The 247,750-nt window shown below is 45.2% G+C and overlaps 6 protein-coding genes, 1 long non-coding RNA gene and 2 other non-coding genes across 24 annotated transcripts; 4 read left to right on the forward strand and 5 right to left on the reverse strand.

Annotated features, from left to right (window-relative positions):
* Nucleotides 1-5,352: 5,352 nt before the first annotated feature.
* CBY1 (chibby 1, beta catenin antagonist) lies at nt 5,353-20,287 on the reverse strand. 9 transcript variants are annotated; one of them, XM_060164705.1, is made up of 7 exons: nt 16,757-16,773; nt 11,316-11,396; nt 10,939-11,153; nt 8,433-8,635; nt 7,483-7,588; nt 7,279-7,397; nt 5,353-6,019 (listed from the first exon to the last, which is right to left on the reverse strand). In XM_060164705.1, the coding sequence occupies exons 3-7, from the start codon at nt 10,955-10,957 to the stop codon at nt 5,939-5,941; spliced, it is 528 nt and encodes a 175-aa protein (XP_060020688.1). In that variant the 5' UTR covers nt 10,958-11,153; nt 11,316-11,396; nt 16,757-16,773; the 3' UTR covers nt 5,353-5,938. The 9 variants fall into 9 exon arrangements, with proteins under 9 accessions (XP_060020688.1, XP_060020691.1, XP_060020689.1 ...); XM_060164708.1 differs by lacking the exons at nt 11,316-11,396; nt 16,757-16,773 and adding an exon at nt 20,174-20,256 and having other exon boundaries at nt 11,048-11,153; XM_060164706.1 differs by lacking the exon at nt 16,757-16,773 and having other exon boundaries at nt 11,048-11,153; nt 11,316-11,908.
* Nucleotides 20,288-24,414: 4,127 nt separating this feature from the next.
* Nucleotides 24,415-104,206, forward strand: FAM227A (family with sequence similarity 227 member A). The gene is given in 15 exon segments (XM_060165599.1): nt 24,415-24,559; nt 32,605-32,687; nt 42,402-42,474; nt 43,085-43,161; nt 44,594-44,740; nt 48,806-48,907; nt 49,404-49,508; nt 51,552-51,675; nt 56,330-56,449; nt 75,440-75,534; nt 85,094-85,251; nt 86,986-87,138; nt 93,227-93,353; nt 93,356-93,429; nt 104,068-104,206. Coding segments are annotated over 15 exon segments (1,722 nt in total).
* A 2,798-nt stretch (nt 104,207-107,004) lies between these two features.
* Nucleotides 107,005-114,398, reverse strand: LOC132529020 (uncharacterized). 2 transcript variants are annotated; one of them, XR_009543354.1, is made up of 4 exons: nt 114,366-114,383; nt 111,451-111,485; nt 109,726-109,795; nt 107,005-107,180 (listed from the first exon to the last, which is right to left on the reverse strand). It is a non-coding gene; the product is annotated as an uncharacterized LOC132529020 (long non-coding RNA). The 2 variants fall into 2 exon arrangements; XR_009543353.1 differs by lacking the exon at nt 107,005-107,180 and having other exon boundaries at nt 109,394-109,795; nt 114,366-114,398.
* A 160-nt stretch (nt 114,399-114,558) lies between these two features.
* On the forward strand, nt 114,559-154,614 carry DMC1 (DNA meiotic recombinase 1). The gene is made up of 14 exons (XM_060164799.1): nt 114,559-114,673; nt 116,105-116,188; nt 116,897-116,941; nt 117,854-118,000; nt 121,081-121,163; nt 126,800-126,852; nt 128,416-128,457; nt 129,571-129,643; nt 133,285-133,376; nt 133,792-133,865; nt 133,998-134,112; nt 135,163-135,223; nt 146,966-147,082; nt 154,434-154,614. The coding sequence occupies exons 2-14, from the start codon at nt 116,138-116,140 to the stop codon at nt 154,501-154,503; spliced, it is 1,023 nt and encodes a 340-aa protein (XP_060020782.1). The 5' UTR covers nt 114,559-114,673; nt 116,105-116,137; the 3' UTR covers nt 154,504-154,614.
* On the reverse strand, nt 120,707-120,772 carry LOC132530094 (small nucleolar RNA SNORD58). Its single transcript, XR_009543654.1, has one exon. It is a non-coding gene; the product is annotated as a small nucleolar RNA SNORD58 (small nucleolar RNA).
* LOC132530122 (small nucleolar RNA SNORA79) lies at nt 145,406-145,557 on the reverse strand. The gene has a single exon (XR_009543680.1). It is a non-coding gene; the product is annotated as a small nucleolar RNA SNORA79 (small nucleolar RNA).
* Nucleotides 154,615-169,097: 14,483 nt separating the features above from the next.
* DDX17 (DEAD-box helicase 17) lies at nt 169,098-188,500 on the forward strand. Of its 3 annotated transcripts, none has more exons than XM_060166091.1 (13): nt 169,098-169,451; nt 173,570-173,720; nt 174,440-174,539; nt 175,372-175,505; nt 175,811-175,876; nt 177,289-177,430; nt 177,807-177,967; nt 178,059-178,231; nt 178,575-178,685; nt 178,818-178,879; nt 180,312-180,371; nt 184,362-184,604; nt 185,441-188,500. In XM_060166091.1, the coding sequence occupies exons 1-13, from the start codon at nt 169,402-169,404 to the stop codon at nt 185,944-185,946; spliced, it is 1,959 nt and encodes a 652-aa protein (XP_060022074.1). In that variant the 5' UTR covers nt 169,098-169,401; the 3' UTR covers nt 185,947-188,500. The 3 variants fall into 3 exon arrangements, with proteins under 3 accessions (XP_060022074.1, XP_060022075.1, XP_060022076.1); XM_060166092.1 differs by having other exon boundaries at nt 184,362-184,598; XM_060166093.1 differs by lacking the exons at nt 169,098-169,451; nt 175,372-175,505 and having other exon boundaries at nt 173,581-173,720.
* Nucleotides 188,501-188,544: 44 nt separating this feature from the next.
* Nucleotides 188,545-199,462, reverse strand: KDELR3 (KDEL endoplasmic reticulum protein retention receptor 3). Its single transcript, XM_060166094.1, has 5 exons — nt 199,221-199,462; nt 194,918-195,018; nt 191,246-191,404; nt 190,139-190,391; nt 188,545-189,273 (listed from the first exon to the last, which is right to left on the reverse strand). Exons 1-5 carry the CDS (start codon nt 199,309-199,311, stop codon nt 189,233-189,235), a joined length of 645 nt encoding a protein of 214 aa, XP_060022077.1. The 5' UTR covers nt 199,312-199,462; the 3' UTR covers nt 188,545-189,232.
* Nucleotides 199,463-210,722: 11,260 nt separating this feature from the next.
* On the forward strand, nt 210,723-234,732 carry KCNJ4 (potassium inwardly rectifying channel subfamily J member 4). 5 transcript variants are annotated; one of them, XR_009543282.1, is made up of 3 exons: nt 210,723-210,956; nt 219,299-219,401; nt 219,510-219,824. XR_009543282.1 is itself a non-coding variant. In XM_060164787.1 (3 exons), the coding sequence occupies exon 3, from the start codon at nt 233,071-233,073 to the stop codon at nt 234,406-234,408; it is 1,338 nt and encodes a 445-aa protein (XP_060020770.1). In that variant the 5' UTR covers nt 210,723-210,956; nt 227,783-227,971; nt 233,032-233,070; the 3' UTR covers nt 234,409-234,732. The 5 variants fall into 5 exon arrangements, 4 of the variants coding, with proteins under 4 accessions (XP_060020770.1, XP_060020772.1, XP_060020773.1 ...); XM_060164787.1 differs by lacking the exons at nt 219,299-219,401; nt 219,510-219,824 and adding exons at nt 227,783-227,971; nt 233,032-234,732; XM_060164788.1 differs by lacking the exons at nt 210,723-210,956; nt 219,299-219,401; nt 219,510-219,824 and adding exons at nt 222,690-222,802; nt 227,783-227,971; nt 233,032-234,732.
* Nucleotides 234,733-247,750: the final 13,018 nt, after the last annotated feature.

Consider the following 247,750-nt stretch of genomic DNA (forward strand, 5'->3'; position numbering starts at 1 on the left):
TACCTCTTTAGACAACTGACCATGGAACCGAAGAATCTCAGGATTGGACAGTCCTGATCCTTATCTGATACTTGAGAGACTTGTCCTGTGTTTACATATTCCGGGGAGGGGGGGCGGGGTTTGCACTTTCTCCAGATAGAGTCCTCAGTCCTCTTTATCTTTGGACAGGGCAGCTCTAACTACAAAAAGTCTTCATGTCACAAAAGGGTGCCTACTGTCTGATTCCACTAGGTAAAGTTAAAAGACAGGCAAAACCAATCTATGGTGAGAAAGGTAGTGATTCCCTTTGAGGAGGAAGAGGAGGTAATATTTGGGAAGGCAGGAGAGTGTCTGGGGTGCTGGTAAAGTTCTATTTCTTGACGTGTGTGGTGTTTACATGGGTATGCCCATTTTGGATAATTCGTCAGGCTGTACATTTATAAATTATACTTTTTGCATGTATTTAAATTTTTTTTTAAAGTAGGCTTGAAACCAAGCAGGATCCTGTGGGTCCCTCCCAGGTACAAATCCTTTCCCTGTCCCTGTTTCTTGTTTGTAGGAAATAGGCTTCTTTCAGCTTCCCTGACCTTCCCTGAGTTCCAAAGGGCAGGTTCAAACAGTTGCTAATCAGGGAAGGGAGGGAAAGCAGAAACAAAGGAGGAGCAGTCAAGAAACAGTGCAGCGACCCTGGTTCCTCCTCAAGAGATATACATAACCTTTGAGTTCTTCTGCAGGAACTAAGGTCCCCACGCAGGTGGAGGATGGTAAACTCAGGCTGAGAGCAAGATTCCTGCAGCACCGCCCTGTTACCTCACCACCAACCAATCAGAAGAAAGTTTGCACACAGTGGAAGACAAGGAAGACTCTGACCCTCTCCCCAAATGATTCTCCCAGAATCTTTGGAGTCCGCCTTCTCCGCAGGTTGCTGACCTCCTGAATAAAGCAAGCTTTCTTTTCCAACCAGCACTTGTATGCGTATTGGCTTTTGAGCAGTGAGCAGCTGAACCAGAGTTGGTAACAGGCTAGCTCTACATAAATGCAAGGGCAATCAGATGCCAAGGGCTTTTGATTCTCTTATGGGCTCTTTTAAGAAATGCTGGAAGACCAACACTCTTCTTTTTAAAAAAATTATTTATTTATTTTAGCTGTGTTGGGTCTTCGTTTCTTGTGCGAGGGCTTTCTCTAGTTGTGGCAAGCAGGGGCTTCTCACTATCGCAGCCTCTCCTATTGCGGAGCACAGGCTCCAGACATGCAGGCTCAGTCGTTGTGGCTCACGGGCCTAGTTGCTCCGCAGCATGTGGGATCCTCCCAGACCAGGGCTCGAACCCGTGTCCCCTGCATTAGCAGGCAGATTCTCAACCACTGCGCCACCAGGGAAGCCCCTAGACCAACACTCTTGAAGGGTAGAGAAGGCAGTCTTATGTGGAAACTACAGACATCATTGACTCTGATGAAATAAAATTTATATTTTATGGCAAGACAAGAAAAATTTAAACATAAAATCTTTCTTTGCCTGTTTGGGCCTCCTCCCTCCCCTTTAGTGTGTATTGTGCATCTGCATTAACCAGATCTCCTTAGGAGATAACCTTCCTTCTTGTAGAAGGCCATGATGACCCATGACCCACTACTCCCTGTGTACACATAGATCTGGATTGTGTAAACTGTCAATAATACGTCATTTAACATATAGCACTCTGTCTCAAAAACTTATATAACTGTGCTTTGACCTCTAACAGGTGGAAAAATTCTCAGAGCTTTCTGAGAGGCTTTCTCCAGGTTATAATCCTCAATTTGGCTCAAATAAAAGCCTCCATTTCTTTCTTAGATTGACTGATTAATCTTTTTTTTTTTTCCATCGACAACTCCAAGTGGAAAGTCACAAATGCTAATATGAAGAAGTTTCTGGAAAACTTTGACCAATTAATTTTGTTTATATTCACAAACAGTACATGATTTTTAAAAAAAATCCATGTTTAAGGCTGAAAGAGCTCTTTCAATGTTTATAAAATTGTCCAAGGATAAGAAAAAATATTGGGAATCATGCCATGCAGAGTATTCAAACCTTAGGAATGGATGTGATGATCCAGAAATGGCCAAGTGAGAAAGACAGAGCCCTGTGGAATCAGACAGGTCAGGGGGTACTTAGTCAAAATCATAGACAGAAAGTAGAATGGTGGTTGCCAGGGGCTGGCAGGGAGGAGGAGATGGGGAGTTCGTTTCCGATGGGTATACAACAGCTTCAGTTTTACAAGATGAGCAGTTATGGAGATGGGTGGTGGTGATGGCTGTACAACAGAATGAATGTACTAACATTACTTAACTGTATGCTTTAAAATAGTTAAGATGGTAGATTTTATGTTATGCGTTTTGCCACATAAAACAATTTAATTAAAAGCAAAAAAAAAATAAGAGTAATAACAACAACAAGAAAAACAGAACAACTATCCCCCCCCAAATCCCCCAAAGGGGCGGGGAGGGGCACCTTCTTCCCCCAAATCCAAGAGATTCGAGGAGGAGCTGCTGGAGATGAAGAAGGGAAACCTTCACTGAAGGTTTCAAGGGGAAATGCTCAGTGGCAGCAAAGAAGACATGTGGTAAGATTGATGCCAGCCCAGGGGCCTCAATCGAGGCACAAGTAAGGGTGTCATCAAGTAAGTGCTAATGTCTCACGCTGGGCACAAAGCTGACTCTGCCATCTGGATGATGACGAGGTGTTCTAGAAACACCCCTGCCCAGCTCCTCTCATTCCCTATCCCTCAAGTCCATGGTTTCCACCTTTCCTGTTCCTGTCTTGTCAGAATGTGAAACTGGTAATATAGTAGTTCCTAATTCAGTTTGGTTCAGTGTGGGGCGTAGATCCCTTCGAGAATTTTACAAAAGCTGTAAGTACTCCTCCCCAATAGAACATACACGTTAGCCCATATCTGTACAACTGTGCATACGGATCCCCTTGTTAAGCCTCAAACTCTTAAGATTTCCTCTGATTTGTTTTGCACTCCCTCCCTCACACCCGCAGAACTTTCAATCTCAGCTCTTCAGTAACAGTTCTTCCCTTATCTGACACTCAGCTCAGAAATTTACAAAACCATTGTAGTGATTACAAATGATAATGTCAAGTAGACAGCACTATTTACTTGGGTGCCCCCAGAAGTAGTAGATTTGGTCAATAAAGGCTTTGAGGAGGAAGTATTTTAGGCAGAACCTAATAGATGTACCGGACAAAAAGGTAAATCTTTAAAGTATGTAGCATTTTTTTTTCTTTTTTTTGGCCACACCGTCCAGCTTTCAGGATCTTAGCTCCCTGACCAGGGATTGAACCTGGGTCCTCAGCAGTGAAAGCACAGAGTCCTAACCACTGGACCGCCAAGGAATTCCTGAAAGTACATAGCATTTCAGTGGGGGGGGTGGGGGTGGGGAATAAACCAACAAAGGTTAGGGTGGTGACATATAGCTGATTCTTTTTCCTATTTCTTACACATTTTCATTAATAGGATTATCCTTGACTCAGATCACACACCACATCCATCAGCAAACTTACAATTTGATGGTGGGCTCCACCTTCAATTCCTGCCTAGAATTTGACCACTTCATCTCCTCTGCTGCCACTTCCCTGGTCCCAGCCTTGAGCTCTTCAGTCGGTTCTGACCACACAGAAGCCAGAGGGATCTTTTTTGTTAAGTCAATCATAGCATTCCTCTGCTGAAACTCACCAATGGCTTGCTTCCCTCATCACCCCAAATACAAGTCCTCCTTCACTGCAGAGCTGTCCCACATGGCTGCAGCCCCCTCAGGTGCCAGTGGTGGTACAGAGGGGACCAGGACTCATGTCACTATGACAACCAAACGTGCCCCTCCTGACTCCAAAGGTTTCAGTTCTAGCCCCTTCCCTCCCAGCTGTATCACCCTGCTGGGCTTGTTTCTTCATCTAAAAGCAGGGGATGACGATAACAAACTTGAAAAATTCTCATGAGAATTAGAAATATAGCCCTTCTTTGGTTTATGTCCCAATAAACCCATCATAAGTTGAAAATATAAGTCGAAAATGCATGTAATACCCCTAAGCTACCAGACATCGTAGCTTAGCCAACTTACATGTGCTCAGAACACTTACATTAGCCTACAGGCGGGCAAAATCATCTAACACAAAGCCTATTTTACAAAAAGTGTCGAATATCTCATGTAATTTTTCGGATACTGTACTGAAATGAAAAACAGAGTGGTTGTCTGGGTCCAGACTGGTTTTAAGTGTGTTGACTGTTTATCCTCGTGACTGCGTGCTGATGGGGAGCTGCAGCTCACTGCCGCTGCCTCGCATCACGAGCATCATATTGCATTTTGCTGGCCCGGAAAACTATCAAAATTCGAAGTACAGTTTATACTAAATGCGTATCACTTTTGTACCACCATAAAGTTGAAAAATTTTAAGTTGAACCATCATAAGTCGGGGGACTGTCTACAGATGTCTGGTATCCAGGGTGCAGGGTAAATGGTTGCTAATGATACTGGTCTAGGAATAAGCAAACTCAATTGCGCCTATTATCTGCACCTGAAGATTTACACCCTCATATAACATCCTTTTCCAATGTCTTCTGAATTAGTCTCTCCTATGATCGGGAAGGAAGGTTATGGGCTGGGGCTACAGATCATGCTTCTCTATCCATCCCCCATGGAGCTGGCCCTGAGGGTGGCCTCCATTTGAGGCAGCCCCCCACCCAGCTCCCCTCTTTCAATGTGGGCCGGGAATCAGCAGGCTCCCACACTTCCGCTGTCTGATCCTAGACCAGTTTCTGAACCTCCTGGGCTTTGCTTCCTTATCTGCCAATAGGCACGCTGACTGAGAGGCCTTGCTCCACAGGGCTGAGCTGAGGAGGAAATGAGAGTGTAAGCAACATCCTGAGCCCCGTCCAGGTGGGAAACAGGTGTTCTGACCTTAGCAGCCATCCCTGGTCTAAAGCCTGGGGCTCTGTGTCCCCACCCTCAGTGCCTTCCCCCTTGACTTTGGAAGCTCGACTCCCTCTTACTGCGTTTGGCTGGCTCCCTCGCCCAGCCAGAGAAGCCCAGCTCACTCGAAGACACAGATTCCCACTCCAGGAAACCAGGCCCCCATCCCAACCACTCGGTCCCTGCCCGGTCCAGGCTAGTTCCAACACCCCGCAAGAGGAAGGCAGGGGAATCTGAGCAGAGAGACTGCTCTGTTCCAGACCAGCCTCTGCCGACGCCCAGGAAGCTGGAACGCTTCTTCTGCAACGGTGACCTTCCCCCACAACCTAAAAGTTCTGTCTTTGGATGGAGCACCGGAAGCTTAGAACCCAGCCTCCATTACTTACTTCTTCAAGAACTGATGTTTCTCTTCTCAGTCACTTTGGCCAGAGAGAGATTATAGAACATCATTTAATTTAAAAAAGTAGGGTAGACAGGAAAGTAGCACAAAAATATAGCGTTGCCGTGGGAGGGCGGTGCTTGCTGCTGAGGAGCTGACGCCAGAGGAGGCTGTGGATTTGGGGAACAAGTATTCTTTAAAGGAGGGAGAGAGTGGCCTGAAGGGCAGAGAACCAGGAGACCTTCTTACCTGAGACCCCTAACAACAAGGCTCTGTACACCTGATGCCACACCACACACAACAGTGTGAGGGGATGATACGACGAACTCCGCCCGATAAGCGTGAGCCTGGGCCACGGGCGTTGGTGTGTTAAGTAACTGGAGGACACCAAAGGCCTCCGTCACCCCAGACCTCCCTGAGGAGGCCTCCCTGTGCTGTGAAGCACAGGACTGGCCTGGAATCCACCACGTTGTCACCTTCCTACTGCCAACCTAAGGGGGCCAGTGCCTTTTGGCCCCGTTATATGATACTCTCTCCCAGGACCTAATCCACTAGTTTGGTTAAAAATTCCCTCAGCCACATCCTCCTCTTCTGACGAAGGGTTTCCCCGTGTGCACCTGACGGGTGGCTTTGGGGTCTTCATTTTCTCCGCCGGCTGACACTCTTCAGTTCATCCAGCTCCTTCTCCATTAAGTGGGATTCAGCAGTGGTCTCAGAGAGCTGGAAGTAGAGCAGCAAACCGTTATAAAGAAGGACGTTTCTGGGCTACGTTTCAGGTTGGCAAGGCCAGCCCTGCGCGCTGGGAGAAGCCCCACGGCATTTCCCTTAACGCTGCCGACGGGAAGCCCTTGGTAACTGGGCAGAAAGTAACCTCCTGATGACCCAGGGCCTCAAGCACTTGAAGAACATTTACCATCCATTCTATCAACATTTTTGATCACCTAGGGTTGCGTGGCACTCACTGCGCGAAGGACACCAGGTTTCAGGGGATGAAAAAGGCAAATATTGGCGATTTTAAGGTTAAAGGACTAAGGTCTAAGTTGCTTCTGAGTCGTGGCTCACATAAAAACGTTTAAAAAAGCATGCCACTTCCCGCATCAGAATCCTTCAGTGGTCTTTAGAGGAGAGGGTGGAAGACACTCCAGGCAGGGACGGAGAGACACAAACTCCAGAGGTCGGCTTACTGTGAAACAGAGGAGCCGCACTTCCTGAGTAAGACGCTATTCCAAGAGCTTTGCTTATATTATTAACTCACTAATGAGGTAGATCCTACTATCGCGCCCATTTTATTGCTGAAGATACTACGTTTCTTACAGATACAGAGCAGTTAAGTAACTTGCCTGAAGTCACACAGCCAGTGGTGGAGCTGGGCCAGGGACCTGGGCAGTTTAGCTCTAGACACCTGCTCTTAACCACTGCAGTGTGTGCTCTGCTGCCTCTCAACCAACCGTCACACACAGCCCTAGGCTCAAAAGGTTGTTGGGTTTTTAAAAGCCACAGGAAGCCGATGCCAACGCAGAGAGTGCCCGTCGGCAGGTCTGCGCGGGGCACTGACTAATGGCTGCGTGGTGCAGGACCTCGCCCAGCCCGGAGCAGGCTGTCCTTCTTCCTGAATGCCTTCATCCCAGGCTCCATTCCCACCATTATCTTTCCACATTCAGCTCAAATATCCCTTCCCCTGCAACATCCTCCCGATTGGACAGAATGAATCTCTCTCTCCCATGTGCGGATACCAGGCCGTGGGAAGACTTTAATCACTGCCCTTACCATGAGGCACTGTCACTATGTTTACTGTCTATCTCCCCACTAGACTGGGAGCCCTGGGGGGTGGGGACTGTGTCTGATTTGGTTTTGTATCTTTGGATCCACAGCAATGTACCTGAGCAAATTGGCACTCGAGAGGTGTGGGCTGGCTGAAAGGACTCGCAGTGGACCTGCCTAAAGAAAGCCAAGGCTTCCCTCCCCACCACCCTCCTCACCATGTCCAGCAGGATGTCCACCTTCAGCCGCAAGAGATTGTTCTCTTCCTCCAGCTGCTGGTTCCGCCTCCGGAGGCGCTGGGCCTCCCTCCGGTCCACACCTCCACTAACCCCTGTCTCTGGTGGAAGGACACAGGCAGCAGTCACAAGGCGGGGGTTCCTTCCACCATCTTGCTGGGCAAAATGGTAGGAAATGCAGCCCACCTGCTATCCACTGCCCGTTTTCAAACTTCAGGCTCTGCCCGGCCAGGTTCATAGTGGGCGTTCCATAGTCAAGGCCCAGCTCCACCTCCCGGGTCGACCGATCTAACTGTGGGGGAGAGGCGCATGTTGGCTTCAGGAGGCCGGAGCACAGGGGCTCGAGGCCCAGCACCTCTTCTGCTAACGGTATGATCCCAACACCTCATTTCTTCTCTATAATCATCACCCAGCACATTTAGTAATTGTTTTTAAGTCAGAAAATTAAATAAGGTACCCCCCAAACTTCTAAACTGTAAGAGAGAAGAAACGTACAGCTTTATACCATAGATATTTTCTGGAAAAGCTATATATGCTGAAATTTGTAAACTGAATTATTTTGTACGTACAGGGCACTTAGCAGTTTAAGAAATCCTACTGTAAATTTTGAATAAAGTGAAAAATTCTTTTTAAATGTAATAAGCCCGAGCTATCATTTGTTTCTTATGGAGCTACGTATGTCCTGGAAAAGGCATAAAATGCTAAGGCCCAAGGAGTAGTAGTAGCTGTTCTTTAATGCGTTTTTCAGTGCTTCTACAGCTCACTGAGCGCCCACCCTGCACCAGGACTGGTACTGGATATACAGAAATGAATGCAACCCCTCTGCCCTCAAGGAGCTCAGAAACTGTCTTTGGAGCTGTGATATATCCTTCTGAACGCTCTTAATGATAGCAAAACATCATCCTTTGAGAATAAATTTGATTCTTAGACATGAGTAAAACTGATTCCTGGACAGGTCTTGGGAGTCAAGTGAAGTCAGATTGGATAACATCATTTGGTCCCCAAAATGATAATGAGGACGACTACCTTTTAAGGTTCTTCAACAAGCTCTGACAATAATTCCCAAAAAAGAGTTTAAAAATGTTTTCAGCAATAACAATAATATGAATTAAAAGGATGCCCTCCCACGAGGATACCTCTGGAGGACCACACTTTCCATAAGAAACCAGGCTCGATGCTCCAGTCACACTGCACACCAGGTCGAGCCCCATGCTGACACTCACATTATGCAGGTTGGAGAGAGACGCAGACTTCCGAGGGGGCGTCTTCTTCGGACTGAATGTACTCCCAAAGAAAGGCATCTTTGGCCTGATGAAGGAAAGGTCAATGCTCTCTTCTCCTAGGGTCAGAAAAAGTCAGGGATACAAAGAGTTGGGTCAGTGACCTTGCGCCCCTGTCCCAGAATCATGAAAACACACATCTCATCACGTGGCCATTAACAATCCTGGGTAACAATCCTCAGCTCCCATGTGCTGAGTGCTTACTATGTGCTAGGCATAGTGCCAAAACCTTGGCAATATCTCAGGCCTCACAGCCACTCTTTGTTTAGTTCCTCTTCCTATACCTATTTGACAGATGAGGTTTAGAAAGACTAAGGTCCTAAGTGTGAGTGAGTATTAGGATGCAGGTCTGTGTGGCTCCACAGTTCATGTTAACCACAGGCAAGTGCCTAACTGGCCTGTCTTAAGTTTTGTCACAAATTGGCATTACCAGAGTTACACTCTAGGGCAAGGCATGTGATCCTACTTATTCCTGAACACTGGTAAGACTCACAGCTAGGGCAACAGCTTCTATATATACTCCATTTTCAAGAAATGAAGCCTTTCCTGGGACTTGCCTTTTTCCTTTTTTTTTTTTTTTTTTGCGGTACGTGGGCCTCTCACTGTTGTGGCCTCCCCCCTTGCGGGGCACAGGCTCCGGACGCACAGGCTCAGCAGCCATGGCTCACGGGCCCAGCCGCTCCGCGGCATGTGGGATCTTTCCGGACCGGGGCACGAACCCACGTCCCCTGCATCGGCAGGCGGACTCCCAACCACTGTGCCACCAGGGAAGCCTCTTTTTGCTTTTTTATTGGTTTCTTTTTAAGTTTTTTTCATTTTTCTTAAAATTTTATTTATTTATTTTTGGCTGCATTGGGTCTTCGTTGCTGAGCACGGGCTTTCTCTAGTTGCAGCGAGAGGGGACTACTCTTTGTTGTGGTGCACGGGCTTCTCATTGTAGTGGCTTCTCTTGTTGTGAAGCACAGGCTCTAGGTGCATGGGCTTCAGTAGCTGTGGCACAAGGGCTCAGCAGCTGTGGCTCACGGGCTCTAGAAAGCAGGCTCAGTAGTTGCGGCGCACAGGCTTAGTTGCTCTGCGGCATGTAGGATCTTCCAGGACCAGGGCTCGAACCTGTGTCCCGTGCATTAGCAGGCAGATTCTTAACCACTGCGCCACCAGGGAAGTCCTATTGGTTCTTTTTTGATTAAAGAAGTTCTTAATTTTAATGGAATCTAACTTATCAAAAAATTTTTTTAATGATTAGTGTTTTTGTGTCCTATTTAAGAAATTTTTGCCTAAGGTCACGATATTTTCATATATTAACTTTTGGAAATTTTCTTCTTGCAGCTTTCACATTTAGGACTATGACTCATCTGCAATTAACTTTTGTATGTGGTGTAGGGCAGGGTCATGGTTCATTTCTTCCCATGTATTACCCAATTTTAATGTGTAATACACAAATAGCTTAAAAAGATTCCCTCGGGCTTCCCTGATGGCGCAGTGGTTGAGAGTCTGCCTGCCGATGCAGGGGACACGGGTTCGTGCCCCGTTCCGGGAAGATCTCACGTGCTGCGGAGCGGCTGGGCCCGTGAGCCATGGACGCTAAGCCTGTGCGTCCAGAGCCTGTGCTCCACAGCGGGAGAGACCACAACAGTGAAAGGCCCGTGTACTGCAAAAAAAAAAAAGATTCCCTCTAAAAAACTGTAGACTGATGATAACAATAATGAAAGCACAGGTGAGCAAAAAGAAAGAACCACAGCTCTCACTTTTCCTACTCTTAGGTATAAAAATCTTCCTTCACCACATTATGAGATAGAAATAGTAATGAGTTTATCATATCTGACAGGAAGTTGGCCAAAAAAAGAGGGAATTTCTCAAGACTATCTGAAACAATGTTTTATGTCAACTATCATTAAACGATAACTCAAAGTAGGAATTCATCACAATTAGCAAGAAATGAAGCAACAAAATTAGCAAGAAAATGAAGAAGAAATTCTGTGCTGTTTTCAGTGATGCAGAAATTAACATCACTAAAATTAATGATAAAAGTTTAGAAGCTTCTTTGGAAGCTTTACAATACATATATACACTGTACAGAAATATATGCATAAACGACTTATAAATAAATAAATAAGACATTTAGAGGTGTGTGCTCATTAGAGTTTTACTAGTGTGTGCTTCTGATTAAAAACAGTGGTAGAGGGCTTCCCTGGTAGGAAGAGGTCCGCATACCGCAAAAAACAAACAAACAAAGAAAACAGTGGTAGAGAGCCCTGAACCAAGATGGCAGAGTAGAAAGACGGGCTCTCACTCCCTCTTGCAAGAACACCAGAATCACAACTAGCTGCTGGACAATCACTGACAGGAAGACACTAGAACTCACCAAAAAAGATATCCCACATCCAAAGATAAAGGAGAAGCCACAATGAGACGGTAGGAGGGGCGCAATCACAGTAAAATCAAATCCCATAACTGCTGCGTGGGTGACTCACAGACTGGAGAACACTTATACCACAGAAGTCCACCCGCTGGAGTGAAGGTTCTGAGCCCCACGTCAGGCTTCCCAACCTGGGGGTCTGGCAACGGTTGGAGGAATTCCTAGAGAATCAGACTTTGAAGGCTAGTGGGATTTGATTGCAGGACTTCAATAGGACTGGGGGAAACAGAGACTCCACTCTTGGAGGGCACACACAAAGTAGTGTGTGCATCGGGACCCAGGGGAAGGAGCAGTGACCCCAGGGAAGACTGAACCAGACCTACCTGCTAGTGTTGGAGGGTCTCCTGCAGAGGCAGGGGTGGCTGTGGCTCACCGTGGGGACAAGGACAGTGGCAGCGGAAGTTCTGGGTAGTACTCCTTGGTGTGAGCCCTCCCAGAGTCCACCATTAGCCCCACCAAATAACCCAGGTAGGCTCCAATGTTGGGTTGCCTCTGGCCAAACAACCAACAGGGAGGGAATCCAGCCCCACCCATCAGCAGTCAATCACATTAAAGTTTTGCTGAGCTCTGCCCAACAGAGCAACAGTCAGCTCTACCCACCACCAGTCCCTCCCATCAGGAAACTTGCACAAGCCTCTTAGATAGCCTCATCCACCAGAGGGCAGACAGCAGAGGCAAGAACTACAGGCCTGCAGCCTGTGGAACAAAAAACATATTCACAGATAGACAGACAAGATGAAAAGACAGAGGGCTATGTACCAGATGAAGGAACAAGATAAAACCCCAGAAAAACAACTAAATGAAGTGGAGATAGGCAACCTTCCAGAAAAAGAATTCAGAATAACGATAGTGAAGATGATCCAGGACCTCGGAAAAAGAATGGCGGCAAAGATCGAGAAGATGCAAGAAATGTTTAACAATGACCTAGAAGAATTAAAGAACAAACAAACAGAGATGAACAATACAATAACTGAAATGAAAACTACACTAGAAGGAATCAATAGCAGAATAACTGAGGCAGAAGAACAGATAAGTGACCTGGAAGACAGAATGGTGGAATTCACTGCTGCGGAACAGAATAAAGAAAAAAGAATGAAAAGAAATGGAGACAGCCTAAGAGACCTCTGGGACAACACTAAATGCAACAACACTCGTGTTATAGGGGTCCCAGAAGGAGAAGAGAGAGAGAAAGGACCAGAGAAAATATTTGAAGAGATTATATTCGAAAACTTCCCTAACATGGGAAAGGAAATAGCCACCCAAGTCCAGGAGGCGCAGCAAGCCCCATACAGGATAAACCCAAGGAGAAACACACCGAGACACATAGTAATCAAACTGGCAAAAATTAAAGACAAAGAAAAACTTACTGAAAGCAGCAAGAGAAAAATGACAAATAACATACAAGGGAACTCCCATAAGGTTAACAGCTGACTTCTCAGCAGAAACTCTACAAGCCAGAAGGGAGTGGCATGATATACTTAAAGTGATGAAAGGGAAGAACCTACAGGAAAGATTACGCTACCTGGCAAGGATCTCATTCAGATTCCATGGAGAAATCAAAAGCTTTACAGACAAGCAGAAGCCAAGAGAATTCAGCACCACCAAACCAGCTCTACAACAATGCTAAAGGAACTTCTCTAAGTGGGAAACACAAGAGAGGAAAAGGACCTACAAAAACAAACCCAAAACAATTAAGAAAGTGGTCATAGGAAGATACATATCGATAATTACCTTAAACGTGAATGGATTAAATGCTCCAACCAAAAGACACAGGCTTGCTGAATGGATACAAAAACAAGACCCATCTATATGCAGTCTACAAGAGATCCACTTCAGACCTAGGAACACATACAGACTGAAAGTGAGGGGATGGAAAAAGATATTCCATGGAAATGGAAATCAAAAGAAAGCTGGAGTAGCAATACTCATATCAGATAAAATAGACTTTAAAATAAAGAATGTTACAAAAGACAAGGAAGGACACTACATAATAATCATGGCATTGACCCAAGAAGAAGATAAAACAATTGTAAATATATATGCACCCAACATAGGAGCACCTCAATACATAAGGCAACTGCTAACAGCTATAAAAGAGGAAATTGACACTAACACAATAAGAATGGGGGACTTTAACACCTCACTTACCCCAATGGACAGATCATCCAAAATGAAAATAAATAAGGAAACAGAAGCTTTAAATGACACAACAGACCAGTTAGATGTAATTGATATTTATAGGACATTCCATATAAAAATAGCAGATTACACTTTCTTCTCAAGTGCACACGGAACATTCTCCAGGATAGATCACATCTTGGGTCACAAATCAAGCCTCAGTAAATTTAAGAAAATTGAAATCATATCAAGCATCTTTTCTGACCACAACGCTATGAGATTAGAAATGAATTACAGGGAAAAAACGTAAAAAACACAAATACATGGAGGCTAAACAATACGTTACTAAATAACCAAGAGATCACTGAAGAAATCAAAGAGGAAATCAAAAAATGCCTAGAGACAAATGACAATGAAACCACGCCAATCCAAAACCTATGGGATGCAGCAAAAGCAGTTCTAAGAGGGAAGTTTATAGCTATACAAGCCTACCTCAAGAAACAAGAAAAATCTCAAATAAACAATCTAACCTTACACCTAAAGGAACTAAAGAAGAACAAACAAAACCCAAAGTTAGCAGAAGGAAAGAAATCATAAAGATCAGAGCAGAAATAAATGAAATAGAAACAAAGAAAACAAGAGCAAAGATCAATAAAACTAAAAGCTGTTTCCTTGAGAAGATAAACAAAATTGATAAACCATTAGCCAGACTCATCAAGAAAAACAGGGAGAGGACTCAAATCAATAAACTTAGAAATGAAAAAGGAGAAGTTACAACAGACACCACAGAAATACAAAGCACCCTAAGAGACTACTATAAGCAACTCTATGCCAATAAAATGGACCATCTGGAAGAAATGGACAAATTCTTAGAAAGGTATAACCTTCCAAGACTGAACCAGGAAGAAATAGAAAATATGAACAGACCAATCACAAGTAATGAAATTGAAACTGTGTTTAAAAATCTTTCAACGAACAAAAGTCCAGGACCAGATGGCTTCACAGGTGAATTCTAGCAAACATTTAGAGAAGAGCTAACACCTATCCTTCTCAAACTCTTTCAGAAAACTGCAGAGGAAGGAACACTCCCAAACTCATTCTATGAGGCCACCATCACCCTGATACCAAAACCAGACAAAGATGTCACAAAAAAAGAAAACTACAGGCCAATATCACTGATGAACACAGATGCAAAAATCCTCAACAAAATACTAGCAAACAGAATCCAACAACACATTAAAACGATCATACACCATGATCAAGTGGGATTTATCCCAGGAATGCAAGGGTTCTTCAATATACGCAAATCAATCAATGTGATACACCATATTAACAAATTGAAGAATAAAAACCATATGATCATCTCAACAGATGCAGAAAAAGCTTTTGACAAAATTCAACACCCACTTATGAAAAAAACTCTCCAGAAAGTGGGCATAGAGGGAACCTACCTCAACATAATAAAGGCCATATATGACAAACCCACAGCAAACATCATTCTCAGTGGTGAAAAACTGAAAGCATTTCCTCTAAGATCAGGAAGGAGACAAGGATGTCCACTGTCACCACTATTATTCAACATAGTTTTGGAAGTCCTAGCCACGGCAATCAGAGAAGGAAAAGAAATAAAAGGAATACAAACTGGAAAAGAAGAAGTAAAACTGGCACTGTTTGCAGAGAACATGATACTATGCATAGAGAATCCTAAAGATGCCACCAGAAAACTACTAGAGCTAATCAATGAATTTGGTAAAGTTGCAGTTTGCAAAATTAATGCACAGAAATCTCTTGCATTCCTATATACACTAATGATGAAAAATCTGAAAGAGAAATTAAGGAAACACTCCCATTTACCATTGCAACAAAAAGAATAAAATACCTAGGAATAAACCTACCTAGGGAGACAAAAGAGCTGTATGCAGAAAACTACGAGACACTGATGAAAGAAATTAAAGATGATACCAACAGATGGAGAGATATACCATGTTCTTGAATTGGAAGAATCAATATTGTGAAAATGACTCTACCACCCAAAGAAATCTACAGATTCAGTGCAATCCCTATCAAATTATCAATGGCATTTTTTATGGAACTCGAACAAAAAATCTTAAAATTTGTATGGAGACACAAAAGACCCCGACTAGCCAAAGCACTCTTGAGGAAAAAAAACGGAGCTGGAGGAATCAGACTCCCTGACTTCAGACTATACTGCAAAGCTACACTAATCAAGACAATATGGTACTGGCACAAAAACAGAAACATAGCTCAATGGAACAAGATAGAAAGCCCAGAGATAACCCCACACATGTATGGTCAACTAATCTATGACAAAGGAGGCAAGGATATACAATGGAGAAAAGACAGTGTCTTCAGTAAGTGGTGCTGGGAAAACTAGACAGCTACATGTAAAAGAATGAAATTAGAACACTCCCTAACACCATACACAAAAATAAACTCAAAATGGATTAGAGACCTAAATGTTAAGACCGGACACTATAACACTCTTAGAGGAAAACGTAGGAAGAACACTCTTTGACATAAATCACAGCAAGATCTTATTTGATCCACATCCTAGAGTAATGGAAATAAAAACAAAAATAAACAAATGGGACCTAATGAAACTTCAAAGCTTTTGCACAGCAAAGGAGACCATAAACAAGACGAAAAGACAACCCTCAGAATGGGAGAAAATATTTGCGAATGAATCAACGGACACAGGATTAATCTCCAAAATATATAAACAGCTCATGCAGCTCAATATTAAAGAAACAAACAACCCAATCCAAAAATGGGCAGAAGACCTAAATAGACAATTCTCCAAAGAAGACATACAGATGGCCAAGAAGCACATGAAAATCTGCTCAACATCACTAATTATTAGAGAAATGCAAATCAAAACTACAATGAGGGTATCACCTCACAGCAGTTAGAATGGGCATCATCAGAAAATCTACAAACAACAAATGCTGGAGAGGGTGTGGAGAAAAGGGAACCCTCTTGCACTGTTGGTGGGAATGTAAATTGATACAGCCACTATGGAGAACAGTATGGAGGTTCCTTAAAAAACTAAAAATAGAATTACCATATGATCCAGCGATCCCACTACTGGGCATATACCCAGAGAAAACCATAATTCAAAAAGACACACGCAGTCCAATGTTCATTGCAGCACTATTTACAATAGCCAGGTCATGAAAGCAACCTAAATGACCATCGAGAGACGAATGGATAAAGAAGATGTGGTACGTATATACAATGGAATATTACTTAGCCATAAAAAGGAACAAAATTAGATCATTTTTTGAGACATGAATTGATCTAGAGGCTGTCATACAGAGTGAAGTAAGTCAGACAGAAAAAACAAATATCGTATATTAACGCATATATGTGGAACCTAGAAAAATGGTACAGATGAACTGGTTTGCAGGGCAGAAATTGAGACACAGATGTAAAGAATAAATGTATGGACACCAAGGGCGGAAAGCGGCGGGGGGGTGGTGGTGGTGGTGTGATGAATTGGCCGATTGGGATTGACATGTATACACTGATGTGTATAAAACTGATGACTAATAAGAACCTGCTGTATAAAAAAATAAATAAAATTCAAAACAACAACAACAACAACAAATAGCGGTAGACCCACAACCTGGAAGATGGCATTTGACACTTTAGGACTTGGACAAACCAGAATCATTCCAGCTTGGTGGTGGACAGGACATCACTGAGGACTAAGATGATGAGGGAATTTGAAGCTATGCTATCATGTCATCCAAAACACAGTGGAAGCCCCTGGCATTGTTTCTGCTGGAGAGAAGAAAAAGGGTGGAAGAGGGAAGACAATTAATCTTATGTCTACAGAGAGCGGATCAGGAATGAAATGGGAATATCCAGGAAGAAAGATTTTTAACTCAAAAAAGAAAAGGTCACAACAAAAACTAACTAATATCACTTCCTGCTTATCCACTAGGGTTTGGACACAATGCTAGGCACACTTCATATATTTCTTTTATTCCCTGTAGTAACCCCATAAGGTAATTTTCCTGTCCATATCAGAGATGAGAAAAGTAGGGCTCGGAGAAGTTATCCAATTTTCCCAAGGTCCACAGCCATGGTCAGCTGGCTAAAGATGTATACCAAATTATCCTTGTATTAATAACTTGTGGGGGAGACTTCCCTGGTGGCACACTGGTTAAGAATCCTCCTGCCAGTGCAGGACACATGGGTTCGATCCCTGGTCCAGGAAGATCCCACACGCCGCGCAGCAACGAAGCCCATGCACCACAACTACTGAGCCTGCACTCTAGAGCCCACGAGCCACAACTACTGAGCCCGCGTGCTGCAACTACTGAAGCCCGTGTGCCTACAGCCCATGCTCCGCAACAAGAGAGGCCACCACAATGAGAAGCCCACGCACCGCAACAAAGAGTAGCCTCCACTTGCCTCAACAAGAGAAAGCACACGTGCAGCAATGAAGACCCAATGCAGCGATAAATAAATAAATAAATGTATTAAATAAATAAATTAATTAAAAAAAATTTTTTTAATTCAAAAATTTTTTTTAAATTAAAAAATTTTTAATTAAAAACATCAAAAGAAAAATTTAAAAAACCTTGTGGGGTACATCATAAAAGGAAGCATTTTCATCCATCACATTGGCAAAATTTAAGAGCTCAATAATATCCAATGCTGGTGAGGGTATGGAGAAAAAGATACTTTCATTTACTCTTCGTGGAAACATAAGATGCTATCATTTTTTCAATTAGGCAAAAGCTAGCGAAGTTTTTCATGTGCCCACGCTTCTAAAAACTCTCCTCCAGAAAGAATTGGACATGTTCACACATATGTTCTCTATTGTTGATAACAGCGAAAAATAAGAAACAATTCAAAATGCCTACTAATGGTTGGTGTAGCCAAATACATCGTGGCACATTCTTATAAGGGAGTCCTAGACGTCAAGTAAAGACAGAGAGACAGCTGTACATGGACCACTCTAACATTAAGAAAGCAAGCGAGGGACTTCCCTGGTGGTGCAGTGGTTAATAATCTGCTTGCCAATGCAGGGGATATGGGTTCGAGCCCTGTTCCGGGAAGCCCACATGCCGCAGAGCAACTAAGCCCGTGCACCACAACTGCTGAGGCTGCGCTCCAGAGCCCAAGAGCCACAACTACTGAGCCCACATGCCTAGAGCCTGTGCTCCGCAACAAGAGAAGTCACGAGAAGTGGCTTGAGAAGTCCAAAGAGAAGTCCGCGCACCGCAGCAAAGAGTAGCCTCTGCTCGCTGCAACCAGAGAAAGCCTGCCCACAGCAACGAAGACCAAACGCAGCCAAAAGTTAATTAATTAATTAATTTTTTTAAAAAAAGCAAGCGACAGAACAATATGTATACTATAATCTCACATGAGAAGACAAAAAGATAATAAAAAGCGAGCATATAGGTCGCTAAATAAAAAAGATTTGGAGGGATAAACTGCACACTGGTTAAATCTGGGAAAGGAAGTAGGATGGCTGACTCAACTGAATTTGCCATTTTTAAAAACTTTTAATTTTAATTCTAATTTTTTTTGGCCGAGTCGCTCAGCTTGCAGGATCTTAACTCCCCAGCTAGGGATGGAACCTGGGCCCCTGGCAGTGAGAGCACCGAGTCCTAACCACTGGACCACCAGGGAATTCCCTGAATTCGCCATTTTAAAGGTAAAAAAAAAAAAAAGCCAAATAGTGGCAATTTCATGTTACAATATAAAGTTATATTAAAGAAATATATTTCTGGATTTACTGAATTATTACAATGATAATATATCCATATATTACTTATGAAAAAACAAACCAAACAAATGAACAAAAAAAACAGATAAAAAGCAGTCCCTGCCCCTCCAAGATCTGGAGACCAATTGAAGAAGGAAAAATAAGCCAAGTTGTTCTTGCAAAGCCCACAGTGGTGCTAAGAGCACTAAGCCTGAGCATATCACCTGGACACAACAGACCAAGTTCTAGGCCTGGCTCTGCCCCTCAGTTGCCGGCTAAACCCCGGCCAAGTTACTTTATTCCTCCAGGTTTTAACAGGGCACTTCACGCATGACCTCACTAATTCTCACAACACTTAAGCCAAGCACCATCACCAATATATTACAGATGAGGAAAAGGAAGGGTCTGGACTAGCTTTTAAGTCAGATCCACTCATCCACAAACAGCTCTGGCTGAGATCCTGGGATCCTAGAACATTAGTATGAACCAAGAGGTCCCAGCTGTACCCCTGGCCCAAGGAAGCCTTCTTTCCAGTGAAACTCCCTGGAGAGAAAGGGCTCAGCACAAAGGAGAGCTTCTAGGTTCCAACCATTGCTCGGCTTCTCAACCCCAGTGGGACCCTGCAACTTACCTTCCCTGGGCCCCAGGCATAACAACAGTACCCACTCACAGACTGTTTTGTGCTTTAGTGTTTTTAAAAAACTGTCGCACTTGATGCTCACAACAACCCTGGCAGAAGTAGATCAAGTAGTTTGTTCCTGTCTACAGATCAGAAAACTGAAGCTTAGAGAAGTTAAGTAACTTGTTCCCAGTCACGCCGTGGGAAGGCGGTGGAATTGGGCTTCAAATAAGGTCTACTCCTCTGAGCGGATGATAGTAATCACTTCAACACTGTGCAACGCTTTACAGTTTGCAATGGGCCATAAAATACATTATCTTATTTTAATCTAACAAGAAGGTGAGGAAGCAGTCTCTGGCTTTCATCGGATTCTCGAAGAGTTCAGAGCCAACCAAGTATAAGCCACGCAGGTACACGCCCACCCAGGGCTGTAAACTAACGGTAGCAAACAAACGTTCGTTCGCAAGCTCTCGTTAATCACCTTCACAGCTGACTTATGAGAGGAACTACCACCCCAATTTACAAAGGAGGAAACACACTTGGATAAAGGAGGTGACGGGCCTGCGGTAAACCCGGCCCCCGCCCCCTGCTCCGCGCCCTCCGGCTGCCCCAGCTGCGGAGAGGCCCTGGGTCCCCTGGGGAACGCCCGGGGGTCCCAACCCTCCTCTGGCCCTCGGGCGACGCCGGGCTCGGAGACGTACCTGACGTGCCCCAGAAGCTGAGGTTCCAAGAGAACCCCCCGACCTCCCGCTAGGTACCCAGCAGAGGCCACGTCCCCCGCCGCGACCTCGACCGCCAGGGCCTCCAGTCCGCGGGCCGCGCGCACGCGCACACGCAGCCCCGCCGGGCTCTACCACCGAGGAAGGTGGGGGTACCCGACACGGCACGATCCCCAGAGCGAGCCTACGCAAAGCACCAGAAACTCTTGAGGACTACCCCCGATATATTTAATAGAATCCACAAAGGCAGTGTCTTCTGGAGTCACTTCCATGCCCCGTGCTACAGGCTAGGACGAGGAACCACACTCACCCTCCCCACAAACCCCTGGGTCTGGTCTCCCCCGCCTACAGGGGCCGTCGCCGTGGTAACGGCGTCTCGGGATGAGGTGGAGGCTCGCCACGCCTCCGTTGTCGTGGGAAAGGTGCGGGTGGTGGCTGCGGCCCGCGTTGCCTGGAGAACGTCAGGACTTACAAACGCAAAATGGGCCTCTCCCCGACGTCCCTCCTCCTCTTCTTCCTCCCAGACCACAAAACAAAGCGCACCCCTTCCTGGTGGATGTGGGGACAACGGGTGTCGGGTGTCCCATCCAGAACTTTACAGGGTCCCCAGAGGGAGCCGTGGCGGAATAGGCCCCGAGTTCGTCGGATTCCGCCTATGTCTTCAGGTAAGATGAACAGACAGACAGTGACCCTGCCTGCCAGCCTCCCCACGCCGGGCCTCTCATCGGCTTTGACGGGCTGGGGAACCTGAGGTCAGGGGCCGCTTCAGGGTCGCACAGTGAGCAAGGGCAGAGAGCTACTCGAGAATCAACTCCAGATCTCCTAAAATCCTAACTGTGTGTATTACTGGTTCCATTTGACAAATGAAGAGACTCCGGGTCATTCAAGGGATATTTACTGGCTGCTTAGTGAGTGCACCAGGTCATCCATCCAGGGAGGGGCAGGACCCATAGGTCTCTGGCTCCAAGTGCAGTTTTCTTCCAACTACATGTTACTTCATTGAAAAGGGGAGAGTTCCGTGTCCTAGAACCAAACCACATGGTCTAACCCAGCACAGTCCAATGGAAACATAATGTGGGCCACATATATAATTTAGAATTTTCTAGTAGCCATATTTTTTAAAAAGTAAAAAAAAATCAGATGATGTTAATATGACTAATGTTTTAACTCATATGTCCCAAATATGATCATTTCAACATACAATCAATATTTTAAAGTTTATTCTGCTTCAGTTTTTAAATTTTAATTAACTAAAATTAAGATTTTAGTGTTTCGGTCACACTAACCAAATTCCAAGGGCTCCATTGTCACATGTGGCTAGTGGCTACTGTGATGCACCGGTCTAGTCTTTTCCTGTCTTTCTACTGTGTGTCCCTCTGCTTGGGTGGTATTTCCCCTCCCCACTTACCTAATTAACTCCTGCTCTTCCTTCAAGTCTTGACTCCCTTGACTAGGTCATTATCCACTATTATGTTGTCTCTCAGAACACTGTGTCCCTCCCTTTGAAGCAGTGGTCAGTTATAATTCGTGGTTATGTATATAATTAATTATCACTTGTCACCCCTAGTAGACATAAGCTCCATTAAGGCAGGGATAAAGTCTGGTTTAACTCACCAACCTGTCCCCAAGTAGGGACACATTGCTGGCTGTGTTGGGCAGTCAGTAAGTAGTCATTTAATGACTGAAGTTTAAACTGAACAAAAGTCTGTCTGACTCCAAAGTCAGCATTGTTTTAACTTGTTTAACATGTTTAAGTTAAAATGTGTTAACTTTAAACAACGGACTTTCAAATCTCAGCTGCCAGAATATGTGCTCCATGAGGGCAGAACATGTTTTTATTCTTCCGCTCACCTGCCCCTAATATACAGCACAGTGCTGGGCACAGGTTGGATATTCAATAAAGTTAGTTTGCTCCCCCACCCATTTTTTCTCCCCAAATAGTGACAGTAAAAACTTATCATGCTTCAGAGAATACTTACCCCAAAATGATATGATGAAAATTTCAGAAGGGAACAGAGTATTTTAAATGTGTCTTTTAACAAGCATAATATTCAATTCTCCCATTAGGCATGGGTAATAATGTTAAGCTAAAGCAAGAGTCTTCTTAACAGGGTCCCCCTAAGCCTGGCTTTTCAGAGAACATGGAGTTTTCCAGTCATGCTGGCGGGGGTGGGTGGGTGGGTGGATAAAAGTGAGAAGCCCTAAAATGCACCTGCCTCCTCTTTACCCTCACCCCGTTGCCTGTATGGCTAAAGACTAGGGGCAGGAGGCAGGAAATAATAGTTTTGACCTGAGCCTGGGCCAACCTTTCCTACAATCCAACTGACTTAGGACAGCCCAAAGTGGATAGCCTCTTTGGACCAGAAAGAAGTATGGTGAGTGAGTTAAAAATGGAATCAAATATTGAGTGAACCTAATTCCTAGAGAGTAGTTTGCCTAATGGAGAAAGACGTAGAAGCAAATAAATTCTGGTTCTGCATTGTAAGTGCTGTAATAGTTGAAAGCAGAATCCTGGACTTCACAGAAAAGGGGTGGTATTAATGGCCTGGAGTAATTCAAGAAGGTTTTCCAAAAAGACATATCACCTGGACTGATTGAATGGAGGGAATTGCATGTACAAAGGCATAGAGGCACAAAGCGCACACCATGGCAGGGATCAGGAAAAAGTTCGGTGGGGCAGGCATGTAGGATGGATGGCTGGGGAGAAGACAGCAGAGCAGAAGGCGTGAACCAAAGGAGAAGAAAGGAGACTGGTGAAAGGACACCTGGGTTAAGTTTTCCATCAAAATATACCTTTTCTCTGTCTTTCCATTATGTATGAGCTTCTTGAGGGCAGGTCTGAGTCTTTTACTTCATTATAACCAGGCCTATACCACCAGGCTCTGGACAGGGAGGACCCACAGATGGTAGTGATGAACTCCTCCTGGCCACTAAGCAAGGACCCAGGAGAGCACTCTGGCCAGAATATTACAAATCCAGGAGGAAAAGTAGTGTGGGGCCAGTTTCCTGAAAGGGAGCAGAAAGCCTCAGCTAGATTAGGAGCCTCATGCTGAGGAGATGGACCCAGTATCATAGAAGCCCAGCATCTGAGGGCTGAAAAGGGGCTTAGGGACCTAATCCGAATCTCTGACTTTACAGGTGAGGCTCAGAGAGCCAAAGAGATTTGACTGCATTTCTAACTTGGAAACTGGCTTGCTGGAGGGTCTGGAGCCCCGTCTTTTCAGCAGTCTAGTTTTCTTATTTTTATTTATTTATTGATTTGGCCACACCGCGTGGCTTACAGGATCTTAGTTCCCCAACCAGGGATGGAACCCGGGCCCCTGGCAGTGAGAGCACCGAGTCCTAACCACTGGACCACCAGGAATTCCCTAGTCGCCTTATTTTTAAAACCAGAATAATTCTCATCAGGGGGTGGTGGGGATCAGCAGGTAGAAAGCAAAAGTATATATACCTTGAAGTTCTCTGTTAAGAATGTGGTACCTATATACAATGTACACATGTGGGCTTCTCATGTGGTACATATATACAATGGAACATTACCCAGCCATAAAAAAGAATGAAATAACGCCATCTGCAGCAACATGGGAGGACCTAGAGATTGTCATACTGAGTGAAGTAAGTCAGACAAGAGAAAAACAAATACCATATGATATCACTTATATGTGGAATCTAAAAATATGGTACAAATGAACTTATTTACAAAACAGAAATAGAGTCACAGATGTAGAAAACAAACTTATGATTACCAAGGGGGAAAGGGGCAGGGGAGGGATAAATTGGGAGATTGGGAATGACATATACACACTACTATATATAAAATAGATAACTAATAAGGGCCTACTGTATCGCACAGGGAACTCTACTCAATACTCTGTAATGACCTATATGGGAAAAGAATCTAAAAAGAATGGATATATGTATATGTATAACGGATTCACTTTGCTGTACAGCAGAAACTAACACAACATTGTAAATCAGCTATACTCCAATAAAAATTTTAAAAAATGGGCTTCTCAGACAAAAGCATTTATTGCCCATTAACATGCAGCATGTGCCTCGCTATCAGCCCTGCTTACAAGATGAGCGTGGTTGTGCTTTCTAAGATGGTTGTATGCTATTTGTGATTCCCAGGAGGCTGGTGGAACAAAACAAGATTGTAGTGAGGAATGAGAGGCTCTTAAAAGTGGAAACTTACTGTTTGTCAGTTTACAAGAAACTGGACAATGGCTGATTTCAGGAACATGGATGTCATCAATTTCACTGCCTTGCCAATGGTGCCAGTAGATGAGCACCTGGCTGTCTCACTCACTGCACGGAAAGCAATGAAGGATGATGCCATGAGGAAGAATCTGGAGGACAGTCCACCCTGTATCCTTCTGTGGTGCCGTCTGCAATAGAGACCAAACACACCCGTGCAGAGGTGTAACCTGGGCTCGAGTCTATAACATACACCACTTACTAGCTCGTTTCTTATATGTTTGTTAATTTTTTTCAATTACTTAAGCCCTACCTGTCCTTTAAAAGAATATGGAGCTGTGAAGGATTGTTTGTCTTGAGTTTGTTTTACTAAGATAATCAGAAAGAGCCCTAAAGGGAGACATACTGGAAATATTCATTGAAAGAATGGGGAAGAGAAAAAAATGTTCTTTTTACCCCATTGTCTCTTTCTTTCCCTTCTGCCTTCCAAAGAATTAAACTTATAGATAGAAACTAAGTTGTAGTCCAGCCCTCTGCCCTCAGACTAGTTAGCTGAGTGCCCAACTTTTAAAAAAAATTTTTTTCTTTTTTTTTTTGTGGCCACGCCGCACCGCAGCTTGCAGGATCTTAGTTCCCTGATCAGGGATTGAACCCAGGCCCTCGGCAGTGCAAGTGCAGAGTTCTAACCACTGGACCACCAAGGAATTCCCTTTGTTTCTTTCTTTTCATTTTCTTTCTTTCTTTTTTTTTTTTTTTACTCCCTTTGACCTTTCCTCTTCTCACCTGCCACTGCCAGCACCTCTACCTGGGCCCAGACTTTGCCCCTTCTGACATCATCCAGGCTCTACCAGCATCTTTCTTCTCTGACTCTGCCTTTATTGATCCTGATCTCACTTCTGACCCTGAACCTTGTATCTCAGGGACCCACAGAATCCCACCTCTGGGGGACCATAGAACTCATCCAGCAAATAAAGACCCTCTCAGGTTATAAATAACCCTGTCTTTCCATCTTATATAGAGCTCATTTACCTTCAAGTCATCCTCCTGCCAACCAAACTGCATGTATCCCTCTGCATCACCTCACTTTCCATGCCTCTCAGAAACCCTTCTCAAGATGAGCACAAACGATCCCATCAGGATCTATTTCAGGGTCTCACTTTCCTGGGCCTTTTTCTAATGTACCCTCTTTCTTCTTAATCCTACACTTATCTCAACCTAAGTAATCCATTTCACTTCCTATGATTTGTCATGTCCCTCCTTGGCATCTCCATTTGTCAAGTATCCTCCGATTTGTAAGAACACTTGAGGGTAATGGAAGTAACAGTGAACCTTGCTATATGTGAAGGCAATGAGGAGTGGTAGGATTATGGGGCTTTTACAAAGGATATATCCTAGACCAATTGAGGCTAAGACAGAAAGAAATGCAAACGTAGAGAGGGTAGTAAGAGGGTGCATTGAACTGAGCAGCGATTTCAACAGTGATAAACAAGGTTGAGATGCCCTTGGACCCAGGCATCCTTCACCTGACAGAAACAGCTCTCTGTGTGACTGTGTGCACCACAGCATTATCTGTACTTGTAAAACAATTATAAACAGCTTAAATATTCAATAGCCAAGGTACAGTTAAGTCTATTAAGATGCATTCTCTAAATGGATTTGTATTCTGCCATTTAAAATATTATGAAGATTATTTAGCTTTATGGAAAATAATCATAATAATGAGTAGGAGAGAAGTCAGAGTAGTAAAATAGGCATCCACTGATACTATAATTATGTAAAAATGTGTGTATATCATAATGCGAGTAGGAAGTCTCCCGAAAACCTAACAGGTTGGTAGGGTGGTAGCGTAATAGATGATTCTTTTTATATTTTCCAAGGTGTCTAGAGTATGGTTAATTTTTATTTATAATTTATAAAGCAACTCATTTAACACAAGATAAAAGAAGTGTGAATGTTCGCAGAGAAAATAATTAAGTGAAAAGACAGCAAGAACCAAGATGGCAGAGTAGAAGGATGTACTCTCACTGCCTCTTGCGAGAACACAAGAATCACAACGAGCTGCTGGACAGTAATCGACAGGAGGACACTGGAACTCACCAAAAAAGATACCCCACATCGAAAGACAAAGGAGAAGCCACAATGAGATGGTAGGAGGGGTGCAATCACAGTAAAATCAAATCCCATAACTGCTGCGTGGGTGACTCACAGACTGGAGAACACTTATACCACAGAAGTCCACCCGCTGGAGTGAAGGTTCTGAGCCCCACGTCAGGCTTCCCAACCTGGGGGTCCAGCAACGGGAGGAGGAATTCCTAGAGAATCAGACTTTGAAGGTTACTGGGATTTGAATGCAGGACTTCAACAGGACTGGGGAAAACAGAGACTCCACCCTTGGAGGGCACACACAAAGTAATGTGCGCATCAGGACCCAGGGGAAGGAGCAGTGGCCCCAGGGGAGACTGAACCAGACCTACCTGCTAGTGTTGGAGGGTCTCCTGCAGAGGCTGGGGGTGGCTGTGGCTCACCGTGGGGACAAGGACAGTGGCAGCGGAAGTTCTGGGAAGTACTCCTTGGCGTGAGCCTTCCCAGAGTCCACCATTAGCCCCACCAAAGAACCCAGGTAGGCTCCAGTGTTGGGTTGCCTTGGGCCAAACAACCAACAGGGAGGGAACCCAGCCCCACCCATCAGCAGTCAATCACATTAAAGTTTTGCTGCGCTCTGCCCACCAGAGCAACAGTCAGCTCTACCCACCACCAGTCCCTCCCATCAGGAAACTTGCACAAGCCTCTTAGATAGCCTCATCCACCAGAGGGCAGACAGCAGAAGCAAAAAGAACTACAGTCCTGCAGCCTGTGGAATAAAAACCACATTCACAGAAAGATAGACAAGATGAAAAGACAGAGGGCTATGTACCAGATGAAGGAACAAGATAAAACCCCAGAAAAACAACTAAATGAAGTGGAGATAGGCAACCTTCCAGAAAAAGAATTCAGAATAATGATAGTGAAGATGATCCAGGACCTCGGAAAAAGAATGGAGGCAATGATCGAGAAGATGCAAGAAATGTTTAACAATGACCTAGAAGAATTAAAGAACAAACAAACAGAGATGAACAATACAATAACTGAAATGAAAACTACACTAGAAGGAATCAACAGCAGAATAACTGAAGCTGAAGAACAGATAAGTGACCTGGAAGACAGAATGGTGGAATTCACTGCTGCGGAAGAGAATAAAGAAAAAAGAATGAAAAGAAATGAAGACAGCCTAAGAGACCTCTAGGACAACATTAAACGCAACAACACTCACATTATAGGGGTCCCAGAAGGAGAAGAGAGAGAGAAAGGACCAGAGAAAATATTTGAAGAGATTATATTCGAAAACTTCCCTAACATGGGAAAGGAAATAGCCACCCAAGTCCAGGAAGCGCGGAGTCCCATACAGGATAAACCCAAGGAGAAACATGCCAAGACACATAGTAATCAAATTGGCAAAAATTAAACACAAAGAAAAACTTATAGAAAGCAGCAAGGGTAAAACGACAAATAACCTACAAGGGAACCCCCATAAGGTTAACAGCTGATTTCTCAGCAGAAACTCTACAAGCCAGAAGGGAGTGGCATGATATACTTAAAGTGATGAAAGGGAAGAACCTACAACGAAGATTACTCTACCCAGCAAGGATCTCATTCAGATTCAATGGAGAAATCAAAAGCTTTACAGACAAGCAGAAGCTAAGAGAATTCAGCACCACCAAACCAGCTCTACAACAATGCTAAAGGAACTTCTCTAAGTGGGAAACACAAGAGAAGAAAAGGACCTACAAAAACAAACCCAAAACAATTAAGAAAATGGTCATAGGAAGATACATATTGATAATTACCTTAAACGTGAATGGATTAAATGCTCCAACCAAAAGACACAGGCTTGCTGAATGGGTACAAAAACAAGACCCATCTATATGCTGTCTACAAGAGACCCACTTCAGACCTAGGGACACATACAGACTGAAAGTGAGGAGGTGGAAAAAGATATTCCATGGAAATGGAAATCAAAAGAAAGCTGGAGTAGCAATACTCATATCAGATAAAATAGACTTTAAAATAAAGAATGTTACAAGTGACAAGGAAGGGCACTACATAATGATCAAGGGATCAATCCAAGAAGAAAATATAACAATTATAAATATATATGCAGCCAACATAGGAGCACCTCAATCCATAAGGCAACTGCTAACAGCTATAAAAGAGGAAATTGACAGTAACACAATAATAGTGGGGGACTTTAACACCTCACTTACCCCAATGGACAGATCATCCAAAATGAAAATAAATAAGGAAACAGAAGCTTTAAATGACACAATAGACCAGATAGATTTAATTAATATTTATAGGACATTCCATACAAAAACAGCAGATTACACTTTCTTCTCAAGTGCACACGGAACATTCTCCAGGATAGATCACATCTTGGGTCACAAATCAAGCCTCAGTAAACTTAAGAAAATTGAAATCATATCAAGCATCTTTTCTGACCACAACGCTATGAGATTAGAAATGAATTACAGAGAAAAAACCGTAAAAACACAAACACATGGAGGCTAAACAATACGTTACTAAATAACCAAGAGATCACTGAAGAAATCAAAGAGGAAATCAAAAAATGCCTAGAGACAAATGACAATGAAATCACGATGATCCAAAACCTATGGGATGCAGCAAAAGCAGTTCTAAGAGGGAAGTGTATAGCTATACAAGCCTACCTCAAGAAACAAGAAAAATCTCAAATAAACAATCTAACCTTACACCTAAAGGAACTAAAGAAGAACAAACAAAACCCAAAGTTAGCAGAAGGAAAGAAATCATAAAGACCAGAGCAGAAATAAATGAAATAGAAACAAAGAAAACAATGGCAAAGATCAGTAAAACTAAAAGCTGTTTCCTTGAGAAGATAAGCAAAGTTGATAAACCATTAGCCAGACTCATCAAGAAAAACAGGGAGAGGACTCAAATCAATAAACTTAGAAATGAAAAAGAAGTTACAACAGACACCACAGAAATACAAAGCACCCTAAGAGACTACTATAAGCAACTCTATGCCAATAAAATGGACCATCTGGAAGAAATGGGCAAATTCTTAGAAAGGTATAACCTTCCAAGACTGAACCAGGAAGAAATAGAAAATATGAACAGACCAATCACAAGTAATGAAATTGAAAATGTGATTAAAAATCTTTCAACAAACAAAAGTCCAGGACCAGATGGCTTCACAGGTGAATTCTAGCAAACATTTAGAGAAGAGCTAACACCCATCCTTCTCAAACTCTTTCAAAAAAAGGCAGAGGAAGGAACACTCCCAAACTCATTCTATGAGGCCACCATCACCCTGATACCAAAACCAGACAAAGATGTCACAAAAAAAGAAAACTACAGGCCAATATCACTGATGAACACAGATGCAAAAATCCTCAACAAAATACTAGCAAACAGAATCCAACAACACATTAAAACGATCATACACCATGATCAAGTGGGATTTATTCCAAGGATGCAAGGATTCTTCAATATACGCAAATCAGTGTGATACACCATATTAACAAATTGAAGAATAAATACCATATGATCATCTCAATCGATGCAGAAAAAGCTTTTGACAAAATTCAACACCAACTTATGAAAAAAACTCTCCAGAAAGTGGGCATAGAGGGAACCTACCTCAACATAATAAAGGCCATATACAACAAACCCACAGCAAACATCATTCTCAGTGGTGAAAAACTGAAAGCATTTCCACTAAGATCAGGAAGGAGACAAGGATGTCCACTGTCACCACTATTATTCAACATAGTTTTGGAAGTCCTAGCCACGGCAATCAGAGAAGAAAAAGAAATACAAATTGGAAAAGGAGAAGTAAAACTGTCACTGTTTGCTGATGATATGACACTATACATAGAGAATCCTAAAGATGCCACCAGAAAACTACTAGAGCTAATCAATGAATTTGGTAAAGTTGCAGTTTGCAAAATTAATGCACAGAAATCTCTTGCATTCCTATATACACTAATGATGAAAAATCTGAAAGAGAAATTAAGGAAACACTCCCATTTACCATTGCAACAAAAAGAATAAAATACCTAGGAATAAACCTACCTAGGGAGACAAAAGAGCTGTATGCAGAAAACTACGAGACACTGATGAAAGAAATTAAAGATGATACCAACAGATGGAGAGATATACCATGTTCTTGAATTGGAAGAATCAATATTGTGAAAATGACTCTACCACCCAAAGAAATCTACAGATTCAGTGCAATCCCTATCAAATTATCAATGGCATTTTTTATGGAACTCGAACAAAAAATCTTAAAATTTGTATGGAGACACAAAAGACCCCGACTAGCCAAAGCACTCTTGAGGAAAAAAAACGGAGCTGGAGGAATCAGATTCCCTGACTTCAGACTATACTGCAAAGCTACACTAATCAAGACAATATGGTACTGGCACAAAAACAGAAACATAGCTCAATGGAACAAGATAGAAAGCCCAGAGATAACCCCACACATGTATGGTCAACTAATCTATGACAAAGGAGGCAAGGATATACAATGGAGAAAAGACAGTGTCTTCAATAAGTGGTGCTGGGAAAACTAGACAGCTACATGTAAAAGAATGAAATTAGAACACTCCCTAACACCATACACAAAAATAAACTCAAAATGGATTAGAGACCTAAATGTTAAGACCGGACACTATAACACTCTTAGAGGAAAACGTAGGAAGAACACTCTTTGACATAAATCACAGCAAGATCTTATTTGATCCACATCCTAGAGTAATGGAAATAAAAACAAAAATAAACAAATGGGACCTAATGAAACTTCAAAGCTTTTGCACAGCAAAGGAGACCATAAACAAGATGAAAAGAGAACCCTCAGAATGGGAGAAAATATTTGCAAACGAATCAACAGACACAGGATTAATCTCCAAAATATATAAACAGCTCATGCAGCTCAATATTAAAAAAAACAAACAACCCAATCTGAAAATGAGCAGATGACCTAAATAGACAATTCTCCAAAGAAGACATACAGATGGCCAGGAAGCACATGAAAATCTGCTCAACATCACTAATTATTAGAGTAATGCAAATCAAAACTGCAATGAGGTACCACCTCACACCAGTTAGAATGGGCGTCATCAGAAAAGCTACAAATAACAAGTGCTGGAGAGGGTGTGGAGAAAAGGGAACCCTCTTGCACTGTTGGTGGGAATGTAAATTGATACAGCCACTATGGAGAACAGTATGGAGGTTCCTTAAAAAACTAAAAATAAAATTACCATATCATCCAGCAATCCCACCACTGGGGATATACCCAGAGAAAACCATAATTCAAAAAAGCACATGTACCCCAATGTTCATTGCAGCGCTATTTACAATAGCCAGGTCATGGAAGCAACCTAAATGCCCATCGAGAGACGAATGGATAAAGAAGATGTGGTACATATATACAATGGAATATTACTTAGCCATAAAAAGGAACAAAATTGGGTCATTTGTTGAGACGTGGATGGATCTAGAGACTGTCATACAGAGTGAAGTAAGTCAGAGAGAGAAAAACAAATATCGTATATTAACGCATATATGGGGAACCTAGAAAAATGGTACAGATGAACCAGTTTGCAAGGCAGAAATTGAGACACATGTAGAGAACAAACGTATGGACACCAAGGGGGTAAAGCGGTGGGGGGGTTGCGGGTGGTGGTGTGATGAATTGCACCAACTGGGATTGACATGTATACACTGATGTGTATAAAATTGATGACTAATAAGAACCTGTGGGCTTCTCTGGTGGCGCAGTGGTTGAGAGTCCACCTGCCGATGCAGGGGATGCGGGTTCGTGCCCCGGTCTGGGAAGATCCCACATGCCGTGGAGCGGCTGGGCCTGTGAGCCATGGCCGCTGAGCCTTCACGTCCGGAGCCTGTACTCCGCAGCGGGAGAGGCCACAACAGTGAGAGGCCTGCATACCGCAAAAAAAAAAAAAAAAGAACCTGCTGTATACAAAAATAAATTAAATTTTAAAAAATAAATGAACTGTGGGGAAAAAAAAAAAGCACAGAAAGACAGTGAGCTGCTTTTCTTTACAGGCTCGGCCCATCCTGTTCTATTTGTGTGTAGTCATCACTCATAAAGTTTCCTTAACAGACTCACCTCCCAGCCTGCTGCATTGGCTCCATACAGCAGGTGAACCAAGGGATTGCTGAGACAGATCTGAGTCCCAACCCGCTGGTGCACAGCCTGGTAAGTTATGTGTGCTGAGGCGAGGCTTCCAGCAAGGAAGTGCCCTAGGGGCCCCTCTACTTATTTGAAAGCACATTTGCACAATAGAAGTCTCAAAGATATATTTTTAAAATTAATAAGCTTTATTCTTAGAGAAGTTCTGGGTTCATAGCAAAATTGAGCTGAAAGTACGGAGTTCCCACATACCCCTCCCTGTCCCCACACATGCACAGCCTCCCCATCACCAGAGTGGAACATTTATTATAATTGATGTACCTAAATTGACACATCACATTCACCCAAAGCCCATGTTTACATTAGGTTTCTCTCCTTATGCTGTACATTCTATGAGTATGGACAAATGTATAATGATACGTGTCCACCCTTATAGTATTATACGGAATAGTTTCACTGCCCTAAAAATCCTCTGTGCTGCTATTCATCCCTCTCTCCCCCCAGTCCTTGGCAACCACTGATCTTTTGCTACCTCCTTAGTTTCACCTTTTCCAGAATGTCGTAGAATTGGAATCATAAAGTATGTAACCTTTTCAGATTGGTTTCTTTTACTTAGTAATATATCTTTAAGGTTTCTCCATGTCTTTTCATGGCTTGATAGCTCATTACTTTTTTGCGCTGAATAGTATTCTGTTGTTTGGATGTCCACAGTTTATTTATCTGTTAACCTACTGAGGGGCATGTTGGTTGCTTCTGAGTTTTGGCAACTTTGAATAAAGCTTCTATAAACATTCATATGCAGGGTTTTGTGTGGACATATATTTTCAGTTCATTTGGGTAAATACCAAGGAGCATGAATCCTGGACCATATGGTAAGAGTATATTTAGTATAGTAAGAAACTGCTAAATTGTCTCCCAAAGTGGCTGTGCCCTTTTGCACTCCCCCCAGCAGTGAATGAGAGTTCCTGTTGCTCCACATCCTCGTCAGCATTTGGTGTTGTCAGTGTTTGGGATTTTGGCCATCCTAACCAGTATACTGTGATATCTCGTTGTTTTAATTTGCAGTTCTCTAATAACGTGATATTAAACATCTTTTTATATGCTTACTTTCCATCTGTATATCTTGTTTGGTGGTGAGGTGTCTGTTGAGGTGTTTTCCCCATTTTTTAATTGAGTTGTTTGTTTTCTTATTGTTGGGTTTTAAGATTTCTTTGTATATTTTGGGTAACAGTCCTTTATCAAATGTATCTTTTGCAAATATTCTCTCCAGTCTGTGGCTGGTCTTCTTTTTCTCTTGACATTGTCCTTTGTAGAGCAGAAGTTTTAAGTTTTAATGAAGTCCAGCTTATCAATTATTTCTTTCATGGATCATGCCTCTGCTGTTGTATCTAAAAAGTCATTGCGAAACCCAGGGTCAACTAGGTTTTCTCATCTACGTTATCTTCTAGGAGTTTTATATTTAGGTCTGTTATCCATTTTGACTTAATTTTTGTGAAAGATGTAAGGTCTGTGTATGGGTTCGTTATTTTGCGTTTGGATGTTCAGTTGTTCGAGCACCATTTGTTGAAAAGTCTACCTTTGCTCCATTGTATTGCCTTTGCCTCTTTGTCAAAGATCAATTGACTTTGTTTATGTGGGTCTATTTCTGGACTCTCTGTTCTGTTCCATTGATCTATTTGTCTGTTTTTTTGGCCAATGCCACGCTGTCTTGATTACTGTAGTTTTATAGCAAGTAAGTCTTGAAGTCAAGTAGTGTCAGTTCTCCTTCAATGCTGGGTTTGCTATTCTGGGTCTTTTACTTCTCCGTGTAAAGTTTAGAATTAGTTTGTCAATATCGACAAATAAGTTGCTGGAATTTTGATTGGGACTGCATTGATCAAGTTGGGAAGAACTGACGTCTTGACAATATTGAGCCTTTCCATCTGTGAACATGGAATATCTCCATTTATTTAGTTGTTTAATTTATTTCATCAGTTTTGTAGTTTTTCTTATTTTGATCTTGTACATATTTTATTAGATTTATACCTATGTATTTCATTTTTTGTTAATATAAATGGTATTGTGTTTTTGATTTCAAATTCCACTTGTTCATTGTTGGTTATAGGAAAGGGCACATATCCAGTTGATTGATGATGCTGTTGAGTTCAGCTATTTTCTTACTAATTTTCTATCTGCAGGATCTGTCCCTTTCTAACAGAGGAGTATTAAAGTCTCTAACTATTGTAGTAGATTCATCAATGGATTCATTGTCCATGCAATTCTTTTTCTGCCTCATGTATTTTGATGCTCTGTTTTTAGGCACATACACATTAAGATTGTTAAGTCTTCTTGGTGTATTGACCCCTTTATCATTACATAATGCCCCTCTTTATCCCTGATAACTTTCCTGGACCTGAAGTCTGCTCTGAGTGAAATATACTTTTTTTTAAAATTAGTGTTAGTATGGTATATCTTTCTTCATCCCTTTACTTCTAATCTATATATTTATTTATATTTAAAATGGGTTTCTTATAGACAAAGTATTTTGGATCTTGTTTTTGGATTTACTCTGACAATCTCTGTCTTTTAATTGGCATATTTAGACCTTTCATTTTAAAGTGATTATTGATATAGTTGGATTAATATCTACCATATTTGTTCTGTTTTCTATTTCTTGGCCTGTTCTTAGTTCCTGTGTTTTAAAATATTTATTTATTTTTAATTTATTTTTATTTTTTGGCTGTGTCAGGTCTTAGTTGCAGCACCCGGGCTCTTTGTTGTGGCACATGGGCTTCTCTTTAGTTATGGTACATGAGCTCAGTGGTTGCGGCACGTGGGCTTAGTTTCCCTGCGACGTGTGGGATCCTAGTTCCCTGACCAGGGATCGAACCCACGTCCCCTGCACCAGAAGGCGGATTCTTAACCACTGGACCACCAGGGAAGTCCCGTTTTTTCCTACTTTTGTCTTCCAAACTTTTTCTGCCTTTTGTGGTTTTAGTTGAGCATTTTATGTGATTTTATTCTCTCTCCTTTCTTAGCATATCAATCATACTTCTTTTTGTACTTTGTGTACTTTTTTTAGTGGTTGCCCTAGAGTTTAAAATATACATTTACAACTAATCTAAGTCTACTTTCAAATATTACTGTACCACTTCACGGGTAATGCAAATACTTGATAATAATAAAATATTCCTAATTCCATCCTCCTCTCTTTTGTATCATTGCCATCATTCATTTCATTTCACTTGTATATGTGTGTATACGTATATACACACACATTGCTACTACTATTATTTTGAACAAACTGCTATCTGTTAGATCAATTAAGAATAAAAAACCAAATTTTTTAATTTTACTTTCACTGATTCGTTCTTTGATGCGCTTCCTTTCTTTATGTAGATCCAAGTTTCTGACCTGTATCATTTTCCTTCCCTCTAAAGAACTGCTTTCAGCATTTCTTCACGGCAGATGTACTGGCAACAAATTCCCTCCGTTTTCGTTTGCCTGAGAAAGCCTTCATTTCTCCTTCACTTTTGAGGGATAATTTTGCAGAGTACAGGATTCCAGGTTGGCAGGGGTTTTTTCCTTAACACTTTAAATATTTCACTTCATTTTCCTCTTGCTTGCATGGTTTCTGAGAAGTCGGATGTAATTCTTATCTTTGCTCTTTTATAGGTAAGGTATTTTTTCCCCCCTCTGGCTTCTTTCAAGATTTTTGTTTCTTTTTTTTTTTTTTTTGTCTCTGTTTAAATATTTATTTATTTATTTAGGCTGCGCCAGCTCTTTTTTTTTTTTTTTTTGGTACGCGGCCCTCTCACTGTTGTGGCCTCTCCCGTTGCGGAGCACAGGCTCCGGACGCGCAGGCTCAGCAGCCATGGCTCACGGGCCCAGCCACTCCGCGGCATGTGGGATCCTCCTGGACCGGGGAACGAACCCGCGACCCCCACATCGGCAGGCGGACTCTCAACCACTGCGCCACCAGGGAAGCCCTGTGCCAGCTCTTAGTTGCAGCACGTGGGATCTTCGTTGCCGCGTGTGAGATCTTTAATTGTGGTATGCGGGATCTTTTAGTTTCAGTATGCGGACTTCTTAGTTGCAGCATGTGTGTGGGATCTAGTTCCCCCACCAGGGATTGAACCCGGGCCCCCTTCATTGGGAGCACAGGGTCTTACCCACTGGACCACCAGGAAAGTCCCTAAAGATTTTTATCTTTGATTTTCTAAAGTTTGAATATGAAATGCCTAGGTGTAGTTTTTTGGGTTTTGTTTTTGTTTTTTGCATATATCCTAGTTGGTGTTATCTGAGTTTCCTGGATCTGTGTTTTGGTGTCTGACATTAATTTGGGAAATTTTCCAGTCGTTTTTTCCTTCAAATATTCCTTCTGTTCTTTTCTCTCTTTCTTCTACTTCTGGTATTCCTATTATGCACATGTTACACTTTTTAATAGTTGTCCCATAGTTCTTGGATATTCTGTTCTGTTTGGGGGGTATTTTTCAGTCTTTTTTTTTCTCTTTGCTTTTCTGTTTTGGAAGTTTCGATTGTCATTTCCTCAAACTCAGATTCTTTCCTCAGCCATGTCTAGTCAACTAATGAGCCCATCAAAGGCATCCTTCTATTTTGTTACGGTGTTTTTGATCTCTAGCATTTTTTTTTTCAAAGATTCTTTTGATGTGGACCATTTTTAAAGTCTTTATTGAATTTGCTACAATATTGCTTCTGTTTTATGTTTTTGTTTTTTTGGCCACGAGGCATGTGGGATCTTAACTCCCCAACCAGGGATCGAACTGCACCCCCTGCATTGAAAGGCGAAGTCTTAACCACTGGACCGCCAGGGAAATCCCCTCTAGCATTTGTTTTGGACCCTTTCTTAGAATGTTCATTCTCTGTTTACATTATCCTTCTGTTCTTGTATGTTTCCTGCTTTTTCTGTAAAAGCCCTTAGAATATTAATCATAATTTTTAAAAATTCCTGGTCTGATAAGTCCAACATTTCTGCCATGTCTGACTCTGGTTCTGATGCTTGTTTATGCTCTTCAAACTGTGCCTTTTGCCTTTTAGTATGCCTTGTAATTTTTTGTTGAAAGGTAGATATGACGTACTGGGTAAAAGGAACTGTGGTAAATAGGCCTTCAGTGATGTGGTGGTAGGTGTGAGGGTTGTGGGGGGAGTGTTCTGTAGTCCTATGGTTGGGTCTCAGTCTTCTGATGAACCTTCGGTACCTCTGGACTGGACTTCACCATTGCTTCTCAGTTTTTTTCCTCCGCTTGGGTGGGACAAGATAGCTAAATGGTGCTAGAATTGGGTATTTCCCCTCCCCCAGGTGGGTTAGGCTTGGTAAATTATTGTCTCCTGAGGGAAGACAAAATGCTATATGGGATATTTAAGAATGGTTATGTTTCCTCCGCACTTCCACGTGGGGTCACCAGCTGGAGCAGAACAGCAGTGGCTCTCTTTATCAGAGCGTGAGGTCTCCAGGTTGCTACAGTTCCCACCACTCCCTGACGCTCCTGATATGGAGGCAAAGTGTTGGTTGCCACATGGTCTTACGCTCGGCCGGCTTCACTCATTTATGTTACTGACTACGTCTCCAAACACAATGAAAGAGACTCAGACTAGATGAGAACCCAAGTCATTTGTTGGCAGTGCAGTTCTGTAGATTGGGAGGACCTTCTCTGTGGGTTCTCACTTGGCCTGATCTTCAGTCCACCATGCTCCCTGGCCCTCCTTCTCTCCCATCCCTTCTCTCTGCTTCTTCGGTCTGTCTTAACCCTGCTCCTTTACTTCCTGCCAGTTCACTCCACCTAAGCCTCCTCACCCCTTCCTACCTGGCGTCTTGCTCTCCACCAAGTTCCTCTGGCCCAGGGTCCTGAACCTGGTGATCTGCCTCCACAGTTTTTAGCTTTACCCTCACCTCGGCTTTTCCAGTACTGACCTTTGGGCCAGTTTAGCTCTTGAGTCAACAATTTTTTTCTTTTATTAAAAAAAATTTAAATAGCAAGGTAATGCATGCTTATTCTAAAGTATTCAGGTATCTACAAGTATGTAAGTAAACAGTGAAAGTCACTTTCCCTTTCAGCCCTAGATCCCTCCCTAGATGCTAGTAATGTGGTGTGTATCCTTCCAGAACTTTTAAAAAATACATTAGAAATATACAATATAGACATTTAGGGTTATTGTTTTCTTTTAGGGTTATTGTATCCTTCCAGAACTTTTAAAAAATACATTAGAAATATACAATATAGACATTTAGGGTTATTGTTTTCTTTTTTAATGTAATCAGGATCATACCATAAATATTGTTTTGGAAGCTGCTTTTATTTTTTTCTTATTTATTTATTTATTTTTAGCATAAATACCTCTTGGAGATTTTTCAAAGTCAGTGCTGTTGACTGATCCCATTCTTTTCGTAGCTGCATAATATTCGAAAAGTTGGATATGGCATAATTAATTTAACTCTTCCCTATCAATAAGTATTTCAGTGCTATTTTCATCATAGTGAACATGTGAATATTTTTGTACATATATCTTGGGACTCATTTGCAAATATTTTTGCAAGCTAGAGCCCTAGAAGTGAAATTTAAAATTTTGGTAAATATAGTCAAGTTGCTTTTCACAGAAGTGAAGGCATTCTTCACTGAAGTGGAAAGGACACCATGAGCTTCTATTTCCCCTACCCCACTGTCGAACACATTCTAGAATTGAGTTGTAAATAAAAGCAAAATAGACACACACACTATTTGGAATGATTCCATGTAAAAAGCCTTATACCTCTGTATGTGTGCATGAGGGTAGAGCACCAGAGGCACAAAATAAGACTGTCAGAGTTTAAATTCCTGCTGCTTTACTGTTTTCTCACACTGTGACATTAGGTAAATTATTTAACCTTTATGAGTCTCAGTTTCCTATAAAATAGTGATAACATTAATAACATACCTGCCTCATAGATGTATTATCTCTGAAAGAACTGGACAAGTTAAGACTCCTGAAAACCCTTAGATCAGTGCCTGGCCCACAAGAAGGACATTGTATATGTATAAATGTGTAGGGGAGAGGTCTGGAAGGATGCGTATCAGATGGAGTCAGTTCTGGCAAGGGAGTGGGGTGGAAGGGGGTAAACTGTTTTTACCCTGACTACTTCTGTAATGTTTGGGTATTTTACAGCAAGAATGTATTTATATGTCAGTTCTGTGGTTTTTTTAATGATAACTTGAGAACCAGGAAAATGAATGAGATGATTCTCCCAGTAGCAGGATCTGGTGGCTTTTCAAGGCTGCCCAGCATGGGCACAGCTCCTCGGTGTTCTTCATTGCCACTCAGAACAGGGCCAGGGCTGGCAGGAGCAATCGTGGATCCTCACGTGACCTGGAGGAAGCATCCTTCCTGCTCCTCTGCGCAGGCAGCTGGTCAGACCTGGCAGATGCTGGCTGCCTGTTGCCACCAGAGCCCACCCCTGGGCTACCCCGCCCAACCTCTGCTGGCTGCGGTGTGCCCTGCCCTTTATATATCAGGCCTTGACTGTATGGCTGCTTCTCCCACATCAGCACCTATAGCCAGGCTCCACGCTACCCTACCACGTGGCACCTAGCACGTACCTGGTGCATAAGAAGTGTTTAATAGCTGTACTAGCAAATGAGTGAGCCGCCTCCTTCTGAGACCCAGACACCCCCCGCCGACTTCCCCCACAGCCATGTCCTATTTCTATTCCTTCTCCCATGCCCTAAATGTGGGTTCCCCCCAAGACTTTGGCCGTGAACTTGCCTAGCTCTTCTTTCCAGTCTCCTTCCTTTGGGAGCTTGTTCACCCACCGTCACAGCTTCACCATTCACTCCAGCAGTAGGTGTGTTCCTTCCTCTCCCGATAGGCCACTGCCTCTGCAAAGGCCTTCCCTGCACTCTCAGCCCAAGATCAGTGTAGGTGCCCCATCGGGGCGCCCTTCTGGCATCCTGTCCCTCCCCACAGCAGCATCAGTCACCTCATAATCACCGGCTTCTCCCTGCTAGTCTCTGAGCCCTCGGTGGGCAGAGACGGGCTTCACTGCTCACGGCTGCATCTTCTCTTGGACACCAGCCCAGCACCTGGCTTTTAGTAGGTGCTCAGGGAAGATTCGTGGAATGAATGATATGTTTGCAAATTCTGTCTTCTCACCTGTTTTTCAGTCTCATATTCCCAGCTACCTAGAGCAGTGATACCTAAACCTAGCTGATCATCAGACTCCCCTGGGAGCTTTTTAAAAACTAAAAGTGAAGAGAGCCAGGCACAGGCCTGTGAGCTGTGTGTGCTCTCATCTGAATAGGTACAGAATATCTCTAGAAAGCTGTGCAAGAAACTAAGGGTCTTGGGTGAGCAGTAGGAAGGAGACTTTTTACCGTATTTGATGTTGTATCACGTAAAATATTTATTGTTTTTTAAATTTAAACAGAGAACAACTCAGGGGCCACAATAAACAATTCAGAACCCGATAAGGAATGACGTTTATTCCTTGGATTGGATGTTTATTCCAGATTCTAATGAACCTGTATATCTGAATACTTCCGCAGCAAGGCTGGTCATCAGCCAGGTTTGGGAGCTGCCTTCCCAGGGAACAGCCCCAGCTGTAGGTCCTTCCGTCGTCTCAAATGCAAACTCAGGTCTCATCATTCTTGCCCTAAAACTTGCTTTTCCTCCAGCGTTCAACTATCTTTTCTGTTCTTTCTCTGTGCAAATCTTGTCCATCCTTCCGGGCCCTGACAATATCAGCTACAGTGACATCCTGGCAGGTATCAAAGACATGGCTGTATTGACACACACCCGTCCTATTCATTCATCCATCATGCCTTCTCTAGTGTACTTAATTGGAGTGACAGTGTTGATGCATAGGCTTAGCAGTGTGACCCTTCCCTGACACACACACACACCTGCGCACATTCCAGTACCTTTAGCTCATCGTGCAGGCCGGGGCTGCCGGTTCAGGAGAAAGGTGGGGGCAGGCTGGAGGGGCACTTCACGGTTTATCAAGCTAAGGAGAGATGCCTCATCCCTCGTATTCCCAACACTCGTGCCCTGCCACTTCTGGCCAGTCCTCTGTGACTGCTCCAGCCCATACCGATCTTACTCCTTTGAATCCTAAACATAGCAGTTTAGGACTTAATTGTTCCACGTATGTTGATTTGGTTCTCTGAATAGACTGTAAATTCCTTGAGGGTGGTGAAGACATAATCATACTTTAACTTCGTTACCCAAGCTCAACGCTGGGCTGGTTGACAATCAGTACAACTTGCTGGGTCACTGACATTCATTTTCCTTTCCTCCCTTTTTGGCAGGACTGGGGGTAAGAGGAGTCAGAGATCAAGGGAAATCTCTTGAGAGGTCAGGGGTATGATGATTAATAATAATAATAGTTACCCTTTATGGAGCAGCTCCAATCTGAAAGCCTCTGTGCTAGTGTTTCACAGCGTATTACATTCTTTATATCTTATCCTTATGAGAGCACTGGGAGGCAGGTATTATTATCCCCCTTTACAGAGGTCAAACAGTAGCTTGTAACCCGTGGAGCCATGATCGGAACCCTGTTCCCAATCCTGTACTCCTCAGGAGCGTAGCCAGGAGGAGGGGCAGGTGAGAGAGCCTGGGGGTGGGGGACACATCGGTGGTGACACTCAGGGGGATGAGGTCAGTGACACAGATGGCCAGCAAGGCCCTGCCACGCACTTTGTTCCAGGCCTTCTGCACACCAGCAGGAGAAATGGCCTGCTCCCTGACCCCTGCCCTCCTCTAAGATTTGCACTAACCCCTAAAACCCCATTTCTTTTTTGGTTTTTAAAGGCAATTGAGAAGTACGAGATGGAGAAGAAGGCTTTAAAAGGAGAGAGAAGTCACGGCAGCTTGGGAGACAAAGGCAAAACTCCTTTCTCATAGCCTTGATGGTGTTTTTGTGGGGTTTGGTTTTTTAGCATCTAAAATGTAATCGAGTAGGAGTCTGGAGTCTCAGATGAGGGTATTTTTAGCCTCTTCTGAAAGAGCCTTTAATCTGACTTCTTGGCATAGGGCAAGAAAGGGGGGAGGGACACCATTTCCAGACGACCTGTATGGGACACACTGCACCAGGTGCTTTCATACGTATCCCCCTGTTAAAGGTTCCTAATGCCCCCTACCTGTGAGGCGGGTGCCGTAGAAAGTGTTTTATAGATGAGAGAATAGGCTTGGGGGTAAGGGAACAACTTGCCGAAAGCCACACAGCTTGTCTGCGGCAGATCCTGGATTCTCCCCAGCCTGACTTCAAAGCCCACGTTTTATCTACTCCTCCTGGCTGCTTCTCTGGCTCAAGCAGTCTAATCAAATGAGGGGAATCTTAGTAAGTCAGCAACCCAGGTGGGATCTAGGGAGACTAATAGTGTGTGTGTCATCTGCTCAGGTTGAATGAAAAATCACAGGTATGATCACCACACAGCAGTGGACAGACCCCGTGGTTACTCACATCCTATTTCTCTTCTTCCATACTTCTGCAGAAAAGAGCGAAAGAAAATCTCAGTATATTTGCAAAGGCTCAGAATCCAGGAATGTCAAATCTTTCATTATCAAAAGGGTAAGAGATCTATTACTAGGTCTGTTTCTGCTGGGCATGGACTAGATTTTATTCCCAGGGAGGGGATACTTGGCACCTGGATGGTGACTACGCAGGAAAATGGCAGAATTCCCTTTTTAGAGAATCTTAAAGTATTTTAATAATGCTGGAATTTCTCATAACGCCTCAAAAAGGTAGAATGAGGAGTGTTCTAGAGGTCATTTGTCTGTCTATTTTTAGAACTCAGAAGATGTTTGCCCTTAGAAACAGTGAGTTCAGATTCAGTTCACACAGCCACTGTGCTGCGCAGCTCCGTGGGGCCTATTCCCACAGCAGTACTGGTTTTGTCGGTCACTGCAGATAGCCCGGGACGCTGGCAGTCGGGAACAGTCAGAGGATGTGTCCAGCATCAGGCAGCTTTTCAGTAGCAGAGACCTGCTTCCCTCTCAGATCCTCAGACCTGCGGCCAGGCTCTCTCTGCTGCCTCTGCAACCACAGCCTGGCCCCGCCATACAGCCGCCCCAGTTAAGATCCTCCTAAGCTGGCTCTTTACCCAGCTCGTGTGTATTCAAACCTTGAAATGCTGGGGAACACGTTATCCTTTTTTCACTTTTTAGCCACACAGCATAAGGCCCAATGGTTGACGGTCTGCATTGAAACTGTCATACTACCCATGATGGTGGCTGAGCACATTTAAATGTCCTGTCCAAGGCAGGACAGCTAGTAAATGGGAGAGCTGACATCTGACTCAGAGTCAAAGCAGTTAATCACTGAGTTCTTCCATTGTCAAGGCCATAGCCCAGTTAGAGGGGAACTCAGTCCCTCAGCATGTTTCCAGTAGGTGCCTTTGGGTGGTGGTAATAGGTTTCCTCTTTCTACTTTTCTGTATTTTTACATTTTTTATAGTCATATTTTATTTTTATTCTAAAAATCCATTTAATATATATGTTAAGAACCATAGGGATGGTTGTATCCTTTGATCTAATAGTGCCATTTTGAGAAATTCATACTAAATAAATAACCCCAAAGGGGTGAACCGTATGCTCCAAGTTACTAATTAATAATATTAATTTGAAGTGATCGGTGAGTAGTTAAAACAATCTTGTTAACAAGATATATTATGTTAAATGATAAATTTGAAGACAGTGTAACAATGTGAAATATCTAAAGTTAAGTGGATAAAGCAGGACATAGAAGTGTGTGTGTACATATACGTATTCTAAAATGATTGAAGTAACATACATATCTGTATACATGTGCTCAAAGCCAGAAAGGGAAAGTGGAAATAATGTATATAGGTGTTTGGTAAGGGGTGCTGCGATCATGAACGCACTCTATAAAACACTCTGTCTATAAGGTTGTTATATTGTCTCCGTGATAAAAAGCAGATACTGTATTGTTTTAAACTGTCAAAATGATGGACCCCATTTTCGTATTCTGCTTTTTTCTTCAGAAAATAGCAGACAAAAATATGCTGGCAGAGCTGTACCAGTATGCACAGTTTGACGTCTCTAAGCCAAACAACCTTCCAAATGGGGTGGACTTCTATGACATGGTGGGCAATGTGATCCAGGCTGAGAGAAACCCCCTTAGTGGCAAGGTAAGGAAAGAGAGCGGCAGCCCCTCTGTGATATCCAGCCAACCTCACACCAACCTGCGCGGCAGACACAGCGGTCCCAGTTTTACACACCAGGAAACCAAGAGTGGTGGCAATTAAGTTGCTGAGGGCCACACAGTTTGCAAGTGACTGAGCTGAGATTAGACGCCAGGCCCACGTTTCCTCCAAAACCTACATCCTTTCTCCCAGACCTCCGGTCTCCCAACTAACTGCTCTGATCACGTATCCTATTAGCACAACATTTTGAGTTCACACCCTCATGATATATATTTCTTTATAAATGATATATGTGTTCTGTTGTCAGTCACGATGTTGTATATTGGTAAATTTAATTTCTTTTTTTTCTTAATTAGACATTAGTTAGAATATTTACTTCCCATACCCTGTGGTACCCCTTGGGGTGAGTCACCCACTTGGAGAGCAGTTCACACTGGGTTCCTTAGGAAGGAAGGAAGGGAGAATTCGAAGGCCCTGAAGAACCTGTGTGCGTGTGAGACAACGCTGGCCACTCAGGAGCTGGGGGATAGTTGTGAGGAGGGGTGGAGAGGGGAGGAGGCCCAGAAAATGGTCTCGGCAGCCTTACAGCTGTGCCTCATCGCCCTTCACGACGGCACAACTCCAGGGTCCCCAAAGCAGCTATGACATTGTATCCTCAGCTCCTAACTAGTCACCCTCACCCCCATTCTTGGGACCCAGCTTTGCAGTCCCTTCTGTCTGTACTTCTCACTGCTGCTTCAAACCACACCCCCCTCTCTCCCTCTTTCTCCCTCTCCCTGCCCACCCCCATCTCCTCCTCCCTGTCTCCCTCTCCCTCCTCTGCCTTCTTCTCCCCCTCTTCATGATTTTTCCCTGCTGCCCACTCTTCTGGCTGTGTCTCTACCTCTGTTCCATCTTGCATTCAGACTTCCTAAGAGCAATGATCTGTTTAGGCCAGTCACTGCCCAGTATGACAATGGTGTCTGCTGGATTTCCAGTGCCGGGCTCTGGCGTGGACTGCAGTCAGTAAGCTGCCTTTCACCAGGTGCTGGTCCCCAGGGCAGGCAGTGGTCACCCTGGGATCAGGTACCTGATCCCCTGCTTTCTTTGTCAGAGAGGTAGAGGAGCAGCAGGCACTCAGAGCATCACATTCTCTCCAGGACAATGTAAAAAGATGCTCACCACGTGGATTCTGTGATAGCAAGGGACTGGAGGGCAGTACATCTTTGGTGGTTAAGTAGCTCTCTGGGCTCCAGTTTCTTCTCCTATAAAATAGGGATAACAGGGCTTCCCTGGTGGCACAGTGGTTGAGAGTCCGCCTGCCGATGCAGGGGACGCGGGTTCGTGCCCCTGTCCGGGAAGATCCCACATGCCGCGGAGCGGCTGGGCCCGTGAGCCATGGCCGCTGAGCCTGCGCGTCCGGAGCCTGTGCTCCGCAACGGGAGAGGCCACAGCAGTGAGAGGCCCGCGTACCGCAAAAAAAAAAAAATAGGGATAACAATAGTCTCTACCTTGAAGTATTATTGTAAATTAAATAAGATAATATACATAAGCACACTTAGCACAGTGCTTAGTAAGTCATAATTGCTCAAAAAATGATAGTTTTTATTATCAATGTTATTAGAAAAGTTTAATGATCAATAATAGAAGAACAGTGCAGTCATTTTTGGTTTATACATGATGGACTACTTAGCCACTACAATGAATATTTATGAAGAGTGTATTTTAACATGCTATGCTATGTTGTTAAATGAAAAACATCGGTATATAAAATTGCAGTACAATGTTACATAAGCACACACAGGAAAATCTGGGGTGAAACCATACATAGACTAGCATTCATACACTAGCATACATACACTAGCATTCTCTGAGTAATAACATTGTAGTTTTTTAAAAAAATTTTTATTGAAACATAGTTTATTTACAATGTTGTATTAGTTTCAGGTGTACAAGATTATAGGTTTTTTTCTTCTTCCTTTTTATATAATTTAAAAATGGAAGAAAGACCTTTGGAAATGGATGGGGTGTTTCACAGACCCGCCGTTCCTGTGAGACCTTCCAGCACCTCTGCTGCCCCTGACAGGCCCGCTGGCCCAGCCACATGTGCTCTTGCTCCATTTGCTGTGTGGGTGGCCCCCAGGACAGTGACTATGATGCTACTTAATGTCCCATTTTTTAGGTCCCCTGGGGAATGTTTTCCTGAGGCCTTAATCCCAAGAAAAACTGTGCATCTACGGGAATGCTTTTAGTCTTATAACTGATGCTGGTTCCTGCTTTTCTTTGGCTCCCAGGAAACCCAAGGCAGATATGTGCCCTGGCTTTAAAAGGACCCTCTTCCATCCTGCTCGGGGGCCATCCCAAATTTTACTTGCCTCCTCCTGGGATTCCTTCTCTCAAATGTCTGTTTACCTGTGAACACCTTCAGGGCAGGGACTCTCCATTAACATCCCGAGCACCTAGGTGCTCGATAAATATCTGTTGAAGAGCTGAAATGAAATCTTTTTGAAAGGAAGCAGGAGCGTGAATAAATAAACAATAAAGAACTAGCACACTCTTAACAAGTGTTGCCTAAGTGCCCGGCACTGTTCTAAGTGAGTATGTATGCTTTGCGTGTGTGTCACTCATTCATTTAACCCTCAGAGCAGTCCTGGAGGTAGGGACTGTCGTCATCATCATCTCTATTTCCCAGATGAGGAAATTGAGCACAGACAGTTTCAGTAACATTGCTCAGGGTCACGCAGCTAATAAGCTTAAGAGCTGGATTAGAATCCAGGCCGTGCGGTAGCAGTCTGTGCTCTCCACCTCTCTGACGATACTGCCTCTCTAAGGAAACATGAGGAATGGCGGAAAAGACAAAGCCAAGAGCAGGGCTCAGAGAGCTCCTTGCTAACTAGGGTGGCTTGTGTATCAATGCACCATGCCCTCAGCTTCTGTAGGCTTGAAGGGAGTGCCAAGGAGTTTTTCCCTTTGCATCCAGGATGGGGGCAAGAGAGAGATCTCTGCTCCTCTTAATGGTAAGAGGAGAGGCAGCCTTACCATGTCTCTGGGGCCAGGCTGCCTGCTTTTGAGCCTCCCAGGCTGTGTAAGCTTAGGCAAGAATCCTGACCTTTCGACCCTCATTTTTCTCTTCTATAAATTGGGGATAACAGTTCCATCAACCAGCACCAACCGCAGAGATAGATGATGAAAAATAAAGTGAGATAAACAATGAACGGCATAGCTCAGCGCCTGATACATGGCAAGCATTCACCAAATGTTACACATTATTGTGGTAGCAGCTTTGGAGTCAGGGAAGGTTCAAGACCCAGTTTAGGACAATGAAGCCTGAATTTTCTGCCTCTCTGAGTTCACTGATAATTCTGTTCTAATTTTAGAACTCCATATGCTTACTGCTAACTCAGCAGGATTTCATGGTCCAGTGATTTGCATCTGTATAGTATCTATGTTTGTTGATACTGATTATTATTGAATGAACACAGATGACAGCATGGAGCAACTGCCTAGAGTTATGGGTTCCGACCCTGGCTCTGCCACTTGCTGGCTGTGTTACTTTGGGCAAGAGACTTCAGCAATATATTTAATTTGGCCGCGCCACGTGGCTTGCAGGATCTTAGTTCCCCCACCAGGGATCAAACCCGTGCCCTCAACAGTGAAAACGCAGAGTCCTAACCTCTGGACCTCCAGGGATTCCTGTGACTTCATCAGTTTAGTCCTCAGTTTCCTCATCTGTGAAATGGAGATAATAACACATGCCTTGTGTGATTATTGTAAGGGTTAAATGAGAACATGTAAAAACACCTGGCAAGGTAAATAGTTGGCACTCACTGAAAGGTTAGGTGGGTTTTTTTTTTAAGTTGACCCCAAAGTGTGTTGACTCCAAAGACGTCTGGCGGGGAGGTGGTGTGATTAATGACAGTAACAAGCCATGGAACATAGGTGGAAAAGCAGGTTTTGAGTGGAGATGATTATGAATCTGGCTGTGGCTCCAGGTAAATTTCAAAGAATAAATAAGTAAATAAATAAACAATAACAATAGCAATAATCATGTGAATTTTGTTTCTTTTCAAGTCTTTCTGTTCAGATAGAGAATTAGAGCAGTTTCTCTGTTCTCCTTCTGTAAGAGCCATGTGGCTGGATAGCTTCTGGTGGATCTTTCATGAAAGGTACCAGGTAAATGCAAATCCGACGGCTTCTCTCCCTCACTTAAGTTATTTTTCTGTGGCACAAACCCCAGCCTCTTTAACGTGGGCTGTAAGCCCTTCTGATTCCACGGACCGCCCCGGCAGCCTCATCTGTCACACCCTGTCCCTTCCCCACCCATGCCTCGTCCATGCACTCTGGGCTGTAAACATTGCACCACGTCCTGCAGCTCCCCAGAGCATTAAGAACTGGTCCGTGTCACATGGCTGGTCAACGGCAGGGCAGAGAGTAAAGTCAGGACCTCGTGGCCCAGAGTTTGTGTGCTTTCCTCGACATTCTACCTCTCTGTATGTGTTTTATAGATCCTATAAAACAAATCAGTGTAGTATTTCATAAATAATATGAGATTAATTACCTTGAGAATAAGATTCCTAAAAATGAGAGAAATACTTAGTTAAGATTCCCAGTCCTTGGCCGCTTCAACAAGGGGCTCTAGTAATTCCTTCTCCGTTTTTATTCCCGGTAGCCAAAGAAGGAAGTCCAGAACAAGCTGTTCGACCGGATAGCCCAGCACTACGCCTTTCTTTTGTCTTGTGAATCCAGGTCCCACTACGAAGAGGCTCTCTTAAAAGTGAGCATCAATCGCTGTTCAGGAAAAAAAATCACATTGGATAGCTGTTCACTGCTAGTGCCAAGTTAATGCCCTTAACGTGCTTTCCATAAGGGAGTAATTAGTAAGTTGTGATGTATTCATATACTGACTTGTAATGCAGCAGTTACCCAAAATAAGGTAGATCTATATATACTGATAGGGAAGATGTAATGATGTATTTCAAGTGAAAAACAAAACTCCATGTTAGAAAAATTATATGTATATGTATGTGTGCCTATGAGTAGAAAAAAAAGTCTGGAAAAATATTTACCAAACTCATAGCAATGCTTATTATCTCCAGGGAATAAGGTTATAAGAAGCTTCCTTTTATATTTTATTTATTTCTATAGTATTTAAATAAGCATGAGATTTGAAAATTATGAATATACATATGTACTTTTTATATATGTGTGTATGTACATGTATACTAAAAGGGTTGCTAGAAGAAAATATAAGTGAATATTGACATGATTTGGGGGTAGGGAAGGACTTTCTAAATATGACCCCAAGGGATTAACCATAAGAAGACTGATTTAACTATATAAATTATTTAAATTGCTACAGTCAAAGTTAAAAGGCAAATGAGAAACTATGCAAAAAATACTGGTAACATATATGCCACACAACATAAAGAAGTCTTACAAATCAATAAGAAAAATGGACCAATGGACAAAGTACATAAACCAGAAATTCACCAGGGAAGAAATAAAAATGGGAGAAAAAGTTCACCTTTGACGATAATCGAGGGAATTCCCTGGTGGTCCAGTGGTTAGGACTCTGCTCTTCCACTGCAGGGGGCGCAGGTTCTATCCCTGGTCGGGGAGCTAAGATCCTGAATGCTGCGTGGTGCGGCCCCCCCCCAAAATAATAATAATTGAAAATACAAATTAAAACAATCCTTTGGTACATCTTTTTACCTGCTGGATTGCATAGATTAAAAAATGTAATTCCCAGTGTTATGAAGGACATAGGGAAATGGCACTCAGACAGCCTGAGTGGGAAGTGAATTGGGACAGACGGGCTGAAAGGCACTTACACTAGTTAAGTGTCTGCTTAACAAGTTGCTTAGGCTTTCAGTGTCTCAGTTTCATCACCCATAAAATGAGGATAATAATGCCTCTCTCGTTGAGTTGTCCTGAGTATTAAATGAGATGATGTTTGTAAGGCATCTGACATATCACCCAGCACACGCTAAGCCCCCAATATATAATAGCTGCTATTATTACTCTTATTATACCATCTTCTGGAGGGCATATTTGAATATATAGTAAAAGCTGCTTTCATTTATGCATTCAACAAACTTTTTTATGCATTCAACAAATTTTTGATTGCTTAATATGTGCCAGACACTGAGCTAGCTTAATAAATAAATATAATTATTCTGCATAATTTGTAATGCAAAGTTCTAGAAACAAGACAATATCCACAGATGCTGAATGTTTAAGTAAATTTTGATATGGTCACTCAGCACAATACTATGAAGGTCACTACTGGAAAAAAAAAAAAATCCCAAAGAGTTTATAGTAACCCGGGGAAGTATTTATGTTCTGATGTTAAATTAATAAGCCAGATATAAATGTATAATTTGACCTTAACCATAGTTAAAAAGGAACAACAGTACTACTTATGCACAGGAAAGGAAAAAAAAAACAAAACAGGAAGTAGGACTTAATATTATCTCTGGGGGACAGCGAGATGGGTATGTCAAATGTACTTTGTTATCTTCTGCGCTGATCTTTGGCCAGGTTGTAGAGGGGGCTGAGGCACAGACCGCATGCAGAGGAGCTGGGGGAGGGGGGTTTGCTGGCCAACGTAGCATGGTGTTTGAGGAGTGGTCCCCAGGTAGGGTAAGGGGTCCACCGAGATGTGGGGCAGCTGCAGATAGAAATTGCTTCCCTCGTGAACAGGAAGGCAGCACGGTGTCAGGTAGAGTGTTTTATCACAGGTCCTTTCTGAAGTCAGGGGCTCTTTTCTGGGTGTGGAAATGTCCAGAATATTGCCTGAGCTCTGCTTGCCCCCCAGAGGTTGCCATCACTTCTGAGTAAAGCCCTGTACACCAGCTTCTGCTGCTGCTTCCCTCAGTCCTGGTTCAACACTCACGAATTCAAGTCTGACATCTGTAACACGATGAGCCTCTGGATTTCAGGTGAGAGGTGGCTACTTTCTCCTGGGGAAAGCAATTCCAGAAACACGTCTTCCACCCGAGCCCAGGTAGGTTCCTGTTTGCCATCACACCTCTTCATCGAGGCAGTTGTTCTTTTCTCTCCTTGAAAATAAAGAAAGTAAAGTGTGTGGTTAGAGCCCGAGGAGTACTCATGATTCTGCTCCCTCAAACAGTTCTGAGACATTCCTAGTCCCCTTTCGTCCCCAGCTGCATCGGCAGGGAGCAGGTTTCGGCACAGCCCTGTTAGTTAACAATGTGCTGTAGGCTGATGGACCCAGGAACCCAAAAGCACTGTGCTGGCTAGATAATCCCACCTTCCACCCCCACTGTGACCCCACTTGACCCAACTGTCGTCCCCCTCTCCCTGCAGCACACACAGTGCCAGCTTGAGTTTGCTTGTCAATTACTTTTCAGTCTCCTTCCTCACGTCCCCCATCTCAACCCAGACATCCTCTAAGGTCGTTGAAAGCTGAGAGGTTCCCTGTGTACTAGGTACTGTGCTAAGTAAGCACCTTTCACATTTCCTACTGTGTTGAGGGTCTCCGAGATCAATTCCACATTAGGAGATTCGGTGGAGCTCACAGGTCTCGGCATACAGTTGTGTTTATGGCTAAGACTTATTATTACGATGTAGTAAGGGTACACAGCCAGATCATAAGGGGAAAGACAGGCATTGTTTGGAGGAATTCACACGCAGCCCTCCTCCTCCCGTGAGGAGTTATACAGAGCCCCTCATCCCACTGCAGTGAACACGTGGCAACATGTGTGTGATGTTTCTGCCCAGAAGCCCGTTAGAGAAACAGCGCCCAAGGGTTTTACTGCGGGCTGGTCATGGAGGCACCTCTGTCTATCGTGCACCAAAGTTCTAGGGAAGCAGGTGTTTAGCATCAGCTACATTGTTATATAAACAGTCTAGGCGCAGTGAGTCACTCGTCAGCTAGGGAATAAAATTTCCCCCAGCTTTATTGAGATATAATTGACATAGGACACTATGGAAGTTTAAGGTGTACAGTATGATAATTTGATACACGTATATATTGTGAAGTTTTTACCACAAGCAGGTGAGTTAACACATCCTTCACCTCACATAATCCCCATCATGTTGTTGTTTTATGGTGAACATTTAAGATTTACTCTCAGGACTTCCCTGGTGGCACAGTGGTTAAGTATCCACCTGCCAATGCAGGGCACAAGGGTTCGAGCCCTGGTCCGGGAAGATCCCATATGCTGCAGAGCAGCTAAGCCCGTACGCCACAACTACTGAGCCCTCATGCCACAACTACTGAAGACCATGCACCTAGAGCCCATGCTCCACAACAAGAGAAGCCCCCGCTCGCCACAACTAGAGAAAGCCTGCGTGCAGCAACAAAGACTCAACACAGGCAAAAATAAATAACTAAAATAGATACACTAAAAAATAAATAAATAAATAAAAAGATTTACTCAGAGCAACTTTCAAGTGTACAATACAGTGTTATTAACTGTAGTCACCATGCTGTCCATTACATCCCTGGAACTTGTTCCTTCTGTAACTGCAAGTTTGTACCCTTTGCCCCACATCTCCTGATTTTCCCCACCCACAGCCCCTGGCAACCACTGTTCTACTCTCTGCTTGTATGAGTTTGGCTGTTTTAGATTACACACACATAAGTGAGATCATACAGTATTTGTCTTTCTCTCTGAGCCTTATTTCACTTAGCAAAATGTCCTCAGGGCCCATCCATATTGTCACAAATGGCAGGATTTCCTTCCTTTTTATTGCTGAATAATGTTCTATTGTGTATACATGCCATAGTTTCTTTACCCATTCATTTGTGAGTGGACAGTTAGGTTGTTGCCAGGTCTTGGCTATTGTGAGTAACGCTGCAGTGAACATGAGCGTGCAGATATCCCTTTGAGATAGTGATTTCATTTCCTTTGGCTGTATATCCAGAAGTGAGATTCCTGGATCATATGGTACTTCTATTTTTAATTTTTTGAGGGACTTCTATACTGCTTCCATAGTGGCGGTTCCAACTTACATTCCTATCAACAGTACACAAGAGTTTCCTTTTTTCTCACAACCTCGCCAGCATTTGTTGTCTCTTGTCTTTTTGACAATAGCTGTTTTAATAGGTGAGAGGTGATAATCTTATACTGGTTTTGATTTGCATTTCCCTGATGATTAGTGATGTTGAGCACCTTTTCATGTACTTGTTGGTCATTTGTATGTCTTCTTTGGAAAAATGTCCGTTCAGATCCTTTCTCTTTCTCTAATTGGACTGTTTGCGTTTTTTTGCTACTGAGTTGTATAAGTTCCTTACAGACTTTGAATATTATCCCCTTATTAGACATATGGTTTGCAAATATTTTCTCCCATTCTGTAGGTTGCCTTTTCATTTTGTTGTTTCTTTTGCTGTGCAGAAGCTTTTTAGTTAAATGTAGTCCCACTTGTTTATTTTTGCTTTTGTTTCTTATGCTTTTGGTATCATACCCTCCAAAATCACTGCCGAGACCAATGTCAGGGAGCTTTTTGCCTGGGTTTTATTCTAGGAGTTTTATGATTTCAGGTCCATTTAAGTCCTTAATCCATTTTGAGTTGTGAATGGTGTAAGGGGTGTCCAGTTTCATTCTTTTGCTTATGAGTATCCAGTTTTCCCAAAACCATTTATTGAAGAGGCTATCCTTTGCCCATTGAGTATTCTTGGCTCCTTTGTTAAATATTCGTTGATCATATATGCACGGGTTTATTTCTGGGCTCTCAATTCTGTTTCATTGATCTGTTTTTCTGCTAGTACTATATTGTTTTGATTTTCATAGCTTTGAAATATGTTTATTTATTTATTTTTGTAAATTTATTTATGTTTTTTTGGCTGCATTGGGTCCTCGTTGCTGCATGCAGGCTTTCTCTAGGAACAGCGAGCGGGGGCTGCTCTTCATTGCGGTCCACGGGCTTCTCATTGCCGTGGTTTCTCTGGTTGCAGAGCATGGGCTCTAGGTGCACGGGCTTCAGTAGTTGTGGCATGTGGGCTCAGTAGTTGTGGCTCACGGGCTTAGCTGCTCCGCAGCATGTGGGATCTTCCCGGACCAGAGCTCGAGCCCATGTCCCCTGCATTGACAGGCGGCTTCTTAACCACTGCGCCACCAGGGAAGCCCCTGTGATATAGTTTAAAAACAGGGAGTGTGGTGCCTCCAGCTTTGTTCTTTTTCAAGATTGCTTTGGCTATTTGGAGTCTTTTGTGGATCCATACAAACTTTAGAATTTTTTTCTATTTCTGTGAAAAATATCATTGGAATTTTGATAGAGATTACATTGAATCTGTAGATGATTTGGGTAGAATGGGCATTTTAACAATATTAGTACTTTTGATCCATGAACATGAGATATTTTTCCATTTATTTGTGTCTTCAGTTTCTTTCGTCAGTGTCTTAGAATTTTCAGTGTATAGATCTTATAATTCCTTGGCTCTAAGTTTACTCCTAAGTATTCTATTGTTTTTGATGTTATTGTAAATGGGGCTGTTTTCTTTATTTCTTTTTCAGATAATTCACCGTTAGTGTATAAAAACACAACTGATTTTGGTATGTTGATTTTATATTCAGTAAAAATGAATTTTACTGAATTCATTTATTAGTTCTAACAGTTTTTGGTGGAATCTTTAGGGTTTTCTATATATAATATCATGTCATCAGCAAACAGATACAGTTTTACTTCTTCCTTTACAATCTGGATACCTTTTATTTCTTTTTCTTGCCTAATTGCTCCAGCAAGGACTTATAGTACTATGTTGAGTATGAGTGGTGAGAGTGGGCACCCTTGTCTTGTTCTTTTTATATATATATAAATTTATTTATTTTATTTATTTATTTTTGGCTGTGTTGGGTCTTTGTTGCTGTGCGCAGGCTTTCTCTAGTTGGGGAGAGCGGGGGCGGCTCTTTGTTGTGGTGTGCAGGCTTCTCATTGCAGTGGCTTCTCTTGTTGCAGAGCACGGGCTCTAGGTGCGTGGGCTCAGTAGTTGTGGCACATGGGCTCAGTAGTTGTGGCTCGCGGGCTCTAGAGCACAGGCTCAGTAGTTGTGGCACACGGACTTAGTTGCTCTGCGGCACGTGGGATCTTCCCGGGCCAGGGCTTGAACCCATGTCCCCTGCATTGGCAGGCAGATTCTTAACCACTGAGCCACCAGGGAAGCCCAGCAAAGTGTAATAGTGTGTTGAACAAACATTTGCTAAGTGCCTATTTATTGTGTGCCAGGTCCAATACTAAGCCCTGGAGGTACAAAGATGAATCAGACCCAGCCCCTGCCTTCCAGGCAGAGGAGATAGACAGGAAAACAAATAATTACTATGCCTTCACATCTGTGTAGTGTGTCACAGGTTCACACGTCTGTGGTGTGATCTCATCCTCACACTCACGCTGTCAGGAGGGCAGGGTGGGCATCACATCTCCGTTTTCCAGGTAAAGAAACCAAAGTCTCATAGAGAGGAAGTGGCTCACTCAAGGCTACAAGGCCAGTACTGGGGGGAGGGAGGAGGGATAATGCTGGAAGCTCAGCCTCCCCGGGACCAGCAGGGGCATCTCAGAGGCCTCTGTCTTCCATTTTCTGCCTCCCTTTCTCTTTTGCAGAAGTTTTCATGATCACTCTTGACTCCCTCTTAGGTATATATCCTTGCCCACACAGCTATAATAGCTGGGACTACTCGAAACTGGATCCGGAGAGATTCCAGAGAGAAGAATTAATGTTGCAGAAAAAAAGTCTGCTGAAGGGTAAGGTGCCAGGTAGGGACTTCCGTCCCCTCTGTCCCCTGCCACACCCAGCTACCATCTAGTCCGGGCTGGGAGGGGCCCTAATACTGAAATCTTCAGGCCTGGTTCTCTCTCACGTACCTCAAACTAGCCTCCAAAATGACTGAAATGTTAATGCTTAGCAACTATAGAGTCAGCACACCAAAAGTGCTGGGATGTGTGGGAATTTTAAAATAGTAGATGTCAGTTATTCAGTGTCTACCATGTGCCAGGCACCAGGTATCCTTTTTTTTTATATATATATATAAATTTATTTTTTAAATTTTTTTATTTTTGGCTGCATTGGGTCTTTGTTGCTGTGTGTGGGCTTTCTCTAGTTGCAGCGAACAGGGCCACTCTTCGTTGCAGTGCGCGGGCTTCTCATTGCGGTGGCTTCTCTTGTTGCGGAGCACAGGCACTAGGCGCGCGGGCTTCAGTAGTTGTGGCTGGTGGGCTCTAGAGTGCAGGCTCAGTAGTTGTGGCGCACGGGCTTAGTTGCTCCACGGCATGTGGGATCTTCCCGGACCAGGGCTCGAACCCATGTCCCCTGCATTGGCAGGTGGATTCTCAACCACTGCGCCACCAGGGAAGCCCCAGGTATCCTTTTTTTTTTTTTTTCCTGCAGTACGCAGGCCTCTCACTGTTGTGGCCTCTCCCATTGCGGAGCACAGGCTCCGGACGCGCAGGCTCAGTGGCCATGGCTCACGGGCCTAGCTGCTCCGCAGCATGTGGGATCCTCCCGGACCGGGGCACAAACCCATGTCCCCTGCATCGGCAGGCAGACTCTCAACCACTGCACCACCAGGGAAGCCCCCCAGGTATCCTTTCGATTTAATCCTCACAATGGCCAGCTGAAGTACACATTAAATCCACTTCACAGGTGAGGAAACCAGAGTTCAGCGAAGCAACTTGCCCAAAGCCAACTTTCTTTTCGCACTTAACAGACACGTAAAGAGCGCCACGTGCCAGGCACTGTGCTAAATAAACACTGGGAACACGGCGTGGAGGCAAGCACAGCCTCCGCTGTGTGGTCTAGTGGGAAGTCGAGGTCAGGCAGTTATCCTACAGTGGACTGGGCACTGGTGACAGGTATACAGGGTGCTGCGGCAGCAGCAGGAGGGGGACCCAGGCCAGCCCTGAGAAGGTCAGTAAGTGACAGGTGAAGCGAAGGACCACTGTGTTCCAGGCAGAGGGGACAGCAAGTGAGAAGACCCAGAGGCACTGAGGGAACAGAGGCAGTCCTCGTGGCAACAATGAAAGGACCGTGATGGGCAGCCAGCCCGTGGGTGGCTAAACCAGGATTCAACTCAGGACTGTGAAGCCAGGGAGACGCCACCTTGGGTTAGGATAAATTTACATCCTCCAGCTGGGGGCTGTCTGCCCCTTTTTATGGGGCACCCCAGGGATGCAGCAAAGCCTTGTCTGTAATGGTCAGTAGGCCCCAGGGGGCAGACAACATCTGGCTAATCAAACCCCCGTAGCAACATCTAGGACCCTTTGGAGGGGATAGGAGTGAGGAGAGTTTTTTTTTTCTTAAATATGGTGAAAACAGTTCATACTATCAAAGAGCATGTATCTGAGCACATAGCAGTAATCTGAATAAAAATAATGCTAATGCACACGTCGTTCTCTGCACCAGCCACTGTTTGACTTGTGTCATTCCACACCGCAGCTTCTTGAGAAATCCTGTCACCTCCATCTTACAGCAAGAATTGAGGTGCAGAGAGGCTCATGTGCCCAGGGTTTTCCAGCACAGCTGGGGAGCCAGGATTTTGTCCAGATAGGCTAATCAGTCTCCTGCTTCGGTCAGTCTGGCCTCTCTGACCGGTTAAACCATTCCCCTCCCTCAGTCTAACGCCCTCGGGGAAAGCAAGGGTGCTCGGCAGGAAGGAGGGACCTCCTAAGAGGCAGTGCTGTCTCACCGTGGTGAGCTTCCTATCCCTGGAGGGCCCTGGTAGAGCTGCCGCATGCTGCCTAAAAGGTTCCGTGTTGGGTGGGAAGTTGGGTGAGGTGTCCCCTAAAGACCCTCTTTCTGAAGGCTGGACAACTGCAGTTAGGATTGTGGCTAGGATAAACGAGGGTGGGGGAACTGTCCCCAAGGCCATGTTAACCTTCGGTAATTCCTTAGGACACACGCAGGGCTCAGTGTGTAGTCGTACTCACCGCTGTGATCTATTGCAGCGAAAGGGCACAAAGCAAAATCTGCAAAGGGAAAAGACAGGGCTTTCCTGGTGGCGCAGTGGTTGAGAGTCCGCCTGCCGATGCAGGGGACGCGGGTTCGTGCCCCGGTCCGGGAAGATCCCACATGCCGCGGAGCAGCTGGGCCCATGAGCCATGGCCACTGAGCCTGCGCGTCCGGAGTCTGTGCTCCACAACGGGAGAGGCCACAACAGTGAGAGGCCTGCGTACCGCAAAAAATAAATAAATTAATTAAATAAAGGGAAAAGACACGTGGAGCAAAGTCCAGTAAAACCAGGAACAAGCGCAAGAGTCCTTTCCTGCAGAGTCACACAGGACCCACTTTAATTCCCCCAGCGAGTTGTGACAACACGTGTGAAATGTTGCCTGTCAGAGGAGCTCGTTAGGGACCCAGTGCCCAGGGTTTTCCTGGGTGCTGATCACATAGGCGCTCCCCTGTGTGGTCACATACCCAGATTCCAAACTCCCAGAAGGAAAGTGGGTATTCAGCGTAAACCACATTGTTTGTACCGACAGTTTAGGCACAGTGAACCACTCTTATCAGTGGTGGGAGCCCTCCCGAAAGCTACATTCCCAGATGCCAGTCAAGGGCCAAGCTTGCAGTCAGGACTTTTCAAGGACAGTAGCCAGGACTGCTGTGTTAACACTTTTCTGCACAGTTGTGAAGATGGACGTGAAGCCATAAGCAAGATGGAAACTCATGGAAATTCAAGAGCTTTCAAGCACAGTGGGACAGGCCAGGAGGAGACTGGAGCTGGGGTGGCTTCCAGATTCTAAGCAGCTCTAAGCATCTAGCAGCCAGCGTTTGTAGGTGTTCCATTTAGAAGTAAGAAATCGAGAGGAGGATCAGGTCTGTGGAGAAAGGCTATACGTTCAATTTCAGATGATGAATTTGAGGGAAGGATGGGACATCAGGTGGAGATGTCTAAGACATTGTTGGTGATACGGCTAGGGGAGAGATCGGGGCTGGGACTCCCACCTGAGGATTTATTCAGATACATGTGTTTGTAGAAATTACCTCTAAATGGGAATATCAAAGAAGGGAGGAGACAAGGCGGCTGAGGTCAGAGCCTTGGGGACCTCCTACACGCAGGAGGCGACAGCAAGAGAAATCAGAGGCAGGAGGAGCCCAGAAAGAATAGGGCTGTGGCAGCCAAGGTGGGCTCTCCTGAGGGATGGTCAGTGGTGCCAACTACTGCAGAGCGTACCCCGGAACAAGGCCTACGAGGAAGCCATGGAATCATACAGTTAGGTTGTTGGTGATCTTTATATATCGGCTTTATTGAAACCTGATTTACATAACATAAAATTAACCCCTTTGAAATATATAATTCAGTGATTTTTAGTATATTCACGTCACCACTAATTGCAAAACATTCTCATCATCCGCCTCCAAAAACACCCCTGTTAATGAACTTTGAAACAGCTATTAACATCAGGTGGTAAAAGGCGGGACCCAGATTTCAGGGAAAGTGATACAGAAGTGAAAACAGAGTAGAGAAAGGTGTGCTGGAGGCATTAACAGGGTTGGGGGTAGGAGAGCCACCCTCGTGTAAGCAAACACCATCGCTCTTAGATGCCAGCTGAGAAGAGCGGAAATAGAATGGGTAGAGGAGGAGGGCAGGGCGCTTCAGCATTGCCCTCTCCCGTGAGGCCTCCTCCCTGGGGTAGGTTTCCTGGCTCAGGAGGCAGGCTGCTGGGCCTTCACCTCTCTGCCCCACGTGGCTCCCGTGGTGTGGCAAAGACCCGCTGCTCTAAGTGTGGTCCGAGGACCAGCAGCATCGGCGTCTCTCTAGATCGACTAAAGCAGAGCCTGCAGTTTGCCAGGGTCTCCCAGGGATCTGTAAGCACATTCCAGTGTGAGAAGTCCTGGTCCAGGGCACAAGGGAAGAGCATACCTGGCAGCCCTTAGGGAAGAGTATGGCTGCAGTTATCAGGTGGAAATTATAAGAGCCACCACTTATTTGTCTAAGCATTTGCAGCTACTGACTCAAAAGGTTTGCTTTCCCAGCAGTCGTCATGGACACACAGGAATTTCAAAGTGAAAAAAACAATCTAACCTGGAAATTGTCTTCAAATTTAATGACATTTCAATGAATATTAAATTTAACACCTTAAGAGGTTGATAGATTGTTACTCTTTTAAGTGTTTAGTCCAACATTTATTCATTTCAATTGTGCAAAGTTCTGAGTTTTTGTTTTTCTTTTGAAGCCAATGCTTTTTTTGTTTTTTCTTATGGGTTGACTGCTTGCCCTGTGTACTCCCTGCATACATCATTTGCTTTAATCGGCTCATCAGCCCTTCAAGGTAGTTAGCATTCACACCCTTTAACAGGATCAGAGATGTTAGGTAATTTGCCCGAGGTCACTCAGCAGGTGGAATGACCGAGAGGCTCTGCTTTGTCAGAGGCCAGTCCTCTCGCTGTTGCTGTTGCCTCCAGGGAGGGGGGCTGTCTCAAAGCTCCTCCTCTGCAGTGTCACCCCCAAGACAAGAAGGAACTGAAGAACTACTTTTTTTCTCTTCCCTAGGAAGAGAGTTTTCTTTCCGCACTTCTAGGAGATACTCCAGCCAGAAGTCCCCCCAGAGCAAGAAGGTCTGCTGCCCTCAGGTGAGTGTGAGGCACAGACCCAGACCCCTTGGAGCCCCCTAAGCTTCAGTGACTTCCGGTTGGTTCCGCGCCTCTGCACTCCCCGCCCCATCATCTCGGGGAGGGGTCCTGCTAGTCCTCCAGATATACATGGATGAGTGGGGCGCTAAAGGGTAGCCAGAAATGCAAGGACTGGGGGGAGAGAGGAGAGGAAGCAATCTTCAAGTGTAGGCCGCAGCACAGGTGCTTCTGTATCTTCTCCTCCCCAGTGACCCTCATCTCCAGCCTGAACCTGGCCCTCCTCCCCACACCTCCTTGTTCCTCTCTGCCCAGTTCCTCTTCCCTGCTGCGTAGCGCCCAGCACCACCACTCCTCTCCCAACACTCCAGGTTGAGCTCCCTTCACTAGTGCAGTAGGCTCCTGTCTCCCTCAGGCTCTCATACCCCCCCCCCACCCCGCAGTGTTTTCAAAACACAAATCTAATTACATCATCCTGTCACCACCTGGCCCTGCCCTACTCCCCCAGCCCTAAACACGGTCCTCTCAGCCCAAATGAAAAACGCCTTCCAAGCCTCAGAAAGCTTCCTCCTGCCTTGGGGTAGACGGCCCTGCGGGGCCCTGCCATGTCTGGCCAGCCCTGTTGCCACCCTCCCGGACTCGGGCTCCTGCTGCAGAGACCTATTTCCTTGTAGACACCACACCCCCTACCTATACCTGGCCTCTGGACCTGCTGTTCCTTTTGTCCCAGGAAGGATCCCTCCACCACCGCCCTCATCATTGTCAGCATCTCCTCCCAGTGGTAGCTCGAAATCATCCAGCGCTACCAACCAAGGCCCATTTTTTCCTGATAACTGTCCAGGCAAACTAAGAATGCGGCCTTCCACTGCCCGTTGTCGTAAATGACACCTTACCGGCACACAGTCGCAGCTGCTGGTTGATTATTGCCTTTGACTCTGCAGCAGAGTTGAGTGGTTGCTATAGAGAATCAATGGCTTGCAAAGCCGGAAACGTTTACTCTCTGGCTCTTGGCAGAAGTTTGTCGCCCCTGTCTCAGGGGACACATACTTATCCTTCCATCTCAGCCGAGGCCCTGGTCCTCAGGGTCGGCTGTCTTGACCCTGGTCTGGATTTGGGTCCTTGTCATCTGTGCTCACATCCCTCTCCTTCAGAGCACTTACGTAGTTATTCGGTCCTGACTCTGATCACGGCGCTCTCCAGAGCTACTCTTTGAGCTCTGGACTGACATCCCCGTTTCTCATGCTTCATTCTTAACAAGTAGCTTATGAGACTTGATCTGCTGTTAGAACAGCCTTCCCCCTTTGTTTGATGCAAAGTTGGGAGTGTTTCCACCCTGGAACCTTCACCAAAAGGATGTTTGGGATGGGTGGAGGTGTGCCTTTCTTCTGTAAAGTGGGATTAAGGGACACTGCCAACACCTGCACATTCTCAGGACGCTCACTCATAGCAAACAGTAACTAAGGAAACTTGAGGACCTGGAAATGGGTGTTCTTAGAACCGGCAGTCCCACTATGCCTTGGAAAGTCTTCATGTCCCCACAGGGGTTGACGATCTCTGCCTAGGAGCCTGGTCTCACGGGTTCAGATTCTAGCTGTGCAGACGTAGACAAGTTACTTAACTCTCCTAAGACTTGGTTTCTGCAGGTGTGAAATGAGCACAGTCACAACAGTGCTTTCTTCCTGGCACCACGAAGGTTGCAGCACGCCGACTGTGGCTGGGCTCCCTGTAGGTGCACGGCCACACGTCTCAGCTGGGCACTCAGCCCTGCCCGCCTGCGCTACCGCGCTTCCCCAGCCCGTCCAGGTTCCCACTCCTCCAAAGCCTTGTTCTGTTCCCTTTGCAGAATTCTCCAGCTGCAGTCAGCCTTTCCCACGCGCCCTCCACCCCAGCCTCTCCCAGGTAATGTCTTCATTGAGAAATTAGAAGCGGTCAGCAGTAAGGCCCTCGCCTGCCGACCACGAAACAGCCTGCCCCCATCTGTACCTTCGCCGCCTGCCAACCCGGCGCCCCTGGAGGAAGGGCCCTGCCCCCCACCTGTGCTTGGACCTCGCCCCCTCGGCTTCCACTCCTGCACTTGGCACCCTCTTTCCTGCATCATCGTTTTCCCCGCTCTGTTGGATCACTCCCATCGTTGAACTGTCCTGCTCTAGCATCTCTTGCCTTTGCAAAGAAAATCCCCGTTGTCTCTGCACCCCCATTTCTTGCTGCCTTTCCCACAGAATTCCCTTGAAAGACTCGTCTGCACCGGCATCTCCTTTCCTCAGCCACTCCAGTGGGTTCCTGCCCTCCACGTGCCTCTGCACCTTCTCTGGCCAACCTCGCCTGGCCCCTAACCTGTTCACTCTTCTGGTCTGTTTCATGTGGTGGGCTGCTCCCATCTCCTTCTCTTTTTTTTTGGCTGCGCTGGGTCTTTGTTGCTGCGCACAGGCTTTCCCTAGTTGCGGCGAGCGGGGGCTACTCTTCGTTGCGGCGCGGGCTTCCCATTGCGGTGGCTTCTCTTGTTGCAGAGCACAGGCTTTAGGTGCACGGGCTTGAGTAGCTGTGGTTCGCAGGCTCTAGAGCACAGGCTCAGTAGTTGTGGCGCACGGGCTTAGTTGCTCCGCGGCAGGTGGGATCTTCCCAGACCAGGGCTCGAACCCGTGTCCCCTGCATTGGCAGGCGGATTCCTAACCACTGCACCACCAGGGAAGTCCCTCACATCTTCTTGAAATGCTTTTTTCTCTTAGCTTCTACATTACCAGACTTTTTCAAGGGTCTTCCTTCCCGGCTGGCTCCCTGTCTCATCAGTCAGGTCTAGCCTGGCTCCTTCCCCTTCTAGCTATATATTCTTCCCAGGTGGTCTCATCTGGTCTGGTGGCTTTAAATACCACGCATATGCCAGTAACACCCAAATCTCCCTCCACGCCCTGGCCTCGCTCGGGACTTAGGCAGGTCTGTCCAGCTGCCCGGTTGGCTTCCCTGGGAGGCTCTCAACTTAGCAAGGGGAGGGGAGAGCACTGATTCCCAGCCCCGGCGTCACTCCTCTCCTGGCTCGTGGCAGTAGCCTCTTCCTGGGCTCCTTTCCTTCACTCTTAGCCCCAGCCCAGTCGCCACACAGCGACCAGAGTGACCTTTGACAGACAGACACCAGACGAGGTTGTTCCCTGCTCAAACCTCAGCAGCTTCTCCCGTGCCCTTCAAATGAATTCCAGACCCCTTAGCCTGACCTGAACTGCCCTGCAGAATCCAGCCACCATCTCTCTCTCTCCAGCCGCTTCACTTCCATTCCCTCACTGCACTTCCTTCTGCCTCTGGGACGCTCCAGGCCTGTGCCCAGTTGCGTCACTCGCTGTCACCTTTGCCTGGAACGTGCTTTCCTCAGGGTCCCTGAGGGAAGGGCTGGCTCCATCTTGTCCTTCAGATTCCAATTTTCTGTCATTGCCTTAGTGGTGTCCCTGGCTCCCCGACCACTCTCTGTCATCACATTGCCTGTTATGATTCCCCATACAGTGCTTATCACTCTCTGCTATTCTTCCTGCAGGATTTATATGTTGTTTAGTATCTGTCTCCCCCTATTTGAATGTAAACTCCATGAGAACAAGACCTCTTTTCCTTTATCCCTGTTCTATCTCAAGCTCCTAGAACAGACCATGTACAAAGAAGACACTCAACAAATATCTCTTGACTTCACAAAGGAGGTCATCTATGTAAACTCCTCACCCTGTGCTTAGTGTATAATGATGCTCTATACATGTTAGCCTCCAAAAGTATAGACAAAACAGGCACTGTGGAGGGACAGCTGTCACTCCCAGACCGAGATCAAAATATTATTCAGTGTTTTTGCACTGCCTGTCACAACCGTGTCAAACACATGTATTTTCTTGTCCTGGAATACGTAAAATCTTCTGACAGTTATTTCAGAAACCCAGCTAAGAGAGTCAGTTTTCTTCCCCAGAAATAGAAATAATCAAAAGCTTTCCAGCCTTAAAAGCAGCTGAAGTTTTACTGGGCAAACCAGGATGGAGGGAGTCATCAGATTCCTCGTGCGGGCAGATCCTCTCTCTTCTTTTTAGCAAACATGCTTTCCCATCTGCTCAAGGAAATAGTTGGCTGTGTTCAAAATGTGCTTTTCAATGACAGCAATCCGTCTGGGAGTCCACAGTTCGGGGGAATGAATGGCAGTCATTAAAATGTCTCTGACCTGTGGTTTGCCCTTCTCCCACTTCGTGTTGGAAATTTGCACCGTGGGAATGAAAAAGCATCTAACTGTATATCTGACTTCTGCCATGAGGCTCAGCTATAAATAAGGGCTCCTACCTATTAGAGACCGGGTCATTCGTTCATCTAATAAAATGAGAGAATTGTCAAATAAGACCTTTGTAAGGAGGAATCATCATCAGAGTTCTTATTTGCAAACAAGGGAATCTACTCCAGCTACTTTAAAGAGGAAGAATGTATTAAAGGGTATTAGTGGTGCACGGCTCCCCAGGATGGGCCAGTGCTTTGGTTTCAAATGCCACGCCACCAAGAACGATGCCCAAACCATACACCCCTGCAAAGGTACACTGATGTGCGCCGACCAATGGTAGTGGGGACTGATGCTCAAAACTGCACTCTGCTTTCCTTGAAAAGCCAGTTGCCCCTGTCAACAGTCTCTCCAAAAGCTAGAGTCTCGTTGGTTCCCCACTTCCTCACATTGCTCATTTCCATCTTGAAGTCTCAGGCAGGTGCGTTGCCTCTGAGGGTTAGAGCCTAGGTAAAACTTCTGCACCCAGCCACAGAGGAAGCTGGGAGAGCAGCTTAAGTCTTTCACTTTGGGGCCTGGGTCTCATGAACATGGAGAACATGTGACAAATAACACCCCCAGAAAGTGCCATCTGAGCTGAGAACCAAAGGATAAGAGGAAGTCAGCCATTAGAAGAATGAATGAAAGAACCTTCCAGGAAACGGGAACAGCATGTGCAAAGGCCCTGAGGCAAAAAAAAAGGGGAGTTGAGACATTCAGGGAACAGAGAGAAGGCCAGTGACGCTGTAGCCCAGTGTGTGTGTGTGTGTGTGTGTGTGTGTGTGTGTGTGTGTGTGTGTGGAAGAGGGGCAGGAGTCGAGGCTGGAGAAGTAGCAGGGGCTGGATCCTGCAGAGTTGGGTGGGTCATAGTAAGAAGTATGGATGTAATTTCAGTGCTGTGGGAATCCATTGAAATAAGGGGATGACATGATCTGATTTCTATTTTTTAAAAGAACAGTGTCTTCTGAATATGGAGAATATAATTGAGAGGGGGACAGAAGACCAGTTAGGAGGCTTTGCAGTTGTCTAAGGAAGAGGCAGTGACAGCAGGAGGCGAGAAGCAGAGAGATCTGGAAGGTGTTTTGGAGATGGATATTTCAGAGCTTGCTAATGGATTGGCTTTGGGAGTGGGGAGGAGGGGGAAAATGGGAGGAGTCAAGGATGCATCCCAGTGTGTGGCTTAAGCAGCCGAAGGTGTGTGGGGTTTGTGAGACGGAAAGTGAAGGGTCAGGGGTGGGGGAAAGCTATCAAGTTCAGTTTTGAACTTGTTAACTTTAAGATGCCTGTGAGAAGTGCAAATGGAGATGTCAAGTAGGTAGTTTAAACATGCGAGGCTAGACCAGAGGAGAGGCCAGGGTTAGAGAAAAAACAATTTCTACCCAAGTTTCATGTATTGGTGACAAAATACGGGGACTGCGAGTGAGTGACCACCATGGAGCCATAGGCAAAGGCAGAAAGACATACTAGGCTTGGTTCCAGAAGAGCTAAATTTTCCCACCTACCAGTTATATAAGCTTTGAGCAAATCTGAGTCTCTCTGTTCTTATTTGCAAAATGGGCATCATGACTGGTATTAATTCTTATAGATTCAGTCTAGGTTTAGGAGATGTCCCATAAATTGTTGTCTAGCCATGTCCTGTCAGAATGTTTGCTCATTCTAACCAGAATTTTCCCAAGTTCCAGAGCATGGGTACATAAGGGTCATTTAACTATCATGATCCAAATTCCTGCAGCTCATTCCCATACCTGCTGATACCAGATCTGCAAAGCCCACTCCCCTCGCGGACATTCCAGGGCATCCCCAGATTGAATCTCACGTTGGCTCAAAAGCAGGTTTCCCTGCTACTCTGTCCCATCACAGCTAAGCCCTCAGTGTGCAGAATCTGAGCGGCAGGCTGACACAGGGTGGAATGGTTCCATCTCCTCTGTGCCATGGTAGGAAGGGGGTCCCAGAGGAGTCTTAGTTAACCCCCCAGCCCAGCAATAGTCACCTTGCCTCATATAGTCAGAGGGCGGTTGCTGGTCACAACACAAGAGAGTGGGTGGGAAAGGACTTTGGAGAAAGTCCACCATGTACAGATTTTCTTTGCATATATCCTCCTAGTCCATACAACATCCCTGCACTGCATGGTAGGTAATTATTATCTTTACTTTACTCAAACTGGTGAAAACTTGCCCCAGGCCACACGGCTGACTTCAGATGACGTCAGGTTGCTGTCATTCTGAGCTCTTTCTGCATCATCATGCTGCCTCTCCAACAAATATGAGGGTCTAATAACTTCATCCAAGCCCGTCTCCTTGCATCTATTCTCTGCTCCACAACAGATCGCTCCGAGGCCTGTTAAGAATGAGCATGATGCTTCGCTGTGCCCCGGGAGTGTCTTTTCTCTAACAAGTCCGAGTAACCACTTCAACACTATACAAATCAGTAGCTGTTGGACAACCAGCTGCATGGTGGATGGGGAGTCCTTTCAGCTTTCTTCTTCCCATTCAAATATCATATTTATATAAAAGCAAAGTGAGGATTGTTGAGGCTGGTGGACTGCTTGTCTGCCACTTGGTGGGCCATCTGTTTAACATTGCCAAACTCCTACTCATCCTTAAAGACAGAACAAAAGTGTCTTCTCTCCTTGGAAGCCCTCCAGCTCTGCCCCAAACAGAATCAAGCATTCGCCACTCTGGCTTCCTAGAATACTCTGCTGGTACTGCTGACTATTAACTGTTCCCCAATATTTGTTGTTTCCTCCCTCTATAAAAAAAAGAGAACCTATAAAATACAGATGACATTTCCTTACCTCCCTTACATCTATGTGTAGCCATGTGACTAAGATCCAGTTAATGAGATTTAAGCAGATGTGCCTTGTAGCCGTTTCTGGGAGCCCTCCTTCAAAAAACAGCTCATGTGACTCCTTCATCTCTTTGTCCTTTTCTCCATTCTGCTGCCTGGAATGTGAACGTGATGACTGGAGCTCTAGTTGCCATCTTGGACCCTAAGAACAAGGGTCCTATCTTAGGAAAGTTGGAACTGAGCTCGAAGAAGTCAGAGTCCCTAAGGACTTATCAGAAATAACATATAGACCCTGAATTGCCTACCTTCAGACTATTATGTGGGAGAGAAATTTCTACCTAGTTTGAGCCACTATTAATTTTGAGTCTTTGTCACTCACATACAAACCTAATCCTAAATTACGTTACCTCTCTAATACGTGGTACTTTCCACACCTTAGCATAATTGTCTGTTTACTATTATCTCCCCTGCTAGACTGGGAGCTCCTCTAAGCAGAGATTAGGTTTCAGATTCTGCCCAGTGCCAGACGCATTAGAAGTTGCTCAATGAAATGTTTTCTGAAGGAAGTGCGGTCAGTGATTGCATAAACAACTGTGCAGTGTCAGCGGAGCACTTGCCACAAGCAGCAATGCATGCACTTTGCATGCATTAGCTGACTTAATCCCCATAAGAACCCCACGAGGAAACCACGGCAATCGAGAGGTTCAGTGACTTGCCCGAGATCACCAGCTGTTGAGTGACAGGGCTGGGACTAGACCCCAGTCTGCCTCAGTCCCCAGCTCACGTATTTTCTACATCAGCCACTGCTGTCCCCCGTGCTCCCAGGATGGAGGGCTGAGTTATTGAGCTGTGCCTGAAAGGTCTCCCTCTACGTGTTCCTCTGTTGAGAACAATGACAAATATCTAGGAAATTGCACGTATACTTTTTGTATTCCTCTCACTACCAGTTTTACTAAATTTGTTCTTCTGTGTTTTTGTTTTTTCCTCTCTTGGCATCTTCTGATATGAATTCAACCAATGTGAGAACCTCTTTTGCCCAGAAGAATTCAATGGATGGCTCACAAATACAGAATACCTCAAAAGGTACATTAACCACCTAAAAGAGAAATGTAGGCTTTTGATTTAATTATCATCTCCAAAACTGTAGTTTCTTGGGTTTTTTGGAACCTCATCTGCCACCCTCATTTGCACCTGTGGTTCTAGCCTTGGGCCTTGACATCAAGCAATATCTTAGGAGAAGACACAATTGTCTTTTCATTTCAGTTACCACTAGTTAAGTTCCACTTTTGTGATAATGAGTTCAGCACAGTGCTAATATCTGTGGGGAAGAGAGATTGTTGGCAATGGAAGAAAATAAATCTAAGATATGATCACTGCTTCTCTCCCCCATCAGAAACCAGCATTTATTGAGTTAGACGCTGATTTGTACCTGGGTGTTAATTTACAAAGGTGACTGAGCGACTACACAGGTCAATGCCATTGAAAGAAAACTTTGTTGCTCTCAGTTCTAGAAACGGGAGGCACAGCTCTCCATGCAGGACCCTGGGAGGGAGCTCCAGTGTTGGTTAGGAGGCAGAAAATGCTACTGAAAGCTCGGCCTCTCTGGACACTGGTGCCAAATCCAATCCCGGGGACAGAGTTTTGGGGGAAGTAGAAAAGGATAGCTGTTGTAGTTTATCTTAGGACAGGGCCGAAAGCAAGCTCATCACGCGAGATGAACTGTGCCGAAGCACAGCAGCAGAGGGCTGCCGCCCGCTCAGGCAAAACAGCGCCGTCTGTCCTGCTGTGGTAGCTTTTATTAAAGCATTATCTAGGTTTACATTTTAAGACTTGTTTTCTTAACATTCCAGAAATGCCAGAGCAGCAACCTTTGTTTTTATTAATTATACAAGCAAGAATTGGCTTTCTTGAGAACCTGCCGTGCTTCGTCCTTGAGCGCAAGAACAGCACAAAGTTCCCACCATTATTTTGATTATACTGAACTAGCACAAGGACATTTCCTTGCGTTCCCACCACTCTGTTTATACTGAGGACATCTCATGGATCAGTGCCCAAAGCACTCAATGTTTTTTTGTAGGCCCCCGGTTTGTTGGGGGGGCGCTCAAAGCATTTAGAACTGTTTACAGTTCTGGCTTATTCGCTAGCCCCCAGTTTGTTGGGGGGCGTGGCTCATGGGTTACGTCTCCTTTCCATGTCCTCAGTTGTTCCACTACAGATAGCTTTATTGCTTTGCCAGGCAAAGGGGGACACACTGGGCTTGTGCCTCATAAAAGCTATGTGACCCCACCCCAGAGGATTTGATGAGGGGTTTTATAACAGTGGTTCAAAGGTGGGGTCCTGACAAGATTAGTGTGTGTGCAGGGCTTGCCCCCCCCCCCCCTTATTCTTGTCTCAGGTGGTTTCTTGTCTGCTCCTCCCTTGATTAGCAACTGTTTGAATCCACCCTTTGGAACTCAGGGAAGGTCATGGAGGCTGGCATCTTGCCTACAAGAAATGGTGGACAAAAGGAGGCCTCTGTGCCCAGCCTCCACTTGGTTTCAGGGCCTGGGAGCCCCACAGGGCCCCGCTCGGTTTCAAAAGGAGCAAGGGGAAAGCACAGGCCACAGCCCTTACTGGGATTTCCTTGGGAAAGGCAAGACACGACAGGGTAAACCACTTAGGATTGGCTATATTGAATCATTCCGGTGGGCTTTGGAGTATAAGGGCTGTCCCTAGTTGTCTGGCACCTGGGCCTGGGCTGATTTAAGTCAGGGGAAATATTGGCTTGGTGTGAGAGTTAGATAAAGGAGGTAGTTCAGAGTATGGGCTCTGGATCATGGAGGAGTTGTAAACGACTTTGGCCATTAGTTTGGCCCTGTAATTAATGGATGACAAAGAGGCGAGTATAGAACCTGAGAAACCTGAGTTAGAACATAAACACGTAAGTATCATTCTAGACCATTTCACACATGCCATCAGTATTTGAAAAAAGTTAAGCAATCCTCTTTCTTGATGGAGAAATGGAGAAGTACGTGAATTACATCTCAATAAAGCTGTTAAAAAAACCCAAAACTTGGGGGCCGCTCATTGAGAGGTATAGAGGGGATTCCAAATAGAGGGAAGTATTTGTGGGAGACTTTGCAAGTCCCCAAAATATACATATATAGACCTATGAGTCAAAGAGGAAGTATCAAGAGAAATTAGAAAATAGTTTGAACTGAGTGAAAAGGAGACCTTTTTCCCTAAAATGACCATTTAATGCTGTAGAGTTCCGTCTGTGTCCTGGGCATCCCACAAATGTTTTAGATAGAGTGTTTTTATCTTTATTCAGTTTGTGTTGTTTCTACTTTGTAACTATCATAAATAATGCTGCTGTGAACATTCATGTACAAGTTTTTGTGTAGACATATGTTTTCATTTCTCTTGGGTGTATGTATACCTAGGGTGGAATCGCTGGGTCATATGTTCAACATTTTGAGGAAATGCCAAACAGCATTCCGAAGTGATTATCGTACATAGTTTAAAGAATGTAAGAGGAGGAAAATACAGTATTATATTTACTCTATATAACCAGATAGATTTATAATATATATTATATATTTACTATATATATTGTACTTACTATATATAACCAGATATTTACAGTTCCTGTTGCTTTTCCTTCATTCCTGAAGTTCCAAGTTTCCCTCTGGTATTATTTTCCTTCTTACACGCCCCCTCCCAAAAGAAAACCCTTCACTTAAAATAAGCCTGCTGGCAATGAATTCGCTTAGTTTTCTTTCTTCTGAGAATGTCTTTATTTCACCTTCATCCTTTTTTCTTTTTTTAATGGCCTACTCACAAGACTGCCTTTATTTTTTTTAACATCTTTATTGGAGTGTAATTGCTTTACAATGGTGTATTAGTTTCTGCTTTATAACAAAGTGAATCAGCTATACATATATATATATATCCCCATATCCCCTCCCTTTTGCGTCTCCCTCCCACCCTCCCTATCCCACCCCTCTAGGTGGTCACAAAGCACCGAGCTGATCTCCCTGTGCTATGTGGCCGCTTCCCACTAGCTATCTATTTTACATTTTCACCTTCATTCTTGAAGGATATTTTTTTCTGGTTATAGAATTCTGGGTCGAAAGTTCTTTCCTTTCCACACTTTCAAATGTTGTTCCACAGCTTCTGGCCTCAAGGGTCTGATGAGAAATCCACAGTCATTTAAATTCTCGTCCCCCTTTTGTGTCAAGCATTTCTCTTAGACTGCCCTCAAGTTGTCTTGCCTTTCAGCTGGTTGTTAGGATGTGTAGGGCATGGGTTTCTTTGACTTTGACTTGACTGGGGTTTGCAGAGCTTCTTGAAACCGTAAGTTTATGTCTTTTGCCAAATTTGGGAGGTTTTTCAATTTTTTTTTTGGTACCACACTCTCCTTTCGTTTTAGGACTTTGATGAGACAATGTTAGACCTGTTGATATTGTCCCATAGGTCCCTGAGGCTCTGTTCATTTTTTCTGGTCTTTTGTGTCTACACTGTTCAGATTGTGTATGTAATAAAAATACAGATTTGATCTTTGTCCCCAGGTCCTGGCACAGAGCTCCTAAAACCCTTGGGATTTCCTGAGTGATGGGAATGTCTTTTGTTATTCATTATTAGCATCTTCCAGCCACACCTGAGTATATCCTAATATAGTGACCCAGGTTGGGGCCTTAGGTAGCTTCAGGATAGGACCCAGAAAGACCAAAACATGAGGGACTTCCCTGGTGGTCCAGTGGTTAAAAATCCACCTTCCAATGCAGGGGACACGGGTTTGATCCCTGGTCAGGGAACTAAGATTCCACATGCCGCGGGGCAACTAAACCCGCGCACCACAACAGCTGAGCATGTGGGCCACAACTATAGAGCCTGCGTGCTCTGCAGCCCACACACCACAACTAGAGAGGAGCCCATGCCCTGCAAGGAGGAGCCTGCGCACCACGGCGGAGGATCCCGCGTGCCGCAACGAAGACCCAAGGCAGCCAAAAATAAAAATAAATATTAAAAAAAACACAAGACCAAACATGATTAGAGGGTGGGAACTTTCAGCCTCACCCCTCCCAGCCTCCAGGGAGGAGAGAGAGACTGGAGACTGAGTTATAGAAACTCCTGAACCATGTGATTTGGTGAACTGCCAGGTCGCTGAACACACTGATGTGCTGGGAAGGTGATGTGCCTGAAGAGGGCATGGAAGGTCCGTGCTCCAGCCCGCATACCGTGCCCTGTGTCTCTCTTCCATTTAGTTGTTCCTGAGTCGTGTCTTTTATACTAAACCTGTAATAGTAAGCATAGCACTTTCCTGAGTTCCATGAGCCATTCTACTGAATTATTGAACCCAAGGGGGCCATGGGAACCCCCAAATTTATAGTTAGCTAGATAGACGTATGGGTGGCATTTGACACTGGTGCTTGAAGTGGGGACATATGGGGATTGAGTCTTTTAACTAGTGGGATCTGACACTAATTCCAGGTAGATTTGGAATTGAATTAAATTGTTAGACACCCAGTTTATTTCAGAGAATTGGAGAAATGGTGTGGAAAACCACACGTATGATATTAGAAAACACACAAATTGGATAATTTTTATTGATCTGTCTTCAAGTTCATTGTCTCCTTCCTCCATCACCTCCGCTCTGGTATTGATCCAATCCAGTGAATTTTTTATTTCAATTATCGTATTTTTCAGTTGTAAAATTTCTATTCAGTTCTCTGTCATAGCTTCTATTTCTCTACTGAGACTTTCTATTTTTTCATTTATTTCAGAAGTATTCACCCTTACTGCTTAAAGCACTGTTATAATAGCTGCCTTAAAGCCTTTGTCTGATGATTTCAACATCTGAGTCATTTCAGGATTGGTGATGCCGATTGTCTTTCTTCCTTGAGAATTTATCAGATTATTCTGCTTCTTTGTAGGTTGAGTAATTCTGGATTCTATTCTGGATATTTTGAATATTTTGAGTCTTGTTTAAATGTATGAAGAATGTTGGAGTGTTTTGTTTCCTTTGTTTTAGCAAGCAATTCACCCAATTAGGCTCAGGTCATAAGTTTTGTAGATTGTGGTTTCAATGTTAGTTCAGTTTTCAAAACTTTTGCAGTGCTATTTTGATCTGTCCTAAATGTGTGCTACCCAGGGACCACATTTGAGACTTGAGAAGTGATCTACCCTGTAGTTCAGTTCTCAAAGCCATCTGTTTAGGGTCAGATACACATTTATATGTGCAGCTCAGGGGTGAGCATATGCATCCATACCCAATTATTTAGGATTCCTTTCTTGAGCTCTCTCCTGTCTGTAATTTCCCCCATATATATATACAGAGAGAGAGAGAGAATTTTTAGCAGTTCCTTACTGCAGTTCTCTTGGTAAGTACCCTTGGTTTTTGTTTTTCTATGAATGTCTTTATTTCATCTTTTTTCTTAAAGGATAGTTTTGCTGGGTATACACATTTACCTTAATGCTTTGGTGATTTCATTCCACTGTCATCTTCTAGCTTCCATTGTTACTGTTGAGAACTCTGCAGTCATTCTAATTGTTATCTGTTTATAGATAATCTGTTGTTTCTCTCTTCCTGTCTTTAAGATATTCTCTATTAACCTTCTACAGAAGAACCATAACTTTATGCAAGAGTTGGATATTTTTTTCTGTTTTAATCACAACACCTTTCCTGATTCTGCTTAGCATTTTTAAAGCCTTTAGGCTCCTTCTTCCTTATTCTGGGACCATACTGTATTGTACAGAGAATTCTGTCATGGCACATTAGTTAGTGTTACACTTATCATTTACCTGTCTTTTTTTCTTACTAAGCTGTGAGTTCCTTGAAGATAGTCTACTTCCAGCACCTAGCATGGGCCCAGCACATAGTTAGGCTCAGCAAAATGTTGGATGGATGGATAGAAGGATGGGCAGATAGATTAGTAAATGGACAAATGTATGGCCACAAGTGTACATCTGGCTAAAATGCAAGTGAAATTCTATGAATTTACCTGAGTGACTTCCTCTAGCATCTCCCAATGATCTGAATATACCCAGGCATTTTCACATTCATAGAAAGCTAAGGTCTACCATATGCTCTTTCTCATCATAGCTGAGAAGCCCTATTGATCATTTTTTGTGCATATTGCATTGACAGAGCATAACTATCAGACTCTGGTCTTCAGGAAAGCAACACAACAAGTCAAAAGGATCTCTGCAGCAAGGAAACTTGAGAATATGCTTCCTAAGCCGGTGAGCACATGATTGCAAACTTAATAGCAGAGGTGATTTAAAGCGGGCTAGGAGATCTGGCTAGAAGAGCTAGCTCTGTGAAGATGTCAGGGTAAGAACTGGGGTATTTCTGATTGTAGACTTGGGTGAAACAGTAAGGAAATCTCGTAAGGGTAATTACTGACTGAGGTAGGCACAAGTTGAGTGAGAATTTTGCCTGGATTTCTCCAGGATTTAAATTACTTGCTTGAAACTCAAGAGCCTGGGTGTAATGGAAAGAGAAGAGTCTCAGTTTTCTACTCTATGAAATGGGGACAATAATTCCTAGGTCCTGGTATTCTTATGAGGTTTACCTGAGGTAGTGATGATAATTAACATGTAATGAACACTTACTCACTACATGTCAGGTGCTATACTAAACCTGTGCATACAGTGTATTTTATTTTACTGTTACAGTCGTTTGAGATCATTACTCCTGCTTTTCTTCAGTTTATTAGTGAGGAAAGTGATGCTCAGAGCAGGTAACTAATTTGTCCAAATTCACAAAGCAAATAAGTGGTAAAGCCAAAACTTGCACGCAGATCTGCCTGACTCTGAGCCTGAGCTCTTAACCTCTGAGCTTTGCCACCAGCACAGCCCCCAGAAAACAAGAGGCAAAGGATTACGGTGTGTTCTCTCCTCTTCTCCTCCCCTCCTGCAAATCTTCCCTACAAACCTCGGTGCATGGTAGTTTATATCAATGGCAAGTTCAGTCTTATGTAGTGGGAAGAGGCCCTTAGGACCCTGAACAGGGCAAGAGGCTTTGGGGCTTCCCCAAGCCACCAACTAGCAAGGGAGTCAGGCCATAGAATTTGGATCAAGTATAGCAAGTATTGTAGACAATTTCTTTCTTTCCTTCTTTCTTTCTTTTTTTTTTTTTTTTTTCTTTTTTTTGGCTGCGCCGTGAAGCTTGCAGAATCTTAGTTCCCCGACCAGAGATTGAACCCGAGTCCTAGCCATTGGACCACCAGGGAATTCCCTGTAGAAGATTTCTTCAATGTTCTTCGTTTCTCCATAATTATTCCACTGCCTATTTCCCCTCAGCATTTAGCAGTGAAACTTTTGAGAAGTAGCAGGGCCTGGTGGAAAAGACAGACAGACGTGAGTTCAAATCTTGGTGCTGCATCTATCTCCTCAGCTGTGTTACTTGAGTGAGTTGTTTAACTCTACTGACCTTCTTCTGTAAAATGGGGGAAATAAAGCCCAGCAGTGTTACGGTGCTTACCGCTGACGAGGATCGTGGGGCTGCTCTAGAGATAGAGACAAGGAGAGGAGTAGTCACGTCCTACTCTGGGATCTGTCCTGGTGGGGTGGTGAAGCCCAGCAGTTAGAGTGGATAGTGGCAGAGTTTAACAGGAGTGGAAAGCAGCTGAATGGCCTGTGAATGGCCTGGCGGACACATGGAAGGGAGATGCATCAGTGAGCTATTCACCGGGGGTGGGGGTGGGGGGCCTTCTAGATGTTCCTGACAGAAGAGCCAACACGTGACTCTACCACTTTAAGATGCACAGCACTGATACAATCTGCTGCCCATTCTTTTTTTTTTCTTTTTTTTGCGGTACGCGGGCCTCTCACTGTTGTGGCCTCTCCCGCTGCGGAGCACAGGCTCCGGACAGACAGGCCCAGCGCCCATGGCTCACGGGCCCAGCCGCTCCGCGGCATGTGGGATCTTCCCGGACCGGGGCACGAACCCGTGTTCCCTGCATCGGCAGGCAGATCCTCAACCACCGCACCACCAGGGAAGCCCTATTTATTTATTATTATTTTTTAATACCATAGTTTTTATTGAAAAAATTTTTGCCTGTGGTAAAACCAAACAGTATTAAAGGATATGTAACAAAAAGTTAATCTCTCGGGCTTCCACAGTGGCCACAGAGGCCACAACAGTGAGAGGCCCACGTACCACACACACACACACACAAAAAGTTAATCTCTCTTCCACGCCAGACCCTATGCCCCCTCCCCAGAGGCGAATCAAGTTTTTCCTTATATCCTTCTAGAAATTTCTGACGCATGTCAAGGAATATAAACCAGTTTTTTAAAACAAAAATTGGTATAATATATACACCATTTTGCACTTTGCTTTTTCAACCTAGCATATAATAGCTAACAATTATTGAATGCTTATATAGCAAACATTGTTCTAAACACATCATACGTGTTAATTCATTTAATCCTCACACAACCCTAAGAGAAGTAGGTTTTATTTATTATCTCCATTTTATGGATCAGAAAACTAAGGCTCAGAAATATTCAGTATCTTGCCCAAAGTCAAATAGCTAGTAAGTGGTAGAGCTAAGATTTTTTTAAAAGCTATAATTCACATACCATAAAAATCAGCATTTTAATGTAAAATTCAGTGGTTTTTAGTATAGTCACAAGGTTCTATAATTATCACCACTGTCTACTTCCAGAACATTTTTATCACCCAAAAAAGAAACCCCATACTCATTAGCAGTCACTCCCCAGCCCCCTCTCCCCGCTGCCTCTGGAAACCACTAATATAGTTTTAGTTTGTATGAATTTGATTATTCTGGACATTTCGTATAAATGGGAATCATATAATATGTGGCCTTTTGTGACTGATTTCCTTCACTTAGCATAGTGTTTTCAAGATTTATCCATGTTGTAGCATGTGTCAGTATTTCACCTTTTTTATGGCTGAATAATATTCCATTATATGACTATACCAAACTTTGTTTATCCATTTACTAGTTAATGGACATTTGGACTGTTTCCGCCTTTTGGCTATTATGAATGACATGGCTTCTATGAACATTTATGTACAAATTTTTGTGTGTACATATGTTTTCTATTCTCTTGGATATGTACTACCTAGGAGTGGCATTGTTGGGTCATATGGTAAGCCTACGTCTGGTAAGCCTACTTTTTGAGGAACTGACAAACGTTTCCACAGAGCCTGTACCATTTTACATTCCCTCCAGCAACATACAAGGGTTGCAATTTCTCCACATCCTTGCCAACACTTATTTTCCATTCTTTTTGGTATAGTTATCCTAGCTGGTATGAAGTAGTATCTCATTGTGGTTTTCACTTCCGTTTCCCTAATGACTAATGATACTGAGCATCTTTTCATGTGCTTATTGGCCAGTTGTATATCTTCTTTAGAGAAATGTCTGTTCAAATCCTTTGCCCATTTTTAGATTAAGTTTTTGTCTTTTTGTTGTTGAGTTGTAAGAGTAGAGCCAGGATTTTAACACAAGCAGTGTGACTCCAGACCCCGTGTTCTAAATCAGACTCTGTACTGATTTCAACATATCTTAGAGAGTATTCCGAATGAAAGCACATACGGATCTATCACAATCTTATTTCATTGCACCTGTATTCTATAATTCATTAACCATTTTCCTATTCGTGGACATGTATGTGCTCCCAGTCTTTGCTATTATAAACACTGCTGTCTTGAACATCTCGGTATTTGTGTGTTTCTTGTCTCATATGTACAAGTATACATGTAGGAAGAATTCCTAGAAGTAGAATTCCTAAATCAATTGTATATCTTGAATTGCTCTCCAAAGAAGTTGTACCAATTTATATTCTCACCAGCAGCATGTGAGAGACTATCCATGTACCTTTGCCAATGTTGTACATTATCAAATTATTTGTTGCCATTGTGGTGAGGGGAAAATGCTATGTTATAATTGTTTCAATATTAATTATTTAATTATAAGTGAAGTTAAATCTATTTCCCTATAGTTATAATCCTTTGGAATTTCTATTTCCGTGAAATGCCTCTTCATGTCCTTTGGTTTTGTTTTTTTCTATTCTTAGTAGAACTATTTCTGTTTCTAAGGTTCTTAGTCTTCTGCTCATTTTTGATTTGTAGAAGCTCAATTCTTAGTCATATATTTGGCAAAAATTGTTTCCTATTTAAACTTTTTACTTTAATTACGGTATTTTATTCTAGAAAATTGAAATTTTTATACAGACATGTTTATTGGTCATCTCTTTTACGGCTTCTGGATTTCATTTCCTACTAAGAAAGATCTTTACCACTCCAAGATCTTATGAAACATTCTCTCCCATTTTTTTCCCCAATGTTTTTATATTATCACCTATTCTTAATAAAAAACTTCACTCGCATAACCCAGACGTCACCAGGGGTTACTCTACCCCTTTGAATTGAATTAAAGTTGGTTCAAGCATTTGTTATATGATTTGTTTGGAGCCTCATACCCTCCCCCAAATATCTGAACTCTGGGGACTTATGTCTTCTATGGCACCGAGCTCCTCTTCTGTCCTGCATGTGCTGTGCACGTACCACCTCTTCCCTTGATTTTCACAAAAACTGCTCACACAAGGCCTGTGTGGGTGTGTTGTGTATATAGAAAATTTTACTAAGTTTAGAGAGGTGGGAAGAAGGGGGACCATATCACAGTAATGCAAAGACCTTTCATGTGAGTTGCCCTTCTTAAAATCCTTTAGTCATCCCACAGTTTGCAAGACCATCCTCTAGAGTCGTGTGCACTTTCCTCCCTCTTCTTTCCCCAAACTCCTGCTCACCTCTAATGTAGAGCAATGTAGCTCTCACTCTGCCTTTGGCTCTAATCTTTGTTTTCCTGAGAAAGGACAGTCCCCTCCCTCTGGTGTATTCTGGTACTAGCGAAGTCAATTTTTTGACATCCCTCTACACTAGGAATAGAAGGAGACCTCGGTAACTTGATAAAGCCATTAGCATCAAAGAACCTACAGAACAGTGGGACAGTGGAGGTGTTTGGCTTAACTCCAGGATCAAGCAAAGGACACCCATCATTCCACCTCCCTTTGAAGTTGTTTTGAATCAGGGCATCCAACTTCAGGGCTCCCTTACCTCCCTAGGCCTCGAAGGATTTTCCTTACTTTCTTACAAGCTCCTTCATTCATTTAAAAGGATTTTTAAATATTTTCCTAGCATTTTTTAGGTGTTTTGTCATGAGTTTAGGATATTCTATTAAATTTTAATGGCATACACTGAAGACCTGGCAATTTCACTTCTAAGAATCTATCCTGTAGAAATGTTCATACAAGGCCATCCCTTACAGCATTAATCTGTACCAGCAAAAACTGAAGAAAATTAACATTTCAGTAGATAAATAGGTAAACTGTGAAATGTTCGTAATGTAGATACTCTGTTGCTGTTAAAAACAAGACAGATTTATACCTTATCATATGAAAGAATGAAAGTCAACAATGTCTAAAATTAATAAATCAAGAGAATACTATAGGCAATATATTTAGATACTGACGAGTGAAAAATTAAAGTAATAAAACATGGTGTATAGTATGATTCTGTTTTTATTTTTGAAATACATTTTTGGTATAAAGTCATCATGTGCTTATAAAAAGGTTTGGAAGGATACACGGAAAAACATTAATAGTATTTATTCCTAGAAAATGCAAGTGAGGATGGAGACATCTTTTACTATATACATTTATACATTGTATGAATTTTTCACAAAGAACATAAATTTATTTTGTAAAAAAATAAACAAATAAATGTTTTCACTCTCAGAGATAGCAGAAAAGGATATGTAAATGTCAAAACAAAGAACTTTTTAAAAAGATATACAACTGGCCCAGAATAAGGAAGAGGATGGTCCCACTTCAGATGGTCCCATCTAACATGTGTTCAGGGAGAGGGACCAGGCTGGAGAGAAAGAGGGTCCAGGAGTCACTGAAGGCACTGAAGATGTTTAGGTTGGAGAAGCAAGACTTAGAGAAGATGTGAGGGCTCTCCTCAATTTTTTTTTTTTTTTTTTTTTTTTGACCACGCTCTGTGGCTTGCAGGATCTTAGTTCCCTGACCAGGGATTGAACCTGGGCCCGGCATTGAAAGCTCAGAGTCCTAACCACTGGACCGCCAGGGAATTCCCTCCTCAAATATTTTAAGGACTGTTACGTAACACACAGTCTGGAGGGAGATGGGTTGGAATTACAGAGAGTCAGATTTTTATCTAGAGGAAGAAAGAACTTCATAGGAGTCCAAGCTGCTGTCATTTTAAACCAGCTCTACCCTCCGGCTGGGCTGCAGACTGTCTGCTGGTTCCTGTTCCACTCTGGCTCTCAAACCATGTCATTCCTCTTGCCAGGTCTCTGATGCCAACCCCTTTACTCTAGCTTCTGCTCTGCTTTCTACCTGCCTCTCGGAGCTGAGGTTCCAGAATGACTCTCCTCTTGCCTAGTGGCTTGTCTTTGCCCAGTGCTATGGCCCTGAGCCAGCCCTTTCCCTGGGAGGAGAAACCGGATGCTTACTGACAGTGGAACTGGATGTTTCAGGAGGGAGTGTATTCCTTGTTTCCAGAGTTAGGGAAGCAAAACTGGGCAAGTACCTACTGAGAATATTATTGAAATGATGTGTATCAGTTGGGATTCTTTGCTTACAAGTAACAAAATATGCCAACGTGAGCAAACACTGCAAGAACATTGAGTAGCTGAACAGTGTGAAAATCGGTCCAGGGACCAGGAGGAGAATCAAGGCAGTTGTAACCCTTGAACCAGCTTTTCAAGGTGACATCTCTGGTATGGTTGAACCCCCATGTGTTTTCAGTCTATATTTCACCCCACTCAGGACTCAAAATCCCAGAAACTGGAGTTTTGATTGACCAAGCTTATCCCATGTGCTCTGGCTCTAACTGGGTGGATGAGAGAAAGGCTCTGGCTGGCAGAGCCTACAAAGGCTTCTGAGGCTCGCTCCTGTGGCTCACATGGGGAGCAAGACATTTGATTTAAAGTCCTTCAAGCAGTAGAGGGCAAGTAAACTCCCCCAAACACACAAGAATTGGGGGTTGTTAGCAGAAGGAGAATGGGTACTGGGCAACTGAAAGAACAGCACTTGAATAAATGTGGAACTAGATTAGTGGTTCTAGATCTTTGGACTTTTCTAGACTTGGAAAAACTTTTTTTTTTTCACTAAATAAGTTCATTTAAACAAAATGATTGCTATCTGGTATCATCATCATTTCATAAAAGAAAGGTCATTAATGTAAAAAAAGTAGAAAGACAATCTCAGAATAAAAGAGAGTCCATAAGTGAATAAATTTCCTTTAGGTCATGGAATTCCCTGTTGGTGCAGTGGTTAGGACTCCGTGCTTCCACTGTAGGGGCACAAGTTCGATTCCCTGGTCAGGGAACTAAGATCCTACAAGCTGCGTGGCGGTAGCCAAAAAAATAAAAAAATTACTTTAGGTCAGATTTATTACAATGTTTTGTTTTTGTTTTCTTTTTGCGGTATGCGGGCCTCTCACTGTTGTGGCCTCTACCGTTGCGGAGCACAGGCTCCGGACACGCAGGCCCAGCGGCCATGGCTCACGGGCCCAGCCACTCCGCAGCATGTGGGATATTCCCGGACCGGAGCACGAACCCATGTCCCCTGCATCGGCAGGCGGACTCTCAACCACTGCACCACCAGGGAAGCCCTACTACTACCATGTATTTTTCCTTGTTTCCCTCATTTTGCTGGAGACCATTGAACACAGACTGGCCCCCATTTGGAGATGGGCTTTTAGGAATCACTGGACTAAATGATCTTTAGGTGCTCTACTAACCCCAAGTTTCTGTGATTCCAGTGGGATCTTGCTATAGAATAGTGGTTCTCAACTGGGGACAGTTTTGCACCCTAGGAGACATTTGGCCATGCCTGGAGACATTTCTGGCTGTCACAGCTGGGGGTGAGGGGTAGAGTACTACTAGCATCTCTTGGGTAGAGACCACGGAGGCCACTTGATGTCCTGCAATGCACAGGACAGTCTCCCACAACAAATCTGGCCCCAAATGTCAAAGTGCCAAGGTTGAGAGACCCTGCTATCCATAGAGGAAATCTCATTAAGCAATTAAAATGAATAGGACAGAGAAGAGTGTGGTTAGGTGCCGCTGCAGCCTTCACTCGTGAGACAGAATTTTTGTCTCGTTAGATTATAACCGCTTCATCCAAATAAAACGTATTTTTAAAAAAATACAAAAGAAGCACAGAATCACCACTGACATTTTGGGAAAAGGCAGAGGAATATAAGGAAGGGAAACAGATTACTCTCAGCCCCTGCCTGTTCTCTTTCCCGATCTCTGTTTCCTCTTGGTTGTCTATTAGCATCTCAAATACAGCACATCCAAAACAGACCTCTTGATTTTCCTGCCCTGTCAGCGTCTTCCCACATCTTCCCAGCTGGGAAACTGGCACCTAACCCTTTAGAGTCACCCTTGACTCCTGTCTTTCTCACACCTACATCGACTCCATCAGCAAATCCTGCCAATTCTGCTCTCATAGTATGTTGCAGATTCCATCACTTCTCACCCCTCCCCATTCCCAGCCCCAGCACTGCCTCAACCACTGCAGAGGCTCCCAAGTGCTCTTCTAGTGTCCACGCTTACCCACTGCAGTCATTTCTCCACACATCAGTTAAGCTGATCTTTTTTTGTTTTTCATTTGTATTTTTGGGCCGTGCCACGTGGCATGTAGGATCTTAGTTCCCCAGCAGGGATTGAACCCACACTCTGTGCATCGAAATCACAGAGTCTTAACCACTGGACCGCCAGGGAAGTTTCAGTTAAAGGGATCTTTAGAAAAAATTAATCAGATGTACCCCAGCTCAAAACCTTCCAGTGACTTCCATCACACTTAGAAAATCCTAACTTCTTCCTGTCGCCCAAAGACCCTGCTCCTTCTTCAGCCTCATCATTTGTTCTCATTTGAGTCGTGCAGGCCTGGTTTCTGTCCCTCAGCCACACCAAGCTCCTGTTTGCCTTGGGGTCTCCTGCACTTGCTGTCCCCTTTGCCTGGAACATCGCCCAGATCTTCCTTCCATCATTCAGGGTCTGCCGGGATCACTCCTCCTCAGGGCAGTCCTCCCTGACCTCCCCATGGAAAAGATCCCTCTCCTCCCCAGTCTCCCATCCCACCACCCACACCCCCTGCCCTACTTGATTCTTACCTAAAGCCCTTATTATTCCATAGTATCCTGTTGATTTGTTTATTGTTTTTCTCTCAGCTATGATACAAGCTCCGTGAGGGCTGGAATTCGTCTTATTCTCGGCTGAAAGGCCAGTGTCTAGATCAGTGTGTATACGCAGTAGTCACCCAGTAAATATTTGCTGAACGAATTGCTAACATTTTGGTAACTACACTTCTAGTCTCTTATCTACCTTTTTTTTTGGTTGATTGATTTCATATAATTATATTCATTTTATATAAAATATATAATATTATCTACCTAATTTTGTATCTTGATTTTTAAAATTACTGTTATATCTGAAACAATGTCTTAGTACCAACTCTTCATAAACAATTTAATAGTGGCGTACTGGTCCTTTGGGTAGAGATGTCAACAGCTCCTTGAACATTTAGGTGGTTGTAACCTTTTGCTGTAGTAATTGTCACTGCAGTAAACATTATAGTGCCTGAATCTGTTTTTCTTGTGGGTAATTTCCTTAGGATAGCATCCTAAAACTGGAGTTACTAGATAAAGGATATGAGTACCTTTACATTTCTTAATATGTGCCGTAAAAATGATAATATCCTTTATTTTTTTTCCTATCTCTTTCCTACTCAGTCTTACCCTGCCTGCAAAAGCCCTGAGATGACTTCAAACCTCTTCAACATTTATGGGAAGAGCCCTCTGATTGTGTACTTCCTCCTGAACTACGCCTCTCTGCAGCAGCCTGGCAGAGACGTGTTGATGGTCAGGAGGGAAAAAACCAAGACCATCCCATATCCTTTCCACCGTGGGCTGGGCACACATTACTCCAGGCCCCTGCTTCCTCTTCCCAGAAGCAGGGGTGAAGAGACAGGCATCCAGCCCTTAGCACAGCACCTGCCACATAGTAGGGGCCCATCAAGGGTGACCATTGTTACGAGCCTACGGGTCGGAATCTTGCTCATTTTAATTCCAAATCTGCCTCGTGCACTGGCTGAGTGGGACCCTGGGCAAGTCGAATTTCCCTGTGTGCAATAATCTCTTCCTTTCTACCAGAAAAAATGGACTACTTAGGGACTCTAACATATTTTGCAACTCAGTAATGCCTCCTAGATGCTCACTGACCCCACAGTATATATTGATCAGGAATTTTGGTGTCTAGGGGTATGTTTCTTCCAGCACCCTCCTCACACACACCCCTCCCCAGACCCATCAGCAAATTCTTGGCCCTCATGACATTTATCCTAAAAATATGGTAAAAAGCTCAGATCTTAAGAAAACAGGTGTGATATGCGTTGGTGTCCTGAGTCTTAACAGTTTACCGTAGAGGGTCAGAACATGGAATCAAATAGACCTGCATTTAGGAACCAACTCAGCTGCTCACCAGCTGAGTGATCTTAGACAAGTTCCAGCTTCTTTCTGAGCCTCATTTTTTTCATCTATAAAATGGAGATAAGAGTACCCGCCTCATAGAGTTGTGATGCAGAGAACAGGCACAACACCGGTAAAGGCTTAGTTAGCACAGTGCCCGGCAGGTAACAAATGATTGAACATTACCTATCAGCATACAGCGCCCCATAAGGAGGAGCTTTCATAATGAAGTAGGTAGGACTTAACTCCTGCCCTATAGCACTTCATACCCACAAGCGTATTTATATATCTGTAGGCAGAGATTGATGACACACAATTCATAGTACTTTATTGTTTATAAAACGCTTTCCCTTATATCACCTCACTGTTCTGTAAAGACAGTGTAGTGTAGTAGAAGGAGCCTGGGTTGGGGATACACAGCCCTGGATTTGCGTCCCAGCTCAGCAGCCCACTAGCTTTAAGATCTCATGTGCACAGCTTAACCTCTAAGCTCAATATCTTTATCAACTCATTCCTAAAGTGAGGATGGTTATACCAAATCAGTAGTGTTGTGACCAGGATTAAATGGCATACAACTGGTACTAAAAAAAAATAGTAACTATCATTATCATCATTAACATCATCTAAGGTAGGTGCTATCTATTTTATAGATAAGGAAATGGAGACGTAGAGGATGACATAGATTGTCTGATGTCCCACAGCTCGTGATGAGTGTGGCTGAGATTCTGACCAGTTCAGAAGGGGTGGAGGGGTGGCGAAGGTAGAGAGAACTTTTCAACATACAAACCTGAGACGGGGAATGAGGACTGGGCCTGAGAGGAAAGGAAAGTTGGAATCCCTTCCTGTTCACCACTGTGATAAGAGAGTAAGAATTTTAGATGGTAGTCTAAAACAAGCACTTCCTAGCCCTTCCATCAGCAGGAGGGGAGAAAGACTTTATTAAAAGATGGGGAATGGCCTAGCCATGGAGAGGATAGCTTCTCTCTTTCCCAAGCAGGCCATGGAGTGGTTTCCTGCTCAGATTTCCAGAACCAGGTCGGTTTCCCCATCCTGCTATCACACCCACCTCCTCCCCGTGTACTGGCCACATCCCACTAATAATAATGCTGAGTCAATACCAACTGACAGTGTGGGGTTTTCCTCGACATGAAAGCCACTGAGTCCACCCTGACATATGCTGAGGTCATCAGGCTGACCCTGAGCAACATGAAGAAGCGGAGGGACGACCTTCACCAGCTGAACCAGTTTCACTGGAGTGAGTGGAATCATTTCAATGCGTACCTGGAGGAGCTGCACAACAACTTCCTCAGGTATTTAAGGGGCCTTCAGGGGAAGAGGCGTGGTTTCAGCATTTGTCTATGGCAACACATCACACTAATTTGTAACTGGGGTCCAGCCCTGTAATGACCTGTGAAGCGCATTCAGCTTTCTTGTGGTCAGAATGTAAACCCCACGATAACAGAGGCCGGATATTTTCGTAAAGTTATTTTTTTCCTAACTACAAAAACATTTATGCTCAATGAAAACAAACAAAGAACCTGGAAAAGCACCTACAGGTACACATTGCCAACATTTTTCTATAAATTCTTCCAATCTTTTTTCCTGGACACATACATCTGGATCTCTAAACAAAAGTAGTAATCGTGCTGTCAGACTGTTTTTAGACTTTCCCCCCCATTAGCAGCATATTATGAACATTTTCCTCTGCCTTCTCCCTCTTCAATATTTTTATTATATTTAGAAATTTTTCAGACCTTTCAGAAAAGTTTAAAGGACAGTGCCATGGACACCATTATGCCCCCACTGCGTTTACCAATTATTCACACTTTGCCACATTTTTCCTTCTCTCTCTAATAATTAGGTCAAATAAAAATTTCCCCAATTGAGCCCAAAGTACCACTTTTGGTTTTACTTGCTGCTCCAGGATCCATTCAAGGATCCAATACCTGGAGGTGTTGTATTTCGACGTTCTCTCTTTGGTGTCTTTTAGTCTATGATAGTGCCCTGGCCCCCAGCTTTGTTATTATTATTATAATTATTTTTTATGACATGGACTTTCTTGAAAAGCTCAAGCCACGTTCTGGATTTTTCTGATTATTTCTTCGGGGTATCATTTAACTTGTTCCAATTGATCTCATATTTCCTATAAGATGGACATTGGATCTGTACTAGAGGACTGATTAGATTCAGGTTAAGTCTTTTTGCCAAGAATACTTCACAGAGACCTTGTAAATTCCTGTTACACCTCATTAGGAGAAACTTAATGTCGGGTTGCCCCGCTGCTTATTTAAGGTGGCCTCTGCCAGAGCTCTCCATTGTAAGCCTACATTTTTGCCTTTCTAATTAGTCAACAGTGAATGGTGTGATTCTTTGAGACTGTGAATATGCTATCCCAACAACATTCATCCAGTGGTTTTAACATCCATCCACGGTCTTTGCCTGAATCCGTTGTTACCTTTGGGGCCGCAAAATGGTGATTTTCTACGTCTACTATTCCTCCTGCTTTTATTAGCTGGCTTTTTTTTTTTTTTCTTTTTTTGGTAAAAAGGAGCTCACCTTCTTTTTTCACTCTTTGTCTCACATGTCTTCTCTGCCTGCCCCCATAACTCTTTCATGTGGCCACCGTGAAAGAGAAGCTTGAGAAGTATCTGAGAAAGGAGAAGGAGATTTGCATGACTGGATTAGACCAGAACTGGTCACTTTGTTATCCAAAACAAAACTGGATTCAGTTTGCAGGGGAGAAAGGGGGAAATTGCTATTGGCTAGACAGCCATCTATATCTGCCATAATATGAGAGAAAGAAAAATACGAACTCATAGATAAATACTTTCTTATGCAAAGTGATACAATGAACTTATTTCTAAAATGTGCTGGGACACAGACAAACAACACATACACACACACTTGTTAAGCACCAGCACAGAAATGCAGTTCGGCCTAAACTTTCATCAAAAGATGATTGATTAAATAAACTATCAAACGTCCGTACTCTGCAGCCAAAAAAATGGTGATGTTGATCTATTTCTATTTTACAAGGAAAGATGGTCACAACATATTAATGGCCCCCAAATCACGTTATAAAATGGTGTGTATAGATAGGCACAGTTGTTTATCCTTATTTTACAGATGTGGAAGCTGAGGTCAAAGGACAGAACCTTAGAGGGCAACTGCATATGTGGGAGAGGATAGAGTATGGGGCAGAGGGAGAAGGAATGACCAGAAGGAAGGAGGAGAGCTTATATATAAAGGCAGACCAACAGAGAATGAAGCTGAGAGAAGAAGGGGAAGTAGTAATTAGCAGTGTGAGTGCCAGACACAGAAACTTGGGGCTGAGACAGGTTTGGTGCTTTGGTAGAGAGAGCAGTCAGACACTAGAACATGGGACATTAAGGGGAAGGTATGAGTCCCCATGTGGGGGTGGGAGGGGGGAGTAACTAGGAGGCAGAGGAACAAAATTCTGAATCAAAAGGCAAGATTGGATGGTAACAGGGCTATTTAAAAATAAGGTGGAAGACTCAAGCCTATATGAAGAGGGAGAGATTGGAGGTGCAGGTGAGGGAGGAGAAGGTCACGGTGGGTTAAGGGAGAGCACACAGGAATTGCTGTTTAGGGTTCTTTGCTTCTGCCTCTGTTACTGTAGTTCATTATGCTGTTTGTTCTGTAGTTCATTGTCCCAGCAAATATTTTCAGCACCTTCTATGCACCAGGCATTTTATTTTGTTTACAAGACATTGTTTTGTAATGTCTGTCTCTTCCAATAGTTGTAACAGTTCTTGAGGGTGGGACCCATGAATGGCAGAGCTACAGCCAGAATATAGGCTTTTTCACTTACTAGCTCTATGATATTTGATCTGTCACATAGGTCATTTAGCTTCAGTTTCTTTGTTGATTTAATGAAGATAGTATTTCCTACTTTGTAGGGTTGTATTGATCAAATAAAATAAGGCATGTAAAGCCTTTTCATAACCAAGCCCACAGTAAATGATTGTATAAATTAGAATTAGATTTGGCTTCCAGTGACAGAAGAGCACAAAATAGTGGCTAAAACAAGATACAAATCTATTTCTCTCATTTAAAAGGAGTCCAGTAGATATGGCAGTTCACAGTGTCAGGGGTCCAAGCTCCTTTTATCTTATTGCTCCATAATCCTCAGCCTCATGTTCCAATATGGCTGCTCAAGCTCCAGCCATCAGGTCCACTTTCCAGCCAGTAGGAAGGAAGATGGACTTCCTCCTGGAAGTCACAAATATACCTTCCATTTTCATTCCATTTGCCAGAACTTAGCCCCATAGCCACACCCAGCTGTGGCATTAACAAGGCAAAAATAGTTTAGGGTTAACATTAAATTCATATAGAATATTCAAGATTAAGCCTACAGAGGGAATTCCCTGGTGGTCCGGTGGTTAGGACTCCGCTTTCACTGCCAAGGGCCCAGGTTCAATTCCTGGTTGGGGAACTAAGATCCCTCAAGCCACATGGCGTGGCCGGAAAAAAAAAACAACACAAAACAAATTAAGCCTACAGAATATTTATTTGAGAAATATATAAGGAAATCCTTTTTTAATAATGACATCCTTATCAGGTGAATTATAGTAAAGATTTTTTAAGTCAGGAGAAACTTTGTAATTATGTGTTAGCAATTACATTGCCAAATACATCCACTTTTTGTTAGATAAGGTATTATCAAGAAACTCAGCATGGCTTCTATTAATAAAGTGATTCTCCAAGTTTTGTCTCCAGAAAAAACTGGTGGCCTTAGAATACGTCCATGTTGTTAGACATCAGGGCAGGGCTACCCTTGGGAAAGTAGGGTATGACTGAGCAGGGGTATGAGGGGGCTTCTAGGGGGCTGGCAACGTTCTGTTTCTTGATCTGGGAGCTGGTTACATGGATGTGCTCAGTACATGAAATCTCCTTGAGGTGCACATTTAGAGTTTGTGCACGCTTTGGTATGTATGTTATACTTCAAGAAACTTTTAAAAAATGGTGACCATCTGCATCCACCAATTTAAAGGACACACAGAGCTCAGAGGACCTTGTCAAGCACTCCAGGGATGCAGTTGACAAATCCAGAATGGGAAATTCTGTAGGACAAATAACCTGGTTTCTTCAGTACATAAAAAGCAAGGAAAATAAAAGAGGGAGGAGGTGCTGTTATTGTTTAGAAGATACTGGAGAGATATATTAATCAAAACATTGTTTGGATCCTGACTTAAATCAACCGCTTGAGATAATTATCTCAATTATGAAATAACTGGGGAAATTTGAACACTGACTTGGTTTTAGATGATATTAAGAAATTCCTTTTATTGGTATATTCCCTTTTTTAAAGACATTATAATAGTTTTATAGTTATGTTTTGAGAATCATGTCTTAAAGAGGTACATAATGAAGTGTTTATGGATGAAATGACATGGTGTCTGGGATGTGCCTTAAAATAACCCATTTGGGATGGGAGGCAAAGGAAGTAACAGATGAATCAAGACTGACTTCAGATTGATAACTAATAAAGCAAGATAATGGGTAAATGATGTTAATTATACAATTTTCTTTACTTTTATAAATGTTTAAATTTTTGAACACTATCTTTTTTTTTTTTAATGGTGGCCGTAACAAGATCAAAAGGTGACAAATGCCCCTGTGGAATAGTATTGATACTTGTAGGGGGGCTAGGACTCTTTTGGGACATCAATTACCACTTGTTCCCCTAATGTAGCGTATCAGCTGGGAGCACTGCCATTGACCTTGGACAGACCAAAGCTGTAGGAACAGCTCTGTTTCACCCTCAGTATGATTTAGGTCCATCATTTAGCCCCTGTGAGGCTTGGATACCTCATCTACAAAACAGGGACACTACTCACAGAGTAGTTGTGTAGGTTAAAGGAGATGTCGAGCTTAGTGCCTGGCTCACCGGAAGTGCTCAGAAAATGACGGCTATTGGAGGTAATATGTGTGACCCCCACACCATGAAGAGTGCAGGGGCCAAAACAGCACTGGGCCTTGGAGTTGGAAAGTTTGCCACTGGGGAGGCCTAGCGAGCGGTCTGCCTTAGAAAAGGCGATCCAGCAGCTGTTTTGCTGGGGTCTCTGCTCTAGGTGGAGGAAGAGCCTAGCTGGCACATGCAGATGGAGCTGTACAATGAAGGAGCGGGGTCAGTTGCTGCTGCAGAACTTAGTTTCCTTGTGAGTCCAGAGCCCTGATCCTTAAACTTGTATGGGGGCAAAGCACCCGCAATTCAAAATGCCCTTTGCAGAGTTTTATGAAACGTTTCAACATATGATTCTCTCATACAAGCTAAAGATGCTTCCACTAGTGGAAAATAGGAGCCTAAGACATGTATAGACTTCAACAAATCAAGAAATGACAATATAGAAAATATTATCAAGGAATTATGACCAAGTTTTCCTGTTAGAAAATGTCATCACAGCAAGGACAAATGCAGGTCGCTGCTTGTTCTTTGTCTCTCCACTGCAAGCAGACGCAGGCTTCAAAAGGTTAAGAAAAAGTTGTGGCAGAAGATGCCAAAAATGAGAATTTTGTGTCAACACAATTTTTTCCTTTGACTTGGGGAAAGACCCTCACTGTTGGAATAACCACTGGTTTAGGCCAAGTTCAACACTGGTTTCTTAACACCAGTCTTTCTACATCTATTCTGCAGCAGCAGAGAAGTATATGACAGCATCTTAATTCACTTGAATGTATATTTATTGTTTTTTGGCTGCCTTGAATGTCCATAACCTGCTTCTTCATCGAGTGGAGGTCCACTCACATTTCACAGATCAGCTGGTATATTTTCCAGTTCAGCATTTCCGTTGAGTACCCCAAACGTATCTGAACGTGCTCCACTGAAAACCTTCTCCTATAATAACAGCAGCAGCAGCAGCAACATTAATTGAGCACTTCCTATGTACCAGGCACTGTGCTAATCGCTTGACCTATGGTAACGGAATTAATCCTCACCACTACCGTAGGTTCTATTACATTACCATGTTGAGATGAGTACACTGGCAAGGAGAGGTTAAGTAACTTGCCCAAGAACACACAGCAAATGGCAGAGCCCCAAATTGAATTCAGCCTGCCCTCAAGCTCATGCTTCAGCTTTCTCTCAGATCGTTGGTTTTCCTCACCTGTCTTCCTAATTTGAGTATGATCCATTGAGTCAGGGACCACATCTTATTCCCCTGTGTCCCCCAGGGCTATATGACTCCCAGCACATAGCAGGGGCTCAGTGACTGAGTTGCTGCGGCGCAGTCAGCTTTCTGCTTCAGTCAGTTGCTCCTGACAGATGTAATGAATGAATTGGTAAATATTTGCCTCTCTTTTCATGTGAAAATAGAGTGAAACGATAACGCGGACTCTTTAGTCTTTTTCCATGTGTCTTTGTGATTTTCCCCACAGGGAGATGAAGAATATTGATCAAAGAGCAAAAGACAAAAAACAGGCGAACCACATGTTCATCCAGCCTTCAACCTTCATTGAGGACTCCCCTGAAAAGAAATCTAGAAGAAGCCATCAGAGGGAGATTGCGTTTCTTTTGAGGTTTGTTTGAACGAAGACCATGGGAAAAGTAGAAATGTGAACACTTTAGGAATTCTTAATACGTGGAAAAGTATACATAAAAGTCCACTCGCTTTTATGTGTTAGTCACTCAACTCTCACTTTATTTTTATTATTATTAATGGTAGTAGTAAGAGCTACCAATGACTTTGTACTTCCTCTATGCCAAGCATTTGTACTTTACAAAGTGTATTATGAGGCAGAGCTCATAGGTTGCAAGTGCCAGGAACCCAGCTCAAACCAGCTTGAGTGGAAGGAACATCTCTGTGGCTTCAGTAACTGGGAAGAGGCCACATTCAGGCTGGCTGCAGCCACGATGGACTTAAGGGCTCAATGATATTTTCAGATTCTCTCCCTTTCTTTCTTGACCCTCTCTGCCTCTGTGTGCTGGCTTGCTTTTCAAGCTGCCCCTGCCCTCAAAGAAAGAAAGAGGGCCAAGAACAGCCCCAACCCTATGTCCTTATAAGTGCATGACCTAAAAGGAAGAGAGACACCCTCTCCCAGCCTCCATAAACCAAGCCTCAATAAAAGTCTCTGATGGTGTTGCCAAAAGCTCAGCCTCTGTACACTGGTGCCAAACTGAATCTCTGAGACAGTTTTGGGTAAAGTAGAAAATAAGAGATTTATTGCTTTGTCAGGCAAAGGAGGACACAGAGGGCTCCTGCCCTCGAAACTGTGTGTCCCAACCCGGGAGGATTTGATGAGGAGTTTTATAGCAGTAGTTCAAGGGCAGGGTTGCTGACAAGATTAGGGTGTGTGCAGGGCCTGCACTCCCTTAATCTCATCTCAGGTCTCCTAATCTTGATGAGCTTCTCTGGTCCCTTTAATCTTGCCTCAGCTGGTTTCTTGTCTGCTCTTCTGACCTTTGGAACTCAGGGAAAGTCATGGAGGCTGGAGTCTTGCCTACAAGAAAGAGGGGACAAAAAGGCTTTTGTGTCCAGGAGCCCCACAGGGCCCTTCTCGGTTTCAATGGCTCTGCTTGGTTCATGGTTCCACACATCCCTTCTGAACCAACACTGTGTTCAGGAAGAAGCAGTGCTATTACTAGCCAGACCTGACCGTCCCTGCAGCCTGAGAGAACAAGGCAAAGTCAGTGACATGGGGTAGAATTGGTGAGATGCCATCAGACAAAAACAACATGCGCAGTTTATTTGTATCTCAACAAAACCCCATTAGACAGCATAACACCCATTTTACTGAATAGAAAACTGAGGCACAGAGAAGCCAAGTAAACATTGACTGAAGACCTACTATGCCAGGCACTAAGGATATAAAGAAATAAATAAGTTAAAGTTCTTGCCCTCAAGGGCTCATAGTATAGAAGAAGGAAAAAGATATGGAAATAGATAACATGCAACAAATTGCATAGCTCCTGAGAGAGGACTTCAAAAGAGAACAGAATAGGGAGCAGTCAGTTCTTTATATTTGCTAGGCAAGGGGGGAGGGGAAGAATGGGCTGGAACTCTAGGCAGAGAGATGTTCAGGCCAATTTGCAGAGCTAAAAGTTACCAGACTGCAGTTGGGTCTGGCTGATTAGAGAGTGAGGGAGAGTTGAGGCAATGAGGGGCATCAGAGGGTCTCACATGCCACCTTCTAGATTCTACCATCCTGTAGTGCATAGGCATCCAAGAGTCTACAGAAATTATAATTTTCAATTCTGGAATTTACATCCATTATTCTAAGTAACATGCTTACATATGCATTTCTTGATTTCCTTTTAGACGTTATCTGTTGATAAGGTTTTCCAGATTGTTAAAAGCTATCAAAAACCAAGCAGCATCATTTTCCATATTCTCAAATGTACCATATATATTCTATGTATATCATATTAATATATTCTGTTAGGTAACGTGATCATAACCAGGACAGATGCAGTTCGCTGCTTGTCCTTTTTCTCTCCATTGCAAGCAGATGTAGACTCCTAAGGTTAAGAAAAAGTTGTGGCAGAAGATCCTGAAAGTGAGAATATATTCTGATAATTTCTTCTTCATTTTTTTAATCTTGGCGTTCTCCTTCTCAGGCCCTCATCCTCCTCCAGTCTGGACTGTGCTCAAGGTCTGCTCTCAGTTATCATTTTGGGGCTTCTTTTCACCATTATCCTAGGGCTTCCCTTAGTCAACTTCACTTTGTTGGAGTCTCCCAGGTCACATGTCTTTCTCTTTCTTGTTTACTCATTTTGCTGGAGCACATCTTCTAGTAACTCTCAAGGGAAAGGTACGTAGAAAGTTTTTTTAGTCTTTACATGTCCAAAATGACTTTGCTCATGATTAATATTTGACAAATGTTTTGCTGGGAATAAAATTCTAAGTTCAAAGTCAATATTCCACAGGAATTTGAAAACATTTTTTTTCCTACTTTCTAGTTTGGCTGTTGAAAAATTTGATGCCGTTCCGATTCCTATGGTCTTGTATGTCACCTCCACCCTCCCCACCCCCAACCCCCATGGGAGTTTTTAAGATATTGTCTTTCTCCCTATTATTCTGATGTTTCACAATCATGTGCCTTGGTATGACTCTTTTTCTTAATATGTTTCATTGGGATTGGGAAGCCTTCTCAAACTGGAGAGTAGTGTCCTTCAATTCTGAGAATTTTTCTTTTATTATTTCTTTGGTAATTTTCTTCCCATTATTTTCTTAGCTCTGTTTTTCTGGAGCTGTTATACTCAGTTGTTATACCTCCTGGACTGATTCTCTAATTTTCTTATTTTTATTCTCCTCTTGGCATCTGTGTGAATTTCTGTCCTACTTTTGAGAGGAGTCTCTACATTTTATCCTCCAATGACTTCTTTTAATTTTTAGAATTCTACTGTAGTATTAATTTCCTAGAGTGAGGTCTTATATTTTGGTTGTTCCTTTCTCATAGCATTCTATACTTTTTCATGGGTGCAATATTTTCATCTATTACTGAGAACATTAATCTTTATTTTTAAAGTTTCTGACCCCCATATTATTTCTGTGGGTTCCTTTTCTTGGGTACCTTTTCACATTTTTTTGACTGTTTTCTTGTTTTGAACTCTCACCTTTGAACTCTCATCATTTATTTGGCTGCGCTGGGTCTTAGTTGCGGCACGTGGGAATCTTTTTTTTTTTTTTTTTTTTAGTTGCGGCATGCGGGATCTTTAATTGTGGCATGAGAACTTTTAGTTTTAGGTTCACTCTTAGTTGCAGCATGTGGGATCTAGTTCCCTGACCAGGGATGGAACCTCGGCCCCCTGCACTGGGAGCGCAGTCTTAGCCATTGGACTACCAGGGAAGTCCCCTGGGCTGTCTTTAGATTTAGGGGTGAAGCTCTAAAAAGCTGACAGTGGAAGTTGGTATCAGTGGTCATGGCTTCTCAGTTGGTTGGCTCTCTTTTTTTTCATGATCAGGAAGCAAGCCAGCTTTCTCATTTGAGAGACTCTCCAATATCAGCCATTCAGTTTCTTAGGAGAAGAATCCTCCAATCATTTGCCTGTGGGACATATGCCTGGCTAATGGCATTCTGGAAACAGAGGAAAGGAAAGGGGGGTAAAGATCCTGCATTTAGTAGAGCCAACTTCTGCTTAGCTATTTTTATTTTCTACTAATCTACTATGCCCAAGACTGTAGCCTCTTTATTTTAATTTCCCCAGAAAGAAAAACAAAAGCACAAGAAAAACTTCCAATTTTCATTTGACTCTCAGAACAATTCTTTGATGTAATATATAAATTAGGATTTTATTTAGTCATATATAACAGAAAAATTAGAAATAACAATGGCCCAAAGGTTGATTCTCACATATAAAAGAAGTCTGAAGGTAGATGATATAGCCTGATACGGTGTTTCACGGGCTTCAGGGAGCCAGGCTCCACCATCCTAGCCCTTGGTATCCTTCCTCTGGGACTTCCGTGTTCCACCAAGATGGAAGTTGCTGGTGTTCCAGGCAACCTGTCTGTTTTCCAGACCAGATACTATAAGAAGGAAGGGAAGAAGGGGGCTAATGTCATTCTCAATCTCTGTCTCTCGGTCCCTCTCTCTCTCTTTCTTTAAATGTATTTTTAGAGGAGTTTTAGGTTCACAGGAAAATTAAGAGTAAGGTACAGATGTTTCCCATGCACTCTTGCCCCACCACATTGCAGAGCCACCCCCATTATGGACTTTCCCCACCAGAGTGGTATATTTGTTACAACTGATGAACCCACAGTGACACATCATAATCACTCAAAGTCCATAATTTATGTTAGAGTTCACCCTTGGTGTTATACATCCTATGAGTTAAGACAAATGTATAATGACATGTATCTATCATTATAGTATCATACAGAGTATTTTCACTGCCCTAAAAATCCTCTGTGCTACTCTTATTCATCCCTCCCTTCATCAAAACCCTGACAACCACTGATCTGTTTATTGTCTCCATAGTTTTGCCTTTTCCAGAATATCATATAGATGGAATCATACAGAATACAGCCTTTTCAGATTGGCTTCTTTCACTTGGTAATATGCATTTTAGGTTCCTCCATGTCCTTTCATAGCTTGGTGGCCCATTTCTTTTTAGGACTAAGTAATATTACATTATCTGGAGGTACCATAGTTTATCTGTTCACCTACCGAAGGATGTCTTGGTTGCTTCCAAGTTTTGGCGAGTATGAATAAAGCTGCTATAAATATTCATGTGCAGGGTTTTGTGTGGATGTAAGTTTTCAACTCTTTGGGTAGATACTAACGAGTGTGATTGCTGGACCCTTTGGTAAGAGTGTGTTTAGTTTTGTAAGAAACTATCAAAATGTCTTCTAAAGTGGATGTACCATTTTGCATTCCCACCAGCAATGAATGAGAGTTCCTCTTGCTCCACATTTAGTGTTGTCAGTGTTCTGGATTTTGGCCATAATAGGTGTGTAGTGGTATCTCACTGTTGTTTTAATTTGCATTTCCATGATGACGTGATGTGGAGCATGTTTTCATACGCTTATTTGCAGTCTGTATATCTTCTTTGGTGAGGTATCTGTTAAGATCTTTGGGGACTTCTCATTGTGGTGGCTTCTCTTGTTGCGGAGCACGGGCTATAGGCGCTCAGGCTTCAGTAGTCACAGCACGCAGGCTTCAGTAGTTCCGGCACGTGGGCTCCGTAGTTGTGGCACGTGGGCTCAGTAGTTGTGACTCTTGGGCTCCAGAGCGCAGCCTCAGCAGTTGTGGCTCACAGGCTTAGTTGCTCCGCAGCATGTGGGATCTTCCCAGACCAGGGATTGAACCCGTGTCCCCTGCATTGGCAGGTGGATTCTTAACCACTGCGCTACCAGGGAAGTCCCTTTGGCCCATTTTTAAATCAAGTTTTTTATTTTCTTATCACTGAGTTTTAAGAGTTATTTGTATATTTTGGAAAACGATCTTTTATCAAGTGTGTCTTTTGCAAATATTTCCTTCCGGTTCATGGCCTGTCTTCTCATTCTCTTCACATTATCTTTTGCAGACCAGAAGTTTTTAATTTTAATAAGGTCCAGTTTATCAATTCTTTCTTTCATGCATCAAGCCTTTGATGTTATATCTGAAAGGTCATCACCAACCCCAAGGTCATTTAGATTTTCTCCTATGTTACCTTCTAGGAGTTTTATAGTTTTGCTTTTTTTTTTTTTTTTTTGAGTTTTACTCAAAATGTGTATGCTCCATTTTTGAGTTAATTTTTATGAAAGATGTAAGGTCTCTGTCTAGATTCTTTTTTTTTTTTTTTTGCACGTGTATGTCCAGTTGTTTTAGCACCTTTTGTTGAGAAGACTGTCTTTGCTCCATTGTATTGCCTTTGCCCCTTTGTCAAAGATCAGTTGATTATGCTTATATGGGTCTCTTTTTGGGCTCCCTATTCTGTTCCATTGATCTCTTTGTCTGTCCTTTCACTGATATCGCACTGTTTTAATTACTGTAGCTTTATAGTAATTCTTAAAGTCAGATAGTGTCAGTTCACCAGTGTTGTTTTTCCCCTGCAATATTGTGTTGTCTATGCTAGGTCTTTTACCTATCCATATAAACTTTACAAATCAGTTTGTCGATATCCACAAAATAACTTGATGGGATTTTGATTAGGGCTGCATTGAATCTACAGATCGAGTTGGGAAGAACTGACATCTTAACAATATTGTCTTTCTATCCATGAACTTGGAATATCTCTCCACTTATTTAGTTCTTATTGATTTCTTTCATCAGAGCTTTAGTAATTCTCCTCATACAGATCTTATACATATTTTGTTAGATTTATACCTAACTGTTTCATTTTTGGGGTATTAATGTAAATGGTATTGTATTTTTAATTTCAAATTCCACTTGCTCATTGCTGATATATATCAATAGGAAAGAGACTGACTTTTTAAATTTTTATTTTATTTTTATTTTTTGGGGTGCCGCACCGCACAGCTTTGGGATCTTAGTTCCCCGACCAGGGATTGAACCCAGGCCTTCGACAGTGAAAGCACGGACTGCCAGGGAATTCCCACGATTGACTTTTTTTTTTTTTTGCGGTACGCGGGCCTCTCACTGTTGTGGCCTCTCCCGTTGCGGAGCACAGGCTCCGGAGGCACAGGCTCAGCGGCCATGGCTCACGGGCCCAGCCACTCTGCGGCATGTGGGATCTTCCCGGACCGGGGCACGAACCCGTGTCCCCCACATCGGCAGGCGGACTCTCAACCACTGCGCCACCAGGGAAGCCCATGACTGACTTTTTTATATTAACTTTGTATCCTGCAAGTATGCCATAATCACTTACTAGTTCCAGGAAGTTTTTCGTCAATTCTTTTGGATTTTCTACATAGATGATCATGTCGTCTGTGAACAAAGACAGTTTTATTTCTTCCTTCTCAATCTGTATACGTTTTACTGTATTGTATTGTATTTTTGCATTAGCTAGAACTTCCAGTACAGTGTTGAAAATCAGTGGTGAGAGGGGCATGATTGCCTTGTTCCTGATCTTAGTGGGAAAGCTTCAAGTTTCTCACCATTAAGTATGATGTTAGCTGCATATTTTTGTAGATATTCTTTATCAAGTTGCAATAGTTCCCCCTATTCCTAGTTTGCTGAGTTTTTATCATGAATGGGTATTGGATTTTTATAGTGCTTTTTCTGCATCTATTGATATGATCATGTGATTTTTCTTCTTTAGCCTGTTGATGTGTCAGATTATATTAATTGATTTTTAAATGCTGAACTGGCCTTGCATACGTGGGACAAATTTCACTTGGTCACAGTGTATAATTTTTTTTTTTTTTTTTTTTGCGGTACGCGGGCCTCTCACTGTTGTGGCCTCTCCCGTTGCGGAGCACAGGCTCCGGACGCGCAGGCTCAGCGGCCATGGCTCACGGGCCCAGCCGCTCCGCGGCATGTGGGATCTTCCCGGACCGGGGCATGAAACCCGTGTCCCCTGCATCGGCAGGCGGACTCTCAACCACTGCGCCATCAGGGAAGCCCTAGAATTATTTTTATACATTGTTGGATTGACTGGCTTATATTTTGTTGAGGATGTTTGCATCTATGTTCATGAGAGATATTGGTCTATAGTTTTCTTTTCCTGTAACATCTTTGTCTGGTTTTGGTATTAGGGTAATTCTTGACTGGTAGAATGAGTTAAGAAGTATTCCCTCTGCTTCTATCCTCTGAAAGAGATTGTAGTTAATTGGTATAATTTCTTCCTTAAATGTTTGATAGAATTCACCAGGGAATCCATCTGAGCCTGGTACTTTCTGTTTCTGAAGGTTATTAATTTATTATTATTATTATATATAGTTTAATATATTATTAATATATTATTAATATATATATAGTTCTATTCATATGGTCTATATCTTCTTGTGTGACTATTGGCATATTGTGTCTTTCAAGGAATTAGTCCAGGAATTCCCTGGCAGTCCAGTGATTAGGACTCAGTGCTTTCAGTGCCAGGGCCCGTGTTCAATCCCTGGACGGGGAACTAAGATCCTGCAAACCGCACAGTGAGGCTGGAAAAAAAAAGGAACTGGTCCATTTCATGGACCAGTTGTTTATAGTACTGCTTTATTATCTTTTTAATGTTCATGATTCTGATATTAGTAATTTGTGTTCTCTCTCTTGTTTTCTTAGTTAGCCAGGCTAGAGGCTTATCAGTTTTATTGATATTTTCAAAGAACCAGATTTTGGTTTTGTTGATTTTCTCTACGGATTTCCTGTTTTCAATTTCATTGACTTCTGCTCTAATTTTTATTATTTCTTTTCTTTTGCTTACTTTGAATTTAATTTGTTCTTTTTCTGGTTTCCTAAGGTGGAAACTTTAGATGATTGATTTCAGATCTTTCTTCTTTTCTAATATATGCATATAATGCTATAATTTTCCCTCTAAGCACTGCTTTCAGCACACTCAGCAGCCACATTCTCTTTCAAGGAGCATTTCCAGAATCCCACAAGTTTTGATAAGTTGTATTCTCATTTTCATTTAGTTCAAAATATTTTTAAATTTCTCTTGAAATTTCTTCTTTGACCTATGTGTTATTTAGTAGTATGCTGTTTAATCTCCAAGTATTTTGGGATTTTCCAGCTCTATCTCTGTTACTGATTTTCTAGTTTGATTCCATTTTGGTCTGAGAGCAGGCATAATGTGATTTCTCTTATTTTAAATCTGTTAAGGTATATTTTTTGGCCCAGAATTTGGTCTGTCTTAGGGAATGTTACATGTGAGCTTGTGGAGAATGTGTATTCTGCTGTTTTGGGGTGATGTAGTCTACAGATGTCAATTACATCCATTTGATTGTTGGTATTGTTGAGTTCAACTATGTCATTGCTGACTTTCTGCCTGCTGGATCTGTCCATTTCTGATTAGAGGGGTGTTGAGGTCTCTAACAATGATAGTGGAGTCATCTATTTGTCCTTGTTATTCAATTACTTTTTGCCTTATGTAGTTTGATGCTCTTTTGTTAGGATCATACACGTTAAGAATTGTTATGTCTTTTTGGAGAACTGACCCCTTTATCGTTATATAATGCCCTTCCTTATCCCTGATAACTTTTCTTGCTTTCGAGGCTGCTCTGTCTGAAATTAGCATAGCTACTCTTGCTTTCTTTTGATCAGTGTTAGCACAGTATATTTTTCTGCATTCATTTACTTTTAATCTATAACCACATTCTCTTTTAAGGAGCACTTCCAGAAGTCCCAAACATTTCCACTTATGTCTCATTGCTAGAATGTGACTACATGGCTACAGCAATTTCTTTCTTTTTAATAAAATATCGTTTTAAAAACATTTAAAATGTTCTTTTATTAAAATAGTAATTATTAATATTTATAATTGTAAATATTATAATTAATATTTATAATATTAATGAGGTACAATTTCCCGTAAGATTTGCCCACTTAAGGGTACAAAATTCAATGACTTTTAGTAAATTTACAGAGATTTGCAACAATTACTACAATCTAGCTTTAGAATTTTTTATCACCCCAGAAAGTTCCCTCATGCCCATGTGTAGTCAATTCCTATTACCCTCTCCCTTTTTAATAACCTCCCTGGAAATACCATATAACAGTACCAGTTTATTTCAAGGGCCAGATATTAGTCACATGGTGATGTTAGTTTCAAAGGAGCCTGGGAAATGTGTGACGGGTTGTTTTTTTAAATCTGGCTCCATTGCTAAAGTAAAAGGGGAGAGTGGATGATGGGTTGTTAACTAACCATCTGTATCACAGATAGATGGTGTTATACTCTCCATTTCAGAGATGAAGAAACCAAAGCTTAATGAGTTAAGAAATTTAGCCAAGGAAAACTTTCAGTCTTAAACCTTCTAGTCGAAATTTTCCTTCAAACCAGAAAAAGACCACATTTTTTTTATACTAGGAGTTTAGCTTGAGGCCCACCTGTTTGAGCCATGGAATACTATAAGTTCAATGGTCACTCATTAGCAGTCTTTCTGATATCCATATTAGATTCTCAGAAATACAAAAAGCCAACTATTTTAATTCACCAATATTATTGTCATTCCCTCAGACTTGACTATCCTTCAACTACTTCTTTTTTTTAATTGAAGTATAGTTGATTTACAATGTTGTGTTAATTTTTGTTGTACAGCAAAGTGATTCAGTTATACATAAATATACATTCTTTTTTATATTCTTTTCCATTATGGTTTATCTTGGGATATTGAATGTAATTCCCTGTCCTATACAGTAGGACCTTGTTGTTTACCCATTTTATATAATAGTTTGCATTTGCTAACCCCAAACTCCCAGTCTGTCCCTCCCCTACCCTTTCGACTACTTCTTAATCTAGCTAACCCCTCACTAACCCTTAAAACCCAGTTCAGGCATCACCTCCAGGAAGTCTTCCCTGACTTGCCTTCTCAGGGTATTGTCTTGTGCTTTCCTGATCACATGCCAGAGAACATAGCCTACTCTAGTTATAAATTTGCTTGTCCATCTCCCTAGATTGAGGTTTGTCCTTAAGGTCAGGAATACTGCCCTAGATGACCTTTTTTTCCCCAGGGCCTAGTGCAGGGCCTGGCACCCAACAGGTCCTCAGTCAATACTTAGAAGATGAATGAGGGAGTCGTTGCAGTGTGTTCAGCACTCTGCTTCAGTTATTTGCTATTGCCAATGTTACTGACTGTTTTGTAAACTTTTTCTTTCAATACCTATCAAGATTCTACTGAAACCTTTGAAGAAATCGCACTGAATTTTTGAGCCAATTTTTGTTGATGTCTTTTTTGTTTCCCCCACAGGAAGGAAAAAGAGGAGAGGGAAAGCGAATGGAAACAGAAGTTGAACTACTCTTCCTTCTCACCATCAAGCCCTGATGAATTCCATTCCCTGGAACTAGGAAGTCCCTACAAAATCTCTGATATTTCTGCTACCAGGTAGAACAACAACAGGAGAAAAAGAAAATTGTGGCCAAACGCTGAGGAATAGAAATAACTATTCCCAGGATAGGGGAAGGATTCCACTATAGTTTTTCCTAGGCTGAGTGAAAAGCAGGAGTGGGGAGATTTTTGCTTAGGTCACTACTTTTAGTCGTGCTAACAATATTAAATTATAATATAATAATCATGGCTACCATTAACTAACTGTTCACTCTGTACCAAGCACTAAGGTAAACACTATACAAACATGACCTCATTTTAACCTTCATAACAGTCCTATGAGGTAGAGATTATCCAGTGCATTTTATACAGCAACAAGCCCAGATTTGGAGAGGTTTCAAAAGTTCCCTGCAGCAGACCCTGGGTAAATAACAGTAGATAAGACACAGTCCCTATTCTCAAGGGGCTCACAGTCTGATAGAGAGAAGGCAGATATATCAACAAATAAATACCATAAGTTCCAGAAGTGCTGTTAGACAAAGGAGACAAAGAATGCAATGGCCTGGGAGCCATGCAGACACATTTTATAGAAGTGGTGTCCCTTGACCTGAGTCTGGAAAACATAAGGTGTTTGTAAGGCAGGAGGAGGTGGATGAGGCAAGGGGTTGGCATTCTCAGTAGATGGAGCAGCAGAGGCAAAGGCTCAGAGGCAGGAAGTAATGTGGCAGGAGGTCAAGAAAGTGTGTGAGGGCCTCCAGGAGAGGTGAGCCTGGAGAAGATTCCTGGACAAATCATGAAGGGATTTTATTTTCTAAGTCGTGGGGAGCCACAAAGGATATTAAACAGGGAACCACGTGGCCATATTTGGATTTTTAAAGTCCTGATGGCTGATGGTGGTCTCCCTGAAGGGAGTATGTATGTACTTTGAGGGATTTGCAAAGTCTCCGGCAAACATTTACCTCTATGTGAAACCCTGACTATACCACTGGATCAGTAGTCCACAAGCTTTCTTGATCTTGTATCTTTCTTAGTAAAACATTTATGAGAACTCAGCCCCTAATAATATATTAATTATTCAGTAATAATATATATAGTTCTATGCTAATATAATATGTATACTATAATATAATACATACAGAAAATAGAAATTAAAAAGAATGAGATAAAAATATATAAATAGAAGTTCCAATATCTTCTCCTATAATGGATCCATTGTGGATCCATCTATGGGTGGGGATGACTACTCTGGATGAACCCCAGGTAACAATTAACCAGGTAAGGGAGTTACCTTTTAGTTTCCCCCACAGGAGAAGATGAAGCAGTAGAAGGAGCTTTGACTCTAAAAAGATCTGGGGTTTGCCCTGCCCGCTCTGTGACTGCCCTGCCCCCTCTGTGACTTTCAGTTAAGTTACCTAAATTCTCCAGGCGTGTTTCCTTGGCCATAATAAATGTGGAAGTTTGTTAATGTGTAAACAAGCTAACCCATATAAAGAGTCTGGCATAGAACTTGTCAATAATTAATAGGCAATACATTATTTTCATAAGCTTCTTACATTCCTTAATCCAGGAAGCCTTCGAGCATGCTTGAGAGCACTGGTCTGGCCCAGCCCAGAAAGACTCCCTGGTCTTCTAAGCCCTGGACCAGCTGGGTTCTCATCTCTTAGGGCAGTCCTTACCCTGTGCTTACCCATCATGGGGGACTGAAATGTCGAAGTTCCAGAAAATATACAAGTTCTTATTCATAGGGAAGAGCCTCCAAAGTCTAAAAGTTTCACATTCAGATGGGGCACAGCCTGTGTCCAAAAATGTCCCCCTAGACACCTCTTTCAGAGATCATTAAGGACTGATGACCCCAGACTTTTAGGAGCCTGAGGAGGAGCAGACCTGCTCTTCCTGTTACAAACACTGGAAGGGAAGATTTCCCTGGCCCTGTGATAGGCATATTCCATTGGTTATCTTATTGAAGTCTCAGAACAGTCCTGTGAGGTAAATTTTATTTTTCTTGTTTTTTTTTAATATCTATTTATATTTGGCTGCGTGGGGCCTTAGTTGCAGCACACGGGATCTTTCATTGTGGCTCATGGGCTCTCTAGTTGTGCAGGTGGGCTCCAGAGCACGTGGGCTCTGTAGTTGTGGTACAGGGGGTCAGTAGTTGTGGCACGTGGGCTTAGTTGCCCCGTGGTATGTGGGATCCTAGTTCCCCGACCAGGGATCGAACCCGCGTTCCCTGCATTGGAAGGCAGGTTCTTAACCAAAAATAGGAAAGTCCCCCTATTTTTCTTGTTTTTCAAAGGAGGCAACTAAGACTCACTTGAGTTAAGGCCCCATGGGTCTCTTTCAAAAATCCATATCTCATCAGGCTACTCCTTTGCTTAAAACCTGCAGTTTCTTCTCAACCCCTAAGGATCCTAGGGATAAAATCCAAACTCTTAGACTCGAGGCCTTCATGAGGTGGTCCTGCCCACCTCCCCTCTCTCCTCTGTCTTCACCTACCACTCCCAACCACCTTTCAAGCCACATTGAGCCCCTGCAGCTGCATTAAGAGGCCAAGTTCTTCCAGCCTCCAGGCCATGCTTGGCACAAGCTTCTTCCTCTGCAGGAAAATTTCCCCTCCTACCCCTGGCCTCCTTCCCCAGCCAGCTCCTCCTGCTTCTTCAAAGTCAGTGCAAATAATGACTCCTCCAGGAAGCTTTCCCTGACACACACACAGAAGATCAGGGTTCAGCGCTTCTCCTCAAAGCTCTCAGACCTTCCATACCATGAAAACTTGCTGAGCCCAAAGCAGTGCAAGGAACTACATTGGAACATTCTGGACTGGGAGGTTTAGGGCAGACCCATTTTTGAAAAAGCATCCAGCAGTTGTTTCACATCGTTTCTGCGCTAGAATAGAAGACGAAGCCAGCTTCAAGTGCACATGCACCGAAGGGTAAAGGATCAGATGCTGACATACTCGGCATTTTCCTGAGTTCAGAGCCTTGATTTTCCCATCTGTCGGGGACAGGACAACTAGAAGTCATGGTGCTCTTTGCAGAAACCTATAAAAATATTACCAAATTATTTTGGTAATAAAGGACTATTGACTAAGATAAAATATGAATCTTTAGATAGCTGCCAAGTTATCTTAAAATAACATAACACATAATATGTTAAGAAATCACAACTAATTTTTCTCTTAATTATAAGTTTTACTTACTCATTTGTTTTTATCACCTTGAGTACGCAACGTAGTTGTGTTTGCCAGGTCCTTATTCTCTCCTAAGCATGATACGTGTATTATTTAATTCTCACAGCACTTCTGTGAGATATGGGATGTTGTTATCCTCATTTTACAACTGAGGAAACTGAGGGTTAGGGAGGTTCATGACTGGCTCAGGTGCTCACATTTGGTAAGCAGTGGAGCCAGGATTTGAAACCAGTAGTCAGACTCCAGGGCCTGGGCTACAGCCTAACAAGGCTTAAGAGGTGAACTTGGGACTTCCCTGGTGGTCCAGTGCGTAAGACTCCGCGCCCCCAGTGCAGGGGGCTGGGGTTTGATTCCTGGTCAGGGCACTAGATCCCACATGCATGCCACAACTAAGGGTTTGCATGCTGCAACTAATAAGTTTGCATGCCGCAAGTATTAAGTTCGCATGCCACAACTAAGACCCGGCGCAGCCAAAATAAATAAATAATAAATACATAAAGATTAAAAAAGAGGTAAACTTAATATAAAGAAAGTTTTATCAATTCATTTTTTCCTTTGATTAGAGAAACAGTCACTGATATTGGAGTATAGCAGCATGGTTTGCACCCCATTGGTTTAGGCTATGGAATCTCCAGGTTAAGAGGGGCTTTTAATACTATTGTTTTTGACATCCATTTTAGAATTTAGAATGGAAGAGGAAACAACCAATTCAGTTCATTTTAACAAGTATTCACTGCTCTTTCCTCTTCCTTGAACATACTTTGGCCACTTTTTCATCTGGCTAGATCCTATCTGACCCTTAAAGCCCACTCAGATGTTGTCACTTCCAGGAAATCTCCCCAGACTGCCCTAGTGACTGCCTATTTTGTACTCCACCAAATATGTCCTACTGTAGTCATGGAGTTGTCTGTCTCCCTCTCTGTACTGTAAGTCTCCCAAGGGCCTTTTATCATTAAGCATTGAGTCTCCTGCACCTGTTCCTGTGGCTGGCACATAGTAGGGATTCAGCAAATTCTTTTTTTTTGGCCATGTCATGCAGCTTGCGGGATCTTAGTTCCCCGACCAGGCATCGAACCTGGACCCCTGGCAGTGAGAGTGCAGAGTCCTAAGCACTGGACCACCGGGGAATTCCCGGGATTCAGCAAATTCTTGATGAGGGGATTAATGATTAGCTAATGTGTGTTTAGCATTCTGCTCCAGTTAATTGCTTATAGAAAAAACCAACTTATTACATTTTAGAACTTTGTCTGTCTATACTCAAAGTTAGGAATAAAGCCTCTTAAAAATCACACTTTTTAAATTTTTGTTTTTATTTTAATTAAAGTAATACATATTCATCCTTTAAGAATCAAATAGAGAGGCAACTCTGGGGCCAGACCACCTGGGGCCAGACCACCTGGCTAATCCTAGCTCCACGACCTACTAGCTGTGTAAGCTTGATAATCATTTAACTTCTCTGCATCTCAGTTTTTTTATCTGTAGAATGGGGATGATAATATTATGTATAGCATGAGGTTGTTATGAGGATTAAATTGGTTAACATTTGTAAAGAAAGCACTTAGAACAGTGCGTGATGCAAAGTAATATATAAGGCACATTAAATTAACTGATTGAATTAACTAATGCAAAGCATAATATAAGGCTTATTAAATTAACTAATTAATAGTTCTACAAAGCTTGTTACAAAAAATTGCACTCCTCCGGACCCCCTTTCCCATTCCCCAGCAACACTTTCCACTTTCTTAACTGATTGTTTTGGTATTTGTTTTCCTCCATATGTCTAAATACCATGGTGCTCTGGCTCCTTGATTTTTTAGTGTTAGGCATTATCTATTGAATTCACACTAGGAAAAGTGGGGACTGGGCTCTCTCTCACTTGCACACACTTCCGCTCTCCCATCCTCCCAATGTGTCTCTGTTGTGATTCTGGTTGGATCATTAATCAGCATTATTATACTATCAACACCACTGCCATGAGCTACAGAGTATACTTTGGTTATTTTTATTTCTTGCAAAACTTTTTGCTATCCCTGGAACTAAGTCTCTTTTTCAATCTACCTGTTTTCTTTCTTTCTTTTTTTTTTTTTTATATACTCATCTCAGTTTATCTCCAAATTTTCCCTTGGTTGTATAAGTCTCCCAGTACATTCAGACACTTTACATAATCTATCAATTCCACCTTCATTTCCCAGCCTTCTGATCTGCTTCACTCTAAGTGGTTGATTTCCAGGCTGTTTATATAATCCTGGGGATTCCTTTCTTCATTCTCTTGATCACACTGGTTTTTTAATCTGTTTCTGTTTGTATCTTTATGGTTCATCCACAGAAAGGTCATCAAGAAGTCAAAACCAATGCAGAAAAAGTAGTCTTCCTTATCCTCTCACCTTCCAGCTCACCTGCATGAATCCTTATCCAAGAATCAGAAGGACTTTCTGGATGAAGCCTGCACATGTTGTTGGATTTAATCTAAAATAGAAACAACAAAGCAAACAAATAAAAAATAATACTGCAATACATTTAGTCATTCGTAGTCATCCATGGGACAAAGAATATTAAAGTCCTCTCCTACCCTGGGCCAAAGTCAGGATTTAAACTGACATAAAGTCACCTCATTCATTCATGCATTTGCTTACTAATTCTTTCATTCACTTGTTTATTAATAACAACACTATGGAGTATATATTAGTATGTATTATATGTATTATATAACAGTAATCATAGGAGACATCATTTATTGAGTACTTACTATGTGCTGAGTACTCTAAATCCTTTTCAAACCTGATCTCAGATTAACCCTCCTGCCCCCTTCTCTCCCAAGGTGGGTGTTGTTACTTCCATTTCTCCTAGGAGGACACTGGGGCTTGGAGAGGTTGAGGAAGCATTCACTAGGTATCTATCCTATACCATGCTTGCACATACCAGGTCCTGTTGATACAGAGATGAATAAAGACATAGTCCCTGGCCTTCCCTGGTGGCACAGTGGTTTAGAGTCCACCTGCCGATGCAGGGGACACGGGTTCGTGCCCCGGTCCGGGAAGATCCCACATGCCGTGGAGCGGCTCGGCCTGTGAGCCATGGCCGCTGAGGCTGTGTGTCTGGAGCCTGTGCTCCGCAACAGGAGAGGCCACAACAGTGAGAGGCCCGCGTACCTCAAAAAAAAAAAATAATAAATAAATAAATTGCAACATGCAGACATTTTTTGGATCCCAGTTGATCCAAGCTTTAAAAAATATATGGCATTTATGAGACAATTGGGTTTTTGAATAATGCCTGGATATTTGATGTTAAAAATTATTATTTTTGGGGTGTGATAATGGTGTTAACGGTTATGTTTTTAAAAAGAGTCCTTATCTTTTAGAGATACATACTGAAATGTTTACAGAAGAAATTATATGACATGTAGAATTTGCTTCAAAATAATATGAAAGGGAGGAAGTGGATGGAGGTATAAGTGAAACAAGACTGGCCATGTGTTGAAAATTGCTGAAGTTGGGTGATGGGGATATTATAACATTTTACTTAAAAACATTAAAGGCATTACTGGGGACTAGGTACTTTAAAGCGTATTTTTACAGATTATTTTGTCTTCTCTTATAGCCCTGTAAATGATGTACAATTTTCTCTATTTTCAAACTGAGGCCTTTCTTGATTGAAGCTACCATTGCCCCTGTCTTGGACTTTTACAGTGTTCTCCTAGGTATTCTCCTTGCCCTCTCTCTTGCCTCCTCCAATCCATTTTCCACACAGCAGCCCAAATACTTCAAGTATCTTAACCCATTAATTCTCACAACTCAGTACCAATACTATTCTTGGTTTTCACATGAGGAAACTGAAGCACAAAGAGGTTTAAATAAATTTTCCCAAGACCGCATAGCTTGTAAATGGCTGAACTGTACTATAAGTCTGGCATAGTTGCCATGCCTATGTGTACTTATATCATACTTCTATAAATGGAAAATAAAATCACATATGAACATACAAGATCTGTCATATACTGGATTAGCATATTAATAGGCTGAGAGCCTGAACACTGGAGCCAGACTGTGAACCTTAGGCAAGTTACTTAACCTTGTGGTGCCCCAGTTCCATCATCTGTAAACAGAGATAATAATAGTTCCTACCTCATGGTATCTTTGTGTGAAGTAGATGTGTTCATCTGTGGAAAGAAGTTAAGTGATGTGTTAGCTATCAACAAACGTTACCTTTGGCATCTGAGAGTTCCTTTCTCCCTAGTACCTTTTACTCCAGCAGAACCACTTGCAGCTCCCTAAATAAGTCTCTGTGTTCCCTCTGCCTTTCCCACCCTGCCCAGCTGGCAAATCCTCACTTATCCTTTCAGCCCCAAATTAAGGGTCACCACCTCTGTGAGGATCCCCCAGGGAGAGGTCTACTTGGTTCCCAACTGTGTGTGTAATCCCTCTTATCTCACCTTGTGTGTTATTATCTGTTTCTGTATCTATCTTCCCTAGTAGACTCATCCCTTCTTGAGAGTAGAGACCTGTCTTTATCTCCATATCCAGCAGAGAGCTGGGTCCAACAGTGTTTAATAAATGTTGGTTAAATAAACGGTCATGAACATGCCTCTCTGGGTAGCTGCGTGCCAAAGTTAGAAGTTTTTCAAATTTGGAAATAACTCTAAATAAATGAGAAAAGCCTCAAATGACTGATATGTATGTATGTATATGTATATGTATATACGCTACTGCAATTGCCTATAAACTTATCTATAGCCCACACTAGGGTTTGTATCTTGTTTGTTGTTGAATCCCTGGCAACAAACACCTAGTACAGTGTCTGACAAGCAGTAGGGTCAATAAACATTTTAAAAAATAAATGTGCTTAAGGGGAGGTATACCCAATGAAATTTTTTTGTAATGACCCTTCATTCTTTAGTTCTGTACTAAAGCATTTCTCACATTTGAGCTCTTGAAACCAATAATATGCATCCACAGGCACCAGTTTGAAGCTACTCAACTGTACACGGTGGAGTTATATGCCTCTATTTGATTATAAGGTGGTTGTCCACAGAGGGGCAGTAAAGTGTAATGGTTTAAAATTCAGGTCACCTGTAATTCCACTGCCTGTTTTTTATTTCTTAGAATATCATAAAATGACACACATTTAAAAAAATTTGTAGAGACCTTGTAGACTTGCTGAAGGATTTGAGAAATTGGGAAAGCTAATTGACACAATTACTAATTGGTTACTAATTGACACAAAAGCTTTGGTTTGCCATGCTCTATATCTAGGATAGGAAAGTAGCATTTTGCCATGCAGGATTTTTCTCTAATACAGTCATTCTTATAAGTCTTTTACGGCTTCTGAGTTTTGTGTCATACTTGAAAAGACTTGTCTTACTCTGAGATAGTAAAAAATTTTCCCATGTTTTCTTCTAGTACTTTTATTATTTTATTGTTCAGATTTAATTTCTTGATCCATCTGGAATTTATTTTGGTATAAGGTATGAAGTATGGTTACAATTTTATTTTTCTTCCAGATGACTACCTAGTTTGTTCCAACACCATTCACTGATTTCATTTCCCCACTGATTTGAAATGCCACCTTCATCATATTCAGAATTTTTGTAAGGTATTAAAGACTAGTGGTTTTTTGGTCCTGATTTAAGTGGAAAGATCTTCAAGTGTACTTTTGAACTACCCCAGGGTTTTGGATTTTTTTTTTTAATTTTAAAGTTGTATATAACCATCAATATCCTATCCAAACGAAATTTTTATGCTTACTTCACGAATTTGTCATTACCAAGCTCGCTTCAGTTTCTTTAAGTGTACTGCACACAACCTTCAAGTATTATGAACATTTCTCTCTCCCAGCTGTCACTACACCAAACTACATATGTTATATTTCCCTAAATCATCTTGCTGTGCTCTTTGCAGCTCTTCTGTACAGTTGATGTCTCCATCTAACAAGTTGCTCAGAAGTTACTATAATTGTTTTAGGTGAGGCCCAAAGAGAAAGCCTATCGTCACTATCCAGTTCATGTCAAAAATGGGCATTAATTTCCATTTAACATGGACAGGCTGTGTTTCCGGAAAATAACAGAGTTTGAAGAACTATGGAGCTATTTGTCGGTTCTTTAAACAATCCACCTGGGGGGAAGGGGAATGTCCTACAAACGGCCAGCTGCTATTGTGGGAATTTTTTCCTATTTATTCCAGCAAAAAAAGATTCAGACACTGAAGAAAAAGGGTCGCCCTGTACTAGGTCTTGAACCCAAAGAACTGTTTGCACAGATATTCATCCAAGATACATTGCAGCCTCCACCTCAACAGATGCTCTTTCAAATGTTTCATGACTCTCCTCAACAGTCAGTTTCCATTTAAGGGGAGGAGGATGACGCTGCCAGAGATGGCTCTGCTGGCATGAAGGCTGGCCTAAAATTTCTATTTAAAAGCTGGATCAAAATATGTTTGGCTTCTGTTGTCTATTTAAAATGTCAAGTTAAGGCGAAGAAAAATTACGCTCCATCGTGAATGGGCCTTGGGTGCCTCACTCACAGACTAGAGTGGCAAATGGTAAGACAGTCACAGAGAAAGGAGAGAAAGTAGGAACGCGGACTGAGGTATTAGGTAGACTGTGAAGCCAGATATGAAAAACTTGGAGTGAAAAGAAAAGCCTTGAGCAGGGGGAAAGACCCCCATATTCGACCTCCTAACCCGAGGATCCTGATTAAGATAAGCATTCTGCATGTCACCTGTCACCGCGTCAGCCACCTCCGCCCAGCACCCCTCCCCCGCCTCATGGCCTTCCACCTCCTGACCCCTTTCCAGCGGCCTCTCTTCATATCAGAACACGCCCCACCTAAGGGCCTTCTTTCTAACAGCTGCCTGTCTTCATCTCAGCGCCCACCTCAGTACCCGCTAATCCGATGCGTCGCCTCAGTGCCCCCACCTCAGTCCTCTCCCTGACCTCAGCATCTCTCTCCGCTCCAGAGACGCCCCAGCCTCCCCTCCGACCAAAGCCCCTCTCCTCAGCACACTCCCTCCACCTGAGCGCCCCGCCTCACCCCAGCGCGCACCCTCAGAGGCTCCTTTTGCTGCTCCAAGTTGCTCCCGGCCCTCCCGCCACCCCGCCCCCTCGTCCTCTGCCCCGCTCCGGGTTCCGCCCCTCGCTCTTCGCTCCGCCCACGGTGGGCCCGCCCCTCCGTCCGGGTCCCGCCCACTCCAGCCGCTCGCCCGGACTAGTCGTTTGGCGCCAAACCTCTCTGTCAGCGACAGGACGCCCGTCTCCGCGTTCTGGTTCTGAGGCAGAATCCCTGAGGACTGGAAGGCCCGGGCGGGGGGCGGAAGGGATTCAGATACCTTGAAAACCCCCGGGAGACTGTGGGTACGAGTGGAGTTTGTGGCAAAAAGGGAAGGCGGGTGAAGAATCTGAGGGGAAACTCAGGGTTTCCTTTCTTTGGCCATTGTCGTTGCTGGGCCCTGGGCTGGTGGCTTCGTGGGTCCCGTCCCCAACCCAGCCCCCGGAGGGAATCTCAGCGCTCTCGAGGGATTTCCAGCATCCTTATTTTAAACCAAGTCGGACCTAAGTCTTGAGGAGGCCTCCTCGGCCTTCTAATGAGGGAGTCAGATGTCAGGAAAAACGGCTTTGGTGGGGGCAGGCGGTGAGGGTGATCTGGCCCGCGCTCCCCACGATGAGGGACAGCTTCTGGTGCCTTAAGCCGAGGTGTCCGGGAGCCCTACCTTGGATTCAGCTGTTCACCCCGTCCATTGCTATTTGAGATAGATGGAGAGCAATCTTTTTGTTTATCAGTGAGAAAAAGGACAGTCACTGTGGAATTTGGGGTTATCACACATATGATTAGCTATCTGACTGAGGGACCGTACTCCAGAAGATTCCATCTCCACTGTCTCCTCGTTTGCCTCGAATACTTTGCTGTTCAGAGGTACTAGGTGGTAGCGACCATACCTCTACCTTAGCAGTTTGTTCCCGCTCTGGGCCGGGCCCCAACCTGAATTTGGTGTTAAGCAAAGAGATGGAATAGACCAAGAAAACTGATTACTTGGACCACGTTTTCTAATGAAAACAGTCATACCTTGTAGCCCTGAGATCTTAAAACAACTGCTACAGTGTTAAATCAAAGACTATCTGCTTATTGGCCCTAATATTTTATCATGTTTAAATATTGGGTATCTGCCATAATTTTAAATCTTAAAAAAAATACATCATGAAACTAGGAAATACTATAAACAAAATACATCTAATGTTTTATTAAACAAAAATATATATGTTACAAGAGAGCCATTCATAATTCCCAAGCAGGAAGTCATCCCTCATATATGAGAAAAAATATATATCTTTTTTATGAGGATAGACTAAGTTCTAGGTGCCAGGGAGAATACAAAGAAGATTGACTTAAGGCCAAGGTTCTTAGAGTGTTGTTAACCAACATGAAAGTTTAATAACAATATGGAATTCTAATATTCTACTTCTAAATAACATTCCAAGGCAACAAAAAAGATATTATTAGTCATGATTAATTGTGCTATAGGGAACTGAAAGATGATACAAAGTGGCCAGTTTTGAGGAAAGAGAAAAGAAACTAAGTCCCCATCCCCACATACACACACCAACAAAAGACGTAACGCCACAGGCTTGGAGAAAGAAGATAGGCCAGCCCAGTTGTTCCAAACTAAATATTTTTCTAATTGTCCTTCTGGTCCTTGATATCTGAAATGAAATCAAGAAGGTCTATGGGCAAAGGATTTTGTACTATATGATCTATGACTACTTCTTAATATTTCTTATTTTTTCCAGAATTGATTATTTTTCTGCTGTTCACCTTTCAATATGAAGGAGGATCAAGTTGTGCTGGAAGAACCAGGATTCCAAGATGAAGAAGTATGGCTAGAATGTTGAAAGATATGTAGACACTCAGTCATTCTACAAAAATGAAGTTCCTTCTCTGTTAACTACTATTTTTAGAAACTGAGATTAGAAATAAAACATAGTTCTGGAGAGAGGCAATATTACAAATATGTAACAACTTGTTTGGCAAGGGGTGCTAAGATTAGCTACTTAGCAGCTGGCATGAAAGTATTTTAATAATTTAACAAGTGGTATGGCTATACTGGTACCTATGCTTACTGGTACCGAATAGCAGAGGAAGGAGTGCACGGTCTGGTGGGGAAGAAGATTGAGAAAACATATTTAAAAATAGATTGTGCTGTTCCACTCTTTTGGATTAAGGTCTTAAAAATTTGGAGAGGCCATGGGACTTCTCTGGTGGTCCAGTGGTTAGGACTCCATGTGTCCACTACAGGGGACTCGGGTTCGATCCCTGGTGGGGGAACTAAGATCACAGGTGCCTGTTGGGCTTCGCGTTGCTTTCAGTGTTGGCACTTCTTTTAAGTATGTAACAATGTGTTTGAAAAAGCATTATTGATCCTAGTCTGTCCAGTCTGTTTGTAGTAGTAGTCCAGTCTGTCTAGAGAAGTGGAACTTGAGGCATTTTGGAGTGACTCATAATACTGAATTAACTCTTTAAAATATGTGAAACAGTTGGATATGAAGAATCAACCCTCCTTTTTTCTGTTCCATGTCCTTTAGGAATCTTTGTTTCAAGACATTGACCTGTTACAAAAACATGGAATTGTAAGTATTTTTTCAATGCTGTGTGAAATTGTCCATTTTAGAGTTTCTGAGTCTTGACTTTATTGGCATTTGGGACTGGGTAATTCTTTGTTTTGGGAGACTGTCCTGTGCATTCTAGGGTGTTTAGCAGCATCCCTGACTCCTAAACACACACTATATGCCAGTAGCAACTCTCTAGTTGTGACAACCAAAAATTTCTCCAGATATTGTCAAGTGTCCCCAGGGGGCAAAATTGCCCCCAGCTGAGAACACTGGTCCAGCTGGAGGCATTCAGAGCTATCTACTGTTTTCATCAACAGAAAATTCACCTTCTGTGTCATGTGATTAAATGACCTTGACAGAAATCAAGACTTTAAGTAACTAGCTAGATGAATTTCAACAGCAATCAGTTGGCAGTAAAACTTCTCTGACATTACCCTTTGAAGCCCTCACATTTAATCTTTTTCAGTTGAATTTAGAAAATTGGAGCAAGAGAAAATCCTGGTCTTTTGGTTATGTAGTTATTTGCATTCTCCAAAGGTAAAGAAAAAAATCTTTAAAAAATTTTAAAGAACATTTTGGTAATGAAGTTCTGTAGAAGGAAGGAGCTGAACTGAGGGGGTTGAACGTGTGATAAATTTGTTAGCTTTCCTACCAACAGACTTCTCTTTTGAATTCCTTGTTACATTGCCATGGTCTCACTAACATTCTTGGGAAATCAGGGCACAGCCAGAACATTTGGCATCATGCTGGGTATGTTCTACTCAGATATTTCCAGAACATTTGGCTACATGGTGGGTGGGTTCCACCTGGCCGCTTGTATAAAATTGGCATCATGATGAAAGTAGATGGACACAAAAGCACATGACATAGTATGGGAGCCTTTCAGGCTGGCATTTTCTCAATCTGCTGCACCCATTCTTTTACTTACAGAATGTGGCTGACATTAAGAAACTGAAGTCAGTAGGCATCTGTACCATCAAAGGGATACAAATGACAACAAGAAGAGCGCTGTGCAATGTCAAAGGGCTCTCAGAAGCAAAAGTGGACAAGATTAAAGAGGCAGCCAACAAGCTTATTGTAAGCAAAATCCATTCTTTGTTGTTTTAGCTTAGAAGGGCCCTGTGAGTCTCTGTAGCCTTTCTCATTATGTACACTAGCAGCTATTGTGAGAACTCTGAGTTCCTGTAGATCACAAGATATACGCCCCATGTTAACTTTTCATCATGTCGGTTTCAAAGCAATTAATTTCTGAAAGAATGAGACAGGGGTTAAGACACCTGGAAAACTATGAAGGTAATTTTTTTTTACCAAAACTTTTCTTTTTGTCTCCCTTTATATTACTTTTTTCCCTTTCTGTCTCTGCCTTTCCTTCTCCTTTTCTTCTTTTTTTTTTTTTTTTTTTTGGCCATACCACGTGACTTGCAGTATCCTAGTTCCGGGACCAGGGATTGAACCTGGGCCCCCGGGCAGTGAGAGCACCAAGTCCTAGCCACTGGACTGCCAGGGAATTCCCTCCTTCTCATATTTTTTATCTTCCTCCTCCTTATTTTTGTCTTATCTCCTCAAACATTGTATCTACGGCTGTTGTGAAGTGCTCAGCAGCAAAGAAGTTGCTCTCTCCTGCTATAGGCATTTGATAAGAGAGCACTGCATTTGAAAACGACAGCAGTGGCTGGGTCTACATGTGTGCAGTTAAGATAGATATGACCAAGAATGTGCTCACTGAGGCACCTGAGCTTAAAGCTAAGTGAAACCTATACCTTGTAGCTGGGCCCACAGAACACAAGAGACCTATGCAGCTGAGAGGCTCCAAGCAAAAACACACGCCTTTGACCTAAGCTTTTGTGTAGAGCTTTTGGGGGCCACTGGAAGCACCAGCTCTGGAAATAAGAATATGCAGAAAGGCAAAGTCTCCCTCTTTGCAGAAGAGCAGGCTTCTCCATTTATACATGTGTATGTGAGGCTCTCATTCCCACCAAGTCCTAGAAAGTCTCTTCACTGACAGCCATCCAGTTTCCTTCCCCAGAGGCAGTTGAGGCATGAGAGTGATGCAATGTGGTCCTGAGCTTGGAGAGGACCCAAGTGAACTGCTCTGAACACAGCTCAGTTGCTTTACCTTCTGAGTACTCTTGGGCAGTATACCTGCAAGTCAGTTCCATAACTGCCAGGGTATCTAATGAAGCCCTAGAGCAGCACCCAGGGTTTGGGAAACTGCTACTTTATAGCTCCTAGGCATTAGTCTTCTTTTCTTTGGAAAATAATTCTATTACCAAAGAAAAGAACCTCTCTCCTTCTCATGTACCTACTAATGCACCAAGAGTCTTATCCTTTCTTAACTAAAGCTATTTATTCTGAAAGAAAGAGAAAACGATTGAGACATAGAGGGAGAGACAGAGACAGAGACAGTTAACTTCACAGTACAGTGGTATGTATCAGAGTCATCTGGAGTGGCTTGTGAAGAACACAGAGGCCCAGGCTCATTGGATTAGGGTTAGGCATGGGCTTTCCCCCACTTCACGTTCTCTGAAGTTTGAGAACCACTGTCATAGTATAAAACAACAAAGAGGGGAATACATTAGACCACATCAGGACCTATTTTCACTAGTTATAACACCGCATCAGCTGTAGCTCATTAATTCAACCAATATGTAGTATATCTAACGTGAAAAATATTGTATCATGAATATTGAAAACTGAAATTCCTGTGCTTCTTCCAACTTCTAGAGCTGGGGGAAATGATGCTACTGAATGAAATCAACTGAATCACTTAGTAAAGTACCATTCTACTTTATGCCATAAATATATCTCATTTAATCCTTACAACTCACCTATGAAAGAGACACTATTATCCCCGTTTGACCCAAAAGAGGAAGCCGAAGTACAGCAAGATTAAGTAGTTTACCTGACATCACACAGCTAATAAGTATTAGAGACATATTTTGAACCTTGGTAGGGTGACTCAAGAGCCTGTGTTCTTTTTTTTTTTAATTTTTTCTTTTTTTTATTGTGGTAAAATACACATAACATAAAATTTACCATCTTAATCATTTTTAGGTATACAGTTCAATGGTATTAAATACATTCACATTGTTGTTGCAGCCATTACCACCATCCCTTCCCCATAACTGCTTTTTTTTAAAATTTTATTTTATTTAAACTCTTTTTTTTTTCTGGAATATCTTCTTTTTCTTCTGTGTAACCTCCGCTTCTGGTTTAGGAACAATCTGTTCTTTTTCATTAAGGATCATTCAATATGGCAGGGAGAGTTCATGTATGGGTTGATCTGACCATAAGCTCTGTAAGTCCTGCGCCACATCTTGGGGGCTTTGTTCACCTGGAAGTGCTCAATGACCAGAGAATCTACATCTAAGTCCTTAAGTTCAGCATTACTCTCTGCATTTTTGAGCATGTGCAGTAAAAATTGAGCACTGTTTTTGGGCCACCAACCCTGAGTCCAGCCCCACTGTTTGGCCTGGGCACACCTACCAGCTCCACCATTGTAAAGTCAGAATGGCACACATTGCTTCTTTACAGTGACATCCTTCAGATACTTGGTGGCTTTTCAGATATGCATACCCTTAATGGCCTGGGCAGTTTCACGAGTGTTCTTAAAGTGAACACGAAGATTTGAATCTCTTGATTTGCATGATTTCGTGGGGTTTTCTGGGTCAAGTGAATAGCAAACCATTTTTAGAGGTCACCTGGAAGCGAGCAAGAATAATTCTGTCAACATATATTTACAGTAACTCATATAGTTTATATATGTACTAAACGCTGCCGGCAGCTACTCAGAGAGTTGTTGTTTTCACGATTAATCCAAAGGTGTCCTAAGAAATGCCATCATTGCAGTCTTTTTTAAAAAGTTAATTTAATTAATCTATTTTTTTCTATTCTTTTTCAAATTCTTTTCCCATTTAGGTTATTACAGAATATTGAGCAGAGTTCCCTGTGTTATACAGTAGGTCTTTGTTGGTTATCTATTTGAAGATAAGAGGCTATGTTCTTAAGCATGATCTTGTGCTGCCTTCAAAGACAAATGAACTGTAGCTTATATCAAATGATGACCCTGGTAATCAAGTATATAGCTTTTGGTGGGATTTGAAATTAAAACCATCATCTTATACCCTTTTTGAACTTTTTCTTTTGTCTTTCTGTAGGAACCAGGATTCCTGACTGCATTTGAGTATAGTGAGAAGAGGAAGATGGTTTTCCATATCACCACTGGGAGCCAGGAATTTGAGTATGTATCTCATATTTTTTATAACCACTAAACATAATCTTTGGAATACTATATTTCTTTACCTCTATCCAGGTTGTTATTTTGACTATAAGTAGTAGAAATAGCTTCTTATTTTGCAGAAGTTTTTTTTTTTTTTTTCTCAAAAGGCAACTGAAGCAAATAAATTCCAGACTGCTTGTAAAAGCAGGATTACATTTCTTACAAGAAATTCAGACCCAAAATATAAGTAGTTTCTAAATCAGCCTATATTAATCTATAAACCATTTAAAAAATTAGTTTAACTTTTCATTTCCCTTTTCTTCTCCACTGATGAAGGAAATTCCATTTCACTTTTGGTTTTACTTAAAAATCAGTTGTTAGAGTGAATATTTTAGAAGAAATAATGCAGTGTTGGTTTTGCTCTTCAGCCTCAGCAGTTTTAACTTCCCTTTTTATTTATTATCTTATGATTCCTGAGACATAGTCATCATCTTCCCAATGCAAGTTGACTAGAATGTGGTTTTTTTTCTCTACCTTAGTAGGCAGAGTTACTGTTTCATAAGTCAGAGCAGTGGCCAAGATCAATTTGAACAAAAGCAGTATTTCTTCAAAGCATTCCTCAAAACCCTGACCTCACAAAAAACTGCAAGAAAAAAAGAGTTCATAGTCAAATATGCCTCCACTTGAATGTCTGCTAGGCAGCTCAGACTTCACAGGTCTGAAACCAAACTTCTGATCTTTGCCCCAGATCTGCTCCTCCTAAAATCTCCCTCATCCGGAGCTCTTTTTGATCCTCAGATCTGAAACCTTAGTGTCATCCTTAGCACCTCTTTTCCCCTCTCACACCCTAACTCTAATCTATTAACAAATCCTGTCTGCTCTACCTTCAAATATATTTAGTCAGAACAAACCAACCGGGCTTCCCTGATGGCGCAGTGGTTAAGAATCCACCTGCCAATGCAGGGGACACAGGTTTGTGCCCTGGTCCGGGAAGATCCCACATGCCGCGGAGCAACTAAGCCCGTGTGCCACAACTATTGAGCCTGTGCTCTAGAGCCCGCGAGCCACAACTACTGAGCCCACGTGCCACAGCTACTGAAGCCTGCGCACCTAGGACCCGTGCTCCGCAACAAGAGAAGCCACCGCAATGAGAAGACCTCTCACTGCAGCGAAGAGTAACCCCCACTCGCAGCAGCTAGAGAAAGACCGCGCAGCTCTGAAGACCCAGCTCAGCCAAAAATAAATAAATAAATTTATTTTTTTAAAAAAACAATCCTTATATTTAAAAAAAAACCAACCAGTTCCTTCAACAAATAAACTTTAAGGAATAAAAAAAAAAGAGAGAGATGGAATCAGGGAGAAGACCTAGAGATTAAAAGAGATTTAAAAGACGTCACTTGGGCTTCCCTGGTGGCGCAGTGGTTGAGAATCTGCCTGCTGATGCAGGGGACATGGGTTCAAGCCCTGGTCTGGGAGGGTCCCACATGCCGCAGAGCGGCTGGGCCCGTGAGCCACAACTAGTGAGCCTGCGCGTCTGGAGCCTGTGCTCCGCAACAAGAAAGGCCGCGATAGTGAGAGGCCCGTGCACTGCGATGAAGAGTGGCCCCCGCTTGCCACAACTAGAGAAAGCCCTCGCACAGAAACGAAGACCCAACACAGCAAAAATAAATTAATTAATTAATAAACTGAAGGTGCCTTGTAGGCACAGACTATTAAAAAAAAAAAAAAAGACGTCACTTAATCCCAATATGTGGATCTTATTTTGGATCCTGATTCAAACACACACGGATAATAAGACATATGAGACTGAAAATTGAACACTTACTAGATAGTTGATATTAAGGAATTACTGATTTTTTAGGTGTGATAATGGTAATGCAGTTATGTTAAAAATAGGAGTCTTCATCTTGTAGAGATACCTACTGAAATATTTAGGATGAAATGATATGTTGCCTAGGATGTACTTAAAGTAATATGAAAAGGGAGGGAAGTGGTTGGAGGTTTATATGAAAAAAGGTTGATCATGAGTTCATAGCTGATAATTTTTGAAGCTGAGTTATAGGTACATGAAGGTTCATTATTATACTGTTTTTGTCTACTTTTGTATGTTTGAAGTTGTCCATAATAGAAAGTTTATATATATATGTGTGTGTGTATATATACATTTTTTTTTTCTATTTGTGTCTATATGTGTACAGAGAAAGAGAAGAAATACAATTCAATTACTTCTCACCACCTTCTCCTTTGTTAGCTCACTGGTCTAAAACACCTATTAGTATCTCTTCTGGATTATTAATAATAACTTCTAACTAACTTCCCTCCTTTAGACCTTGCCCCTACCATTTATTCTTCACATAGGAGCCAGAATAATCCTTTTAAAACATAGGTCAGATCATAACACTCCTCTGCCCAAAACATCCTAATGACTCCCCATCTCACTCAGAGCAAAAGCCAAAATCCTCTCTAATCTCAAATCTAAGCTCATCTTTAATTCATCTTGTGGTTTACTATGTACCAACCACACTAACTTCTTTGCTATTCCTAGAACATGCCAGATACACTCCCACCTCAGGGCCTTTGCACTTAGCATTCCCTCTGCCCAGAACACTCTTTCGTCATTATGTTCATGACTTGCTGTCAGGTTTTTCAGGTCTTTGCTAAAATGTCTACTTCTCACTAAGGCCTTCTCTGATCACTTTATTTGAAAATTTATTCGAAAACTCCCCATCTTCATCCTCTGCACATCTTATCCCCTCTCTGGATCTAATTTTTATCCATACCATTTAATAACAACTGACATACCACAGATTTTACTTATGTTTATTGTCTGTTCTCTCATTAGAATGGAAGCTCCATGAAGTGATGGATTTCTGTCTCTTTTGTTCGCTGCTTTACTCCAAGGGCATAGAGCAATCTCTAACACAAACTAGGTGTTCAATAAATATTTGTAGAATGACTAATTGAATGAATAAACAGTGAATAAAATAAGTTAGGGAAGTGCAATATACTATATTCTCCTCTTGGAGATTCACACATTTTATTAAAGGATCTGAATTCCTGCAGTGAAATAAAACACCTCTTTAACCTAGCATTGCCTCAAATTTTTAAAATCACAGAACTTTTTTTCAAGTAACAGCTAAGGAAAAGTCTTTGGTCCAAGACAAATTGGTCAAGGTAACTTGATTCCGGGACTTCCCTGGTGGTCCAGTGGGTGGAACTCCATGCTCCTAATGCAGGGGGCCAGGTTCTATTCCTGGCCAGGGAACTAGATCCCACACGCATGCCGCAACTAAGAAGTCCACATGCCACAGCTAAAAGATCCCGCGTGCCGCAACTAAGACCCAGTGCAGCCTAAATAAATAAATAAATAAAACTTGATTCAAACGACAACTTGATATTCTCCAGTTGCTCTACCACATCATGGTTTAAGAACCATTCGGCTTAGAGAAATTATTACTCTCATAGTGAGCTTTCTGGTGTCCTCGATGTTGGGTTTTGGGGCACGTAAAAGATTACTCAGGAGCTAGGCTTTTTTAAATTAATATTTTATTTGTTTAAATGTTATATAATTTTTTCTTAAGCTGCAAGTCTATTTATAAATTTGGCAAATTTTAAGGGAGCCTTTCTAATATGGTTAACTAAATTCCCTTAAACAGTTTAAATTATATTTATAAATTTATTATATTATATTTCCTCTAAGAACTTTACCTGTGTAATTATTAAAATCTTTCCAATTATCTGAATGTCTTATAAATTTAATAAATTAAAGTTATAAGTATAGTGAGTCTTAGACACTCTTAAATGTTCAAATACTGTGTATAAACTTAGTTATCAACTTAGAAACTGCAGGTCTATATCATTTAATCAATTAGAGGCTAATGTGTTATTATAAAAATGTCAAATTCTCTTAAATTTTGAAAATTCTCAGGTACCAAATATGCACAGATTATTCCCAAATTTAATATGAAAATAGTAATCTGTGGGTTTGATTTGTGTCTCCATTTTTAAATCTTCCTAGATTTAAAAATACTTTCTGTACCTAATTGTAAATTTTCCTGAGTTTCATAAGGGAACAATTATGCTATCCCAAGTAATTTGGGGTACCCTTTCAGTTAAATTTTGGGGTCACTTTTTCAGCATATCAACCAGAAATTTTGTCTGAGATTTTCCAGAGCTATAGCCTTTCAGGGTGATTTTTCTCAAGATGAGGAGGGCCAAGTATCAATAAAACTCTCTTTAATAGTTGGTAGGTTTATAGAATCCCTAAGTATTGGGTTTGCCAAAAAGTTTGTTAGGGTTTTTCCAGAACATCTTGCAGAAAACCCGAACGAACTTTTTGGCCAACCCACCAAATGGAGTGGTCTCTCCACCATGTCCTTTATGCGGGTCAGTATCTAGATTTTTCTTTTTCTCATTAAAGTCCATAGCCCTCACTAAATCTGCGAATAACTTCCAACATTACTTCAATTTACATTTAAGCTGCTCTCTTAAACTACGTAAGTGTAAATCTGTTAGATTATCCATCTCTTAAAGCTTTGTCTAATCTGTGACCATGTCCCAAAAGTCATGCTAATAAAAACTACAAAGAATTTTGGGCTTCCCTGGTGGCGCAGTGGTTAAGAATCAGCCTGCCAGTGCAGGGTACACGGGTTCGAACCCTGGTCTGGGAAGATCCCATATGCCGCGGAGCAACTAAGCCCATGCGCCACAACTACTGAGCCTGCGCTCTAGGGCCTGTGAGCCACAACTACTGAGCCCGCGTGCTGCAACTACTGAAGCCCATGCACCTAGAGCCCGTGCTCTGCAACAAGAGAAGCCACTGCAATGAGAAGCCCGTGCACCACAACGAAGAGTAGCCCCCACTCACCGCAACTAGAGAAAGCCGGTGCACAGCAACAAAGACCCAACGCAGCCAAAAATAAATAAATAACTACAAAGATTTTAAAAGTGCTCTTACCAGGTCTTAGCACAATTGCCATAATTAATATTTGTTGCATTAAATGAATGAATGAGATTAATTAACTTTAGATCTTTCCATATCAAGAGTATGTATTAAATGCGCTGAGTCACTGCATTACCAGTTAAGTGCATGCTGTCAAAATCTGACAGTTATTCTTCTATCTGCTAGCGTTACGTGTCACATCTTTGAATATTTTCTATTCTGACATGTTCTTCATAGAATTTGGTTTGTGTGAGATAAGCCAATCATGGTGACAATCACTGGATTCTCCTAATATCTATTTTCCATGTTTTTCAGTACATTAAAAAAAATTGGATATTCAGTTGACTTTTAGAAACATAGTCCCAGCACAATATGAAAAACCCAATTAATAACTAAAAATCATTTATTCGCACTCCAGTTCAGTTCTTTAAAATTACTGAAATATAAGCCCTGCATAGCCCATTTCCTATTGGTACACAGGAGTTAAGAACAACAGGGCTTATAAATTGTTTTGTTGATCCCCCTGCCCATACACAGTATAACCTGTGATCTAAACAGGTGGGAAGCCATTTATTCAGCCAAGAATTCCTGTTCATGTTGGACAGATAGAAAGGTATATAGATAGATAGAAATAATACTAATGATATTAGCACTTTCTCCTTTCTTGATATCTCTATTTCTGTTCCCGTTACTAAAGCTTACTTTCTATTTCTAGTAAGTTGCTAGGAGGTGGAATTGAAAGCATGGCAATCACAGAAGCTTTTGGAGGTAGGTAGAACGTTAATATTTTGTTATATGAAAAATATGTGTATATATACACACCCATATATATAATTAAGTAGTCAATTGTAAATTGTATCTATTTGGGAACTTATGATGAAATATCAGTTATCATAATGCAAGATCATTCTGGGCTGCAATTAAAATATATTCCAACATTAACAGATGAGTTTTATTGGCATTTTTCATCTTTTTATCTCTGATTCCTATAGAAGAGATTAGAATTTTTTTCTCTCATACCTTCAGAGGGTAGTTGTATAATGAGACAGATATTATTTCTAAGAAATACATGTTTCAGGAACATAGAGAATAGATTTCCCTTCCCTTATTGTATCCTCTATTAAAAAAAAATGTCAGGAATTCCCTGGCGGTCCAGTGGTTAGGACTCTGCGCTCTCACTGCCAAGGACCCAGGTTTGGTCCCTGGTTGGGGAACTAGAATCCCACGGGCCACACAGTGTGGTCAAAAAAAAAAAGGTTCATGCATAGCTATGTTACGTACTATTCCTGACAGTTACAGTATTTTCAGTCCTCAGAGAACTAAATCTGTTTTTTGGTTGTTGTTGTTTGTGTTTTTTTTTAATATTTATTTTATTTATTTATTTATTTGGCTGCATCAGGTCGTAGTTGCAGCACACGGGATATTTTTTTTTTTTTTTTTTTTTTTTTTGTTGCGGTACGCGGGCCTCTCACTGCTGTGGCCTCTCCCGTTGCGGAGCACAGGCTCCGGATGCGCAGGCTCAGCGGCCATGGCTCACGGGCCCAGCCATTCCACGGCATGTGGGATCCTCCCAGACCGGGGCACGAATCCGCGTCCCCTGCATCGGCAGGCAGACTCCCAACCACTGCACCACCAGGGAAGCCCCCACGGGATCTTTTAGTTGCAGCATGTGGGCTCTTAGTTGCAGCATGCAGGATCTAGTTCCCTGACCTGGGATGGAACCCGGGCCTCCTGCATTGGGAGCGTGGAGTCTTAACCACTGGACCACCAGTGAAGTCCCTGTTTTTTGTTTTGTTTTTTTGGTGTTGATGTTTCTGTTGACTTGGAGAAATAAATGTGTTTATTTCAGTTGACTCTCAGTCTTAATGGCTTACCTGCTGTTGTATTCATTGATATTTGTGAGCTTATTTTTTGATTTTAATCTGTTGGAGTTCAATAGGCCTAAATTGGTGAGTGGGGACATTTTTCTCCGGAGAGAATTTGCTTTTGTTGGTAGCTAGGGAATACCACCAATCTGAGGATCCCAGGTCAGTGGGAGAACCCCAGACTCTCATTCCTGTGGTGGAGTCTTAAACTTTCATTTATACAACTATTCCTAAGGAAAATTTGGTTTAAGTTAATTATTATCTAAAGGACAGTTCTGAAAAAGAAAACCTTTTAAAAGTTGTTTTTACTACTGGTACTCATATATGCAGAATCCATTCATGACACAGAGGTACTTCATGTGTGAGATTTGACAGTTGGAAAAGAAAACCATACTCTGAGGCCATATTTATTCTTTATGAAAATATCTAAAAATTAACTATGTATTTTTTTTTCTATATTTCACAGAATTTCGAACTGGAAAAACCCAACTCTCTCATACCCTCTGTGGTAAGTATATGTAACAACAACAATAATAGCAATAACAATAATAATCATAGCGATCACTTACTATTCTACTTTGTGCCTGGTACTTACATAATCTCATGTAATCTGAACAAACTTGCAAGGAAACTAAAACTCAGAGACATTACATAAACTGCCCATGGTTACACAAATACCAGAGCTGGTCTTTGAATATGTGATGCTTGAGGTGATGTTGTATATACTGCACTCTGAACACCTGAATGGAAATACGGAGGAGGTAAATGGGTATATGAATGTGTTGGTGGAGAGAGGTATTCATTCACGGTCTCGATTTTTCCCATTCTATCTTTTCCATATTGTATTTATGAGAATGTCACAGAATCTTTTGAGGCCTAGAATTCCTTACTTTCCATAGAGTAAGGTTGGAACTAAAAAAGACTTAAATGTTTCTAAAGCAAAATAAGCAAAAATACCTCCTTTTGCATAAAGACATTACACTACATTTCTTTGACCTAAGTAGAAGGAGCATGGAAAAGTGTTTAATAAGGGGATTCTGGCATCAAAATAGCTCTGCCAATAATAGCTGTGTGACCTGGGGCAAGTTGCTTCACCTTTCAGATTTTCCCTATCAGTAAAACAGGAGTAATGATAGTGCCAAACTTAGGGTTGTTTTGAAAAATAAATGAAATAATGTATGTACTTTATGTAGAGTAATTCCTTAGTGTTAAGTACTACATATAAAGAAAATACATTTAAAATTTTGATATACATTAATTGAAAAGTTACTTAAATGAGTTATGTAGCATAAATTATATTTATGATTATTTCTTATAGAAAAAAGTTAGTGATACTTAAATTCTACTTCTTTAGGAGAACTAAATTTCATGAATATCTCCCATTGTGAAAGATATTGACATTCTTTGTTGAATTACTACTATGCTGGCAGAATACTTATAATCTTACCACTGGTTAGTAATATAAAAATATAGCATGCTGTTTAGAAACTAAAAGATCATTATTCTTTGCTACATGACTAGAGAGTTGCAACCAGCCTAAATACCATATTAATTTATATACACATTTGTACAAAGTTTATTCACTCTTACTAATATTAACTAAATTTTAATTGCTTTCTAGTGACAGCTCAACTTCCAGGAGCAGGTGGCTACTCAGGAGGAAAGATTATCTTCATTGACACAGAAAATACTTTGTAACCCTTTTATTTAAACAAGTTGCTAACATAATAGTGAGATATAGTACTGTTACTATAAAAGAGAATTTGTTTGAAATATGTCATTTTGTGATCACCCTGTAAACCAGCAATAATGAGAAAAGCCAAGGGAAAACAGTTGCTAGTCGAGTTTGCAAATCACTTTTTCCCCCTGAAATTTTTATTTTATTTATTTATTTATTTTTTAATTGAAGTATAGTTGACTTACAATGTTGTGTTAGTTTCAGGTGTACAGCAAAGTGATCCAGTTTAATATACATATATATATGTGTGTATATATATATATATATATATACTTTTTCAGATTCTTTTTCCCTTATAGGTTATTAGGTTATTACAAAATATTAGTTCCCTGTGCTATACAGTAGGCAGTAGGTCCTTGTTGGTTATCTATTTTATATATATTAGTGTGTATATGTTAATCCCAAACTCCTAATTTATCCCTCCCCACCCCTCTTTCCCCTTTGGTAACCATAAGTTTGTTTTCTATGTTCAAATCACCTTTTTTCATAGTTTTTTTTTTAAATTTATTTTATTTATTTATTTATTTTTGGCTGTGTTGGGTCTTCGTTGCTACGTGTGGGCTCTTCTCTAGTTGCGGCGAGCAGAGGCTACTCTTTGTTCCAGTACACGGGCTTCTCATTGCAGTGGCTTCTCTTGTTGCAGAGCACAGGCTCTAGGTCATGGGCTTCAGTAGTTGTGGCATGCGGGCTCAGTAGTTGTGGCTCACGGGCTGTAGAGCTCAGGCTCAGTAGTTGTGGCGCACGGGCTTAGTTGCTTCGCGGCATGTGGGATCTTCCCGGACCAGGGCTCGAACCCGTGTCCCCTGCACTGGCAGGCTGATTCTTAACCACTGCGCCACCAGGGAAATCCCTCAAATCACCTTTTTTAAAAAAAGGTTTCACTTCTCCAAATGGGTTTGGTATAAAATTGATGAAACAAATACATGAGAGGAAATTACATCCTATTTGTTTTTAATTCTCTTACTTCTCCAAAGATTTAACTTAATAGCTAGAAGGTTATTGACTCACTCAAAGTCATGGCCTCAAATAAAGGAAAAGGTCTGCATTAAACAAAAATACAGAAGGAAAAAGAGAAGAACCTGTTTGGGTAACAAAAAGAATTGTAGTTTTATTGAAGTGTAAGTTATTTCAGAAAGCAAGACTGGAAAGGTGGGTCTTAGACATGAAGGGTCTTGAAGCTGGATGATGGGTGTAAATTGGATTCTTTTGTAATATTCTAGGCAAGTAATGAGATTTGATGACTGTATTTGGTAGACAAAGGAAAGAGAGGCTTGGGAAACCACTCTTAAGTTTGTCTAGATACTAGGAGAATAATGATGACAGAATTGGGAAGATCATATTTCAGAGAAAAGGTGATGTTTCATTTTAATATGTCAAATATGAGGTACAGAGGGACATCCATATGGCAGTTGGAAATGTTGGGCTCAGCTTGAGAAAAGGGTAGGGCCAAGGATATGGATGGAATAGCCAGGGGGAGGCAAGAGAACTTACATAGAGAGAAGAGAAGAGAACTGAGAACATAACTTTGGGGTGTGCCTATGTCTAGGAAGAGGGACTAAAAAGACGAATCAATAAAGACAGACAAAGTAAGAAGATATCTGGTTGTGGATGCTAAGCATAAGGAAAGTTTCAAGAAGAAAATGGTAGTCAGTGATGTTCCACAGAGAGAGAGAGAGAGAAGGTGCAAACTGAAAAAGATCACTGAGGTTTGCAATTAGGAGTCCAAGAGGCCATTTGCAGTAAAGTAAGATGATGGAAGCTTGTTGCAAATAAACAGTAAGGAATTGAGGCAGTGTGTAATTAACCAATAAATAGAAGAAATACTGTAGTTTGAGGAGATATCAGGTTCAGAGGACATTCTTTTTAACAATAGGACTGTAGGAAGAGGCGCTCAGCTGGAGTTCAGCTAGTTTCAGAAACAGTTGATTAAGGATGGTTCTTGAGAGGAAGGAATTGTTCTTGCAGAATAGCTGCCACTGTTTGGGCAATTTGGATTTTATCAAGAATGGCTGAAAGAAACAGTTAGGAGCCAGGTCATATGCAAGAGGGAATAGGGAGGAACAGCTGGGAGGAACAAGGACATGCAGGGACCCGAGTGGAATGTTCTCACTCTTTCAGAGTCTCTTACATGTATACTGCTCTCTCGTGGTACTTGTCTTTTTATGTGTTTATATTTTGCCTACATAATTATGTTTTACACTTACCTATGGCATAGATTATCTTATGACCCTTAAATCCTCCACAGTGCCTTGCACTGGTAATTGGTTAATATGGTAACCGATTCCATATGGGAATCAGTTAATAAACATTTGTAAATTGATTTGAACTTCCCTTCAGCATAAGTCCAACTTTTACATTCCTGGTTACATAGTCACCCGGCTTTGTAAAAACTGACATAGTGAAAAACATTTTTTATTGCTTCTTCCAATTCCTTGTCTTCTTTGATTTGTCCACCAGAAACATCTACTGGGTATACTCAGCAGCAATAGAAGATTTAAGTGGCTGTCACTAAAGCTCTGAAGAAAACATATATAGTGCTGTAGGACAGAGATGGCTGGGAAGTCCTAAAGACAATTCAATTCAATGTTTACTGAACTAGTTCCAAGTGTCACAAATAAGGTTAAAAATGGTCCTTACTTTACAGTTACTTATAGTATGATCAGTATTATACAAATACTGTAAACAAAGTGAAATGAGACCACAGATGTGCATTTTATTTTATCTTACTTCACTTTAGAGAATATTATAGACATATTGTTAGGATCACCAAAGACCTATAAAGAATGTTTATTACTCCTTTACAGTCTAGATAGGTATAAGTGATTATTAGCATCTTCCAGAATACCTTTTCAGGTACACTGAATTTGCCCCCCTATGAATTTACTAATTTCAGAATGCTAACACAACTCCTTTAGAAGAAAGTGGATTTTAAACCCTAAATAAACAAAAAACTATATGATAGTAATTCCCTTCTGGACTCTTGAAGTTACTTTTTTGACTCTTTGGTTTATGTAGTCAAATTTATCATTTGTTGGCAACACGTGGTTAGTGATATATTAAACTATTTCATGTTGAACAAGTGAGGAATATGAAGAGAGTGAATTAATTCACTTTGAAGTGACTTGAATTATAATTCCGTGATATTATCTTCCTTGACTAGGTCTATATTTATTGAACTGAGAACAACAGAGAGTCACAAATCTTAGTTTCTAGTTTTTCTCTTGGAACTGATTTGCTGCATAATCCTGAGTCATTTGCCTAATCTCTGTTTGTCAGTGTCCTCCTTTGTAAAATGTAATAGAGGCCATAACAACTAACTTCCAAGGTTATTGTTTAGATAATTTAATATTTAAATTCATTACTGTCTCATTATTTCTATCACTGTTATCACTACCTAAGGTATTCATTAATTGAGGCACTTATGAAAAACAAAGTCTAATATAGATTTTAAGTGATTATTGGTATCCTCCAGAATACCTTTGCAGGTACAGTGTTTTGCCTCTCTTTGATACACTTGCTTACGGTATTATTTTTTGTAGTTGTTGTCTAAACTTTTTGGAATTGATTTATTGAATCCTTAATCCTGGCATACTCCAGCCGTCCAGATCGCCTTCGGGACATTGCTGATCGCTTCAGCGTAGACCATGATGCAGTCCTGGACAATGTACTTTATGCACGTGCATATACTAGTAAGAGCCCCATGCAATTGGATGCTTAGGCTGTTTTAAGGTTGGCAGCACTGATTTATTATTTGAGTGATGCTTACAACATTTTGACACTATCCTTTTCTCTTCATATTTTACCTTTCTCCAAATTTATTTAGTCAGTCCACAAATTTTATCATCTGGTAAGTCCTTAGACATTGAAATGCTCTCAAATTATTTCTTATTCTTTGTCTTTGAAATGGAGAGTAACATTCTTTTTGGATAAGGTAGCATTTGATATGTATGCTAAGGCAGAATATGAAATCATATTTAATAAAGTCATAAATAATTAAGAAAATCCTTCAAGGACTCTCTTTTGCCTGACTCCCAAGAACATACATGATCTTAGCCTCTGCTGCTTCTAGTTTTTATAACATTTTCCCACTGCATTTCCCATCAGGTGAACATCAGATGGAGCTACTTGATTATGTAGCAGCAAAGTTCCATGAAGAAGCTGGCATCTTCAAGCTGTTGGTACGAGCTTCTAAATATTGCTCAGTCTAGAGCTATTTAGCATATTATCTTTCTTCTATTGATTCCAATTCAAATTAACTTCTTCCTTCCATTTCCAAATGCATTATTTATTTTTACATTAATCCTACACAGATCATTGATTCAATAATGGCACTTTTCCGAGTGGATTTCAGTGGTCGTGGGGAGTTGGCTGAACGGCAGCAAAAACTGGCCCAGATGTTGTCACGACTCCAAAAAATCTCAGAAGGTAGATTTTTTCCTTAATTTTTTAAAAATAAATTTATTTATTTATTTATTTTTGGCTCCATTGCTGTGCGCAGGCTTTCTCTAGTTGCAGTGAACAGGGGTTAGTCTTTTTTTTTTTTTTTTTGGGCTGCATTGGGTCTTCACTGCTGTGCGCGGGCTTTCTCTAGGTGCGGTGAGCAGGGGCTACTCTTTGTTGCGCTATGCAGGCTTCTCACTGCAGGGGCTTCTCTGGTTGCGGAGCACGGGCTCTAGGCATGCGGGCTTCAGTAGTTGTGGCACATGGGCTCAGTAGTTGTGGCTCGCGGGCTCTAGAGCGCAGACTTAGTAGTTGTGGCACACGGGCTTAGTTGCTCTGCAGCATGTGGGATCTTCCTGGACGAGGGCTTGAACCTGTGTCCCCTGCCTTGGCAGGCGGATTCTTAACCACTGTGCCACCAGGAAAGTCCCTCAGAAGGTAGATTTTTAAAATAAATGGTGATATCAAAATAGCACCTGTGACTGTTTGCTAAGTAGGTTTTTCAGAGAAGCTCAGAATAATGTCAGGAGGCAATCCATTTATTAAAAATAAAATTTCCTTCATGGGAATACAACTCTTTTTTTAAACCAAAAATACTGATTCTAATACAATAAGGTACCTAAATAAGATAACAATAATAACTTTAATTTATGATATCAATGAAAAAACAGGAATGTAATCTTGTTCATCAAATAAATTCATGGCACAATATTTCTAAACTCTGAAATCTAAGCAATGAACTTTTTTTTTTTTTTTTTTTTTTTTTTTTTTTTTTTTTGCGGTACGCGGGCCTCTCACTGCTGTGGCCTCCCCCGTTGCGGAGCACAGGCTCCGGACACGCAGGCTCAGCGGCCATGGCTCACGGGCCCAGCCGCTCCGCAGCACGTGGGATCCTCCCGGACCGGGGCACGAACCCATGTCCCCTGCATCGGCAGGCGGACTCTCAACCACTGCGCCACCAGGGAAGCCCAGCAATGAACTTTTAATATTCACATTGTCATTCTCTTAGTTTCTTAATTTTATTTCTTGATGCAGAATATAATGTGGCTGTGTTTGTGACCAATCAAATGACTGCTGACCCAGGAGCAACTATGACGTAAGCCCTAATATTCTGCTTTTGTATTTCACAAAAGTTAATATCAAAAGGGTTAGAGTGTAGAATAGGAAATAATTCAAAAATCATCAGCCTTGATGTGGACACAGGTATGTCACAAATCACTTTTAGCACAGTGCATATTACTTCATAATTGCAAATATCATTTATTTGTTATCCAGATCTATTCTTCTCTAGTTTTTTGATAAAACAAAGCAATAGTTTAACTATTTTCAGAGATACTTTGGGTTCCTTTTTGTCTAGGACTAAAAGGATATTGGAGGACAATAAGAAAAAGATCTTAGGGAAATAAAAATGTATATTCCAGATACATGAATGGTTTCTAATGCACTGATAAGCTGTTAGCCTACAAACAAAAAAAGCAGGCTCTCTACAGGATACACATGAGATATATATTTAATTTATATATTTATTATTATATAAATATAATATATTTATATTTACAGGGTATACATGAGATATATTTATGGGTCTCTTATATATTTATAAGAGACTTGCTATGAGAGAAGTCTCCTGTTTGAAGAAACAGAATTTCACTCCACACTAGGCATATTCAGAATTTGTTGAAATAGTTGTGCACATAACATACATATTGATGGCTCTGCTTGAAAGATGGCAGTGAATAGAAAGACAAGGAGATGGTGGTGTGATGAATTGGGAGATTGGGATTGACATATGTATAAAATGAATAACTAATAAGAACCTGCTGTATAAAAAAATAAATAAAATTAAATTTAATAAAAAAAGGAAAGAAAGACAAGGAGAGTTAAAGTAGTATAGTGAAACAGAAAGTTCGAATAAGGACTTCCCTCGTGGTCCAGTGGTAGAGGCTCTGTCGCCTAATGCAGTGGGCCCAGGTTTGATCCCTGGTCAGGGAAGTAGATCCTGTATGCCACAACTAAAAGATCCTGCAAGCCGCAACTAAAGAAAAGAAAGATCCTGCATGCCACAACTAAGACCCGGCGCAGCCAAATAAATAAATAAATATTTAAAAAAAAAAACAAAACAGAAAATTCAAAGAAAGTTCAGTTGCCACCATCGAGTTTTGAGCATTATGTATCTGAGTAAGCAGTCAAAATAGCCCTGAATCTATGTACTGCTTTTTTTTTTTTTTTTTTTTTACAGTATGTGGGCCTCTCACTGTTGTGGCCTCTCCCGTTGCGGAGCACAGGCTCCGGACGCAGAGGCTCAGTGGCCATGGCTCACGGGCCCAGCCGCTCCGCGGCATGTGGGATCTTCCTGGACCGGGGCACGAATCCGTGTCCCCTGCATTGGCAGGCGGACTCTCAACCACTGTGCCACCAGGGAAGGCCCTGTACTGCTTTTTTAAAGGTCTTTTCAGCAACTTCTTATTTATAATAATTTTTAGCCAGAGAAAAGTTCCAAGACTAGCATAATGAATCCACAAATATCATTTGCCTATTTTCATCAGTTGTTAACATTTTGCCACATTTTTTCCCTCTATGTGTTTGTGTGTGTGCGTGTGTATGTAAAATCTCTCTATATGCTACATACACACACATGCTCATATATGTAAAAGTGTATATGTTTTGTGAACCTTTTGAGAGTTGTTTTCTCCGAACCAGTGAGAATTATTTGCAGACATCATGACACATCACTTCTTAGTACTTCAGCATATCTCTTCTAAGAACAAGAACATTCTTCTACATAACTACAACATAATTAGCACAGTCAGGGAATTTAACATTGGTGTACTATTTATCCAATACACAGTTATATTCAAGTGTCTCCAATTGTTCCAATAATATCCTTTGTAGTTTGGGGGGTTTCTTGTTTTGTTTTTGATTCAGGATCAGTTAAGGATCATGCATCCCATGTACTTGTCATGTCTCTTTAGTTTCCTTTAACCAAAACAGTTCCTCAACCTTCGTTAGATTTTTGTGACACTGACTTTCTTTTTTGGTGGCGCTGTGCAGCATGCGGGATCTTAGTTCGCCAACCAGAGATTGAACCCATGCCCCCTGTATTGGGAGTGAGTGACATTTTTGAAGCGCACAGGCCAACTGTTTTTCAGAATGTCTCTCAATGTGGAGTTGATTTTTTTCTCGTTATTTAAAATGTTAAACACTTTTGGCAGGAAAACTACTAATATATAAGTAATGTTATGACCTTTTCCATATATCACATCAGGAGGCAGTTTGTCCCTTTATTAGTGATAAGTCTGATCATGTGATTAAGATGGTGTTCACAAGATTTCTCCATTGTAAAAGACCTTCTCCTGTTTGTAATTAATAAGTAATTTGTGAGGTGATACTTTGAGACTTGTGTAAATATCATGTTTTGCACCCAGTGGATTTAATAATATCCATTGCAGATTTTTGCTTAAATCATCACTCTGATGGTTGCAGTACAAAGTTCTGTTACTTTAAAACTGAGTCAGTACATCATTTGGTAGCAGATAAATCAGTCATTGACATATATATTAGAAGATATTTGATATGATATTCTAAATTATGTAAATTGTGCTGAAATGAATGTATCTCTCTTTAGGCATTTTCTAAACTAAACGCTAAGAGTATTGCTGCATCTTCTGCAGTTTGCTATAGCTCTCACTTTTCAATACGCTTTTATGATATTTTCTACTTAATTACAGGAGATTCCAATGTGAAAAGTATTAATTACATGAAAGGTTTTAAGCAAGATCTTTTTGTTTGTTTGTTTTTTGAGTTTTATTGGCCGCACCATGCGGCATGCAGGATCTTATCTCCCCTACCAGGGATCGAACCCATGCCCCCTCAGTGGAAGTACAGAGTCTTAACCACTGGATCACCAGGGAAGTCCAAGCAAGTTAAAAAGATTGAGGAGGGGGAAATCAATCATTTATTCATTCAGTATATATTTATTGAAAATCTACTATATATCAAGGTTCTAGGAATTCACTAGTGAACAACAGAGACTATGTGCCTTGCCTCCATTAGGAAAAAAATAAATGATGTCCATTTAACTCAAAATTTTAAAGTCTTGGTTGGTCATGCATTGTCTGTAGTCCTTGAGGGGTTAAGGCAATATTCTCTGTTTTACAGGGTATCTTTCATATACAGGACATAAAGTACTTCACAAAGAGAATAATTTTAAACTGAAGAGAAATGGGAGATTTTTAAGGCTCGCTTTAAAAAGAGAAAATGACTCATTGGCTCAGAGGGAGGAAGTGGGTTGCATTCAAATAAAACAGTACAAGTTAAAGAGCAATGTTCTTTCTTCAGGTGTAGGGAGGGAACATTGAAGAGGCCAAAACTATCGACCTAGAGTTAGAAGACAAAGGAAGTCTGTGGAAATTAGGTCAGATAGGGTTCTTTTTCTTATATTTGTAGAAAGTTTCAAAAAGCTTAAAACCATTTTGAATTGACTCCAATAGGAGAAAAATAGAGAAATGACAGAAAGGAAATAATTGCAGAAGTTCAAAGAGGGGAGGAGATTTAAAATGAAATAAGTTAAGAAAAGAGCCGAAGAAGGTAACAAAGACTAGTATTTTTGCTGGGTGAATCTGCTTTGAAACAGCATCTCCTCCACCTAGCCAAGTTATATGGAAACAAATTTCACTATAATTAGTATATTCTAAAGTACATCATAACAATACAAATTAAATGCATGTGCTGTAAAGCACATATATTGCCACAGCTAAATTAAAAAAGAAAACAGGACAGTTTTAAACTAAAGGATTTCAAATGCTATTAGAATACTTCCCATAAAGGAAATATTTTTGTTTCTCAGTGTTAAGGAACTCCAAGCTGCAACTCCCCTGGAGCCTGGCAGAGAAATATCACTATAATTGGTATGAGTACCCAAGTACACTGACAATAATTGAGGCTTCCATCCCATGCATTATACTTGATGGCACATCGTATTAAAAAGGAACAAAATTATAGAGGCGAGGAGATTCCATATGATACACCAGAGCAGTAACTCCTAGATGAGCCTTACAGATACAGATTTTAGAACTAGAATGAGCCAGTTGATGAAGGCCTGGAAATAAAGTCAAAGTATCAGCCTGTAAAGCTCCATACCACAGCAAAAATAAGATAAGCAACAAATAAGACCATGATGTTGCCCCCTACTTCATTTGTGTATTTGTTTCCCTAAAAGTCATCTTAGAACATTTGCAGTCTTGTAAATGTGCAGTTTATTCTTTAAGGATGTCACTTACTGATTCTACATCATTAGTATAAATTAAGAGGCAATATCGGGACTTCCCTGTTGGCACAGTGGTTAAGAATCTGCCTGCCAATGCAGGGGACATGAGTTTGATCCCTGGTCCTGGAAGATCCCACATGCCGCAGAGCAGCTAAGCCCATGTGCCACAACTACTGAGCCTGCACTCTAGAGCCCATGAGCCACAACTACTGAAGCCCGCGTGCCTAGAGCCCGTGCTCCACAAGAGAAGCCACCACAATGAGAAGTCTGCACCGTAACAAAGAGTAGCTCCCGCTCACTGCAACTAGAGAAAGCCCCTGCACAGCAACAAAGACCCAATGCAGCCAAAAATAAATTAATTAATTAATTTTTAAAAAAAGAGGCAATACAGTTAGAGAAAAAACATTAAACCAAAGTCATTAGCATTGTGACCTTGTGCAACATTTAAATTATTTGAATTTTACTTTCCTCTCCCTCAAAATTAAGAGCACTTATATTTATTGGTTGCTTAGCATGTGCCAAGTGCTTTCATGTATCATCTTATATAATTCTCATATCACCCCAACATAACTCAGCCTCCTAGACCTCCCTGTTCTATGAAGCCAGTCTCAGTATATTGCTATATCTCTCCCCAACCCCCCAACAACCCCCTGCCGAATTCTGTCTTCAAAAATTTGAAAAATGTAGATTTTTCTGCATATTTTGGGAGGAAATGGGGGGTGGGGTTATCTAACAAAACTTCTTAAACATACTCCTTTTTTTTTTTTTAACCATCTCTTCTTTTTCACCAAAATTCTCTATCTTCCTCTAATCTCAAAACATCCTCCTCTCTCTTGGACATGGTTCACCCAGTCTTTCTCTCAATGGACCCCTTCTCAAAAATTCCATCTTTAAGCTTAACCCTTAGCAAGTCAAAAGTACCAGGAGTACCAATTGTCCCTCAAGTTTGCCCTTACCCAGACCCCTCAAGGCCTCCACTCCAACCAGTATTTGAGGTAGACACTATTATTATTCCTAATATATAAAGGAGGAAACAGAGGCTCAGAGTGCCTACTTGCTCAATCATACAGTTAAAAAACAGGAGTCGATTTTGAACCCAGGTTTCTTTGACTTCAAAGCTGATGCTCTTTTAGTCTCACTGTGCTATTCTTCCTATCTCACTCCCAGAAAAATATCACCTGCCCTACCATCACCATAATCCTATACTCCCTGCACCCTAATTTGCAGTTGGAAGGTCAGGAGGTTCTGTCAACAACATAACAGGCTGTATCCTGTTCACCCAGAGGGGGATAAATGAAACAATCTTTCTTGGCCCCTCTTTATTCCTAATATCCACCCCCATCTCTTCCTCCTTCTCATCATACTCCCCCATCCCCTGAGAAAAGGAGGAAAGAAGAGAAGATAATATAAAAAAAGGGGAAATAAGAGAGTAGGCTAAAGGAGGCATGTGGGTGGTTTTCTGAAGCCGTTTTTACTTGGTCAGAAATAGAAGTAAATTAAAGCCCTCTAAAAGAATGTGGAATGCTATTACACCTTCTTGTACTTTACCTCAAGACTTGTTTATAACTGCTAGAATACTCAAGAAGTTCAAAGAAACTTGAAGAAATGTTTCTTTCTTTCTTTTTTTTTTTTTTGCGGTACGCGGGCCTCTCACTGTTGTGGCCTCTCCCGTTGCGGAGCACAGGCTCCGGACACGTAGGCTCAGCGGCCATGGCTCACAGGCCGAGCCGCTCTGCGGCATGTGGGATCTTCCCGGACCGGGGCACGAACCCGTGTCCCCTGCATCGGCAGGTGGATTCTCAACCACTGTGCCACCAAGGAAGTCCAAGAAATGTTTCTTGATTAAAAAGTCACTGAAAGAGGGTTTTAACTGAATCATTTAGTTAAATAATAATAGTTAACCATTTATTGAGTATCTCTTATGTGCCATGATTACTGAAAGGGTAAATCTAATGCTTTATAGATGACCTGGCATAGTTCCTGGCATGTAGTAGGCTCCCAATGAGTTAGATTAAATATATCTTGAATCTTCACAACAGCCCTAAAAAGTAAGGGGTTTTTTTTGTTCCCATTTTACAGTTAAAGAAACTGAGATTCATAAAGGTAAATAATTAGCCCAAGGTAACATAGATAATAAGTGAATCAGGATTAGGAAGGCAGATAATAATAATTGCAGTCACTGGGTTAATGCCTTACCTAAATTATTTCATTTTATTGTTACAACTACCATACCCGTTAGGTACAATTATTATCCTCCATTTAAAATGAAGAAACAGACACTTAGAATGATTAACAATTTTCCTGAGGTCATATGGCTGGCTGATAAGCCAAAATTTGAACCCAGGTCTAACTCTAAAGCTCTTACAACACTTAGCACATTGAGGCTGTATGTGCCTGGAGAAAGGTTAGCATGCTGTCATATGAGACGCTTTGCAGGGATGTATCCATTACCCTGGTGAGTTGACCAGTGTTCAGGGCCCTCAGCCTTACGGACAGAGATTTGATTTGGTCATCCTACTGAGCATAAATCCATTTCTCAGGGACAGACTCACATTAATCAAACTCATGAGACTCAATGAAAGATCAGAGGGCCAGTTTACTGATAAAGAAAAATGTAACTACATTTGAAGTTCTTGTGACCAGGGCATTCTCTCCTTGTAGGCAGACCTCTATAGGAATCCAAATTTTAATCCAAAGCTATTTACTAAATATGGAATCCAAGCAAAGGGAAATAATTAGATGAGTTAGAAGTGTCTGTCACATAGTAAGGACTCGGTAAATCTTGGTTGTGAATGTTATTGTTAATAGCCAACCACATTGGGGCAGGGGGCGGGGTGGACCATGAATCTCCTAAATTTATGAAAAATTTTGTATGTGTACATATGTGCATTTTTCTGGGGGAGAGTCTATATCTTTTATTAAATTATCAAAGTGTTAGTGACCTACAGGAAAAGTCAAGAGCCATAAATTATACATGAAATTCTACACAGAATCCTGAACATTTTGATGGAGCAAGTAAATTTGAATTGGCTTGATATTCTCCCAGAGCTAAGGCTGTTATGCTATGTTGTAATTTATTTTAATTAAGTATAACCTCTTACATTATGAGTCACTTTTTAGGACTTTTTTCTCCCCATATTATCTTTCCTATATGATTTCTTAGCACTTTTGCCGATCTTATCATTTATTTCTCATTTAGTTCATTCAAAATCATCTCCCTTTGGAAACGACATTCTTTTTTTTCTTTAATTTATTTTATTTATTTTTATTTTTGGCTGTGTTGGGTCTTCGTTGCTGCGTGAGGGCTTTCTCTAGTTGCGGCGAGTGGGGGTTACTCGTTGTGGTGCGTGGGCTTCTCACTGCAGTGGCTTCTCTTGTTGCAGAGCATGGGCTCTAGGTGCACGGGCTTCAGTAGTTGTGGCACGTGGGCTCAGTAGTTGTGGCACGTGGGCTCAGTAGTTGTGGCTCGTGGGTTCTAGAGTGCAGGCTCAGTAGCTGTGGCACACGGTCTTAGTTGCTCCGCGGCATGTGGGATCTTCCCGGACCAGGGCTCAAACCTGTGTCCCCTGCATTGGCAGGCGGATTCTTAACTACTGCCCTACCAGGGAATTCCGGAAACGACATTCTTAACACTCAGGCTCTTCACCTGGAGTAATCAATGACAGGCAGTAGTACCTATTCTCTTTTGTGCATAGGGTACCACATTGGTAATAACAAACAATACTTTGTTAAGAAAAAAACAGCCATACAGCTAAAACCTAGATTCCTGCTCTTCCTTAGATTATCTGTAAGGGGGTGGAGGTGGGGAGGATTACTTCAATTAGGGGGAAATCCTGTCTCCTTTTACATTTCCCTTTCTGTCAGAACACCCTTTAAAAGTTCCTTGAATTACAGCTTCTTTGAAGATATATCACAAATCTGTGTCTAAAAGGATCTAATTTGGAGGAAACCCAAATTTTCTTCTCTTCCCGTATCCATTCAACAAGAGTTATTGAGTGTCTTTTATATTATAGGTACTTTTCTAGGCACTGGAGTTACTAAAATGAATAAGGATTTAGAGTATAGTTGAGGAATGAGACCCATGAATTAAAAATTATAATGTAGTGTGCTTTAATAGAGTTATATAATAGTGATATGAGAGGACAGGGGAGGTAGGCTCTACTCTGTTTCAGGGTATCAGGCATGGTTTTCAAGAAGGGATGACACTTGATGGGTGAGTAGGAGCTAAATGAGCAAACACAATAGGAAAGGGGCTTTTGCTTCAGAGATAACTGAGTTTATGAAGGCATTGAGGTATAAGAGGACTTGCTGAAATAAGAAAAAATAAAAGTTTGAGGAGGAAGAATGAGTACAGCTGTAGATAAGTACAGTGAGCCCTTCGTATCCATAGGTTCCACATCCATGAATTCAACCAACCTAGGATCAAAAATAATCAGAATAAAAAAATCCAGAAAGTTCTAAAAAGCAAAATTTGAATTTGCTGTGCTCTAGAAGCTATTTACATAGAACTTAAATTGTATTTACAACTATTTGTGTAGCATTTACATTGTATTAGGTATTATAAGTAACCTAGAGATGATTTAAATTATATGGGAGGACACAATATTGTAAATAAACTATACTCCAATAAAAATTTTTTTTTTTTTCGGTACGCGGGCCCCTTACTGCCGTGGCCTCTCCCGCTGCGGAGCACAGGCTGCGGACGCGCAGGCCCAGCCGCTTCGCGGCACGCGGGACCCCCGGGCCGGGGCACGAACCCGCGCCCCTGCATCGGCAGGCGGACCCCCAACCACTGCGCCACCAGGGAAGCCCTAAAAAAATTTTTTTAATTAAAAAAATAAAGTATATGGGAGGATGTGTGTAGGTTACATGCAAATACCTCACCATTTTATATAAGGGACTTGAGCATTCGTGAATTTTGGTATCCATGGTTGGGAGGTGGGTTTTGGAACGGATCCCCCTGTGGATACCGAGGGAGGACTGTATGTAGGTAGCAGACAAAAAGAAGCAGAAGTTGAGGGACTGTCTTCCTGAGAGCCCTCCTTTTCTTTGTGAAGAAGCAGGCAATGTCATCCAAAGTTAGGGAAAAGAACAGAAAAGAGCGCTTAAGGAGACTACTGAAAGTTTGGTAAAGGGGAGGTGAGGTTAACCATGCTCATATAGAAGAATTACTAGGCAGTATGGAGAGACCATCTGTGAGAAGCATTAACATAGCTGTTAAAACTTCTCTCTGACCATTTAGCGAACCCCGACTCTCCTTTCTTGTCTCCTCTTCATAGCAGTTTCTAACTGGTCTACCTGCTGTAGGGGCACCTATCTTTCTATTGCCCAATATTCTCCTTGGTATTTTGGTAACTTCTATGTCTTAAGTACAAAAAATATTTTTGAGCACCCACTGTGTGGCTGGTTGCTACAGAGCTGAATACAACGTCATCTGCCCTTAAGGAGCTTAGTGATAGGTAATAAGCGAGGAATTGAGGGGGAATAAATATGTAAATAATAATAGCACTAAAGGCAGGACATGAAAAATGCACTAAAGAAGCATAAATACAGTGTTTGCAAGTTCAGAGTTCACAGCCCAGCTGAGAATATCATCAGACCCTCAAGCAGCCCATCTATGTAGAACATAGGATTCTTTTAAGACCTTGAAGAACCACCTGTAATGGAGGGTAACCTGGAAGGTTTAGAGTTATTCCATTAAAAAGAGTGGCATTGATCTGTAAGCATTATAGAGACAATTCATCTCTAACTATTCCATTCCAACTGAAAGGGCTTCATTGCTTTACTACCCTTTCAGCTGTCTGAGTAAAGCAACCTATCTTCTGACTTCTTAACTCCTGTCAGTCTCACCTGCCTGGATGCTACTCTCTCGATAGTGGTTCACTCCAAAACTAACTCTGTTCTTGTTCTCATGTTGGACCTGCTGAATCAATCAATCCTATCCAACCCCAGCCAGCTGGTCCTAACCTGTGAGCCATTTAATCAAGCAGCAGTTTATTTTTTATTTTTTTCAATTGTTTGACTCCGCAAAACTCAGAAGGCACTAACGGACAGCCAACAAACCCATCCTCGTGGTGCCCTGAGTGAAGACAAGTCAGCTTGGATATATGATGGACTAAAATCCCACCACCTAAGACTCTAAGCAGTGAAATGAACAGCCATCAAAAGGCAGCAGTTTGGTACTTCCCTGGAGGTCCAGTGGTTAAGACTCCGCACTTCCACACAGGAGGTGCGGTTTCGATCCCCAGTCAGGGAACTAAGATCCCATGTGCTGTGAGGAGTTGCCCAAATAAATAAAAAATAAAATAAAATAAAAGCAGCAGTTTATGTTAGCAGACTCCTTTCCCAGAGAGCTTCATATCCCCATTAACCTACAATCTTTTTAGCCTCGTGTCAATCAGCCACATCGTCACTACACCAAGCCTCATGCTTACAGTAAACAGAATCCTGAACTTCATGGAGCAAGCAGAATTTGAATTGACTTGCAACTGAATTCTCCCAAAGCTGAGGCTATTATGCTATACCAAAATTTATTTTGATCAAGTGTAACCTGTTAGTTTAAGTTCAGTTCCATTTGTTGATGATTTTGAAGCCTAGATTTTCTTCTTCATCAAAGGAGATGATCTTGTGGTTTTCTCCTTCATTCTATTGATATGGTATATCACAATGATGATTTTCCTATGTTGAACCACTCTTGCATTCCTAGAATAAATACTACTTGGTCATGGTGTATAATCCTTTTGATATGTTGCTGGATTCGGTTTGCTAGTATTTTGCGGAGGCTTTTTGCACCTAGGCTTTTTTGAAGGGCGGGCTTACTATATTAGGTTTATTAAGAACCTTTCACTTCTTGCCAAGTGAGTGTTAGTCCCCTAGTGAGTATATCTCTCAAGAGTGTCAATATTTGTAACTACCTTGCAATCATAATATATTTTTGAATTGATAAAATCATAGTAAGAGCTTATCTTTTTTGTATCCTATTTTAGAAGAACAAACTTTAGACATCAGCAATAAAGATATTTCTGAGATTCTTCTCACCTTAAATTCATAACCAGTACAACTCTGAAGGTTTCCAATGTACAGTTAATGAATAAGAAGGAGGTTCTCAATCTGCTGTCATTTATGTCATAGCATCATGAGGGAGGGTTGGCTATTACTTATTCATTAGACTAGAATAGTGGTTGGCACACAGTAAGCCATTAATAAATACTTCTGATACATGAACGAATGAATAAATTCAATCTTTGTATTTTGTAAAGAAACATTGCTTAACCCCAAGATTTATCCTAAAACAGTGAGTAGTGTTTTATTTGTTTTTTTATTTTTAAAAAATCAAACAAAACATGAACCATTTATCATAGGAATCTCAGAAGCCTGAACTGGATGGCAATGGGGTACATAGCAGCTCCAAACTCTAGCCCATTCCCTGGTTTATGAACAAGCCTCTGCTTGTTTAGAACGCAAACCTACTCTGTCCCCTGCCATACTCCACAGAAAAGTTGCCTTGTAATTGCAGGTAGTACTGTATATAGTCCATATGATGAAACCTGAAAAGGTGTTTTATTAATTCAGTTTTCAGGCAGACCCCAAAAAACCCATCGGGGGACACATTCTGGCTCATGCTTCAACAACAAGAATAAGCTTGCGAAAGGGAAGAGGAGAGCTGAGAATTGCCAAGATTTATGACAGGTAAATATTTCTTATCTTAATCAGATTCTTGCACATATGGTATTATATAGAATTGCCTCTCCTGAGAGGCTATAATTATTCCACTGGCAGACACTACATGTTTGAATTTCCTTCTCAAAAAGTATTCAATTCATTGAGAAGTCCCTACTACGTACTGGGTTCTAGGGATTTGGAGATCTTGTTGACAAATTGACTTGGTCTCTGACCTTCCCAATCATACAGTGAAGCTAGAAAATGAAATGATTCCAGTTGAAGTGAGGTAAATACAGGAAGAGTACAGCATGTGATAGGGATGTTCTTTCTTTCTGCCAGTTTTTTTTTCAGGTTTCAGTTTAAACACTGCTTCCTCAAGGAACCTTTCCCTGACCCTTACATTCTAAGCTAATACTCTATATTACACCTTTTATTCTTTCACAGTACTTTACTTATTTAATTAACAGTTATAAGCTTAGATTTTACCAGCAACAAACCTAAAGCGATTTGAATTGGGGAGGCATTACCCACCCCTTCCTGAGCATTGCTGCTGACCCTTCTCTGTGGACCTCCCCCATTTTTGCCCATCTGAGGGGTTGGCAGGGGAGGGTACCCCCACCTTCCCTGCAGCTGTTCCTCAGGAGTCATGACTTTGACTGGGTCTAGAAAGGTTGAGCTGGAAGGGGTGGCCCCTGGTCACTTTCTAAGCACATGTGTCAGAGACCTGGGGCTGGTGGGAGTGCTGCTGGAGCTGGATTTCAACACATAGGGTGCTGCTGGGCCAGCTGGTAGGGTTGCTGGGCTCCAGGCCTCTAGCTCCAGCTCTTGCAGACCTAGGCCCCTCTCTGACCCGAGAAAGCTCCTCGGGCCCTTGAAGCTGATAAACCAAGAGAGTAAGGAAACATTCTTTAGAGTGAGAAAGCTAATGTTTCAGCCACTTAGAGATAAACTGCAAAACTAGAGCCTGGCATGGGGCTGGGGCTAAAGATTTTTCTCAAACTTTTCAAGATTTGCAAGTGTGCAGCTTGGAAGGAGGCTGGTGGTTTTACTGTTAAAAAAGCAATAACGTGGCTTTTCCTGTAAGGCTTGCATAGTACTTCTTACCCCTCTCCTGTCTCCCCCTGCAAAGATGGTGCTGGAATGTTCTGGAAGGTCATGTCAACTTCAGCTTTCCTGTGGAAACTGAAGCCATTGGGGTTTTCTGTCCAAATTCAAAAGGAGTCATACGTGTGTGTGTGTGTATGCATATATGTAGATGTACATATATACACATACACTCATTTTATATACATGTATGTACATGCAAGTATTATAATATATATACATGTGCAAATATATGAATAAACTTTGACAACATAATTGATGTACATGGTAAAAAATAAATAAATAAAATCAAACAGTACAAAAAAAAGAGTTATAAGCTTAATAAGTTTTTACAGAGAAACCTATTACATATCAGCTGTTCTAGATTCTGGGGATAGAGCAGTGAACAAAACAAAAAGACAAGGCCCTGCCCTCATGGAGCTTACATTCCATTAGTAATGATTTATGTAACATATGTCATCCCCACTAGACAGTAAATACGCTGAGGACAGAAATACTATTCTCTTGCTTACCACTGTATTCTTAGTTCCTCGGACATAATAGATGTATTTGTGACTGACTGATTAGCCAATCCTGGCAACAAGGTAAAGATTTGTAATAACTCTTTACCCTGGGGAAGGAAAAATCAGCCAAAAAGGAATCAGATGAGCTCTGTATCTGGTTTTGACTATGAATCACAGTACTTACTATGTATTGTCATTGAAAAATATTAAATAATCAGTTCCCCCCTCTATCTGGTTTTTATTCAGACCATTTTGCTTTTCATCATCAGTCCCTGTAGAAGACTGTGATACACATATGCAAGTGCTATGCTTTGTAGAGCTTCAGCAATCTCTAGAAATTTGTTACAAATGTTCTTTGTTGAATTAAGTAGATAGTAGGATTGTTCCATAATTTTACTAAAATTTCTTGGTCTATATCTTGGACAGATTGCTGTGCTTAGAACTTTCTGAAACATTTTTCACTCTGAATTGTAATCATCTGATTACATGTACATCTCCCTCACTACAGGGACTGAGTCTGGTTCACTAATGTCCCCAGCACCTAGCATGGTCCTTGGCACATAGTAAGAGCTCAATAACTATTTGTTGAATTAATAAATGAATGAATTCCATCTACGTGTTCAATCATTTGTATATTTTTGTTTTGTTTTGTTTTTTGCGGTACGTGGGCCTCCCACCGCTGCGGCCTCTCCCACCGCGGAGCACAGGCTCCGGACGCGCAGGCCCAGCGGCCATGGCTCACGGGCCCAGCCGCTCCGCGGCATGTGGGATCCCCCCGGACCGGGGCACGAACCCGCGTCCCCCGCATCGGCAGGCGGACCCTCAACCACTGCGCCACCAGGGAAGCCCCAATCATTTGTATATTTAATCAAGTCCTCCAAACTTTTAGGAACAAATAACCTCTGCAGTTTTTACAGTCCTAAGAGAACACTAGGGTTCTGCAGTCTCAACAAAGGATAATTAAAATTATCGTAGAAGTTAGTCATGTCAACTTTTCATAAATCTGAATAAAAATAGCAAAACTAGATCAGAACTTAAAATGTGAAAACTTAATTTGCTGTGCATCTTGTACTGCCTTCTTTCTGGTCTCTAAAGATTTCTCACAAAGAATTCTCCTTGACTTTAGAAAAAATTTTTGGTAGAGAAGATCATGATGCTAAAAATGATAGCTAACACTTACTGAGTGGCTACTATGTGCTAGGCCTGTGCCAAGTGCTTTATTTATTTACTTTTTCATTGTTTTTAAGGACAACCTTAAGAGATAGAGATTATTATCCCCATTTACACATGAGGAAACCAAGGCCCCAAGTAGTTAGGTAACCACTGCCCCTTTACAGTCTATTTTAAACACAGAAGCCAGAATGATCCTTTGTAACACCAAGTCAGAGCATATCTATCCTCTCTTTAAAACACTCCTATGGGGCTTCCCTGGTGGCGCAGTGGTTGGGAGTCCGCCTGCTGATGCAGGGGACACGGGTTCATGCCCCGGTCCGGGAAGATCCCACATGCCGCAGAGCGGCTAGGCCCGTGAGCCATGGCCGCTGAGCCTGCGTGTCCGGAGCCTGTGCTCCGCAACAGGAGAGGCCATAACAGTGAGAGGCCCGCGTACCGCAAAACAAAACAAAACAAAACAAAACAAAACACTCCTATGACTCCCCATCTTAACTCAGAATAAAAGCCCATGTCTCTACACTGGTTTACAGAGCACTACATGAATGGCCCTATTCTTATTCCTCCTGTTTTCCCCCTTGCTCACCATGCTTCAACTTCAGTGGGCACCTTGATATTCCAGAAACATGCCAGTCACACTCCTCCCTTAGGGCCTCGCCTCTGTGATTATTGCTCTCCCTGCCTGGAATAAGCTTCCCCCACATAGCCCTCTCTCTGGCTCTCTCCCTCAGCTCCTTCAAGTCTTTGATCAAATGTTACCTTCTCAACAAAATGCCTATCTTGATCTCCCTATTTAAAATTGCAGCTAGCCTTGTCCCAGTTTCCATACTTCCAATCTCCCTTATCCAGCTCTATTTTTTTCTTTCCCTATAACACTTATTTTCTAACATATCACATATTTATTTATTTATTATGTCCATTATTTATTGTCTGTCCGTCCTTCCCCCAAATATAAGTTCCACAAGGCCAGAGATCTTTGTCTATTTTTTTCACATACGGATCTCAAGTGCCTACAACAGGGATATAGGAAGTGAAATTTTTTTTCTTTTTTCTTTTTTTTCAATTTTTGGCTGCATTGGGTCTTTGTTGCTGCACGCGGGCTTTCTCTAGTTGCAGCAAGCAGGGGCTACTCTTCGTTGCGATGTGCATTGCAACGGCTTCATTGCGGTGGCTTCTCTTGTTGCAGAGCATGGGTTCTAGGCACACGAGCTTCAGTAGTTGCAGCACGTGGGCTCAGTATTTGTGGCACGCAGGTCCTAGAGTGCACGGGCTTCAGTAGTTGTGGCGTGCGGGCTCTAGAGCACAGGCTCAGTAGTTGGGGCACACAGGCTTAGTTGCTCCTTGGCATGTGGGATCTTCCTGGACCAGGGTTCAAACACTCCCCTGCATTGGCAGGCAGAGTCTTAACCACTGCGCCACCAGGGAAGTCCCAGTAAATATTTTCTTAATGAGTAGGTGAATGGACTTGCCCCACATCACAAAACCAATAAGTAATGGAACCAGGATTAGAATCTATGCTGTCTGAATCTAGCGTCTACACTTTTAACCACTACACTATTTCTTAGTTTATTAAGGATTATCTATTCAGGGGAGTAATAGCTAGTCTGCTATAGCTACTCCCATGGCTTCAACTACTACCTTATACAGATGTAAGAGAAAGACATTTCTTGTTAAAACAGAATTCCCCAAGAATTGAGCAGAAAAGGGTTCTCATAATTCCCAGGAATACAGGAGTGACTACAAAAGGGAACCTAGCCTTTTTCTTTGAATAGCCTATAGTTACTGCTTCTGTAAGTAACTATAACTGGCCCTCAAGTGTATATTTTCTCTCTTTAAAACTTTGAGTGAATAAAAACCCCATTTATTTTATTCTACTTAGCAGATCAGTGAACATTAAAACTCTACTGAATTCAAAGGAAAATCAAATTTTAAACAATTACAAAAAATGAAAAGGCATACAAATGGTCAAGTTTCTAAAGTCATTGTTTTTTATTCTGTTTCAAAACCAAAACAAACAAACAAGCAAAAATCCCTGGTTCAACTTAGCAGATACTTTGCTTGGCTTCCCTCTTTCTCAACTCCTTGTCTTCCTGCCATTTTTAAGTGACTGACTATTTTCCATCAAAGTCAAAAAGTTATTTTCTAATTCCACTCACGCCTTCTTATTCTTCAACTCCAACTTCAGTCTAGCAAGACCTACTTTATCTATAGCTCATGTTCTATCCTCCAGGGAGATTCCTCTGCTCTTTCTTAAGGGAAATAACCTTACCCATGGTGTGCTCAAAGTATACTAGCTAATCTGCACCCTCCAAACAAAACAAAACAACCAAACAAACAAAATGAAAAAACAAAAACCAATTTTGCTTGACAATATAGCCTACTGATTAAGATCATGAGCTTTGGAATCAAATACCTTAGTCTCTAATCCTGGCATCTTCAATTCCCAGCACTGTGACCTTGATCAAATTACTTCTCTGAACCTCAGTCTTTTCATCTATAAAATGTGGATAATAATACATACCCAACAGAGTAATCGTAAAGTTTAAATGAAATAATAAAAGGGAGACTGACACATAATAGTAAATACTTAATAAATGGAAGCTATTAATATTACCGTACAGTCACCATAACCTGAATATAATAACAGCACAAAGTAGCAGTAGGCTCTTTCTCTCATGGTCAGTAATTTTCAAATTCCTATTTTTAGTCTAACATTTTATTTAAGTGTTAGATATTCATTTCCAACTACTTGCAGACCTCCTCTACATCAATGCCCCACAGGTATCTCAAGCTCAACATATCTAAACCTAACTTCTTATTCTTCCTCTCTTTCTTATACACAAAACAAGCTTCTCTATTCCTACCCTTTTGTTCGTGCTAGAAATGGAATACCCTCATTTCTGTCTCAAAGGCTTCTGTGAAGTCCTCTATTATCTATGAAATCTTTCCTGATCAACCTAGCCTGCATAACTTCTTTCCTTAGAGTTCTATAACATATACTGACTTTATGGAACTTAGCTTACTTTGCATATTTGTTATGTCATAGCTCACCTTTTAGGCTTCTTGAGAGTAAAGACTGTCTCATTTTTGTAAATTCTGTGGGGTCTAGTACATGCTAAAGTATGATTTTCAAAGAGTTAAAAACATCACTTTGCAAATAAGCATAAAATGGACGTGTCAAAGATTTTATTCAACTCCTTAATTAATGAGGAAACCACTGATTCAAAGGATAATTTGAGGAACAGAGATTTATGTAGTTGGTCAAAGCAATGCTGAAATAAATTTGCTAATAGATACAAAACTGGTTAATATCCTACCAGGCAATAAATTGTAACATTTGAAGCTGTCTTTTCTACTGGAGAGAAATCAATTGTTTCTCTACACAATGAAATTCATTTCCATTGCTGTAGACTGGCATCATAAGAATAATCTGCATTGTTATCAGTTTTCTACAAATTAATCTCTACTCCTATAGAGCTGTAGAATAAATTAAAAGGTAAAATTTAAAAGAGCATGAAATCATGACTCGTACAAGTATAAAATGTCAAAGATTTTATTTAACTCATTACCTCATGCAGGAACCAATAAGATTTTATAACCAGATCAAAGGAAAAATCAAATTACCACACATATGTAGTCAAACAAGTAATGCTGAAATGAATTACAAATTGATAAAAAATGGGTCAATATCCATAAGACAATAATCAATTGCATTCCTCCTCACACAATTTACATTTCTATGAACCAGGATAATTTATATGACTCATAGTTTTCTACAGCTCATGGAGTTGTAAAACAGCTCAAAGACAATGAAAGCCACGGAGTCCTCATAGATTTGGATAACCTCAAAGGATGTGCTAGGCAACCTATTTTTTCGCTGAAGGTACTCAGTTATCTTTTAGTTCATTTCCAAGTCTTTCATGGTTTTTGCCTACATTAGTCTAGTCAATGGAAATGTGCACACCCATTTAAAAATTTTTATTGAGGTATTTGATTTACAATACCTGTGTCCCTTGCATTGGCAGGCAGATTCTTAACCACTGCGCCACTAGGGAAGTCCTATTTGTAGACTTTTTAATGATGGCCATTCTGACCAGTGTGAGTTAATACCTCATTGTAGTTTTGATTTGCATTTCTCTAATAATTAGCAATGATGAGCATCTTTTCATGTGCCTATTGGCCATCTGTATGTCTTCTTTGAAGAAATGTCTATTTAGGTCTTCTGCCCATTTTTCGATTGGGTTTTTTTTTGTTATTGAGTTGTATGAGGTACATACCCATTTAGAATCAGATAAGCCTCCAAGGGTCTGCTACATGATACCTGACAGTGCACTGTAAGAACACACAGTTATCCCTTTTTGCCTATTTCCAAGTGTGGGGTAGTTTTTCTTGATGTTTAGAACCTTACATATAGAAGTTGTTCAATAAATGTTTGTGATGGTTGATAATACTTGTAGGAAAATTCTGTAGTCCACATTTAGCTGTACCAACTCACATGTCTCTGGAGACTCAGACTAATAGGAATGTGATGCTGTGACATGAATATAGTATTTATAGAAATAGAGCTTTTTATAAACTTATGTTCCTTTGTATTCTGTTAGCCCTGAGATGCCTGAAAATGAAGCCACCTTCGCAATAACTGCTGGAGGAATTGGGGATGCCAAGGAGTAGGTGGCGAATTGATGCAAATTGCTTCTTAGTGCTTATTAGGAGCTGAAGAAATGGAAAAGCAGTCTCAAATTTCAGATCTTGAAGAGTCTGTTTTTTTTCATGTGTTATTAAAGGAAAGTCAGCAAAAGAGAATTAAATCATATTTATCTTAAAGGTCTCTGATTTACAATAACTACACACTGTATGTCGGTTCAGGAATATAAATATGTACATGAATGAATAAACCTTTTGAAAAATAGTTGGGGAAGGGGTACCTCACTTTAGCTTCCCAAAGTGAGCCACTAAGCAGATGGCAAGTCTAAGAGCTCAGAAATGTCTCCTCCTCCTAACAGCTGCCCCCCAAACACTTACAGAAGTGAATACACTTCCAAATGAGGGAGACATTTAAGGGAAGAACGTTTACAGGACACACAAAAGAGCTTTTTTATTTATGATATCAAACTATATATTCATATTTATAGCAACAGAAAAAAAACATTAAATTAAGCTAAATTTTAAATCATTTGACTTTTCGACAAGTTGAAATTACCTTTTAAAAATGTACTTCTGGGGCTTCCCTGGTGGCGCAGTGGTTGGGACTCCGCCTGCTGATGCAGGGGACGCAAGTTCGTGCCCGGGTCTGGGAGAATCCCTGCATGCCGCGGAGCGGCTGGGCCCGTGAGCCATGGTCGCTGAGCCTGCGCGTCCGGAGCCTGTGCTCCGCGACGGGAGAGGCCACGGCAGTGAGAGGCCCGCGTACCGCAAAAAAAAAAATTTTTTTAATTAAAAAATAAAATAAAAATATACTTCTGATACATACATATTTTACTGGGAAGATAAAAGGGAAGGTAATTAGGAACTTTATAATTTTGGGTGGTCAAGATAGCATGCCTTTTTGGGCCTCTCACTGCCGTGGCCTCTCCCTTTGCGGAGCACAGGCTCCGGACGCGCAGGCTCAGAGGCCATGGCTCACGGGCCCAGCCGCTCTGCGGCATGTGGGATCCTCCCGGACCAGGGCACAAACCCGCGTCCCCTGCATCGGCAGGCGGACTCTCAACCACTGCGCCACCAGGGAAGCCCAGCATGATTTTTATATTTTAAGTTTTGGGTAGAGAATTCAGACTCTTCTTTAAAATATTAAAATTAATTTAAATGTAAAATTTCTGGATACTAATTTTATAAATGTATAAAAATATTGGTTTCTCTAATTAAAGGAAAATAAAATCTAGTTTTCAAAATGTATGTATGATAAAAATATTTATTAATTAAAACACTAATAATATAGTGACAATCTTTATAGGTCTCAGAAAGATTTAATATCTTATGTTGCATCCACTTGTATGAGAATTCAAGTATTAAAAGTTCCATTTGTTACAAAAGGTATTTGACTATCCTTAAGTCATTTACTCACCAATTGTATACTGAATGCTAAGTGCTAAAGAATCTACAAAAGAAGTATGGTTCCTGCCCTCAAAGAATGTGTATACTAGTTAAGAGAAAAGACTAATATTTACGAAAGGATGAGAGGACAAATGATTATAATTAATTTGGATTGTGTGATTCCAAAAATCAGAGAGGAAAGGTTAAGCTGTAGGACAGCATGTGCAAGTATAGAAGCTGGAATTTGGAAACAAAGAGACCAACCTGGCAAGCAGAAATTGTTCACAGTGTGGAGTTCTGGGAAATAAGAGCTTTTTAATTTTATAATTTTTAAAGCTCAGAAGCTGCTCCTCTGAATAAGCAGACGTTAAAGTCACTATGGAGCAGATTTTCTGTATTCTGCAAAGTCAGTTAAATGCCTTTTCTTAGTATGCAAATATAAATGCACACTTTTTCCTGGGGAAGGGAAGGTTTTGCTACTTGATAAAAACAGCATCTACTAGAGATTCCCTGGTATGCCAAGTCCTGGAGAAGGAATGGACTAATTTGTATAGAGCCCAGAGCTGTTTGATAGGAAAGGAAATAAAACTCCCAAGATTTGAATTTCAGAAAAATTTTCTAGGTTAAGCTGAGTACCCCCCTGACAAGGAGAATTTACCCATTGGTGTAGAGTTGGAAACCAGGGCTCAACACAGGGCCTACAGTTCTGTGGGGGAGGCTGGTTTCAATATGGCACGTGGCTAGGACTGGAAACCTCTCTGGATCCAGCCACTCTGATATGTCCTGCTTTGGAGAACAGTAGCTGAGCATGTGAATGTGAACTAAAAAGCTGTAAACTTGGGGCTCAACTTTGGGACAGCATAGTAGATTGTGCAGTGCCCACTGAACTTTTCTAGGTCAGGGTTCAATTTGCCACCAATGGTCAAAGCATCAGGTCTTTCCAGTCCTCCCTCTCCATCTGACTGTACAAATAACTTTGCCTTATTCCAAGCGGGAGAGAGAGACTCAAAAAAGAGATGTTATTGGTCAGGACTCTTTTAGTCACAAGCCACAGAAACTCAAACTAGCAAACGCAAGACATGAATTCATTGGCTCAAGAGAGTTTGAAAAGTCCAGAAGTAAAGCTGACTTTAGCCACAGTTGGAGCCAAGATCTCAAAGAGAATCATCAGGACTTTTCTCTCTGTCTCCATCTCCTGCTCGGCTCATTTCCATGCTGCTATTGTTCTTTGACACGCTTTCTCCACATAGTAAATAGCCAAGGTGCTGCTTGTATCCCAGCAAGTTAGAAAACACACTAGAAAAAGCATGCCTTTTTCTTCCACAGATTATTCATTCTGTGGAAATAAGCAAAAACCACCAAATGAGAACAGAGGCTATTTACTCAGAGTTTGCTACAGCAAGAGTCAGTGACCTTCATTTGCTTTTGGCAGAGACTCAAAGGCAGGCAAAGGAATGGGAAAGCTTTATAGAGAAAAATAGGAAAGGCCTCAGGTATGCTCTGATTGGAGGTTGTTGGCATGGGAAGTTGGAGGATTAATTTGATAGAGATGCAGAAAATGGATAAAGGAAATCATACTGGCACCAGGGAGATAATTTAGGAACGGTTATGATAAATCAGTTGTGAAGTGATAAAGAATGTGACTAGGGGGACTTCTCTCGTGGCGCAGTGGTTAAGAATCCACCTGACAAGGCAGGGGACACGGGTTCGAGCCCTGGTCCGGGAAGATCCCACATGCTGCGGAGCAACTAAGCCCACGCGCCACAACTACTGAGCCTGCGCTCTAGAGCCTGCAGGCCACAACTACTAAAGCCCGCGTGCCTAGAGTCCATGCTCCGCAACAAGAGAAGTCACCGCAATGAGAAGCCCGCACTCCTTAACAAAGAGCAGCCCCCGCTGGCCGCAACTAGAGAAAGCCCGCGCACAGCAAAAACACCCAATGCAGCCAAAAATAAAATAAATAAATAAATAAACTTAAAAAAAAAAAAGAATGGGACTGGGGTGATAGCAATGAAATGGACAGTTCAAAAAGGTATTTAAGATTTGGTGTGAGATTGAATATAAAAAGAGGAAGAGAAGGCAGAGTCACAGGTGACTTGACAAAGCTCTTTAACCTATGAGAGGAGATTATGTTTGTATCGTGAACACGAATGAAGAAGTGTAGAATAAAGATTAGGTATTTTACCTGGGAAGGTTAGCTTGTATTAGTTTGCTAGGGCTGCCATAATAAAGCACCACAAACTAGATGGCTTAAGCAACAGAAATTATTGTCTCACAGTTCTGGAGGCCAGAAGTCCAAGATCAAGGTTGGTTCCTTCTGAGGACTATGAGGAAGAATCTGTTCCATGCCCCTCCCCTAGCTTCTGGTGGTTTCCTGGTAATCTTCAGCATTCTCTGTCTTGTAGAAGAATCACCCTGATCTCTGCCTTCATATTCACATGGTTTTCTCCCTGTGTGCATGTCTGTGTGTCCAAATTTCCCCTTTTTATAAGGATACCAGTCATATTGGATTATAGGCCCATCCTACTCCAGTAAGACCTCAGCCTAACTAACTACATCTACAATGACCCTATTTCTAAGTAAGGTCACATTCTGATTAATTGGGAGTTAGAACTTCAACATATAAATTTTAAGGGGGACACAATTAAATAACAGTAAGAATCAGGTACAGTTAAGAGTCAGACACCAGAATGCACAAGATACCACTTGAACTCAATACCTGCTACAATCAGAAACATGGAAGTCAAGATCTGGGGAAACCTAGTATCTATTCAGAAAATGAAGAGACTGAAATAGATGATCTCTTCCATCCTTTCTAACTTTCCTGTTCAATCATTCCTTAAAGAACAAAGAACAGGGACTTCCCTGGTGGCACAGTGGATAAGACTCCACACTCCCAATGCAGGGGGCCCGGGTTCAATCCTTGCTCAGGGAACTAGATCCCACGTGCATGCCACAACTAAGAGTCCGAATGCCACAACTAAGGAGCCCTGGAGCCGTAAATAAGGAGCCCACCTGCCGCAGCTAAGGAGCCTGCCTACCACAACTAAGACCCAACTAAGACCCAGTGCAGCCAAATAAATAAATAAATATTTTTTTTAAAAAAAAGAACAGAGAACAAACAAGGACAGAAAGCCAGGAGATCAGAATAGGGTGGTCAAGCCAAAAATAGGGAATACAATAGACTAGACTCAGAGAAGGGATATCTTTCATGGAGAGGAGAGGGACTGGGACCTTAGACACCAAGTTACAGCCAGTCAAGTCTCCTTCACCTGACTCAGGGTTGTTGGATGTTTATCATTTTTTTTGGTTGCACAATTTCCATTTATCCATCATAATAACACCCTGGTTTTCTTTTAAAGAGTCACCTCTCCCCAGTTCATGTAGTCTATCCTGAGACACTGGATACTGAGCAACAGTCACAAGGATGAGAGCATGGGTTAGAGGCCACTAATACATGCAAGGACAGCAAGGGCTGTAGGGCCAGCAGCAGTGGCATTGACCTGAACAAGCTGGTCCTGCTGTTAGACTGCAGGTCCTGCTGTTAGACTGCAGGTTTCTGACTCCTAAACTGCAGAGTTGCTTAGACTCCTGTCCATTCCTATGGTGGTTCTCCAGCCTCCTGCCAATTCAATGACTCCTAATGTCCTTCTGATAAATTTCTCTTTGCTTCAGTAGCCAGAGTTGGATTCTATTACTTGCGATCTAGAACTCCACCCAACGTGACACCCAAATGCTGCTTCAGGGGACCAGAAAAAAGGAAGCCAGGAAGGGCTTACTTAACAGTCAGGTGGATGATTCCTTATTATTCGTATACTTTTCTATACCAGTCTTCAATATTTTATTTATTTTTTTATGTTTGTTTGTTTATTTATTTTTGGCCGCACTGGGTCTCTGCTGCTGCACGTGTACTTTCTCTACTTGCAATGAGTGGGGGCTACTCTTCATTGCGGTGTGCAGCCTTCTCATTGTGGTGTCTTCTCGTTGCAGAGCATGGGCTATAGGGGCACGGGCTTTAGTAGTTGTGGCGTGTGGGCTCAGTAGTTGTGGCCCACGGGCTCTAGAGCGCAGGCTCAGTAGTAGCTGTGGCGCATGGGCTTAGTTGCTCCTCTGCATGTGGGATTTTCCCAGACCAGGGCTCAAACCCATGTCCTCTGCATTGGCAGGAGGATTCTTAAGCACTGCGCCACCAGGGAAGTCCCTACCAGTCTTCAATATTTTAAAAGGAAAGTTGTTTAAGAGACTATTAGTCAGAATTTTTCTTGGCTGAACCCAAAATAATAGTGTCTTAAAATCGAGGTTTGTTTTTTCCTCATAGACAAGAAATCTGAAGCCAGGCAGTCCAGAGCTATTATAGTGGCTCTACTTTGTCATCAGGACTCCAGGCTTCTGTCTTTCTGCTTCCATCCTGCTCTTGGCTTCCATTCTCAAGGTCAGCTCATGGCCTAAGATGTTACTGGAACTATGGTCAGAGAAATCAAGTTGGGCGAATGAAGGTGAAAGGCAGAAGGGCAGAACAAAGTTCTTTCCAGCTGAGTCAGCTCCTATGAAGGCCCCCCCACCCAACACACACAAACACTTCTGCTTACAACTTATTGGCCTGAACTCAGTCATATGGCCATATCTATATATAGAAAAGTAGTGAAATACTGTCTTTTGTTCTAGGCAGTGATATGCCCAGCTGAAATTCGTAGTTCTGTAATTAATGAGGAAAGGGAGATTGGCTGTTGGGTAAGCAACTAGCAGTTTCTACCACAAAATCTTCTTTTACTTTCTCAGCAATGACAAATTTCTTGAATGTCTATCACAGTAAGTCCCCTACATACGAACCTTGATGTTGTAAACCTTCAAAGATGCGAACGTGCATTCATATATCTAATCACGTTAGTTAGTTCATGTGTCTGGTGTACGTTGTCACATACGTGCATCCTCTACAAGTGGCTGTGCTTTTGTGTACTTTGTATAGAGTACAATAGTACAGTATCTTTATTCAAGCCCAGGGTGTCTGGAAGCAAGTGTAAAAGCAGCGGTGACGTAGCTGGTACTGCTAAGAAGCGCCAGGAACTGGAGGCCCAGAGAAAGGATGAAGGGAGACAAGAGGAAGAAGAAGTAACTGCAGAACCAAAGAGATTCATGATGCAGGAAACAGCAAGGGGATTTTATTTGAGGAGGTTCTGTTAGTTTTTGAGGCACAGGATCTGAATGTAGAATGGTACATGAAGGTTGCAGCAGTTGTTCAGAATACGATCCAGTGCTACCATGTCATCTATGATGAGAAAAAAAGAGCTACTACCCAGACATCACTGGATCGTTTTTTCAAGAGGGTAGAAAGAACTGAATCCAGCAAAGAACCAGAACCTGTGCCATCAACGTCAGGCGTGAGTGAAATGGCAGCTTGCCCTCCATCTCCTATTGCTGACGATCCCTCAGCTCTACCATCTTTCACCTCCTCTCCCTCTTCCAGTCAGTAACTCTTCTTGCCTGTTCACTTGACGCCAGCCCCTGGATGCCAGCTGTTGTACTGTCCTACTGTACTTTTCAAAGTACTGTACTATAAGATTAAAACTTTTCTTTATTTTTTGTGTTTGTTTGTTTTTAATGTATTATTTGTGTGAAAAGTATTATAAACCTATTACAGTGCAGTACTATATAGCTGATTGTGTTAGTTGGGTACCTAAGCTAACTTTGTTGGACTTATGAACAAGTTGGACCTATGAACACCCTCTCAGAACTGAACTCATTCGTATGTAGGGGACTTACTGTATATACTATGCAGAGCATTTCAGGAGTTTTGTACTTGTACCAGCAAAGTTGATTGAGGAGTATATCAGTTAGAATGCCCTCAGCTGCAAGTAACAGAAAACCCAACTCAAAGCAACCTAAACAATGAGGAAATATGCCATCTCATATAATAAAAAGTTCAGGGACTTCCCTTGTGGTCCAGTGGTTAAGAATCAACCTTCCAATGCAGGGGATGTGAGTTCTATCCCTGGTAGGGGAACTAAGATCCCATATGCCACAGGGCAACTAAGCCTGTGCACTCTAGAGCCGGCACGCTACAACTAGAGAGAAGCCCGCGTGCTGTAACAGAGAGCCCACGCACCACAGTGAACGATTCCACACACCGCAACTAAGACCCAATGTGGCCAAAGTAAATAAATAAACAAATTTTTTTAATTAAAAAAATAAAGTCCATAAGTCAACCAACTCCTTAGTTAATTCAGCAACTCTATAATATTATCAAGGGCCTGGGTTCTTTCTTTTCTCTCCACTTTCCCATCATCGTTGTGCTGGTTTGGGTCTCTAAAAGCTCCCCTTATGGTCAAAAGATGACTATAGCAGTTCTACTTTCACATCCTAACTTGATCACATCTAAAAGAAAGACAAGGCATTCTTTTAGGAGCAAGGAAACGGCTCACTCATACAGCTGCATTCAGTTCATTGGTTGACTGGAGGGTCTAAGATGGCCTCGCCCATATACCTAGGGTCTTGGTGGGGATAGTTGAAAAGGTGAGACTTCTCTCTGTCATCATTCAGTAGTCTAGCCTGAGCTTCTTTACATGGCAGCTGGGTTCCAATAGGGCAAGTGCTTATCAAGCCTCTACTTGTATTATGCTTGTTAGTGTCTCACTGGCCAAAGCAAGTCACACAAGAAAGCCCGGAGTCTTTGTGGGATGGGACTACACCGGAGCTTGAATACCAGATGTGTTTTCTTGGAGGTCATCAGTATAACAGTTTTCTCCAAGGTACTGTGTTGCGCCCTTTGGGGTGGGGAGAGTTTGTCTTCAAGAGCTTACAATATGGTAAGGGACATGAGACACAAACTCTTGTAAAGTTAAATAGAAACACATGATTTAAATATTTAAATAACATTTTAAAGGCTATGTAAGTCTGAAGGCAGGCACAGTGAGGGGTTCAGCCTGCAAAAGCTAGTTGGATTTTTTTCCCAGGAGATTTCATATGGTGGTGAATGTTCCATGCCTCAGGGTCAGGCCTTCAACCTTCATCTTCAATATGTTAGTGCCCCAGTACTGGTTAATTTCTAGAGAGATGCCTCAGTCTGACTAAGCACGCAATCTGCCAGGGAGAGTATACCAGGATGCCAGTGACACTGAAGAATAGAATATAATGTCAAGCAGACCAGATGTGAAGATTGACCTGAACAACCAGCCCACTGCCTCAGTGAGCAAGTTCATGTGAAGCTAAAGGTGCATGATGAACACAGAATCAGAATAAGGCTGCTTGGATATAAAACTTGAATTATTCATGGATTCTGGTGGCCCATTACATTCATCTTCATTCATTCATATGTGTATTTTAAATGTATTATGAAGTATTTAAGATAAAAAGGCATAAAAAGTAATACAATTAATATTCATAAAATAAAACATTATCAATATAATCAAAGACCCCTAAATATCCTATAGGATTGACTCTCTTTCCTCCCCCACAGAATTATTTACTTTTCTGAATTTGTTGTCAAATACCTTTATGCATTTTTTTATTCTTACCATATATATGGTAAGGGATATATAGATATAGATATAGATATATATCCCTAAGTAATAAAACATATTGCCTTGCATTCAACCAATATTGAGACACCAGTTAGGTGCCAAGTACAACAGATATAGAAATGATTAATCAAGACAGTCCCTGAAACGTGGAGTTATGGGGAAAATCACCCAAATAACCACAAACATGGTTAAGTGCTGCAAAGCAAAAGTTCAGGAAGCTGTGAAAATACCCACTGAGGGAGCCACCTTTTCTGGGGTTAACCTGACCTGGTATGGGGCAGGTACAAAGGCCTGTCCGGCACCTTGGACATTCACATTGTCTTGATAGGCACCCTCTACCTTGGGTAGCTCTTGAATGGCTGCATTGCCAACCTCCTCTCTACTCCCTTTCCCAAGTAGTTTCACCCCTTCTTGGCAGAGAGCAAAAAGCCTGTGCTGAACATTACAGTCCCAATTCAATTCACAAGTACTACCAAGGGAGTCAGTTCCCTCATTTCCCAATCTGAGAACTGGTCTTTGCAGAGATTCCAATAGGTAGAGGAGGTAAAGCCATGTGAATCTGCTTACACTGACTTATTTACTCTGAGCAGGAGCCATTTTGAGGGGAAACAACAGGTCTGCATCAACCCCACAAATTCTCAAACATACATGTCTAGAATTACATATGTATACAAAAGCAAAAGTCCCTTCTTTTGACTCCACCCGATTTCCATCCAGTACCAATAGAAACACCTCCAGATCAGGTAGGAGTGTGTGTGTGTGTGTGTGTGTGTGTGTGTGTGTGTGTGTTAGGGCTTGGTGTCCTTGTTTGGCACAGTCCTTCATTAGAGATAACCCTAATGCTAGTTGGTTTTCCTCCAAGTGTGTGCAAACAATATTTTGCCTTTGTGATCAAAATTATGTGAATACCAGAGCTTCCCTTCTCATTATATAATATCTTAGAGATGCTAGTTGGTGTTTAACTAACCTATTGATGTTTTCACTGTCTTTGTCCTTATGTTCTAATTTTTGGTGCCAGTTTGCTTTTCTTCACACTATTAAGTCTACGTATTTCTAGAATACAATTGACTGTAACATAATTACATCCTTTGGGGTCACCTCTCCTCCTTTCCATTTTATTTCTTAGCAGGATGTTGCCAACTTTCCTCTCTGACTCTCAACTCGGCTCCATATCGGATCAACACGTCTATATCTGTCTGGGGAACACAGAGGAACCTATTAAAAAACATGAACACAGCTCTCTAACTCTTGCTCAGCTACTAAGGAGTTTGGTCTCTATTTTAGCATATACCTACTCCCTCCCCTCCAGCCTATGAGAACTGACTTTTGGGGCTGCCCAGTGTCCATTCTTCCATAACAAGGCACAAGATTTCCACTGAGGAACACCCTCGCTTCAGGGTGGTCTTGGTGGGATGTGAACCAGGTGTCAGTCTCCCCAGAGAAGCTGACACCATGTCCTATACAGTGGGGGCAGGCACTGGACCCTCTTCCAGGCTGAGTCCCCGGAGTCTCCAGCTAACCTGTATAGCTTCTACCAGAGGCCCCATGCCCTAGGGTTTGTATCCATGGCTTGTGCCCTTTCCAAACCAAGGAAATAAGTTCAGAGAGGCCCAGAGACCTACAGATGATGCACAGCCCCTGGGGAGCTCTGGGCACACAATAAACCCTTTCCCTGGTCGCCCAGTAGGGAGGGAGAGACAGCAGGACCTTTACTGCACACCCTCTGGGTCCTAAAACACAACCAGAGCAAATATCATCCCTGCTCCTCCAGCGCTGTCTCCTGGGCCCTAAGGCTGTGGGTGAGTTTTAGTTAATGAGCTGGGCCAATTCCCTAATTCATACTAGGTAGTAGCTGACCCCTTCCTCCTGATGAGGACCACACCCCTCCTCCTTCCCCTGTATCTCTCTACCTCCTTCTCAAGAAACGGCACTGTCAGGACTTCCCTGGTGGTCCAGTGGTTAAGACTCCGCACTCCCACTTCAGGGGCATGGGTTCGATCTCTGGTTGAGGAACTGGGATCCCGCATGCCATGTGGCAAAAAAAACAAAACAAAAACAAAAACAAAAAACATGAATAAGCTCTTCAAGAGTTAAACATTTTACATGGTTCCTTTTTCTCTTTGAACTCTTATTTTCTTTCCAGAATTTTAACTTATATTTTTACATCAAATGTCTTATTCATCACTTAATTTTATTTCTCTGTGTATTAAAATTTCTTCTGGATTAAGTTATTGTAATTATTCGAACAAAATTAAGCAAAGCAATTTAAACATATTACAACTCTTAATAACTATTAAACAGAAAGTAAAATTTTTAATGGAAATGCATCTTTTAGTAAGATAGAAAGAGACTAATGGGGGCATCCCTGGTGGCGCAGTGGTTAAGAATCCACCTGCCAATGCAAGGGACGCGGGTTCGAGCCCTGGTTCTGGAAGATCCCATATGCCGCGGAGCAACTAAGCCCGTGCACCACAACTACTGAGCCTGCACTCTAGAGCCCACGAGCCACAACTACTGAGCCTGTGTGCCACAACTACTGAAGCCCGCGAGCCTAGAGCCCGTGCTCTCACTGCAGTGAGAAGCCTGTGCATCACACCAAGGAGTAGCCCCCACTTGCCCCCACTCTCTGCAACCAGAGAAGAGCCGGTGTGCCACAACAAAGACCCAACGCAGCCGAAAAATAAATATAATAATTTTTTTAAAAAATAGAAAGAGACTAAGAAAAAGTAAATCCTGTATCCATAGAAAAATATTACTTTTGGCAATTTTTTTCTCCCTTTCTATAGCCATTAAGTGCTTAGAAACTTTGATCACATAATTTAGTAGGTGGGAATGGAAAGAGTTTTGTTATGGTAATATCCCTCAATTCTTTGATCTTCTTCCAAGTTATATGGCAAGAATCCAGTAATCTATCTTAAGAAGTTATTTTTAAGGATCTATCAGCTGAAAATTCCACGTGGTCGTCCTTCCATTTTGTTGAAAACCAAAACCAGAATTCTCCTGATTTGCAAAAGGATATGTTACCAAGTCATTAGAATCATTTACTTTTTTTACATCAATATTAGCATTTCTAATTGTCCTTCTATTTGTCGCCTCTGAGATTTTTACATCCATGACAAAGTCCATAGTAAGATTTTGAGTAGAAGAGAAATATTCTTTTCATTTGTAATGTGGGAGGGTGCAATTACGGACATATTTCTCAGTCATATCAATTTTAGAAAGGAATATATATGAAAGTTCAATCTGGAAATAGACTTCCTGTAAACTCTGTTCCATTGTGTCCCTTTTATACCATAGTTTGAAGGCAACTGCTTTAGGTGACCTTGTTGACTTAATGACCTCAAATATTCTCAACCTCTTGTATCTAAAGTACAATTGACCCTTGAACAACACAGCGGTTAGGGGTGTCCACGCAGTTGAAAAGAGGCCTATAATTTTACAGTTGCCCTTAAATCTGACGTTCCACATCCATGTATTCAACCAACCTCAGATCTTATAGTACTTATTTAGTGAAAGACATCGTGGTATATGTGGACCTGGGCATTTCAAACCCCTGTTCTTCAAGAGTCAACTGTACAATAAGCCAAACTATCAAAGAACCAAGGTGGGTCATACCAAGATAGAAAGCAGAGGCATTATATTTCACATGTGGGTAAGTTTAATGACTATGCAATCATAGAGTTGTGAACCACTCACAATAACTCCTTCAGGGCTTATACAGCCTAAATCATAGTAGGAATTTAATTGTTGGCCAATTCCTACAAAATTCATCCTTGACTCGTTTCTTTCATATCCCACTCATCAAGAAATCGTTGGCTAGATTTTCAATCAGACGATTTCTCCTTTACCCACTGCTATTAACCTCACCAAGCGCCATAATTTCTTGCCTGGATTACTGCACTAGCCTCTTAATTAATCTGCCTGCTTCTGTCCTAGCTCACTCTCAATTTATTCTCTAGACTGCAGTGATAGGGGTCCTTTTATTATGTCTCTGCTTAGAACCTTTTAGAGATTTCCATTTTACTGGAAGGAAAAGATAAAGTCCTTAAAGTGGCCTACAACTCCTTCAAACTCCTTCATAATCTGGCCCTCTCCTGTCTTTTCTCCTTGCTACTCCAGTTACATTCTGCCTCAGGGCCTTTGTACTTACTCTTTCCTCTGTGTTAGCAAGCCTAGCTCCCTCACTTTAGGTCTCTGCTCAAATGTCACTTGATCAGGAAGGTCTTCCTAGGACATCCTATGTAAAATACTATGTCACAAGTATACTCCCCTCCCCCACAGGCGCTACACTATCCCTTTTCTATGCTTTTAATTTTTATTTAAGTTAGCAACTGCCTGACATTTATTGTCTATCTCCCCACTAGAGTGTAAAATCCACAGGCGCAGGGACTCATTTGTTCATTGCTGTGCCGCAGTGCCTAGCACAGTGCTTGGACCATTAGGTCTTCAACACTTGTCCAATGAATCCATGATTGTCCATCTCGTCTATGGTCTAAGACATCTGCACGACCCGTCACGAAACTCCTTTCCTTATGCTACTTTTCTAATAACTTCGGAAGCACTCAGCCCCCACAATGAGGGACCTCAAATCTCCTCCCCCTTCACCCATCTGTAGAAATAAGAAAGACGTTCAGCGAGCTGCTCTGCAAGGGCCCTAGCAGCTGACAATTCTGCTATCTGGCCAAGCTTATGAGACTTTAAAGTGCAGCTAGAGAGAGAAGGAAGCAGCTAGGGAGAAGGAAGTCATCTTAGAAGGAATTGAGAGAGGAAGGCAGCCTAGCCTGGTTAAAAACATGTACTTATGCCTTCACCTTTTCAGGGTCTCAAGACCACCGCTTTTAAACGTTTTCGTCTCGGGAGGGTACTAGGGGCCTGTCACGGGCCTCCTGAGGCAGCGCCATTTAATGGCGGCCAAGGGGCCTCAGCGTCTACCTTAAGAAGGTCTCCACCCACATTTCGGTTCTTTGTTAGCTAAATGTGCTCAGCCGGGGACAGTGTAAATATTCTGTTCAGAAAATGCACTCCAGTGTGAACCAAGCGTAGCAGAAAGTGATCTAACTCAGCTGGGACGTCGGCCCCTGACCAACTCCCGTAAGAACCGACAAGGGACATCCATCATGGCCGCCGGCGACAGCACAGCGAGAGGCAACCGATAGGAAATGGCGCCGGGGCGCGCGGCCAGACCCGCAAGGCCCAGGGCGCCGGGGCCAGATGGCTGATAGGACCATCTTGGGGAGCCAGCCAGGGACCCTGAAGACGCTCGTGGGCGTTTGGCACCTGGAGACCCTGAAACTTGACGCCTTCAATATGGAGGACAGTTATTGTCTCTGCAAGGCAACTTACACAAGCAGGCCAGTGTTCCGTCCCGTGTCGGAACCCGGCAAAATCCTCTATTCTCTAAACAGAATGCGTTACGCACACAGCGCATCTTCGCAATAGTGGGCCGGCTAACGACGCAAAGAATGTTACGTCGCTGTCCCCCTCCCCTCCCTACCCCTAGTTCTGGTTCAGGTGGTGCGAGAACTCTACGCCTGATCCGTACTTTGTTTTTTGGCTCCCGACCGCAAAGTGCGCCCGCCTCCGCAACTGACGTAAAATGCTTCCAAGAATACCCGTAGTACTCTGAGAAGCCCGCGAGCTATTCCGCGACGCTGTTTACGTATCGTCTCCGGCGTACGTAGCGTTAAGCTGGAGCCGTCTCAGCGTCGGCCGCCATTTTGTGCAGTCGCTGGGAAGGAAGGAGACGCCTAAACCGCGGCACTGCCGGGTTTGAGCGTGGCCAAACCTACCCACTGCTTCTGTAACCCCGATTCTCTGTGTTTTGCTCCCGTCTCCGACGAGAGAGGCGGCGACGGTGGCGTCTGCGACGGGAGACAGCGCGTCGGAGCGAGAAAGCGCCGCGCCTGCCGCCGCCCCAACAGCGGAGGCGCCGCCGCCATCGGTCGTCACTAGACCGGAGCCGCAGGCCCTCCCGAGCCCGGCCATCCGTGCCCCGCTCCCAGATCTCTATCCATTTGGGACCATGCGCGGAGGCGGCTTTGGGGACCGGGACCGGGATCGTGACCGTGGAGGGTAAGGGGGGAGGAGGAGAGGAAAGGCCTTGTGAGCCCGCGGGGCGGGGAGGAGGTTGCTTCCTGAGGAGACCGCAGTCTGCGGTCGAGCGGAAGACTTTAGAGCTGACTGCGAGCGTGGGAGCGACGCTCCCAACTGTGGGAGGCGAGGCGACCCGGGACGTAATACCGGTTTAGAGCGCGGGCCTCTGGGTGGGCCTGGGCCCCCGGGTCACTGGTGACCCGGCAGGGGGGGCGGCGGCTTGGCGACGCCCCAGCCCCTGCTTGCGGACGGTCGTCGTGGCGCGGCGCGGCCCGGCCTCAGCCCCGCGGGGAGCAGGAGGGGAGGCCTGGCCGCCGCCAACTCGGCCCGGGCCTCCTTCGTTTCCCGGCTTTCGAGCCCGGCCGATTTGAGCAAGTCATTTGATCTCTCCAGGCCTAGTGTTCATCCGTGAAACTCGGATGTTCTTGCTGAGAGAAGAGGATGAGGTCTCCGAGTTCAGCCTGGGAAAATCTTTTACGCGAAATGGCTTCCCTGTTCATGGAACTGGAAACCTGGCTTGAAACTAGAGACTAAGAGGCTGACTGGTAGTCTTTAAAATATTTAAAAATTACCTTTAGTCGTATTTTAAAATAATTCGATGGAAGCACATTGAAATGCAAAGCGATGGGATTACTTGCCCTCTAAATGGTCGTTTGGGGGGAGGGAGTTTTTGGTTTGGTCGTTATTACAGGGTTTTGGTTTTTTTTTTATTTCAGTCTTTTTTTTTTTCCTTCTCTAATTGGACTGAAGCATTAACTTCTCGGCCTAGCTTGAAAATTTTTGATGTTGTAATGCCACGGTTATTGGGTTGGAAGTTAACAGGGTTAAACCTGGAGTCCTCCCAGATACTGAGATACAAGTCTTAATGTGTCCCCCCCTACACCGTTAAAGGAAAAAGTTGCTTTAGAGATCCGTGTTGACTCATGCTGTTTACTTTTTTGTAATAAAAGTTTTATCTATGCATAAAAAGTTTATGTGACGCCACTTCTTAATATATATATGAGTGTGGGTGACATTGGGCAAGATCCTGAACCTTTGTGAGCCGATTTTCTCAGCTGAAGATGGGGATAGTAATTGCCTTTGCATTGTTCTCCAGAATTGAGATACTGTGTGTAATTGTCTCTCTGTAGTAGGCATTCTGTTAATGCTATTTTCTCAAACATTTTTGTCTTGTGGTTCAGATACACAAGTACCAGACCCTCTAGTCACAAGCTCTTCAATTATCTCTTAATTTGCTAACTAAAAAGGATTGCTTTGACTTATACCTTGTTATGAAGGAAAATATTTGATTTTAGCGTTAAAGTCGGAGGGCTGTAAGTGGAAATGTTTGCTTAGTGTTTCACAGTATAGCTAAATTTAGAAGTGAATTTCAGTACAACCACTTAGGAAAAAGAACTTAATGTTACCTAGTAAAATGAAGATGACCCAGAATTCCTCTCTTAAGCTTTATACCCTAGACTCTTAGGCCTAGAGAAACCCTGTACACCTACCCCGGTATCCATGTTTATAACAGTGTTGTTCATGACAGTATTAGGAACAGCTCAAATGTCTGGATAAATTCATTAGCATAAACTAAAGTACAATAAGACTGCAGTACAGCAGTGAAAAAGAAAAACTTGTATCAACATGGATGATTGGATGATTCACAAATATAATGTTAAGTAAAACAAGTTGTGCTAGAAGAATAACATATAAGGACACTAACAAATAGGACAAGACCAAAAAACAACGCAATGGTTAAACTTCGAGGTACTAGTTATGATGGGGATTGTAAACTTGAAATAGGCACATGGAGGCTACCAAGGTACTGATAATGGTGGGGTTTTTTTACCGTGGGTGTTTGGTTTAATATCTTACTGTATATATGCTTTAATAATAAAAGTTTATTATTTGAAAAGAGGAAAAAGTGAATTACTGATCCATTCTTAGTTTACCCCACCCATATTGACTCTTAAGTGTCAGATGACATTAAAAAACACTTTAGAAATAATTCATTTCAAACAAAATGGCACTCTTTAATGTGGTCTGTGCCCTGATTCTACCTTTACTATGAAATTTCCTGTGTTATTTGAATTGCTGCTGTTTGTCCTGAACTGAACAGAGCTGAAATGGATTATTGTTTTGAAAGGGGAATGAGTGAGGTAGTGTACGTACACGGACAGTACAAATGTGCATTGTACATTTAAACTACCTTGATTTTGCATGTTAATGTACAAATCTTCAAAACTGGTATTTATTGCAAAGCCAAATTAAACTTAATACTCGGTAAAAACGTTAAATGAGCAGCATGGTATGCAGGGTTTAGGATATGTGCATCTTTAAATGGTGGCACAAATATACTCAAATTCTACAAGAGAAAAGGCTCTAAGTTCTGTTCTAGGTCGTTATTTTAAGGTCTGGGTAGCGCTGGAATGCAACAGCAGCAGCATTGAAATGGCATCTTCTAGGAATCACATAAATTTATATAATTAGGCAGCCAATCTCTGAAAATTGGTCTTGGGTCATTTTTATTCTTTGCAAGACTGACAATCTAATGACTTGGCTTTTTTATTTGTAGAGTACCTTATTTAAAATTGTGTTAGTTGCTTCACTTGCAAGTGAGGGGGGAGGGGTCAACCCATGTAGTTTTAGGTCTGTTCAATCTTAAGCCTGAGGGCATATTGAAGGTGTCATAGGTATTGATCAGCAGTAGTATAAATGGAATCAGCCAAGTTATGCCTTTTTTTTTTGCGGTACGCGGGCTTCTCACTGCCGTGGCCTCTCCCGTTGCGGAGCATAGGCTCCGGACGCGCAGGCTCAGCGGCCGGCAGTGGCTCACGGGCCCAGCCGCTCCGCGGCAGTGGGATCTTCCCGGACCGGGGCACGAACCCGTGTCCCCTGCATCGGCAGGCGGACTCTCAACCACTGCGCCACCAGGGAAGCCCTGCCTGTTGATTATTAAGTGGAACCACTTGCAAGAGGATATGATTGACTTAGAGTGGAAAAAAATCAAATTCAGTGTATTTTCAGGAGTAAGGAAATGGGATAGAAAACATACTGTATATTATTTGTCCATCAGACAACGCCCTGCACCTTAATAGGTTGAAATACAGAAATGAAGACCATCTTAGTGTTGGGATTCTTCTAGGAAAAGTAGAATATCAAGTTCGGCTAATGGCCACATTTGTATTCCAGTTGAACTTGTATGTTGTGAAAGATAAAGCAAAAAGATTGATTTTTAAATAGAGATTTAAAGACCTTAAATAAGCCTTATTAATGGTTCTTTTAGCAAATTTATAGTTAATAGTACTATTTGCCTGTGAGCAGAAAGGAGAAAGAAGATAAAGTGGTAGGAAAGATTATAAATTTTTGCCCTGGCCATTCATTAGCATAAACTAAAGGTGAAGCCTAGCCTACCAGTCTTTTAGGGGTCCTAGTAGTTTTCCTTAGCAGATTAGCAGGCAAAAGGAGTGCTCATCACAGTATAAAGGGGTAAGGGGTTCAAGAAGCCGTTCCAAGTATGGAGCCACTTGAACTGTTTTTCTTCCTGTCCACAATTTTGCCCTAATTTAAACTTTTATGTCCTCACTTACCTACATTTCAGAATATTACATAAGAGTAGAGACTTCTTTTCACTTTAATATCTCTAGCACCACTTAAAACAGTACCTGGTACATAGTTGGTACCCAGTAACTATTTGTTAAATGAATACAATTAGGCCAGCTTGTACTGAGTGTTTACTATGCCAGATACTGTTTTAAGCACTTTACAAGTAAATATTTTTTTGGAGGGGGCTGGTAGTATCTTAAGAGTCCCATCTTTTTTTTTTTTTTTTTTTGCGGTACGCAGGCCTCTCACTGTTGTAGCCTCTCGCGTTGCGGAGCACAGGCTCCGGAGGCGCAGGCTCAGCGGCCGTGGCTCACGGGCCCAGCTGCTCCGCGACATGCGGGATCTTCCCGGACCAGGGCACGAACCCATGTCCCCTGCATCGGCAGGCGGACTCTCAACCACTGCGCCACCAGGGAAGCCCAAGAGTCCCATCTTTTTACGTGTTTTTGTGGCACCTAAGGTATTTTGCTTTAAAAACACTAAAAAGCTAAAAATGTTGGTGTTTCTAGGTTTGGAGCAAGAGGTGGTGGTGGCCTTCCCCCGAAGAAGTTTGGTAATCCTGGGGAGCGTTTACGTAAAAAGAAGTGGGATTTGAGTGAGCTCCCCAAGTTTGAGAAGAATTTTTATGTTGAACATCCAGAAGTGGCAAGGCTGACTCCGGTAAGTTTGGGGGGTTTTATTTATTTACTTTTTTTCATATACAGTAATGAACCAAGTAGGTACGTTAGCCAGAGTATACTTATATACAGCCATTGCTGTTACATGTTTTTGTGTTTTGTTTTGTTTTTTGCTATATGTTTTAGTCTAGTGTGGTGGTACTTTCCTTGGTTCTTGTTAGGATTGCTGATACAAGAGAAACCAGTAATACCTAATGTATTACTTGGTTCTTATTTGTTGGTTATATTTTCCAACCAATTTGTTATGTGATTTTAGCTGTATATGAGGTATCATGTCTTTTCATCTATGAAGTAAATTAAAAATTTAAAACATTGGCTTTTACTCGGGTTTGTATTTTTAACCTCATGATTATTTTGGACTTTACGCATGACATGGTAACTTGTTCAGAAGAAAGTGTAAGGAAAGAGCACTTGGTCCTAAGTTCCACATTTTCTCCCTCTTCCTACTTCTGGCCTTGGGCAATTTACTAATCTTTCTGAGTAACTGTTTTCTCGTGGAAAATGGAACGGTTGCTAACCTGCCTCATTGACTCAGAGTTGGATGAAGCTGAACACATATGAAAGCACTATAAGAAGTGTTATACATATTTTCCAATGTAATTGTGGATTTGATGATAATTGTTCTGCTGTATTGGAACATAAAGTTTTGCATGTTTAGAATAACTTGTTTACTGATTTGTCTTACTTTGTTGTCTTACATAGTATGAGGTTGATGAACTACGCCGAAAGAAAGAGATTACAGTGAGAGGAGGCGATGTTTGTCCTAAACCTGTGTTTGCCTTCCATCATGCTAACTTCCCACGTAAGTGTTTTTCAGTCCAGTATCTTAATTGTTAATTTAGCTTGAACAGTCAGTGTGGTCATAGGTTATTTAAAGGTTTTGACCCAGGCTCAGGATTTTGTTGAAAAGATAAGTAGAAACCTTTCACAAAGGTTTTTGGGGGTTTTTGTTTGTGTGTGTGTGTTTGTGGTTTTGGGTTTTTGTTTTGTTTTTATTATTTTTTTTGTGGTACGCGGCCTCTCACTGCAGTGGCCTCTCCCGTTGCGGAGCACAGGCTCTGGACGCACAGGCTCAGCGGCCATGGCTCAGGGGCCCAGCCGCTCCGCGGCATGTGGGATGTTCCCGGAGCGGGGCACAAACCCGCGTCCCCTGCATCGGCAGGTGGACTCTCAACCACTGCGCCATCAGGGAAGCCTTGTTTTGTTTTATTTTTAATGCTCATGTGTTCTCTGCTTAGAACTTTTTGGGTTTTTGCTTTTTTTCCCCATCTTTCCCTGGGATTTTGCCTCTACTTTTTAGAAAACAGCAAAATGAAATTGCTTTCTAGCTGGTTAAAATTTGAATTAGATAAACAATAAGTGACTACCATGTACCATGGTAGTCATTACCATGTTAAATACTTCAGAGCAGTGGTTTTCAAGTTTTCGAGGGTAAGGGTAGATGGCTGTGGCAGTAGCCTTCTTGAGAAGTAGTAAGTAACAGGTCAAAGATTCAGTACTGAAGAAAAAAACAATACTTGGAGAAATGTAAAGCTGGGTAAATCCTCCCTTCAATGAGCTTAACAGTTTTTTAAATTTCTTTTGGCTGTGGGTCCTTAGTTTTACTTAAAGTAGTAATATCGATTTTCGTACAGAATACGTAATGGATGTGTTGATGGATCAGCACTTCACAGAACCAACTCCAATTCAGTGCCAGGGATTTCCCTTGGCTCTTAGTGGCCGGGATATGGTGGGCATTGCTCAGACTGGCTCTGGGAAGACATTGGCGGTATGTACCAGCAAGGGAAGATTTTTAATATTGTGGTAACTTATTTTGCTATTGTAAATACTCCATATGTTCTCAATTCTTGAAATTCTAATTCAGATAGGGATAATATTTTAGCTTTTTTAGCTATCTGAAATATGTGGAAGCATTTTGTGTTCAAATATACATTGCACATGTGTGTAACAGTTGTGAGTTCTGTTTTCCCTTTCCTAGTTACTTAGGCATTATCAATTACTGTGATAATTTAGAACAATTAATATAATGGCTTAGTTTTGGTATAACACTGTCCTTCTTTCCCCCCACCCCAGTATTTGCTGCCTGCTATTGTTCATATTAACCACCAGCCTTACTTGGAAAGAGGAGATGGCCCAATTGTAAGTGTGTTTCAGTTTGTTTACACTTCTAAGAATGACTACAACTTAATGATTATTGTGTTTCAGGCACTGTGCTTTACATATGTTCTCAGATTTCATTCTCAACACTACCTTCTGTATCCGGAAGAGAGATTATGTCTATCTTACTGATAAATTTTAGACACAATGCAATTAAATGACTTGCCCAGGGTCATATAGGAATTAAATGGCTGAGCTTGAATTTGAACTACTCGTACTTTGACCAGTTATGCCCATTACCTTCATATAGAGGCATTTACTCTGCATTAAATTCAAGTGCAATTCTTAATTGTTCATTGATGCTATGAGGGATAAATAAGTATGAAATGAGATCCTTGCCCTGTGGCTGAGTCGGGTTTCGGATGTGTATTCTCTATGGTTAAGTGATGAGTCTGTAAATGTTTACAGAGCAGCATGATTTTCTTGTTTGATCATTTTCATTTATGCTATTTACTGTAAGATTTCAGTAGTGGTCTTCAAACATTTTGAATGTACATTCTTAACTTTTTTTTTTAATAGAGCTTGTACTCACTATATGTTTATGAATACATTATTATAGTATGTCTCAGTGTATTCACAACAAGAAATAATGCATTACCTTTCATTAACATAATATGTAATGTATTCCATATGGCTAATAGAGTTAGCTTTATTGTCATTAGTTAATGTCTAATGGATCAGTACACCGAGTGAGAGCCATTGTTAACAGTATATATGATACCTGTTTCAAAGTGTCTTAATTTTGTATTTTTTGGCCAACTTCTTGTCACGTTGTGTATAAGTCATCCTTGTTTTTGTCTAATGTGCCTGGCTAAGAGCTTAAACTTGATGTCAGAAAAGTGTCAGCTTTGCTCATTTCCTGTTCATCTGTTTCTTTTTTTTTTTCTTTAATTGGGATACAGTTGATTTACAATGCTGTGTTAGTTTCTACTGTACAGCGAAGTGGAGTTCCCTGTGCTATACAGCAGGTTCTCATTAGTTATCTATTTCATACATATTAGTGTATATATGTCAATCCCAATCTCCCAGTTTGTTTCTAATATTTAATCCATGGTTTTGCAGGAATATTTTATAGCTACTTACTCATTTTGTGAGTTGTTTAGTTAAAACTAGGTAATACAGTCTGTAAATCTACTTACATAGCACACATAACGGTAATGAATCATGTGTCAAAAGTCAACCATCATACCACATGCCAAGTATTAGTTCTCATAATTTTTGCCACACTCCAGTGCACTGTCTTAGACCCCCTGCCTTCCCAACTCCTCACCCCATCACAAACTTGAAAGTACCAAATTAAACAATAGAGAATTAAATAACCTTTTTGTACTTTTCTTTTCCTCCTTAAACTTGGGATCGGTGTCTCAAGTGATTTGTTTGTTTGTTTGTTTTAGTGTCTAGTTCTGGCTCCTACCAGAGAGCTTGCCCAGCAGGTACAGCAGGTGGCTGATGACTATGGCAAATGTTCTAGATTGAAGAGCACTTGCATTTATGGAGGTGCTCCTAAAGGTCCCCAGATTCGAGACTTGGAGAGAGGTAATTTAAAAAATTAGTGTTTAAAAATTATTAGTTTCTGTCATTTTACCAATTTCTGTAAGTGAAATTGAAGAAGAAAACAGTGGATTCTGGTTGGTGGGGGGAGATGAGTATTTCAGCAGCTTAGCAATTCTCAAATATGGTTAAAATGCTATTCTAGGGAAGTTCAGTGTGACTAGACTTAAACTTTGTCGAGGTTCGGATGATTATACATAAAGTTTTGTTACATCATGCTTTTCCAGGCACTGTGTTAAAATTTAGTCAGTGCTCTGCAGCACTGGGTACAACCACCAGAGTTGGTGCTTCTTAGTTTGCTGAGGCTTGAACAGTGTGTAAAGAATTCTTCGTTGGATAGATCTTTGGATTTGTTTTACAGGTGTCGAGATCTGTATAGCTACTCCTGGCCGCCTGATAGATTTCCTGGAGTCAGGAAAGACAAATCTTCGCCGATGTACTTACCTTGTACTGGATGAGGCTGACAGAATGCTTGACATGGGCTTTGAACCCCAGATTCGTAAAATTGTTGACCAAATCAGGGTGTGTAAAGCTGATAATTCGTTGTCTTATACCCTTTGCCTGTAGTAGTTACTTAATCTAAAAGAAAGCCTTTCCATTCCTTTCCGGATAGCCTGATAGGCAGACATTAATGTGGAGTGCAACCTGGCCAAAAGAAGTAAGACAGCTTGCAGAGGATTTCCTTCGTGATTACACCCAGATCAACGTAGGCAATCTGGAGTTGAGTGCCAACCACAACATCCTCCAGATTGTGGATGTCTGCATGGAAAGTGAAAAAGACCACAAGTATGAAAGATTTCACTGTTTTGATGATGCTGATAAACCTTTCCTAATAATCCTCCAAAACTAAAGTGTTACAGACGCCAGTATTTTTTAGGCTTGAAAACATTAAAAGCATTGCTAGCTTTCCAACAATCCATTCTTTATATTATTCATCAGAGCTTGTGGTTAAAGGCAAGGATTCTGGATCCTTGGATTTGAATCCCAGTTCTGATAATTACCAGCTATAGAGAAAGTAATTTGAAAAGAAAGTACTAAAGCTTTGGAGGGTTGATAATGCAAAGATAGCTTCTGCGTGATGTGTAGGGGGTCTTCTCTGGATGACTGAATTGTTTGGTCTTGTTTTCAGGTTGATCCAACTCATGGAGGAAATAATGGCTGAAAAGGAAAATAAGACAATAATATTTGTAGAGACGAAAAGACGCTGTGATGACCTCACTCGAAGGATGCGCAGAGATGGGTGAGTGCAGCACTGAGGTAATTAATTTGCCTCAGATTTTATAGTTCAGTAGGAATTTCTGAATTGGTGTTGTGAATGTTGTATAATATTTCAGCAATGCCAAACATGTACTTTGCTCTTTTCTTCTGACAGTTGGCCAGCTATGTGTATCCATGGAGACAAGAGTCAACCAGAAAGAGATTGGGTACTTAATGGTGAGTTCAAAACTAAGCATTGTTCTTACACTCTGTTTCAGGGATTGGCACACTTTCTGTAAAGAGCCAGGTAGTAAATATTTTCGGCTTTGCAGACTGTATAGTGTTTTGTGTCACAACTGTTAAACTCTGCTGTTGTAGCACAAAAATGGCCATAGGCATTATGTAAAGAGATAGCCTGGCTGTGTTCCAGCAAAACTTTATTTGCAGAAATAGGCATTGTGCCAGATTTGACCCAAAGACCAGGGTTTGCCTAGCTCTGCTCTAGTTAATTGAATGTTGGGGGCATTTTGTCATCACCATACTTCAAGGTCATTAGTGCTGGCTCTTTACACCACTTTTTCACCACTTAGACCACCCTTTATCTAATGAGGTCTTGTCTTTATAGACATGTACACCAGCCTGAAAGCTCCCCACATCCCATACTTGTGGGCTTTTAATGGAGGCTTCATCACGTTAACTCAGTCTCCCTCTCCTCTCCTCTCCTCTTCAGAGTGGGGCTCAAAGTTCCAAGCTTCTCTGATCATGGCTTGGTCTTTCTGGTGAACAGCATCCATCCAGGAGCTATTCTGGAGCCCATCAAGTGTCTTTTCACTAGAACAAAGATTCCTGTCTTGTTCTTGTTTAGGAACTCTTGTTCAGGGACCAGGGTCAAAGACTTAAGTATTAGAATAAAAGATTCTCCTAGCATCCCTGTTTTACAAGGGTTTTAGGAGCTCTGTGCCAGGAACTGAGGGCAGAGACCAGTATATATATTCGTTATTTCACAGGACAAAGTTAATGGTTTCTCCTTTCATTCCACGTCTTTCTTTTTTTTTCTGGCGGTACGCTGGCCTCTTACTGCTGTGGCCTCTCCCGTTGCGGAGCACAGGCTCCGGACGCGCAGGCTCAGCAGCCATGGCTTACGGGCCCAGCGGCTCCGCGGCACGTGGGATCCTCCCAGACCGGGGCACGAACCCATGTCCCCTGCATCGGCAGGCAGACTCTCAACCACTGCGCCACCAGGGAAGCCCCATTCCACATCTTTTAAACTTCCTCCCTTTTCATACCCCCTCCCCCACCCCCAGTTTTGGAGTTGTTTTATTTGGGAGACAACTTTGCTGTCATAATTTAAGGGAAGAAAATTTCCAGCTCATGTTAATTCTGTTACACATTGCGACACCATTTTAATGGTATTTCATTATTAGAGGTAAATTTTTTGATCTATTGCTCCTCTGCTAAAGGTGAGTAGAATAAATATTTTCAAAAGAATTACTATTATCTTTAAATTTAAAAGAGCTTGGTGTGTTCTTACACCATTACTTGAAGTTTTAATATGATAGGGTAAGAAGGCCAGATAGCTGGGAATGTTTATTTGGTCATTTTTTAAGATATATCACGGTGTAGCCTTAATTTTATAACTTGCTTTCATGGTACTATCCTTGTTTTGCAGAGTTCCGTTCTGGAAAGGCTCCCATTCTCATTGCCACAGATGTAGCCTCCCGTGGGCTAGGTTTGTATAGATAGGTGTCTCTGTCAATGGTATATGTATCTTTTGGTTAAAAGATTTGCTTGTCTTTTCACATTAGAGTTGCATATACGTGTGTTTAGATAAATATTTAAAAGAGAAGAATTACATACAAAGTACGTGATTCCCCTTCCCCCCATGATTTTTTTTAACCTTGGTGGGTTTTTTGTTTGTTTTGGGGGGTTTTTTTCCTTTTATTTTCAAAGTCTCTTCCTGCTCCTAACAAACAGGCTTTGGTCTGCAGCAAGGCCTAGGCATGACTGTTTAAACCGGTAGAGGGAGAGGAGACGTTCATTTGCACAGCTCAACTTCTTCCTGGTTTTATTCTATATTCTGGGTGAATAAAATGAGCCCAATTGAACCTAGCTATTAGAAGCTAGTTTCTTCAGTTATTTTTTTCCCCTTTACCAATCTGTCTGCAGATGTCCAATTCCGTAAGTGCTAATGTATTCTTGGGATTTAGTAAATCTATAGATATGATATCTTTCAGCAATTAAATCTGCATTGCCCAATTTAATTTACTGAAGTAAAACTATCATGAGCACTCAGTTATCCCCTCCTCCCACCCATACTCATATCATCGATGCGCTGTCTTCCGATTGAAGAACTTAATTTGAAGTTGATGTTCTGGAGTTTTCAACCCATTACGATTTAAGGTATTCAGAGATATTTTGTGGTACTTTAGCCCATTATTCTGAGAAAAACAGGTGTAACTCAAAACTTATTATATTTTTAAAAATGATAGAGTATTTCTGTCACAAAGATATTTTTAAATTATTGACAGATACTAATTTCTTGCCCAGGAAGGCGAGAAGCACCATATTCCCTTATGATATTCAACATAAAGAGAGCAAGTATTCAAACTGGAATACAAAAGTAATGAAGGCTTTTTAAACATTGCACTCATCATTCCCTCCTTCAGAGGTGGTGACTTGCAGCCATGACTGAAAAATTGTCTCTGCCCTCTGAGGTCATGTCTGGATCTGTGCGGTTAGAACTTGGACCTGTTGGGAGAAGAGGCTGAGGCCTGAAAGCAGTTTACATAAAAGCTTTCAGTGATGGTGGTTTTTAAACAGGCTTGCTATGTGCTGGTAGCTTCTTTGTGCATCTTGCCTAGACAATTTAAAATATTTGTTCCATGTCCCCCTGCATTTCTAAACCAAATCAATTGGCTGCCATTAGAATAACTTATAGACTCTTCGTCCCACCCCCACTCATCCAAGAGAGGGGAGAGGGAAGGTATCTGAGTCTGTTTCTTGTTACTCAGCATCAGTGCTTGTTTTGGGCCCCTTTGTTTGCTGCCTTGTAAAAAATCAAAAGGAAGGGGAAAACCCACCAAAATGGCAGAATGCTGACCAAGGTCCTACAAGATCCTGGAAAGTGAAGGCTTCTACCTCATTAGACAGGGGTGCAATTTTCAGCTGAGTCACCAGGCCTTTTTTCACTTCCTGTCGAGCGATGGCCTCTTAAATGTTCCCTTCAGGTAAGTTCTTCGATTCCCATAATTTTATAATAGTCATCCTCCGGAAACCACTGTTTATTCCCTTTCCAGTGGGATATTTTTTATTTTTCCTTTTTTTGTTTAAACTACACACTGTTAAACTAAAAGTATTGAATTGATTTTGTTTTGTTTTTTAACAGAAGCTTTGATAGCAGCTGCAGATCACTCAGTACATGGCCGAGGCAAATCTACATTGGCCCGAAGCAGCTCTAGATGAGCCTATTGACTAGTCTCAGCCCCTCCCAATTAGTGATTGGAGATTCAGGCCATGTCATAGGGCTTGTCAGACAAAAAGTTCTTACCCTGGGCAGCTGGCCAAAACATTAACTTTTTGATTTCTTACCCTGCAACAGCATCTTCCTCTAAAGACACCAAGGTAATATTGTGACAGTGCACAAATAACATCAGGGCAGGCTAGACTAGACTGGAGAGAAACAAATTCTGCGCTTGCTCTTATGTGCCCTCAGCCAGCTTTATCTGTGCACACGCAAGACACCTTTCTAGTATGAAGAACTTGCACTATGTCTGCCCACTATTGAACCCTTCCAGAAGTATTCCCAAGTGTTGATAGCTGAACTGTTGACTCCAGTCCCCAGTGCTTTCTGCTAGGAAAGCACACATCTGTGCATCCAGTGCAATAATTCAACCTGCTCTGCTGCCTGTGGTCATACACAGTGGGAGTGAGTAAGGAGCATTATCCTAGCCCTGAAGATGTGGTCATGGAGCATAATTCCCCATTCCCCCCGTCTCACATCCATCCTGGCCCTGTAAATTTTTGTTTTCCCTTTGTTACCTCAACGACCCTAGCCGGAGACTCACGCTGCCCCCTGTGATAAGTGCCTTCTCGTCTTTCTGGTGTGATTTCAGGACTTTAGGGGTCAGTAAAGACTGAGGAGCCTTTATTGTAATAAGAAACAGACATAATGCCCCTTTCTTCACAGGCCCTTTAACAACAGCTGAATTTTTTTTTTTTTTAAATCATCTCCCCTTTCCCCCTGAAATTAATCCAGTCTGGGCAATAGATGCAGTCTGACCCTTTGGATGTAACTTACATTTTTTTATTAATTATTTTTTTCTACAATCACCCCAATTATCCTTGGGGGAGGCGTTGGAGGACCTGAAATTTTTACCCGAACCCAGGTTCTCCGGCGCTTGGCAACCAAATGGGGCTACAGAGAAGCATCTAAGCCAGTTCACAGAGCGAGCGTGTGTGGGGACTTCTCACTGCCACGGACCCTTGATGCATGCTCCCCGCGCTCCAGTGGTCCCGTGTCAGAAGGCGGAGTTTTCGAAAGGAGGCCGCCAAAAATAAAAGGCAAAGAGACGGGATCGGCTGCAGCGGTTTCCCAAAGGAGGAGGGAGTGTGCATCGGTCTGGTAACAAACAGAGAATGTTTTTTAATTATTTATATCACAAAAATCTGTGTTTTATCTAGGATATTTTCTGAATATTCTTTGTAAAATGCAGATTTTTTCCACAAAACATTAGGATTCTTTGTTATATTCTTAAATTTGTTTGTTTAAGTAGGTAAAAATATACATTTAGCTGAAAGCATTACACTAACATTTACATACTTTAAGCTTTAGGAGGTTATTCAATCCAGTTCCCAGCAGTGGACAGAACATTAAACTTGTGTCTCAAGGTTTCATGGTTTTTCCCACACTCTTTGGCTGTTTAATTTTCCAGGTTACATAGACAATCTTTGATAATTGAAGCAAGGACTGAGTTGAAGTAACCTTGAGTTGAGAAAAAAACCTCATTTGGCAGAGCTGGGTTTGGTAGTACAGTGAAATTTTAGTGTAATGTGCTCTTGTGGTAATTGAAAGAGGAAAGGTAATTTGGATATTTCTGCAAAGGAAAATAAGTGTGTATTTAACTTTGGCTCTGATCAGTTTTGTTTTTTTTTAATATAAGCAAAAAATTTTTAATCTAAGTATCTTAAGTCTCCATGGAAATGTAGTAATAAAGTATATGAAGTTTTTGTTTTTGTTTTTGTTTTGTTTTCTTTTCATTTTGCTCTGTGACTGGTTTAAAGGTAAGTTTGTTATATTACTGGTAGATTTTGCCAGGCTTCTCCCAACAGAGTAGAAGTGATTTGGCCTTGTAGCTTAATGATGGTACCACTTTCTACATTCCAGTTTTGAAAAGGATGGAACTGGAATTTGGTACAACTCCTGTCAGTATATTGCTTAAGATACAGAAGAGGCAGGAGTTTGGATGGTTGAATGGGATTTCCTTAGGATTTTACAGCTGATAAAGATGCTGCTTCCTCTGCATGTCTCAAGCATCATTAATCCTCTTTTACTCTGTTGGGATGAGTCTTTTTTTGTTCCTGTTCAGAGTGGTTACTAACTTAATCTTCTCTCCTCTTGCTGTCATCTGCATTCGTGCTTCCCACCTGTTGTTGGCATGTCCTTTACCTTCTCTTTCCCTGCCACATCAACCTACACACTGACTCATCATTGGCTTTGAAGATGTGGAAGATGTCAAGTTTGTGATCAACTATGACTATCCAAACAGTTCAGAGGATTATGTGCACCGTATTGGCCGAACAGCCCGTAGCACCAACAAGGGCACCGCCTATACCTTCTTCACCCCAGGGAACCTAAAGCAGGCCAGAGAGTTGATCAAAGTGCTGGAAGAGGCTAATCAGGCTATCAATCCAAAACTGATGCAGCTGGTGGACCACAGAGGAGGCGGCGGAGGAGGGGGTAAGGGTAAGTCCTGGAGTTTTCCAGGTACTGCCAAGGTATCATTTTTGTGTGTTCATTGTGCCTTGTTTCTTTAAGCCAGTGAAGGTTAATGTATGTTGCTTAATAATTTTTCATAATCTCTTCTAAGTAAGACAATACGAAGTTTGGGAGCCTGTCATAGCCTTAGTAGTGTGTTAGGTTTTTGGTTTTCCATATGGAGAAATCAGTAATTTTATACCATTTCGTGGTAGTAGAGACAGGCATAGTTACTGGATCTGAATTGGACAGCTGCAAAATATAGTAGTATCTGGGTTTCCTGCCTACAAGTTTGATAGGTTTGATAGGATGTTTCCCCCCCACTTGCTCTATGTTGAAGCTTTACATCAGAATTCCCTTCGAGGTTTTTAAAATGCAGTTGTTTTTTTTAAGTGGGTTTGGAATTGAACTAGAAACCTGAACTTTTCCCCTAAAACTTGTGAGATGATTCTGATGCAGTTAGGTGTGCGAAGCAACATTTGAGAACCAGTGTGCACTAGTAGAGGATCCCTTCATGGTCGTATGAACTTAGCTGCATGCCTTTTTTTGTTTTTTAAACTGTCCTTACCATTTTTCTTACATTTTGAAGAGTCTGTTTCTTGGTAATCCTCAAATAAAGAAAGGGCCTAAAAGGTGAGAAGTTGAATATCCTTTAATAATGTTTACCGTTCTTTTGAGTATAAAGTGCTGATTTGGAAGCTGGCCTAGCGCTTAATTAAAGATCAAGAAAGAATATTGAATACTTTTGTACTGAGTAGCATTTTTATATGGGGTTATGTTTGGATCATATATGTAGTATTGAAAATTCCTTGTGTCCTCATCAGGAGGTCGTTCTCGATACCGGACCACTTCTTCAGCCAACAATCCCAATCTGATGTATCAGGATGAGTGTGACCGGAGGCTTCGAGGGGTCAAAGATGGTGGCCGGAGAGACTCTGCAAGCTATCGGGATCGTGGTGAAACCGATAGAGCCGGTTATGCTAACGGTAGTGGCTATGGAAGTCCAAATTCTGCCTTTGGAGCACAAGCAGGCCAATACACCTATGGTCAAGGCACCTATGGGGCAGCTGCTTATGGCACAAGTGGTTACACAGCCCAAGAATATGGTGCTGGCACTTACGGGGCCAGTAGCACCACCTCAACTGGGAGAAGTTCACAGAGCTCTAGCCAGCAGTTTAGTGGGATGGGCCGGTCTGGGCAGCAGCCACAGCCACTGATGTCACAACAGTTTGCACAGCCTCCGGGAGCTACCAATATGATAGGTTACATGGGGCAGACTGCCTACCAGTACCCACCCCCTCCTCCTCCCCCTCCTCCTTCACGTAAATGAAGCCACTCAGGTGGTAGTGACTTGTGCAGACTTGACTACATTTAAAGGAACGCTATCTTTTCCTTTTTTTCTTCTTCCCTTTTTCTTTCTTTTTCTTTTTTAATTTTTTTCCCAACCATTGTGATTTGTCTTTCATGCAGATTAGTTAGAATTCACTGCCAGGTTTTTTCTGCCTGCCAAAATGATCCAGTCTGTAATAACAGATTTTGTAAAAGTATATATATATGTATAGCCGACTGGAAGAGATTTTTCCCCCCAGCTTCTTGCATGTTGAGGATGTTTGAGCTATTTTTCATCTTTAAAAGAAAAAGTAAGGTGTTAGGCCCTTTTGTGGGAGCCCATTTTTTGTTGTCCTGAGTTACGGTCGGGGGGGGAGGGTAGAGGGTTGAATTCTGCAGAAGACGACGGCATCTGTGCTTTAAATTGCTCTCGTTACTGGAATAGAAAACCAAGAGGGAGTTCCCTGCACATTTTCTGTAATGCTTTTTAATGTTTTTTCAAGCTGGAACAGGGTTCCTCAGGCCTGATGAGTTTTTAAGACAGTGCTTTGCCATTGTCATTTTGGCTGATTGCTTGTTAAATGCATTTGACAGTTTTTTTAAAAATTCCTAATTGGCTTTGTCTCCCTTACACTCTGCCTTCCCCCTTCCCAATTACTGAAAAATAACCATTTTAATTGTCAGGTTAGAAATTAAATTGCTGAGTCTTGAGTTTTTTTAAGTGTATCCTTTAAATTAAAAATCCCAAATGTTTATTGTCATGGTTAAATGTAGCATCTCCGCATCTGGGTGGAAGCTGCCTATTTTTCTTCCCCATGTTACCAGGGACCATCTGTGAAATTCATTTTCCAACCAGACAGCTGCTGTGAGCAGAATGAACATAAATGCTCATTGGAAATTTATGAACCAGTTAAATATGCATTCACCTGCAGAGTGAGAACCACGTTTAATTATAAACAGTATAGTCCGTGGGCAGGTTTTCTTTTTAAACTCAGTATTTGTAGAGCTAGAGTAAAAGCAACCCTTTGCCAGCTACTCAGCCCTTTTGGCCAAGTTATCTTGAAGGGTCTTAAGGGTTTATTAAGAACTCTTACTCTCTGCATACTCCCGTTCTCTGCAGTGCTTGTAACAGCTTTGGGTGCAGACTTTCCTCAGCATCCTTTTGCACTCAGCTTTTTACAGGTAGGTAGTGGACTAAAGTCCAAGTCCTTTTACTTTTCCTCCACCTGAAAGGTAGGTGAGATTGTCCCCTTCATAGTAATACCAACCGTTTTACTGAGACTTCATATAGCAGATGGGCCTGGAAAGAATTTTCTGCTCTTGTGTTCACTGTAACAGGACAGGGAGATCAGACAGCCTCAGAAATCTCTTCGTATCTAGTGTGGGACTTAATTTTTTAATACTGTTATTGATATTGTTCATTCACAGTGTAGTTAAAGGGGGGAGCCTCCACTGCATTCTTTGGCTTAGGCCTGAGATTGCTTGCTGGTTTGTAAGATCAAAATATCTAAATACTTGAGGTTTTTGTTTTCCTCTTAAAATTCTTCAGGGAGAGAGAAGGGATTGTTTCTGAGGGGTACTGAAAGTGTGGTTGAATGTGCGACATACAGGTAGGTTGTCAGCATAAGCTGAAATGTATGCATGTGAGAACTTTGATATCTCCCCCCACCCCCCCCTTTCTTCTTTCTTAACTTCTTTTTCTCTTCCTTATAGAAGTTGAGGCTGAGGGAGGACGGTAGGCACAGGAAAAACATGGCAACACCGCTCTGTGCTTTCAAACCAAAGTGTCCCCCCCCCAAAAAAAAAAAAGTTTGTCTAAGCACTGATTAGTCCATTATAGGCATTTTTTTTCTACACCAAAATTCTGATTTTTATTTTATTTTATTTTTTTTTAACACAAAGGTGCCACCACAGGGTGTGTCCTACTCTCTTGCAAGTCTTGAAAGCATCCCTTTGCGGGCAAGGTCTCTGGGCAAGCAAGCGGTATTTGGCCTGCTACTTGCTTTCCTTTTTCCACCGGGGATATTGTAATCATAAAGTCAAAATAACAGCGTATCCCAAAATTCAAAAGCTATTGTGGCCTGAGCACAGCTGAAATCTAGTTGTTTTTCCTGTATAGCTCCAGAGTTAAGTCTTCTGCCTCTATGTCTGCCACTCATAATTCAGGTTCTGCCTTTGCTTCAGAATGTGAGCAGAAGAATCCTCATTTGATGCTAATTATTGTACTCACGATTGAAACTCATTTAGGGAAAGGATTTCTATATTAAGCTGTGGGGCTGCTTCTCCCCAGTCCCTCCCTAACAATTCATTGTGTGGACTTCTCTCATCTAAAAGGTTGGTGGCTTTTGCTTGGGATCAGTGCTCTCTATTTATGTCCTTGCTGGTTTCTGAACACATTCCTGTTGCGTTAAGACTTGAAAGATTTGTAGATGTATGATGTTCAGGCACAGGATGCTAAGAGCTTAAGAGCTTATGTTACTATTCTTAGTTTGTAAATTGTCCTTTTGATACCATCTTGTTTCTTTTGTAGGTATAAATAAAACACTTGACAATAAGGTGTGAGATTTTTATTGCTTAAAAAATTCTGACTACAGGCCAGTGACAGTCTCTTAAGAGTTTTTATTTGCTTCAAGACCATGTTGATTGACTAACACCTTAGCACCTAAAAATGTGAAAGGGGGGGTGGGATTAATTGTTCTTAGTGCGAAAATTTGGGAGCAACAAGACAGTACCTAGTAGGTAAAGCCTGGGGTATTCGTTTCCTCATAACATTTCCCACCTGTCATATCACCTCTGTATCTTGACTCCCTAAACTTGATGGTCTCCTACCTGGAAAGTGAAAATTAATCACAACAGTACACTCCTGATACTTAGGGCTGTCTGTGATCTTCATTTGGGGCTTTTGCCTTATACACAGCAGGGTATATTTCCGGATTGGGATTGGCTGTTCCTTAGCATGAGTCTCACACTAGGGCCTTAGAGAGCAACAGTTGACTTGATCCATTCATGGGTTAAACACCTAAGGTTTTTATGATGGTCCAGTTGACATTGTGAGGGTACCATACTTATGTAATTGGCCCAAGTTTTAATTACCTCTATAATTTAAGGGAGATACTGATGAGAAGGTCTTCTAGATAGAATGATCAGCGCTTTGCTGAATTCCACACTAAGCATTTTTCTGACTTCAGTTTTAACATTTGGTCTCAGTCATGTAAAAGTCACCAGGAGAACACTTCAAATAGTTTGCTTCTTGTCCATGTTAAGGTGTAGAACATCTCTGAGGACCTTCAAATTGGCATTGGAAGACTTAACTTCTTTCCTTTAAGGACTAGAAGAAAATGACTGAAATTAGTATCTATCGTGAAAGGACTCCTTTATAACTTTGTGCATAATCTTAGTATCTAATGCCTATTTCACAGTATGTATTCAGATGTTAAAGCCAAGGGGAAACATCTCTGCAGGTTTAACTACAGGTTCACTGACCCCGTCTTGGACACTGATGCCACCACTCCCTCTTGGCAGGCCATGAATCTAGCAGTTGTCCTCAGTTTCTTTATTTCACATCTCACACCCAGTGCACTGACAGTTCCTATCAGCTCCACTCTCGAGAAATGTCCCTGTCTCTTTCCACTGATGACCACCTCCTGGCCAATTCCAGCTGCTCCAGAACATCTCCCTGCTTTGGCTGCTTTTTACCCTACACAGCAGCTGGTGGATTGGTTTTCACATGACCCCAGTTGCTGCCGTTTGTGGTTAGAATGCAATGTGAATGCCTTACCCTGACTTAACTGAGGCCCTAGGTGATTAATCTTGGTTGACCTGCCGTATCTAGGTTTACAGTTGACTGTACTAGCCTTTTTGTCCTTTATCATACCAAGCTGGTTCCTGCCTTGGGGCTTACACGTAAGCTGTTCTCTCTGGAATGTATTTGTCCTATATTTTCCTAACCCAAGTATTTTGTCAAATGTTATCTCATAGCTGTCTTCCCTGTACACTGCATAGTACCTAAAATATCCTACTGGTCTGTATTTTTTCATGGCACAGAGTTTCTGAAAACATTTGTCTTCCCATGTTAGAATGTAAGCACCATGAGGGGCACACAGACTTGCCTCTGTTCACTTCCATATCCCCTCGAACATTGAATGGATTGGTAGCTGAGACAGTGCCAGCAACACTGTTCTCGCAGCACCTACCTTTGGTCACATACAAGTAGAAGAAGTCACAGTAGAAGATGGTTTGTACTACCCCAGACACCACTGCAATTTGGTCATAGAAATTCTCAGTCTGGTACCGCCTGATCCAGTTAGCCAAGTAGAGGGCCCGGTATAGCCCAAGAAAGAACAGGTAATGAGTAGTAATGGTCTCAGCCTCTCCAGTCTTGCTGATCATGAAGAGCTGCGGCAGGATGGCCACTGATTCCAGGTAGATAGAGAAAGTCCAGAGGATCTGAGCCAAAGAGAGAAGTAGCCAGAGGAGGCTGGTCAAGAAGGGGCCATCTTTAGAATTTAGTTACTAAAATAATGTTTATTGGCAAGAATACAGTGAAGCAAAAGAGAATTTTTTTTAAGATGAACTAGTTCACCATTTATTCAGGTCTTATTTATTTGCCGCTCCGTGTGGCTTGCAGAACCTCAGTTCCCCAACCGGGGACTGAACCCGGGTCACAGCAGTGAAAGCCAGAATCCTAACCATTAGTCCACCAGGGAACTCCCAGAATCATGTTCTTGAAATTTTTAATTATTTTCATCAGTGTATCATTCCACCCCTTTCTTTGTACATAAAAAATATTTTTAAGAGATTCAAGCATACTGCTTTTTTCACAAGCATGAACGTTGCTATAGAACATAATTTTTAATTGTTGCAGAATTCTGTCATACAAACTTGATTTAATTGAGGCTGTGGTTTCTCAAAATGGAATCGATGAACACCAGCATCAGAATCTCTTCAGATGCTTGTTGCCCCAAAGATTCTTGGGTCAGAGGCCAGACCGGAGCTGAAATCTGGGTCTGGACTGTGCTCTAATATCCACTAATCACCAGTTGGCCAGAGGGTCTTAGTCTTAAGTAGTGCTGTGATGCCTGCTTTGTTTATGAACACGACTATTTAGATGTGCCCATTTTCAAGAGGAGCACTGTCAATAGCTTATTGGCAATTTCTAAACTTATAACAACAATACAAGAGTAATGGCTATGGTTGTGGCAGAAAGGTAGCCCAGATGTTACCAAGGGTCCAGAGGTAAGGACTTTAGGGAGTGTGTTTACCTTTGGGAATTAGTACTCTGTCTGGGTCCCTTCCCTTACCTCCAGAGGAGTGAAACTGTAGTTTTCAAGGAAGGAGAGGCCAATGACTGGGACCAGAAGAAACTCCAGGCGGAATGTGTCATTCTCACTGTCAAATGTTTTCCGGAATTTCCCATAGATCATGTACACCGTGACATAGGCACAGAGGAGAAAAACCACCTAAAAAGGGAGAGAGACACATGGGAATCGATAAAGTCATTTCCCAACCTATTTGCTGGGCTTCAAAGCCACCCTGAGTTGGGACCTACCAAACCCAAGGGCTAGTGTTCTGCCTTAAGGTGGAAAAGGTGAAGTGTGCTTGCACATTTCTCTTGGGCCAATGAACCTAGAATCTGAAGCTAATGACCTTTTTGTTAAGTAACTCCATGCTTCTAACTGGGACTGATAGTGCTACCATGAAGACAAAGGTGCCCAGGCGTCCTCTCACTGTGGAATGTTAGGCCAAAAAAACCAGAATTGGTCTTTGTCGGGGGACTTAGTGGCATTCCATGGCTATTTATTTATCTTAAATTTATTTATTTTTGGCTGCATTGGGTCTTTGCTGCTGCGCGCGGGCTTTCTCTAATTGTGGCGAGTGGGGGCTTACTCCTCGTTGCGGTGCGCGGGCCTCTAATTGCAGTGGCTTCTCTTGTTGCGGAGCACAGGCTCTAGGTGTGCGGGCTTCAGGAGTTGTGGCTCGAGGGCTCTGGAGCGCAGGCTCAGTAGTTGTGGTGCACGGGCTTAGTTGCTCCGCGGCATGTGGGATCTTCCCGGACCAGGGCTCGAACCCGTGTCCCCTGCACTGGCAGGCGGATTCTTAACCGCTGCGCCACCAGGGAAGCCCCCAGGGCTCTTCTAAAGCCTCAACTTCCTGGATCTGCATCAGTGACTTGAGAGCATTCTTCCACAAAGACTTGAATCAGTTGACCATCAATCCTTCAGAAAAGTGCTCTTTTTCTAACTACAGTAGCTGTCCTCCAGCATATAATGGTTTTATGATCTGGCCTCTAACGTAGGCCAGAGGCTCTCAAACTTGAATGTGCATCAAAATCATGTAGATGGCTGCCCCTTCCCCTGCCCCCAGAGTTTCTGATTTAGTAGGTTTGAGCGAGCCTGAGAATTTTGCGTTTCTAGCAAGTTCGTATGTGATACTGCTCTGCTGGTCCAGGACACTAGCCTAGAAAACTAATGTTTGCACTTCAAAACTCAGGTTATTTCCTCAAAGTCTTTTCTCACCAGAACGAGGCACACATGCTCTGTGTCACCATACCCCCATATAAAAATACTCATTGCTGCTTGTGAGCACATGTTCTGTAAATGTCTGTGTACCAGTCTGTCTCCCCTAGGAGAGGAGATTCCATAAGCGGGTCCATGCCCTGTCCACCTCTGAATCTAACTCAGGGCCCAGCACAAAACAAATGCTGGAGTGAGTGAATGAATCAATGAAATGGAGATCACTTCTTCATTTCACAAATTCGGAAACTGGCCTCTTTGAGGATCCGAGACCTCATTCAGCCATGGCAAGGGCTGGGTTTACAATCCCTGCCAGGACTGCCCAAGTCAGACCCTTGGGCAGAGAAATAAACTAAGCAGGTGGTGTTTGCTACTTCTGTGTTGGATTTAAGGAGACAGCGATTTCAGGACCTCAGACTGTAGTTCACACTGAGTTCAACAGTGCACAAGTAACAGCATCCTCCATTCCACCAATCCCAGGAACAATATGCCCAGAATCCCAAAGGGACATCCCTGATATAGAGAAAGAGAACTCACTTTCAGTTAAATATCTTCTGGGTGCTAGGTACATTACACAGATTATCTCATGTCATCTTCACAATAGCCCTGCAAGATAGGTAGGATTCCTCCCATGTAGCCTTTTTTCCTTAAAAACAGGACTCCTATTAGACAATGTGCCCAACTAAAAACTAATTTCCCAGCCTCCTTTGCACATAAGGATGGTCAGTGACATGTAGATGGAAGTCACTGGAAAGCTCTTTAAAAAGGGCTTACCCGGCTGACAGGCACCCTATTGCTCTTTCTCCCCTTCCTCCTCCTTCCCGTCCTGAATGTGATGTGATAGTAGGAGCTCTAGCACCTATTTTGTGACTCTGAGGCAAACCTGAGGATAGATATCACATTCAGGACTAGCTATATCATTTGCAGGGCTTCTTGTTAAAAAATAAGTATTTCAAAATGGCAACAGCAAAGCATTAAACCAAGCATGGGGCCCTTCTGAGCAACTGCACAGGTAACAAGCTCAAGTGCTGGTTACACTAAAGCTGGCAGAGCAGAAAGTTAAAAGGAGATGCCATCCCGGCCCTAGACTACGCACTTCCAGATTTTGTGTTATGAATGAGATAAAAATAAATCCTTACCTTATTAAAATAACTCAAGTCTCTGTTACCAGCATCCAAACCGTTACATCCCACTTTACTGACTCTGAAACCTGGGCTCCGTCCACTAAACTGTGTTGGATGGTTGGTTAAAATCTCAGAAAATGTCTCATCCCAACCAAACCTCACAGCTATGGCCCAGGGCTGAGAGATGCTGTTTCTCCGTCTATAAAACAGGACCAAGCTTCAAAGCAACAGCTTCCCATGGCAAAACCAAATCCAAACTGTTCACCTGGATCATCTGCCCTCACCCAGCCCTCTATCGGCACCCCTACCACCAGCAGGTAGCCCTCGCCTGCTGAGCTCCCAGCGTGCCTGCCTTCTGTCTGTCCTTTGAATACACCAAGCTTGTTCCTGTCTTGGGGGTCTTTGCATCAGCTATTCCATCTGCTTAGAATGCTCCTCCTCTGAGCTTAATCCTTGTGTCACTCAGATCTCAGCTTACACGTCACCTCTTTGGAGAGGCCCTTCCTGATGACACTCCCTAAATAGCTCCCTAGTCGTTCTCTATCACGTAACCCTGTTTTTAAAACTTCTTTCGTTATAATTGAAGGAAACATCATCCTATTTTACTTATTTGCATAGCCTTATCCCTAACCAGTTTTTCTTACTTGTTTTATTATCTGTCTCCCCGGTTAGAATGTAGGTTCTGTGAGTATAGGTGCCGCATATATCTCCTTCAGGTACCTAGCTCACAGTAGGTGCTCAATAAATAATTGTCAGATAAATGGACGAATAAGTTCTCTGAAAGCTCAGGGTACCATGTTTGATTTTTTGCGGTACGCGGGCCTCTCACTGTTGTGGCTTCTCCCGTTGCGGAGCACAGGCTCCGGACACACAGGCCCAGTGGCCATGGCCCACAGGCCCAGCCACTCCGCGGCATGTGGGATCTTCCTGGCCCGGGGCACGAACCCGTGTCCCCTGCATCGGCAGGCGGACTCTCAACCACTGCACCACCAGGGAAGCCCCGATTTTTTGCTTATTTTTTAACCATTATAATAGCTAACCTTGATTGAGTTTTTAATATATGACAGCTATTGTGTATTTACATTTATTACCTCGTTTAACTTTCACAACAAAATCCTCTGAGGTAAGTACACCTATTCTTCATTTTGTAGAGGAGGAAACCAAGGTGCACAGAGGCCAGAAAACTTGCCCAAGCCCAGGTCCCACAGCTGCTAACAGCAAAGCCAGGATTCAAATGCAGGTCTGCCTGGCTCCACAGCCTGAGTCCCCAAGTATACTGTCTCACCGTCTGGGGGTTGCTTGGCAGCCCCCCACCATGGCAGCCCATCCCCCTTACCTTCATTACTGTGTTGTAGATGGAGATAAAGTTGGTGAACAGGTCCAGGTACCTGGTGGTGAAGACGAGAGCGAAAAGGATCTGGCTCTTCCCGGAGATACCTGTAGCCGGATGGGGACAGGAGACAATAAGAACACAGACGGCCAGGCTCACACACACTCGAGAAGCCCAGAGCCTGAGCTGGAAAGGCCTCCAGAGTGTCCACTTCATAATGACACCCTATCCAGGACACTGTCACCCTCAGAGGGCCAGGAAACACCCCTTCCCATTGGGTCACTTGAGTCTTTTACTCTCATTAGGCTGTAATCTGTCACCCAGTCTCCAAATCAAGACATGAACACCAAGTTCCCAGGGCCCCTGTGCGTGCCTGCCTTGGTTCCTGCTCTGGGGAGGGCGTGGGGATGGGGGGAGTCAGGCTTGCAGGGGGTAAGTGTCAAGGCTCTTCTTTGCTCTACCCCCAGGGTTCCACTGACAATTCCCAGGGCTCCATCTTTTGGAGAACAACTCACCGACTCTACAAGGTGCTGATTCACCAGGGAGACCACAGCAGGTGGAGGAAGGCACAGGGCCAAGGGAACATTCTATTTTATTTTTCCAAATTTTAAAGATTAAAAAAGCTTTTTTTCTAGTTATAAAAGTTATGACTATTTTTACTCATTGTAAAACAAAAACCAGATAATACATAGAGATGTAATTTAAAAAGCAACAATCACCTGAATCCCAAAGTCTGAGTGTGCGATCTTCCAGATCTTTGTTGGTGCACAGACACACACAACACATATGTGCACACATATGACACATTTGGACGCATCAAGTTGACAAAACTGGGTTTGTACTTTCCATGCTATTTCCTCATCTGCTTTGGTCTCTTTAAACTTTTTATTTTGAAACAATTTTAGATTTACAGAAGAGTTGTAAAGACAGTACAGAGAGTTCTACCCTTCACCCAGCTTCCCCTAATGGTAACACCGTGCACAATCACGGAACATTTGCCAAAACTAAGAAACTGACATTGGTATAGCACTATTGACTGAACTCCAGACTTTTCACGTTTTCCCACTGATGCCCTGTTTCTGTTCCAGGATCTAATCCAGGAATCGAGGCTACAATTAGCCATCATGCTCCTTAGTCAACTTTTGCCCACTTTTGATACATCGTGGAGGCGGTTCCTGGGTAAAAGCAAGCAGCTGCCCTGCCTCCCATTTCTCTTGCCCCATTAAGCCCACAGCAGTCTGGATACTTCACCAAACCACTCCCATGGTCCCTGATGCCCACGTTACTGCATCCAAACGTCAACTCTATCTCACCCACCCAACTCCTCAAGAGCACTCCGTCTATCCCAACCACACCTTTCTCCAGGTTTCTGTGGCTGTCCACGCTGCCGGCTTCTCACCGCCTCTGGCCACTCCTGTCCTCCTCAACACCTAATCCTCAGAGGGCTACCTCTCTTCTCCCTCTGTCCCTTTGCCATCCCATCCGACACACAAGGGACCCTCTGGCTCCAGACTCTCCTTGGATCTCTGACCTATGTATTCCTGCCTGACTAAATCCACCATCTCCCCTTGAACCCCCTCCTTCTCCTGTCTTCTGTCCTTCTTCTGCCACCATCATCCCCTTTGTGCTCAAGGTAGAAAACCAAGAGCCATCCTTGAGCCTCTCTCACCTTTGTCCCCTCACCCCTGGATTTTATTCTAACTATGATGGATCTACTGGGGAGTTTGACACCAAGAAGTGACATTACCGGATTCAGGGTTTGATTCCTTTGTACGCCTGATCTGTGCCTTTTCTAATTATTCCTCTGGTGAGGGACATTTTGGGGAGAGGGGACAATCCTAACGACTGAGGATGAACACCACTGAAGCCCCTAATATCCTGGAGAGGGCTGGGTCCACCTGCCAGCTTTCCTACCAGCATGGCAACCCTGAGCCTCAACTGTAAAATGGGGCAGGACTGACGTGAGGACTAGATAGGATTCAGTGAGGACCCGAGTGCCTCCCTGGGGGTCTGGCAGTGGGGCTGGCTGTGGGTGAAGGAGCCCCCTGGGGGAGGGGGTCGGAGTCCAGGAGGCAATACTGATCCAGCTCGGAGCTATGCCTTACGTGATGCCATATCCCTGAGCCCTCACTGAGGTCTGGCCAGGGGGGTCCTCAGCCCCATTCAGGAGGGTCCAGGCGGCTCTAGTGGGGGATGCTTGGCTACTCCCTCACTCGGCCTTTCCCCACTCCTCCCCTCTTTCCATCCCCAGCCTGCCAGGCCCCTGGGTTTCACTCACATTTTCTTAGCTCTTTGGGAGCCCTGGAGGTCTTGAGCACAATGTTTTTTTCACACTGTTTTGAAAGCAGTGAATAATTTCCACCAAAGCAAGCTGCACATGGAGACCCCAGGACACAGAGGAGAACAGGAGCCAGTACCTGGCCAGAGTCCCTCAGGGAACCCACTGGCCAGGTACAGACCTCCTGCCATTTGACAGATGGGAAAACTGAGGCCCAAGGTTACACAGTGAGTCCGTGGCAGAGCAAGGATGAAGCTCCAGTCTCCTGCCTTCGGGGCTGGGTCACAGGGGTGTCACACCAGGCCCTGCTCCTCGGGGCTGACGGGCTGCCATCCAGGAACCTCACCCCCTCCGTTCTCAACCAGGCCTGTGCTGATTCCTCTCCGCACACACACAGGCCCCACTGCTCACCCGCCCTTTCCTTTTCCAATAGCACTTCGCTTCCCTGACAAACCGTATCATTTACTCGGTTGCTACCACTGTAGCTGGTTGGCAGTCTCCCACTGATAGATTCAGCTCCACCAGGCCAGGATCTCTGCCTGTTGCCCGGTTATATCCCAGGTGCCCGGTACAATGCCTGGCAGAGTGGGATGGGGAACAGAGCCCCCTCCTGGTCACGGCTGCCCACCCCGTCCAGGGCCCTCCAGTGGCAGGGACAGGTCCAACCCAGATTCTTCCTCTCACTGGAGCCCCTCTCAGGGCTCCTGGCCCACTTCCCCTGAGTGGGAACCTGAGGGCCCATGAGTGCCTATTTCCCTGGAGACCCCAAGCCCGAATGGCCTCCAGGTCTGGAATCACTCCCTCTGCAATGACCCTCACACCGGCACCCACCTCTCCCCCCCACCAAGCCCCCTGGGCCAGCAGCCTCCACGACGCTCTCTGCTTCCTCTCTCAGCCTCCCCACACAGCTTCCGGGGTCCCCTCCGAGCCCCTCCCCTGCTCCCCAACTTTCCTTGGCTCCCAGTCCCAACTCCCTACTTGACAGACAAGGCCCTTTCACATATGACCACCCACCCCCCTGGACTCATCCCCCTCCCAGACCACCCCGAAATTGGGCTGCTCACCATTCCTGGGACATGCCCTGCCCTCTGTGACACAACACACCCTTCCTGGGTGACACCCTGCCTGTCTTCCAGGACCCAGCACAGAGCTGCTCCCTCCATGAAGCCTTCAGGGGTCCGCTCTGCCTCCTTGGCTCCCACAAGGAGCCTGGGCACGTCTCTGTATCCCCTCACCCCAGTGCCAAGCACAGGGCAGGCGCCTCCAGGACACCAGTGGACAGAGACGGCTGCAGGCAGCTCAGCAGCCTCTTAATACACGGGGTCTGTTTGGCCACCACCAGTCCAGCCCTGAAACTTCTCCAACCCCCTAGCAGGGCGGTCAGACTGCTGGGCAAACGGGGGACCCCCTCCCTCCCTCCCTGGGCTTCTGCTCATGGGTGGCTCCATGCCCACCTGGGCCTGGCTGGTGCCCCTCCTGCCACATCATAGCCGCCTGAGGCACAGGCTGGGGAGGAAAGAGGGCCCAACTTGGGGGGAGGGGGGAAGTCCGGGAGGGGGAGGGGAGAGTGGTGGGGGCAGGAAAAGAGAAGACCTTGAGGGTCTGGAGCCGCTTCCTGTGTGTGCACCTCCTTCTCCCCCGCGCCCCGGTCCCCACCCTGGGTGGGGGCAGAAAGAACAATGGGCCCCAAGGGATGCTGCTCCTGGGCAGCAAAGGGAGTGTCACCTCCTCCTTATCCCCCTCCTCTTCCAACTAGCAGCGGCAATGCCAAGCAGGGGAGAGAGGGGGTCGGTCAATGGAGGCGCAAGCCCGTCTTCCCTCCGTAACTTCCGCAGGTCCCTTTTCTGTGATATGGTACAATTTTAAGTTTTCTTTGGAAGCTGAGCTACGCAAAAACAGTTTCAAGCACCCCCAAGCCGAAGTGCCCACCCTCAACAGACATTCAGGAGGCTCCCCGTAAGCCCTGCAGCAGGGGCGTGCGGCTGGCCCTCCGCCCCCGGGGCCCCACCTCCCACCCGGAGCGCCCCTCACCCGTGCAGCACTTGGAGCGCCAGATCTTCCCCAGTAGCAAGATCATGGCCAGGAGGTGGCTCAGGTCGCCCAGGATACGAAACACGTTCATGGTCCGGCCCGCTCTCAGCCAACTCCTGGGAAACTTTCTGGCGGGCGAGGCGGCTGCCACGTCCCCGGCCCCAGCCTCTGGGTCCCGCGCCCCTGCCCGCGCCCTCGAGCTCCGCGCTCCCGCCCGGGCGCAGCCGCTCCGCCAGCGCGCTCTTGGCGAGGCGGTGACGTGGCCGAGCCTGCCGCCGTGCCAGGGAGCCAGGAAGCGCCGCCGCCCGAGATCCCGAGATCCCGCCTCCCGGCCCAGCCCAGCGCCGCGGCTCCCGGGGCGGGGCGGCTCCGCGGGCTGGGGGGCTTCCGGCCTGGGCCAGCCTCCCGCGGCCTGGGCCAGCCTCCCGCGGCCTGGGCCAGCCTCCCGCGGCCTGGGCCCGCCACCCGCCGCCGGGGCCGCTGTGCGTCTGCGAGGTGCCTGCCACGTCCCGCCCGCCCCACCCCCCATACCCGGAGAAGGGTCCGCCGGGAGTCCGGGACTCTGCCTCCTCTGCTCGGAACCCGGGGTCCTACCGCACGTGACCGTGGGCAAGCCACTGAGTCCCTCTCTCTGCCGCGGTTCCCTCATCTGTACACAGGGCTAAGAAGACCCGTGCTGGGGTGAAGTGGTGTCCCGCGTGCCACTGCTTGGCATGAGCTCAGCAGGTTGGAAGCCCCCCATAAACGGTGACCCACTGCTACTGTCATCATCAGCCTGGGGTTGGAACTCCTCCGGTGGGAAGAAGAGCTGGAGCTGGGTTCCCCACCCTCTCACCTGTTAATTTGAAGAGCCGCCTTGCCCTGACCTGACCTGTTGGACAATGGTAACCAAAGACTCTCTGGTTGGAAGTCAGGCTGACCTTGGTTCCAGCCTGGGTGCTGGGAGACTTCCTCTCTCTTGGCCTCAGTTTTTTCATCTGTAAAACGGGATCACTGTGAGCATGGAAGAGGTCAGGTCTCTCAGGGAGAACCAGGGTCCTCCCTAGTGTCTCCCTCTTCTTGGTGTGACAAAATGTTAAACAGGAGCACAGGCCAGAAGAGACTCCTGAGGGCTGGGGAATGTTGGCCAGCAAGGTGGGAGGGGTGAAGGGTGAAGGACCAACTGTGGGCAGGAGTCCTGTCAGGGCTGCCTGACCTGAGCAGGTCAGACACCCTCTCTGGGCCTTGGTCTCTGCATCTGTAGTAGTGGATCGCATGTGTTAAGGGCCCTTATCACCACCGCCCTTTTGACCCCTGCAGCCCCTTCTCCCACTCAGGACCTTCATCTCTCCCTAAATTACTGGCTTCCTTTCTGTGGCCCCCCTCCCCATCACAGACAGCCAGAGAGGCTTTGCCATGATGAAGTCTGTCACTCCTCTACTTGTGACCCTTCCATGGCCCCCTCACCATGACTCCCAGGGCAAGGCAGTCTTTTGAGACTCAAAATGTGGTCCAAGGACCAGCAGCGTCTGTATTGCCTGCTGGGACTGCGGAATCTTGGGCCCCACCCCAGACCAACTGAATCAGAATCTGCAGTTAAACAAGATCCCTGAGTGATTTGTGTGCACATGAAAGTGTGAGAAGCACTGATCTAAGCAAAACTAAGAGGGAGTTACTGTTATTATCCCCATTCTACCCTGGGGAAACTGAGGCACAGAGAGCTTAAGTAATTTGCTTAAGGTCACACAGAAACTAAATAGTGGAGGCTGGATTCCACCACACAGTCTGACTTCAGGGTTCCTGCAATTAAATCATGACATTACACTGTGGGTTGTCATGGGAGGTGATGAGCTCCCTGTCATATGAGGCAGGTGAGCAGGGGGGTGGGTGCCCTTTGTCACGGATGCTGCAGCGGGGACTCCTGCCCTGGCCGGGATAGCCATCAAGTATTGGGCATCTACCGGGTGCCAAGCGTGAGTCAGGCACGTTAGACAGGTTCTCGCCATTCAGCCTCAACAGTCACCCTCAGAAGCAGGCTTTAAATCTCACTTTGCAGGAGAAGCCTATCGAGGCCCAGGGAAGTGAGATGCGTGGTCACAGTTCTTCTGGGAGGAAGAGCCAGGCACTCATCCCAGGGCTGTGACAGGTTCTGAATGGGCCGCTATGTTCCCTGCTCACCCCCCACCCCAGCCCTGCCCAGATACCTGCCCTCCAGTCAGTGCCCAGAGAAGGCGGTGGCTATTTAAATCCCTCAGGTGTGGCTACAGTTCTCTCTGCCCAACCAGCTGGCATCTCTTTCTCAGCGCCCACCTCCTCCCCAAGCCAGGGAAAAGCACGTGCATTTGCCATTTGGTAAAACATCTGTCCTCTTGAGAAGCAGCCCTAACTGCCAGCAGGGGATGGAACAAGGCTAGAATCCTCTTCCCTCTGTTTCTCCAGGGGGACCACAGGGGAACTGGCCCAGGCCAGGGGAGGTCTGAGGAGTGACCCCCACGGTGGTGGAGGGGGAAGAACTCAAGATCTTGTCCTGGGCCTGCCACAGTGGCCTTGAGCCTGCCTTGTCTCCTCCTTGGGCCTCAGCTTTCCCATCTGTTGATGGGGATAATGAAGAGAGAAGTATTGCTGACTTGTTATTCAGTCCTCCTTACATCTAGTCTTCACAGTCTCCCTATGAAACCGATACTCCCTATGTCTCAGGACAGAAAACTCATCACCCCAATTTTGCAGATAAGGAATCTGAGGCTCAAACTTGTCTCTTGCTCCCACAGGTCACATAGACCTCCTCTCCCCAAGGTTCTACCACTCTGTCCTTAGTGATGAGCCCCGCCTTTTTCACACCTACTCCATCTTCAAGGTGGAGCGTTTTTCAAAGCTCCCAACGAAGAGCGGGGGGGGGGGGGGGGGGGGGGGGAATCCCCACTCATTTCATTCCCCTGGCTCTAGCGCAGGCCGGCACGCTGGCCACCTGCACTGTCGGACCTATCTTTCCCGGACGCTGGGTGGTTCCCGGCAAGTCCCTCACTACTCAGCCTCACTTTCCTGACACTCGAAATTTGCCTGCTGTAGGAATGCAATTGAGGGGAGGCCAAGGGGGAAGTTTCCTTCCGTTCAAAGGGCAAGGATTCTTTTTCCCTCATTAAGAAAGCAAACTGTATGTTCAAAGTCAGATTTATGGGAGAGTGAACGGGAGAGTTGCTCAATTATAGGAAGAAAAAATGTATGTATAGTCTTTTTTTCCTACCTGGTCCTAGCCCTTTGTTATATTTCACCGCTCTTTTGAATATCCTGCTAACTGCCTCAAGTTCTGTGGGGAAGGAAAGTGTGGATATAAAGTGAAAATCACGATCCTGAGGACACCCCACCACTTAATCAGCTGCTTCTGGCCGGGCAGGGCCCTGGAAGGAGGTGGGAGCTACTGGCCCGGGCTCCCGGGACTCCCTTCGGGTTCCTGGGGGCCGCTATGGCTTTCTCTGGTCTCGGCAGCAAGTGGACGCTCCCCCCGTGGGAGGAATGAACTCTTCCCAGGCAGCCCCGAGCCCGAGGTCCAGCGCCCGCCCCACCCCACCCCCGCAAGAGGCGTGGACAAGTCTATTCCCTAATAGAATGGGGGTGGGCTGAGGGCAACCTTCCTGTGGTTCCGCCTCAGGTGTTCTGGAAGCTTCCCCCTCCCCACTCTTGCTCAATACGTTTTGAGTGACACACGGCAGGGCCTAGTATGCGCCCCATTTTTACCCGGCGGGAAACCAAGGTTCCAAAACCTCTCTTCCACTTTCAGTCCCAAGCACATTTATTGAAGACCAGCTGTGTGCCAGGCGCCTTGCAGGTTGATTGTAGGTGCAGACTTAAGGAGCCCTTGGGGCACCGTGGGAGGCGGGTGCCTGTGCATGCATTGGATATGGCGCAGAGGAGAGAGTAATTACCCTGGGCTGGGGGAAGTCATGAGGGAGAACTGCAGTTAGGAAGGCTTCAGAGGATGCCAGAGCCGGGCATTGAAGGATGAGTAGGAGCCTGTCTCAAGGACAGAGCCTGGGGGAAGAGAGCAGAGTCCCAAGTAGAAGGAACTACATGCGCAAAGGCGCAGAGATATGTATGATACCACTCCCTGGTCGGAGTCTCCCAGTGCTGCGCAGCCAAAACAAGAAAGGAAAAAAAAAAATAGGAGAGGGGAGAAGGATGAACGTCAAGGTTAGAGAGACCTTTGTTCGAGGCTTAAGCTCCACCACGGACGAGCTGTGCGAATTCGCGCAATTTATTTAACCTCTCCAAGTCATAGTGTTCTCATCGGTAACTTGAGGGTAAACCAAGTACTGACTTCAGAGGGTAGCTGTCAGGGTCAAAGTTAGGTTTCTAAAGCGCTTTGCAAGGAGTAAGCCACGCAACAAATGCCAGTCCCTTGCTCCCCTTTACAGGACCCTGAGGCCCAACGAGGCAAAGCAGAGCCGGGAAAAAACACGTTAATTCCGTGTCCTCAGAAGACAATCACTCCATCGCCGGTTTATTCCAGGAGAAGCTCAAAAGAGACAATTTTTTGTAACCTCTCGGTCCGAGGAAGCCTTCTTGGGCGCTGCAAGTGTTCTGTATCTGGATCGGAGTGGTGATTACATGAGTTTTATACCTACGTAAAAACTCACTGAGCTGTACTCTTAAGGTGTATTACTGTTTGTTAGTTACACCTCAATTAAAAGAAAAAGAAAAAGAAACTAACCCTGTCCGCGATGCCCTGGCGACACGTCGCCACTGGCGACAGCTGTCTTACAGAGACTCCAAAGGCCAATCTCCCAGCGTCCGGCGCAGGCTCAGCGCCCTGCGCGGAGAATCGCGCACCTCGCGCAAGGGCCGGGGCGAGGTTCCCAAGGCAACCGCGAGCCGCTAGCCGAGTCTCCGGAATGACGAGGCGCCACCGAAGACCCGGAGCCCGGATTGCTGAACCGGAGCCACGGAGCGAGGCTGGAGCGAGAGGGCGGCTGGCCAAGTGCGGAGGGGAGCGACTCCGCGCCCTTTGTCCTTGCGCTGGCATCCCGAGGGCATCTGGGAAACTCCACTCCCAGCCCTGACTGTGGCCATAAACTGCTGTTTGAATACACCCCTAGGGATTCACTCTCGGCTTTCCAGGTGGGGAGATGGAGGGCTTGGCTACTCCCCAGTACCATAGGGCAAATCAGGGGCAAAGCCGAGCTCTGCACCCTGGTGGCCTGCTTTCCAGCTTGTGTCTCGTAGTCAAGTGGGAGGCACATAGGGCTGTGTGCTGGCATCTCCTTGGGGTCTGGTTCCAGCTCTGCTAGTGCTCTGTGGTCTTCAAGTCCCCTCTCCTGTCTGGGTCTCAGGGATGGGGACAATACCACCAATATCTCAGAGTAGTTGTTACCGAGTATGTGAAACAACGAGTGTAAAAGTGGCTTATAAACGGTAAAGGGCTTTGCCCGTGTCAGGGACCACCACCATCGCTAACCTAATGCCTTCTGGTCCTCATCATAACCCCAGCCCCAAATGCATCCTTGGTGACAACCAGCTGCACAGGGAACCTGGGGCTCCGAACTCTCGATGCCGGGAGGTTTCCAGTCGGTAGGTGGGTAGGTGAGAGTTCCCTGCCCCCATTTTCTGCTTCCTAAGGAATGGGCTCAGGGCAGATCTCCCACAGGCACCAGGGACCCTTTGGTCCCCAGACCACCCAGTTAGAGGCGTTCACAGAGACCACCCTCCACCCATCCTCCTAATTTTCCACCCTCTGGCTGGATCATAGAAGGTCCCAGAACACATTCCCTGGACAGAGCCAAGGACACACTACTCAGTGCCCTTTGAATGCCACATGCTGGGCATGTTTGGACAGTTGTGTCTTCATGTGCTGTGAGGCTATATATACATTGGCATCTGTGTGTGTATGTGTGTGTGTGTGTGTGTACACATGTGCCCGGCATGCATATGTTGGGGGTGTGTGTGTACTTGGGATGTGTATCTGAGTGTGTGTATGTAAATGTGTGTATTTACGGCTGTGTGGTATGTGCTTGCAGGTGTATGTTGTGTATTTGTGGCATATGTGTTTGCCCATGCATCTATTTGTGTCTTTGATGCTGTATATGCATATTTAGGTGGACATTTGTGAGTTTGTACTTGTGGTGTGCACAAGTGGGTGTGTAAAACTGTGAGGTCTGTGATTGTGCATGAGTGGGAGTGTGCTGGGGGTCCTGGGTGCAGGAACTCTTTTCTCTCCCATCTCCCCTCATCTGGCTGACCTTCCCCTAGCTAAGGACTGTGGCCTCGGCCACAGACATGCTTCAGCTCACTCTTACCCCCTCTGCAGACCTGTGGCTGCCCAGGTCTTTAGCTTGCCTGGGTCTTTGGCCAGTGTGGGCACCAGGGGCAAGGGTGGGTGGGTGAACCTGAGGCCAGGGCTCGTGTGCCACCCCCTCTCCGCCTGGCCTCTTCCCCTCCCCACAGCAGGAGCAGCAGCGGGAAAGGTTGGCGGAGGGGGGCTATTTTGGGAGCGTCTCCTTAGCAACAGCTGCCACGGCCGTCTGTGGCGGTTTTTCTATAGGTGCTAAAATATTCCACCCTGGTGACTACTGAGTGCTGGGGGGTGGGCGAGGGTGGGAGCGGAGGGCGGGAGAGACCCCTAGAGTCCTCTGTCCCCAGGGCCCAGCTTGCTAGGATGGGTCCTCTGGACCCCCAGTTCCCCTTTCCCCACCTCCGGTCCTCACCCCTCAGGGCTGCTGGGACTTTAGAGCTCTGAGGCAGGCCAGCTGTGTCCTGGTGTGATTTCTAATCTAAGCAGCTGAGCTGTCTCAGTTTGCCCCATCTGTAGAATGGGCTTGTCTGACTTTAAGGAGCTCTCTGGGCCAGTAACCTCTGGACCCTGTGGCTCTGGCATTTTGTTTTGTTTTTTAATTTTAATTTTTTAACATCTTTATTGGAGTATGATTGCTTTACAATGGTGTGTTAGTTTCTGCCGTATAACAAAGTGAATCAGCTATATGTACACATATAACCCCGTATCCCCTCCCTCTTGCATCTCCCTCCCACCCTCCCTATCCCACCCCCCTAGGTGGTCACAAAGCACCAGGCTGATCTCCCTGTGCTATGCGGCTGCTTCCCACTAGCTATTTTACATTTGGTAGTGTATATATGTCCATGTCACTCTCTCACTTCATCCCAGCTTACCCTTCCCCCTCTCTGTGTCCACAAGTCCGTTCTCTACTTTATTCCCGTCTTGCCCCTAGGTTCTTCAGAACATTTTTTTTTTTCAGATTCCATATATATGTGTTACATACGGTATTTGTTTTTCTCTTTCGGCTCTGGCATTTTGAGGTGGACTTTTCCCTCCCCTCCCCACCTGTCCCACCTGCCTGGCCCAAGTCCCCTTCCCCTCCAGCCCTCCCAGCCCTCTGCACAAGCTCTCCGGGCCCCTGTGGGACCAGGGAGGCCTGGCTGGGCTGCCAGAGTGAGCCAGTTAGTGGGTGCTCTGCTGGCCTGGGATGATCTTTCCCCAGAAACTAGGAGCAGGTTCAAATCACGGCTCAGATACTTGCTTACTCCCTCAGTGACCCCAGGAGAGGGTCTTCCTCTCTCCAGGTTTCTTTGTTTTTGTTTTTTTTTTTTTCCTCCAGGTTTCTTACCTGTGAAACTCAGCGAGTTGTTATGAGGGTCAAATGGGAGAATGGAGAACGGGCAGGAAGCTTTGGCAAAATGTACAGATGGACGAAGGTTTCTACTGTCATTTCCATCAAACTTCAGAGCAAGTCTCCCCTTGCAGAGAGTTTTTCCTCGCCACCCGGGCCATGCCACATGCCTCAGTTTCCCCATTGGTAACAAGCACGGTGTCATAGAGTTCTTGTGAGGATTAAATGAGACAGTGCTCGTGAAGGTCTAGAGCAGTGCTGCCTGATGACAGTCACTCAAGAGATGCTTGTTCTCTGCCCTCCATCCCGGGGGCTTCTGCCTTAGATGATGACAAAGTCTATTTGCCCTTTGGGGCCCTGGTCCAGACTATCCCATTACAGATGAGGCCTCTGAGGTCCAGTGAGGACAAGCAACTTGCCCAGGGTCACCCAGGTTCCAACACCCAAGTCTGCCGCCCACACCCGTGCAGCCTCTGCACACCTGTCTCCCTGCCTCCCCACCCCCCTCCCCACCCCTGCCCCGCACACGGCTAGAAGCTACTTAAACAAAATTCTTCCTTTAGTCTTCCTTTAGTCTTTAATCACCCTCAGAGTGGCTCAGTGGTTAAGAATCCGCCTGCCATTGCAGGGGACACGGGTTCGAGCCCTGGTCCGGGAAGATCCCACATGCCGCGGAGCAACTAAGCCTGTGCGCCACAACTACTGAGCCTGCGCTCTAGAGCCCACGAGCCACAACTACTGAGCCCATGTGCCACAACTACTGAGCCTGTGCTCTAGAGCCCGTGCTCCGCAACAAGAGAAGCCACCGCAATGAGAAGCCAGCGCACTGCAACGATGAGTAGCCCCCGCTCGCCGCAACTAGAGAAAGCCTGCGCACAGCAACGAAGACCCAACACAGCCAAAAATAAATAAATTAAAAAAAAATCATCCTCAGAACATCCCCTTAAAGTGGATACTGTCCTCCCCACTTTACATATGAGGAAACTGAGGCCCAAAGAGGACAGATGAGCTGCCCAGAGTCACACAGGGGTGGATGGTAGAGAAGAGACTCTTTTTTCTGGGGTCCATGAAGCTCTCCCTGCCTGGAGCTGTCCTTTCTGCCTCTCCCCGCTTCCTTCCAGTCCACCCTCAGCCTCCACAGGACTCTCCTTACAGGAGATGAGCAATTGGGGCTGCACTCTGCAGCCCCAGGCCTAGCAAGGGGACCATCACCAGTTGCTTCCTCTCAACCCCTGTGTCGTCACAGCCACCAGGCCTCCTCCTCCTCTTTCCCTGAACTCACTGCTCCTGAGCCCCCATTCTTTCCTTAAACTGGTGCCCAGGGACCTAACATTGGGTTTGATCCCATGGGAAAAGATGCTCTAGGTCTAAAGACACCCTTGTCTCCATCTCCCCCTTCTTGCTGCCCCTCCTCCTTCCCCTGTACCCCACACTCCCAGGGCAGCCACCAGGCCAGGCCTCTGGCCAGGTGAAGAGACCACAGGCCATTTGCCTCACCTGCATCCTCCCACTTTCAATTCATGGAAAGGTATGATAGGTACCAGGCACACATGGCCGCTGACCCAGCGTTCAGATTGCTTGAGTTCCCCCACCCATTCACACACTCATTGCATGGAACATCAGTCCATGGAATTCAAAGACTCATTCCATGGAACATCAGTCCTGGTTGCCGCCCTGTGAGGACACAGCAGGGTAATGACGAAGCGGGGCATGGAATGGGATACGTGCTGTGCGGCTCTGCACAGCGTTGAAGGGAGGACCGAGAAGGGATGGTCACATTTATTGAGCACCGACTATGAGCTGTGCATTTCTTGTGCATCCACCTCACTTGACCTGCACCTGTGAGGCGAGGGACAGTGAGGGTCCTCATTTTACAGACAGGTTAAATAGAAAATTTGCTCAAGGTCATGAAGCTCCATGTGCCGTTAAGCCCAGGTTGGCCTGACTCCCAAGCCTACTTAACAAGAACCAAACTTGTGCCCGGTGCTGGATGAGTGAATGAGTAGGTGAGGGCAGCAGGAGGGCTTCCTAGGGGAGGTGGCGTGGAGGCTGGACTGGGGAACAGCAGGAATTCTCAGAGCAGAGAAGGAGGAAGGGCATTTCAGGCGGGAAGAACAGCATGTGCAAAGGCAGAGGTGTGGAAGCATCTGGCGTGTTCTGGAATCTATAGGAATCAGGATGTATATGTGGGTACATGGGGTGTGGGATAAGGTGGGGCCTGACTGTACCTCACGCTGAGGGGTTGGGACTGGATCCTTTCAGGTGAGGGGGCTCTGCGGGGACTGGACACCGTCATGGTGGTTCACGTGCTGTGGTTCCTGTGCCTGATGCAACTTCAGAGGATCAGCTTGAAGGCACAGCAGGAGATTTTATATTCAATAAATTCTCAGTCCAGCTTTGGGATGCCTCAGTCTCCCTCTCTTAACTAGGGCCAGTCAGAGATGGCCAGGCTCCCAGGTGAGTCCTTCTGGCTGTCTAACTGCAGGCATTCTCTCATCCTCTTACCCTGCATCCTCCAACCTCCTGCGTCCTCGGAGGGCTGGAGTGAGGTGCCAGGATGGCCGCGGAAATGGCTGGCTCACCAGGGGCTGAGGCACGGGGTCCTCTCCCTGCAGTCCAGAGTGTGGGCCCAGACCTGAGCGCACTCAGGGCGAGAAGGAAAAGGGCGCGATCCTCCCTTATAAAGACACTTTGGGGTAATGGGGACGCAGAGAGAGACTGGGGTTTGACCCACCTCTGCCACCTCTGGGTGACCTTGGGCAAGCCTGTGACCCTCTCTGGTACTCAGTCTCCCAGTCTGTAAAACGGGGCGGTTTTACCTAGCCGATTGTGAGGGTCATTCCAGCAGGGCCACACCTCCGTCTCCCGGAGCGGGGTGTGCAGGGTCCTTAACTGCCCGTTCTTCAGGAGGGAAAGGGGACCATAGAGGGGAGTGGCCCGGCGCTACCGAAGCCGGTAGCGACCCTCTCCCACCCACTCCCTTCCCAGCACGGAGGAACCCTCTCCACCTGCCCCTGGGGGGCGAGAAAACCCGGGAGCGCACTCTCGGAATGGGTTCTGGGAGGAGTGCTCCTGAGGGGAGGAGGAAAACCCGGGCAGGATCTCGGGCAGGAGCGGAGCACGCGGCCCCCAGCCCGTGCTCAGCTCGCGCGGCCGGCGGGTGGGAGGGGGTGTCATGCCTGGCTAGGCTGAGGAGAAGGGGCAGGGCCGGGCCCGGCGGGCCGCCCGGGGCTCGGGGCTGGGGGTGGGGGCGCGCGGCCTCCGCAGTGGGGCGCGGGTCACGTGTGAGGAGGGGCGAAAGTCTCGCAAAGCCGGGCGGCGTGCCGCGAGTTGGGAGTTCTCGGCGCGCCGCGGGCGGCGGGAGCTCGGGCTCCCGGGCAAGCCGGGGACGCGGCAGAGGCGGGGGCCTGGGTCCGAGACCGCGGGGGCCGCACCGAGAGTGGGAGGGAGGGAGAGAGACAGAGGCAGGGACCGGAGCGAGACAGAGACGCGCAGGGGAGAGACAGGGCAGGGGTAGAGGAAGGCAGGGGACAGACTGGGAAGGCGACGGAGACGAAGACAGGGACCCGCAGGGAGAGACCGAAAGACCGACTGGGGCAGGGGAGACCGGGAGAAACAGAGAGCCGAGGGCGCGGCGGGGGAGGTGGCGGCAGAGCCGGGACTGGCCGGCCGCGGGGGTCTCGGGGCCAGAGGCGAGCGCAGCGGGGCAGGGAGCGGAGCGCAGGGCGGGGGACAGCGCGGAGTGACAGCGAGAGAACAGTGGGGGCGGCGGAGGGAAGGAGCCTGCGGCGGGGGCGGGGGGCGCCAGCGCCATGGGTCCCCGGACCCTCGCGCTCTGAGCCCCGGCCCGGGGCCCGACGATGCTGAAGCCGAGGCGGCGCCGAGGGCGCGGCGCGGGGCAGCGCTGAAAGTTGGGCGGCCCGCGGGGAGCGGCGCGGGACGGCCCGGAGACCGCGAGACCCGGGGACCGACGGACAGACCCACAGGCAGCCGGGGAGGGGGGGCGGGGCCGGCCCACCGAGTTCGCGGGGAGTGGGCGCCGGGACACCCTTCTCCCCGCCCGGGACGCCGCCCGCCCGACTGCGCCTGGGATGTAGCGCCCGTTCGCCGCCTCCCGGAGACTCGTCGGACCCTGCGCCCCGCGGTAAGCCGGGCCCGCGCTCGCCGCTGGCGCTGTCCGTCGTCTGTCCGGCCGCGTGCGTGTCTGTGTGTCCCAGGGCCTGGCGGCTCGGTCCCCGCCCGCTCAGCACCTTATCCCTGACCCGGATTCCCACGGCCAGGCGTCCGTTCAGCGCGGTCAGGCGACTCCCCGGGACCTGGTGAGCTCTGTCCTCTGTCCGTCGTCGTCGTCGTCGGGAGCGTTGAGATCTGGGTTTCTGCCAGGAAGGGGGGTAGAGGTGAGTGAAAGGGGCCTTGACCTTCTGCCCCGGCCATGACCTTTCCCTGCCTCTACCCACCCCCAGCTGTCACACTGGGTTGGAGGAGTTTCAAGGCAGGTGACTTGTGTCTCCTTTCCACCTCCCCAACTGCGGCCTGTTTGCAAATGGCCCTGACAACAAAATCCCACTTCTCATGTTTTGAGCACCTGCTTTGGACCCCAATACCCTAGGGTTGGTGGACAGGTATCCAGAGAAGAAGGCAGTTCACATTTCACAGTGGTGGAAACAGGCTGTGCAGAGAGGCAAGACTGCTTTTCCCTTCCCAGACGGAGAACCCCAGGGAAAGAGAGGTCTGAACGAGCCCTGGAGTAGGGAAACTTCCCTGCAACCGTGCCGGTGCGCAGTGTCCCCCGACCAGCATCTACATGACACTTTTGCCCCTAGAGCCTAGGCTCTGGGATGGGGAGAGGGTGGGGGAGGGGGAGAAACAGGTGGAGGGTGGCCTGGCTGAGTTGGCAGGTGAGGGCCTCAAGAGAAGTAGGATGTCAAGAAGCAGGTTGAGGGAACGGGGAGCTGAGGGAGGGAGGCCTAAGAGCCACGCATGCAAGGCCCAGAGAGGAGCCAGACCTGTGTGTGTGTGTGTGTGTGTGTGTGTGTGTGTGTGTGTGTGTGTGTGTGTGTGTGTGTGTAAAATGTCTGTTCTGCTTCTCCCCCACATCCAGTCTTGTGACCTCCAGGGCTTTGGGGCTTTTTGGAGCTGTTGGCAGGATTTGGGGGGCCTGAGAGCCAAACGGTGGTCCTGGCTCGGCCTGGGATGAGGGGAACAAAACGTCGAAGATGGTGGTAGGATACGGGCTGAAGTGCAACATGGCAGGAGCAAAGGCTGTTGGCCGTTGAGCTGACCCGCAGCCGAATGGGAGTCTGGAGGGCTGAACCTAGAATATTCTACTCTGTTCTCCACTGGGAGGATGGGCTCTTTCTGGGGTTTTCCACGCTGGGCAGTGGGCCTTGTATATCCTCCATTTAGGCTTCTAGAAATCAGCTCAGCTAGCTGAGGAACCAGCACGGTGGACAAGTCACTCTCCTCCCTGACCCTCAACTTCCATATCTGTGGAATGAGGACACTCTTCCCTGTCCCACTGACCTCCAAGGGGAGGAGGGGGCGCCTGCGCTCAGATGAGCTGAGGGCTGTTCAGGCTGGGGAAGCGCTGAACACATGGGAGTAAGGACTCATCTTACCTTTGGAAAGATGCACAGCTAATGGGGAGAGGGGAATATGGCCTGAAATAAGGCTGACCAAGAAGGGGGTACCCAGAATTAGAGGGGGGAGCTGGGGCTTGGGAGCTATTCCTCAGGAACCTTTGGGTTACCCTTGAAAGAGAAGCTCCTCTGCCATAAAAAGTGTTGGGGTGACGGGGAGCAGACAAAGCTGGCCTTGAATTTCTGCTGGGTGACCTTGGGCAGCTGGCCTGACCTCTCTGAGCCTCAGTTTCTTCAGCTGGAGAGTGGGGATGCTGGTACTGACTTCATTGGGTTGCCAGGTGATTTACAGACCACGTGAGGTCTCTGGAAGCAGCTGACACAAGCCTGGAGCACAGTAGGTTCTTAACAGACATTTGCGGAGCAGAGAATAAAGTAGCTTTAGGAGATGCCGTGAAAAAATTTCTTAGCTTAGGATCTAGGAGGGAAGGGGAGGAGGAACAGTGTAGGCTTACAGGGCGGGCTGGTTCTTAATGTGGATCTGGGGGAGGCGGGGGCGTGTGCTGAGGGGGGTGTGAGGAGGAGGGGGCCCCTCTGCGGGGACCACTGAGTCACGAGGACATGTAAGCGACATGACAACCAGCAACATGGTAACCAGGAGACTAGCGGCGGTGGGAAATGGAGCTGGAGCGGTGTGTCGGGGGGGGCAGGACTGGCAGCACCAGGCCTGGAGGGTCCCAGCAGCAGCCAGGCCGGCCTCGCAGAGTGAGGAGGGGAGGCCCCGAGGCCAGGTGGGCTGGGGAGGAGGTGGGGGCCGGCATCGAAGGAGGGAGGCATTCCGGGGTCTGCTGGGCAGGGGGCCTTCTCCTGCGCCTCCCCAGGCTCCTCGCTCCTCTCCTCCACATCTCCACTTTTCATGCCTCTCCCCCTAGGATGCCAAATTTGGCTCACGCAATCTGTCGTCTCTCTTCTGAGATTGGCATCGGGACCAAAGCCGAGTGCATTACATCACCACCGCTCCCCTTGCACGAGGAGAGAAGGAGAGGGAGGGACAGAGGGCTGGGGGGCAAGCGGCCAACCCTCAACTTTCTTTCCTGTCTTCCTGCTCACTCTTCCCCCTCAGTCCCAGGTGTTGGGGGCTTCCGGGAGCAGCCAGGCAGGGCCTCGAGGCAGAACAAGGGCTCTAATCTCGGAGATCCCAGGGCAGGGCAGGTCAGGCCCTGTTGCTGTCCCCCGGGCTAGGCGAGGCCTGGGAGGCAGGGAGCCTGGGTTCAGGACCCCGATCTGTCATTGCTCTGCTGTGTGACCTCGGGCAGCCCCCTCACCCTCACCCCGTGCAGAGCCTACATCTGTATCGAGAACTGTTGGCCATTCAAGATCTTGATGACTCTCCTGAAAAAAGATGCCCTTGAGTCCCGCCGCTGTCCTGGGCACAGGGGAGGCGGCCTGAATTTTGAGTGGCTCTCTGTGACCTTGAGCAAGTGACTTTACCTCCTTATGCCTCCATCTCCTCACCTGTAAAATGGGGTGATAGAACCCTCAAAAGCCCTAGATGTGAAAGAGGTACTAGACATGAACGAGGGGGACGGGGGAAGAGACAGGGTCTCTGGCATGAAACCGGACACTGAGGGGCCCCACGGCTCCCGGCACGCTGGGCTGGAGGTGGGGGGCAGGCTGACACAGCCATTGGCAGGAGAGCGTTTCAGTTCAGACAGAAGGCTTGGCACTTAAATCACTGGTCTGATGCCCTTATTTTACGAAAGTGGAAACCGAAGCCCAGGGAGGGAAGTGGACCCCCCACCCCTGCCCCGCCAAGGTCACGCTGATGGTTTGGGGGTGGAAGAAGAAGAGCTGGGGCCTGAACCCAGGGCTCCTGGCTCCCAGCCCTGCCTGGAAGTAGACAGAGAGACAGGCAGATACACACACCTCCTGTGGAAGACTGTGGCCAGCCCGGACAGGACCCGGGAGTTTTGAGGGCCCAGTTCTCTCTTTGGCCCCCTCCCTGTTCCCTTCCTGCTCCCTGGCTGCCCCATCCTCACCGTCCCTGGCCATTATTCCCATCCCTCACTTGGTCTATTTGAAGAGCTCTCTTTCAGGCTCATTTTCAAGCCAGTTTCAGGCAGTCCCAGTCAGGGACAGGCTGGATTTGGGGTTCAGATGGAAGATTATGGCCCCTTCCAGAAGGTTCCCAGAGCTGGAGGTGCATCTGTGGCTGTTTTGTGAAGTAGTGAGCTCCTTATTCCCAGAGCTATTCAAGCAGAGCCGACTGAGTGCCTGCCAGCGATCTGCCCTGGTGACTCCTGCTTTATGGGGGAGGTTGAATAGCATCCCCACCTTCAAAATCGCGAGAGTCTTCGATACCCCCAGGAGGAGCCGGGAAGCAGTGCCCATCACTTACCGGCTTCCCAGTAAGGAAACTCACGTCGTCGTGCCAGGCATTGGGCTCGGAGCTTTTGTAAATTCCTTCTCATTTAACCCTCCCAGCAACCCCACAATGTCGAACTGAGGTCCCCGTGTTATAGATGGGGGAGCCACGGCTCAGAGAGTCTCTGTGATTTGTCCAAGGTCGCACAGCAGGGAAGTGGAGGAACCTGGGTCTGAGTCCGGGCCTGAGTCTGATTCTCCGGGGCTGTCCCTGGGACTTCCTTGAGGAAAGAGTGGAAAACGTTGTCCCTCCCCTGGGATGGGGCTTGGCAGGAGGTGGTGCGTCGCCCCAGAGCATGACACCCCCTCAGAGATCCCATGGGGGCTCTGTTCTGAAGACATAGAAATAGACATGCGCCCAAGGGGAGAACTCGTTTTACAAAGGGGAAGACTGAGGCTCAGAGACAAAGAATGGCCTGCCCAAAGCTGACTGGAGAGTTAGATATGAGCCAGGGCTCTGTCCCCTGCGCCAGTGGGCAGGGAGGGGCCTTTGGGCTGATGGTGGAGGGAGGTCTGGGACTGGGAGTGCAGACTGCTGGCTGCTTTGGCAGAGGGCTGAGAGTGCTGGCTCTAGGCTAGGGCCGTGGGTAAGGGAGCCAGCCTTGGGAGCAGGGAGAAGGAAGCAGGAAGAGAAACCAGCAGGGATAGCAGGTCCACCTCTGTCCTCCCTGGTCCTGCCCCAGGGCCATCCACAGATGTCAGTGTCATACAGCCTGTGAGGTCAAGAGGAACTGTAGATGGGACCTGTCTGGCAAGAGAGGGTCTTGGAGCCAGCAGCCTTGGGTGTGGCTCCCTGTGTGACCTTAGGTCAGTTCCTCACCCTCTCTGAGCTTAGTACGCCCATCCGCGTGGTCAAGAATCTGGACTAAATGATCTATTTCTACAAAGTGGCTGCCGTTGGGCTGTCTCTCAAAGCGCTCCTCCCATTCCCGTGAGGACCCTGGGCCCTGGGAGAAGGGCGGGCAGGAATCCTGGGGGTTGGCATAACCTTTAAGCCTCCTCAGCGACTCAGTCCTCCTTGGGGTGCGGGGGGATCTCCGAGCACAGCCCTTCTTCTCCTTTTCATCTTTATTTTTCTCCTGCTCCCTCTTCTCCTCACTACGTGGGCTGATCGCTGCTCAAACTTTTAATTCAGATGGTAATTGAAATAATAATATGGGCTGAGGCCCCTCTGCTTGTGACGCTGCAGCTGGTGGAGCTCAGCTATGAATAGACCTTGAGTCACACACGCGCGCTCCTGCAGGCGCGCACACGGGCCTGACGGGGGGTGGGTGGGGTGCAGCCGGGGGACAGGGGAGCTCACGCTCCAGCTTGCTCCGGGTCTCAGCCCCCCATTCCCAAAGGCCGGGGCCAGTTCTGCCCCTGCGGCCCGTCATCTGGTCCCTGTGTTGAACCTGACTTGGGGCATTGGTGGGTCCCTCTGTTCACAGAAGGGGAAACTGAGTTTCAGCGAGGGGGAGGGACCAGCTGGACACAAATGGAAAGTGACTGGACTCAATTTGAACTGATGGGTTTCACCTGGTTCTAAGACCTCTGTTCCTTTTCAGGACACACGGGCCAGGCAAATGGGTGGGAGGAATGCTGGGGTGCGGCCCCCGTGGCCCCCGGCGCATGCACCCCCCTGCCTCACCTCCTCCCAATACACACACCCCCTCCAGCTCGCACACTCTCTGGCCCACTATCACACACGCTTTCTCTCACACACTTGCACACACTCACATCCGCTCACTCACATCTCATACACGCGAACTGCTCGGATAGATGGTGCTATTGCTTGGCTGCTGGGGTGACAAAGGTTTTCCTAGAGGTCCAGCTGCAGGAAGAGGACAAGGTCCAATGTACCAGGCTTTACGCTGGACTTTATATTCATGACCTCACTTAAACCTCCCCGCCACCCTCTGAAGGCCGTCACTCCGACTTTTCAGGTGAGAAAACTGAGGCTCAATGAGAAGCAAGGGTTTGCCCCAGGTCCAACGGGTAGAAAGAGCCACATGTTGTTTGTCCCGCTGGGAATGCACCCAGTCCCAGTTCTAGCCATTCTGCGACCCTCCATTTGGCCTCTGAGGGAGGGAGGGGGCATCCCGTCCAGCCTGGGGCTCCCCTTCCTCACCCTGCGCCAGTTCCCCCAGTCCTGCCTGTGGCTACCTGGTCAGTCGTTGACCAGCCCTACTGCCAGATGCCGGAACATCTGGCCTGTAAGCAGGGGGAGGTGCCCATGAGGAGCATTGGCAGGTCAAGGAGAGGGGCTACCAAGGAAGGTGGTCCTTGGTGGTCCAGACCCTAGCTGGTGCTGTGTAGGGAGTTGGCGTTGCCATGGTGACCTATCAGCCGGCAGCCTGGGTCTAGACCTGCTTGGGTGGGCCTTGGGGGGGGGCTTCAGAAGGGCAGGGGGGAGATGCGGTGGGGCGTGGGTACAGCTGAGCAGAAACAGCCCCTGGTCTCGGATGAAGGAGGCCACTCTCCCCACCTTTACCCTGCAGTGCTGGTCTGCTCCTGTGTCTGCTTTTTCTCTAGCACTCTGCTGGGAGATGGAGCAATGGAGCCCAGAGACCACAGTGATTTGCCCAAGGTCACACAGTGATGGTGACAGAGCTGGGGCTGGACCAGAGCTCGGGGCTCCTTCTGATTCCTTTGCCTCCCCTCTTCCAGGGCTGCCGACACCTCTGTCTCCCTCAGACACTCCTTGTATCTATGCAGGGGATGAGCTGATCTCCTGGGGAAACCCCTAGGTTGGAGAGAGGGGCAGGGGCAGCAGTCCCTTGTCACCGTGGGTGCAGCTGAGCGAGGAAGACAGGCCTGGGATTGGATCACTCACTTATCCCGAGTGACATTAACCAGGTCCCCATCCCCCTGGGAACCTCGCTTTGCTCCTCTGTGAAACAGGGCTCTGTGATGGTGGGGGGAAGTGTGTGGCTTCTTCCTTTTGCTGCCCCACCTGTTCTCGGAGCCCATCCCAGCTCCACCTGGGCAGCGAGGATGGGAGGGGACCTTAGCTAGGCCGGGGAGGAGGAGGTACATTCACAGTGAGGGGCTGGTCCCATTTTACTGATGGGGAGATTGAGGCCTGGGGAGGGGAGTTTGCCCAAGCTCGCCTTGGTGGCAGAACCGGCACCAAGCTTTACTGGCCTCTGGGACACCCCACCACCACGCTGCAGCTCCTCGCCGACCCCGACCCCAAACTCCCTGAAGGAGCCTCCCCTCTCCCATTGTAGGCCTGAGAAGTCTAGCCCGCCACCTCCCCCCCCCTGAAGAGTTAAGGCGCCACTCAGCCTGGGGACAGATGGAATAGGGGTCAGCAATGGGAGAACTCCACGAGGCCATACAGGGGAGGTGGCAGGCACAGAGCTAGAGGGGCCCTGGCTGTGGGTGACGTGAACCGGGGGCAGACGAGGCTGCAGTCACTCTGACACATGGGCATCAGAGCCCCTCACACCCTTTTGAGGGGGAGCTCACCATCTCCCGGGGCAGCCCGCTTGTGTCTAGAGGGTTCTGCTAATTGAGACCTGCCCCCCAGTTTGGCCTTGGCTCTGCACTCTGGGGTCTGAGGAATCTAGCCTGTCCCCCCAAGGCTTCTTTCTTCTGGCCTCGTAGTCCCCGCTGAGGCCTGTGGATGAGAAACAGAAAGTCTGGGTTCAAGTCCAACTCCACCCCTGAGTTGGCTGTGTGACCTTAGGCAGCCTTTGCACCTCTCTGAGCCTCCATCCCCTGACCCATAGGGTGGGCTTGTGCCTCTGCATCTGCGGGTTGCTGGGAAGATCTCTTGAGCCTGGCAGTATAACATGGCCTGTTGTAGACATGAGCTTCTTTGTGTCCTGACCCCTCAGTGGCCACTCTTGGCAGACTTCCAGGTCCCCGGTCATCACCTTCAGACACAGCTCCTCTGGCTGTGTTGAGTGTCAGCACCTGACCTCTGTGCTGAGCCCTCCAGACCTGCTTGGGTGGGGGCAGGCCTGGCTGAGCACCAGCGCCAGGCTGTGCAGCTGCAGATCCTGAGGCCACCTGACCTTGGAAAGAGCCTCTCTCTGGCTGGGCTCCAGGGCCACCCCCTAGCCATGGGGCAGGAGCCGGGCCACAGGGAGGAGAGGGAACCAAGTGGGGCAGAGAGCAGGCCATGGCCTCGTGCTGGAGCTGGCCCGGGTCCCTGAGATGACAGGCCAGGGGTCAGAGAGAACAGACAAGGCAGCCATGGGAAGGACTTACAGTCACCAGCTGCATTAATAGCGCGGCAGAGCCTTACTCCCCACACTCTAGGGAGCTGCCTGAGGAGGGGGTGAGCTCCCTGTCATGGGAGGTGGGCAAGCAACTGCTGAATGGCATCTGTTAGGGGGATAGCAGCAGGTTCTAATACAGGGCCAGGGAAGGGACTGGACCCAGAACCCAGAGTCCCTGTTGTTTGGACCGCAGTGCAGAGGTCCTGTGACCCTAAGGGTCTAACAGACTGTTCCACATACTCCCCCTTGACTTCCAACAACTCTCCCCACAGTTGTGTGCCCCCAAAGCCCATGATCCAAGAATGGTCAGTTGCAGCTTCAAGATAAGCCCTAGATCCCATCTCAACCCATTCACAGCTCCTAAGCACCCCGAAGGTCAGTGCTTTTCAAACTGCATGCAGGTCCTGACCCATTAGTGGTTGTGAAATTGAGTTAGTTGAGTCCACTACTTACGCTTTTTTTTTTTTTAATGAAATAAAAAAGAAAATTTCGGGCTTCCGTGGTGGCAGAGTGGTTAAGAATCCGCCTGCCAATGCAGGAGACACAGGTTCGATCCCTGGTCTGGGAAGATCCCACATGCCGCGGAGCGACTAAGCCCGTGTGCCACAACTACTGAGCCCGTGCTCTAGAGCCCGCGAGCCACAACTACTGAGCCCGTGTGCCACAGCTACTGAAACCAGTGCGCCTAGTGTCCATGCTCCGCAACAAGAGAAGCCACAGCAATAAGCCCGCGCACCGCAATGAAGAGTAGCCCCCACTCGCTGCAACTAGAGAAAAGCCTGCGTGCAGCAACGAAGACCCAATGCAGCCAAAAATAAATAAAATAAAATCAAATAATTTAAAAAAAAAGAAAATTTCAGGGACTTCCCTGGTGGCGCAGTGGTTAAGAATCCGCCTGCCAATGCAGGGGGCACAGGTTCGAGCCCTGGTCCGGGAGGATCCCACATGCCGCGGAGCAGCTGAGCCCGTGCACCACAACTGCTGAGCCTGCGCTCTAGAGCCCACGAGCCACAAGTAGAGAAAGCCTGCACACAGCAACAAAGACCCAACACAGCCAAATATAAATAAAATAAATAAATTTATTAAAAAAAAAGAAAATTTCAAGCACTTGTATGTAATGAGGGTATTATTTAATGATGCTCTTGTTTCATCTCTTAAAATATATGGACTGTATTGTATGATGAGTAGCAATGTAAAATATGTTTTTTTTAATATATAGATTTATTTATTTATTTATTTATTCGTGGCTGCGTTGGGTCTTCATTGATGTGCGTGGGCTTTCCCTGGTTGCAGTGAGCGGGGGTTACTCTTCGTTGCAGTGTGCTGGCTTCTCATTGCGGTGGCTTCTCTTGTTGCGGAGCACGGGCCCTAGGTGCATGGGCTTCAGTAGTTGTGGCTTGCGGGCTCAGTAGTTGTGGCACGCGGGCTCTAGAGCACAGGCTCAGTAGTTGTGGCTCACGGGTTTAGTTGCTCCGTGGCATGTGGGATCTTCCCGGACCAGGGCTCAAACCCGTGTCCCCTGCACTGGTGGGCGGATTCTCAACCATTGCACCACCAGGGAAGTCCTACAGTATGTTTTTACTCTGGGTCTTGGTCAGAAAGTCTGAAATTTACTGCCTTGTATAGAAATCCTGGAGGCAACACTGAGAAGGCTTGAGTGTCCAGATTCCTTTTCTCCAGGGTGCTTGGTTCCTAAGAACATAAGTGCTGAGAATTGCAGGATACTGCTATTCTGTCCTCAGACTTTCCTTCCTTTGCCCAGCAGCCCACTTAGCTCCAGGCCCCCGAGCCTCCTGGTCAACCACCCCACCCTGGGGCCTAGGTCCCGCTCTCTGCCCCCCCCAGCCCTGCTTTGTCTTTGGGTCTGTTTGCCTCGTGTCTTTCTGGCCACCTCCTCTCCAAGCCCTCTGGCCGTGAGGATCCTTTCCACCCTCCTCACATACTTACCTGCAGAGCTCAGCAAAGCAGGGTGGTGTCTGACTCATTTCTCTTCTCCCAGCACACAGCAGGTGCTCAGTTAGTGTTCATTCATTCCACTGTGACTTATGGAGTGCCCTCCGAGGGACGACACTGGGCTGTGTTGGACACACACTAGGCAGGAGGGCAGCTGCCCGTCCAGCTCAGCGTGTTTTTAGGGTGATGAATGAATGAATGAGTGAATGGAGTCTGCGAGCCTCTGGCCTCAGGAGCCAGCTGGCAGATGGTCAGAGGTGACGGGTGAGCACGTAGCTCTTTCCCTGCGCGTAGTAGGCTTTCTGATAGCACCAGTCCTCACAGCTGCGGATGAGCACGAGTGCTCCTGCCGCGGTCTGGCCCTTCCGAGGCCTGTCTGCCGCGCCCTCTCCTGCTGACCCCGCCCCGGCACTGCCTCCTCCTGTCCTTGGAGCTGCTTTTCTGGGCCTAGGACCCTGGGCGCCCCGCTGGGAGGACACCTGGGGACACCTGCCGAGAAGCCAGTGCTCCGTAGGCGTGTGAGGCCGAGGCCCGAGGCCCTGGACGTCCTGCCCCGCTCCAGCACCACAGAAGATCTCCTTCTGGTCTCCACTCAGACGCCATCTCCACTGAGAGGTTCTCCCTAACTCCGGTGACAAAAATAGCTCCTCCCTGGTCACGTTCTGTCACATCACCCTTGCTTAGGTCCTTCACGGGAATTATGACAGGCTGAAACTACCTCGTCTCTTTGACAATCGTCGGATGTTTATTAAGTGTCTGCGTTGTGCCAGGCACTGGGGTTCAGGGGTGAAGCAGAGAGTTGAGGTCCCGGCACTTGCGGAGATTGTGGGTGAAATCAGTTTGGATTGGATAAATGCTGTGAGGAAGACCAGGACGCAGACGGAGAATACCTGGGGGGCCTCTTGGAGGCGGCAGCCTTTGAGTCAAGACCTGAATGGTGGGAAGGTGTGAGCAGTGGAGTCTTGGAGGATTTCATCCAGGAGGGGCAAGAAGAAAGGCCCGAGTGGTCGGGGGTCGGGGGTCGGGGTGGGAGTGGAGAGGGGAGACTGGAGGGCAGGACAGCACCGTGGGAAGCCGAGAGCTCCACGCTGAGGAGTGACGTGGGTCCTCAGCCTGTGTGGAGACGGACTGCATGGGGAGTGGAGGCAGGGAGGCTCAGGGAGGACCCCATGCAGTTGTCGGCAATGACGTGGCTTGCGGCAGGGAGGGCGCTGCAGGCTGGATGGACTGGGCATGGGGCCCACGTCCAGGTCCCATTCCTGCGGTTCACCTGCTTGGGGAAGCTCCTGAACTCCCGGTGGGGACGAAAATAACAGTGCCCACCTCCAGGGTGTCATGAGGGTCAAAGGAGTGGCCAGGGCTTGGCCCAGAGTAAACACTAAATGTTAGTTATCATACCATTATTATGACTCTTGGGTTCGGGGAGGGTTGAAGGATGATGCCCAGGTGTGATGCCTGAGCAGCGCCCCCAGGAGGTCACAGACAGAGATGGGGAAGGCAGGGGAGGGGCGATCCTTCCATCTTGGCTATGCTGGGTTTGTGATGCCTCTTAGACGCCCAGCAGACACTGGAGCAGGTGCCAAATCTGCTTGTCTCTGGAGGGCGATTGGGGCCGGGTGGTATTTTTAGTCAAGGCTGAGCCTGGACACTGCATGGGTTCTGAATAGAGAGGCTGGGAGAGGGGCAACCTGCAGAGGGGCCCTCAGGCCTGGAGGACTTGAGGAGGGAGGCAAGGGTGAGCCAGCAGCCTCCATCAGAACTGCTGGGAGGACCGTGGGCTCAGAGGTGCCCTGGAGGGGGCAGCGGAGAGGACTGGAGGGACGGTAAGTCATCCCCTTCACAAAGGGTTTTTGCATTTTGCAGTTTATAACCCCTTACCCTCCACTGTCACTGTTCGTCTTGGCAACATGCCTACGAAGTGGGTGTTTTTCCTCCCCTTTTTAGGGATGCAATTCAGAGAGGTTAAGACATTTTTCCATGGCCACTCAGTACCAAAGTGAAGTGTTTGTTCTCAGGCTTTCTGGGATCACAGTCCGTTTTGAGGATCTTATGAATGCTATGACCTTTCTCAGAAAATACACATAGGTACACACTAGTTTTAAAACTTTCTATGTGTCTTTTTTTTTTTGTAGGTAATACATTCATATGGTTCTAAAATTAAAAAGACACAAACGGGAATACAGTGAGAATTCTTCCTCCCACCCCTCCCCCAGGCACCTGCTTCCCTTCCCCGGAGGCAGCCAGTGTCACCAGTTTCCTGGGTCTCCATCCATAGACAAGCACAGAAAAGCAAAGATGTGTATCTATAGATTTCTTTTCTCTCCTTTTTTATACAAATGGTAGATACTATGCTCAGCGTTCATCATAGTTACCTTCTTTCACTTAAAAACACATCTTGAAGGGCTTCCCTGGTGGCGCAGTGGTTGAGAGTCCGCCTGCCGATGCAGGGGACACGGGTTTGTGCCCCGGTCCGGGAAGATCCCACATGCCGCGGATCGGCTGGGCCCGTGAGCCATGGCCGCTGAGCCTGCGCGTCCGGAGCCTGTACTCTGCAACGGGAGAGGCCACAACAGCAAGAGGCCCGCGTACCGCAAAAACAAAACAAAACAAAAAAAACACATCTTGAAGACCTACACCGGTTCCTACCGGGCTCCCCCTCGTTTTTTCACTGGCTTCGCGGTGTGCCATTGTGTTTGGGCTGCTTCCAGTCTGGGCAAACCAGGCGCCTGGCTCCTTGAGTGCGTGAGTGTCTGCAGGCCCGGGAGCCCACACAAGTGTCACAGGCAATCGCACGGCTCTCCGAAGCTGCCCGGGGTGGCCTCGGCTGAATTCGCCCTGGCACTTGGCTCTGATCCCCCTGACCCACTCCCCCTCCTCCCCACACCTCTTCTTAGGTTCCGCCTGTGAGCCCAGCAGAGAATTCAAGGAATCCTGTGTGAGTGAGGGGGCATCAGCCCCCACCCCCCAAACTCTGGGAGACCTTCTTCCCAGACCAGCAGCTCCAGCTCCTGGAGTCTTGTTTGCTGAGAAGCCCAGGATGAGGCAATGGGGGGGAGGGGCTGGCAGTGATCACGCCCAACCCTGGCTGTGGAGCTGGGATTGGAGGGCCGCTGTGGGCTGTGCGGAAGTCACCTCTGTTCCTGCCCACTGCCGCCCCCAACCCCGCGCAGCACTTTGCCCATGAGGAGTCTTCACCCTTTCTGGCCAGGGAGAGGGAGCACTCTAATGGGGAAAAGGAGGTGGCGCCACTGGCCTAGGTGGTCTGGGCTGGTCAGAGACACCTGGGCGACTCTGCTGAAACTCCCTCTTCTGGCTTCAGGGGCCCCGCTGTCCTGCTGATCCTCTCCCTCTGCCCCTTGGCCTCCATCTGCTGAGGCAGGTTCTCCTCCGCGTGCTGGAGATGCTCGGGGCTGGGTCTGAGGTCCTCTTCTCTTCCCATCCAGCATCCCTGCCTGGGCGATCTCATCCACTCTTACAACTTACAGCCTCATCCAGGTGTGCACGATCGAATGAGTCTAGCTCTGTCCGGATCTTGGGGGCTGACATGCCGTGGACTTCCCGATGTGGACATTCCAAGGCCACTGCACCCTAGGAACTGGTCCTCTTTCAGCATCTCACCATTACCTATTCCTGACACCCCTCTTCCCAACCCCCCACCCAGCCCATCGCCACACCTGGGAGCTCTCTGTCCGGCATGTGTCCCCAATCTCTTTACTTCTCATGAGCAACGCTGCCACCAGCCTGGCAGCTCCAGGCCACCGTCACCAGCCGCCTGGGCAGCAGCGGTAGCCCTGTCGCTGGCCTGCAGCTTCCACGGTGCCCCACAAAGCATCCTGACATCTCATTCCAGTGTGTACCCCATGATCAGACAGCAGAGGCCTCTGGGGCCAGACAAGGGCAGGGGTGCCACGGGGGCCATATTGAGGACGTTGTATTTTTGAAGCCTGGTGGTGAATGCACGGGTTTATTATATTATAGCTTATTCCTATTTGTCTTAAAGATGTCACATGAAGGTTTAAAAGATCAAACCAGGCAAAACCTCACCACCTGCCCGTTTCCCATAGCCATGAGGATGAATTCTGAAACCCTGCCCACCCCTCACCTCTGGGGCCTCATCCTGGGTGACCCTCCCTCTTGCTCACTTCAGTCCTGCTCTCTGGCCTTGCTGCAGATTCTCTTTCTGGAATGTTCCACACAGATACACAATTCTCCCGATTGTCTTGGCTCCCACCTACTACTCAGGTCTCGGTTTAAATGTCATTTTCTGAAAGAGGCCTTCGGGGACCCTCATCGAACTACGGCCCCTTTTCTTCTCTCTCACGTCACACCATAATTTTCCTTCAAGCAGCTCACCACAGCTGACGGCTGTCACCTGTGCAAATGCTTGTTACGTGTATAGCATCTCTCCCCAACCGATGCATAAGTTGCGTGAGTCCACGGCCTGTGCCTGACCCGCAGCAAGGGCAATAGTAACTGAGTGAGCGCCTATGAGGAATGAGCACGCAGCAGAGCAGGTCCCTAGAAGCCACAGCAAGACAGTGGGGATTGAATCCCACCACCAGCGAGGGAGCGGAGGTTGTTCTGGAAGAGAGAAGCCTTCGGGGATCCGCTCTTGCCTTCAAGTTCCTATAGGGAGAGGGCAAAGGTGTCTGGGGGGCCTCTTTGGTGGGACTGTCTGGCCAGTAGAAGAGGCTCCTTTGGGAGCAGGGAGCCCTCCATCTATCAGTGCAGGGGCCAGGCGTCAGCAATGCAGCACAGGGCATACCTGCAGCTTGGAGCAGTGGCCCTTCTGTCCTCCAGCCACCAGCTCCTGCCATTTGGCCATGACTGGAAGGTCCGTCTGGACATTCTGGGGAATTTGCTTTCTAAACCTGTTCGCTGGCTGGCTGCGTGGTTGGGAGGTGCGGTGGTTGTAGAGCTGGAGGAATGAGCCAGTTCACCCCACACTGCTCAGAGCCCCTCTGGAGCCCGGAGTCACCTGTGTGTCTAGGCTCTGTCTGGACCTCAAATCAGGGACCCAGTTCCTGGCTCCAACTTGCCCTATGACCCAGTTTCTCCTTTCCCAGTAGGACCTGCTGGACAGAACCTGGCACAAAGGAGGGCAGGTGTGATAAATGTTTACTAAGTGGAAGAAACTTTTGATACAACAGTGTTTCTCTGAGGCAGGAGAGCAGAGTGTCTAATGTATGTGCTCTGGCATCAAACTGCTTGGTTCCAAATCCTGACGTTACTACTTACAAGCTGTGTGACCTTCGGCAAGTTGCCGAACCTCTCTGTGCCTTGGTTATCTTACTTCTAAAGTAGGGATGGGGCATTCCCTGGCGGTCCAGTGGTTAGGAGTTAGGACGCGTAATGCCACAGCAGGGGGCACAGGTTCAATCCCTGGTCAGGGAACTAAGATCCTGCAAGCCACGTAGTGCAGCCAAAAAAATTTAAAAAATAAAGTAGGGATGAAAACGGAAACTTCCTCTGAGGTCAGGATGAGGATGGCAGGAATTGATCAGCGTAAAGCACTCAGAACAGTGCCCGCACAGAGCAAATGCACACTAAATGCTCCGTGTGGATTTTGCAGTGTCACACTGCTGGCCAGTGGGGGAGGGGCTACGCATGCAGTGGGATTTCGGGGTACAGAAGAAGGTGAGGGGGAGGAAGAGAGTCTGTTGAGCCCCCACGGTGTGGCCTGCACTTTTATGACGATTGACAATCTGCTTCTGGTCCTCACGACACCACCCCGCAAGGTAGGCATTACGGTGTTCCTTTGTAAATGAAGGCACTGAAGCTTAGAGGTCAAGGATCCTGCTGGAGCCAGACGGGACTGAGCCCACTCCCGGCCCAGCTCTGTGAGAGTCTGAGGCCGCTGCTCTTACTCACCTGCTCCCTAGCGTTGGTGTTGGAAGAAAAGTTGGACGGGGCCGCATGATGGGTGCAGGGTGGGCTCTGGGGCATGACATCTGAAATCCAGGGGAGGGGATCGAGGGAAGGACTGTTCAGCCTCTGAAGTGATTTGTACCACTTACCAACCACTTACTCTGTGCTGGGCACCTGTGCATGATCCCATTTACCTCTCAGAATAATCTTATGAGGTAAGGAATGCTCTTAGAGCCACCTAAGGATGAGGCGTGCAGGGACCAGAGAGGTTAAGTAACTTGCCCAAAGTCACACAGTTGGAAAGTGGTACAGAGACTCCAGAGTCAGAGCCACTGCCCTGGGAGGGGGAAGATTTGGGCTCTGGAGATTCATCGAGAGAAGGTAGTCAGACCTCCCAGGGTCTGAGGAGCAGGACAGGGGCCGGCAGAGGACCGTGGGCAGGATGGGACAACCCCATGGCTAGATCCATCCTTAGCCGCCTCTTACTCTTTGAGGAGCACAGCTGCCTGCACTTAAGTCCTCTCCCTCCTCCAAATCCCCGTGTGTGTGAGATGAAAGGACCCTCCCCGCCAAAGCAGGTAGTCCAGGCCCGAGAGGCCTCAGTCAGAGCTGGGGTTGGGGGCAGGCCCTGTGCTCCTCACAAGGCTGGGAAACGGGGCAGTCTTGTTAATTCCTTCCACTTCCTCCAGGGAAATCTTCTCTTCCCCCCACTCCCCTGGCCCTGCACCGCCCCCATTCCCCCATGGGTGCGCCGTCTGCTAGAAGAGGCAGCCTCCCCTCAGGCCCAAGAGGGACTCAGGGATGAGTGGGACTCATCAGATTCAAGAACGCCCACCAGATCACCCGCCTTATTTCAGACTCTGTGCTGGGCTCTTACTTCATTACATCTTCCCAGCTCTCTGGCCAGAGAGCAATTACGGTCCCCCATTTTGCAGATGGAGAGAAGGAGCCCCTGGCTGGAGCAGTTAGTGGTGGAGCCAGGACTTGAAGCCAGGTTTCCGGTCTCCCAGGCCAGTGTTCTTACACCGTCATCTTCATCATCATCTTCATCTCATCTCATTCACTGTGTTTTACCTGCAATGCCCTGTTGAACCCTCAGCTGATGTTTCTATTACGTAGGTGAGGTAGGTGCTGTTAGCATCATCTCCATTTTGCAGGTGAGGAAACCGAGGTCCACAGAGGACATGCTAGGAGGTTGACAGAGCCGAGCCTGGGAGCCTAATGTGTTGGTTAAAGCCCCGAAAGTGAGGCTTTAACCAGCACATTGTTTTCATCAAGTTGAAAAGAAGCCGAGTGAGGGGCAAGGGGCTGTGAGGAAGCAGGGCTGGCGGCTGGCAGTGCAGCCGCGGAAGGCTTCAGAGAACAGAGGCGGCTTGGGCTGAGGCTGGAGAGCTGGGGAGAGGCGTGAGGGGGTCCGGGTTGAGCAGGGCATCGTGGGAGGTGAAGGGAAGGCCAGAGGCTGGGGACCAGGGTGAGCCAGGACCTGGACCCACCCAGGCCTGAGTCGGAATCCCGGTTTTGCCACACCTGCTGTGTGACCCCATCCCCGTCCCTACTCCCCCACCCCCACCCCCAGCCTGTGATTCTTCAGCTGGGAAGAGAAGTAATAACCCTGCTTGTTGCTGTGGTAGGTGCTTAATAAATGCTTGTTAAATTAACAAAGAGTTGTAGTGATGTTTCAGCAAGAGGGACCAGACAGTGCCTGGCATAGAGCTGGCGCTTCCAGAGTGTTCCCTCTCTGAGGGCGGCCACCGAGGGATGACGGGTTCAGCTGGGCCCCACTCTGAGCTGTGTGACCTCCGGCAGGTCCCTCCGCCTCCCCTGCTGTCCCACCCAACATCAGTGGGGTGCTTGAAGGCCTGCAGGCGGGCTAAGCACCCCCGACGTGTGCGCTTCTGCCCCCTCCCGCCCGCCGTCTAGGGGCCGAGTGCGGCCAGGCCAGCCCGCCTGGGCCTCAGGACACGCTGCTGCTGCTGTCTGGGGCCAGAGGGCCTGCGTGACGCACCTGCAGACGCCACCGTGACTCCCACAAGTGGCGGCGGGTGCTCGTGGGGAGATTCGCCTGCACAGCCTTCCCAGGCTGCGGGGAGCTGCTGAGGCTGCTGCCACTTTATTGGCTTTTTTTCGGCAAAGGGAGCTGTGGGCAAGGAGGGGGCATTTGGTGTCATCATATCATAGGGAAAACCTAAGAGGACACAGGTGCGGGGTGGTCCTCCTGCCTCTCTGGACCCCCTGGCAGGCAGGGTCCAGCCCTCCCTAACTCCTCAGGAAGGAGCAGGATAGAGACGGTGCCAGTGAGCTGACAGCCCTGCTGGTCCCCTTCACTCTCTCCCTGAGGCTCAGGTGTCCATCGCCAGCTGCTGACTCATGTGCCACAGCCCTGCTCTCAGCCTCAGTTTCCCTAGTTGTCCAGGATCCAGATGTTCACAGCCAGCAAAATTAAAAACAAACAAAAAAAAGAGTTGGTAACTTGCACAGCATTGTCGATTCTTCACTTGGCTAAGAAAGGACATTACATTTCAAAACGCAGCCAGCATCGCCCATCCCCATTATTTCCCAAAAAGAAAGAACGTTCACCCTGCAAGATGCTGCAGGCTGCACTCTTAGAATAAGGGAGGGAGAGCCTGGCTGGGAAGGGGAGGGACTTGTTCCAGGTCACCGAGCAAGGCAGCCAGAGCGCCCGGCCCCCCGGGCCCCCACCATAGAAACCCTGTTCCCCAGTGTGTGCACACAGGGCACTTTTCGGTGCAAGCAGATTAGACCAGCTCCCTTTTTCCAGAAAAGTACACTTAGTTGTAGCCATGGTACAGGCACCTGAACAGCTAGGGCACCCTTGCTCTCTCTCTCTCTCTTTTAATAAAACATCTATATTCGGAGGAAGATGGTACCCAATCATCAATGCCTGTCGCCTCTCTCCCATGATCTGTGTCCCTTTCTCTTTCACACTTTTCCCTTGGGTCCTTGTGCCTTCACCAGGAAGCCCCGTGTGACAAACAAGGGACAGAAAAGCTGGCCGTCTCCTGGCAGCTGTGACCCGTGAGCACTGGCCGAGCTCCGTACCCCTCACTTTGTATCATCCTCGTGCGGTGCCGGCACGTGCGGTCCCGCTCTCGTGCGGTCCCGCTCTTGTGCAGGGGCTATGGTGATGGATGGAGTGGTGGTGTATCTGGGCAGGTGACTGAGGATGAGGGGCTGGGCCCTCACCAGCCCAGGGTCTTCAGGGGGACGCCCCACACATGGGCTGCCCGTGGTGGAGTGTCGGACCTGGTGGCAGCACCTGTGCTCGCGGGCAGCTTTCCCAAAGGCCCAGGAGTGGACGTTTCTGAGCACCGCCTGAGCTAGCGGGCACAACGGTGGTGGCCCCGGGCCTGGCCCAGGGCAGGGGCTCGGGGAATGGTTGCTGTGACCGGGAGAGGAGGCGTGGGGCCGGGAGATGAGCTGTGCCCCCCGCCCCCCGGGCTACACGTGGGTGCTGGGGATGGGGAATTGGGGTGACGGAAGGGCAGGGGCTGGGGAGGTGTTGAAGTGGAGGGTGTGAGTGTAGTGGGTAGGGACGTACAGAGCCTCGTCCTGGGGCTTCGCTGAGACTCCTGGCACTTCCGCTAAGGGATGGGAAACAGTGGGAAGTGCTGGTGAGGGGAGCCCCATGAAGAACCCTCTCCTGCAGCACCAGATGAACCCCCAAGGTCAGGACCAGTTCCTTTGGGCAGAGATCGAGGGCCCCGCAGCACCCTGGGCTCCTGTCTGGCCTTGGACAGGGCCCTTACCCTCTCTGGGCCTCACGGTCTTCATCCACCAAAGGCCCAGGTTGCTACACTCTGTCCCCTCTGCCTCTCTATCCTGCAGACCTGAGGCTGGTGGGTCCAGCCTGCCAGGGCTGGGCTGGTGCCCTCTCTTCCCTAGCCCCGAAGTCCTACCCCAACGCCCTCCAGAGAGGAAGCTCCTCTTCCCGGGAGCACCTCCTTGACCTTCCAGGAGTGGAAGTGAGGTGATTCCTCAGGGCTGGCGCACCTGCTCTGGGACCCTTAGCAAGTTCATTTCAGCTCTGAGCTTCCTTGGCCTCAGATGTAAAATGAGGGTCTTGAAATCAGTGATCTTGAAACCCTTCCTACGGGCTCTGGTTCCTTCTGTGGTGCTAATGGATGCATTCAAGATGGTGAGACAAAGCAGAGAGGGATGTATTTAGCGAAGGAAGACCTCTCTGAAAGCCATTTATAGCCTAGAAGGTGCCCCTGGCCCCCAGTACCCACCTGGAGCCTGGCTGTTGGGACTCTAGGGGAGGCAGCAGAGAGGGTCTGGGAAGCCCAGTTAAAATCATGACCTCTTAAGGGCCAGCCCTGCACACCCGCATTACCTGTTAGGTCCTTAGACTGATGGGTCTCACTGGTCCCATTTTCCAGATGAGGAAACTGAGGTGCAGAGCAGTCCCGTAACTTGCCCAAGTTACATGGTGGATCTGGGACTTCAATCCAGGACTGTGGGATCCAGGGAGCTCCTTTTAAGGGGGAAAGGGAGGAGAACCCAGAGTCAGGATAGGGTGACTGCAGGGGAGGGAGGAGATGGGGGCAGGGCTCACTCTCCCTGGGCTGAGAGAGGGAGTTTCTCCCAGGAAGAGGCAGGCTCTGAAGCTGTTGATCTCTAAATTACAGCGTTGGCGCGCACCGGTTGCTGCGGCAACCAAGTTGTCCCGAACCGGGGAAGTGTATAAACATTGCCACAGATGCACAATTAGATCAGGAAGAAGAATAGAACAGAAAATAGAAACTTCCAGCCTTATATAATTCTGGGCCAAAACGTTACTAGGAACCCGGGCCCGGGCCCAGCCCCGGCCCTGCCATCCGCTGGGGCCCTGGGCGGCACCATCTCTCTCCTGGGGCCCCAGCGGAGGGGAGGGTGAGGGGAAGGTCTGCCCTCCGTGGGCCCAGCTGGTACGCCCGCCACCCGGCAGGGTGAGAGGCCACCTCCACCGAAACAGCTGGGGATGCTGACAGGCAAATCCTGCCTCTCACCAGCTTCCTCCTGCTCTAGGAAGCGGGAAAGAAGGCAGGAGGGCAACTGGCTTTAACTGAGCACCTACTGTCTCCTCGGGTCCTGTGAGGTAGGGTTTTGATCCCCGTTTTACAACTGAGGAAACTGAGGCTCAGAGAGGTGAAATGAGTTGCCTGAGTTTACGTAGCTAGGTAGTGGTGTGTCTGCCTCCGCCACCCCAGATCTTCACACCGCGAACTCAGCAATACTGACAGCACCTGGGGGCTGAAGAGTTAGACACACCTGGACTTGGACTCACCAGCTGTGCGGCCTTAGACAGGCCAGTTCCCCTCTCTGAGCCCCCGTTTCCTCACCTGTGATATGGAAATAGGGATGCCTACACGGGAGCCAAAAATCAGGGCTCCCCTTATGTCCGTCCTGACCACCACACTGGAGTCTTCACCCACCACTGCTCCCAACAAGTTTGGGGACAGGACAGGAACTGACGTTGGGCTGTGGGTCCCGGCACTGCCCAGTAGAACTTTCTGCAATGACGGAAATGTCCTGCATCTGCTCTGTCCAGTATGGTGGCCATTAGCCACATGTGGCTACGGAGCCCTTGAAATGCGGTGGGTGCAGCCGGGGAACTGAAGCTAACGTTTTATTTAATTTTAATTAAATGTAAGAGCCACAGGTGGCCAGTGGCTGCCGAACTGGACCGCACAGGATAATGTCCTACCCCCGAGAGACCCAGAAGCGCAGAGGCTGAGCCCAGGGAGGTGAGCGGGGCCCAGAGCATTCACCACTTCCTCTGCTCAGGGCACGTGGGACAAACAGTGCGAGGGCGGTGCCGAGATGGGCATCAGGAAGCCCCCGGAAGAGCAGGCACAGGAGGTTCCGGTGGGGGAGGAGGGGCAGCGGGAGAGGCTGGGACTAGGGCCTGGATCCCGGTGGCCTCAGCTTCTGGTCTGGCAGACCCCGATCCCGGAGCTGGGCCAGCCACGGAGGCACTCCCTGCCTGTTGTCAGAACCACCTTAATATTCTGCCCACGTGGTGGAGGAAGCCTTGGGTCTCAGTCCAGGCTCCACCCCTTCTGAGCATCATTGGGTGGGTTCCCTGCAGCCCTGGAACCCGGACTCCGGGGGCCCTTGGAGAGCCGCTCCCACGGCAGCCACTCGCTCCCCAGCGTCTCACGTGTCTGCTTCTCCCCCGCAGGCCCTGCGTCTTCCCAGGTGACCACGCCGGCTTCAGGACATGCACGGGCACAGCCGCAACGGGCAGGCCCACGTGCCCCGGCGGAAACGCCGCAACCGCTTCGTCAAGAAGAACGGCCAATGCAACGTCTACTTCGCCAACCTGAGCAACAAGTCGCAGCGCTACATGGCGGACATCTTCACCACCTGCGTGGACACACGCTGGCGCTACATGCTGATGATCTTTTCCGCGGCCTTCCTTGTCTCCTGGCTCTTTTTCGGCCTCCTCTTCTGGTGCATCGCCTTCTTCCACGGTGACCTGGAGGCCGGCCCGGCGGGGGCCGCGGCGGGGGCCCCGGTGGCAGGAGGCGGCGGGGCGGCCCCGGCGGCCGCCAAGCCCTGCATCATGCATGTGAACGGCTTCCTGGGTGCCTTCCTGTTCTCCGTGGAGACGCAGACTACCATCGGCTATGGGTTCCGATGCGTGACGGAGGAGTGCCCGCTGGCGGTCATCGCCGTGGTGGTCCAGTCCATCGTGGGCTGCGTCATCGACTCCTTCATGATCGGCACCATCATGGCCAAGATGGCCCGGCCCAAGAAGCGGGCGCAGACGCTGCTGTTCAGCCACCACGCGGTCATCTCGGTGCGCGACGGCAAGCTCTGCCTGATGTGGCGCGTGGGCAACCTGCGCAAGAGCCACATCGTGGAGGCCCACGTGCGGGCCCAGCTCATCAAGCCCTACATGACCCAGGAGGGCGAGTACCTGCCGCTGGACCAGCGGGACCTCAACGTGGGCTACGACATCGGCCTGGACCGCATCTTCCTGGTGTCGCCCATCATCATCGTCCACGAGATCGACGAGGACAGCCCGCTCTACGGCATGGGCAAGGAGGAGCTGGAGTCGGAGGACTTTGAGATCGTGGTCATCCTGGAGGGCATGGTGGAGGCCACCGCCATGACCACCCAGGCCCGCAGCTCCTACCTGGCCAGCGAGATCCTATGGGGTCACCGCTTCGAGCCCGTGGTCTTTGAGGAGAAGAGCCACTACAAGGTGGACTACTCGCGCTTCCACAAGACCTACGAGGTGGCCGGCACGCCCTGCTGCTCCGCCCGGGAGCTGCAGGAGAGTAAGATCACCGTGCTGCCCGCCCCACCGCCCCCGCCCAGTGCCTTCTGCTATGAGAACGAGCTGGCCCTCATGAGCCAGGAGGAAGAGGAGATGGAGGAGGAGGCCGCGGCCGCTGCCGCCGTGGCCGCGGGCCTGGGCCTGGAGGCAGGCTCCAAGGAGGAGGCGGGCATCATCCGGATGCTGGAGTTTGGCAGCCACCTGGATCTGGAGCGCATGCAAGCCACCCTCCCGCTGGACAACATCTCCTACCGCAGGGAGTCCGCCATCTGACCTCCAGGCCCGCCCTCTCGCTTCCCACCAGAGCCTCTTCCGGGGGTGGGCTGCCAGGACACCTCCACCGCACTCAGGACACAGTGGCTCACCCTGGCTCCATGGACCTTCTGGAGAGAGCTGGGGGCTTCAGAGACTGGGAGGCCCCTTCCTACTGACTCCAGAACCCAGGCCTGGGAAAGGGCCAGGAGACCCTCGGTCTGGTCAGCCTGGGTTCTCCAGCACCTACCCACTGGCGGCTCAGGAACCCCAGACCCACCACCCTTTCCCCACCGACCCTTCAAGGACATTCCCCCTTTGCTCTCAGAACCTTGGGGAAGGCGGCTGGACTGTCGGGGGGTGGGCATCTGGGGGTTCCGGGGTGGGCCGGTGGTTAGTTTGAGGGGGTGGGAGGGGTGTGCGTTTCTTTTGCATGACTGTGGTCTGTTGCTCATGACTTTCTTTCGTAAATATCTATAAATGGAGAGATGGAGGTACCACGTCCACCTTCTGCCATTTGTACCTGCAGGGCGAGGAGGTGCACCCTCGCACTCCGCACCCCTCAAGCCCAACCTCCCCCTGCCCAGCTGGCTGGTCCCTTGAGACCCTCAGAGCCAGCTCTCTTGGCCCGTGGATAGTACTGGGTTTGGGTGCGGAAGTGGGACCTCAAGGAGCAGGGTAAGGGCCATCCCTCCCTGTGGGCCCTCTGGGCCTGCAGGCCCAGCCCGGGTTGACAATGGAGTTTGTAACTATATATTTTTAATAAAGTATATGGTCCATTAGCGGTAGGCTGATTGAAGATGGAGGGTTGGGAAGGAGAGATAGAGGGAAACGGAGAGAGAGAGAGAGAGAGAGACCAACACGATGCGTGTCTGTGTGTGGTACGTATGTGTGTATTGTGTGTATGGGATGTGTTTGTGTGTGGGGGGGGTAGGTTTGTGTGTATTGTGTATGTGTCTGTGCCCCTGAGAGACTGACCCTTGGAGGGAACTTCATCACCTGCTGGTCTCCTTCCTGGGAGCCAGTGGGAAGGATCCTAAGTGGCCCTAAGAGGTTTGAGTGGGTTTGAGTCAGAGCTTTGCTATTAACAAGCTATGTGGCTGTCAGCAAGTTGCCCATCAGCTCTTGGTCTCAGCTTCACTATCTTTAGAATGGGATGAACCATATCTTCTTCCTAAGTGATGATGGGCAAGGGAAGCCTGTGTGGACGTCAGCCAACCCTTTATGACTCAGGGAGAAGTGGGAAGAGCCTGCTTGGTTTACACCCCACATAACCACCCCCACCAGGCTGTGCTGATTAACTGGGCTGCAGGACACTGTGGTGGGAAGGGCTCTAGGGGGCAGCGGGGAAACCTGGTCATAGTCGGACCTGGTCTCTGCCTCACTGTGGGACCTTGGGTGAGTCCCTTCCCCGCCCCGGGCTTCAGTTAGCCTGTGCTGTGTAACAGGCCACCCTCAACTTAGACAACAACGGTTTATTCTTTCTGCGGTGCTGTAGCAGGGCTGGTTTCCCTGGGCTCACTCTAGCAGCCCTGCTCAGCGGGGAGATCAGCCTGGCTGTAAGATCCATGAGGGCCTCACTCATGTGTTGGGCAGTAGGTCTCACTGTTGGCCCGGGGGTGGGGGTGGGGGGCACGGGGGGCCCCGGTTCTCCTCCAGTGGCCTCTCTTCCTCCAGTTGGCTCTACCAGATCCCTTCCTGGTGCCTAAGAGGGTCAAGGCAGAAGCTGCGAAGTCTCTGGAGCCCAGCCCTGAACTTGTATAACATCACTTCCATTGCATTTTATTGGCTAATCCTGGTCACGATTCAAGGGGCGGGAAATTGACTCCACTCCCCGGGAGCATGGTCACGTCCCATTGCAAAGGGTGTGCACACCCGGTGGAACTGTGGCCATGATCGCTCACCTAGCACAGAACTTTCGAGTTTGAGGGTTCCTTCCAGCTCTAAGTCTATTTTACAGGCCAACTGTGTACCCAGCATTTGGAGTATGAGGAAGCAGAGGGCACCCTCCCTGCTCCCGGGAATCTTCTAGCAAAGGTGCCAGCTCTCTCAGGAAACACAGGGAAGCAGGAGGCAGGCTCACCTGCTGTGAAGCGCTGTTGGCTGCTTGTGAACGACCACATTTCATCAGGCAACATTTGGCCATTTGGGTAAATCACGGTGCATTCCACATGCCTTAACAGTTTAATAGGAGAAGCTGAGGCCTCTTTCCTGGAGAAAGGGGTCCAAGTCCCCAACAACTCATTACAATGTCTCTTATTTGCATAACACCTTTCAAGGTAGGTGGGACAAGGGTTTGGTCTCAGAGAGGAAACCGAGGCCCAGAGAACAAAGGGGTTGGCCTGAACCAAGGTGAAGACTGTCAGAAGCCCAGGGGCTGGCTTCCCCTTGGCCTCCCGTCCTCCCTGAGGCAGGGGCTAAGAGAGGGGGGAGGGGCTGCCTCTTTTCCTCCTTTGCCCCCACCCAGATATCCCAGAGTGCACCTGTGACCTTTGGGGGCCTCGAAGGGCCTACAGGGGCCACTCAGCAAGACAAAAGTGCAGCCACTCACCTGCCCATGCTCTCAGAAGAGCGCCAGGTGGGAGCACCCCAGGGTCTCTCCCCCCACCCCATCCAGCCCTGCAGACCCCTGGGAGGACCTCGTCTATCTCATCCTCTCCTAACTGCTTCATCTCAGTGATGCTCTGGTGCCCTGGGCTGCCAGGGGTAGCTAAAGAAGACCTCAGACTCAGGCACCCTTGGACACAGCACCTTCGACCTGGAGCACATCTTAGAGGCTGCCCAGCCCTCCATCCATAAGGACAAGAGAGGAAGGGGTGTGGCCCCCCTTAGAGGGCCTCCCGCCCAGAGTGATGTGGAAGCACTTCAAGGTGCCTCCCGAACACCTTCCTTGTCACCAGTTTGCCACTTTGCTCAGACACTTGTGACAGTGGGCATGGGGGAGCGGGGGCCACAGGGGTGCGAGCCCAGAGCCCAGAGGCGAGCACGCAGCTGCAGGGAGGCTCCAAGGCTGCAAAGCCCTGCTGTTCCGCTCTGCGCTGACTCACCTTCCTTCTCCCACCTGCTCCCCTTCACAGCCCTCCCACCTCCCTTCCCCTCCCCTGCTCCCTGGCAGGCAGCTCCTCTGATCTCTCACTTCACTCCCGGCTCCTGGCGGCACCGAGATAGGGGGGATCGCTGAATCTGGGGGTGTAAGAACCTTAGATATATATCACTAGCTTGGAGTCACGAAACGGGCCTTGAAGGAGTCGCCGAGCCCTTCCTGGCTCCAACACATCTCCCCTGAGGGGCCAGGAAGCGGAGGCCCTGCCCTGTCCCCTCTCTACCCTGCTTCAGTCACAGCCCCGGGACATCTGGTGGGAGAAAGGGAGAGAGAGGTGAGGGCTCACCCAGCTGACAGCCTGCCCTCATCCCGTCTAAAACCCCACCACTCGGGTCTAATTCTTCTAGGTTCATCTTTGCTTCCTCCTCCCCAGCTTCTGAAAAAACGCATTTTCCTTAACGAACGCAAATTGCGTAAGGCAAAATAGAAAAGAACCTAGAAGGCGTTCAACTCAGCTGTTTCACCTCGTCGAATTCTCGCCTTATCTTTGTTAGGCTTTAGTGAGATCCCGTGGCTATGATCCCAGCCTCTTCTTCCTGGATCTGGTTTTTCTCACTGTAGCTTTTTCTGAGTACTGATTTTCTTTTGGTATTGATGGGTTCTACACATTTTCCATGTTTTATTTTTATTTGTATAAAGGGTCCTGTGGCCCAGCACTGCTGAGCAAAACCCTGGTGGGGGGAGGGGGTAGCTGAGGATACTGGCTGATTTATTTATTTGTTTGTCTGTTTGGGCCATGCTGCGTGCTTGCAGGATCTCAGTTCCTTAACCAGGGATTGAACCCACGCTCTCAGCAGTGAAAGTGCAGAGGCCTAACCTCATTTTCCATTTTTAATGACAGTATAATGTTCATAATGTTCAATATAATGTTCATAAAATCATAGAGGTCAGCGGGCCAACCCCTCGTTTACAGGTGGGGAAACTGAGGCCCAGAGGGGAATAACCTTGAACCCCACTCTCCTGGACCCCAGCCCCGTGCCCTCTCACTGCACCAACGACACACTTTGCAGGGTCCACTGCAAAATGAAAATGTGTGTCCGTTGTTCACAAGTCGGGAACACTGTGCCATTAAAGGCACTAAAAATCAAACTTTTTCCTTTCTTCAGATTACCTCCTCTGCTCATGCGCGTGCCACATCATCCCACTGGACTTCGCTCATAAAACTTACAAGGTCAAAGATAAAATGAAGAATTTCAAGACAGAGACCACAGAGCACTGAACCGACCTTGGGTCCCTCCCATGAAGCCAGCCCTCTGATGAGCCCTGTGGGCTTAATCCTTCGCCTCCTGTATCCAGATGAACGTCAGCATTTCTCCAAGATACACAGCGCTGTGATCAACATCTTCGTGCCTTTTGTTTTTTTTTTTTAACTTTTTCTTCTTGTGGCTGTCTGCTCAGGCTAAGTACTAACAGAATTCTGGACTGTGTTTGTCAGACTCTCTAAAAATGCAACCGCCAGCATCTGAACCTTTGCACAAGGACGGTGTAGAGCTGGGTTCCCAGGATTAGAAAATGCAGAAGTTTCAAAACCAAGCTCCCCCTCCACAGCTCCTCCAGGGGCTCCCTGTGGAGAGGGTGAGCGCAGATAAGGAAGACCGGCCGGCAATGGGCACAGCGCTGGTGCCAGGGCACAGAGCCAAGAGCAACAGCATTTATGTCAATATTTGTAGAGGAAAGATCATGAGTATGAGAGCCAGGGGGTCCTGCCACTACCAGTTAGTAGCTTTGTGACTTTGGGCAAGTTGATTTATGTCTAGGAACCTGCTTCCTCATCTGTTAGGAAGGGCCATTCGTATCTGTGTCACACGCTTGTTGTTTGGGTTAAATGAGATCTCATACGTGACCAGGCACAGCACGGTCTTGGGCATATTACTGGATCCAGATAAGTGTCAGGACTTCCCTGGTGGCGCAGTGGTTAAGAATCCGCCTGCCAATTCAGGGGACACGGGTTCGAGCCCTGGTCTGGGAAGATCCCACATACCGCGGCGCAACTAAGCCCGTGAGCCACAACTACTGAGCCTGCGTGCCACAACTACTGAAGCCCGTGCACCTAGAGCCTGTGCTCCACAACGAGAGAAGCCACCGCAGTGAGAAGCCCGCGCACCACAAGGAAGAGCAGCTCCCGCTTTCTGCAACTAGAGAAAGCCCACGCACAGCAACAAAGACCCAACACAGCCAAAAATAAATAAATAAACTAATTTAAATAAATAAATAAATAATTTTAAAAAAATAATAATAAATGTGAGTTGTCTTCCAGTCAGGATTTTGATGGGTTTACCATATGAGACACAGTTTGAAAACTGACCCCTGAGGTTCCTGGCAGCCATGCAAAAAGGGAAAACCGATAGGTCACTCAGCTCACAGGATATGAGTACCGGGAGGCTAGAAAAGGAGTTTGGGGTCTGAGTTACTATGTGATCCTGGATAATCTCTTCAGTTTTCTGAAACTCATTTCCTTCATCTTCAAAGTTAGACACGGGACTTAATGACCTCCAGGGACCTGGCACCTATGTTCCTGTGTCTTTCAGAACATCTGAAGGTCTCAGGGAGACCGTGGGGAAAGACAGAATTGGCACTTGGCAAAATTGGGTCAACGCCCAAGCCTATCTTTGCCCCCTCCCGCAATCACTGGCAACCTCCAGGGCCCCCCACTTACTCTGTTCACTGCCTCAAACCTGGTATAGAATCCCTACACAAGCCCTTTGGGATCCCAGCCAGAGGCATTTGCCCAGGTCCTGGCCATCAGCTCACACATCAGCCCCGCCCATTACAGATTTCAAAGGCCTTCTGTGTCATTCATTCATTCCTTCACGGAACAAATATTTGTTGAGCACCTACTACGAGCAAGGAGGAGCCTGGTCTAGCAGAGGGGATTCAGCACTGAACCAAACAGGCAAAGATGTAGCTGGGGCCTGGGCCCACAGCCGTTCAACCTTGGGCTGTGGTGTTGGGAGAGAGCTGGGAGGCCTGAGCCCTCTGGCCTCAGCCCTGCTGCCAGTGCCAAATGGGACCATGGGCGATTCCAACACTCCACGCTCAGGCTTGGGACAGCAGCCAGGGCTCCTTGGTTACAGTCGCCATAGCTGTCCACTGCGCTACAGGTACCATGGCAACAGGGCAGGTAGGCCAGAGCCCCTGCTGGCTGGTGTCAGCTCTCACAGTGCCCACAGTGGGAAGGAGGCCAAGAGGGGACTCCTGGTACCCATGGATGGGGGCAAACAGGCCCAGGGAGGGGGTTTGAGATGTCATACAAAGAGGCAGGTGCAGAGCTCAATCCAGAATGAGGCTCCTGACCCCCGACCTGTCACTAGGATTACCTCCTCCTGGGATGTGGCCCCTTGGAGTGAGGGTCTGGAGGACAGCACCTGTGCCTCCTGCTTCTGGAACCTTCCCTGCCTGGCAGAGCCAAGGCTCAGCTTGCTGTCCTCTCCTGCTCAGCTCCTTCCAGGCCTGTCTAAGCTCCTCCTTCCTCTCCCCCTCCTGGGCCTCCCTGCCAACACCTGGACCGGGGGGCTCAGGGCGGGTCCGTGGAGGTAGGAGAGGGTTCAGGGCATGGGGACGGAATGGAGTGTTCTATTATTATCCCCATTTTACAGATGAGGAGGCTCAGAGAGGCCACGTGAATTACCCAAGGTCATAGAGCAACTCAGGGCTCTGCCAGGGCTTTCTGGTCTTACGGTTGTTGGTGTTTTAGTCCCTGAGCCACAGCGGAGGTTGGCTGATAGGAGAGCGAGGTCGGGGAGGCAGGCGCGTGTCGCGGGGAGGACAGCTACTCTTGGGGGGCTGGGCCAGGTGAGCAGGTGAGTCCGGCAGACTGAGGAGCCTTTTCCTGCAGGCAGTGGGGAGACCTGGGTGGTCTTGGCGCAGAGGGGCGAGTGATGGGAGAGGCCTTCGGGAAGCGGCATATGGCGGCCAGTGGGCTGGAGTGGCCGGCAGGTCGGCAGCCCTGATGGGGTCCGGCCTCCATGAAGCCTTTACGCTGCTTCTGGGGCCTCTGAAAGAAGCTGGATGGGGCAGCAGGAACAGATGGGGCAGTTTTCTGGGCTCAGCGACGAGACAGGCGGAAGCGGGGATGCTGCCAGCGGAGCCTCAGCAGGGGGGCGTGGCGGGACGGATTACTGACGGGAAGTGGGCGGGGCAGCTGGGTTCCCGTCTTCTCCCTGACAGGTGCGAGGAGGGAGGACACGCACAGGTGAGCATGGCAAGCGGGCGAGGTGGGAACCGAGGCGAGGATGGACGGGGCTATTTCTAGTCCAGTCTCTGCAGGGAAGGCGTGGGTGACGAGGGGGCCCACAAATGGCCTTGCCGCCCCCTGGCGGCCCAGAACATAGGCTGGGGGCTGGGAGCACGGCCTTCGGCTGAGGAAGGCCCTGGCTCTTGGTGGCGTCAGGAAGGACACAGCAGAAAGGGAAGGGCTAGGAGCCCACAGCCTTGGCGAGGGGCCGGTGGCGCCCCTTCCTCTCTGGGTTGTCCTGAGCGATTTGCTTCCCCTCTCTGGGCTTCCGCTGTAAGAACGACCCAAAAACAACTGTGCAACTTCCACAGGGGCCACAGCGTGTGGACTAGATGGCATCGTGCATGTGGATCCCGCCACACGGCGTCAGGCCTGGCCTGGGCTCAGGAAATGCAAATTCCTTCTCTTCCCTTGGAGGTAGGTGGGTCTGACTTGAAGATCTGGAAAATGAGTTTGCAGGAAGCAGCGGGCAGGGGCAGGTAGGCTTGAAAAACTCCCTCTGTCATCCTGGCCACCTCCCCGCCGCCAGCTCTCTGTCAGCCTCCCTGGGAGACACGTCACAGACCTGAGCCCACCTCCTCGAATTACAGATGGGGAGACTGAGGCCAGCGAAGAGAAGGGATCTGCCCGTGGTCATGCAGTAACTCAGATGCCCAGCTGAGGCCAGGGCATCCCAAGCCTGACCCTTCTCCTCAGGCCTGTCTGTGAAATGGGGGCGATGATGGCTTCCTGCCAGGGCGCGGCTTGGGCTCACTGAGCTAGTGTGTGAGAGGGGCCGGCACACAGTAGGTGCTCAGGAAACGGCTTCGCCTTCTGCTTATTGAGGTCACGCTCAGGTACGCCGCTGTGGTTAGCACACAGGCTAGGGCGTCACCCAGGCCCCGGCTGAACCCTGGCTTTGCCACTTGCTGCTGAGAGAGCTTGCACAAGCGACTTGGCCTCTCTGAACCTGTCTGTTCTTCCGTGAAATGGGGAAAGCCCCAGCTCGCCCTCCCAGGGCAGCTGGGCGGACAGAGGGAGATGACAAATGCACTATCAAGCCCCAGAGCAGCGCCGTCCTCTCCCTCTTCCCAGCCCGTGCCCCACTGTCAAGGCCCACACCTTGCCACTCCTGCAGGGCGGAGAGCCTGGCCTCGAAGAGACTGAGGCAACCTCTCCCATCTGGCAGGGAAGTGACTCCAGCTCGCCTCAGGCCCCCAAAATAGAGTCCTATTTCAGCTTCCAGCTCCTCCGTGGAGAGGCCCAGAGCTCCGTGCGAGGGTGTTTGGCCGCTGAGGGCCTGCAGCAAACCCCCTCCCCGCTCCCCCATCCTGCCAGGCATTGCCAAGCTGTGACCTTGGGCCTCTCCTGCCTCTGGGACACTATTTCTCCCAGAGGGCCATCATGCGAAATCAGAACCCCCCAGTTCTCCACTGTATTATTCAAATGAGGTCCCCGGAGCCTTCAAGCCAGTCCCTGTTTCTGAAGCCCTATCCCAGGGAGAGCAGAAGTTTCCAAGGGGGCAGAGGAGGGAGACAGGATGCTAGCAGCAGTGCAGCCATACAGCTTACTCACTCAGCCCCGCAGAACCTTCTCCCCAGTGCTACACAGCTTCCTACCTCAGTGCCTTTACATCTGTGGACCCCTTTCCCTTCTCCTCATCTGCAGATGGGATTGGAAGCCAGACTGCCTGGGCCCAGAGTCCATGCTTTTCACCACTCTATGGTCACTCTGGAAGGAATCTAAGTAGAGGGAGGGCATGAGCAAAGCATGGTCCCATGAAAGAAGGGTCTGCCACCAACGGGCAGAGCGCTTGGGGTTTCTTGAGACACAAGGGGACTTCAGTCTTTCCCTTGTTTTACAGATAAGAAACAGGCACAGAGAAGTGCAATAATTTGCCAAGATCACTATTGAGTGAGGAAGCTGGAATTTGAGCCCGGGGTGGGCTGTGGGGGGGGGTCTGTCTCCAGAGCCACACCCCACCCCCTCATAGCTGGCCTCTGGGCAGGGGTTCAAGAGGTTTGCTAGGTGTGGAATGGAATGAATACCTTGATGGGATTCTAGCCGGTGGGCCCACTGCTCACCAGCTGTGCATCGTTGGGCCAACCTCCTTGCTTGGCACACCTGCCTCACCTGTCAGCGTGGCGCTGAGAACTTTCCCGGTGGAAGTAGGGGGTTGAGGGACCCACATCTTGGGGCCCTTCGACTCTCAGATTCTAGGTCTGGTGAGTCGGTGGTGGGAAAGGGGTGGAGATGGGGGGGAGGTGGGGGCGGGGTGGGGCAGGCGGAAGACTGGAGGTGCTTCAGCTGCATCCCAGTGCGTGAGCCCACAGGTCAGTCAGCTCCTCTGGGCTAAAAGTGAAGTCACATTTCCAGAAGCCCAGGCTCACAAATGCTCAGCTTCTAAGCAGGCAAAAGGAGACAGGCCCTCTTCCAACAGTTCCAACCCTCCCAGAATCCATTGGCCGGGCATGAGGCACATGCCCTGAGCCCACCACTGTGGCCAGGGGCATGGACCACTCTGAGTGGCAGGCATGAGTCGTAGGCATGGAGAGGCTCCTTGTTTTAATGGGGAGACTGGCAACCTGGGGGGAGATGGAGTGGGAGGCCAGAGAGGCTGAGAAGGAAGGAAGTAGAAGGGAGGAAGGAAACCAGGAACCAGAGATGAAAGGCAACGGCTGGGCAAGAAGAGTCCCACCCTCTCCAGCCTCAGCCAACACCTGGTCAGACGTGAGCACAGAACCTGGGAGTTGCGGACAGGCTCTGCTGGGCTATGTGACCTCAGGCGAACCGCACCACGTCTCTGAGACTCAGTTTTCTCATCTGGAACATGGGTGCAGTTGTAGCACCGACCTCATGGGCTGTTATGAGAGTGTAAAGGAGATTAATCGCTTAGCTCAGGGCAGTGGTTGTTTGTATCCTCATCCTTCAAAGTTCACCTTTCAATCCCTGTGCAGGTGTTGACCCTGGCTCCACACCAGACGGTTGGTAAAGCCCCTTTCTAGCCATCATCTGCTGTGGTCCTGCTCCTGCCCTGGGAGGTACTGGTATCCCCGTTTTACAGGTGTGAAAAACAGCCTGGGAGCTTGAATGGCCTACGAGTCAAGGTTCCTCAGCTGGTCAGAGCCGCGACCTCACCCAGACTCTGAAGCCTGAGTTCCTTCCATCACATCAGCTGTTGGTTGAATTTTTTAAAGTGACGGGGGAAACAGTTCCTCGCCTCAGTTTCCCCTCCTGCCGCAGAGGGAACCAGAATGATCCAATCCTCCCCTCTCCGGGGAAGTCCACGCCAGGCAAGTGGTTACTAAAAATTCTCGGGCCGCATGCCAGCCCCGGGGGTCCCTGCGCGATCCCCGGGGTCCCTTCCCACAGCGCCGCCCCGTGGTGGCCTCGGGGGCTGCAGGCTGAGTGCACCCGGCGGACGTGTCCCCTCATTCCGGTTCCTGCGGTGTTGGGAAGCCCCGGCTTGAGCCCTGCTCCGCCCTCTCTCGGTATCCAAACCTCTCCGCATCCTTCACGCCTCCTTGCCACCAACACGCAGAGGGCGCCTCACACCGTCTCATTAGATGCTCCTCCACTACCTCGAGGCAGGACAATTCGCCCGTTCTAGGCGCGGAGATTCGAGCTCTGGAGGTGAAGCCACTTCCAAGGAAAGGGCAGAAGGTTGGAGGCGGGATTGGGGCCCAGGTGTTTTTGTCCCCGTATTTTGTTTGGGACACCAGAAACTGCTAAGTGCTCTTCACAGACATTATCCAGTCCAGCGTTGCTCCTGCTGTGGCCCCCGGGGAATCCAGACCAGGTCACCGGCTGCGCTGTCAGGTATAGTAGCCACGACCCACAGGGAGCCCTTGACTCGTGGCTGGTCGGAGTTGAGAAGTGCTGTAAATGTAAAACACACAACCGATTTCGAGGTCTTAGTACTTAAAAAAAGAATACAAAATATCTCATTTATAATTTTTTATGATTGATTACATGTTAAAATTATACTTCAGATAAATTGGGTTAAATAAAATATGAAATTAAAATATTTTATTTATATATTAAATAAATTTTATTTTATGTATTAAAATATATAATTAAAATTTTCTGTAAGAGACTTTTCACCTGTTTCTTTTCACCTTGTTATGTAATTAGCACTAGGAAATCGAAATTGGCAAATGTGGCTTGTATTTGTGGCTCAGATTTCCACAGGACAGCACTTGACCAAAGGTGCCCATTCCTGGTTCCCACCCAAGACCCCTGACAGCCTGTCTGGGATGGGACCCTGGGACCTGCATTTTAACAGGGTCTCTTCAGGGATTCTGCAGACCACCAAAGTTTGAGATGAAGCTCCAGAAATATTTTTGGCTTGTTCACTATTATATTTTTCGGGATCTGGCATAGGGCCTGACACATAGTATGTGCTCATTAAATGTTTGTTGAGTGAATTAGCACATCCAATGCTCATAGTAGGTAAGTAGAAGAGATAAGACGTTAAAAAAAAAAAAAAAGTAACTATGGGACTTCCCTGGTGGTACAGTGGTAAAGAATCCGCCTGCCAATGCAGGGGACACGGGTTTGAGCCCTGGTCCAGGAAGATCCCACATGCCGTGGAGCAACTAAGCCTGTGCACCACAACTACTGAGCCTGCCTGCTGCAACTACTGAAGGCTGCGTGCCTAGAGCCTGTGCTCCGCAACAAGAGAGGCCACCGCAATGAGAAGCCTGTGCACTGCAACGAAGAGTAGCCCCCGCTCGCCACAACTAGAGAAAGCCTGTGCGCAGCAACGAAGACCTAACGCAGCCATAAATAAATAAATACATTTATTTTTTTTAAAAAAGCTTGCTGCTAAAATACGTCTAATTAAGAAAAAAAATAGTAACTATGGAGTTCTGAATACCAGCTAAAAACCCAAAATTAACTTATATGTTCTGAGAGGAAATATGGCCAATATATATTGCTAAAGAACATTATCTACATAATCCCATCAAACAAAATATTTTTATATAAAGGACAAATGGTCTGGTTTCTTCAACAAACAAATTGCAAGGAAAATAAAAGAGTTAGGGTAGGAACCTATAGATTGAATGAGATGTAGCAGACAGTGACCAACTACATGCTTTCACAGGCCTTATTTAGATCCTGAATGAAACAAACGAATAAACAAACAAAATGATATTTGATGATGTTAGGAAATTATTGTTACAGGATGATAACGGGACTTGGGTTTTTTTTTTAAGTCCTTTCCTCTTAGAGATACATATTCAAATATTTAAGGAATAATTTATATGACATATGGGATTTGCTTTAAAATAATATGGGATGGGGGAGCTGGTGGGTATAAATATGTTGATTTGGTATATGTCTAAGCTGGTTGATGGTTACATGGGAGGTCATTTATACAATTCTGTACTTTTGTATATGTTGAAAGGTTTCCATAATACAAATATTTTCAAAATAAGAAGTCAAGTCACTTCTCACTAAGGCCAACTGGTAGTTCAGAAGTGATTTGACCCAGATAAGAATAGTCCTTCTTTACCTGGGAAAAGATCAAAATCAAAAGATTTATCATTATTTAAACAGACAAACCAAGCTTCAAGACAAAAGCATTATTAGAAACAAGGAATACGTAACTCCAGGAAGATATAACAATTCTAAACTCTTATGCACCTGATAACACAACTTCAAAACATACAAAGCAAAACAAGGAGACATAAACAAATCCATTATCATAATCAGAGATTTTATCACAACTCTTTCAATTGCCGATATATCAAGAAGATAAAAGAATTGCTAAGGATATGGAAGACATAAACAAGAAGATATTAAATATCATTAGTAAACAGGAAAAGTAAATTAAAGCCACAATGAGTTGGAATTTTACTCCCACTAGCTTGGTAAAAATTACAAAGTTGAACAGTTCCACATTTGGCAAGGATGTGGCTCAGTGGGGACTCTCCTTCCCTCTGGGTGGGAGTAAAAATTGGTTCAATCTCCTTGGAAAATAGTTTAGCCTTGCCTAATAGAGTTGAACATGTTGCACACACAATAATTCAACAGTTCTCCTC

Source organism: Lagenorhynchus albirostris, chromosome 11, assembly GCF_949774975.1.
Source record: "Lagenorhynchus albirostris chromosome 11, mLagAlb1.1, whole genome shotgun sequence".
In the NCBI taxonomy this organism is placed as follows: Eukaryota; Metazoa; Chordata; class Mammalia; order Artiodactyla; family Delphinidae; genus Lagenorhynchus; species Lagenorhynchus albirostris.

What these genes read in the sequence shown, in the direction of transcription:
- CBY1 (XM_060164705.1), bottom strand. An exon ending in AAACGGGCAGTGGATAGCAG is followed by an intron (nt 7,398 to 7,482) that starts GTGGGCTGCATT and finishes TCCTTCCACCAG; the next exon opens with AGACAGGGGTTAGTGGAGGT. An exon ending in TGGACATCCTGCTGGACATG is followed by an intron (nt 6,020 to 7,278) that starts GTGAGGAGGGTG and finishes CTCTACTTCCAG; the next exon opens with CTCTCTGAGACCACTGCTGA.
- DMC1 (XM_060164799.1), top strand. Translation starts at nt 116,138, where the DNA reads ATGAAGGAGGATCAAGTTGTGCTGGAAGAACCAGGATTCCAAGATGAA. An exon ending in AGGCAGCCAACAAGCTTATT is followed by an intron (nt 118,001 to 121,080) that starts GTAAGCAAAATC and finishes GTCTTTCTGTAG; the next exon opens with GAACCAGGATTCCTGACTGC. An exon ending in TTATGCACGTGCATATACTA is followed by an intron (nt 133,377 to 133,791) that starts GTAAGAGCCCCA and finishes ATTTCCCATCAG; the next exon opens with GTGAACATCAGATGGAGCTA.
- DDX17 (XM_060166091.1), top strand. Translation starts at nt 169,402, where the DNA reads ATGCGCGGAGGCGGCTTTGGGGACCGGGACCGGGATCGTGACCGTGGA. An exon ending in AAGTGGCAAGGCTGACTCCG is followed by an intron (nt 173,721 to 174,439) that starts GTAAGTTTGGGG and finishes TGTCTTACATAG; the next exon opens with TATGAGGTTGATGAACTACG. An exon ending in AAATTGTTGACCAAATCAGG is followed by an intron (nt 177,968 to 178,058) that starts GTGTGTAAAGCT and finishes CTTTCCGGATAG; the next exon opens with CCTGATAGGCAGACATTAAT.
- KDELR3 (XM_060166094.1), bottom strand. Translation starts at nt 199,311, where the DNA reads ATGAACGTGTTTCGTATCCTGGGCGACCTGAGCCACCTCCTGGCCATG. An exon ending in TCTACAACACAGTAATGAAG is followed by an intron (nt 191,405 to 194,917) that starts GTAAGGGGGATG and finishes CTCCCTTTTTAG; the next exon opens with GTGGTTTTTCTCCTCTGTGC. An exon ending in CTACTTGTATGTGACCAAAG is followed by an intron (nt 189,274 to 190,138) that starts GTAGGTGCTGCG and finishes ATTTTCTTCTAG; the next exon opens with TCCTTAAAGGAAAGAAGTTA.
- KCNJ4 (XM_060164787.1), top strand. Translation starts at nt 233,071, where the DNA reads ATGCACGGGCACAGCCGCAACGGGCAGGCCCACGTGCCCCGGCGGAAA.